The sequence below is a fragment of the Schistocerca cancellata genome, chromosome 1 (genome assembly GCF_023864275.1).
Source record: "Schistocerca cancellata isolate TAMUIC-IGC-003103 chromosome 1, iqSchCanc2.1, whole genome shotgun sequence".
NCBI lineage: Eukaryota > Metazoa > Arthropoda > Insecta > Orthoptera > Acrididae > Schistocerca > Schistocerca cancellata.
The window spans coordinates 802,181,028-802,469,385 of record NC_064626.1 but is presented as its reverse complement, the minus strand read 5'-3'; the positions used below and the strand labels follow the sequence as shown (position 1 = coordinate 802,469,385).

The 288,358-nt window shown below is 41.2% G+C and overlaps 1 protein-coding gene across 1 annotated transcript; it reads left to right on the top strand.

The window, feature by feature from the left end:
- Window positions 1–71,679: 71,679 nt before the first annotated feature.
- LOC126187932 (U-scoloptoxin(05)-Sm1a) lies at window positions 71,680–202,381 on the top strand. The gene is made up of 3 exons (XM_049929299.1): window positions 71,680–71,892; window positions 196,776–196,931; window positions 201,603–202,381. Exons 1-3 carry the CDS (start codon window positions 71,817–71,819, stop codon window positions 201,809–201,811), a joined length of 441 nt encoding a protein of 146 aa, XP_049785256.1. The 5' UTR covers window positions 71,680–71,816; the 3' UTR covers window positions 201,812–202,381.
- Window positions 202,382–288,358: the final 85,977 nt, after the last annotated feature.

Genomic DNA, 288,358 nt, shown 5'->3' with positions numbered 1-288,358 from the left:
TCGTTCTCTGGATTTCCACCTAATCTTTGATAATTTATCTCACATAAATACACTGCAGAATCTTGGAACATTGAATTTTTTTTCTAACAAACTTAAACAGAGCAGTATTTGTAAGCACTCTATTGGTTAGGATGGTTAAGGTTCTTTTTTTTTATTTACGAACAGACCTAGCCCTTTCTTGTGTGGTTTCAGATATAGTCCTTTTCTGATGGCTGCTGCTTCCATCAGGCGGTTATGTCTTCTTGCTTCGTCTAGTTGCTCCTGGGAATTCTGTGTATTCTTGACTGTCCTGGCAATAGCTGCTGCACCACCCACCAGTAAGCCCACCGCTGAGCGTCCTGCGAGGGTCGGAATAAGAAGAGAATAATTCCACCTGACATCTTGGGTATTAGCAGAACCCTGAATGCTTAACTGCTCCCTTATGCTTTAGAGCACATTTAGCTGCATACATCGTCATCAGGATAGCTTTTTAAACACCCCTGCTCTGTCTTCTTCTTCGTTGTCATCTTCTTCTTCTTCTTCTTCTTGTTCTTTAGTGTGGGGCATGCTGCATTAATAACTAGCTTGAAATTCATCCCCAAGCCCAAATTAATTTTACCATGCATGATTTTTCAACTGAAAATATCGCAATTGCCTTGGCTTTATCAGCTAAAATTTGTTGATTGGCGACTCCATGTTGTCTTGTGCACTACGACCAGGTAACAGGTATACTTGAAAAAAGAGACAGCATTGGTCGTATATTTTTCTATTGCAAAATCAATTTTCTGTCACTGAGTGACCATCTTCAGTGCTATATTGTATAACAAATTGGGATGCACTGTTGTTACTAGGCTTACGGCAATCACATAGTCTATGTGATTGCCGTAAGCCTAGTAACAACAGTGCATCCCAATTTGTTATACAATATAGCACTGAAGATGGTCACTCAGTGACAGAAAATCGATTTTGCAATAGAAAAATATACGACCAATGCTGTCTCTTTTTTCAAGTATAGCTAAAATTTGATCTGCGGCTAGACGCCCTGGGAGATCTTTATTTGCCACGTATGCAATGTCATGTTCCAAACACACCTTGTGAAGCAGATTAATCCCTTTATCACCGCACAACAACGGTTTTCGAAGCTTTGTTCCAGGTCCACAGTAGTAATATCCTGGAATGTGTAATTTGACTGGCACTTTGTTGAGAAATCCACCATCTCCTCTAACGTGTCTCCTATCACTCATGTTTCACTACTGTCGTGGTTGTGGTCTATGCACCCTATTATGTAGCAAATCGTCAGCGTCAATCCAACTATTTTATGTTGCAGGAGAACCAAGTCATTTAACTAGTGCTCTAGTCCCTCGACATCTTATGGCCTTCTCTACGAGAAACAAGTCTGGTTCTGCTGCTATCCTTTGAGATATAAGTTCTTGGATTCGATCTTTGCATCTTGGAAACTTTAAATATCTCGGTTGACCAGTCTGGTAGGTGTGACCTCTCAACTGCTGTCTTTTGTTTTGAAATACGTACAAAGTGACACACATTAAACTTTTGTTTGTGTCGATCCAGTATTTTAATGAGGTTGTATACTGTATCTAGGAGTCCATTATCGCAAACATCAAATCAAATGGCTCCAAGCACTATGGGACTTAACATCTGAGGCCATCAGTCCCCTAATATTAGAACTACTTGAACCTAACTAACCTAAGGACATCACACACATCCATGCCCGAGGCAGGATTCGAACCTGCGACTGTAGCAGCTTTGTATTGATCCCATCCTTATGCTTTTCCAGGACAATGTATAAGCTGTTATAGTGAAAACTGCCCGCATATCTTCTTCTACTTCTGTCACCTTCTGTTTTCTACTGTGACATATACAAATCGAAGTCCCGCATTGCGTTTTCGTCTTTATGTTCGGGCTAATCTCAGGAACTACTGCAGGAATTTTGATAGAGCTAGATAGATTGATTCCCAACGATGATTTGTATGCATAATTTATAAATAGTTCGAGCAAATTTGTTAAGTATGATGAATTAAAGTCTCCCACCACTGTGAAAATGATGCTGTTGCCATCTAGCGGTGAATGCCAGAACCCTTGGAATCGTGGAAGTCCACATGTGCTACGTACTGTTGTTAAGTCACAGATGGTGCTCTGTGCCAATGTTATGTGGCGAAGAATTCTTCATATCAACGTTGCATCGCAGAGGGTGCTCCATACCAGTGTTGTGTGGCAGAGAATGTCTCGTACCTATGATGTGTGGCAGAGGTCGCTTTGTACCAGTGTTGCCAGTAAAAGATGCTTCGTACCAATTTTACTTGGCAGAGGGTGTTTTGTGCCAAAGTGGGCAGACGACGCTTTGTACCAAAATTATACAGTGAACGATGTTTATTATCGAATTTACGTGACAGAGCCAATTTTGTGTAATGTCATGTAGCACAAGGTGTCCATACAAATGTTTTGTGGCTGAAAGTGCTTCATAACAATATTGTGTGGCAGAGTGTGTGTTGTGCCGATGATTGACAGAGGGTGCTTCATGCCAGTTTCGCACGGCAGATTATCCAACCTACTGAACTCACGTATCAGAGAGTGTTTCATAACAGTGTTGCATGGCAAAAAATGCTTCTAACCAATTTTGCGTGGCAGAGGGTGCACCACACCTATGTCGTGTGATGATGGCATTTTGTATAATGCTGCAAGGCAGAGGTCATACAATACAGATCGTGCATGGTAGAGGGCGCTTCTTACTAATGGTATGTGGCATATGGTGCATCCTACGAATAATGGATGACAGAGGGTTCTTCATAATGATGTTACATTGGGAAATGTAAGAAAACATCAGACAGAAAATGTAGCTTGTGCTGGACTGGCACTGGAGTCAGTTGGCCAGCAAGTGGCCCAGGCTGACACTGGATTCTACTACGGTCATGTGAGTTGCACTATATTGGCACTGCAGTTGCACCAAACTGCCTCAGCAGTTGGGCAGACAAAGCAGCATGGTAGTTCTCAGCTCGCATCATTGGCATGAGATAACACTCCAAACACCAATCAAATATGGGACATATAACACTTGTACCTCCAGTGAACTTTCCTGACATGCTCTACTTAAATCGTTTGAGTTATATGAAAGTGATTATATTTAGTTACCTAACACGAGCTGTGGGGCAAAGCCAATACAGGGGCAGTCTGCACTATTACTAAATTTATTCATGATGGCAGGCCCTCCCCCCACCCCTGCCCACTGGTGCAGATATCGCAATGTCACACTGATGACATCACTGGATGACTTCATGGGCTTTTTCCCTTTTCCCCTCCCACTTAGGGAGAATCAGTACTAGGGCACAAAGGGTGAAGCATGTTCACCACTGGGACTTCGTTGTAAGCAACTGGTCCTATGATGGTTCAGAAGAGGAGAAGAAGAAGAAAAATGGGATACACCTTCCCTGCCATATATGAGCATTAATTGTAGGTCCATTAAGATGTGGGAAACCAAATGTTCTCATGTTGCTGCTAATACACACAGATGGAGTCCTCTTTGAGCATTTATGAGAGCTCTCAAAAACACTATTTCAGTTCAAATACTATCTATTTTGGGGATATTGCAAGGTGTCGACATTGTGACGTACTGACATTCAGTGAAAGCAGTGATATCCCTCCACCAGAAAATGTAAAGCCAAACACTGTTTTCATATTCAATGATGTTGCTATGGAATCCAGGATCAGATTTGGAGATATTTCTGTTTTGGTCATATATGGGTGTTGCCATGTTTTATTTGAGTCACATATATTCCAGCATCCCAAACCTGTTGCTGAGAGATAATGCAAAGCTCATTATAACATCCAAACAAGACGGTTTGAATTTAAGGCCCATTTACCAATCCCACCTAGGGACTGATATGTCACTCAATGAATTTGTAAATATATGTGGAGACTGCTGGAATTGCACACAGTGTAGGGTTCTTGTTACTGATGAAACAAGAAAACTAAATGATGGTAGGTATAGACGAAATTTCCATGAGTCTCTGTTATATATGGGTATGAAAAGAGGTGATTGCATCAGCATACATCATATCATGGACACGTTTGCACCCTTGTTGACCACTCAACCTGACAGTATGGGTGTACATAGACATAACAGTCGCTTTTACATAGATGAAGAACTTCATGCACTCGACCTTAAAGTTAGGAGTGTACACAATGAACCACTGATGTATTCCCAGACCCTTGTGAGACCGATCAGTAGATTAAATAATAGGGTTAATGTAACTGGAGAGAAAGTAAATGACGTAACTGTAAATCTCAATGCCATAGAAAACTTAGTAGATAAGATGTACCCTGCATAGAACACTCCTTAGCATACAACAAGATATCGAGTAAGCATAAAAGCATTCAGGCACAAAAGCCTGTTCGAGAGGAACTATGGCTGCGAAGGCCAGGACTTTGGGAGTGGGAGCAGACACTAAGAGAAACAGTTAAGCCAGTTACTGAATCTCTCAGTAAAATTACATGATGATAACGATGATGCCATTGCAGACTTCACTAACTATCACAGGGATGCAAGGATAGACAGAATATCCAGCATCAGTAGGGTAAAACCGTACATGCTGGGCACATTGCCTATAAGTTTAACTAATAATACCATACAGATCGATGATAGGGAATTCCAAAAAACAACAGGCCTACTCAACCTTTTCCTCAGACCTCCGAAAACCCTAAATTCGCTGAAAGACCTGGGAATATATGGTGAAATCCTGCATTCCACTGATCTACATAAGAAAGCAAATTAAGTACCAAAAAGCCAAAGCAGTGTGAAATACAAAACCATTATAAAACCTCTATATTAGATAGTGAAAACAGCAGTGGTGATGACACATTCAGCATATAAGAGTGAACAATCGATTCCCGCAGTATATACACTCCTAGAAATGGAAAAAAGAACACATTGACACCGGTGTGTCAGACCCACCATACTTGCTCCGGACACTGCGAGAGGGCTGTACAAGCAATGATCACACGTACGGCACAGCGGACACACCAGGAACCGCGGTGTTGGCCGTCGAATGGCGCTAGCTGCGCAGCATTTGTGCACCGCCGCCGTCAGTGTCAGCCAGTTTGCCGTGGCATACGGAGCTCCATCGCAGTCTTTAACACTGGTAGCATGCCGCGACAGCGTGGACGTGAACCGTATGTGCAGTTGACGGACTTTGAGCGAGGGCGTATAGTGGGCATGCGGGAGGCCGGGTGGACGTACCGCCGAATTGCTCAACACGTGGGGCGTGAGGTCTCCACAGTACATCGATGTTGTCGCCAGTGGTCGGCGGAAGGTGCACGTGCCCGTCGACCTGGGACCGGACCGCAGCGACGCACGGATGCACGCCAAGACCGTAGGATCCTACGCAGTGCCGTAGGGGACCGCACCGCCACTTCCCAGCAAATTAGGGACACTGTTGCTCCTGGGGTATCGGCGAGGACCATTCGCAACCGTCTCCTTGAAGCTGGGCTACGGTCCCGCACACCGTTAGGCCGTCTTCCGCTCACGCCCCAACATCGTGCAGCCCGCCTCCAGTGGTGTCGCGACAGGCGTGAATGGAGGGACGAATGGAGACGTGTCGTCTTCAGCGATGAGAGTCGCTTCTGCCTTGGTGCCAATGATGGTCGTATGCGTGTTTGGCGCCGTGCAGGTGAGCGCCACAATCAGTTTGTTGCAGACAGGAATGGACCGATGTCTGGACAACCTTCATGGTGGAAAGTTTTAAAATAGGTATTTCAAGATCGTGATGGGGAAGTGTTTAATACACCACTACTCAACATTCACCCACCTGAAGACCAATATCGAGGAACATCTGAACAGAGCAGTAAAAGGTCAAATGTGGATGCATTTTAATCTTCATAGTCCATACAAATAGACAGATAGCATCCCAGAAATAATTGCACAGTATCATCGAACCAAACTATAAAAATATGACCAGTTGATGTTTGTGAGCCGGCCACTGTGGCCGAGCGGTTCTAGGAGCTTCAGTGATATTGCAGGAGCAGATAATATGCTGCTGACGAAAATACTAATGTAATGGTAAATGTTAGCGATCTGAAGATGAGCTTGATAGTCTAAAACCAATTATGGTATTGAACTAAGGCATTCTGAAGGTGTTTGTGGCCAGTTGCATTATTCATCAACAAAGTAATTTCTTATTTTGAGAAACACTGTATTGTGACGTCTGTATAAGAGATCATTTTATTTCACAAAGAATTACAAATAGCAGTTTTCGCAAGTTACTGTAGTAATCACAGTAATAAAAAGGCTTTTTACTAACTGTAAGGCATTATTTTACTAATAGACTAATAAGGGGTAGACCTCAGACACCACCAACCGATTCAGCTCATTTTGGTAGGTTTTTTGAGAAAACCACCCCTTATAAGTCGATGATGTGCCATGAACTAATAATTGACAGAATCGATAGATAATTGAAAATTGAACATTTTTCATCATGTATGGGATCCGCAAACTTATATTTTCTTAGAAATAGAGGTAAAAAATATCTTCGACTGCCACTTGTTTACCCATAAGGCAAACGCGGATCAACGTTGGTGTAGCGACCAATGCATATGGCTGTGAAGTAGAGAACATGTGTTTGATTCCCAAATACGTTCTGCAATTTCGTTTTTCATTTGCATTTTTTCGGCATCGAAATTGTTAGGAATGGGAGGTTTAGCAAGGTAAATAAATCCATAAGGAATAGTAAGAAACTACACAAATTTGTCAAAAAACTTGGATTAGTAAAGGATTAAAATTTTAAGCCTCATTATATGAAAACAAGTCCGAGTAAGACTATTGAAAAGATGATCATTCGAAGCACATTATTGTATAAAGGAGAAAAACAAATCCTTGAGGCAGTTGTAAAATACATAAAATAGCGCTACGTATATTGTACAATATTCCATTGCAGTATCTGGAAAATTGTTGCCTAAAGCTTTCCTACACTTCTAAGAAACTAATGATTAATTTGGTCCTCATGGTATAGAAGAGGTCAATCATTTAAATGATTCCTTAAAAATGTTTATGTCTCTTGCTGCAGATCCAGTAAACTGGCAAATTCTGTTTACAAAACATATCTTGAGGACAATTTAAAATCATGTGTTCCTGATAACAAGTGGTCAAATTAATAGCATCGATATGATAACGTGTTTATAGACGATGAGGGTCAATAGACTTGTACGGTAAAATTCATATTACTAAACAGCACTTCTGTGTTCCAGCTATGTGATTTTTACTTTTATCGTAAAGTTAAATTAATTCAAAATGACAATCTTCTTCTGAAAACCCAGCAGTGTTGCACAACCCTGCAGATGCAGAATGATTCACAGCATAATTCATGATCAACTTCCAGCATCGATTTTTTAGGCAGTGTTATCGTAAGTATGGTATGCAACAAAATTAAATTCCGAAAAGAAATGTTTTGAAATGTGAACCAGATCAGCATTTCGCTGAATATTCGGTAGGAACGAAGTAGTTGCGCTAAGATTGCATTCATTAGCTCCAGAATGAGACTTTCACTCTGCAGCGGAGTGTGCACTGATATGAAATTTCCTGGCAGATTAAAACTGTGTGCTGGACCGAGACTCGAACTCGGGACCTTTGCCTTTCGCCGGCAAGTGCTCTACCAACTGAGCTACCCAAGCACAACTCACGACCCGTCCTCACAGCTTTAATTCCGCCAGTTCCCCGTTTCCTACCGTCCAAACGTCACAGATGCTCTCCTGTAAGGTATGCCATGTCACTGAACACGTTGGATTCGAACTGCAGTTCACTGGTGTAGGCTGGGGTGGTAATGGTAAGTGTACAGTCTGCTGAAACATGGGGTGATTGGTTGGATCTGTCCATTCGAAACGTCATACCAATCGTGGTTGTTCATGCTGGGTAGCATGCGTTATGCAATTGGAATGTGGTGTCTGTTTTGTTAAACAAACTGTGGAGATCGGCATCTGTCGCTTGTGCATCTGCGATTCTGTCAAAGTCCAACTGGGCAGAGGTAGCTGCAATATAGGAAAGAGAGTCCCCCACAATATTATCAACACCTTAAATGTACTGCAGGTCAGTAGTGAAGTGTGTTATGAAATCTAGGTGGCAGAATCTCCTGGATGCAGAAACCGCTGATGGGTTGCAGAAGGCGTCTGCCAGTGGGTGATGGTTTGTATATATGGCAAGGAGCCTCCCCTCAACATCGTCTTGAGAGCAACGAACTACTTCAGATATGGTTAGTAGTTCATGTGGTGTCCAATACAGGCGTCATTTACCAGATGTAGTCCTGTTACACAATGTTTGGGTAGTTGTTGGTAGGTGTTAGGAGGCGTATCTGGTCAGTTTTCTCAGGATTAAGACGTGGTGTCCGACAAAGGTCACATAGATCTGCCGAAGTTGGCACTATCCATCGTTTATCAGGACACAATGAGAGGACAGCTTATCAACGACGACATGCAGGTGGTCGTGGTGATCTTGTTCATTTTGCAAAAATATTATCTAGATAGGTGTAACAAATGGCGAATTGAACAGTGCACTATAAATAAATCTTCGCCATGTCCATGTTGCGGTGTTTAGTCCACGCGGCATGTAGAGGAATTCAAAGCGACCGAACAGCGTCATTATCAGTTTTTGGTACATCTTCATCTGCTATCAGAATTTGCAGGTATGCTGAAAATTTCACCCTGGCCAAGATGTGGGAAAAATCGTTCAAGTTCGAAACAGGGCAGCTGTCAATGATTCTACTCGCATTGAGGTAATGGTAGTAGCCATGTAGGTGCCAAGTACAATTTTTTTTAGGAACTAGTTTGATTGGGAAGGCTCAGGCACTGTCTGATGGCCAGACTATGTCAGCTCGCAGAAGTTCGTCCACCACAGCTTTAGCGACTTTAAGTCTGTGGGGTGCTAGACGATGGGGGCAGTGCCAGACAGGGGGACCCGGTGTGGTTTTAATGTGGTGGACTGCAGCGTCTCACATGGTACAGATTGTATGTTGTGTAATGGGGGATTGTGGAGAGAGTCCACGAGGCGAGGCATGACAAGATTTGGCATCGATGTTAACATCACACAGCATTGCCTCAGGAGTGCACTCGGGTGGGAATTGTGATGATTCACTACCGCGAGAAATGTCCGTAGTAGTGCCGCCATGGTAGTGCTCAGTGTTGAGACGACGAAGGTCATTGAGATACTGTTGGGTTGCATGTAGTGATACGATGGTGTCCTCGATTTGTCTCTGTAGTTGTTCATTGATAATGCACATAAGCATGTTGCCATGATGTAATGATGAGTTCTCAGCTGCCTCTTAGCGTAGCTCGTTGAAAAGTGCGTCACTTTATAGCTTGAGATCGAGTGGTGTGTAGAGTGGTGGCAGTGTGACCGAGGGTGTTACAATACCTGCAGATAGCGTATCATTGAACATGCCACAGATCAGCTGCTGGCCATCCGGTCATGATGTGAGGGCATGATTTAAATCCGGCAGTAGTTGGTAGTTCTGGAGGAAGTCAGCTCCCAGGGCTGGTTCAACTGTCTCTGCCACTGGGAATATCGAAGATATTTGTATATCTGTGCCAAGATCGAGCATGATGTGTGCAGTTCCAGCAACTGTGATTACCATGTCATTGTCCATGTGCAGTTACAGCAGCGATAGCGACAATGCAGCAGGTGCGAGAGAGCAGGCAATAGAGTGCCCACATCGGTCCCGGTGTCAATGAAGAAATACGTGTGCACTTACCTGTGATGGATGAATATTCAGGGATTGCCCATTGAAATGCTGCATCAGTGCTGTTTTATTATTGAGCACAGAGACATCTTGTTAATGAAGAGCAGTGTCGTGCGCCTGTGCCAGGTCGCCATCCTAGATTTGGGTAGGTATAGCGTTGTCTGCAGCACTGTGCATCCTGCCCAAATCTGGCGTGAAACTAGCAGTATCATTGTTGTGAGTTGGGCGTGGAAGCGGGCGATGCACTTAGTCAGTGCAGCTTTTGTTTATACACAGATCTGAGGCGGTGGCCAGCTGGGGGGGACACAATCTCAGCTGTCGCGGCACGCGACTGTTATCCGCTGGAGCTGTCAAAGGTGCTCAGGGTGGCAGAGGCGGCGGGCATGGCCTGGTTCTGGTCAGTCAGGCCATCATCGGGTGGTCTGTGGCTGTTCAGAATGTTGGGGCAGCTCTGCTGCGATCGTGCAAAACCAGTTCAGCGCAGACGTAACGGGCGTCGACTGCAGTGTAGCACTGTTGGTTGTCGATTAGAACGCAATGTTGTGATAGCGCCTCCATTCTGTCAGCGAGTCTAAGTTCAAAATCCAGAAGTGCACTCCTCAGGCACAAACATCGCTTTCTGGATGTTCTCTGGCAGTTTTAGGAGCCAAGGTGTCCATAGTACATGATCAGGCTGGAGTGTTGTATCAATTAGTACTCACAGGCGGCGCCAGAGCGAAGATGGCGTGCTGTTAACCAAAGGAGTCTCGTTGATGATGTGATGTAGCTGTCGCTCAGGCGTGCGTGTTAGTTATGGGTGTAGTAATGTGTCGGCAGTTTGTGATAAGCCGGAAATTCCAAAAGCAAGGCGCACTGTCTCCAAGGCCGTTAAAAAAGTGGCGAACTTCTTGACTTCTCCAATGATGCCACTGGCTGACATCAAACACTCGCTTAGGGCAAACCACATTGCAGGAGAATCCGGGCGAAACCATGGTAGTTTTGAATGGTGATGGATGGTGTGATGGCCTTCAGTGATATGATTGTAAGGCACCATCTGAGGTAGGCTTGACACGACGCAGGAGACACGGGAGGCTCGGGAGCGTCGGTGAGCGAAACAGGCAGAAAATGCCCCTCGACGTACGGGGGCGCGTGATGAGAGGGGACATATCGCGGCTGGGGAGGCGTCGGCGTCATTCGCCGATGTGCGTAGAACTCGGGTGGCTGTTCGAAAAACGGTCGCACGTATGAGTGAAGTTCCGGGGCAGAAGCGGTAGGGACAACTTTACCAATGTCAGATGTCTGAGCTGGCGGAAAACGTAAGTGAGAATGCGTAGTAGGTCCTGGCACTGTAAAGAAGGAAGTAATGGTCCATTTATTATCCAGCGGCACAGTGTTCGTCTCATGGAGTTCGTCTGAATGTGTAGTCGTTCTCGACGTGCCTGACGCGGATTTGACGTCCCCCAAACCGAGAGGTACCGTTATGTGACCATGCCGAGACAAGGTCGTGAAAAACGCGTTTTTGAAGTTCATAGTTGGTTTTGGTGCTGGGTGCGGGTGATGCAAATACGAAGCATGGTTCTGGACCAGAAGCAAGTCAGTTGTGATGCCCATTGTGGTTGGGATATGAGTGAAATCATATTCTGTTTCACGGAAATCACATTTTGTCGCAACAGTCCGAACTGGATTTGGAAAATCAGACTGCACAAGTTCTGAAATGTGTTGTAAATCTTGACCCCACCCCCACAATCTCTTGGCAGATGGATGACGAAACAGAACAACAGAGTGGTATGGCTTGGACCTTTGTTGTTCAACCGTAATGGCACTATGGGTGGCGTCTGTATGGTTCAGGTCGTTAATGCGAGTGTCTAATGCTCATAATCACTAGCACTGGAACATGCGATGTTTTGTCGTGTGCATATGTTGAAGCCACTCAGAATAACATTTGTTACGGAGTCAGGTGGCCATTGTTTATTGTGATTCTCTGCTGAACTTTTGTCTAAAGTACCAGGAATAGATTCCCTTGATGTCAACTCTGAAATGTTTGTCATGAAGGCACTCGGTAAATTCGACACTCATCATGGCACAGTTCGCTGCTTGCCATCGGCGGCAATAAGAGGTTGGTCTGAAGATATGCCAAACAATGAAGGCCTTGTCGCTATCTCCTTTTGCAGTTTAGTATCGTCCAAGCTTTGGGGGATATTTGGTGATTTTGCACGTCGAATGTCTGCAGAATTCATGAGCAGTTGTTGAGAAGTGTTGTCGACACTGTCAAAGAAACAGTGAGGTTGTACTGTCTGCAGCAGTGGCATTCTCGATGGTGTAACCTACGCAGCAGATTTTCGACAGCAAATTTTCGGGGTCCCCACAGTGGGAAACGCGTACCAGCAGTGTGCTAGCAGAATAGTGACGACAAAGTACACAGATTCGATTTCCACAATAAACATAACTCATGTAATCGTTAAGAGCGTACAGAGCATTCTGATTCCCACTGTCTCTGGAGGCAGGAGTCCTCCATTTACCGAGTCAGAGATGTTACTACACCACCACGGCAACATCGAAAAGTGGCTTTCTAGTATGTGAAAATTATCTCGGAAATAAACTTTATTTCAGAGATAAAACGTAGTAAGATGTACAGACTTCCACATACATCACATCTTTATATCATGTTGCCCATCAGCCGCCACACACTGGCAGTAGGCTTTTAAAAGACAGCTACCAGCAGATGTCTAAAACAGTAGTGTGACACATTTCTTCCTTCTACAGAGCTATTGGGTTCGAAAGACACTGATATTTTAGTTGGTTTTGATGTAGCCACTCTCTTCACTCGCATTCTTTTGCCTGGTTCGCAACAGTTAACTGAAGTTAGATTTGGTGTTGAAGTGATGGACCTATTTCGATATTTGTTGACTTCCACTTTTTATTCAATGACTGGTTCTACGAACAGACAGATAGAGTTGCGATGTTCCCTGGAGTCAGAGGCATTGAAATTTGTGCGCTTTTCCAGATATGTAGACGATACTCTTGTTGCTTGGTCTCACGGAAATTACAGTTTAAACTGTGTTTTACAACATTTGAATTCAGTCCACCGAATATTCACTTCATGATGGAAGTGGAAAAGGATGGCTGCTGTCCTTTTCTTGCTATGTTGGTCAGGAGGGAGGTTGATAGTACGTTAGGACATGCCATTAACAGGTACCGTAGCCTTGTTAAACTGATTCTGTCCAAATACCAGACATGTCCTGTTTGCATTCCCGTTAAGTGGTTTGAACATTCCTTATAATTACCATACCTTTTAATGTCGTGCCTTCTCACAGTTCTAGTACTGAAACGGAAGAAAAATGTTGTGCATGTAAGGAATGTTTGAGAAATGATGTATCTCCTTCGTTCTAGATAGTAGAAAATATTGTAAATTTCGTTTCCGTAGCCTTTTATTAATACTTTGTTTCTTTTATTTCTCGTTTTGGCCTCCTTATGACCTGTATAACAATTATATGGCGTATGTGACAAATAAAAGCAACAGCTGTGAGTGCTAAATTTACAAAAAGAAATGCACTGAAGTAACAAGAGTAAAAATGACATCTATTCATCTATCTTTCTACTGGTGGAATAGGAAGTTTTGTCATAATTTTAAATTATATTGAAACTAAACAACACAAGACTGATACAAAATAAGTTAATGCTTTATTTCAGTGGCTCATTATTTTGCAATAACAGTAGTCGATGTTTGTTATCATGAGAGCACATGCTTTAAGTTAAAAGGGAATATGGAAGCAGCAGAGGGTAAGAAAGTAGTACAAATGCCATGGATGCATTGTTCAGACGATTGAAAATCACAAGTTATATTCTGTATTTTCGCCTAAAAACCGCTGTTTAAAAACATGGTGCCATGTGTCAAGGTAGGAACAAATCAATTCGTAAAGTTAGGCTACTATACGTCGATAAAATGTCAGTTGAGTCGTGAAAATGTAGTAAAGGTGTAAGAACATGTGCTACATATCAGATATGGTATCATTCTGAGTGTTTCTCTCAATCTACTGTACCAAACAATCCCTGTGTTTGTGGCCTAAATTGTAACAGTCGAAAATCTGCAACTGAAATGTGCAAGAAAGTTGTGAGTAATTCAGTGTCGAACACATTGCGTTTGTATCTGAAAGAAGCAAAAAATACTTAAAATTTTTAAAAAGTGGTACAAAATCATCAGAAGAACAAGTGCAACAAGACCTGAAGACCTCTACAGGGTACACACCTGAATCCATCACTGGAACATAGTGAGAAATAGTTTAAAATTTTTTGCAGGCCTAGTACTGCCTATATTCAAGGAAAAATAAGCGAAATAAATCGATCCCAAAGTAGCTTTACAAAACAGTTGTTATAAACAAAACAGTACACATTGCAGCCCATTACGTTATACACAATCGATAATCCCTGTTGAAAAATCGCAGCATCTCAGTTTATCCTGATAGACATGGAAGCGGATTAGCACGAACGTTTAATGTCTGAGAAGGAAGCTAATGCAACGAGTTTTGTGAAATCTCCTGCAAGTTTGCGTGAAATCACGAAAAACGGTATAAATAACAATTTAGAACAAAATGATAAATATATTGTGCTAGTAGCAGGTGCAAATGACATTTGTAGAAATGAAGCAAAAGAGGCTACTCACAGATTAACAGAATATTTAAAAGGTTCAGGCAATTCTAAAACTGTTTGCATAGAATTTCCACATAGATATGACCTAGTTGATCTCTGATTTGTGAATAAAGAAACAGCTAACACAAATAGGCTGTTCAAAAACAGTTGATCTCTGATTTGTGAATAAAGAAACAGCGAATACAAACGGGCTGTTCAAAAACATTTGTGCTGCATTTCCCAATGTAAACTTTGTGTCCACTGGAAATATAAACAGAGCATTGTTCACCAATCATGGGAAACACCTCAATGGAAAGGGTAACACGTATATCAGTAAAAATAATTGCCAGGCAATTAATGCTGATTACACAGATCCAAATTTACCTCCCCTATCAGCACCTGATGACATGGTTACACTGGCCTTCAAATCACTGATTCAAGCAATAAAACTACATCAGCGACAACAGAAGATTTACCTTCAACTTCAATGTAACTTCATGACTCATTCACTGCTGAGACAACTCCTTGCACATCAGCTCCAATAGAAAAGCAAACAGCGTCATCAGAGCTCTCACTAACTTCAATTGAAGGAACAGAAAATGAAAAACCACCACTGAGGAAAACAGAAGAAACTCTAGGTGGGGTCTGGCTGCTATTGAAGAACCAAGAAATCAAATCAAGAACCCAACTGGCAAAACCTGTAAGTCCTCAGCAGATTCTAATGCCATCACACTCAGTGACAGAAATTCACCTTCCATCTGATATACAGTTCCAACCAGGAGCTGCAGCAACTCAAGAGTTCCAAGAAGATCAACAAGAACAAAAAAAGCACCACCCAAAAAAGAAAATTTTTATGGGCAAGCTACATGATCCACAAGAGGAAATAGCGAACATGGACATGGCCTCCCCTATTTCCACACATTGGACAGAAAATCATATTTGCGACAGCCTGAAAATATATTATCACAACGTCCAAGGACTACAAAATAAAGTAATTGAACCTGAAATCCTCACAGCTGATGCTACTACATTATCTGATATACATGTGTCGTGTATTAATGAACATTGATTAAAAGAGCTGGAGTTTTCTTATCAATATATTGAAAATTTTAGGTTAATTAGGAAAAACTATAAAAATGGTGAAACTTATATACACCTAAGAAGTGGTATCAAAGGTGAACCTTTCCATCCCTGCGAAATCTATTCTTTAGACAAAGACATTGAATTAGCAGGATTAGAAATTGCAGACCTAAATATGTATATACAGATCGCTTTATAATAATTTCGCTCTTGTTCCTAAAAACTTAACCTTATTACTAGAAAAAGCATCTCATAATAATTCTTAAAAAGCTGTTGTATATGGAGATCTTAATATCGATTTTCTTGAAGAATCTCCCAAAAGGTCACATTTTGTGAAGCTAATGTTTCCTTTCAAGTTGAATATAAAAGTTACGTCTACAACAAGGCTAACAAGCTGTGTTGACTGGATTGCAACTGGTATTGATTCCACTGTAAAAATCGGCGATGTTGGATTTTCAGATCATAGTGCACTTATTATTCAGTTGAAATCACCGAGAGTAGCTATGAAATGCAGAAGCTATAATGAAAGTAATTTAAATAATTTTACGTATAGTTCAAGAAAAGTGGACTGGAAAAGTGCATATCATTCACCAACAGTAGGAGAATAATTTGAAAACCTCATACAGATATTCCAGTACCACTTCAATTACCTTTTCAAAAAAAGCCATAGCCCAGAGAAATACAAATTCTTGTGTTACAAAATGCATTAAAACATCCTCAGAAAAAATGAGGCTACTGCAGAGACAGTGGCAAGTTGGAAGAATTAACTTTATACTTTAAAAGTTACAGAACTACTTATAGAACAGTGATTAAAGCAGCAAAAAAGGTTCATAATGATAACCTCATTAGGAACTCCTCTAACAAATGTAAGACAGTATGGAGTTTAATACACAACCAAACTCGAAGAAAGAGAACCACAGAGAATAAATTTAAAGTGAACATAGAACGACAAAAAACAGAAAATATACGTAAATTTTCCAATAGTTTTAACAAATATTTTTCATTAATTTCAAAAAATATGTTACCTGCATGTTCAAACAATGCACACTCTCATCCTAACAACAATATTCTCTTGAATGTCTTTATCCTATCTCCAACTACACCTTGTGAAACAGAGGGTATTATAAGGAAAAGAATCAAAAAATATATGATACCTTGCTTTCACTTGAATAGTATTCCTGTTTCATCTGTAGGCCTCTGTCTAATATCATTAATATTTCATTTGAAGAGGGAAATTTCCTGACCAGCCAAAAATCTCTAAAATTATACCACTGTACAAGAATTACATGCCTATTGCAATATTATCTGCATTTCCAAAAATTTTTGAATACAGTGTTTCCATAAGATTAGAATCCTTTTTATACTCCAACAACATTATAACATCTTCTCAATATGGGTTTCTCCATAAATGCACTCTATGAATTTTTCGACAAGTGCCCAAGTGTAATTGATCACAAACAGCCTGTTGTTCGTATATTCCTAGACCACTTGAAAACGTTTGATATGGTCAACCATAAGCTGCTCCTTGCATTGCAAAACTTGAGAAATTTGGAATCAGGGCTTCTGCTCACAGTCTGAGTGAAATGAGACAATATGTAGAAATCAGAAGCTCCAAGGATTCTACCTATTCCAGGTCAGATACCTTAAATATAACTTGTGGTGTCCCACGTGGGTCTGTTCTTGGCCCAGTCCTTTTCACATTGTTCATCAATGACCTCCCAGAAAACATCCCTAATGCTAATTCTTTTTTGTATGCTGATGATACAAATATTTTAATTTCCAACAACAAGGATGCGCTTCAATAAACAGTTAACAAAGCCGCCTGACATATAAAATCTTGGTTTGAGGTTAACAGACTGCTAATAAACACTCAGAAAATGTAAGTTTGAACTTTCACACAAGGCAGAATATTACCTGCTTCAGTGCAGACATACATATTGCGAAGATGAAATTGTCAGTGTGCAGGACACCAAATTCCTTGGAGTAACTCATAGGAGTACACTAAACTGGAAACTGCAAGTTGAGATAGTTGCAAAGCAGCGCAGCAAAATGTGCTACCTACACAGATAAATAAAACATTCAGCCAATACTGACACTTTGAAGTTCATATATCATGTTCTGTTTGAATCCATTATGAGCTATGGCCTAATTTTCTGGGGAAATAGTTCTGAATCCAATCCAGTTTTCAAATTACAAAATCAGGAGGTCAGAATTATTACACAATCGAACTAGTTTGCTTTTTAGCTCAGCATTTAGGTATCCTATACAGAAATGTAGACTGCCACACATGCTTGATGCTTGAAAAAATCTCAGTTAAAAATTATAGCACACAGCACCAAATTATATGCTGATGGTGTTAAATATATGGGCATAAAATTTATTACCATCTCACACCAGAGAACAAGATAATTGATAATCTGAAGGAAATGAGAATAAAACTAAAACAAATTTTGTTAAATTACTGGTTTTACCCTGTTACTACATTTCTTGACACAAAATTCTAATTTCTCCTTAAAGTTCACCTTCTATATGCAATTTAAGTCTGTTTAAATTTTACTTTTTCTGTCCCTGGTGTATGCATTTGTATGCAAACCTAAAATTTGTAATACAGAAGTGAGTTTTCCCTTTTGCAATGTATTTTTAATGTATACTTTTGAATTTCCATCTTATTTGTTCTGTCTATTTTCTGTATTTTTTATGTAGATCTGAACAGATTAGTACAGAAGTGTGTCACCTTTGCTGTCTTCCTTCAGTAATGATTTTTTAAAATGTATATTATACTTTTGTATTTCAATGGTATTTCCTTTTTTTAAATGTATACATTTGAATTTCCATGTTACTTGTTCTGTCCATGTTCCATACAATTTTACATGTAAACCTGAATACTTTAGAACAGAAGTGTGGCACCTTTACTGTTTTACTTTAGTAATGAATTTGTAAATATATTCCATGTAGTTTTTGCCTATATGTTTCTTTCCCTTAATAATGTGAACTTATTTAGAAATATTGTGCAGTCTGCTTCTTGGCATTACATATTTGTTACATGAACATTTGTATCATTATAATACCATTGTCATAATCATTTAACCATGTATCATCTCATCTCCATTTTTGACTTGTCCTATATCATCATGTACTTCTCTGCACGCATGATTTACAGGATAAATAAAATTACAGTTGCAATTACAGTTACAATTAGCATGTTGGGTTGCATATATTTTCCAAGAACATATTGTTTTCTTCCCTGAAGAGATATAACAAATCCTACTTTTATTGTCATATCCAATTCCATCATTTGTGGATTTTGTTCTTCATATGTTGGTGTGTCAAATATTTTAGTCTTTGATGAAGATCTGTATAAATAGCATGTAACTAAGCTTTCCTGAGACAAATATGGCAGAATTACTCCGTAAGATAGATGTATCATAATTTTTTCTTCTAACATTCCTTAATTTTCGTCCAAATAAATTACCTGTATATTGATTCCGCTAACATCAGTCATAACAGCCAGTAGTTCTCGTTACTTGCATGGGTGAATGAAGCCCACAGCTTCTTACCAGCGTCTATTCCACATTTAGTGCAATCAGAAAACGTGAGAACTGAGGACTACTCGTTTCACCTATTCCAGTGCCTATTGACTTATTTGCATGTATGCTTAAAGTGAGTATAACTTGCTTCCTTTTCGCAGAAATGCCAGATTCTGAATGAAAGCCAAATAAAAAGGGCATTTTCTACAAGGGAAAAAAATTGTACAGTAATTTGTACAAGGAGATTAAAAAAACTATTAAAACTTAAACATTTAAAAAGTTAGTTGAAGAATGCCTCTTACAGAATTCATCTCACAAACTCAACAATCGTTTAGATAATGCAGAGTTAGGAATGATAAAAAATTAACATTCTTTAATTATAAACAGCTCTCATTCTACAGTATAGATTCCTACTGTAAAATAATCCTATGCCCAGAGTCTGTAATAGACAATTCTTGCTTTTTCTATTTGATTGAGCTTGACATCACATTTATTGTGGTGAGGTGCAAACTTTTCAGATGGGCCAAGGGGACAACACAAAGAATTTCATAGAGTGGCGGAATTATCATCAAGCTCCTGATGATGATCCTTTTTTGTGAGTGTGTTTGTGTGTGTGGGGGGGTGTACATTACAGTGAAGTGTATGTGTATAGTATGGCCAGTGATCAGTGATGTAATAGCAATGAACTGTGTAAAAATATTTTTCTTAATAAGATAATAAGTCTATGTACCTAAATTAGTTATTTAAAAAAAAAGTTTCCTTTTTCAGTAATAAACATAATAATATTTTGGTGTCGCTATGTGGTCTAATGCAAGTGTTTCAAACTAGACACCACTTAGGCAACTTCTGTGTCCATAATCTACACCTGTAACCCTACCAGGAAAGTGAAATTAAACTTTAACATGGAATCCAAACCATACCTTTGTAATAAGGCACTTCTGTAACAAGAAAAGTTGCAGGGAGACGCCAAATTTTCCTGGAACAAACCACTAGAAGGCACTTTCCTTATCCTTAAGAATTCACTAACGTCTTTAACAGTTCCAGCATTGTGTGATGATAATGGCAAGACGGAAGATCACTCTTTTTTTTATGCTAGCGGTTCTGGAATAGGGGCTGTTCTATTGCAAATTCAAGAAGGTGTTGAAAAGGTAGTAACTTATGGTTCCGGAATACTCTCCAAGTCTGAGATAATTTACAGTACAACTGAAAAAGAGTGCCTTGCATTTGTTTGGGCCATCAACATGTTCTGACTCTATCTGACAAAACATTCACTGTTGTAACAAATTACGATTCTCCCTGCTGGGTGATGTGCATGAATGATCCATCAGATCGACTGGCAAGATGGACACTAAATCTTCAGCAATATGACATCACAGTGGTATACAAAAGCACATACAAACAAAAGGACATTGATTGCGTTTCAAGGAATCTTTTGGCAAAAGGCAACAACATGGATGAAATCTGAGTCATCGCTGTATTAAATGACACTGCTGCTGAACAGAGGGAAGATCTAGCATTGCTGAAGCCCATAGAAGCCTTGAAGGAGGAGCATAGGAGCAATCTACTTAACAAACAGGGCATTGTACAAGAGGGATTACAATTCAGTGGGATGGATACACTGCTCCCATTTCAACCACGCGATACTCAGGATGACTAAGTAAAATACCTCATAACCATGATCAAAGAAGCAAGACAGTTGGATCCCTGGCGCCAAGGAGAAGGACTGAGAGAGCTGCAATGCCAAGAACCAACCAATGAGACACAACCTGGGGGACTTGGTTTGGATTTTTACGCCTGTGTGGAAAGTAGGGTTGTTGGAAAAGTTACTAAAGCACTTACTTTGAGCCGTATCATATCCTTCGTCATATGTTCGATGGCACATATGGAGTCAAGGATTATGACGCTTCATTAAGAAGACAAGGGTGCAGAGACGTTGTCCATGTATTCAGTATCAATCCCTATTACATTTCAGAGTCGAATATCTACAGTGGTAGGTTCAAAGTTGCTGAAGATCCTTTCAGCGAACGCGAATCTTCGATGGGAGGGGATACCTTCGAGACTCGTCATAGTGAAGAATATGTAACGATTCAACCAGAACATGAGGTCCCGCACTGCCGCCGTACAGAGAACCATTGACAAGATCTAGATCTAGGGTAATGTAATCAGCTCCAATGAGAATTCCTGTAACAGCAAGTCGCTGTTTCGACAAGAGATGAAGTAATGCTACGAGCTATGGCCACATAGTGTGGCATAGTGATTAAGATCATTGGTATGTGTGCTGTGGGTTGCAACTTTAAACCTGACCATGAGTAGTTATTTAGTACGTATTTATCATTTCTAGTATTTTCTTAAAATATATTATGTTTGTAATGCTTGTATGTTCTGGAATATTCGATATATGTATAAATATCAGAATTATGGAATATTCATCACTTGTATAAATAGCTGCACTCTATGCCCAGGAGTTCAGTTCTGTTCTGGCTGTACGTTGGTGTCAGTAACAAATGTGCTTACAGTTCTAAAGGTTGCACTTGATTGACGACCCTGCCTTTGGGATATGGACATGACTATAGTTTCGACGACATATTATAAGACTGTTTAGAAATAGTAGTATTAGTCTATACATACTCAGAGATCCCTCACAGTTTTCTTGAAATCAATGTGTTTACAAAGATAAACAATCCTTTGCTAAAGGTATTTCAGTATGATGATATTAGACAGTAAAGAAGCGCAGCAGAGCACAAAATACACTGGACTACATTACCAAATGGCAGCATACAAAGAGATTAAGAGTTCCACTCTTGTTATTAACAAAAAGTAATTCTATCGCAGACCACAAATTCAGTCCTTTTAAGTGTGACAGTGTTAACAAAACACTGCAGATTCCATTCTATGGTTATGATATTACATCATAAATGAAGCAAAGAGATGGAAATTATTCTATCTCTAGTTTTTAACAAGTCTAATAATAACAAAATAGATTTGTGAGAAGCAAAAAATTATATTCACTACTCGTCTTTTATCCCAGGAGTTGAAGATTACTGTCTGACGGAAAATTTTTACGTAAGTTTCTCTGACTGAGTTTTCTATTTCAGCTGGAGGAATGGCTGGTCAGGAATAGCAGTGAAGAAGATGTTCAATAATAACTACACCGTTGCTATTTCTCCCAGAGATTTACATTGTTCGCAGGTAGGCTTCACAGGTCACTAAGAACGAATACTGAACGAGTAGGAGTAGAAATGATTGCACTAACTAACTACATATGGCTTTGACATGTTCACACATATCAGTGTGCGCCACTTCTAAACCACAGTGATAAACGCCTCAATCGGTGACGCACAATACAGTGATACACTTCATTTTCTTCTTACTGTGTTCAGGGACAGTTATGGAGGCTATGGGGAAAGTACGTGAAGTGGGGATCCCTTCCCTCTTGACGCCTACTCTCTCAAAAGTTCACAGTTCACCAAAACGACACCAACTATATTTCTCTGACAGTTGCCTTCCTCCCAACAATCGCCACACTCACTCGCATGCATGTGTACAGTTCACAAACTCTACACTAGCACTTCGACATCTCTCTCCCCACTTGCCCAAAATACTGTGAAAGAAGTAAGAAGAACTTTTTTCAAGAAACAGTCAATTACACTTTTGATACTTCAGTAAAACACAGCATAAACTCAATAATACTTGAAACAGCTGTTCGTCCCGGTAATTATTAATAAAATTTTCTCTGATTTCTAAGTACTTGAAACAGCCATTCATCCCAACATCATTACAAATAACAAATATGTTCACTACCCAAGGTAAAATTTAGCGAAATACAAAAAAGAAAATAACTATTTTACGAACATTTGATATCACTAGCAAGACAGTCTTCTTGAGTTCAGAACAAACATATTGAAAAATAATTAATTATAACACAGGACATGAAAATTTAACTTGAAAGAAGCGTGTAAGTATGAATATCAACATCAAAATATGCTCTGCTAATGACAAGTATACGCTGAATGATCTAAATTTTTTGAATCAGTCCACTTGTAAAAATACTTTTGTGCAACAATTTGTAGGGTTATGAAAGAGAACGGTTATATAGGTTCAGCTGCAGATAAACCAGGCAGCAGACTTCAGAATGTTGGTAAGATACTAGCAGCATGCCATCAGTCTACGAAGGAGATTATCAAACATGTGTGCTGCCCATTTTAGAATATTGCTCTAGTCTGAGAGAACCCATAGTATTAGCAGGGGATATTGGATGTATATGAAAAAGGACAGCACGAATGGTCACAGGTTTTTTTGATCCATAGGAAAGCATCACAGATAGGCTGAAAAGCATGACTTGGATGAGTCTTGAACAAAGATGAAAACGTTCCCATGGCAGCGAACATGTCACCTTTAAAGGACAATCCAGGAATATATTGCCATACCTACATGTTGCTACAGTTAAGATTGGGATGACAAGACTAGACCATTTATGGCACTTATACAGAGGTCATGCTTCCTGCATTCCATATACAAATGAAATAGAAACAAGCCTAAATAACTGGTATAACTGGAAGTACCCTCTGCCATACACTTTTAGTTATCTGTAGAGTAAATGTCCTTATATTTGCAAACTCTCCTTTCTTTAATCGGTATTTTGTGTCTTACATATTTTGTTGACAGTATTGGCAAACCAAATAACCATTTCTCTTCATTACAATTACGTAGTTTTTACAATTTTAGCTTATAAAAAGAGCGAATAGTCTTTGCAATAGTTACAGGTACTGCTAGAGTCACTCCAAGACAAAAAGGGGTCGGAAATCGTTAGACGAGATGTACACATACAGAGTAACAAATAATTTCGATTTCAGAAAAACTGGATGATTTGTTCAAGAGAAAGAGCTTCACAAACTGAGTAAGTCGATAAGACATTGGTCCAACTCTGACCCTTATGCAAGCAGTTATTCGGCTTGGCGTTGATTGATGGAGTTGATGGATGTCCTCCTGAGTGATATCGTGCCAAATTCTGTATAATTAGGGTCTTAGATCGACATAAATCCCAAGCTTGTTGGAGGGGTAGCCCACAACCCACTAAACGTTCTCAACTGGGGAGAGATCCAGCGACCTTGCTGGGCAAGGTAGGATTTGGCAAGCACAAAGACAATTCTCACCATGTGCAGGCATGCATTATCTTGCTTTTCATGTGGCTTGCCATAAAGGGCAACAAAACGAGCTCTAGAATATCGTTGACATACCACTGTGATGTAAAGATGCTATGGATGACAACCATAGGGGTAATGGAAATGAGCGTTTGGTGTCATTGGTCGGAGGCCCATTGCGAGGCAGGTCTGGCAGCCTTGGTGCAGGTCTTATTACATTCGACACCACATTGGGCGACCTGCGGGCCTGATGGGGATGATGAAGACAACACAGCACAGCCCCTAAGAGGAGAAAATGACTAACCCAGCTGGGAATCGAACCTGGGCCCATAGGATGGCAATCCATCATGCTGACCACTCAGCTGTCAGGGTGGACAACCATAGAGGTCCTGCTATGAAGAGAAATAGCACCCCAGACCACCACTCATGACTTCCAGGCTGTATGATGGAGGATAGTCAGGTTGGTATCCCACAACTGTCTGGCGCATCCCCAGACATATCTTCACTGGCCATCGAGGCTCAGTTCGAAGTGGTATTTATCACTGAAGACGTCGATGGTATTCTATGCCCACTTTAGTTGTCCTCTGTGGCAAACCATCCTGGGCTTACATTCCAGCAGGATAGTGACTACCTGCATGCAGCGAGCGTTTCTACTGCTTGTCTCTGTGCTTGCCAAGCCCTACCTTGGCCAGCAAGGTCGCTGCATCTCTCCCCAGGTGAGAAAGTTTGCAGCATTATGAGCAGGACTCTACCATCAGCTCTGGATCCCTGACAATCTAATGCACCAGTTGGACAGAATTTGGCATGATATCCCTCAGGACGACATCCAACAACTCCATCAATCAACATCAAGCCAAATAATTGCTTACATTTGGGCCAGAGGTGGAGCAATGCATTATTGACTCACTAAGTTTTTGAAACTCTTTCTCTTGAATAGATCATCATTTTTTTCTGAAATTGTAATTATTTGTTTGTTTGTAATGCACATCACATCTAACGTTTCCGACCCATACAGATGATTCCTTCGTTGTGCATCACCTCTTTTTTTTCTTTTAATTTTTGTTACAGTAGTAGGAGAAAAAGGCAGGTTCTGGCTCACTGCCCCAATTCCTGCCTCAGCCTCCTGGTTCGTCAGAAATTTAGCCACCAGAACCCACCTTTTTCTCCTACTATACTCCAACAATTCAGGTCTAACTCGCCCCATTTTCACTTAAAAGAATATATTTTTTTATGAATTTTCCTGCTTTTTATAGAAGGTGCACTAAGAAAATGGTTGGTGTAAGTAAGAAAATAAATAAAATGAATTGGTGAATGAAAGTAAATGAGTCATTTCCCTAAGGAGAACGCTCTTATTTGCTTTCTTCTTGAGCAACCATAAGATTTTTATGAAGAGCAGTTTGTAATGTCTTTTTAAATAAGGTCTGTGTACAGTTTTACCACATTCACATGTAAGTCTTATTGTCTGGTAATTATATACATATTCTCTACAAATATTTCGATATTCATCTTTTCGATGTATAGTTCTATGAAATTCTTCAATATCTTTTTTATCTATGCATTTACTACATTCTTTCTCGTTGTCCATTTAAGAATATAAAATTTAATATAAATTTCAGATCATATTTTGTGTGAAATTCATTTTCAAAAAGTGCAAAACATTCCCTATTGAACACCTTCCACTCAGTGATCACTGAGCTTCAGGTCTCTGCCTTCTGTACATCAACTCAGCACTGAGTCCCTTCTCTGAATTAACAGAGCCGCTCTATTATTCAAGCTGAAACATGCCATCCCACCTACACACAGGTCTCAAACACACCAAAATGTTCAGTTGAATGGCTAGCTCTCCTCAAACCACTGATGCTTGCTGACTCCATGAGATAATGGCCAAAATCCTTTGGTCTACGTACTCGTTTTATTTTTCTTTCATTTTGTTTGATACAGTTCATTGCATTTGGTCTGGGCGGACATCACAAGTCAGAGGTTCAAGTTGATTGTTGATTCCTTGACTCAAGTTTTTGTATTACAGAGAGCACATGGAGCTCTGACCGAACACGTTGAGCTCCCATGCCAGCATAAGAGGTTTGACAGAGTATAGAGGCTCGAAGATTGTATACATAGGTGGTATTTGAGTGACAAAGTCGGTACAAGAGCAAAAATTTCAAACTATATAATGATCACTAAAATCGATTTTAATCGCTTAGAAACTATAGGAAACTGTTTAATTAGCTTCATTTTAAAGTTTAAATCATGAAAATAGGTTAAGAAATAGCGAAATTACTGGAATATTTTTTTTTCAGTCAGAGGCATCTACTGACAGTTTCCTCAACTGCTGCAAGACAGTGTAGCTGGAAGCGACAGTGACAGAGATAAGGAGGAAGAGCAAACAGGAAGATGTCGCTAGGCTGCGCCATAGCGTGTTTTATCACACTTACATTTCCTCCAGCCGTCAGTCGAGTTAGAGCCGTACTTGGAGCAGGACCTTACATAACATTGAGCTTTGTACAGCAACAGTAATAGATCGATTCTTCGCTAATTTCTCAGCCAAATAGTAACCGATTTTAAAAATTCAAAGTGCTAACATGACAGAGTCAAAGACTGCTTAAGCTGTTCGCTTTTTACTTTCTCTACCATTTTTTAAATGTTTAAGATATATATATATATATATATATATATATATATATATATATATATATATATAACCTCCCCCCATGAACCATGGACCTTGCCGTTGGTGGGGAGGCTTGCGTGCCTCAGCGATACAGATAGCTGTACCGTAGGTGCCACCACAACAGAGGGGTATCTGTTGAGAGGCCAGACAAACGTGTGGTTCCTGAAGAGGGGCAGCAGCCTTTTCAGTAGTTGCAAGGGCAACAGTCTGGATGATTGACTGATCTGCTCTTGTAACAATAAGCAAAACGGCCTTGCTGTGCTGATACTGCGAACGGCTGAAAGCAAGAGGAAACTACGGCCGTAATATTTCCCGAGGGCATGCAGCTTTACTGTATGATTAAATGATGATGGCGTCCTCTTGGGTAAAATATTCCGGAGGTAAAATAGTCCCCCATTCGGATCTCCGGGTGGGGACTACTCAAGAGGATGTCGTTATCAGGAGAAAGAAAACTGGCGTTCTACGGATCGGAGCGTGGAATGTCAGATCACTTAATCGGGCAGGTAGGTTAGAAAATTTAAAAAGGGAAATGGACAAGTTAAAGTTAGATATAGTGGGAATTAGTGAAGTACGGTGGCAGGAGGAACTAGACTTCTGGTCAGGTGACTACAGGGTTATAAACACAAAATCAAATAGGGGTAATGCAGGAGTAGGTTTAATAATGAATAGGAAAATAGGAATGCGGATAAGCTACTACAACCAGCATAGTGAACGCATTATTGTGCCCAAGATAGATACGTAGCCCACGACTACTAAAGTAGTACAAGTTTATATGCCAACTAGCTCTGCAGATGATGAAGAAATTGAAGAAATGTAGGGAGAGCATAAGGGAACAATTGACAGGAATGGGGGAAAGAAATACAGTAGAAGAAGAATGGGTAGCTTTGAGGGATGAAGTAGTGAAGGCAGCAGAGGAACAAATAGGTAAAAAGACGAGGGCTAGTAGAAATCCTTGGGTAACAGAAGAAATATTGAATTTAATTAATGAAAGGAGAAAATATAAAAATGCAGTAAATGAAGCAGGCAAGAAGGAATACAAACGTCTCAAAAATGAGATCGATAGGAAGTGCAAAATGGCTAAGCAGGGATGGCTGGAGGACAAATGTAAGGATGTAGAGGCTCATCTCACTAGGGGTAAGATAGATACTGCGTATAGGAAAATTAAAGAGACCTTTGGAGAAAAGAGAACGACTTGTATGAATATCAAGAGCTCAGATGGAAACCCAGTTGTAAGCAAAGAAGGGAAAGCAGAAAGGTGGAAAGAGTATATAGAGGGTCTATACAAGGGCGATGTACTTGAGGACTATATTATGGAAATGGAAGAGGATGTAGATGAAGATGAAATGGGAGATACGATACTGTGTGAAGAGTTTGACAGAGCACTGAAAGACCTGAGTTGAAACAAGGCCCCCGGAGTAGACAACATTCCATTGGAACTACTGACGGCCTTGGGAGAGCCAGTCCTGACAAAACTCTACCATCTGGTGAGCAAGATGTATGAATCAGGCGAAATACCGTCAGACTTCAAGAAGAATATAATAATTCCAATCCCAAAGAAAGCAGGTGTTGACAGATGTGAAAATTACCGAACAATCAGTTTAATAAGCCACAGCTGCAAAATATTAACACGAATTCTTTACAGACGAATGGAAAAACTAGTAGAAGCCGACCTCGGGGAAGATCAGTTTGGATTCCGTAGAAATACTGGAACACGTGAGGCAATACTGACTTATGACTTATCTTAGAAGAAAGAATAAGGAAGCCGGCCGGAGTGGCCGAGCGGTTAAAGGCGTTACAGTCTGGAACCGCATGACTGCTACGGTCGCAGGTCCGAATCCTGCCTCGGGCATGGAAGTGTGTGATGTCCTTAGGTTAATTAGGTTTAAGTAGTTCTAAGTTCTAGGGGACTTATGACCACAGCAGTTGAGTCCCATAGTGCTCAGAGCCAAAGAATAAGGAAAGGCAAACCTACGTTTATAGCATTTGTAGACTTAGAGAAAGCTTTTGACAATGTTGACTGGAATACTCTCTTTCAAATTCTAAAGGTGGCAGGAGTAAAATACAGGGAGCGAAAGGCTATTTACAATTTGTACAGAAACCAGATGGCAGTTATAAGAGTCGAGGGACATGAAAGGGAAGCAGTGGTTGGGAAGGGAGTAAGACAGGGTTGTACCCTCTCCCCCATGTTATTCAATCTGTATATTGAGCAAGCAGTAAAGGAAACAAAAGAAAAATTCGGAGTAGGTATTAAAATCCATGGAGAAGAAATAAAAATTTTGAGGTTCGCCGATGACATTGTAATTCTGTCAGAGACAGCAAAGGACTTGGAAGAGCAGTTGAACGGAATGGACAGTGTCTTGAAAGGAGGATATAAGATGCACATTAACAAAAGCAAAATGAGGATAATGGAATGTAGTCGGATTAAGCCGGGTGATGCTGAGGGAATTAGATTAGGAAATGAGACACTTAAAGTAGTAAAGGAGTTTTGCTATTTGGGGAGCAAAATAACTGATGATGGTCGAAGTAGAGAGGATATAAAATGTAGACTGGCAATGGCAAGGAAAGCGTTTCTGAAGAAGAGAAATTTGTTAACATCGAGTATAGATGTACGTGTCAGGAAGTCATTTCTGAAAGTATTTGTATGGAGTGTAGCCATGTATGGAAGTGAAACATGGACGATAAATAGTTTGGACATGAAGAGAATAGAAATTTTCGAAATGTGGTGCTACAGAAGAATGCTGAAGATTAGATGGGTAGATCACATAACTAATGAGGAAGTATTGAATAGGATTGGGGAGAAGAGAAGTTTGTATCACAACTTGACCAGAAGAAGGGATCGGTTTGTAGGACATGTTCTGAGGCATCAAGGGATCACCAATTTAGTACTGGAGGGCAGTGTGGAGGGTAAAAATCGTAGAGGGAGACCAAGAGATGAATACACTAAGCAGATTCAGAAGGATGTAGGTTGCAATAGGTACTGGGAGATGAAGAAGCTTGCACAGGATAGAGTAGCATGGAGAGCTGCATCAAACCAGTCTCAGGACTGAAGACCATAACAACAACATATATATAAAAGAACGAAGTTAACACTTCCATAAATTTTATGAATTTATCGTTCATTTATGTACAAGTAAAAAATAAGAATTAAAAATTTTCAGTAAGTATTCTGTGTTGCCGGACGTGGTGGCCGAACGGTTCTAGGCGCTTCAGTCCAGTACCGCGCGACTGCTACAGTCACAGGTTGAATCCTGCCTTGGGCATGGATGTGTATGATGTCCTTAGGTTAGTTAGGTTTAAGTAGTTCTAAGTTCTAGGGGACTGATGACCTCAGATGTTAAGTCCCATAGTGCTCAGAGCCATGTGAACCATTGTTATTCTGTGTTGAGCATCGCATGTAAGATTCTTCTTTCGATACATAACTACATATGCTAATGTGTCTGCAGGAATTTTATCATTAAAAGTTGCTCGCAGCTTCATAGTCGTTTTCTGTGATGTCACTGAATACGTTCTTCAAGTCACATTAATGACATAAATCGGATAATCCGATATAAAATTATATGGGTTAATATCAAGATCTGCTTTCAGTTATGTAACTCGTTTAAAATCGAAAAATGCATCGTATGCTTTGAGAAAATTGTTTGGAGGATTAATATTCAACATCTCCTGTAGGAAAATTTCTTTTCTTCCATTTTTCAGGTATATATTCTGTAGGTTAACGTGGTCGAATAATGAAGAGTCGACTAACTGATTATTTTTACAATTTATCTGCAATGTAACAAATACGAAATATGGCATATCAAATTCTACTGATTTATAGTAATTCGTGATATCTTGTTCAAAATTATTCTCACCACTCAGTCCTGCAACTTCTACAGATTGTATTTCATAAAAAGATATCGACAGTTTCGGATTTTCAGTATATTTTCCCTTCGTTCTAACTCACAATCTGGCTCATATTTAACAATTGGTACACGAATTTCCATGTATTCTGCAGCAATTTTACCTTCTTTTGAAAGAGTGTCTTTTATTTCAATTCCAGCATCATTCAATCAGACCATCGAAGAACAGAATCTCACTTGATGACCATGTAAAACTTATTGTTAAATCTCCATCCCACATAATTTCCTTAAAAAAATGTTTAAAATATCCTTAAAATAATCTTTAAAAAATCCAACAAGCATTCCTATCTGATAAAGCACTTCATTTTTCTTGCTCTTTATTTTTCCATTATTAAGAATATGCCCTTCCACACCTACTTTATCATCAAAAGATGAAGTCAAATGCAGTAAAACTGATGAAATAAAAGTATGCTCTATTCTAGAAGTAACATTATTCCTTTTCTTTATGGTTATAAAATCAAAAAGTTTTGCCACAAAATTATCTACTAATTTTTTATTGGATCTCCATCATAAGTTGGACAATGTGTGCCATCACTTCCAATAATACTTAAATTGATGTATAATTGGGCATGATTAGGATGAAGCTGTCCATAACCAATATTTATATTGGTTTCAGTATCGTTGTTGGGTACAATTAAATTACTTTTAGTCTTCTCATTCACAGGGAATAAGAAAATTGATAACTCTAAATTTTGTTCATCATGCGATTATTAAGCTTTTTTGAATGAATTAATTTTTCTAGGTTTTTCAAACTATACTGACCAGTTGGAATTTCTATTGTTTCTCTATCACAATATAATTTATTATTTTTCGATGTAATATTTGGAGTTAAAAAAGTTGAATAAAACCCAACCAGTACAACATTACTAAAGCTGTCTCATATAGGTACAGTCAATCTCTTTTTGAGAAAAGATGACTTGTTACTCACTTGAAATAATCTGCTCATTTACTATTAAAAAGTTTTATTTAATTAAATCAATACTGATTGGGAACCAAAACATTAATTCCCAAACAGAAATCAAAAAATAAATGTGGTACACTTTTACCAAATTCTATTCAATGTGCAATTAGAGAACCAAGTGTTTGTGGAAAAACTACATTAATGATCGATAATTATATTCATGCACATGGATGGTTGAATTGGAATAAAATTAATCATTTGTATGTCTATTCTAAAAGTTTTGATCAACCACAATATCAAAAATTTATAAAGAAATGTGAAAAAATTCAAAATAAGCATAAGGAGAAAATTGCTACTTCTATTGAAGATAATGATGAAATTATTCCATTAGATGAACGCCAGAAAATTCTGTAGTGGTATTTGATGATTTCATTCTAGAAAGTCAAGATATAGTTAGAGGATATATTACTAGAGGAAGACTTTAAGGAATAGACTGTTCTTATTTAGCTCAGACATATTCAAAAATACCAAACAATTAGTCAGAGGTAATCTCAATTTTTTAAATACTTCTCGACAGAATGATACAAATTTAAATCGTATTTATCATGAATTTATTGGAGGCGATTTAAAGTTCGATGATCTTAAAGAAATGTGTAGTTTAATGTAGGATTGATGAGTTTGGCTTTTTTAGTATAGACATAACTAGAAAAACAAATGAAGGTAACTTCAGAAATAAAATGCTACATTTCATAACAACATAAACGATAAACATAAATGTAAATGTTACACATAAACGTAAATTTTAAACATAAGTGTAAATTTAAAACATAAATGTTCATCATAAATATAAAATGTTAAACACAAACATTAGAAACGTTTAATTAATGTTTTTTCTTCTATAATAAATGCTTCCAAAATACGATCTGGAGGTTGTTAAAAAAGCTAAGTGAAATAGAAAGAAAGCTGAAGAATTGAAAGCACAATTCAAGCTTTGGAGAAAACAACCAAGAACAGAGCATTAAAAATATGAAAAAGAAGATCAGCCAGTTACTGATGCTATCGAATAAGTAAAACAAGGAATTGAAGGTTTAGGTAATAATTGAAAAAATAGAGACTTTGAAAGACAGATGATTCCATACCTTCATCACATATGAGACTTTGGAGATATATCATAAATTAAAGCATTAACAGATTGGTTTGATGATATTCCTCATAAATATGACTATACATTAAGTGAACCAGAAAAAATCCAAAACGTTTTGAAAGATTATGATGAGGTGAGATGATCTCAAGCAGACACAGTTCAGCAATCATCAGCATGAAGCTAAAAAGATAAATGTTAGTGAATGAATGTTAAAGTATATTAATCATAATGAAGATAAAGTTTTTGGTCTGAATCCTGTTGGCATGATTAAATATGTTGATAAGTTACCAGTTGAATTTAGTGGAGATAAATTAAAAATTGTTGAAAAGACATATGAAGGAACAGATGGATTAAGGAGTCTTTTAACTGAAAAACGGATTACCATGGATAATATGGATGAAAAGTTTGATGGTATAGTTCTATCTAATTATGTAGATACTTTATTTAATTCAGGAGCACTGTATTCTGAAAACAATCCAAATAAAATAAAATCAGTAAAGGTAATAAATATAAATATCTGATAAAACAAATTTGTTGATAACTACACTCCTGGAAATAGAAAAAAAACACATTGACACCGGTGTGTCAGACCCTCCATACTTGCTCCGGACACTGCGAGAGGGCTGTACAAGCAATGATCACACTCACGGCACAGGGGACACACCAGGAACCGCGGTGTTGGCCGTCGAATGGCGCTAGCTGCGCAGCATTTGTGCACCGCCGCCGTCAGTGTCAGCCAGTTTGCCGTGGCATACGGAGCTCCATCGCAGTCTTTAACACTGGTAGCATGCCGCGACAGTGTGGACGTGAACCGTATGTGCAGTTGACGGACTTTGAGCGAGGGCGTATAGTGGGCATGCGGGAGGCCGGGTGGACGTACCGCCGAATTGCTCAACACGTGGGGCGTGAGGTCTCCACAGTACATCGATGTTGTCGCCAGTGGTCGGCGGAAGGTGCACGTGCCCGTCGACCTGGGACCAGACCGCAGCGACGCACGGATGCACGCCAAGACCGTAGGATCCTACGCAGTGCCGTAGGGGACGGCACCGCCACTTCCCAGCAAATTAGGGACACTGTTGCTCCTGGGGTATCGGCGAGGACCATTCGCAACCATCTCCATGAAGCTGGGCTACGGTCCCGCACACCGTTAGGCCGTCTTCCACTCACGCCCCAACATCGTGCAGCCCGCCTCCAGTGGTGTCGCGACAGGCGTGAATGGAGGGACGAATGGAGACGTGTCGTCTTCAGCGATGAGAGTCGCTTCTGCCTTGGTGCCAATGATGGTCGTATGCGTGTTTGGCGCCGTGCAGGTGAGCGCCACAATCAGGACTGCATACGACCGAGGCACACAGGGCCAACACCCGGCATCATGGTGTGGGGAGCGATCTCCTACACTGGCCGTACACCACTGGTGATCGTCGAGGGGACACTGAATAGTGCACGGTACATCCAAACCGTCATCGAACCCATCGTTCTACCATTCCTAGACCGGCAAGGGAACGTGCTGTTCCAACAGGACAATGCACGTCCGCATGTATCCCGTGCCACCCAACGTGCTCTAGAAGGTGTAAGTCAACTACCCTGGCCAGCAAGATCTCCGGATCTGTCCCCCATTGAGCATGTTTGGGACTGGATGAAGCGTCGTCTCACGCGGTCTGCACGTCCAGCACGAACGCTGGTCCAACTGAGGCGCCAGGTGGAAATGGCATGGCAAGCCGTTCCACAGGACTACATCCAGCATCTCTACGATCGTCTCCATGGGAGAATAGCAGCCTGCATTGCTGCGAAAGGTGGATATACACTGTACTAGTGCCGACATTGTGCATGCTCTGTTGCCTGTCTCTATGTGCCTGTGGTTCTGTCAGTGTGATCATGTGATTATCTGACCCCAGGAATGTGTCAATAAAGTTTCCCCTTCCTGGGACAATGAATTCATGGTGTTCTTATTTCAATTTCCAGGAGTGTATTTCCCAAACTTAAGAAGCAGATAAAGGTTTAATAAAGGAATATACAGAAAAACAGTTGAATATGTTTGGATGAATGATGTTAGAGATTTAATCGATAGATTAAATGAAACTCATGGTGAAGAATTAGCTGGAAATAAAAATTATCATAATGAAAAAGTTGGTATAGCTCAGAAGTTAAATAAATTCAATAATTTCGTAATTGATGTTCTGAAAGGAATTCCATATTTAATTAGATTTTTGAATAATCTTCCTCACACATTTTGGAAAAGTGAAAAACATGGAAAAGGATTAGTCAATTGGTCTTTAAATAATTTGCCAATGCAAGAGATGCATTTACCAGGCTACTTGTACTGCGGACCTTTCACTAAACTTTTAGAAAAACTAGCATGTGGTGATCCAGGAATAAATCTATTAGGTAGAGCTTGTAAACAACATGATATCGCATACAGAGGTCATAAAGATTTACAATCTAGACATGAAGCTGATAAATAACTTCAATTATCAGTGAAAGAATGCATGCAAGTGATGCTTCAACTGGCGAAAAAATAGCTGCAGCTGCAGTTAGAGGAATTATGTATGGAAAGAGATGGAAGGCGCTGGATTAACAAACCATGAAGGGGGATATCTTCCATTATTATTAGATGCATTACTGTATACAGCAACTATTGGTTCACTTGCTGGTGAATCTGCGGCAATTTCAAATGCCGTAATAAAGAAGAAAGAAGCTGAAACAGGATTGGAAGAACAGGAAAGACTTAATGAACCAGTGGAAAAGATGGAAAATAAGAAAAAACTTCAAAGAAATAATTAATAAATATAATAACCCATTATCAAATGCCGATATGAAAGAATCAGTTAAGCAAATAAAAATCATACACACTTGTGGAACTTTTATGATTGATAAATTAGCAAGTCATCCCAGAGAATATGAATCTGGTATAGTAAATTTAGATAGTCTGATCATGTTGGTTCTCATTGGATTTATTAATATAAGAATAAAGATATAAAATTTGTTTTTGATTCATTTTTTGGCATTATACCAAAACAATTACTCAAATATTTGGGAAAAAATTGTCTATACTACAATCCTGAGAGAACACAAAATTTTGATGAAGTAATATATGGTCACTTATGTTTGTTTGTTTTAAAATTATTCTGTGATAATTTTTAATTTAATGATATTTTGAGTTTAATAAATAGACATTTTTGGAAATAAGATTAATAAGGAGAGCAATGGAAAAACAAAAAACTGGAGTATTAGAAAAATCAAAAATGAAATTGATCCTAGAATAGAAAGTTTAACAAAACAAATTTATAGAGAATTATGAACCATTTTTAAAGTAGCTAAAGGATACATTGATTTTAAAGGTAGAAGAATTGTAGATATGAAAGATCTGGCAAAGATACTAAAAAATATATAGAAAAAGAAAATGTTACAAAGCCTGAATACACATGTATTTTAACACATTTCAATAATTATGTCACTGCTGTACAGCTTAACGAAAAAATTAATCAGATTCATCAAGATAACTATAACATTATAAAAACTTCTTTACAAAAAAGGAAGTAGAAAAAACTTTCCCAGGTTATTTTTCAAAGGCATATTTAACTTCATACTTATATGAGTTAAGTAACCTTAAAGGTAAATTATATGATAATCAAATAATTGAACTTACATTTATGATGTGAGGGGAACAAAAAACACACAATTTCAAGTACAGGTTTATTTTTTAAAAAAATTGTTGTTATTGGTCGAAATATAAATAAAGAACTATCTTTTAATGATTCTGATATTACATTAAGTGTTTAAGATAGTCTTTATGAAATAAATCCTACTAATCTGTCAATAATTGTAAACAAATCATGTTTTCTGATTCTAAGATTGAAAGATTCTGTTAAAACTGTTCCAGTAAATGCAAAGTTAATTGTATTTGGTAAAGTAACTTAAATCTTATTAAATTTATATTATATTTAAATTAAAGATCACACTTCGCATTCAGCTCTTCAGAGCGATCACATTTATTATTTGAAGTTTAAAAAAATTACTGAGACTCATAATCCTCACAGACACCCCACTAAAAAAGGACAACAGATGATTGAAGGTCTTTGCATAGTACCGATATATAAAACTAAAAAGAGTAAGATTGTTAAAAAAGTTTGTTGCAAACATAGTTTTAAGAGTGCTTCAGCAGTAGGTGAAGGGCATCCACTAGACCCTTTTGATATTTGTGAAGAAATCATTAATGAATTACATAAACAAATGAGAAAATATTTTAAATGATGAAATGTAATTACTCTCGGTATTTATGGTCTCTGGCAAGCCGATCTAGTCGAAATGGATTCTGGCAAATTGAAATGAAATTCGAAAATAAATCGAGGTTATAAATTGACTGATGTCAATATTCTTTCTAAATTTCCTTGTGCCATCCCAGTTAAAGATGAAACAGGTAAGATTGTTGTTGATGCTTTTGAAAAAATATTTAAGTTGAGACAACTAAAAACTTTATGGACAGATCCTGGTAAAGAATTCTATAATAAAGATTTTCAAGAATTGATGAAGAAATACAACATTAATAATTACTCAGTTTTTACAGAATTAAAAGCATCTGTTGGTGAGCGATTCAACGGACGCTTAAAGAAAAGATGTGGAAGAAATTTAGTCTTGAAAGAAATTATAAATGACTCGATCTAGTCTCTAAATTAGTTGATGAATACAATAACTCAAAACATTCAACTATAAAAATGAAACCAATGAAGTTAACTGTAATGTAGGCATCATTTTGCCTAATGATACGGCTAAATTTAAAAAAGGAGATAAAGTGAGAATCAGTCAACTTAAAGGACTTCTTGAAAAGGGATACACTGCTAATTAGTCAACAGGAATTTTTGAAATTGAATATGTTATTCATACTAATCCAATCATGTATAGGCTGAAAGATATCGAAGGACTTGATAATTCGCACAATAATTGGGTAAATAAAGACAAAGTCTTACATTAATTATGTCTTAGACTGGCAACTGCCAAAGCAGTCTTCAAACTGTGTCTGTGCCTGTGCAATATACTGAAATAGTTGAGATGACAGACAATTATTTTCTTTCATTCGTTGATACAAATTTATCGAGTTAGGATTGTACTCAAGCCTTAACAGTTCTTCACAGTTTGGATGCCTGTCTATCATTACATATAACTGTCTTTGTAAATTTCTTCTTTATATTCTAATAACATAGTATTCGTATTCACATTCATCATTAAATAATTTTAAAAGGACAAACATATGTCTCAAATTAATATCTTTGGTTGTTGGAACTGCTTGTAGCTGTATTTCTCTAATTTGTTGTCTTAAGTTTTGATTTTCTTCTCTTCTTTTCCTCAGAACACACACAACCATTTCTTTATCAGTTTATAGATCTTCAATTTGCTCTTGTAAATTTTCAATTGTTGATTGTATTTGTATACACTATATTTTCTGATTGATGGAAAACTTCATCACAAACCCTATCTTGAAAGTTTTCTTCTTCTTTCAGTTTTGACTTCATAAGTAGAGAATAGAGACCAGGTTCATTGATAAAAACAGAATTTGGCTACATGTTGGAAAGGGTGAGTGCTTTGCTCACCCCTAGTTTTCCATAAATATTAAGATGTTTTTCTCTTGTATGTTCACAAATTGCTCCTTGAGCATTCTTATATACTAAAATTTCAGCAGTATCCTTACCTTTAAACCATGGATTATTCTCTTTATCGATTATCATGCAAAGATCTTTATCCTTGTAAACAATCTTGTTGTTATTCTGAATAAATTCAAACAAGTTCGTTGTAGATCTTTCAACATTAGATATGCTTGTGATAGCTGCCATTTATTACAATTAATTTTTATTAGATTTGCAAAAAATAAGAGACAGCTGAAGGTAAAGTAAAGTGATTTCACAATCAGAGAATAGAGACCTGACACAGTCAAAGACTGCTTTAGCTATCGCTGGTTCATTGATAAAAACAGTATTTGGCTGCATGTTTGAAGGGGTGAGTGAATTGCTCCCGCCCCCCCCCCCCCCCCTACTTTTCCATAAATATTACAATGTTTTTTTTCTTGTATGTTTGTGAAGTTCTAGTCATTGTTCATCATGTTGTATTTCTGTGGAAAAACTTAAGTTGAATTTCAGGTTCTCACTCGGCAACCCTGAATTCCCATAATGAATAAAGCATAAAAATATCTTTCAGAGATTGATCTTAATCTCTTTTGTCTAAAATATTCAGGTGCTAAACGTTTAGCACCTGGAAATCCATATAGAAAAGTTAAAATATCATCAGTAATCAACAACAGTGCCACGTTTATTATGATTTCTTTTTTTGGACGCGGCAAATTACTGACACCTTATTTTCGTTGATAAATATAGTTCTTTTTTCATTATAAGTTAGACCCCCTAAGAGGTGGGTCTAGATATATTCGATTTTTTACAGATCTATTAAAAATTATTTCTAATGAGTGTTGAGCCTAATTCGTCTGAACGTCAATGAGTTAAAAGCTAGAGCAAAGAATCAGTACTGGAAAATAGAGAACATATTAATCTTATCAGAATTAATAATATCAGCAATGAGTAGGTTGACATAGTTGCGGATTATATGAAAAAGTAAAATACATTTAGTGAAATTGAATGGACACAATTTGTTTCTCGATCTTTTTATTTACCTGAAAAGCTTATGAGAGAATTTCAAGACAAATTAGATCGGAAATGTATTTCTGAATATCAAACTCATAAATTATCTGAAAGTTTAGTGAAAGAAATTTCAAGACAAATTAAATTTGGGAATTTTATCATGTACTCAAAAAATTCCAAGACAAATTAAACTGGGATGCTATATCAGGTGAACAAAGATAGTCCGAAGATTTTATAACAAAATTTAAAGATAAAGTTAATTGGGATATAATTTTGTGATGAAAATCTACATTTTATAAAGATGCAGATCTATTAAATTAAAATGCATACTTCTACTATTCTTGTTTGTGGAAATAGTAGTTCCTAATGAAAAGAACAATGCAGTAAATCTTAAATTGATTTTGATTTCTTGGATATTCCATCAGCAACTGAAATAAATCAAGTTAATGATCATGCATTCAGATATTCAATAATGTTATTTCAGCTAACACACAAACTTGAAATATCTGGTGAGTTAAGTAAAGGTACCTTAAATTTTATGAATCACCCTAGATGCGGTGTAGAAGATTCTTTTGGTAGCTATAGAACTAGTATGTATAAACAGAATAAAAAGATTTTAAATTGTTCTATAAAGGGGCAACTAAGAAAGTATTAGAAATAACACAAAAAGCATTTAATTTATGACAAAAATACACTGATATTAAATTTCACCTCAATAAAAATAACCCCAATATTTTAATTTCAAATAAAAGACGATTACATAAAAATGAAATATATGGTCATCATTGCCCAAAGGTTATAGGTGGAAAAGGAAATGTGATATGTCATGCAATTTTCCAAATAAGCATAATAATCCATATGGATGATTATAAGTTATAATACTTAGAAACTGACAAAAATATACCAAAACATCTGACGAATTTATTTGAAGTGTTAGTTCATGAAATTGGTCACTCATTAGGTTTATATCATTCAGATGTTTAGGAAATCAATAATGTATCCATACTATAATGTTTCACATTTAGAATTTTTTCAAGATGATATTGATGTTATTCAAAGTTTGTATGGCAAGAAAAATAGCACAATGAAGAACCAATTGATTCATCAACAAAAAAATGTAAAGGAAGTCAAGAAATTAAAGATTTTAGTTGTTTTTACATAAATCCTTCACATAATGATAAACATAATAATAAATATAAGAAGTGTACTTCAGAATACATGAAGAATAAGAAATCAGAAGCATCTCATATTTCTAATTAAATATCTGTTAAATAAGGATTCTCTCATTGATCAATTTAGAAAAGTTAATTTTTACAGATCTCATGAATTTTATTTCCTTTAAATAGAAAGGCCAAATGGAGTGAATCACAGTTGCTCAACGTCACGATTATTGGAGAGGTCAAATGGAGAACTTCACAGTTGTTCAACTTTGTGATTATTGGGAGAGAGAGAATTTAAGAAAACTAAGGAAAGCTGACCTAATAGCATGTATTGTTAGATGTCACACCGTGAAAGTGGGTTCCTCCTTAAAACCAATCTTTGGAAAAAATTACTTTATCATAACACTGATAATGATCATGACATTCCCAAACTAAACCAGATGAACTATTGAAAAGAATATTTCCATTTTCTACTGATGTTGTTGCAAAACATAAAACTAGAACGTATGAAGAAAAACTGTTTCCCTTTTACGCTAACTTATTTGAGAAACCAAGAGCCAGGAAAACGGTTAGTGATTATGTAGTTGACACAGCATTTAAAAACAGATTACATACAATTAATTTGGAAAATAAAATTTCTTAACTACAGTAAAATCGAAAATCATGAAAATTGTAAAAGGCAACCTAAGAATACAGCACAGACTGAAGATACGTTTAAGACATTTTGTGAGAATCAAATGTAAATGAACGGAAATATTATGGTATATGGTTTTCAAACATAGCTATATGATCACAAATGAAAGAGCATTAATTAAAAAATTTAAGATTGGTAAACAATATATTTTATCACAAATGTGTGATTTTCAAGCACATGGATCTGGATGGTCATTAAAAATAATTATTGGTTTACAATTAGGAATTAACAGATATGTTCCACTGAGAGGATCATCTTACATTGAATTACCAGATGAAATAAAGAATGAAAAAGCATCCATTAATGCAAAAAATAATGATCAAAAATGTTTTCTGTAGTCCATAAAATCTGCATTATATCCAGTAGATAAGAATTCAGAAAGAGTAACAAAATATAAAAATGTAGGTGTTGATCTTGATGATGAAATATCAAAAACATGAACTAAGTGGGTTCTGTTATTATATCAAGTACTTTAATGGGTATTATAAAGATCCTGTTGTTTGGAGACGATCAAATTGTCATAAGAAATTTATTGAATGCACAAAAAAAAGGGGCTGAAGGAATTGGAAGAATTTATTCTTAAACTGAAGAAATGAGTCCATTAACTACTGAAGAACAATCAAGACATACTAAATCTAAAGGTTGTACACTGTGTGGACGTCCTTATACAAGAAATAATAAGAAGGTTCTACATCATGATCATTTGACTGGGAAATATAGAAATCGATTATGTAATAAATGTAATTTACAGTTAACACATCTGAGCTTGGAACCAATTTATTTATTTAATTTATCTGGATATGATGCTCATTTGTTCGTGAAAGAACTTGGGTATAATAAGACAGAGATAGATTTAATACCCAACACCGAAAAAAAATATATTAGTTTTGGTAAAAGGACAGAAAGTTTGAAAATGATAATTATTCATACATTTATATTTATGGCTTCTTTGCTTGACAAATATTCATAAAATTTGAAGAGAGATCAAATGAAAAATATTAAGTAGTTGTTCAATGCAGAATCATTTGATTCAGGGATCAGAAATGGTGTCTATCCATGTAATTACATGGATTCTTGGAAGAAATTTGAAGAGTCACAATTACCAGCAAAACGAGAATTTTACAACAAATTGAACGACTGTGAATTAAGTGATGAAGATAACAAACATGCAAAACTGGTTTGGAAAATATCCAGTATGGAAAATCTTTGTGAATATCATGATATGTGTCTGAAAACTGATGTTTTCTTATTGGCTGATGGGTTGGAAAATTTTAGAAAAACTTATATACAAGCTTATGATTTATATCCTTCTTGGCATTGTACAGCTCCTGGTTTGTCTTGGAATGCAATGTTGAAAATGACTCAACAACCACTTGATTTGTTACATGATTATGACATGATTCTGATGATTGAAAAGGGAATAAGAGGAGGAATATCACGATGTTGCAAGAAATATGTAAAGGGAAACAACAAATATCCGAATGACTATGATGTGCTAAGATATCAAATTATTTAGCTTATTTAGTTGAAAACAATGTATGTGGTTATGCCATGAGTCAATATTTACTATATGGAGGATTTGAATGGCGTGAACCAGATTTTTTTGATTGCACAAAAATAAGTGAGATGTCAGACACTGCTAAAAATATATATATATTTGAAGTAAATTTAGAATATCCAAAAGAGTTACATGATTTACATAAAGAATTACCACTTGCACCTGAAAAGAAAATTGTGCCTAACACTAAAGAAAGCAAGTTGATGACTACTCTATTTGACAAGCATAATTATGTAGTTCATTATAGAAACCTCAAACGGCATCTGTCTCTTGGAATGAAACTCACAAAAATACACAGAGTCTTAAAATTTAAGCAATCTGATTGGTTGAAGAAATATATAGACTTGAATACACAAATGAGAACTAATGCCAAAAATGATTTTAAAAAAGATTTCTACAAAGCGATGAACAATTCTGTGTTTGGTAATACATTGGAAAATATAAGAAACAGAGTAGATATAAAATTAGTATCAGATGAAGAAAATGTGATAAATTAACAGCAAGGCCAAACTTTAAAGGAAGAACTACTTTTAATGAAAATCTTGTGGCCATTCGTATAAACAACACAAAAATCACACTTAATAAACCCATTATGTCAGAATGAGGATTTATGTAAAGATTTGATATACACTCCTGGAAATGGAAAAAAGAACACATTGACACCGGTGTGTCAGACCCACCATACTTGCTCCGGACACTGCGAGAGGGCTGTACAAGCAATGATCACACGCACGGCACAGCGGTCACACCAGGAACCGCGGTGTTGGCCGTCGAATGGCGCTAGCTGCGCAGCATTTGTGCACCGCCACCGTCAGTGTCAGCCAGTTTGCCGTGGCATACGGAGCTCCATTGCAGTCTTTAAGACTGGTAGCATGCCGCAACAGCGTGGACGTGAACCGTATGTGCAGTTGACGGACTTTGAGCGAGGGCGTATAGTGGGCATGCGGGAGGCCGGGTGGACGTACCGCCGAATTGCTCAACACGTGGGGCATGAGGTCTCCACAGTACATCAATGTTGTCGCCAGTGGTCGGCGGAAGGTGCACGTGCCCGTCGACCTGGGACCAGACCGCAGCGACGCATGGATGCATGCCAAGACCGTAGGATCCTACGCAGTGCCGTAGGGGACCGCATCGCCACTTCCCAGCAAATTAGGGACACTGTTGCTCCTGGGGTATCGGCGAGGACGATTCGCAACCGTCTCCATGAAGCTGGGCTACGGTCCCGCACACCGTTAGGCCGTCTTCCGCTCACGCCCCAACATCGTGCAGCCCGCCTCCAGTGGTGTCGCGACAGGCATGAATGGAGGGACGAATGGAGACGTGTCGTCTTCAGCGATGAGAGTCGCTTCTGCCTTGGTGCCAATGATGGTCGTATGCGTGTTTGGCGCCGTGCAGGTGAGCGCCACAATCAGGACTGCATACGACCAAGGCACACAGGGCCAACACCCGGCATCATGGTGTGGGGAGCGATCTCCTACACTGGCCGTACACCACTGGTGATCGTCGAGGGGACACTGAATAGTGCACGGTACATCCAAACCGTCATAGAACCCATCGTTCTACCATTCCTAGACCGGCAAGGGAACTTGCTGTTCCAACAGGACAATGCACATCCGCATGTATCCCGTGCCACCCAACGTGCTCTAGAAGGTGTAAGTCAACTACCCTGGCCAGCAAGATCTCCTGATCTGTCCCCCATTGAGCATGTTTGGGACTGGATGAAGCGTCGTCTCACGTGGTCTGTACGTCCAGCACGAACGCTGGTCCAACTGAGGCGCCAGGTGGAAATGTCATGGCAAGCCGTTCCACAGGACTACATCCAGCATCTCTACGATCGTCTCCATGGGAGAATAGCAGCCTGCATTGGTGCGAAAGGTGGATATACACTGTACTAGTGCCGACATTGTGCATGCTCTGTTGCCTGTGTCTATGTGCCTGTGGTTCTGTCAGTGTGATCATGTGATGTATCTGACCCCAGGAATGTGTCAATAAAGTTTCCCCTTCCTGGGACAATGAATTCACGGTGTTCTTATTTCAATTTCCAGGAGTGTATGATTTTCACTGTAAAATAATGAAACCAATATATGGAGAAAAATTGAGCTGTGTTATCAAGATATGGACAGTTATATCTAAAATACACAAACTGAAGATTTTTATGAAGATATGAAATCAATGATTGATTACTTTGATACAAGTGATTGTCCAGCAGATAATATTTATGGAATTCCACAAGTAAACAAGAAAGTTTTAAGAAAAATGAGAGATGAAAGTAATGGAAAAATAATGGAAGAATTTTGTGGTTTGAGAACAAAACTGTACACTTATAAAGTTGCTGATAAAATAGAGAAAAAATTTAAAGGAGTTAAGAAATATGTTGTTAAAAACAGAATAAGCTTAGAACAAAGATTGTTTGTTTAACAAAAGAGGACTATGTTACAGGGGCTTGCTGACTGGTTACACTGCAAACATTGCCCATGTGATCCTCATGGTCAGCAGCATGGCTAGCAGGTTATCAGGTCATTCTCCTTAACATCATAGATGTTGCACCTGAAAGGCAATCAACGGCTCCCTGAGGTGGCTTAGTTGTGAAGAGCTATGTCATGGCCTCTCAGTCATGAAGTCATGTGCTTTAATGTATTCTTTTTAAAAATAAATCCCATGTGGTGATTCAATCAATAAAAGATAATCTCTAGATTCTATGAGTTATCTTGACAGCCACTATCTCAGACCAGCACTTTAATTAGGGCTTCTTACACAAAGAATTTCAGGTTTCTTGTTTGTCACTGTGTTTGCTGTCCCAAATATTTCATGAGAAGATAGCTGGCCAAACAAATGTGTAAAGAAATTGCTAGATCTTTCCCTTTTGAAATGCTTGCATTTATGGTTGATGACTGCTAAACTGACAGCTTATACCATAGGTATTACATGTGTTATAGATCCATTTAAATGAAAAGAGGATTCAAATAATTTATTTTGGATTATCTATCATATATTTACATAAAATTTCATATGATGTTCACTGCAATGAAAAGTAATTATATGTTACTTCTGTGAGAAGTTAATTAAACTGTAAAAAGAAATACTTTATCACTAATGTTAGTAATAATAAACTAATGTTGTATTAAACAACATATGCAAAGGAGATGGGGCATTCTGATTTATTCTTTAAGTTAAACAGTACCAAATAAGTTTAGAGGTTTCTGTCAGGGGGGGTGGGGGGATGAGAGGGGGGAGCTGTTTAGATACACAAGTATATTTGCATTCCTTTGCAGGAGCAAGAAATTATTACAATACACTTTTCTTTTTCAGGTGAGGCACTTGTCATGGGTGGCTGATATTCTAGAAAAGTGTGAAACACTAAGGTATTGAAAGGATCTGTAGCATTCTGATGATGAATCTGATGCTTTGTTACCAACAATTATCATGTAACTTGAGTCACAGAAGAGGCTTTCACTGCTCATCACAGATGTGATTCTGAGTGGTTATGTATTCAGTGAAAATGGCTTCAGACAATGACATATGTGATAAACCAATGCTTCTACTATGGGAATATGCTAAGGCATAGAATGCCTCTTTACAATATCTGTTTCTGTAATTTGAAGTGCATGTTTTCTTCATTGACTCTAGTGTAATAATATGATACATAAAGGAAACTGTGAAATTGATTCATTTTATTTATGGAAGGTAGGTAGACAACAACAGAAAATGAGAATTAGCAATGGGAAAGCATATAATTCAAGATCAAAGTACATGGAGAAGTTTGGAGGCCTATATCTGGTAGTGAGTTTCGAATGACTGTTGTTGATTTCTGGGGGATACTTCTGAAGAAGAAAATTGCTTAAGTTATTTTTAAAGTGATTCTACAGTTCCATTTGCAACATGCATAAATTACCAATGTTTATAAATCAAACATACCTTGAAACTAGCAATAACACCTTTTTACAGAATTACAAATATATGATTCCCTCTTTTCTATTTTATGCCCTTTCTTTTAAGGAACATCATGCGCAAATTAAAAATTTATTGTTACAGTAAATAATATACAGCTTAATTTGGAAGTAATATATTTGCAAAAAGTATGTAGAGGACATTTCAGCTAAGCTGTTTCACTCAGATAATTCCGGAATCATTTAAGATACTGTAATTCTGTTTTCACTCAAAAGAATTGTGAGGAAGTTCTCATTAAATGGCATATAGTCTTTTTCCATAGCTACATTAATTACAGAGATATTGACAGCAACTTCTCTTTTTGTAGTGCAGGTCTGCCAGAGTGACAAACTCTCCTCCATCTATCAGTAGAATGACATTATAGAGAGGGAAGCTGTCATCAGCCTGACGTCCAGGCAGTGTTACACAAGGAGGTATGTTCAGAGTGCAAGAGCACTAATTAAGGCGCTGGCAAAGCAAAACACAATGGCCAGTGCTTCTGAAAGGAAAAGTGGAGTCATCTCACAGTTCCAGTAGGGCTCTGGAGGCGCTGATTAAACAAGAAAACCAGAGCAAATAAACTCACTGCCATCCAGTAGCTATGCACTGTCACTACAGTCTGCTATGAGTTCTTGGAGGGATTGCTGTCACAGAAGAAATGCTAATTAACTGTATCACATAAATATCCCTCAAAATCAGAGCCTCACTCAAATGTTTGTTATATCCAGCAGTATCCAAGTGTGTACGGCCATCCATGCGATGCAGTCTACACCAGCTGATGACTATGAGATGGAGACCACTCGCAGCACAAGATGATGAAGCCATCTGCCATCCGCCGACTCTGATGCCAGTAACCATATGCTCCCACTTGAGCTGAGGTCTGCGTGCAGTCAGCATGTTGCATCTGTTCTGCTGCACCCTCTGCTGGTTGAACAGCTTCTGCTGCTGGCCTTCTGCAGTGCTGTGAGTTCGTGCCTCGGTGGGCTTGCTGTCCAATTGCACTGTCCCTGTCATCTAGCCTTTACGGGCCCACATTGTTGATGACTATCACCCAGGATGGGAGCACACCATCATTTTTCATCGTGCAGGGCACCGTGGTGTAACTACCATCTATCCCAGTTTAGCCACAGCCACCTAATAGTGACACTGCAGTACTTGTGTAATGCTTCCGTGAATATGTGGACATCAGCAGCTGTGGCTCCTCACACACATTACCTGGCAGGTAGGTAAAATGCTGACACTGACACACCATGCACTTGTGGCCACCCATGTCACTGAGACCAATAACTTTCTCTCTGACAATAGCTCCATCCCTGTAATTGATATGAATAAAGAACTATTACAACCAAGCAATGGAAAATCCAGGATGAATGTAACAATATAATGAAAAGGACAGTTGCTACTCGCCATATAGCATAGTTGCTGAGTCACAGAAAGGCACAACAAAAAGACAGTCACACAATTAGCTTTCACCAACAAGGCCTTTGTCAAAATTAGACTACATACGCACATGCACGAAAACGCAATTCACACACACACATGACCACAGTCTCTGGAAGCTGGAGCAAGACTGTAAGCAGCAGGACACTATGGGAGAGGCAACTGGGTGGGCATGAGGAGGAGGCTGAGGTGTGGAGGGGGAGGAATAGCAGGGTAGGGGCAGGGCAATGGTAAAGTGCTGCTGGGAGCATGCAGGGATGAGGTGGAGAGATGGGCAGCTAGGTGCAGTTGGGAGGTTGACGGAGGGTGGGGGAAAGAATGGGGGTTAGCAGAAAAGTAGAGAAATAAAAAGACTGGGTGCATTGGTAGAATGAGGGCCATATAGGAAGGGGCTAGATCAGCAAGTACAATGACTAATGAAGGTTGAGGCCAGGAGGGTTACGGGAACATAGGATATATTGCAGGGAAAGTTCCATCCTGCACAATTCAGAAAATCTGGTGTTGGTGGGAAGGATCCAGATGGCACAGGCTGTGAAGCAGTCATTGAAATGGAGGACGTTGTGTTGAGTGGCATGCTCAGCAGCTGGATGGTCCAGTTGTTTCTTGGCCACAGGCTGTGAGTGGCCATTCATGTGGACAGACAGCTTATTGGCTGCCATGCCCACATAGAATGCAGCACAGTGGTTGCACCTTAGCTTGTAGATCACATGACTGGTTTCACGGATAGTTCTGCCTTTGATGGGATAGGTGATATTTGTGGCTGGACTGGAGTAGGTGGAGGTGGGAAGATGTATGGGATGGGTCTTGCATCTAGGTCTGTTGCAGGGATGCAAGTCATGAGGCAAGGGGTTAGGAGCAGGGGTTGTGTAGCGATGGACAACAATATTGTGTAGGTTCAGTGGGCAGCGTCACATCACTGTGGGAGGGGTGGGAAGGATAGTGGAGAGGACATTTATCATTTCAGAGCATGACAAGAGGTAATTGAAACACTGGTGGAGAATATAATTCAGTTGCTCCAGTACTGGGTGGAATTGAGTCAAGAGGGGAATACTCCTCTGTGGCCAGATGGTGGCACTTCGGAGGCTGTTGTGTGACTGGAAAGATAAGGCAAGGGAGATCTGTTTTGTGCAAGGTTGGGAGGGTAATTACGATTTGTAAAGGACTTAGTGAGACGCTCAGTATATTTTGAGAGGGACAACAGCTCATCACTACAGATGTGATGCTCACATTTAGGCATTTCAGGAGTTCAGCTTTGAACAGTTATATAAGAAACATGTAACAAATGGCATGAACAACATGATGACTATAACATGTCAGTGGTTTTCTTTTTTTTTTTTAATGGGCTACGCTACAGGTCAGTCTGCCACCACAACAAGGTTTCCTTTCTTTCACAATCGTCAGCCTTGCCAGCTAACAACAAAACTGTGAATCCGTGTACAAAAATGTGACTCAAAGCAGCCATTAACATTATGTCACTGGTCAAAGCTGGTGACTGATACGGAATATTCCTCTTGACCCAGGACTTCCAGCGTATCCTTCTCAGGACTGACTTTTCATAAAGATGCAAGAATGTAACAATGCCAACAGCCTTTCCCATCTTCATGTTTTCATATTTTTTAATATGCTAGGTAGAAATTTTGTGCAGATTCTGAGCTGCATGTAGTGAATTTCTTCAAAATTTAATGCTCCGTATTGACTGGAAACCATCCACTAAAAATGTTGGCAAAAATTTCACTCACAGCTCTTTTTAATGCTATATTTTATTTATTATTTATTGCAATGTTTGAATATGCAAAGAAAATGCACATATCATTATATAATGTTCCAGAAAACTTCTGGTAGAATGTAATACTTTTGGCATAAGAGATACAACTCACTGAAAAGCAGAAGTGTTGAGTCATCGATGGACGTGCACACAAAAAGAAAGAAAAACTAGCTAGCTTTTGGAGTAATCCTCTCTCGAGCTAGACTAAGATACACACTGGAAACACTCACTCACATGCACATGCTTATGCCCCTACATGATGTCAGCTGAACGAACAGTACCCTGTGCTGCATTTCAGCAAATGGACTAGGTTGTGGTGGTGGTTATGTCAGGTGGGGCGGGTAGAGGGAGAGACATTTGAGAGGCAGGGAGAAGGATTTGGGGGGCAGTGGCTTATGGCAAAGAGGGAGGAAGCCAATTCGCTGGCTATAAATGCAGGAGGGAAGGATGGCACAAACAGGGGCAGGCATGTGATGCAAGGTTGTCAGAGCTGGAGGGGAGTGGCACATGCTGAAGGTGATGTGAATTGGAGGGACCCTCTCCCAGCTCTCATCCCCAAGTCACCTTCAGGATGCACAGCTCCCCCTGGCTCTGACAACTGTGCATCACATGCCTAGCCTGTGTGTTTGCCACTCCTCTCTCCCATGTTCCTAGCCAGCAAACTGACTGTGTTCTTCAGAGCCACTAGCTGCCCACCCCCAATCCCTCTCCGTGCCTCCTGCCTCTCTCCCTCTACCTACCCCACCTGACACAGTCCCACCACAATGTAGGCCACCTGCCGAAATGAAGCATTGCTCTGAAAGCTAACAAGATAGCTTATGCTGGTAGAAGAAGTAGATAGGGTGACGTGAGTGCAGGACAAATGAATTGTTTTATCCTTGGGGTAAAATGTTATAGATGTGAGCCACATTCAGAAGCAGTGCTGCTAGCTTTAATGCCATAAATGCAGCATTGTATGATGTCAAGTGTGGGATTGTAGGAACATAAAACACAATGGATAATTACATGGTAGAGTATTGTTATAAACCAGCAGGGACTCTGAAACTGCCAAATGGCATTCCCTTTGAAATTCAGTGCTACAAAAATGTGTGCATAGGCAGAGTGTTACTTAGTAGGCATAATAAGTGTATATAACATAAGTTTTTATTGGAAATGGAGCCTCTTGTGTTGGTGGCAAGTCTGGATCTTGCATAGGAAGAGTGTTGCTTAGTTGACATAGTAAATGGAACGGAACATAAGTTTCAGTGAAAATGGGGGCTCATGTGTTGGTGGTGAGTCTGGACCTCTTACGTAGAAAGAGACTGAATTCTCCATGTTATAGGCTACATGGAGTAAGGGACAATGATTTAGAATCACTAGGTTCAACATTACTCGGTTTTTACACTGGAGTGAGCATTTTCAAGAAAATATAGAAGTGTTGCCCCATGTAGGTGAGGGTTACTGCACAGTCTTGAGACTGGATTTCTTAAATAAACATCATGTAAAAACTGATCTTTCACAACACACTATCGAACTCAGTGGCACCTTGTTCCAGCTGTGAGAGCCCACTGCAAATGATACATTGTCACAAGTCTCCCTTTTCATAAGTGTAGAACTAAATAGACTGGGTACACTATCATTAATGCTCAGTCCTAATGACAGTGTGCCAAAGGCACAGTTAACTTCTCTGTGTGAATGTAGGTACTGACCTACCATGTAATATTTTGTGGATAATGATGAATTTGATACTTTGCATTGTTTTATATGTTGGAGTGTGGCACATGTGCAAGAAGTGAATGGAGAATTTAAACTGATGAATCATGACTAGTTTCATGACCTTATAGCCAACTCTTCAGGTGGCAAACAGTTGACATACAGAAGACACAAAAAAACATAATTAGAACTATCTTAAACTGGGGTGTACTGAATTGATATGTTTATTTGCAAGTGAGGAATAGGGACATTTCAAAACATAACATCCCAAAATCTCCATAACAGCAAATAGTAGAAGTCCCCTATCTTCTGTGCAAAACTGGTGTCAGTGAGTACTCAACCACCATCAGTAAAGTAACCAGAGGAACTAGACAAGGACATAGCACTAGAACCAAAATATGACTAAGAACCAGCATCATAAATTAGAAAATGAACCTCCCAACTTAAATGAGCTTACTAGACATGTGCAGTACATCTTCTCAGGTATAGTGGCCAGCCCATTAGTGCAATATATACTGAACAAGTGGATCCCATCCATAGGAAGAAAGCTCATAGCATATGTGCAGAACTAGAGAAACTGGCATAGCCAACCAAAGGCAACAATCATGCAAAAAGCAATGTAAAAGTGCCGGTAGCCAAGCAGAACAAATATAATACATATATCAAAAAAAGTTTTTCATACAACAAACCATTCCAGTGTCAATGACTTCAAATATAATTATACTTAGATAATCATATTTTGAAATAATTTCAATATATGAAAAATAATTAAGTTTTCTGAAAAATAATAAAATTAATATTATTTATGTTAGATTCATTTTTGAACACATATTTGTGTATAAGTGTGCAACACTATTTTTTATGTCATTAAAATTATATCAAATGGGAGATTACAATTTTGAACTTATCTGTATGATATAGTAAATTTATAGAGTATATCAAGTTGTCCAGTCCATAATAAACGTAGCCCACTGACCATTTCCATTACAATAGCCCTCCAAGAACTTTGCAGGCATGAAATTTTAGCAAAATTCTGATATTACTATGACAGAACAACCCAACGTTTAATTCTGATATACAAACAAACAAAATTATCTTCTGAAAGGGTCTTAATGTGTTTCAATAAAAAAAATTACACGCAAATAGGCTGTAATATATTTACTCTCCTTGCTATTAGCTAATTTTGACAGTCAGTCATTTACAAGCACTCTGCAAGAAGAGCAGTTACATACTTTACACAATACATAATAGCAAGTTGAACTTATCCTACTTCTTCTTATTCCACTCACGATCTCACAACTATTATTATTTCTTTCCATTGGTAATGAATATATGATAGTTACATAACATAACTGATTTCTTATTCAAGTAGTATTTCACTAAATTCCATTATTCGTGTATACTTTGCCAGTTGCTAATGATAACAGTATATTTAGTTCATATGATAACATTTTATCAAAATAAATATTTGTAATTTACAATATCTATGAACCATGTGTACATCAAAATTAAATGATGCTAAAAATTGTTTGTTTCAAGATTGAACTAGCTTATTTAAATTTCTGCACTTTTTAATAAAACTTTTACTTTTTCCAAAAAATTATATTTCAATAGTTATTTGAATTCAGAATTTTCATGTTCCAGAACAATCCAATCTTAAGATGTAATTCTCAGAATTCAGTGCCATAGTTTTACAGATCTAAATTTCCAGTTTCTGAAAATGAATACTTTCATTGAAATAACCTATTAGGTTGTTAACCATTCAAATTAGCAGAATTCGCTTTCTCAAAAATTCTTAGTGAACTTTAAGAATCCCTGTGCATATTATCATTTTGTAAATTTCTAACTATACTGATCTCTGCCGAAACTCTTTGTCTTTAAATATGTCTGCTTGTGTCTGTATATGTGTGGATGGATATGTGTGTGTGTGCGAGTGTATACCCGTCCTTTTTTCCCCCTAAGGTAAGTCTTTCCGCTCCCGGGACTGGAATGACTCCTTACCCTCTCCCTTAAAACCCACATCCTTTCGTCTTTCCCTCTCCTTCCCTCTTTCCTGATGAGGCAACAGTTTGTTGCGAAAGCTTGAATTTTGTGTGTATGTTTGTGTTCGTTTGTGTGCCTGTCGACCTGCCAGCACTTTCATTTGGTAAGTCACATCATCTTTGTTTTTGGATATATTTTTCCTTCGTGGAATGTTTCCTTCTATTATAACCATAACTATACAGTTAGCTACTCATGCATGTGAAAGTGACATGTTCCTTTACATACATACCGTCTATTTAGCCAAATGCAATGTGAAGCTTTAGGTTTGTGATAAGTGCTTGAAAATGACTAATAGTCAGAACTAGCTAATAGCATGAACAGTAGATTATGTTTTCTTTCTTAAAACATATTGAGGCTGTAGACCTCCCACAAGAACAATATTCTTTATATGTGTATGCACTGTCACTATGATAACATTTAGTTGACAAAGAGAAATGTACATAAATACTGAACTGGCTAATTGTGAGGGATATCAGTTCTTTTAAAGAAAAGTGATTTATATACTTGTTTAGCGTTGTTCTAACCTTAAAGTCAAACACTTTCAAAATTCTTCACTGTAAAATTATCAAATTTGCATTTGTGAGCTTCACAGTTATTGCACTAAGACATGTAAATTTACTTTACAAATACTGAAAAATTGAAAATAATTAAGAATAAATTTTTATCTCTCCTCATAATAAAAATAATCATTACATACATATTTTAACATGTCTGTAAGAAGATAGTATCAAAAAATGAAAGAAAAATAAAAATGATTTCATGTTCAGAGATACATTGAACAACCTAACAACTACATTCATCAATAAAGAATTTGTAAGGCAATAACTATAAAAGATGTCTGTATGAAAATTATTTTACCATAATTACACAGCATTTTGCAAAGACATAACACACGACTAGCCAAAATTGTTATTTTAGTGTTCACCAGCTTGGCAGCATTCTAATATGTGGCCAAGAGCTTTGTGCGAAAAATACATATATAGTACTTTTGCCTTTGATCACCATAGTAGGCAGCTTTCTCCTGATCCAGAGTTTGATGTGCCACAAGTAGTGAATTACTTTCAGCTCTTCATTTCGCATGAAGACATGTCTCCAGATTTCTCAGGTAAGCCTTCAGGTGGACGTTCAGATTACGACCAAACCTGAGCAGCGGCATATACACCAACGTGCCAAAGAAACTGATTCAAATACAGAGATATGTAAACAGGCAGAATACGGCACTGCAGTCTGCAACGCCTATGTAAGACAAGTGTCTGGTTCAGTTGTTAGACCAGTTACTGCTGCTACAATGGCAGGTGATCAAGATTTAAGTGAGTCTGAATGTGGTGTTATAGTCGGCGCATGAGCAATGGGACACAGAATCTCCAAGGTAGCGATGAAGTGGGGATTTTCCCGTATAACATTTCACAAGTGTATCATGAATATCAGGAATCTGGTAAAACACTGAATCTCTGACATCACTAAGGGCAGAAAAAGATCCTACAAGAACAGGACCAATGACTACTGAAGAGAATTGTTCAACATGACAGAAGTGTGACCATTCTGCAAATTGTTGCAGATTTCAATGCTAGGCCATCAGCAAGTGTCAAAGTGCAGACCATTCAATGAAACAAGTAGGATATGAGCTACCAGAGCCAAAGGCTCGCTTGTGTACACTTGAGAATCGCAAAACACAGAGCTTTACGCCTTGCCCGGCCCTGTCAACATCGACATTGGACTGCTGTTGACTGGAAACAAATTGCCTGGTCAGATGACTCTCATTTCAAATTGCATTGAGTGGATGGACACGGACAGGTATGGAGACAACCATATGAATCCATGGAACCTGCATGTCGGTAGGGGACTGTTCAAGCTGGTTGAGGCTCTGTAATGACATCAGGCGTATGCAGTTGGAGTGATGTGGGACCCCTGATACATCTAGATATGACTCTGACAGGTGACACATACGTAAGCAACCTGTCTGATCACCTGCATCCATTCGAGTCCATTGTGCATTCCGACGGACTTGGGCAATTTCAGCAGGACAATGCGACATCCCACACATACAGAATTGCTACAGATTACCTCCAGGAACACTCTTCAGAGTTTAAACACTTCTGCTGACCACAAAAACCCCAGACATGAACATTATTGAGGGTATCTGCGATGCTTTGCAACGTGCTGTTCATAAGAGGTCTCCACCCCCTCATAATTTCACGGATTTATGGACAGCCCTGTGAGATTCAGGGTGTCAGTTCCCTCCAGCACTACTTCAGACATTAGTCGAGTCCATGCCATGTCATGTTGTAGCCCTTCTGTGTCCTCATGGGGGATCTGCACAATATTAGGCAGGTGTACCAGATTCTTTGGCTTTTTAGTGTAGTTCCACAGCACCAGGAATTTGCCAGTGAACTCACTGATGAGGCCTGTGTCCTATGACTATTTCCAAGATGAATTGCTGACAATTAATTTTCAAGTGTTGATATCCTTATTTGCATTTTGTCCTGTTGCTGCTTTTGTCCCCTATGTGCCTGAGTGGATGACTCTCTCAGTGTTAATGTGTGTAATCATCTCTGTCATTTTTTAATTGAAATAAGTCTCCAAACCAGCGGCATTGTCAAAGCATGCATGTTGCACATCACTCAGTCCGTCATCTATTTTTGCCTGGATTTCATTGGCTTTTATCCATAAATCATGCCTGACTTCTGTGATCTGCTTGTCAGTCTTGTGGTCACACTGTCTTAACGCAGATTACATTCTTGTAAACTGAGCCTGATTTCCTCATCTCATTTCTGCTAGTTGTTTTGTGATCCTATCACAGTTCTGTTCCACCTCTGCTAAATGCTATTGTTATGCTGTGGTTCTATTGTTGCTCTGTTTTAATTCTGCTAATTGCTAAGTAATGATTGTCAACAAAACATATATCCTATACAGCAAATTTTGACCAGACGCTTCTCCCACCAGAATGCTCTGTAGAGCTTCACCAACACCGTCATTGGTTTCAGGCTGTCTGTACAACTCCATGTGGGCTACTCTTCCTGGACTAGGTCTCATCACAATTACAGGAGATACTCCACAAGATTAGCAATGATTCAGCACCAATCACAACACTGATTTAAACTCAACAAACTTGTGACTTGACAACACAGTATTGCAAATGCACAAGGAAAATCTAGACAACAACTAACAACACACGCTAATTAGTGCCCAGCACTATACTGGAAGGACAAAATGCGTACTGTAGTTACCACTACAAATTAATTGATCAAATATGCATGTACTACATCTACTGCAAGAAGCTCATTTAATTTACATGAATCAAATGCACAAACCATCCATGAGCTTAGGATTGTGCACAGTATGATTATCATGTTCTATGACACTGAAATAGGTTGGTTGGTTAGTGAAGTGCCATGTCTGATGAAGTCAACCTCTTCTTACTCTGTCCTACAAATTCAGAGAGTATAAAACATTGGTTACAATGAAAATTAATTTATGAAAACAATTAATGCTGCCATGTCTTATAAAATCATGCCCCATGCTGGGTGCCAATATGTTGTAATTTGGGTGATTTTGTGCCCCATGTTGGATGACAGAATGTGCTGACTTGAGTGATTTCTTGCCTCACACTGGGCAACTCAGGTGATTTCCACCTCCATGTTGGCTTTAAAAATTTTTCAGCATGAAATTATGCCCTACCCTGGCATTAAAAATGTTGCTGAAATAAAAAGCAGTATTCAGATTGGCAGGATTTAATAAAGTTCATGTTAGCTGGGCTCCAGGTCTGATCATTTTAACTGAAACCAAAAGTTACCTTTAAAGGGGACATGCACTGGGTGTCAAATTGACTGAGAGGTGAATACATTGGTGACAATGAAAATTAATTTATGAAAACAATTAAGGAAAACAAGAAAAAAATTTAATAAATAATTTCAGGTACATGCTGACTGGACAGACATGGCACAGACAGGTTAGCTAAGAATCAGAGACTTTACCAACGTCATGAATTGGCTTTCAGCTGCAAAGGGATATAATGGTGGCTTTTGACAGCAGGATGGAAGCAGCTGATGGCCATTGATCTTTATAGGAGATGGCTGCAGCAGTGGTCATCTCCATCTCTGTAGACAGGCTGTACAGAGCAAAGGTCTGGCAGTGAGTGGCATTCTCTCTTTTGTATCAGATAGAAGGAATACAGCAACCAACTTCAGGTGGATGATATCATCTGTGTATTCTTCACAGGTTACTTGTTACAAATTATACATCCACTGGTCAAGGTAGATACAGCTGTATTACACAGGCAACACATGAGGAATTGTAGTCAAAGCTTCCATTGGCTTTAGGAATTAAACTGCAAAAGTAGCATCAGAATAAGGCACAGAATAACAAAGTTTAATGTTCACGACATGATCATTGGACGGTAAGTGGAATCCAGCAATCGCTGGAAAGGAAGTTATAACTACATAAAGCAAACAGAATGTAATGAAACTGAAATGGGGAAAAACCAAAGTGTAGGCATTGAGTAATAGAGACAAGCAGGAAGTGACATCAAGCCATTAGCGAGGTCAGACAATCAATTTGAAGCTTCAGAAACTAAGAGCTATTTTCCTTCCAGAAGTTAAGAGACCAAGCTCAGAAGTTAAAAGCACACAAGACAGGCAGTTAATCATCCAAGACCTTAGGAGGATGAGCCTTTAGGAGTACTACAAAGAGAAGAATCCACTCCAAATTCCTGGCTTTTGTTCCTTGTGTCCTCTCTCCTGTGCTGCTCAGAGCACAGAAATTATTTTTCCTCATACACTCCTGGAAATTGAAATAAGAACACCGTGAATTCATTGTCCCAGGAAAGGGAAACTTTATTGACACATTCCTGGGGTCAGATACATCACATGATCACACTGACAGAACCACAGGCACATAGACACAGGCAACAGAGCATGCACAATGTCGGCACTAGTACAGTGTATATCCACCTTTCGCACCAATGCAGGCTGCTACTCTCCCATGGAGACGATCGTAGAGATGCTGGATGTAGTCCTGTGGAACGGCTTGCCATGCCATTTCCACCTGGCGCCTCAGTTGGACCAGCGTTCGTGCTGGACGTGCAGACCGCGTGAGACGACGCTTCATCCAGTCCCAAACATGCTCAATGGGGGACAGATCCGGAGATCTTGCTGGCCAGGGTAGTTGACTTACACCTTCTAGAGCACGTTGGGTGGCACGGGATACATGCGGACGTGCATTGTCCTGTTGGAACAGCAAGTTCCCTTGCCGGTCTAGGAATGGTAGAACGATGGGTTCGATGACGGTTTGGATATACCGTGCACTATTCAGTGTCCCCTCGACGATCACCAGTGGTGTATGGCCAGTGTAGGAGATCGCTCCCCACAACATGATGCTGGGTGTTAGCCCTGTGTGCCTCGGTCGTATGCAGTCCTGATTGTGGCGCTCACCTGCACGGCGCCAAACACGCATACAACCATCATTGGCACCAAGGCAGAAGCGACTCTCACCGCTGAAGACGACACGTCTCCATTCGTCCCTCCATTCACGCCTGTCGTGACACCATTGGAGGCGGGCTGCACGATGTTGGGGCGTGAGCGGAAGACGGCCTAACGGTGTGCGGGACCGTAGCCCAGCTTCATGGAGACGGTTGCGAATGGTCCTCGCCGATACCCCAGGAACAACAGTGTCCCTAATTTGCTGGGAAGTGGCAGTGCGGTCCCCTATGGCACTGCGTAGGATCCTACGGTCTTGGCGTGCATCCGTGCGTCGCTGCGGTCCGGTCCCAGGTCGACGGGCACGTGCACCTTCCGCCGACCACTGGCGACAACATCGATGTACTGTGGAGACCTCACGCCCCACGTGTTGAGCAATTCGGCGGTACGTCCACCCGGCATCCCCCATGCCCACTATACGCCCTCGCTCAAAGTCCGTCAACTGCACATACGGTTCACGTCCACGCTGTCGCGGCATGCTACCAGTGTTAAAGACTGCGATGGAGCTCCGTATGCCACGGCAAACTGGCTGACACTGACGGCGGCGGTGCACAAATGCTGCACAGCTAGCGCCATTCGACGGCCAACACCACGGTTCCTGGTGTGTCCGCTGTGCCGTGCGTGTGATCATTGCTTGTACAGCCCTCTCACAGTGTCCGGAGCAAGTATGGTGGGTCTGACACACCGGTGTCAATGTGTTCTTTTTTCCATTTCCAGGAGTGTATTATTGGCTGGTGAAGTATCAGTGCCCACCAATAGAAGATTCCTCCTTGTTCACCTCTTTCTCTCAGTTCCACTTTACAGGAAGCTGAATTTCCATTACTGTCCATGCTCATTGGGTCACTGTCCTGACCCTGTAAGATGACAGCTCGCAATGTGTTTCTAAACAAATGCAATCTTTGGTGAAAACTGGTCCCATCTTCTGTTACGTTTGTTTGCTGTGTTCAGCAAAGCTATTTGTTTTTCTTAGGCCAAGAGGATAACAGTCAATAAATTCCTTTTGCTGATTGTGATCCATTCATAACAAGGCCTACTGGCATATTCTGTTTCCCAGTCTATCTGCATTGTCCTCATCCCAGCTGGACTGTGCCAGAAAAACACTTCACTACAGATTACCGCATCACATGAAAAAGTTTGAGGTTACTATTAATATTGTCTGCAAGATCATCAATGCTCAACATGAACAGCAAAAATCACAGAGTTACTTCTAAATTTGTCAATGGGTCTACATCCAAGATAACATGTATTCTTCGCAGTTTACTTGTTAAAAATTATACATCCACTGGTTGAGGTAGATATCATACCAAGAAATCCTCATTCCAGCCACAAACTTTACTCAAGACCCCATATGACTGTACTAGTCAATGGAAGTGACAGTTAGGTAAAGACTAGAAGGCTTGTAGGATATTGCAAGATTCGTCATTTAAAGCTGATTCTTGAAACTTTGTAAGCATGCTTTCTCTGAATAATTTGCATGATCTTCAAGTATCTACAGTGTAGATTCTTCAGCATCTCCATACCACTCTCCCATGGGATAAACAAACCTGGTACCATTTGTGCTTCCCTTTTCTATTACTGTTCAGCATCCCCTGTTTGGTATGGGTCCCATACAGTGGAGCAGTATTTTGGGTCACACGATTGATGTGTATGCAGTTTCCCAGTCTTAGCACTCTACCAATAAACCAAAGCCTGCCATCTGTTTTACCCAGAACTGAGTCAATACAATTGTTCCATTTCACATCCCTACAAAGTGTTAGACCCAGGTATTTTTATAAGTTAACCATTTCCAATTGTGACTCATTGATACTGTAGTAATAGGATACCATGTTTTTTGAGCCATAGTCCTTCTACATGCTGCTGTGCAGAGCTAAATGTCTGAAGTTCCTTACCGAGTTGTGAGACTGCTGCCACCTAATACACTTTCCAGAACATATAAATGCTTCTACTTGAGTTTTTTTCCTTTGTACCTTGGTAATCATTGTTGCTACAATTGGTATCAGTTTCTACGCAAAATCCTTAAGGGATTTAGATTAGTTTATTACCATTAAACCCTATATAATTCCATCACATGTCAGGTTCCAAACTATCTGCTCAAGGTAGATTTCAGAGAAGCCTTTGCTAATGTTTCATAGTATGTCTTGTCACACCCACGACTAACAAAACTGTAATTATCCCAAATTGTTGTTGGATGACTGAAGTCTCATCTGATGGTTGTAATATTATCAGGGAACTTACATACTAGCAAACTTAGGTTTTCTCCAAAGTTTTCAGGTAGATCTGGAGGTTTGTCTGGAGGTCAGTATAAGGATGAAATTGTAAATTTATGCCCATCCTCATTACTGAGTCTGGCCCAATCAATCTCACATGCATCTCAAATTCCTATCTCAGTGGATTTGAGATTCTTGAGTACTGTGACAAATACAGCACCTCCATTTCCCATTAGACTATCCTTTCGACATAAGCCTAAATTCCTCCAAAAATTCTCACTCCTATGAATTTCAGGCTTTAACCAGCTTTATGTACCTAATGTTACAAAACACAATAGTGTGTAATTTTGATAGGATTAATTTATTAACCAATTTTTGGCTTACAAGGCCATCATCAGATTTTAACTGTCATTATAAAAAAAGTAGTTATACTGTTTGTACACATTGTTGTTACTCACCCAGACTGAAGCACAAACACACAGTAAACAGCATATTTGGCAGTGCAGCAGCAACGTAATTAAAAAGACAAGGAGTTGAATAGTAAATAAATATAAAGGAAGCAAGACAGGAAAAAACATTAATACTAAACTTGAAAAAAATCCCTATATAACAATTTAAATTAATAGTACCAACAAAATAAAGTTAGTACTTGACAATAATACTAAAGAATGACATGAAGAACTATTATGTATGGAAAGTGGTACATCAAGAGAGTAAAAGATAGAATTGACAGTTATAACAACAGATTATGTTAAGCACATAGGCATTACATTAAAATAAATATGTACAGGAAAATGGAGGAATTGAAATGAACAGAAAGTGTGAGAAGAATTTGGAAAACTGTGAGGATTAAGTGAAGTTTAGAACAGGGTAAGTATTTAGCTGTGTTTGGTGATTTAATATAAAATCAGGACTGTGGGCCAGATGGCTGTTGATTTCCTGGGCTTCCAACAGGTCAAGTTTTTGGTCTTAGTTTGCTATGTGGAGGACGTGGGACGCAGCTGGAAGCTGTGACCCTCACTCAGTGAATCATAATTCTGCAATTCCAGCAGTGATCATGTTCAACCAGTCTAGTTGCTATTACTCTGACTGACCAATTTAAAACTTATCACAATAAGGACAAGTAATTTCATGTATACTTTACTTTTGGCTAGCAATTGGGTCTTGTTTTCACTGTTGAAAATACACAGTGCTGAGGTGTTCCTCAAATAGTAGGAAATCCTATAGTTGCAGGATTTCAGTGTTTCTGTTACACTTTGTGGTACCTGTCCTAGGTATGGGATTGTACACCACTTCCTACAGACAGTTAAAGGAGCAGCAGGGGAGCATAGAGGTGGTGCATAATTTTGAATTTTTGTTTCCTACGCAAGATGTGGCCAGTCAGGACAGGACTGTAGCCACTGGTTGAAGCAATAAATTTTATTATATCTAAATCTGCTCTGAAATCTTTTTGCAACATGAGAACAGATGTGAACTAGTGCTCCACTGAGTGGAAAGTTGCACATTTGTGTGTTACTGGATGTCATGAGCGAGAAGCTACTACTGCATCTGTAGCTGCATTTTTTCTAAATTTTGGGACATGTTTGCGTACTAATGTCAGTGGTTGGATCTAGGAAGTTTATGGGTTTGTTGCCAATCTCCACTGTACACAGAATATTTTTATGTTGACTGTTTAAGCTATGAAAAAATGTGTTGAGCTTTCTTGTAGTGCCTGTTCACATCATCTACATATTTTATCCAGTTTTAATATTTGCACTCAAAGGTTCTTTATTCAAAAAATGTTGTAGAAAATTGCCCATGAATATTTCAACTGAAAGTGGACTAAGAGGGGATGGCATAGCTAATGTCTAAATCTTTACACAGTGTCCCTTGGAACTGGAAACAGTTTTGTGCTCAGCATGTGTGAGGGGTCAGTCCAGAGTCATTCAATTCAACAGGGTGACATTAGACCTATACAACAACTCTGTCAGAATAACAAATATTCCAATATTGGAATTTGGAAAACAAACTGGAAGCAGCTTATTTAGAAGGACCACTGAGTTTGAAATACCATGATTTGAGTTGAAGTTTGCTTTACTTTTAATTAAAGTATTCAATTTAGTAACTAGCCAGTTTGTAAGGCAGAGCTGTTAATGATGATACAACTGGATGAATAGTTACATCTCATTTGTGCAGTTTCAGAAGTCAGTACAGTCCAGTAGGCACGGGGTTCATATTAGTTAGTGGCTTAGCTTCGGAATCAGAAAATACGTCTTTGCAAGAATTAGTGACACATTTAATTTCATCTTTGAATAATTTAGTAAAATCTTTAGGAAAGACTTGAAAGCACACGGGACTGAGGAAGTCATTGACATTTTTCAAGTAATCATGCTTCTTCAAAAGTACTATACATTGTTCAATAAGAATCTCTGGAAGAATCAGTTAACACAAGGAGTTTAATACTCTTACCCATGGGTAACATTTCTTTGGGTCTTATATTGATACTTCCAGATCCCCTGCAGCTATCATTATCTGGACTGGATGCCCTTGTGTGCCCCCCCCCCCCCCCCCCCCCCGCCCCCCCAGACAGTCAGTTACCTGGGTAGCTGTCTCTCATATGTGATGTACACTTGATCCTTTGAAAGGGACCCCAAAGTTCTCGAGCCCCATAGCACATTTGTTGGAAGTTGCAGCCTAGGTTTTCTCAGAACCTTTGAAGTTTCTAGTTCAAGCCTTCCACTTGACTATGGAAAAGGGGGCCACACTGAGTTCTGAGGACAAAACTGCAGATTGTAAGCCTCACTGAAACTCTTTGAACAAAGCTAACCTTCTTAATCCTCTCTGTCACTGGAAAGGGCCAGGTATGACCTTCAAACCCATATGGGCACATTTGCCTCTTGCCCATCACAATCCTTCAATGTTCCACTGCTTCTTTGTAGTGAGATTGACTGGTGAGGTAAAGTCTGCTCAGGAGCTATGATTTCCTATTACCCAGCGTTGCCCACCTATTTGACTTTGTTTCTTGAAATACTACAGTTGTCACATGAACAACATGTAGTATATTATATTCTCATTTATAATGACCATGAATAATGAAGTTGGCTCATTATTCACAGCATCACACATACATTAGTACAGACTGTGTCCAAATTGGTCTGTTTTAATTTACAGATACCAGTTGAATATATGGATAACAGTCTTCCTCTATTCAGCATCAGGATTGTCACAGCCATTCTTTTTCCATAGCACATACCATATCTCCAAGGCAGGACCTGCCCAGTCTGCAGGTACCATGAATGTAGTAAGATCTCTGTTCTCATCCCGGCTTGTCGATACACTGCGTGCACCCATTCCATACTACATGCACATAAGTAAAGCACATATCTGAACAGCAGACTACACTAATTCATTAACCATTTTTATGGTGGTGATCATTGTTCATCAGTTTGGTAAATGCTTGTGCAATACACCACCTCAACACATCGCTTCAACAAAGTGATATATTACACTATAATCTACAGCTGATTGCACCCTTTTTCCTGAATGGCTGCCAGGATAGACTCTTCAGAATGTTGGATGAAACCCCAGGAATACTCATTGAGTGTGTGAGGTGTTCCTTCCCATCCCTTACTGTCATTTCCCTAAGGAGCAGCATTACTTGCCACAAATTTGAACTGCCAATTACGTATACCCCTACCATTTTTCATTTGCCTCCAACTGACATGGGACACAGCATGTTTCCTAGTTACACTAAGCAGCTGATATTTATCTTCCATTGGTAGCTTAATAATTACTTGATTACATTTGTCTTATTCAAAGAAAATAGTTACCCATATCTCTAAATACATTATTCCTTATATGCAGCTTTACAATGAACAATGTTACTTGCCACGTACCTAACAGAACTTTTCAAACAGAGGATAGATTGCTACTCACTGTAAAGATGACACATTGAGTTGCAGACAAAAAACAGACTGTTCCACATTTTACTTTTGGCCAAAGACTTCTTTAGGAAAGGAAACGCACACACATTCATACAAGCAAATATACCTTTCCGATACACGACTGCCATCTCATGCAGCTCAGACCGGAATGTAACTGTCACACTGAGCAGCTATCTGAACTGGGGCTGGGAAGGGGAAGGGATGGCAACATACGAGTGGGAGGAGAGAGATGCACTGTCTAGCAGAGCATCCAAGTACTAGGTGGAAGCATGACAAGACTGCCAAGCACAGCATGGAAGGCTGTCGAGCAGGAAGGTGGAGGGCAATGGGGAGCAGAAAAGGAGAGAAGCAGCGAAGGAGAAAGGCAGGTGAATGCACTAGCACAGGGGAGCACACAATGAGGGTGTGGGTAGTGAAGAGAAAGGAGGTTTCGTGAGAGGATGTAAATAACGAGGAGGTGCTAGGGCAGAAGGGGTAAAACCTGTTAGGTGGAGGGTGTGGGGACAGTAGATTACCATAGGTTGTGGTCAAAATAATTTCAGGGCCAGAGAATGTGTTGCAAGGATAACTCCCATCTGCACAGTTTAGAAAAGCTGTTGGTGGAGAGGAAAATCGAGATGGTCCAGGTTGTGAAGCAGCCGTTGGAATCAAAAACGTTACTTTCAGTTGCATGTTGTGGTCTGCTATGCTCTTGACCACAGTCTGGTGGTGGTCATTCATCCTGTACATCACGTCGGTAATCACACCAGCAAAAAAAGCTGTGCAATCATTGCAACAGAGCTAGAATATGATATGGCTACTTTCACGCGCGGCCCAGCCTCTGATGATGTAGGATAGGCATACGACAGGACTGGAATATGAAGTGCTGGCTAGGTGGATTGGGCAGGTCTTGAATCAGGATATTTCACAGGGATATGATCCCGATGGCAAGGAGTTTGTATTGGGAGTGGCATGGGTTGGACTAGGATGTTGTGGATGTTGGATAGGTGAGTGAACACCACTTTAGGAGGAGTGGGAAGCATCTTGGGTAGGAAGCACTTCATTTCAGGACATGATGATAGATAATCAAAGTCCTGACTAAGGACATGAGCTAGTCGTTCCAGTCTGTGATGGTGTTTGGTGACTAAGGGATCACTTTTTAGTAGCTGGTTCTTAAGGAGGTGGCGGGGTGTTATGGAAGGATTGGGATGTGTGGGAAAATGGCACAGGAAATTTAACATGGCTGATTTCAATGGCTGCTTCACAACCTGAACCATCTGGATCCTCCCCTCCACCAACAGCTATTCTGAACTAGACAGATGGGAGCTATCCTTAGAATACATTTTCTGCTCTCTGGCCTCAACTTACAGTAACCTACTGCCCCCACACCCTCCACCAAACAGTTTCCACCCCTCTGTCCTATCACCTTCTCCCTAGTCATGTCTCAGTCCACCACTTCCTCCTCTTTCCTGTTCACTTCCCTTCACCCTTACTGTGGGCCACCATCTGCCAACCCACCGCTCTGTCTTTCCCATGCTCCTCCCCCCTCCCCTACCTTTTTGCCCCATAGTCTCCTGATACAGCACCTGGCAGTCTTGTCCCACTTCCACCTAGTCCCTGCACACTCCACCGTCCAGCACTCCTCTCCGCCCCTAACACCCCCCCCCCCCCCCCATGCCAATACACTGCTATCCCTCCCTGCCCCACTCCAGACTGCCAATCAGCATGGGAGTTGCATTCCAATCGGAGTTGTTAGAGATTTGGTCATGTGTGCACAAGATGTGGTTTTTTCAGAAGAAGGCTTTGGTCAAAAACTAAAGTCTTTTTGTTGTGCCTGACTGCAACTTAATGTGTCATCATTATGGTGGGTAGCAATTTATCCTTTTCCTAATATTGTTCACAGAATTTTTCAGTCTTTGAATCTAGGTACTCAAGTTATTTGTACAGAATGAGACTAATGAGGAATGTATTTTTTTTTTAACTGGTTGTAATTCACAGTTTCTCACTTCAAGTTACATGGCAGCTCGTTGAATTCTTTTGCACCAGCGTATGTAACTCCGCTTGGGACAAGAGCATTCATACATGGGTGCAATGGGGTCCTCCACCCCCTCCCCCCTTAGCTTTCAGGGAAAGGAAAAAATATAGTGTAGTCAGGCATTTTTCTTTGAGGAAAATGATTAAAAATTCAGTATTAAGTAGGTGTTTACAGACTCGAACTTGGAACTTTTTGTGGCTACTTTGAAGTTGCCAGTTGTCATTTAGAATATTAAAAATACCCCATTCACCCAGGACATTCTACAAATTACTGAATGGGTGCGTGTCACTTGGAATCCTAGAGAAGGAGAAGTCTACGTTAAAATTATTTTTGTGTCATGTTGTGATGACTGTGTGGATCACAGTTCACTTGAAACTGATTTTTGTTGCCAGTAACAATAATGGAATAAATGCATTATGAAGTAAGTGTAAGAATTCCATGATTCTTAAAAAGGTCTCTGTAAGATGCATTGTTATCTACTTCAGACAACATTCATAATACTTGCTTCTGCTGAATAAAACATTTTATTTATTTTAAGTACTGAGTCTTAGAATACAATGCCATAAGACAACAAAAAGTGAAAATATAAAAAACCTGCCAATGTTCCTGTCTTTAGATCAACATTATGAGAACCACTTCTACAGTTCAGCTGAACTGAGCTTCTTGATTCATTTATCTATGTGTTAACACCATTTTAAGTTGCTTTCCAACTGGATCCCAACAAACTTTACTCAGGAGTTTCATTTACTATATGACCATCTGTGCTTACTTCTGGTGATAATTGGTCATTATTTTGTTGTGTGAAATCATATCATATGAGTGTTTGTGCGATTAATACTTAATCTGTCAGTTGTGAACCAATTTTAGACCTGTTCAGCTATCATTTGAACTGTTTCTTGTGAGGCTGTACTTTAAACCTAGATTATTATGCCTGTGTCACCAGTAACTTTATAGTAATTTACAGCCCTTTAAAAAAATTGGAAGATCACATGTGTGGGTTACGAACAAGTGCTGGCTCAATACCAATTCTTGTGGAACTCCACACATTAGGTTCCCCCATTCTTGGGTGAGATAAGATTCCATCCATGCTAGAGAGATGCCATGACACTTTAGTTTTGATCAAGCAGAATTTTGTGATCCACGCAAAGGCTTCACCAAGCTAGGAAAATAGATCAAAAGGATAATTTGTCTTATTTGGTTCTGTGAGGATTTTAATTGTGAGGTCTGGTATTGCTCCAGCTATTGAGAATCCTTTATGAAAACCAAACTGAGTGGCAGTTTATAAGTTCTGCTCAGTTAAAATAGTCAGTGTCCTATCATGGACCACCTTCTCACTTTTGAAAAGAGTGGATGACATGAAGGGGGTTGTAGTTAGAGATAGTTTCCTGAGCTCCAGTTTTACAGATGGATGTAACTACAGAATATTTAAGTCTGCAAAGAAAAGTGGTGTGAATCATTGACCAATTACAAAGATGGATTAAGATTAAACCACTAAGTCACCACAAGATTTTAATATTCTACTACAGACACCAGCATAATAATCATAATTACTGTTTTAGTGATCTGGTTAATATTATAATTTCCTTGGCAACTGTATTTCTGGCACTAATGTCTGTTCGTGATGTGCACAACTAAATCTAATGCATCTGTATTTAATTCTTGATTCTGGGTGCAATATCTGCTGCCTCTGTTACAAAGTAATTATTGAATTTGGTGGTCAGTGATTTGAAAGGGTTATAAATTCTGTCAGAGCTACATTATGAGGGCTGAATCATCTGGGTTGCTATTTTTGTTTGTTTCTTGATCAATAACATTGAAATTGGTTTTGTCTTATTCTTGGAGCGTGGGTGTGTCACATGGATACTCATCTCTTGACTACATTTGGTTTTGAAATTTGGTAGGGTTCTCTCTTCCTCTCACTAAACACTTTAATTCTAAAAGTTATGAGTTCCCTACCCTCGTTATGGTTCAGTTGTATTGTTGTTTGATTTAGAGGAACTGTTGTAGACATATGCTTAGCAATGAATTATATGTTCCTCCTGTACTTTCTCTCTAAACACCATGATGGAGTTATTGTTAATGATTTTGCAATACGAAACATTTCTAACATGATCTGTATCTAACTGCTCTGTATATTTTATTGTTAATATTTCGCCATTATGGACAGATAAACCAGCATCTATTGGTTCTGTAGTTGAATCACAGCAAGTTGTTAGGTCTAAAAGTAAAATATCAATGTCTGTTGTGCTATGTCCTTTAATCCTTAGAGGGATTTTTTCTGTATCAAGTAATCCATCAACAACTCTAGCTGCCCGTGATCAGTACTGTCTGACGGGAAGTCATCATTAAAGTCTCCAAGAACATTCTTTTCTCCAGTTAAAATCCCATTCTTTACCTACAGAAAATGCTACCTTCATACCTGTAAGATGAGCGTAATTTGAGAAGGTGCAAATGCATGACTGTTGCTCATCTCTGGTGAAACTGATACATCCAAGTTTCAAGGTGAATTAAAATGCCAGACATTGTGTTTGAACTTTGAGTATTCACCTATGTAGCGGCTGTTGACTCAATTACCTATGTGCAGTCTTTTGTATCCAAGTTAGATGTTGTCGTGTCCATATAGTCCAAATATTTCTCAAATGAAGACATGTGTAACATCAGATACCTATTCAGTTCCAAGGGTACACTAAATGAGGTAGTAGCTGTCAGCCAATTTTGAAATTGTAAGCGGTCATAGAATGGAAACATTACTGTCCAAATTCTGTGACCATCACACATTAGCTATTGTGAGAAGTTGTTTCAGCTCTGTGGCTGTCATTAACTTAATATCTTACAGAGCCTATTACTGGCTGCCCTACCATCCAATAGTAACATATTGCTGAAATATCTGGAGGAGACAGAGGAAAAAAATAGTTGTCACAGATTACAATGAAACATCTTTTTCTAATTCTGCTGACAGGCCAGTAGAGTTTATTCTCAGACTTTCAGTTTGGCCCTTTTGTTGTGACTGATTCTTTACTGAATGATTCCATGACAGGAAATGTTTCCTTCACTGTATACACATTTTTCATCAGGTTATTTTGCTATTATTTGATTTTCACACCTTGCACCACATTTAGAATGGTAAATGATTCCAGACTGCTCGCTTGTCAAAGACACAAACAAAATTTCCTCTCTATTAATTTTATATGGTTGTGTACTTTCTTTTGTCTTGCTTTGTTGTTAGTTTTTAATTTACATGAGCACTATAATCTGATATCAACAACTCTCTTTTCCTCTCATTCTTTGAGACTCGTGTTTCATGTGCTAGGTGAATACATATGCTATTTTTAGTTTTGAATCATAATTCGTGCTTTGCAACTTTTTGTTTTTGAGACTATATGTAACACATCATAGAGTATTCTCATTCAACACCAGTTCAACATTTTATGATGCCTAAGCGAGAGTATCGAACTCCATATCTGAATGGGCAGAAAGAGACTGTGATTACTGCAAAAACAACAAATATGAATGGATATTTTATAATAATTATTAGAATTCAGTTTTGTGTTAAAAGTTTGGATGATTAGTCTATGCTAATTTTCGGCCTCATAAATTCGGATTATTTTCATTTTTCTTAACGTTGTCGGCTAAAAAGATTTGTAATAGGCACAGCAGAATGTGGCACTCCTAGAAGTCGCAATACTGAAACCCTAAGTTATTAGATGTAGTTAATCAAGCAATCAATTATCTATGGATCCACATATGTCTGTACTGGTGATCAACATAACGTAATCGAATTATTGTTACGTTACATGATTCTATCAAGTCAAGCATTTTGCAACCGTATTTTACCATACCCTATTTTGCTAGACTCTCGTTTCTCATCCCCTGGAAAATGAAGTATTTAAGTCAAACCACTGATTCCGAAAAAGAATTGAAAATGCCCTGTGGTTAAAAGTTTCACACTAGTATAGTTCAGCTAATATTTTCCTAGGCACTTCCTCACACATTCAACCAAGTTTCTGTAAAATGTTGCACTGTATATTCCAAACAGATCTATATTCGATTGTGTGAAATGGCTATTCGGGTGAGAAACCTTGCACCGTTATCAGTTTTGTATCGTCAGTCATCAGAACTCGCATTTTCATCCTCCTGATTTTCTGTCTTGGGTCAAAGACGCGTCTTCTCCAGAATTTGCGTCACTATCCTTCTTTTACAGCCATTTCAATTATAAAGATGAAATTATTTTGTTAGGATACTGTTGTGCCACACTAACAATGAAGCCAATTTAAAAATTAAGTGAGATAATAATACACTGACGACAAACTCTTCGCATGCCCGCAAACTATTTCCGCATATAAGTGCCTCACAGCTTTCACCACTGTTTTATTTCATGTCAGGTAGGCGCGGTCTCAGTACTTCCGCCGCCGGCACCAGGTGTCTCGCTTCGCATACCTCGGGAGCGCGCTGCGAGCTGATTGGTGTTTCTCGTAGCAACCGATCACAACACAGCGCGCTGCCATTGGGTGCGTGGGTAACAGTACGCTGCAGGTAGTGGCAAGGCGTGGATGAGTGCATGTGGAATGTTGTGATAGCAGTGCATAGCAATTGTTAACATTTGGGTGTAGCTGCCAGAAGAATGAAAATGAAGACAGCTTTGTCTCGTCAAGGATTCTTTGCTACCTGCATTATTGCGGCAGTTATTTTTAAAACAGGTGAGCTTTGACAACACAACTAAGTGTACTCACAAATTTCGACGCTATTCAAATTATGTAAACTGAGTTAGGTATAAATACTGAAACTAGTAAATAAGATCGAAATATACCAGGCGTGCTTTGTGCTTAAAACTTGATTATCATTTAATGGCTTGGACTTCTAAAAGAGGGCGAAAAACTAGTACAGTTTTACTGTGCACAGCTAGTTTCCAAATCGAAATCGGAGGTTTTATGACATATCATTAATCATGAACAATGATGTTCTCCCAAGTGCATATAGCACTGAGACGCGGCGTCATTGACTTTTCAACTTGGCACTTAAGAGGCCGTTATTGAATGCGGTATTCTTTATTAACGAGGCTGCTGTTAGAGCACTGTGGGACATAAGGAAAGATGTCTAAAAATTTCAATTTCGACTTGATGTTCGTCTGCCACGACAGTTGCAAGTGAAATAGTAATTCTGTTTATGTAATAGTTCCGCCTTGGCAAATTCTCCCATATGGAGATCACTGTAAAGTACTTTATTTCTGCCATGTACATTTAGCAAAGGACAACCAGTGTTTCCTTGCACCAGCAATGATGGGATTAATTTCGTCGTTACAGTGTTAAACGCTTTTAGGCTCTTCTAGAGACATGCGGTTCGTAACGTAGAATAATTTTGTGTACTTAAGCCATCAAATAAGCCTTCCGGCAACATCATTAAATCTTGGAGAGTGTAATAACGTTAATTGAGTCCTCAACACGACTTAACACTCAAAGCACCGCGACGAAGCATTGCAGAATCCGTAAACGTGATGGCATAAGATCTCAAATGTAGCAAACTTTCGCGACTCGTCCCAAAGATTGAGTTTTGTCTTATTGTCAGTAAAACTTACCGGTAGCTCGTGGAGCAATACATGTCAACAATTTGTGGTCGGTACTTGCGTAGTAGGGGGAATCTTGCAGTTTCTTTTGTCCATTATTGGCTGTTTTCCAAATCGTAAATTGATGACGGTTTTATGAATGTCAATGTTGGTCCGAATAGTCGTAATAACACATTACTTTCCAGTCCCATTATCGGACTTATGTTTGAGATCACACACACTCTTTTAAACACGCCAAACCACACCACTCAGGTCCAGCTCTTTCGTGGCGAACAGATATGTTGCCATAGAATTGTTAATTAGTTTCTGTTGTTGCCCTTGTGCTCCTGCTTATGGCATTAACTCTCTTGGGGGTCGTCAGTCATTCACATCTGTACGTCAGTTACTATTTATTTATTGTATTATTTTTAAGCACAGTGTTATATAAAATATATACAGTAGCACATGTAATTTACAAACAGACATTTAAAGCTGTAATATAATCAGTTGCTTTGTCATCAGGAAATAGTTGAAAATCCTACGATATATCCTGCTGGGACATTTCTGTGACAATGTGCTGCCCCCCAACCGCATTGTAGCGATGGAGCCTTAACCCCATAAATAAAAAGGCCGCGCTTCTGTCATGATCGGCGCTAATTTTGTTATTAGATGGAATTTATTTTATTATTCTGCGCAGTTTATGAGTACAAAGAATTCCTACTCTGTTTCCGTATTTTGTAATGAATGAGATCGTAGCGAAGTTATTTTCATCCCATAATATTTGCATGGTTTCAATTTTCATATGCGTTATATCATGGTCTCATTTTAGCATCCGTCTCAGCATTAAATAATATTGCTACAGCAATTATTGTTGTACTTATATATTATTGTGACCACTTCACCACCAAAACTGTACAGACTACCTCAACTTTGACTTAATTACATATCATGTACAGCGATTAGTTCAGAAACTGCCACCAGCTGATGTACCTCCATTTTGGTGTTCGTGTTCTTGGTCGTTGACGAGCCTGTAAATGCGACGCGGCGATACAGCTCAAGTTTGGTTATTTATTACTTTATTTTAAATATAAATTCTTCTTCAAACATAAGGAGGTGCTGACAGTATTTAAAGATCTGTACAGATAGGATCGCGTCAAAAAGTCCATTTCTACCTAGTGCAGGTACCCTCCATAGTATAGAGCCTCTGTGGAAAGAAAATGCTAAATGAATGGCGACTATTCCACAACGGATATAAGACGAAGCGTAGAAGTCTGATAAAGGATACACTGAATGGAATGAGTGTAGCTGAAAAAAAAAAAGAATTTAAAAACCATGAGCTAAAAGAAACCCTCACTGTCTAGGCACTTGCCATAATATAATTTTACCGAATGCACAGAACCCAAAGAAATTCTAGTCATTTGTAAAGACTATCAGGGGCATCAAAGTTAGTGGCGAGATACTCATGGATGGCCAAGGAACAGAATCTGAACATAGCAAAACAAAAGCAGCAGAAATTCTGAACTCCATTTCCAACTGTTCCTTCAAAAAGAAAGATACAGATCTACTGGTCTAGTTTACTACTTGCACTATTTCTGAATTCGCCAAAACTAAACAAAGCTCCAGTGTGTGATGGAATATCACATATTCCATACAGAGTTTGCGGCTCAGTTAGATCCTCGTTTAACCATAATGTACCATAGATCGCTCTAAAACAGAACTGTATACAGTAGTTACAAGAAATCACGTGTCGCACCTGAGTACAAGAATATAAGCAGAAGTTATCCACAGAATTACGTCCGATATCCTGTAAGATCCATATGATTTAGAATCTCAGAACGTCTCATTCAAACCAAATGAGGCATCCTGAACAGAATGACCTCCGCGGACTCCATGCATCCAGCCCCTGCGTTACCCTTCCAGTGTACTTTTACCCACATTCTACATTATTTTGTTATTTGCCATGTGAACTCCCTTTGCAGTTAGCAGATGTGGACTCTGTAAGCAATATTGCCCGTACCGCTTTGGAAGTGACCTTGCCGTCATTGCAAAAGAGCTCCTATAGCTGCTGATAAAGAAAACGAAATCTGAATAATGTGAAATAATCGTGCGTAAAAGACTTTTTTGCGGTATTACAAAAGCACAGAATCCAATTCGTTTAATTGTTGACTCATTATATTCCATTCTCCCCACGCAATTGTATTGGATGTGTTGAGCGGAAAGGAATGCGTACCTACAGTTTGCATGCACGTAAAACACACAAAAGGTGTACTTTTATCGAAAAATTTAGAAGGTATAGTTTATAAAATAAGTTTTACGGTTGTTGAGCCTGATTTTGCAGTCCGTTTTGTTGTTGCCCCACAGAATTGTAACAGAATTATAAGAGGATGGGGATTTCAGATCCGTGAAATACTGATACGACAGTCAGTGACATCAAATCAAATAACGTATATCCTTATCTGTACTTCCTCCTTCCTTTTCTTTTTTTTAGTCTCATTTTTATCGTTACATTTACGTTTACTAGTTCACAGATGTTTGTATCTCAGACAGAAGAATACTGTCGTGATTCGTTTATTTTCATTTATTTATTTATTTATTTATGCAGACTTAAGAACGGATAAGGATTGCCGACAGCGTGTTCTAAGTGCTTAGAGACAGAAGAGGCTTAGAGATGAACTCTATGCCGAATGACGTCTGCAACAATGAAAATATTGACATTCAGATGAAGATAACCCGGAATAAAATTTTATCGTAGAACCTTGACATCTTCCCAGTTGATTCGACCTTATGTTGTACACAGCACAACGAAGAGAAGTACCCTGAACTGCCATAGTAAAAATGTAGAACATAAGTAGTTTATCAGATGTTGTACTGACAGTCTTACATGTTATTGAGAAATCACGCCCATAATAGGCAAGACTCTGTAACTCAAAACATGTGACCTAGTGATGTCTTCGAGCCGAGACAAACTGAGCACATTGTCACATATAGGTGCCAGGCTTTCCGCGAGCTGCCTTTTCAAGCATCTAGCTTGACTACATCAGTTTCGATAAAACCGAGTAAACTGCACTGCATGGCCAACAATTGTGGATTGACTAGCCCAGGACGTAACGTCGGAAGAAAAAGGGGTGACTGCAGCAGTCCAGCCATCCTCCAGACCCATCTCCTCGCCTGGGTACAGAAGTCAGCATTCAACACGAGCATCTTTACTAATAGTTACACGTTGGTGAATACAAAGACTGACTTCGCCTCAGGGACACGCAGTGGTTCGTTCTGCAGGAGCAATGCAGTGACCAGAAGACGATAATTAGTATAAAGAAGTACCAGTTACATTTCGAGTCAGGAAGGGACATTTTCCATAGCGCTATACCACATTATAAGATTATTTTTCAGCCCGCTGTGATAGTTTGTTAGGTAAAATACGTTATTTGGTGCCATTCTAAAAGATAGGTTAAAACTGCACGTGCGTGTCATGTATAATATTTTGGCAGAGGCTGTGGGAAATACTTGACCGTCACATGCGCGAGTTCCAAAAACAGGCAGCAACCTGTTGATACTCGTGGTCCACACAGTCTGTGCTTCTGTAGCACGAGGGTTGCACATATTTCCTACTTCCTGTTTTAAAGTCGCTCACATGAATGAATGTTATTCTATTGCTAATACATTGTCTGAAAGCAAGGGCTCTTACAGATTCACGAAAAAAATTACTTAATTATACAATTATTATTATTATGAATAATAATTATTATGAACGCCCTATGTATTATCATTAAAGTTCCAGTTTCAAAACGGTGCAGAAAGAGAACCATTGCACAGAATGATGTTAAATGTGAACAGCATATTATTAACGCAGAGGGTAACTTCGTGCAACAAAACAAATTTAACCAAAATTTTACCAATAGAATCTTAAGGTAAATTGAGGTCGACTACAAATGATATATGAATCGCATGCGACGGTGCATGACTGCACAAGTTTGACAGTCAGCAGTTTGTCGCACTATTAGACAGGTAAGCCCATCCGCCACGGCGAGGTCGTACCACGTCGGATGGGAAAAATCGGTTTTTAATTGTCCTGAGGCTGAAAACCGCGTATAAAAGGAAGTTAGATCGGTTTCTAATTGCCTGGGGCCAAAAATCGAATAAAAAGCAAAATAATATCGGTTTCTAATTGTCGTGAGATTGGTGCAAGATATATTCAATACGCTGTCCACAAGGTGAAATCGAGAAACAGCATGTTCCACAAATGATCAGAATGTCTCGGGGGTCATATTCAGAACGCGTTGTGCAATGCTTGCCTTCGATTTAGTTACGTTCGTAATTGGAGCACTGAACACAACCTCTTTCAGATAACCCCACAGCCAGAAGTCACACGGGTCAAGAACAGATCGACTACACGGGCAGGCTGCAGGGAAATGACAACTGATAATTCTACCGTTTCCGAAATGCCTATGCAGAGTCGCTTCACTGGTCGTGCAGTGTGCAGAAGGGCGCCATCTTACATAAAAACGACCCTACACATACATCCACGTCGTTGAAGGGTTGTGAGTCTCCGGTGCGCAAAATACTCTCATAGCAGTTACCAGTGCGGTACAGGTAACGGGACACGCCGGACTCATCTCCGCGAGAAACTGCGGCCCTACGATAAACGATGCCATCAACTCGTTCCACCGCCACGTGTGCAGAATGAACTGTTACCGGTTGATGCGTGCGTATTTTCCCTTGCCCATATTATTCATATTGACATGTCCTTGGAGATGGAAATGGGCCTCCTCTGTACACAGAATGCTCTACCGCCGTTCACTGCCCACTTCCATGCGGACAAGAAATTCCAGAGCGAACGTTTGTCTTGCTGGGACGTCTGCAGGAAGCAACTCCTGAACATGGGTAATTCTGTATGGATGACAACGAAGGATGTTTCGTAGGATTTTGTGCACAGTGCTCGCAGGTATGTCCAACGTTCGGACAATTCCCCTTGCGCTGCATACTTGCACACCAACGTTCGACCGCTCCTGCACTTCTATGGCCACGTCTTCAACAGAGGTCTGATCAACTGTTTTCCTCCTCCTGCCACATTGTACTTCAAAAGAACCTGTCTTTAGAATTCTGTAATCGTTTTCTCCAGATCCTTAGCAGACATCGGACCAAAGCCTTTTTTCATGTCCTTCAGTGTTCGGAATTTCTGCAGGGCTACTGGCTCGCACTCAGCGTTGTCGTAAAAGAGCTTTGCTAGGGGCGTCTCGGACGCAAACTGAGCAACAGCCGTGTGCCGCGCTTATGTTGATATGCCTATTCTGCTTGTCACAGCGCAATCTGTTGGTCATTTATTTATTTATTTATTTATTCTTTGTGTGACGCTTCCCTCTGCGCCAATAATATGCTGTTCAAATTTGACGTCCTTCTGAGCAATGGTTCTCTTTCTACAGCGTTTTGAAGCTGAAACTTTAATTATGGATACCTTGTATAATAAAATATGATTTTAATACGAACCTTGAGGTGAAGTTGACAAGCGACTCATCCGTAGGAATCTCCGTCCTTCATACCAGAATTTACAGATGAGATAAGGTTATGTCCTGATAAGAACAAAATATATGTTCTAGAAACATTAATTAAATAAAAAGCCGGCCGGTTTGGCCGTGCGGTTCTAGGCACTTCAGTCTGGAACCGCGTGACCGCTTCGGTCGCAGGTTCGAATCCTGCCTCGGGCATGGTTGTGAGTGATGTCCTTAGGTTAGTAGGTTTAAGTAGCTCTTAAGTTCTAGGGGACTGATGACCACAGATGTTAAGTCCCATAGTGCTCAGAACCATTTGAACCAATTAAATAAAATGGCTGGAATCAATGGGGATGAAATCAATGAAAATGCCAGTGAAATCCGTTCAGAAATTGTTAACTTCCAGTGTAAGAAGAATGCCGCGATAAATGTTTTTTCCCCCAAATCGGGATTCGAAGTCGGATCTTCTGCTTAATTTGGGCAGTTATCTTACCGAATGTTAGAAGAATATTACTCCACAGATTATTGTGGCGGAGGACGGAAGGTATGCAGATAGTGTACGAAGTTAAATGAAGCAGCTTCATGGTTTTAATATATTTGCATATGGAGCAACTTTTTATAACTTTGTGTTTGTTCAGACTTTCTTCTATTTCTTCCGTAATCGACTTGATTTCAGAAGTGCCAGTGCTACATAAAGCCTGTAGGCAGTATCCCTGTTAATGAAGTCTCCAGAGACGCATGTTTCGATGTCGTCCGTGGAACGCTGTCTCAGGACGAAGAGGCGGAGAAAAGGATTAAGTCTCTTGTTCTGTACTGACATTCTCTGACAGTGCTCATTTATTTCTCTTCGTTTGTATGTATGTGACATGATGAAGAGTTGCCTGGTTAAAATTTCGCGATCGCGTCCTCCTTCAGTGTCTTCAGCGAACTTTGTCGACTGTTCACTGTCTATTTGTTGACGGAAGTTTTAATATTATAATGATATGCGAAATCAGTATCCAACATGATTCTGTAGACGTAACATATTACTTTGGGTCCAATCCAAGACATTTTTGAAATTGCTTAAGTATTAACGATTTACTGAGACATTAAGATTTATTTATTTAGTTGCATTTTTCATTAGACGTGACTTTTTTCAGACACTGTTTTTCTATGACGTGGGCTGAACAACCAGTTTCAACAATATGTCTGTCTAATTCGCTTTGAACTTTTCTGGACACATTTTCATTCCCCTTTCTCTTTACACCACTAGAATTTTTGTTAATGTAATGAGCAGTATAACAAACCAACTTATCCTAGAGTTTGTATTTTTTCCCACAATGGAAAGGATCCTGAGTCATAATTTGAACAAGTTCACCCGACACTTAATTGAAATTTGAAAGTTTAATTTGAGTTCCCTTCTGCAGGCTGAAATATCGGAACAAATTTCACTGAACTTCTGTTTGAGCCATCTATCGTTACTGCTACATAATTAATGTTTCCCCGAACAACGCCACACATAAAATATAAAAGGCAAAATAATGTTAACAATAACTGTCTCGGTTTTTGTTCTAGCAGCTGGAAATTTTGGATCATATAACTTTTTAACCAGTTTGAATGTGCAGTCTGATGCTTTGAAATTGAGCGTGATATGAAATTGTAGCCTCTTTGTCAGCACGATCCAGATCACAATTCCCATCTCTGCCTTTTCAAAAACCTCTTATGTTTGGTGAAACGGTACCATTGGTAGCACTGCTATGTTTAGCTGTTTTCACTTGGTCTTTAACGTTACCCCTTCCTTTATGTGCAACGGAATATTCTCCAGTACCTAGTGTGGAATAAAATTGCTACTGTCGTTACACAATTTTAAATTTGAATTCCTTTTGCAGGTTTACATTAAACACATCCTTTCTTTTGACCGTCGTTACACGATGAGACTGAAAATGAGTAGAGATAAAATAATCAAAAACGTACAGACGAGTTACTTAACACGCAAAAACAACACAGGCACATTGCCGCTGATGTGCTGCCAAATGACTAACAAGAAACTCCTTGAGTGCGAGGTCCCAAAAAGGCCAAAGATGTTTACGGCATTTGACGCCCCACACATTGCCTACCGTGCAACCACAATATTGGCAATAGGTGGCGGGACTGAGATATTCAGTGAGACTACGGAGCGTAGTTGATCTGCTTAGGCGACGAGTAACTCACAACAGTGCCACAGCGTTAGTGGTGTTGATACAAAGCAGAGCAATGGCAACGATAAACAAAGAAAACATTGCATTATATCTACCACAACAGTTGCCGAAGCTGACATTTCGTCAGAAAGGAGACCAAGGAATTTCGCAGAGTGAAAAAGAAGTGCGAGATGAAATATTAGCGTTTCTGCAATATTAGTCAGCGGACTGTCTGGTGTCGTGCATGCTCGACTGTGCACGGACAGTGAAAATGTGGTGCAACTGTACACGGGCTCGTTCACTACCTATTTTTCATGTGGCTCATCTGTAAAAGGGGTTTGGTAGTGAACGGTTGCATTTGCGCCTCTAATACTGAGTCATATATAGGCTAGCCTTTGAACAGCAGTGAATTGAATACACAATTGTCTATGCCACAACCTTGCGTAAAATGAGGTACACTATACAAGTTCAGATTGAAACTTATTTATTTAAAAAACACTTCTAACTTTGTGGACATGCATTTTTAAGTCCACAAAAAAAAAAAAAAAACGATCTGGATAATTAATATTCGGTGCAATTCGTACACATGGTTTATTGTCTCGCACCCACGCACTTTCACGTTGTTCCTTCGCTGTTTATTCACATACACTGGCGTCCATACACTCGCGGCACTTTGCCGCTCCGAACTTACCTCCACAATGGACAAAAGACCCCTTTTCCCGCTCATATCCCCAGTCCTAAGTCGGGTCACGTGACACTACATGAATCAAAATAATTCCTAAACATGGCCACAATTCGTTTACAATTTTTGTAAGATTTAAATACTTAAACTTAAATACATTACATAATTTTAGACACATTTATCACCGGATCATTTTATAATTCGTTGTAATTAAAAAAATACTATGCAACGGAACTACGATGCTCATCAAAACACAAAACAAGTATTTTCATGACCATTTTGCATTACACTATTTTCACTCTGCATTTAATACATAATTATATTCTGAAGCACAGAAAATTAAAATCAGAACTAATTTATGACATGCTATTAGATTTACATAATTAGAAATAACTCCATGTTTTGGCACAGTTTCACCCTCTCCCTTCATTTAATGACGTCTTTGCACGAAATATGAGACATACAGATACTTGTCCGGCACTACAAAGATCGAAACTGAACGGTGTCTTCATAATAAAATAACTACTAACTTTGCAGTTGTTCTAAACATCTTTTGAACTTAATTCTACTATGAAACATTTTGATTGAAGTACATCAGCCCAACATATTATTTCTTCTGCTGTGCTTTAAATTTAAATTACGAACCACTTGTAAGAGCTCCGTTACCTTACAATGGGACCTGGATAGACTGAAAGAACCAGAGGTTGAAGAGAATTTCAGAGGGAGCATTAGGAAACGATTGATAAAAACAGGGGAAAGGAATACAGTAGAAGAAGAATGGGTAGCTTTGAGACATGAAGTAGTGAACGCAGCAGAGGACGACGTTGGTAAAAATACGAGGGCTAGTAGAAATTCTTGGGTAACCCGAGAGATGTTGAATTTAATTGATGAAAGGAGAAAATATAAAATGCAGTAAATGAAGCAGACGAAAGGGAATACAAACGTCCCAAAAGTGAGATCGACAGGGAGTGCAAAATGGCTAGAGAACAAATGTAAGGATGTAGAAGCATATATCATTAGAGGTAAGATAATGACGCCTACAGGAAAGAGAACCACCTGTATGAACATTAAGAGCTCAGCTGGAAAACCGATCCTAAGCAAAGAAGGGAAAGCAGTAAGGTGGAAGGAGTATATGGAGGGTCTATACAAGGGAGATGTACTTGAGGGCAATATTATGGAAATAGGAGAGGACATAGATGAAGATGAAATGAGGGAGATGATACCGCGTGGAGAATTTGACAGATCACTGAAAGACCTAAGTCGAAATAAGTCCCCAAGAGTAGACATTCTATTAGAACTACTGATAGCCTTGTGGAAGACAGCCATGACCAAACTCTTGTATCTGGTGAGGAAGATGTATGAGACTGGCGAAATACCTTCAGACTTCAAGAAGAATATAATAATTACAATCCCAACGCAAGCAAGGTGTTGACAAGAGTGAAAATTACCGAACTATCAGTTTAATGAGTCACGGATGCAAAATACTAACACGAATTCTTTACAGACGAATGGAAAAACTGTTAGAAGTCGACCTCAGGCAAGATCAGTTTAAATGTGGCAGGGGTAAAATGCAGGGAGCGAAAGGCTGTTTACAATTTGTACGGAAACCAGATGGCAGTTCTAAGAGTTGAGGGGCACAAAAGCTAAGCAGTGGTTGAGAAGGGAGTGAGATAGAGTTGTAGCCCATCCCCGATGTTGTTCAATCTGTATATTGAGGCAGCAGTAAAGGAAACAAAAGGAAAAAAAACTGGAGTAGGAATTAAAGTCCTGGGAGAAGAAATAAAACTTTGAGGTTTACCGATAACATTGTAATTGTGTCAGAGACAGCAAATGACTTGAAAGAACAGCTGAACGGACTGGACAGTGTCTTGAAATGAGGATATAAGATGATCCTCAACAAAAGCAAAACGATGATAATGGAATGTTGCCGAAAAAAAATCTGGTGCTGCTGAGAGAATTAGATCAGGAAATGAAACACTTAAAGCAGTATATGAGTTTTGCTATTTGGGCAGCAAAGTAACTGATAATGGTCGAAGTAGATAGGATATAAAATGTAGACTGGCGATGCCAAGAAAAGCGTTTCTGAAGAGAAATTTGTTAACATCGAGTATAGATTTAAGTACCAGAAAGTCTTTTCTGAAAGTATTTGCATGAAATGTAGCCATGTTTGGAAGTGAAACATGGACCATAAACAGTTTAGACACGAAGAGAATAGAAGCTTTTGAAATGTGATATAAGAGAATGGTGAAGATTAGATGGATAGGTCATGTAACTAATAAGGAGGTATTGAACAGAAGCCGGCCGCGGTGGTCTAGCGGTTCTGGCGCTGTAGTCCGGAACCGCGGGACTGCTACGGTCGCAGGTTCGAATCCTGCCTCGGGCATGGGTGTGTGTGATGTCCTTAGGTTAGTTAGGTTTAAGTAGTTCTAAGTTCTAGGGGACTTATGACCTAAGATGTTGAGTCCCATAGTGCTCTGAGCCATTTGAACATATTGAACAGAATTAAGGAGAAGAGTAATTTGTGGCACAACTGGACTGGAAGAAGGAATCCCTTGGTAGGACACATTCTGAGGCATCAAGGGATTACCAGCTTAGTACTGGAGAGAGCGCGGAGAGTATAAATCGTAGAGGGAAACCAGGAGATGGATACAGTAGGTAGATTCAAAAAGATGTAGGTGCCAGCAGGTACTCGGAGATGAAGAGGCTTGCACAGGATAGAGTAGCGTGGACCGAAGACCACAACAACAATAATGGCTGTGTAATCACCTGTTCTTTGCATCAGTGCGTCACCTTTCGCTACCTCAGTCTACATCTAGATCACGTGCAAGCCACTATACAGTGCATTCCGACCGGTACGTCGTACACGTATTAGCGATTTTATGTCTTCTTCTGTTTTCGTATGGAGCGAGGGAAAAGTAATGTCTGCATGTCTCTGTACGCAAGCTGAATTATCATATCTTATTCTCACGAACATTACGCGGCCATTAACATTGCCACGCAGTCTTCAGACACCAGAAGTTATCCAACAAGGTTTGGTGAAAACAACGTCACATTTTCTTCCAATATCTCATTTATGTTTCCTGAATATACACATTTGTGTGATATATCCCAAATTCTTACAGTACCAGTAGCTTGCTTCAGAATTCCTTCTGTGTGTATTGTCAGGCCAAACACTGGAACAGTTCACCAGAATTTGTCACACTGTTAAGGTTTTCCTTTAAATATGTTCTGCACTTTCCCGGAACCATACTGACAAAACCAAGTCTTCCCTTCATCTTCCGTGCTATTGATTCGCCTCTTAGTATTGGCCCTAAGTGTTTAAGTAGCCTACTAGTTAACCACTAACGTTGTCCTCGAATACTTTTGGGCCCTATCTCTTTGTTATGGACATAATCACGAATTTGAACACATTTAAAGAGAGCAAGTCACTGACGGCGTTCGTCAACTTCATTCTTCAACATTCTTAAATCTTGGAATGAAAGTTTCTTCTGATTTACGAATCAACTCACTAGTTGCATCGTTACCGGTGTAACCCCATTTGTAACACTTAAACTAATCCTAATATTTTATTAATTTTTGGTAAGGACTATGGGACCAAATTGCTAAGGTCATCGGTCCCTAGGCTTAAGCATTACTTAATCTAACTTAAAGTGATTTACCTAACTAACCTAAGGACATCACACACACCCATGCCCGAGGGAGGAGTCGAACCTCCGACGGGGGCAGCCCCGTGAACCGTGACAAGACGCCTTAGACCGCAAGGCTAGCCCGCGCGGCAATATTTTATTAGTGCTTCAGTTATGACACTGTTGTCTAATCTAAGTGTGCAACAGATTTTTATGCACACGTTTATAAAGAATATTACTAATAATTTTTGACAGTTTGTGTAAAGTGAAGAATAAAATATAGATTTATTCGGTGGAATTTGGCTGGAATGAGCCGGCTGCTGTGGCCGAGCGGTTCTAGGCGCTTCAGTCTGGAACCGTGCGACCGCTACGGTCGCAGGTTCGAATCCTGCCTCGGGCATGGATGTGTGTGATGTCCTTAGGTTACTTAGGTTTAAGTAGTTCTAAGTTCTAGGGGACAGATGACCTCAGATGTTAAGTCCCATAGTGCTCAGAGCCATTTGAACCGTTTTGCTGGAATGGTAGTTGCAAGGGAGGCGGCAGGGAGGGGTGCGCAGTGAAAAGATAAACACGAGGGATAGAAGGAAGGGAAAAAAATGCAGAAAAGAACGGTAGTGGATAAAACAATGGGGATTTGCTTCAGGCGAAAGGACCTAACTACTGTTTCCCTTTTTGAAACAGAAATTACAACAATTACAGAAGAAATGACTTTTGTTTTCTTAAATTCGACATAGCGCTGGATTTTGCGTAGAGTGCAGCGTAACTTTGTTACAGTAAAGGTTTGAAGCAGTTGAGCTGGATTTAGAGGGTACGTTTATTTATTGGATGGGTACGTCCATGACATCTTGTATTAAGATTGTCACTTGATGAGAAGTATTTTATATGTGAAGAGAGGTGTGCAAACATATTTCATATGTAATGCGCAAAGCATCCATAGTTTCCTTTACACGTCTAGAGCTTTCACTAACTGTTACAGGTATAGTATTAAATCTAAATTGTGAAGGTTCGACTGAACCAGTGGGTACAAAGGTTTCTTTTTCACGTTGGACGGAAAAATGTTTCCAGACTTTTGAGTGCGTGGACATACGACAGCGTATTCTGTCCAATGAGATACTCGACCAGTATTCATAAAGATTCTTTGCCACTTTTTCGTACAGTGTTTGGATACCGTAATGAAGATTAATAGGAAAGCGATCGCGAAATTCGAGTTTGATTAGATTCGGATGAGAATTTAAAGTTCGCTACGATGGCCCAGATTCCATTGTCTGCGCAGTACCGGTATCCTCAGATTTGGCAAATTAAGCAAAGCTGAAGGTTTTCAACACAGAAATCGATCTGCAGGAGAACAATGCGTACGAGATGTCATTGAAATACAAGGGAAACAGTAGCTGATTTAATAGTGAGTCTCGTGGTACTGCCTGAGAGAGTTCACTGTTCAAGACGACTTTTATTTCAACAGACGATACGCTACCCCTGTTTTCCGAGTATTTTGAAAATCAGTTCAACACAGTATCTGAAAAATTTTGGCCTTTTTGTGACTAGGATATCAGAGGTACAGATATAAAATACTTTTCTGGAATTTAAAGTGTCAATACCGTGGTCTCCCCATTGTCTGTCACTTTTCTTACAAATTAGTGCAGAGTTCGTGTTACGTGAGTATTTACGCGTATAGGAAATGAATTCTACCAGAACCTCATGTCCTATCGGCTATTACATTATGCCCATCTGTGTAAAAATGTCACCACTCCTTCACTCTTTACGATTCCATTCTAGTAACGTATATTTCTTAGTAGCTCGTATGCCTGAGAAACCAGTGTGCTTTATTGTGGCACTCAGAGGAACCAATTTGGTTGCCGGTACCACGAAGGATTTTTCGTCGATGGAACGACTGAAACAAGGTTCTTTCAACGTCCTGGGAATTACTGAGAACAAATCTGAAGGACAAGTTACTCCGGTTCCGAAGACTCCTTAAGCGACGGTGAGAGCTGTTCACAGACAACATGTGGCCCCAATACCGCCCCTCAGTGAAGTATCAGGTACACGATAAAGTTGCAGTCGATCGATAGGCCAATATTCTATACGGGAATAAAATCATAGGCCAGAGAGACGGAATTGCAGTGGGCTTTCCGGTAGCATATGGTCTACTCTGACGAAAAAATTCGCATTACCAAGAAGGAGCTGTGCGTCATATACGAAAGATGGTAGGCGTGTTTCTACATCTGAAAGATGATGTCTATTCAGATTTCGCGTCAGACGTATAAGAGTGGCGCTGGTAGAATTACTACGAGGCTGCAAATCAGGTTTGCTTTAAATACGCGCTGTAACTGACGTGAACGTTAGTTGTCTTTGAGGTTGGAAGTGGTGGGTCGATGTCAGTCAAGAATGTCTTTAAGGCGACAAAGACGCCATTATAAACACCTCGGTGAGTTTGAACGAGGTCGTGTTATAGGGCTACGAGAAGCTGGATGCTCCTTGTGCGGTATTGCGGAAACACCTGGCAGGAATGTAGCCACTGTACGTGGTTGCTAGCAGCAGTGATCACGAGAAGGTACGGTCGCAAGAAGGCCGGGCTTCGGACGGCCATATGGCACTACCGAGAGGGAAGACCATTCTGTTCGGCATGTGGCTCTGGCGCATCGTGCTGCATGTGCAGCAGCAGTCTGAGCAGCAGTTGACTTTAGCCCATATAAACAGGTACTCATCGGCATTCAACTTCTTCTTTCTTCTGGTTGACAAAACAAATGGTATGCTTGGTACAAGAATACCATAAGGCTGTTTAGGCAACAGTCCTGTAGTCTCAGCTATACTCCACGTCTTCCAAGTAATAATATTTGCATCTGGAAATGCTTCAAGGCCATCATAGTCTGCGTGATTGCCCCAAACAACAGCCAAGGTAAGCCATGTACTGCCTCCAAACACTGCTTGCACATCACATGTGAAGTTCAGACGCAGTCCACGAAACACATTGGGACCTCCAATTAATTGCTGTTTATTAAACTGTCCAGCCAAGACAATATCAATTGCTTTTAAGCTCCGATACACAGGTACACTGCGCCGCCAGCGACGACGGTAACCTAGACGTTGCAGAGGCATTGCTGAATCGCGTTAACACAAAACGAACTGCTACAAATCGGTTACTTCAAGGACAGCTCCCAGGCAGACGCCCTGTAGCGTGCATTCCGCTGACCCCAAACCGCGGCCATTTGCGACTTGAGAGATGTCAATAGACAGCTCATTGGAGGGCAGCGTAGAGGTCTGTTGTTGCGTTTTCTGATGACAGCTGGTTCTGCCCCGCTGCCAGTAATGGGGGATGTGTTGGTTAGGAGAAGGCCAGTTGAGGGCCTACTACCAACTTGTCGGTGTGCTAGGCACATTGGACCTACGCCTGGAGCTGTGGTCCGGGGTGCGATTTCGTATGACAGCAGGAGCACTTTCGTGGTTATCTCACGCACCCTGACTGCAAATGTGTACGTCAATCTGGTTATTCCATCTATTGTGCTGCCATCCATGAACAGCATTCCATGGGTTGTTTTCCAACAGGACAGTGCTCGCCCACATAACCGCTGTTGTAACCCAATATGCTCTAAAGAATGTCAACTTGTTTCCTTGGCCTGCTCGATCACCAGATGTGTCTCCAATCGACCTCGTATGGGACATCATCGGACGGAAACGCCAGCGCCATCCACAAACAGCATTGCCGTCCCTGTATTAACCGACCACGTGAACAGGCATGGACATTCGGCACCTGTACAACACAACGCATTCACGTCTGCTTGCGTGCATTCAACATGCTGGCGGTTACATTGTTTATTAATGTACCAGCATTTTACATTTGTGATGACTTATTTACACTTACTTTAACCTGTGATCTTGCAATGATAATCGCCTAAATACGTTACGTAGACAAATGTTTTCCCGAAATTTCCTAATTTACATTAATTATTTAGCTTTAAATTCCGTGCCATAGCCTGTAAACAAGTGTCGTCCCTTGTCATTTTCAGGGAAATTGTGCAAATGATCGATGTTACTCAAACCATCTAACAAGCTACACACACTCCGTTAGGTGATCTGTAGTGGATGAGTGGGTAGGGAAGCAAAATTACCAAGATTTTATTAGTGTCTCCGTTGCCCACATAAAAACATAGAGATGGAAGATCATAAGATGTGTATTCTGGATACAGAAGTGTGCAGAATCTCCAGAAAAAATGGGACATACACTCTACAGAAAACCATTGCGCACCATCAGATACCTACATGGTGTGGTGATAATCTGGAGTTAAGTGAGCTCTGTATAGAAAAAATGGCTCTGAGCACTATGGGACTTAACTGCTGAGGTCATCAGTCCCCTACAACTTAGAACTAATTAAACCTAACTAACCTAAGGACATCACACACATCCATGCCCGAGGCAGGATTCGAACCTGCGACCGTAGCGGTCGCGCGGTTCCAGACTGTAGCGCCTAGAACCGCTCGGCCACTCTGGCCGGCCGAGCTCTGTATAGGATGCCGTCCTATCAGATATTGTAATAAACGTATACATCGAGATAAACTCAAAGAGCTTCTATTAGTCGTCACTTAAAAACGCACACTGGTTGCTTCGGACGCGCTTTAGGTGGTGTAGAACTGGTAACGCGTGTCTTGTGATACTCCACCGCTGACGTTGAGTCACGGCAGTGACTGGGTGTGCATATGGCAGTCGGCTGCCTAGAATCAGCGGAGATGGAGCGACGTGGATATGAAAAATAGAAAAGAGCTAACGTATTTGGACGTCCCCATAACCACACCGTGATTAAAATTGTCCAATTTGTTTGTGTATTGACGAGGACTGTCCAATGTGGCTACAAGGAATGGTGTGTCACTTGCGGGCATGTAACACGGCGTAAGAACTGTGGTCATAGAAAGATCCTGACGGACAGGACCAGAGATGTCAATGGCTATCGGTTACACACCCGACAGCAGTTGCGGGTAAGACTCATTTCACATTTCCTGAAAACGTGACGTCATTTTGACGTCGCGCACAATATAAACGACAGCATGATCTGTTATCGACTTTGTCACAGGTTTGAATATGCTCCTGCTCCTCGACTCACTCGCTTCAATGTAAGGTGCCCTCTTAGGTTTGTGCCTAACCATATACTCGAAAATCGCTAAATATTTATTTCATCCTTTTCTTAATCAGACAGAAAAGTATATGATATCGAATTGTGCAGAACATATTTGTATTACATTCGTAAGAAAGTCCCAGAACGTGTTTACTGCACTAACATAAAAAAAAATATTTGCCTGTGGAGATATGCAAACCGCCATCTTTCGACTGTAGAATATACGACATTATCCATTGCGTTAGCGCTTAGTGCTGTCTTAGTTATCTTAGTATCTCTTAAAGGCTTATATTGTTGATAATGACAACATTAACGTGTTAGTGCTCCGTCTGCTTACTGCAAATTATAATACAAGCATGGTTCATACTTGATTTGTAAATTATTAACGATAACAACTCACTCCTGAAAGAGCACTATTGTATGAAGGCATTAATCTTCGATAAATAAGTATGTGACGTTTAATTGTAGCAATAATTATAACACATTGTTCCAAAAATGAGGTATTTTTACAAATCTCCAATACGCATGCGTGAAGTCTTGTGAGAGGTCCTATCGAACGCTAACGAAGTCGATAGCGGTTACTACGGACGTCGATATTGCGCGTGACGTCATAGGAAGTGTTGTGAGCAATTGCTGCAGTCAGTGAATGCACTCCCCCTCTTCCAGTTTCCGAATGGGCATTGGAGGGAAACTGCGTGCAGTGAACATTTGGATTCGCGTATCCCGGAAAAGTCGATTGCTCTCAGCAGCACATACAGCTGCATGACTTTAATGGGCAAAACATCACAGAAATTGGGTGGTCAATGACGGGAGACGTGTAGCATTGCCCAACGAGCCATAGTTTTACCTCTTTTCAAGTGATGGCAACACGTCGAATGTACAGAGTACCCAATGAGGAGTTTAAGCCGCAATATGTGAAGAGTGAACCTGTAGATCTAGTCGGAGGTGGTCTTCGATGTTTTCCAAGATTTTTTTCTTACCATGGTCACTCATTAATTCATTGTACATGAATCAGTATCTTTTCTTTAAACTTTCTCGGTATCGAGGTGTTGCCAATTTTAGATATATGTATATCTTCGTGATAAGTGTGCTGTGGACACCCACGTCCTCCCAGCCTTATTCACAGAGTTGCATGCATACGTTCCTGATTTGAACAACTCTCAGACAATCGCTCCGCACCTCAACTGTGCCGCTAAATGACTCGGTCTTAGTCCGATACGAAAGATCAGGGACTGTTTGCAACAGCGAGGCCATTGTAACAGTCCAGTCAACATCCCCAGAATTTGGTAGCGACCACGACGAGATCTTACCACAGCGAGTGGCGAAAGCTGGACCCGGTGTACCTGAATAAACTTGTGGACTCTCTTCCTCGCAGAATTGAGACCGTTATAATGGTTCTATACGCTATTAGCACGATGTCTCTGTTCCCGGGTTGGATTCCCGGCGGGGTCAGGGATTTTCTCTGCCTCGTGATGACTGGGTGTTGTGTGATGTCCTTAGGTTAGTTAGGTTTAAGTAGTTCTAAGTTATAGGGGACTGATGACCATAGATGTTAAGTCCCATAGTGCTCAGAGCCATTTGAACCATTTGAACCACGATGTCTCTGGGGACACATCATTTTTTTTTTTTGTCCTGTGCGCATATGAGATAAGCGAAAGTAAAACATATACAACAAACAGGACAAAAATTCCCTGTAGCTTGCTTACCATGAGTGAAGGCCATAAGAGACCCATGGGGGCACGGTGATTTGCCGTGAGAAGCAAATATTTCGAAGTAGTTGCAATAGCTGAGATTTTGCAATGCCCACGAAGGATCCCTTAAGGAGACATTGCATGTCCTACGCCGCCAATGTTAAATTATCGAATTTTATGACCTATTGTCTTGGAAACTTTTAAAAGACACCAACTTACAATTTTCCATGATTATTGAATGCGCCTTTCTAGATAGATACGCTGAACTACAATTATTACTAAAATTGTATTGTGGAGCATGTTATCTTTTTTTCTCAAACACTAAATTTTTTGGAAATTTCTTTATTTTCACACGACTCTGTTCTTCACTCATAGGCCAAACTGCTCCTGGTACGCGGCGCTCGGGGACCACAGCACAGTTACGGTACCTGAAGATGGGCTTAATAACAGTCCGAAACCAGTCGTGTGAAAATAAAGAAATTTATAACTGAAGCGGTCTTTTCAACCTTTCCTATTATGCTCAGTTGCGGATGTTCTCCCAACAGGATTGTTTGTACTCAATTTTTGACACAATTTTGTGAATAAATGAACATAAAACAAAAGAACTCAGGATATTTTAATTATTGTAGTTTCATATGTGTTGAATCTCACACACGGCATGCTGTGAAAATTTCATGTCTCTACCATCAGTACTTTTTTAGAAAACGGGTCATTTATAGCAAAAAATGTAGTACAGAGATATTGAGGACCAAAACTTTTTTTATTACAAATTCGTATACATACTTACATTTCTGCGTCTTTTATGCACTAGAATTGCCCTGGCCCATAGTCTGTCTTCTTCAGTGTCACATCAGCCCAGTGCTTGCCTCCTCCTTCTCTACTTTCTTTCTTCTTTTGTCATTTGCTGAGCAGCTAACTCTGCTTCACGTACACGAAGCTCATCCAGTTCCCGCAGTCCTTTAGCTGTGTTCTGTCCAAATCTTACCCCTAACTTCGTCAGAACATTAAGTCTTTCATGGTTCCCACCATTAAAAGTTATTACACCATCGGACACTGCTAACTTTAGAGTCATACGGCCAACAAATACATTTTTAGGCACACGGCACCACACAACATTATTGAAGGACTCATTGACATTCTTGGTCTTCACATGTAAACACTTCTTTAGTAGCTCAGGATTTGCCAAAAATCTGTAGCTAGCTTTGATTGCCTCCATTACTGCCAAAGGAAGAGAATGTTAATGTGTAAACTCATGCTGGGTGCCAGAAAATTCAGCTTGCCTATATTTCCACCAAGTGTTTGGTGGAGGTGGACACAAAGCATGACACGGCTTTTCATCGGTTGATATTCGATGAAAGAAAGTGCTCCACACAGCTCTTTTCATCTTCTCTAAACTGACACAGTTATGTCTAATGGCCTTCCCATAATATTCCTTTCATTCACCAACTATTTTGTCTGTTAGTCTTCCAGCACATTTTATTTTCTTACCATCAGACAGTTTTGTGTTACCTAGCTTGGTTTTTAGGTTACGCAGACGTGTTCCCATCCTTTCCTTGACATGTCCTTCACACTCAAGTTTTTGTATAGGAACATCATATGGCTTACTGTTTTGTACTGCAATGAAAGCCTTGCTGTCTCCATCACCTAAGTAATTCACATACTACACGCGCAAACAAAGTTGACACTCGGCGCGATGGCTGATGGGAGCGACCGTAAAGGCATTTCCCATTTACAGTCGCTCCCATCAGCCACCGCGCCGAGTGTCAACTTTATTTGCGTGGACAATATCTGACACCTCTCTCCTTCTGCGAACGCTGGAAAATGTTAACTGCTCCTTTTATCTCTATTCCTCCACTTGTGCTATAGTAATTTTTTATACACTGCTGCTTATGAAATAATCTGTTCTTCTGGTTCACTGTACAACCTTGGCAGTGGTTACTGAGAACTTCAAAATCCAAAACTTTTCCAGTGTCAATACTTATTGCAGATGTAAAACCATTTTTAGAACTAAACCCACGATTTTGCCAGGATCCATCCATAGCAATGCTGATGTCTGTGTCACTCTCATTTTGTTCAACAGCTTCTGATGTAGCAGCAACCATTGAATCTTCAGCCACAGCATTTACAGAGTCCCCAATTGCTGTTACATATTTCGTATACCGGTACCTAGAAGGTGGTTTTGGCAAATTCAACACAGTGCAGAGAACATTACCAGCCCTTGCACCTTTACCAATGCATCTAAGGCCATAGGACAGTCTCACATTAGTTACACTTTGTGAGGTATGAAATGCTTTTTCATTTTTACACTTCTGACATTAATAATTAATTTAGACACAACACCTATTCTAGCTCCAATATCCATAAAGCTTAACTTCACCGCCACAAAGACAGCAAGAGACAGTTTCAGAAAGAACTTGTGCAAGGATTTGCAGATCAATAATGACGTTGCCCATAATATCATTACTTTTACCACTGTCACCCGTTTCTAAAGTTACTTTCCTGTTCGATGCACTAGGGGGCGTGGTCACTTCAGAAAAATTATCGTGGTTTCCTTCACGGCTAGCACACGTGTTTTCACGTACTTCAGAAGAAAATGCAGGTCACATATGTTATCCGCAAATTTGCGTTTCTTGAAGTTACTTTTACTCTTAGTCATTTTATTTACGTATAAAAAGCAATAGAAGTTAGCTTAGTACAAATATAGCTGTACCAGGATAATGAAAAGCGGACGTGATCGGAATGCGAAAGCTATATGCGGCAGGGTGAGCGTAATAAAGCAACAATAGCCCAACATCAGGATGGCTGCGATCGACTCACGTAGTTTCAAAAGGTCTTTGCTTGCCAGGCGGCAGGTACGTAACGGCGTAAATATTAGATGTCGGAATAAAAAAAAACAGTATAACAACATGAAGAACTAGGATGGTCACACGATGCCGACATGCTGGATGTAGAAAGTACCTCTCTTTAAAGACCCGCTTGTGTTCTCTAGACTGTAGCTCCTCAAGACCCACATATAACGAAAGAAAGAAACTATGTCAAGATACCTGCTGTTCTGCAGTCGACTGCCCCTGGTCACAAGGTTCGATTTACTGTTGCCTGTCTATCACCTGCATTAGTAAACGCTATTCTCTCCTCTGTACCCAATCCTTTCAAGGCCTCTTGACTTTTGACATTCCAGGGAAAACTCCCGATCTGTTGTCGGTTGTCACAAACGACGGAAAAAATCGCAGCACCAAAAAATAAGTAATGTAGAGTAATGAAATTTCGGGAATACATTTGTAACATTGCAATATCACTGTTTCATGTAAGCGCACGATTGAAAAAGTGAAATGCTAGTACATTGCTAAACGGTGTAACCGCCAGTATATTGAATGCAAGCAGTCAAACGTGCATGCATTATATTGTACAGGTGCTGGATGTCAGTTTGTGGGAAGGAGTTGCATGCCTGTTGCACTTGGTCAGGCGGTACAGAGACGGTTAATGCTGTTTGTGGATGACGCTGGAATTGTCGTCCAATTATGTCCCATATGAGCTCGACAGGAGACAGATCTCCCCCCCCCCCCCCTGAACCACGGACCTTGGCATTGGTGGGGAGGCTTGCGTGCCTCATCGATACAGATATCCGTACCGTAGGTGCAACCACAACGGAGGGGTATCTGTTGAGAGGCCAGACAAACGCGTGAGTCCTGAAGAGGGGCAGCAGCCTTTTCAGCAGTTGCAGGGGCAACAGTCTGGATGATTGACTGATCTGGCCTTGTAACACTAACCAAAATAGCCTTGCTGTTCTGGTACTGCGAACGGCTGAAAGCAAGGGGAAACTACAGCCGTAATTTTTCCCGAGGTCATGCAGCTTTACTGTATGGTTAAATGATGATGGCGTCCTCTTGGGTAAAATATTCCGGAGGTAAAATAGTCCCCAATTCGGATCTCCGGGCGGGGACTACTCAAGAGGACGTCGTTATCAGGAGAAAGAAAACTGGCGTTCTACGGATCGGAGCGTGGAATGTCAGATCCCTTAATCGGGCAGGTAGGTTAGAAAATTTAAAAAGGGAAATGGATAGGTTAAAGTTAGATATAGTGGGAATTAGTGAAGTTCGGTGGCAGGAGGAACAAGACTTTTGGTCAGGTGAATATAGGGCTATAAATACAAATTCAAATAGGGGTAATGCAGGAGTAGGTTTAATAATGAAAAAAAATATGAGTACGGGTAAGCTACTACAAACAGCATAGTGAACGCATTATTGTGGCCAAGATAGACACGAAGCCCACGCCTACTACAGTAGTACAAGTTTATATGCCAACTAGCTCTGCAGATGACGAAGAAATTGATGAAATGTATGAGGAGATAGAAGAAATTATTCAAATAGTGAAGGGAGACGAAAATTTAATAGTCATGGGTGACTGGAATTCAAGCGTAGGAAAAGGGAGAGAAGGCAACATAGTAGGTGAATATGGATTGGGGCTAAGAAATGAAAGAGGAAGCCGTCTGGTAGAATTTTGCGCAGAGCATAACTTAATCATAGCTAACACTTGGTTTAAGAATCATGAAAGAAGGTTGTATACATGGAAGAACTTTGGAGATACTAAAAGGTATCAGATAGATTATATAATGGTAAGACAGAGATTTAGGAACCAGGTTTTAAATTGTAAGACATTTCCAGGGGCAGATGTGGACTCTGACCACAATCTATTGGTTATGAACTGTAGATTAAAACTGAAGAAACTGCGAAAAGGTGGGAATTTAAGGAGATGGGACCTGGATAAACTGAAAGAACCAGAGGTTGTACAGAGTTTCAGAGAGAGCATAAGGGAACAACTGACAGGAACGGGGGAAAGAAATACAGTAGAAGAAGAATGGGTAACTTTGAGGGATAAAATAGTGAAGGCAGCAGAGGATCAAATAGGTAAAAAAACGAGGGCTAGTAGAAACCCTATTGATTTTAATTGATGAAAGGAGAAAATATAAAAATGCAGTAAATGAAGCAGGCAAAAAGGAATACAAACGTCTCAAAAATGAGATCGACAGGAAGTGCAAAATGGCTAAGCAGGGATGGCTAGAGGACAAATGTAAGGATGTAGAGGCTTATCTCACTAGGGGTAAGATGGATACTGCGTATAGGAAAATTAAATAGACCTTTGGAGAAAAGAGAACGACTTGTATGAATATCAAGAGCTCAGGTGGAAACCCAGTTCTAAGCAAAGAAGGGAAAGCAGAAAGGTGGAAGGAGTATGTAGAGGATCTATACAAGGGCGATGTACTTGAGGACAATATTATGGAAATGGAAGAGGATGTAGATGAAGATGAAATGGGAGATACGATACTGCGTGAAGAGTTTGACAGAGCACTGAAAGACCTGAGTCGAAACAAGGCCCCCGGAGTAGACAACATTCCATTGGAACTACTGACAGTCTTGGGAGAGCCAGTCCTGACAAAACTGTACCATCTCGTGAGCAAGATGTATGAGACAGGCGAAATACCCTCAGACTTCAAGAAGAATATAATAATCCAAATCCCAAAAAAAGCAGGTGTTGACAGATGTGAAAATTACCGAACTATCAGTTTAATAAGTCACAGCTGCAAACTACTAACGCCAATTCTTTACAGACGAATGGAAAAACTGATAGAAGCCGACCTCGGGGAAGATCAGTTTGGATTCCGTAGAAATGTTGGAACACGTGAGGCAATACTGACCCTACGATTTATCTTAGAAGAAAGATTAAGGAAAGGCAAACCTACGTTTCTAGCATTTGTACACTTAGAGAAAGCTTTTAACAATGTTGATTGGAATACTGTCTTTCAAATTCTGAAGGTGGTAGGGGTAAAATACAGGGAGCGAAAGGCTATTTACAATTCGTGCAAAAAGCAGATGGCAGTTATAAGAGTCGAGGGGTATGAAAGGGAAGCAGTGGTTGGGGAGGGAGTGAGACAGGGTTGTAGCCTATCCCCGATGTTATTCAATCTGTATATTGAGCAGGCAATAAAGGAAACAAAAGAAAAGTTCGGAGTAGGAATTAAAATCCATGGAGAAGAAACAAAAACTTTGAGGTTCGCCGATGAAATGGTAATTCTATCAGAGACAGCAAAGGACTTGGAAGAGCAGTTGAACGGAATGGGCAGTGTCTTGAAAGGAGGGTATAAGGTGAACATCAACAAAACCAAAACGAGGATAATGGAATGTAGTCTAATTAAGTCGGGTGATGCTGAGGGAATTACATTAGGAAATGAGACACTTGAAGTAGTAAAGGAGTTTTGCTATTTGGGGAGCAAAATAACTGATGATGGTCGAAGTAGAGAGGATATAAAATGTAGACTGGCAATGGCAAGGAAAGCGTTTCTGAAGAAGAGAAATTTGTTAATATCGAATATAGATTTAAGTGTAAGGAAGTCGTTTCTGAAAGTATTTGTATGGAGCGTAGCCATGTATGGAAGTGAAACGTGGACGATAAATAGTTTAGACAAGAAGAGAATAGAAGCTTTCGAAATGTGGTGCTACAGAAGAATGCTGAAGATTAGATGGGTAGATCACATATTTAATGAGGAGGTATTGAATAGAATTGGGGAGACGAGGAACTTGTGGCACAACTTGACTAGAAGAAGGAAGGGATCGATTGGTAGGACATGTTCTGAGACATCGAGGGATCACCAATTTAGTATTGGAGGGCAGCGTGGAGGGTAAAAATCGTTGAGGGAGACCAAGAGATGAATGCACTCAACAGATTGAGAAGGATGTAGGCTGCAGTAGGTACTGGGAGATGAAGAAGCTTGCATAGGATAGAGTAGCATGGAGAGCTGCATCAAACCAGTCTCAGGACTGAAGACCACAACAACAACAACAGGAGACAGATCTGGTGATCGATCAGTCCAAGACGGCACGTGACACTCTGTAGAGCATCTTGGGTTACAACTGCGGTATGTGGGCGAGTCATCCGACCTGTTGAAAAACACCCCCTGGAATAGTGTTCATGAATGACAGCTCAACAGTGAGAGTGATCCTCCTACCATATGAAATCACACCCGAGACCATAACGCCAGGTATCTACCACACAGACAAGTTGGTTGCAGGTCCACGACTGGCCTCCTCCTGACCAACATATGGTCATCACTGGTACCGAGGCAGAACCAGGTTTCATCAGAAAACACAAGAGACCTCCAACCTGCCGTCCATTGAACTCTCGCTTGACACCACTGAAGTCGCAAATGGCGGTGGTTTGGGGTCAGTGGCATGCACGCTACATGGTGTCTGGCTCGGAGATGTCCTTGAAATAACCGTTTGTAACAGTTCGTTGTCACTGTGGTGTCAACTGCTGCTCAAATTACTGTTGCAGATACTGTACTATGCGTCTGAGCCATACGTCAGACAAGATGGTCTTCCCTCTTGGTAGCGCCACGTGGACGTCCGGAGCCCGGTCGTCTTGTGTCCATATATTTTTGGGACCATCGCAACAGCAACCATGTTCAGTGGCTACATACCTGCCACGTCTTCCAGGAAAATTGCAGAAGGAACATCCAACTTCTCGTAGCCCTATTACAGCACCTCGTCCAAAATCATTGGTGTTTATAACGGCGCCTTTGTTCCCTTAAAGACATTTCTGACTGACATCAACTCAGCACGTCCAGTCTCAAAGGTAACTAACGCTCATGACCGTTACAGCGAGTATTTAAAGCAAACCTGATCTGCATCCTCATAGTGGCGTTATTAGCGCCACTCTTCTGCGGCTGGTGCGAAATTTGAATAGATGTCGCCTTTCAGATGTAGAAACGCGCCTACTAACTTTCGTTTGTGTCGTACGACTCCTTGGTGTTTTTTTTGTGTTTTGTGTGTGTGTGTGTGTGTGTGTGTGTGTGTGTGTGTGTGTGTGTGTAATCATGACGCAATATCTGTATTAAAAAACCGTTATCTCGGAACCGGGTACATCAAATTAAGGGTTGCCTATGTAGCGAAAAAAAAAGGTTGAAATGGCTCTGAGCACTATGGGACTTAACTTCTGAGGTCATCAGTCCCCTAGAACTTAGAACTACTTAAACCTAACTAACCTAAGGACATCACACACATCCATGCCCGAGGCAGGATTCGAACCTGCGACTGTAGCGATCGCGCGGTTCCAGACTGTAGCGCCTAGAACCGCTCGGCCACTCCGGCCGGCGCCTATGTAGCGGCTTCCAGGGAACAAACATTTAATTTTCAGTATTCTGCCCAATTATTGGCCGAATTTAAAAATTTGAAATGTCATAATCTGCTCATTAAGAGATTCACTCTTATGTTAAAAATTTAATAAAGCTATTAGTCTTAAAAACTATGTGGTTGCCTTGAGGTAGTGTAACTGACGGCGCGCAAATACACGGCTTATATTCATCCGGTATTTGAGAATGAGAGCACTTAATGAGTCCTAACAAACTTAACACATAATTTCAGATCTTTACGAAGTTTTTTTTCTTGCAGACACCCACCAAGAACTTTTCTTCTCTGAGACACCCCCCACAAAATGATGAAAGAAAATAACTTTATAGCTTACTATAGTTTCGCTGTTAGTGCAGTCAAACTTTGTCAAGCATGCCTATCCTGAATGTACCTGCGAAATTTTATCATTGTACGACAAATAATTCAGGAGATATGACGTCATAAACATATAAATGGGAGAAAAACTAGTTTTGGCTTAAAATGTAGCGCAAATTACCCAGTCTGCCTTGAGCATGTCATTTTAAATTGCGGGCGACCGCAGCCAAATTTACACATTTTGAATAAATTGATCCGCACTGGCTGTAGGATATTATAGCCAGTGCGATTCTTTAAACGAGTCAGGGGTTTACTGGTGCTGGAAGAAACCACTTTCAGAATCCAACAATTTCGGCGACCCAAAGCGTGATCGCAGAAAGTCGATCGACTTTTTTTGAATAGTTTTACGAAATTATTGTATCAAATGCTCTAAAGATTTTCATTCCAGACACCTTCTGTTGTACTTCTGAACGAGGAGACGCTCTGGTAAGACATTGGACTCCCTGTATGGCCATGTTTTCTTTGATTTCCCTACATCGCTCGAGGTGAGTGTGCTTGTAGGCGATGTGGTATCTTTGAGAAGAAACGGTCGATCTCGTTCTGCGTCCTTTCCCAGTCAGATCTTGTACTCCGTCTCCAATGACCTTCCTTCCCTTCTGTCGCACTGTGGTCTCTTAAAATGGCACTCGAACTGTCGTGTAGATGGGAATCATCGATTGAACTTACAGCGCATTCGAGGTCATTAACGCCAATACATTCTTTTCACTGCAACTTCCATGAGCTAAATTGAACTAAGGAGCATGCATCATAATTGCTTCAAAGTTGGAACCTGGTTCTTGATTCTGTTTCTAAAACTTAAAAAAGGAAGTGGCTTCTAGGGCACTGTGTACACGCCGGAGATAAGTTTGCTTGAACGCAGGATAGCGTTGCCAGTTTTACAGCTCATTCTCAAGAACGACTATCTTGTTTCAACAGGAAGATGAGTCAAGAGAAAGTAGCACTGTGGTGAGTTGTGTTATTACTTTGTAATAACAACTGAATTAATTATTAATAACCATCAGACACAGAACTTCATTGCAAAATTTGTGTGTATTGATATTGTGGTAGAACCGTTGCGACCAATCAGAAACGTCTTTATTAACCAGCAGTTCCTTCCTATTATCATAGGATACAAATCCCTCCATTATCTATTTTCTAATTGATAACATGGTCCATATGACAGGCCTACTGGATCAAGAACGCCGTTACCATTGAAAATGTAACATCAGACGAAGTATTTTATAAAATAGTGCATATGCTCAGGAAACGATGTTGAACCTTACACGAATGGCAGAAGCTAAGAGATACAGGATGTCCCAAAAACACCCTCGAGCTTTAGCTTTAGGGTTCATTACACCAAAACAAGGAAAAAAGTCAAGTAAACACGGGCTCTTAAAGTTCACACCTTAAGAACTGGAGCACTTGCTCATCTTCCATACTATGAAACAAATCTCTTCTATTGCAAGGACTTTGCTTTCCGTATTTTGGAAGGAGGTAGCGTGGACCAGGTCAAGGAAAAATGTCCAGTAAACATACGGTTTAAAATGTATACCTTAGATAAGTTCGTACCGACTAAGGTCCAAAGCGAGGGGAAAGATCCACCGTGGTATAACAATCATGTACGAAAGGTACTACGGAAACAAAGAAAGCTTCATCATAGGTTTAAGAGTAGTCGAATCATAGCTGATAAGGAAAAGCTGAACGAAGCGAAAAAGAGCGTAAAGAGAGCAATGAGAGAAGCATTCAACGAATTCGAACATAAAACATTGGCAAACAATCTAAACAAGAACCCTAAAAAGTTTTGGTCATATGTAAAATCGGTAAGCGGATCTAAATCCCCTATTCAGTCACTCGTTGACCACGATGGCACCGAAACAGAAGACGACCGAAGAAAGGCAGAAATACTGAATTCAGTGTTCCGAAACTGTTTCACTGCGGAAAATCGTAACACGGTCCCTGACTTCAGCCGTCGCACGGACGCCAAAATGGAAAATATTGAAATAAACGATATCGGAATTGAAAAACAACTGCTATCACTTAGTAGCGGAAAAGCATCCGGACCAGACGAGATACCCTTAAGATTCTACAGTGATTATGCTAAAGAACTTGCCCCCTTTCTATCAGCAATTTATCGTAGATCGCTGGAAGAACGTAAAGTACCTAGCGACTGGAAGAAAGCGCAGGTCGTTCCCATTTTCAAGAAGGGTCATAAATCAGATGCGAATAATTATAGGCCTATTTCGCTTACGTCAATCTGTTGTAGAATAATGGAACATGTTTTGTGTTCTCGTATTATGACGTTCTTAGATAATACAAATCTCCTTCATCATAACCAACATGGATTCCGCAAACAGAGATCATGTGAAACTCAGCTCGCCCTATTTGCCCAAGAAATTCACAGTGCCGTAGACACTGGCGAGCAGATTGATGCCGTATTCCTGGACTTCAGGAAGGCATTTGATACGGTTCCGCACTTACGTTTAGTGAAAAAAAATACGAGCTTACGGAATATCGGACCAGGTTTGTGATTGGATTCAGGATTTCCTAGAAGAAAGAACACAACATGTCATTCTTAACGGTTCAAAATCTGCAGATGTAGAGGTAATTTCGGGAGTACCGCAAGGAAGCGTGATAGGACCTTTATTGTTTACAATATACATAAATGACATAGTTGACAACATCGGTAGCTCCGTGAGGCTATTTGCAGATGACACGGTTGTCTACAAGAAAGTAGCAACATCAGAAGACTCGTACGTACTCCAGGAAGACCTGCAGAGGATTAATGCATGGTGCGACAGCTGGCAGCTTTCCCTAAACGTAGATAAATGTAATATAATGCGCATACATAGGGGCAGAAATCCATTCCAGTACGATTATGCCATAGGTGGTAAATCATTGGAAGCGGTAACGACCGTAAAATACTTAGGAGTTACTATCCGGAGCGATCTGAAGTGGAATGATCACATAAAACAAATAGTGGGAAAAGCAGGCGCCAGGTTGAGATTCATAGGAAGAATTCTAAGAAAATGTGACTCATCGACGAAAGAAGTAGCTTACAAAACGCTTGTTCGTCCGATTCTTGAGTATTGCTCATCAGTATGGGACCCTTACCAGGTTGGATTAATAGAAGAGATAGACATGATCCAGCGAAAAGCAGCGCGATTCGTCATGGGGACATTTAGTCAGCGCGAGAGCGTTACGGAGATGCTGAACAAGCTCCAGTGGCGGACACTTCAAGAAAGGCGTTACGCAATACGGAGAGGTTTATTATCGAAATTACGAGAGAGCACATTCCGGGAAGAGATGGGCAACATATTACTACCGGCCACATATATCTCGCGTAATGATCACAACGAAAAGATCCGAGAAATTAGAGCAAATACGGAGACTTACAAGCAGTCGTTCTTCCCACGCACAATTCGTGAATGGAACAGGGAAGGGGGGATCAGATAGTGGTACAATAAGTACCCTCCGCCACACACCGTAAGGTGGCTCGCGGAGTATAGATGTAGATGTAGATGTAAGAGCCATGAGCACTTGTTCATCTTCGCTAGAGTGAAATACATCTCTTCCGCTGAGCAAGTGATCCTAGCTCTTTAAGTATGCGTTTTAGAAACCCTTGTTTACAAGACTTTTTTTCTTGTTTTGACGTAAGGAACCTGTCCCTAAAGCTTATCGGAGGTTTTTGGGACACCCTGTGTATATTGCTCAATTTTATTTAATGATTTTCGATTACTGGTCTTTGATGCATTGAAAAACTTCTCACATACGATGTGAAATATATCATTACCCATGTTTTACACAGTCTATATTCATCACTATAAAATGCCTTATTTCTCTAACCCTAATTTAAAATATGGATACAGTACTAGCAATGCCAGCTGTCATGGCAGTCACAGAAGTTAAAAGCGATTCAACGTGCTAGCGTTGCTCAGTTCTAGCAGCGCCGAAAGCCTACAGCTGCTAACAGTAGGTGAGACAATGCCGAGCTGCGTCCATTCTGGTTTAACTAGTGTTTGAAAGCTTTTCCATTTGTTCACATAAGTAGTGCCCTGGCAAGGAAATGGACTCTGCAAGTCTTCACTACGTAAATAGCACGAGAATAGTCCGCGCCTTTGGAATCGGAGTAGCGATTATACGTCTACAGGCGTGGTTAGTGAAATTCGAGTGTTTCATACGTCTTACGTACATAAAATATAAACAAATACTTTGCGTCGTGCCCAGGTGCGTTGAAACTTTAGCAGTGATGAATGTTTCGCTTCTAGTTTCCCGAAAGAAATCATTTTTCTGTAGGTGTAGGGTTGTCATATCTAGCTGGGACCTCGTCGAGACACTCTGAGAAGAGGGTATAGAAATGAAGTAAAAAAAATGTATTTTATGTAATTGCTTTTTATTCAGAACACAATTACACAGAACTTGTTGCGGCAGAAATAGTTGGTACACCATATTTTTCGGAAGATTTCATCTTTTTCAGCAAGTCTTTTACGTATTTGTAAAACTCCATGCAAGTCAGCTTGTGGTTAAACTGGCACTCTAAGGTTGGTCCCACAGTCCCTCGCAGCAGGCGATTTCTTTCATCAGTCCACTGAGCCGACATCAGCGAAAATACTCTTCCCACAGTGACGTTGTGTGCGGGAATAGAAAACAAATACTCGCATAATTTTAGCAGTTAGCACTTGTGTTCAGGATTTTCGGTTTCCTTAAGAAAGTAAATCCACCTTCCTTCCACGGAGTATTTAGGCTTCCATTCTTCCGAGTCACGCTGTTTCTAAAGAGCTCTCCAGAGACATAAATTACTGGAAACAACTGTAGCCTGAAATCTTCACACCATTTTTAGTCGGATATGTAACAGTGTTTTCAATCATCATCCAATCTGGGTTTTCAGATAGTGTCAGCTAGTCAAATACTTGATATTTATTAAAAGAAAAGCCCATTTCTGTAAGTAATCAAATGTTATGGTATAGAAAGCCACTGTCTCTTCCTCAAATTTCGATATCAAGTTAATTATTTCTTGGTTTGTAGCCCTATGAAATTGGCAGTGTGTTTGTGTGTGTGTGTGTGTGTGTGTGTGTGTGTGTGTGTGTGTGTGTTGCTCTGAGCACTACGGGACTCAACATCTGTGGTCATCAGTCCCCTAGAACTTAGAACTACTTAAACCTAACTAACCTAAGGACATCACACACATCCATGCCTGAGGCAGGATTCGAACCTGCGACCGTAGCGGTCACGCGGTTCCAGACTGACGCGCCTAGAACCGCACGTGTGTGTGTGTGTGTGTGTGTGTGTGTGTGTGTGTGTGTGTGTGTGTGTGTCTGTGTTTGTTTTCGTCGTGTCTGCCTGCTGCTCGGCACGAAAGTAGCCATCTACCCGCCAGCAGAAACAATGATATACATAATTACAATACCAGAAGAAAAAATGACCTTTATTACGTCACTTTAACGTTTCCTGTAGACAAACAGGGGTTCACAATGCTGCAACCCGAAGTTTTGATCACTTACCAAATGATATAGACAGCAAAGTAAAATTTGGAACAAAACTCCTTGTATTTTGCAGGAGAGAGTGTCTATTGTAATGTGTATATTGTGACAGGTAGCAATTACTAGCATCTGTGTCTTGAATTAAAAACTTAAAAACTAATAAATTGTCATCAAGGAGGCATATTTATAACAAAAATTGATGTTAGTATAAAATGACACATTCCAATCAACACGATTTATCTTGCTAATAATACATGGAACATGTAACTAACTAACAAACTATTGGTACACGAAAAAGCACGGCATGGACTTATATAGTTTGACAAGTTCAAAATTTAATTCAATAGTAAAATGAAGTAGATGATCAAAATAGATGTACGTTCCAATTGCGATATGTTTGGTTACTCCTAAAAAAGATCAACAGAGTTACTGGCGAGAAACGCTCTGAGAAAAGAAGTAAGGAATGCTATATGTTCCATAGATTAGGCCAACATCACTAAAAAAAGGCTTACATACATATTAAAGTAAAATATGTTTTGCGGGGTCTAAGCGTTCAAAACATTCCCTTTATCACATTTTCAGTATTGCACAATACTGGACATGTTTAAAAAAGCATTTCGTTTTTTACACTGTACATTGCTACTGGTCACACACGGAATGACACATCGTAGGTAACATTTCAAAGTGAGAAGTTATGTAAAGTACAGCGAAACTAATGCACTGTCACTCTAATGAAACAAGAACTCTATTCTGCGTGGAAGTATACCTTTATGCAGTTCTGTCTTTGTTATTTCAGTAATCGTTCATTTTGTTGACATGCACGTTGCACGTTTATAGGCGAGCAAAGAGCACGCAGATAAGTTTTTTTTTTTTTTTTTTTTTTTTTTTTTTTTTTTTTTTTTGCAAATGTGAACATTAAAATATTATGCATACGAATTGAAAGCTGAAAATGTAACGAACAAGAAGCGATACCGGTACCAATAAGCAAACAAGCATTGGTTTCGGAGTTCCAGTTTCATGTGCTATCGATGCAAGTACAATAAGTGTGGGAGTAAATGTGTTACAAAAGCATACTTTTTCACACCATTTCCTTCTCCTTTTGGTTATTTGAAGTATATCAGCAACAAACAAGTTACATTATCGAGGCCAAATGTGTCGTATTACTAGAGCAAATACGCATTCAAGAACAGAAAAACGTTTGAAACTTCCTTCCTGACGCTATGTTATTCATTTAAGCACTGTAAATTTTAGTATTTAACACAGTTGTTGTGTGCACTCAACAGAAATAACGAGCAAGAAGCAATCGTAAACAGTACTGTGCTGATGTTTTGGGCTATTTAAGATAACGGCAGGCCCCGCCCACTATCGCTTCAAAACAACGTACAGCGATAAGTCTGTAGCGCCATCACCCTTCTTTTTTTACCCCCATCCGCAGGATCAGAGAACTCGCAGTGCTTACGAAGCGTGTTGTTGATAATTATGGTTGGCATGAAGACTTAAAATATTTCCTGTGAGAGCGCAGAGGTGAAACGAGAACTTTCCTTGATTTGTCGATCTGGAAACCCTCGTCTCTGTTGAGCAAGTTGTCTGCTGATTATATTTCCACAGCGGAATTTAACAATGAATCCTAGGAGGATGAGGCTGTGACCGCTGTCTTAACTTTCCTTTAATTATGGAATGGCCAGTGGAAATTTAATGTTCGGCCACTTCTGATTTAATAGGCTATAGAAAATGGGTTTATCGCTGGTGTTCAATGCAACGTTGCTACACTCACATGGAATTTCATACCAGCCTTTCTAAAAGCAGATCATTCAGATCCCAGAAAAACTACCGTCTTGGCTGGCGGAAGGAAGATCACAGCCATTTTATTCTTCATTATTTTATTTCCACCGGCCATTCCATGGATTAAGGGAAAGTTAAGATACTGGCGACAGCCTCATCCTGCTGGAATACAGTGTCAAGGAAGCCGTGGGAACGCAGTTAGCAAACAGCCTGTTCGACGAAGATCAGGGTTTCCAGTTCGACAAATCATGGAAACTCCACGTTTCACGTCTGCGCGCTTAAAGTGAATATTCGAAGTCTTAAAGCCATCCATAAATATCAACATCACACTTCGTAAACACTGTGAATTCTGTCATTCTGCGCTTGCTTTGTTTTACTCATGTTTAATTTATGACTGATGGTCTTGTTACCAACGGTGTTATCTCAGATGCGTGCGCTTTTACTCCACAGTGTGTAAAGTGATTTAAAAGCTCGCAGGAGACTCACCTAGAGAATGGCTGGGAGGTTGTCAGCCGAAATATCGGAACATGAATTAAAACTATCCCTGATACACGGCCGAAAAATGATGGAAAATTCGATCTGCCTGGAAAACGTCAAAGAAACACATCTAAATAAAATGTTTCGGTATATACAATACATTATGAATCGCAGTTAATATAATTTTCGTCATTTGAAAATAATTTGCAAGGGCACTTCGTCATCGGTATGTAATTCTTGTATTACGGTATTTGATTCGTACAAATGATTTCTATTCGAAAACCAGTTTAATAGCCAACAATTGCGTCTTTGTTGGCGCTTTGTCGCCGCTTATCAAAGATCTGCCATAAATTTTAGTGCTCTTCAGCCTTTATATGAATATTTATATATTATATTCTCCTCCGTCCACATTCAGCTTGCGAATTACTTCATTTGGCGCCATTTGGGAATTCATGCCAGTAGAATTGCGACTGGAGCTCGTATAAGTAGTAGATGGAGGCTAAACATTTTGTGAAAGTATGCAATTGCAGATTTGTGGAAATTCGAGTTTGCATGTCAGTCTGAAGTGAAGAGTCGGAACTGAGCTGTTTCTAAGGAGTTCTGCGATTTTATCCAGCGTCCGTACGTACGACTATGAGCTGTTGCTGTCCTCGACGGGAAGGTTGGTTTGAACACTGTAGTACTTTGCTAAGTATAACAGTCCTATTGGAGGTGGTACGGCGTTTCCTTCCTCCGACGTATTCATCTGCTGGTTGGTGCAGGAGGGACATACAAATCATTGTCAGAGGTGAAAGAAGCGACAGGTGAGAAGAAAAGAGTCAAGAAGAGACTGAGGATTGCATCCTGACCTTTGCATTTATAGTGAGTCACCAGCCCACAAGTTCATGTTCTAGGTGGCACAAATTCTCAGCCTGCGCGCCGTCTATTGATTGCAGTTAAGAACAACCATCGGTTATGAAAAAATTGAGCGGCAGTCCAACTACTCGGATTAAAGGGACGCCGCCGTTGTCCGCGACAAGAATAATGGCCATGTGCCATCTGAAAGATTTGACGTGTTTGTATATGAGCATTATTTCATAAGAGTTTATACTATAGTCATCACGCCAAGACTATCGGTCCGATTGCCGGATGCAATTCCGGATTCTCAGGAGGGTGAACTGTTGTCATTACTGATACTACCGTCGTCTTCGCCCGCGACGCATTCAAAATAACGAACATAAAACACCCATCGAAATCCAGTATGCGTAAAATACTCACCGTAAGAAGAATAATGTTATATAAACCTTGACATGGAAAAGTTTCTGGAATACGCAGTCTTAACTTTTATATGCAAAGTTGTCTTGATCGTACATTTATAAAATGGTGGCCGTTTTCGATTGCCCAAGCAATCATCTTCAGATCATTAAAATTTTGTTGTAGTGAGTTCCGGTTCCTCAAGCAGTTGTCTTCAGAGCTTTAAAATTTCTAAAGATAATTTCTGGAGGAGTCAAAGGCGATCGTCATTTTATAAATGTGGCATAGCCAATAAATTTTACAAAAATTATAGTTATTCTCGTGACATCACATTCGCTGGAGTCAGTAACGCAGTAACGAACTGTCATCATGCAACATAACGTGGCCCCAGGCTACGTTACAGATAACAAGTTTCATAATGTTAATAGTAGTAATAATAATAATTACACTGAGGTTGCAAAAGTCATGGTATTGGAATATGCACAGATGGCGGTAGCATGACGTACACAAGGTATAAAGGGGCAGTACATTGGCGGAGCACTCAGGTGATTCACGTGCAAGGCTTTCCAACGTGATTAAGACCACACGGCGGGAATTAACGGACTTCGCACGCGGAATGGTTGTTGGAGCTCAAATATTCAAATGTGCGCGAATTTCTTTGGGATCAAACTGCTGAGGTCATCGGTCCCTAGACTTACACACTACTTAAACTAACTTATGCTAAGAACAAGACACACACATATACACACTTGCCCGAGGGAAGACTCGGACCTCCGACGGGAGGGGTCGCGGAATCCGTGACATGGCGCCTCTAGCCGCGCGGCCACTCCGCACGGCAGTTGGAGCTAGGCACATGGAACATTCCATTTAGGAAATCGGTAGGAAATTCAATATTCCAAGATCCACAGTGTCAAGAGTGTGCTGATAATACCAAATCTCAGGCATTACCTCTACCATGGACAAAGCAGTGGCCGACGGCCTTCACTGAACGACCGCGAGCGGCGGCGTTCGCATAGGATTGTCAGTGCTGTTAGACAATCAACATTGCGTGAAATAAAAGCAGAAAGCAATGTGTGTTATATCCACCCCATTTCAGCCACCGTCAATTACTTAATTTCGTTTTATAATTAGCAACGTATCCGTTAGGAAAATGCGACCAAATTTGACGTTATGGGCTATGATAGCAGACTACCGGCGTTTGTGCTTTTGCTAACAGCACGACATCTCCTGCAGCGCCTCTCCTGGGCTCGTGTCCATATCGGTTGGATCTTAGACGACTGGAAAACCCCGGCCTTGTCTGATGAGTCGCAATTTCAGCTGGTAAGAGCTGATGGTAGGGTGTTAGTGTGTGGCACAGACTCCGCGAAGCTATGGACCCAAGTTGTCAACTAGGCACTGTGGTGGATCCATAATGGTATGGGCTAATTTACATAGAATGGACAATGTTCTTTGGTCCAAATAAACCGATCATTGGCTGGAACTTTGTCCGCCGCTCGTGGTCTCGCGGTAGCGTTCTCGCTTCCCGAGCGCGGGGTCCCGGGTTCGATTCCCGGCGGGGTCAGGGATTTTCACCTGCCTCGAGATGACTGGGTGTTTGTGTTGTCCTCATCATTACATCATCATCCAGGAAAGTGGCGCAATTGGACTGAGCAAAGATTGGGTAATTGTACGGGCGCTGATAACCACGCTGTTGAGCGCCCCACAAACCAAACATCATCATCATCATCATCATTGGCTGGAAATGTTTATATTCGGCTACTTGGAGACCATTTGTAGCCATTCATGGATTTAATGTTCCCAAACAACAATGGAATTTTTATGGATGGTAAATAATGCTCCACGTCACAGGGCCACAGTTGTTCGCGATTGTTTGAAGAAGATTCTGGACAATTCGAGGGAATGATTTGGCCACCCAGTTTGCCTGACATGAGTCCCATCGAACCTTTATAATCATACATAATCGAGAGGTTAATTCGTGCACAAAATCCTGCCCCGGCAATACTTTAGCAATTTTGAACGGCTGCAGAGGCAGCGTGGCCGCGTGGCTCAGTATTTCAGCAGCGGACTTCCAACGACTTGTTCAGTCCATGCCACGTCGAGTTGCTGCACTACACCGGGCAACAAAAGGTTCGATATGATATTAATAGGTACTCGATGACTTTTGTTTCCTCAGTATAAAAGCAGAATAAATATTGTCTGTGTTGTGTTCTATATTTGTTTGCACACATACAACACTCGCTACATTATTGCACGATGCGTCGAAGTAAACGTCCCGTATTATTAGCTTCAACCCTCCGAGAGAGAAGATGTCTTTCAAACATGTTTCAACCTGTGCAAAATGCAATGGCCACGAGTTGCTAAGCTCTTCGCCTAACGCCGCCTTTCAGGAACGCAAGTGATGAGGAAAATCGGCCGCCGGCCTCGGTGGCCGAGCGGTTCTAGGCGCTTCAGTCCGGAACCGCGCGACTGCTACGGTCGCATGTTCGAATCCTGCCTCGGGCATGTGTGTGTGTGATGTCTTTAGCTTAGTTAGGTTTAAGTAGTTCTAAGTTCTAGCGGACTGATGACCTTAGAAGTTAAGTCCCATAGTACTCAGAGCGCTTTTTTTTTCTTTTTTCTTTTCTTTTTTTTTCTTTTTTTTTTTTTCTTTTTTGTTAAAATCGGCCGAAGCCCAGAAGCTGGATGGAGTGCTATTGGATATTAAATATGGAACAGAACAGCTACAAACTTATTAAAGGCGTCAAGTCAGAAATGTGAAAAACTGCGATAGAACGACGACGAGCACTTTGTTTTCAAACTATTAAAAGAAAAATTTGAGAACCTGCTTCCAACGTGTTTTTGTTGCTGCTTTTAGTCCGAAGACTGGACTGATGCAGCTGTTCACACTAGTCTGTCCTGAGGAAGCGTCTTCTTTCATTTCTGGGTAACTACTGCAACCAACTTCTTTTTCTTCTTCGCCTTTGTGCCGCATCTGCGTGGAGTCGACGTGGTTAATTTCGGATTTGGTTTAGTTTATGTTAAGAGGTGGCCGAACGCCTTTCCTGTTGCCACTCCGTTATCCCATGGGAGGGCATATGTGTACCCAAACTGTTAGCGTGTCGTGAGTGTTATCCATGCGAAAGTGTGCCAGCGTTTTCTAAATATTTGCGAATCATGTAACTAAGGCGGGACTTGGCAACCAGCTCGGTTTTCACCTAGCCGGATGTGGGAAACCGCATAAAAACCACATCCAGGCTGTCGGGCACATTCGATCCGGGGCCGGCGCATCTGCCCGAATCGCAGAAGCAGCGAGGTAACACATGCGGCTACCCGGGCGAGTAAATACTACAACCTACTTAAGATCACGGTCCACCAGAAATTCGAGTCCTGCAACGAACCTGTTTACGTCACCCTAGTCGGCTTGTCCGCCACACTTCACGAACGCTGGGCTCCGTGCAGGATCCACAGGAAATCAATATGTAATTGAGAAGGTACCCACTAAAGTTCTTAACTTTATCGTGTTCTATCAAGGGCTTGCATGCATTTAAACGCGCAGTCAAGAATTACTAAACACGTCTGAATCAATTCTCTCCCAGCTGGACACGGCTGCTGGCAATTGTGAGACCTGCAGTGTCACGCGTTGTTACGTACGTGCCACGGCCTGTCTTTCGCGTGGGCCTCGCACAGGACTGAATATGCTTACTGCAGTCAACTCTTAGGCTCCCTATACAGTTTTTACTCCCTTCTCCCTCTCAAATACACACACACACACACACACACACACACACACACACACATTTCTATTACCAAATTATTACCAAGCCCTTGACGGCTGACTTTGTGTCCTATGAGCCGACCCCGTCTTTTTGTGTCATAAGTTTTTCTCCCCAAATCCATTCAGTATCACCTCATGTAATTCCATGTATCCAAAAATCTTCAGCATTCTTCTGTAGCACCACATTTAAGAACTTCCTGTTACATTCGTGGCTGAACTGTTTATCGTCCATGTTTCTCTTCCAAGGCTGCACTCCAGACACCTAAATTTATATTCGATGTTAACAGATTGCTCTTTGTTTTGTAAGGCGGGCAACCACGGCCAAACTTCGACATTTTTCCAAAGAAAATTCCGCACTGGCTGTATCAATGATTTTTATTAAATCTGCGACCGGTTTCGCACCACTTATCGGTGCATTCTCAGGCAATATACGCTATTTATAACATGATAACGTTGAACATTGCCCTGTAGCCACTCCCCACCATTCACGTCCAATATACCGTCATCTGGTGAAAGCAGTAGTTAAAATTTAAAAATCTATTAAAATTTTTTTTTTTTAATGATGGGAGCGGCAATGACCGCGCAAGCTGAGAGGGGCTGCGCGGCAGCGGACACGGCTCGACTGATCAGCCGAAACCCGGAAAGCGCTCACGCAGTGGCGCTGAGAATTGTCAGAGGCCGGAGGACGTGTGAGATTTCTCTTTTTCAGAAATGATTGTCTTGCTAATCCCAGTCTGTGTGCTATATCCACCCCATTTCAGCCACCGGTCAATTACTTAATTTCGTTTTATAATTAGCAAAACCCCTATACTACTTTAAGTTCCTCATCTCCTGTTCTAATTTCCTGAACATTGCACGATTTTATTTCGACTGCAAACTGTTGCAAGTGTTTTACTCTTGTTAACGTAAAGATACTAAGACGCGGAAGTATTTTCCCTCCGGGCTGACACACAGGTCTACCCCTACCCCTACCCCCTACAGTCTCCTAAGACAGAGCCACCAGTTTGTGTACCGGCCGGCCAGTGAGAATGGGAATTCTTGCCGCTGACAGAGGTCTGCAGGTCGCAGGGCAGCCGGTGGCCGTATCGGGTTGCCGCGGCTCATAACCTGATAGCGGCCCTAATTGGGGCCGCGAGCTGCGGTCAAAGGCCCGGGGCCAGCGCAGGCCGGCCCACGCCCCCGCCTCGTTAGCAGGGAGCGCCGCCGGAGCACAACAGCCTCACCCACACTCCCCTCCCCCCCCCCCCCAAACCCAACCCAGTTCTTGCGCTCGTATGCTCATTTGCAGAACAAAAGTGCTAGGGGTGTAACAGAGCTGCGTCTCGGACTCCGAAACGTCGGGATTTGTGATTCACGTTGCACGTCCAACTCTGGCATCGGCTCCGATAGTTGAGAGGCGGCGATTTTACACAATGTCAGTCTTCAAATTTTAATTTCACCAAGACGGACGATCGATGGACGTCGACGTCTCCTGAACTGCCTCGAACCACACAAAAAGGAATTACGATGCCTACAGATCGCTCATACGTCGACTATGAGGAGACTTAGTGGAATTTCACGTTCTTGCGGTGTAAAACGAAGTTTTTTTTAGTAGTGCCGTTAATGAGAAATTTTTAGCACTAACTGAGGCGTCTGTAAGATGTGTTCTATCAGTTTGTTAGTGAAACAGACTCCTACCCGAAAACGAGTTAGGGTAGAATCGTTGACATTTAACACGGCAGAGGCCTCTGAACCTAGCACTAGCGCCGAAACTTGGACAAATACAGCTAAAAGCAATGTCTAACCTTGCAAAGGTAACTATAGTTATCATAACTCTACAAGGAATGTGTTGTCGATATACAGTGTGTCTCAAACTCGTTGAGTCGAGTTCAAGCAGGTGATAGTGGGTGCGTCGACAATCGATTATAATGAGATGAGGAAACAGTGGCCAGAAATACATACTTATTTTGGTATAGACATACACAGTTCAAATGGCTCTGAGCACTATGGGACTCAACTACTGTGGTCATAAGTCCCCTAGAACTTAGAACTACTTAAACCTAACTAACCTAAGGACACCACACACATCAATGCCCGAGGCAGGATTCAAACCTGCGACCGTAGCGGTCGTGCGGTTCCAGACTGTAGCGCCTTTAACCGCTCGGCCACTCCGGCCGGCGACATACACAGTATACATCGCATAACAACAATGTAGCTCATGAAAATATAAAAATTGTTCAGAGTGACGAGCGCCAGTCTCAGTGCATGAATGGCAACGGCACTTGAAGTTCTTCCACACTCTCTCAAAGATCCTTGGTGACTGTTGAATCAGGAGATGAGCAGCTTGGACCGTAGCAAGCAGGTCCTCATCTGTTGCTTCGAGGTTTCATACACCAATTTCTTTACGTAATCCCAGAGGGAAAAGTCCAGAGGTGTGAGATGCGGCGGTTGTGCCGGCTCTGGGACAGGGCCTTCCCTTCCAGTCCAACGATAAGGATACGTTGATGTTCAGGTGCTCTCGGGCATTAATACCGACGTGGGCTCGTGCACCGTCTTATTGAAACCGCATCCTTTCGCGAACAACAAGGGATGTAGTATGGACAAAGTGTGGCAGCGCGTCTCGCAGGGACACCAGGTAACGGGGACCAATCAAACGGCGTGGTAGCAAATAAGGTCCTATTATGTAATCTTCGGCAATGCCCGCCCATACGTTTGGCGGTCAGGGGTGTACGCTGTTTATCACCCGATGCCTTTTGCAGTGTACAACAGGCAACGGGCATCGTTGCGAGAATGCGGCAGATGTGCATGGGCCGTTGCAATACGTGCATTGAGACTGTCTGTCGTCGCTTTGAACGGTTATGAGTTACACTTTCGTTATGCACTGTGCGCTGTGCACTCCATAGCACAATAAATATGCATTTCCGACCATTGATTTCTTATCTCAATATAATCGATTGTGGAACCACTATCAACCGTTTCATTTTGCCTCAAAAGGTTTGAGACACCCTGTATCGATCTTAAGGAAAGAATTACTCACTGAGTGCTTCAGACTAAAAGTTATTTCCATGTCTCAGGATCGTTTGTCATTGTGGAAAGTAAAGGCAAAACTTAAAATATTACATCGCGGAGTAAGACAGTATTTGTCAAAGAAAAATGTAAAATATTTTGGCGAAGCAGGTTCAAATGACGGTTTGTTATAGATAGCCTGTATAGTTTTAGAATGTCTCGCAATAATTTGATGGTTGGTTGGTTGGTTGGTTTGGGGAAGGAGACCAGACAGCGTGGTCATCGGTCTCATCGGATTAGGGAAGGAAGTCGGCCGTGCCCTTTCAGAGGAACCATCCCGGCATTTGCCTGGAGTGACGCAATAATTTGACTTATTTACATTATATCTCTAATCGTTAATTCTTCTTCCATAATATTTTACAATAAAACGTATTTTGTTATATAAATAAATAATCAAATAATCTTACACGGTGCTGTGTTTATTCAAAGATAATCATTGCGCAAGTACTCTGACGCCTCCATCTTTGACAGAAGAGCTGCACAGATTTTGATTTCAGTTCCGATGAAACTACCTCCATGACATCCGTAATACAGTGAAGCGCCAAAGAAACTGGTATAGGCACGCGTATTCAAATACAGAGATATGTAAACAGGCAGAATGCGGCGCTGCGGTCGGCAACGTCTATATAAGACAAGTGTCTGGCGCAGTTGATAGGTCGGGTATTGCTGCTACAATGGCAAGTTATCAAGATTTAAGTGAGTTTGAACGTGGTGTTACAGTCGGCGCAAGAGCGATGGAACATAGCATCTCTGAGGCAGCGATGAAATGGGGATTTTTCCGTACGGCCATTTCACAAGTGTATCGTGCATATTAGGAATCCGGTAAAACACCAGATCTCCGACATTGCTGAGGCCGGAAAAAAGTCCTGCAAGAACAGGACCAACGACGACTGAAGACAATCGTTCAACGTGACAGAAGCGCAACCGTTCCGCAAATTGTTGCAGGTTTCCGTGTTAGGCCATCAACAAATGTCAGCGTGCGAATCATTCAACGAAACATGATCGATATGGGCTTTGGGAGACGAAGGCCCACTCGTGTACTCTTGATGACTCCACGACACAAAGCTTTACGCCTCGCGTGTGCCCGTCAACACCGACATTGGACTATTGATGGCTGGAAACATGTTGCCTGGTCGGACGAGTCTCTTTTCAGATTGTGTCGAGCGGATGGACGTTTACGGGTATGGAGATAACCTCATGAATCCATAGATCCAGCATGTCAGCAGGAGACTTTTCAAGCTGGTAGAGGCTCTGTAATGGTGTGGGGCGTAGATACGACTCTTGACAGGTGACACGTGCGTAAGCATCCTGTCTTGATTACCTGCATTCATTCATGTCCATTGCGCATTCTGACGAACTTTGGCAATTCCAGCAGGACAATGCGACACCCCAAAAGTCCAGAATTGCTACAGAGTGGCTCCAGTATCACTCTTCTTAGTTTAAACACTTCCACTGGCCACCAAACTCCCCACACGTGAACGTTATTCAGCATATCGGGGACGCCTCGCAACGTGCTGTTTAGAAGAGATCTCCGCCCACTCGTACTCGTACGGATTAATGGACAGCCCTACAGGATTCATTGTGTCAATTCCCTCCAGCAAAACTTCAGACAATAGTCGAGTCCATACCACGCCGTGCTGTGGCACTTCTGCGTGTTCGCGGGGGCCCTACACGATATTAGGCAGGTGTACCAGTTTCTTTGGCTCTTCAGTGTGTGTACTAATCTTTGTGAAAATTGTAACACGAAGAAAGCTATTGTGATTGAAATGACTAATGCTACAGGTAAGATACAGGACAATAAACACTTGCTTAGAATACAAGAAATGTATGTTATCTGACACCGAGGATTATTCCGTGTTTTGTGATGCATTCATGTGCTGCAACCGAGCTCCTAACGAACGGCCTGTTGCCTGTGAACTCTGCGATCGCGTCAGCGCTTTGGTATTTGAAGCAGAAGGTGTTAAGAGGTTTTTGTACAACTATTGCACTAATGAAATTCAATCACGATCTTTTTAAAAGAACACTATGAGGGGCTGGTCGACAACCCTCTTTCCACTTGTGGAAAGAGGAAGACATGGACCATGTTAATTAGGATACCCTTAAAAAAACACATGCGGCTCTAAATCAACGGAGTGCTATGAGCTACAAAGGTTCCCAGTGCGTTACCAGTCTTTTGACAACAACAGACGTTAGGGTGTATAAACATATATACACAGGTCTCAAGGAATTAGGAGTGTCCATATAGTCAGTCACGTCAGCATCTGAATCCTGCGAGTGCAGCGGGAAGGAGGACGAGGAGACCGGCAACACACTACCATTTGCGAGGGCGGTCGCTCAGTGGGGCGGAGCAGAAGCGAAGAATTAGATTGCCTGAAGAACGAACTCCACTTACTCTGTATGTCAGAGGACAAATCGTACACAGAAAACGTCGTGTACTGAAATAATGCAATCGAAGGCGGCGTGGATGTATACTGAGGAATCTCTATTGACGTGGTTTGTTGTCCAAGAGGCATCGACTGTGGTTCCTGAAAGACTATAATGAACAAGTTGCATGTCAAACTTAACGGATGGATTATTTGTCAGTTGAGTATGATGGAAAGGGAAATAGTAGCAGGCTGCCGTTCGTTCTCCGAAGACGGATGCTGAACCCTCTCCTTATTTGTGACCGACCGTTGCTTTACTGAAATTGTATCACGTTTAAGAAAGGGTGGCCGGTATTTCGAATTAAATCATCCTTAATTCACTGGCCAGACTGCCGTCTATATCTGGGAATCGATGCCGCAAGTTCCGTACAGTGGCTCCTTCGCCACCTGCGGCTTTTGTCTGATATCTACTCAACAGAGTAGCTACAGCCAGGTTGCAATTTCTCTGGGATTGTCTTCACACACACACACACACACACACACACACACGAGAGAGAGAGAGAGAGGGGGGGGGGCGCACAATATGGGAGGGGGAGATGTGTTGTGCGATTCGTCAGATTTATTTAATCGACCCAAGAATGTCAAAGAGATTCTCAACAGTTACCTCTGGCAGTTGCTACTGGACAAATTTAGTATTTCAAGTAAGGGATTACGGTTAAAATTACAAGCCCGTACTTTTCAAGACTGCTGTTAAGAAAACTTATTACGTACTTCCATGTATCACTACCCACTATGACCGTAACGATGATATCAAAGTCGGAGTTACAGAGCCGGACACGCATCCATTGTTTGACCGCCGAACAAACGGACTCTCAGTACTACAAAAACAATTAAGGCATTAGGTCGTGACGGAATTACTACGTTGCAGAATTTGTCACTTTCCTAGCTCACTATCGTGAATCTCGCACAGCTATTGCTCTCGGATACTGTATAAGACCGCATGTCGTTTCCGTTGATAATAATAAGAAAGAATACACAAAAATATCTGTCTCTAGCACCCGTTTGTTACAGAATCCTTGAGCATTTTCGAAGCTCAAACAGTACTACGTTCCGGAAGAAAACGTTTGTCAAAGAATCAGCACAGTTTCAGGAAAATCCAGTCGCATGAAACATAACTCGTAGCTTCACAAATATTTGTCTTGCAAATGGTTCAAAGATAACATTATACGGAGGATCTTCACAGATATTTTACTGGCTCGAATACCTGAGTGATACAACGTAACTTACACCGGATTGCGAGTGTTCAACAATAGTAAAATTGACGTCGAGTGTTGTCGTCGTCGTCCCTCCCCCCTCCCCGAGGGAAGGTTAACAGGTACGCCCATGTTTTTGTTTTCTTTGCACATAAACCACTGATCAGATAGTGTCAGCAGCACCACCGAGTTTTCGCTAACGATTTTATAGTCTATAGGGAAGTACCGTCGCTGAATAATAATAAAGATATTGCTGAGCTACGTGGCCATATTGTTTCCATGGTGGAGCACTGAAAGGAAGCTCTCTTGAAATGTGAGCAAATACTGCATAATGCCCACAACAAAGATGGAAAGACCCGTTTGTACGCATTACAAGACGTCTGGTCGCCACATCGAATATCTATGAGTAAACGTAGAAAGCTATTTGAAATGGGACAAATATATGAAATCAGTAATAGGGAAGAGTTAGATGGATTTGAAGAGTGCTGGGGATTTGATGCCTATCCTTCAAGAAAACTGCATGCAAGACACTAGCGCGACCGGTTCTAGAGTAGTTTGCATATCTCGTGCATCATAATTACCGTCATTCACCATGAAGTGGAGCGAGTCAGTTAACAATTATAACACACTTTGTCAGTCACACTTATGACCAGATGCTGATCATTTTATATCTAGTCGCATACTTGCTAGGAAGGGATATATAATCAACAAAAGGTAGTCATTAAAGTCTATTCCGTTTCGTCTGTACATTTTTAATCCATATTGAGATTTTTGTTCCCAGACATCCATTCTCGACGTTGTAAATTTGTTTTATAATATTCTACGCCCCAAACCCGAGAAAGAACGGCTATATGACCATAAAAATTGGTGTTAAGAGGCAAAAGTAAAAGAACCATATAATAAGAATACGAAAAGAATGAGGGAATGTTTTAAGGGCCAAGAAGCCAGCTTGTTGATTTGTTTTTAGTGGGAGTATAAGAGTGTGTGATCAAAATATTAATTAATTAATCTTATAAGGAAAGAATAGCCCAGAAAGTACCTTATAAAAATAAGCTATCTTAGTTACCTAAAATGTATGCGATGCCAAGCGATTTAAGTTCCAGAACTTCTTTTATGATAGCCTAGTAGTTTACTAAAATAAAAGTGGTCGTAGTAATACGCTATTATGTACTTGTCTGTGGGTAAGTTCCTACCAACCGACGCGCGAAAAATTGAGTGTCTATCATAAGATACGTTGCTTCATAAGGTGTAGCAAGCTTCCGCTAGTAGCACCAGGTTAAAAGAAAGAACTTCTAACTGGCACTAAACACAACACATCATAAACTGTGAAAATTTTTGAAGCATCAAATTCCAGAATCCGCCGTTATTCATAAAAAACGTTTATGCTATGTGCTAAAATACGGTTATTGACTAAGGATGTAGAGGACGAACCATTCACATATAAGAGAATAAGATATGCTAGTCGTATTCATTAGTCGTTGGAAACACAGAACAAGTACGTCAAATCTAGCAGATGTATACCGTCATTTCTTTATTATGTGTCTCTACTATCGGATAAACGTGAGTGAAGATGTCACTAAAATCTTTCATGACTACGTTATTTCGGACGATAGGGGGCGATGTAGAACGAAATGCGTTAAGTCAGAGATGAAATTCAGGTATTTCAAGTTATCGTAAGGACGAGAATTTTCGTACCTCGCGTCTGAGGTTTCGTCATCTGATTTGATTCACTGCAGCCATCAGTGTGTGTGTGACAGAAACGGGAATGGCCAAAAGTCAGGTTGGGTTTGTTGAAAGCGCGCCACAGCATCCGGAAGTAGAGAACAGTCACCCTCGGTGGTGAGGGGTCAGTCGCTTCCGGACTCCTGGTGCAGATGAAGGCTGCTTGTATAGTAAACAGGTCACGCAAGCGCAGTCGCGATACTGCATCCCAAACGATGTTTACATTTTTTCAAACCCTGCACATACTGTGAACAAAGAAGCATATTGCGTTCTGTTAGACTGAAAAATTGTCATAAACGGCCAGTTTCATTGGAAAGGAAAATGAAAGGTAGTGTCGTAACGATACCCAATGATTGGTTAACATTAATCACAAACTTTATTCAAACACTAGGTAATCCAAACGAAACGCTACAAAAGGTTTCACAAGTTACTGCAGCCAGTCACCTTTTGTTTTATTCTTCAGTTTTTATTTTCCATTGCCGGTTTCGAATCGCCTAGCGATTCATCAACAGATGGTACATACTAATTGCATGTTCGCAGCATTGTGGGGCTCGTGTAGCTGTTACAGTAACTCCGTAACGAGCTGCTGGAGACCGGGGATCCTTTACACCAAAAACCTCACACATTATTCCTGAACAAAGTCTGAAAGTTTGTCTGTGGAGTTCTGGTTCTCCCCGCATACATTCAGTGAGTATTTAGCATGACATTTCCTTTTATCTATCTCGTGTTTACTGTGGCTAATGTAACATTCGCGTGTAGTGCCGATGCGCTTGATTTTATTTATTGAAATTTTAATACGAAATTATAGCTCTGTAGTACAGCTAGTCGTAACGACAAAGACATTCTGTTGCTGGCGCCAATCCCAATACCAGCGCCTGTTTTTAAATTCGTTATATGGCCACAAGTCGTCTGGATGATGTAAAGAAAGCAATATGAATTCGATCAACCACACCTGAAATTGCGATTTTGTTACGCACTTCTATGAATATCAGATACTGGGCCGTCGAGTCGCTACTTGAGCTTTCAAACATATTGAAAATGCAAGTTATGATACTAAAACAAAAGTAAAGTATTAATCCTGTTCTCATATCATAGTTCTATCGAGACCCACACTTCAGTTAACGCAATTGCGTGTTCAAAGTTTGTGCTGTCTACATAGTAAGCGACCATTGCTACTGCGGGAGAAGTATAGTGTATTTTATAAAGTTATTTATATGTTCATTCTCGCATCCAAGCAGACATTGATTACGGACGTGTGTGTAATAAAGGAAATTAAGTCGTAAGAGAAATTCGAACCTAAAGCTTGTGAATCAAATAATTATTTGTTTTCTATTTATCATCCATTTCCATTCAAATTATTAGCACTTTTTAAATTAAAGCTGTCACACGCGGTGCTGTTGTAGATCGGTTTTAACATTCCCTATACCACTTCCGTGGAATTGTTATTTAACTTGTCGGTTCATTTTACATGATTTATCGTCGATAAACGAATAATGTTGTAAGTTGCATCCGCGGCGATAACTGTCACATCAATTTTTGTACACTAAATTTTGAGTGATGGGGAATTACTGAATATGGCTTACATAATTATTAAGGACAATTAAAATCAAAGACAGGTTGTTCTCACCATCTGTTGGAAAAATTGTGGCGAATGGCTTCACGACACTTGTATTTCCAAGAAATTAATAAAGACGCCAACAGTGCATAGTGAAAGATAATCGAGAGGACGAGAACCGTGAAAACGACTTTTGGAAACCGACAAATGTTGCATTCTTTCTGAATGGAAATCCACAGATCATTCTTTTCTGTGTGAAGCATGGATTTTGTGGTATTATGTTCCATTATAATGTCTACGAGATTTATCAGCATTTCAGTGTATAAATTGTGAATAAAAACAAATACCGCGTTTTCACTGCCAAATAGTTGTCATACTATGATTATAGTAATAGCCCTGTGCATATGATTAGAAGTATTTAGTACGTAACATAATATATGTGATGAATAAACTGATGATTCATTGTAGCATGTGGGTTAGAGAGTAGCTGCCATACTATTAATCCAAAGATCTCAGGTTCAATTTTCGGTCAGCAACACGTTTATTTAATCAGTCATCGTTTCTTCATCTCTGTAATATATAGTAGTGACTTGTAAATGTGAAAATTTAGTTTTGCGACGTGTGAGATACGTCTGTTGTAATACATCCAATTTACAGACTGCAAATCTTTTTATTTTGCAGACTGATTTTTTATTGCTGTTTTTGAACGTTCACGAGGCAAATTACTGGCTATGGAAAATGAAGCACAAGGCATATAAATCAGAGAATGGGTACGAGGCAACTTATTGGCTGTGGAAAATGAAGCGCAAGGAATATAACTCAGAGAGTGGGTATTTTGCTTGTGTGATTAACGAGCGTTTATCTGTTACGGTACGCATTATAACCTACTGTGTCAGTGTTGAAAGCATCGGTGTTTCGTTTGTGAAAATCTGTCCACAACTTCGAAACTCTCTTTTCGATTTTAAATGATATAGTTTGTAAACGGCAATACGGGGAATAAGCTTTCTGGATTTCGCCAGTTGGATCCACAATGAGTTATAGAAAATGTATTGTGCAGGGACGAAAGAAAAATATTCAAAGCTTAAAAACTACCTACTACAACCGTGAACATCCTTTCAGGAAGAATCCAAGTCATTTCAGTTTCACTGAAACAAAACTGACACTTTTCCCATTCGATTCCCATTATTTCCAAAACGCCAAGAAAACGGCAATAAATGGCTAATATTTCACTATTCTCAATGTTCGTCAGACGTATACACTGCTCCACAGTATACTGTTCAATTTACTCGACATCAAACGTGTACTTCCAATAGGAATGCCATTTGCTTTAGCCACATGCCGTACCTAAAAGTGCTGTTTTAATATCACTCGCCAATTACATGACTTGTTACACAAGTATTCTATAGGTGACTGCATTTCACCTTGCGACGCCACGTAATTCTACATCCCGCGCGCAGTCGGGAAGAAACATGGCGGTTACCTGATGACTGGCCAGTCATTTTTACAGACGGGCTGATCAGCTGGACCCATGCAATTGTATGGCGACCTACGTTGAGGTAGGAGCTTGGCGAGTGTGGGGTGGCCTTCAGCGTGAGCCGCCGCTATCCGCTTACGCAGCGCTCCTGCTTGCGGAACGTGCTAAGCTACCGTCCCGCGTCGTAACCGTAAAACCGCGTCTCTCGTACCTCCCAAGTGAGTCACCTCTCCGCCTTCCCCATTGTGTGCCCCGTAATCCCTGAGCGGTGTTGTACCCTATCAGCTCTGGCTTGCCTCAAGTCAATTGCGTAAGTTCGCGGTTTCTTTAAGTGTCGGCACTGAATGAGCACCAGCCCTTCCTGGTTGTAAAAATTATCATTTTCAGTGGTCTGATTCGATTGTATTCGCTACATCATCATTTGCTCTAATAAGGCAGAGTGAGTCCTGTTTCCAAACCATTTGTTAAACTTGATGTTATATGTATTACAAAGGAACCTGTTGAAGCAAACAAAGCACAATCTAGATCACATGCTTTTATTGCAGTCACAGCCACAATTTTTGCAACCGATGAGGGAACAACCTGACTTTGCCCTTAATTGTCCTTAATCCTGAATTTCTTCGGAACTTATAGCACTTCATATGTTTTTTTCTGAATTATATATATATATATATATATATATATATATATATATATATATATATATATATATATATATATATATATATATAATTATTATTATTAGCGAATGTCCCCATGGGAGAACGATAAGCAGGTGATTAACATTTCTTAATGTTCTTCTTATTTTCCCAGTATTTCTTCATTGCCTCCCCAAAGGCCTTCTTCCTTTCTTCGGTCCACTTTGGTCGGAAAGGTTTAGATTCCGTCTCTGGAGTAAACTTCCACTTGTCGATTTTTCTTCTGAATGTATCCCGGTCTGATGTGTTTGTTATGTCAATTTTTGCCTTTTTCAAATCCTTCTTAACTTCAGTTACCCAGGGTATTGTTGCCTTAAGTGATGTCATATAGTCCAATAGACGTTTAGTTAACCTGTTTCCAGGTAATCTGTCTATATGTCCATAAAACTTCATCCGTCTCTTCCTGATATCTGCCTCGATGTTTGATATTTTTTCGGTTGTCTCGGTAGTCTGCAGCCTGTATCCATCTTGTGTGTATCGTGGTCCTAGGATTTTTCTAATAATTTTTCTCTCTACTTTCTTAATTTCGTGTAAATCTAATTTTCTATTCAGGGAGAGTGTTTCACTTGCATATGTGACTGTTGGTTTGATGACTGTGTTGTAGTGTCTGATTTTAGTGCCTTTTGATAGACATTTCTTGTTATATATATTTTGAATAAGTCCGAATGCTTTCTTGATTTTCTGTAATCGGTTTTTTTGTGCTATTTTCTCAAGTCCTGTTGGTTCAATAACTTCACCGAGATACTTAAAGTGCTTGACTCTAGTTATTTCACCATACTTTGTTTTTAGTTTCGAAATATCTAATTTTGAGCAGATGAATTCTGTCTTCTCAAAGGAGATTTGCAGGCCAACCTTCTCAGCACATTCTTTAAGTGTCTCAATTTGTTTTACTGCTGTTTCTTCACTGTCAGTTATAATTGCCAAGTCATCTGCAAACGCTAAATAAGGGATGTTCAATTTTCCTTTACCTCTTCCTAGTTCAATTGGCTTCCACAAGCTTTGTTTCCTTAGTGTTACTTCCCACTCTTTCATAACTTTGTCCAAAACTATATTGAATAATAGTGGTGAGATCCCATCTCCTTGTCTTACTCCTGTTTTAATTGAGAATGGTTCCGAAATTTCCCCTCTGAATTTAATTTTTGATTTGGTTTCTGTTAGTGTTTGTTCAATTAGTTTTCGGGTTTTAGTGTCTAGGCCTCGTTCTTCGAGAATGTGACATAGAGACTGTCTGTCTATGGAATCGTATGCCTTTTTGAAATCAACGAATGTGCAGATTATTGGTTTTGACCTGATTGCTTTAATCTTTAAAATAGTTTTAAGGTTGAATATCTGTTCCGGGCATGATCTATTAGGACGAAAGCCTGCTTGGTAGTCTGAAATTGTATGTTCTAGTTGTTCTTGTGCCCTCTTTAGGAGACATGCAGATAGAATTTTGTAGGTAACTGGTAAAAGTGAAATGCCTCTGTAGTTGTTTACGTCTGATCTCTCTCCCTTTTTGTGCAATGGGTGAATTAGTGCACACTTCCACTCCTCTGGGATATTTTCTGTCTGCCAAATTTCTTGGATGATGCTAGTGATCTCTTTTAACGAATTTGGACCAAGGTTTTTCAGTAGTTCAGCTACAATTCCATCTTCTCCCGACGATTTATTGTTTTTGAGTTTTCTAATGTGACTATAAATTTCTTCTTGAGATGGTGGTAGTGAAGTCTCATTCGTGTGTTCTGGTTGTAATCTGGGGAATCTTGTACTTGGTTGTGGGCAATTTAGGAGTTGTGAGAAATATTTAGCTAGTTCTTGGCAATTTTCTTTGTTAGTTAGTGCCAATTTTCCATTCTGTTTCCGGAAGCAGAGATTTTGTGGAGTGTATCCTTTGATTTGATTTGCGAATATTTTATAAAAATCTTGAGTGTTGTGGTTCTTAAAGTTTTCTTCAATTGTGTTTAGTTGTTCATTAAGGTATTTTCTTTTAGTTTGTCTAAGTATTTTAGCTGTTTGTTTTCTCACTTTGAATATATATATATATACATTTATTTTATTTATTTATTTACTTTTTTTTTTTTTTTTTTTTTTTTTTTTTTTTTTTTTTTTTTTTTTTTTTGCCGAAACAGTCTCGCGGGTCTTGTTTAGACAGCATTCTGCTGTCTTCGGGTACCTGTCTAGCAGCAATGCGTTGTGCTGTTTTGTACGACTTATATGAAACTCTTTAGGTTTTAGCTCTTTGTATAAGTTGAACTAATTAGCAAAATTTGTTAGCTACGTGATAAGACAATAGAATTCATGCAGGGTTAACTGTGCTCTTTACTTTCATCACACAGCCGACAACGTCCCGCAACAAGGTGTAACTCTAACACCGTGTAAAACCTTACCGTTCGAAATAGATGTGTTCCAGCAATAGTAATAAAGTTTTAAGTATCACCCCAAAAATAAAATTACGTAATTAATTTTTTGTTTGTTTGCAAGTAAATGTCTGCAGTTCTGGTACGCTCCGAAATCCACGCTTTACAGTACGGTATATCATGCCGCTAAAGGAGCCAAAACAAAATGACAGCTAAAGATTTTTCTGAAAAAGCTGCCATATTTCCGTTAATGCCGAATACGATACTAACTTTATCAATGGGCGCACCATTTTGTTTTGGCTTCCCTAGCGGCTTGCTACGCCACTGTAACGCGTGGATTTCAGTGTGTTCTAAATCTACAATCGTGTGCATGTAAACAAACAAACAAAAATAATTACGTCACTTTAGTTTTTCGAGGTATAATTAAAACTTTGACAGCCCCTCGTGCCACACAGCTTAACATATTAGCAACACATGGACGCTTGAAAAGTCAGCTTGCTGCCGAAGGCCTTGTGCTAAACTGTATTTGGTAATAAAATTCGACGAAAGCAGAAAATTCGTCAAGCCTTGTAGCTACATGCACACAGACTACTCATCGATATCAACAAAAGCATCAAGGAAAAATTTTGGCGTGATGTACCGTCGACGACGAGGTCGCTGGAAACGGATTACAAATTTGGTCCTTGAGCTCACTTCCACCCCATTTGCTTCCTAAATCTTACTTTTACATTTTCGTGTTTTGACTGTTTACGTGTTGTCATTGTGACGCGAACTAACGTATCCTTTAACTACACGGAGACCCGCTTTGGCACAGCAGTGGCTGTTCCTACAGAGACAGATTCCATATGGGTTCCGTTCAACTGTCTATCTTGTAGACTCAATTTTAAGCTACTCATATACGCGCAGATCAGTTACGTGCGTCATAGTATGTCCACAGTTGTCATGGTCTCCTCATTTGCCACAATATGGTTCACAAACTTTGAAAAGCACGCTACACAGTGATTCAACAGCGGTCTTATATATTTATGTGCCACAGCGTCACGCATACTCATCGTGTGGATAACACAAAACCTGTACACCCACACTCAGCAAAACTTTGTTGAGTACATTGCAGACGGTACTTCGCGGCGTACCATATTAGGGTTCACTCCCGTAACTTTCACGCAAGGAGCGCGGGAGGAAAGTCAGCTTAAATGCCTCTGTGGGCGCAGTAATTGATCTAATGTTGTCTTCGCAGTCCCTACGGGAGCGATACTGCTTCACATCAGGTTGGCAGTAAGTAGGGCGAATGGTCAACTTCGTTTTGTTGCGATCTTGACCGAGTGTACAGCTAGGGCGAAAAGGTAGGGGTACTGTGAAATGTACGTCTAAAGCATTTTGGGAATGTGGAGCTCACCCATAAAGCAGACGGCGTACAGAACATTACTGCTAGAGTATTTGGAATATCCACAAGGTAGGATTAAAGGAAGACATCGAAGTTCGCAGGTGTGTTGCTGGATTTGTTACTAGTAGGTTCGACCAGTACGCAAGTATTACAGAGGTCCCTGGACGGAAGTAGGCGTTCTTCCTTATTAAGGAAGTCCGCCTACGTGGGCGAGTGGTCAACGCGACAGATCCTCACGTGGGCAACACGGATTCGAATCCCGATACTGCGAGGGACCTTCCCTTGACGGTGGGACTGGAACGGCGTGCAGTCAGCCCCGTGATGCCAACTGAGGAGCTACCTAATTGAGAGACAGCGGCTCCTAGGTCTGCACGCCGGCAACAGCCGTCGGTGGTAGTTGTGCTGACCCCGTGCTTCTCCATAACGCATCCGATGATGAATGACTGAAAATGACACGCAGTCGGTCTACTATCGCGTCGTCTGCGGGGCCTGATCGCGGCATTTCCTTTGTTACTATTAAGGAAATTTAGAGAACCGGCATTGGAGACCGACTGCAGGACGATTATACTGCTTTAGGACCACGAAGATACGAGGCATGTTTTTAAAGTAACTACCGTTTTGAAATTAAAAAAAAGGCGTGCTTAGATAGCTCAATTGTATTTTTACACGAAAGCCTGTACCTTAATCTACGCATGGACGCCATTACAGTCTGATTCTTCCTTGTTTACTTTGTGTACTGAGTGTTTAAGATGCCTCCGATAATCTTGAGTCCCGCCGACTGTGAAGTACGGGCTGTTATAAGATTTATTAGTGCTGAAGGCCTAAAAGGGATCGATTTTCATCGTGAGATCTGCGCAGTTTTCGGAGAAAACATTATGAGTGATGGAATGGTAAGAAAGTGGGTGAGAGCATTTAAAGATGGCCGCACAAATGTGCATGATGAACAACGGAGTGGGCGTCCTTCGGTCGTTAATGAAAGTTTGGTGTAGGAAGTGGACAATAAGGTGAGAGAAAACAGACGCTTTACGATTTCCTCCTTGCGGGATGACTTTCCTAATGTTTCTCGTAGTGTTTTGTATGAAATTGTGACCGAGCACTTGAATTACCGAAAATTGTGCGCACATTGGGTATCGAAAATGTTGACGAATGAGCAAAAAACTAAACGTTTAGACAGTGCACTGACTTTCCTTGAGCGGTACCACAACGACGGTGATGATTTCTTAAGCCAAACTGTTATGGACGATGAAACATGGGTGGCCGACGTCACACCAGAATCAAAGCAACAGTCCATGGAAGTTGAGCAAGGGCATCGTTTTGCTGTAAGACAATGCCCGTCCGCATGTGGCGAATCAGACCAAAGATCTCATCACATCTTTTCGATGGGACACGCTAGATCATCCTCCGTACAGCCCCGATCTTGCGCCCTGTGACTACTATCTGTTCCTGCAGTTGAAGAAACACCTGGGCTGTCAGCGTCTTCAAGACGACGACGAAGTCAAAACAGTGGTGATGCAGTGGTTAACAAGTCAGACGGCAGACTTCTATGAGGAGGGTATTCAAAAACTGGTACAACGTTGTGACATGTGCCTCAATATTAACGGGAATTATGTAGAAAAGTAGATTAAGGTGCAGGCTTTCATGTAAAAATAAAATTATTGAGATATCATAGCACGTCTTTTTTTTTTAAATTTCAAAACGGTATTTACTTAAAAAAATGCGCCTCGTAAGACGAGAGAAATCAGGGCTCATATAGACAATCGCTTTTCCCTTGCTCTGTCTGCGAGTCGAAAAGGAAATGAAATGACTAGTAGTGTGGTACATGGTACCCTCCGCTATGCACCGTACGGCGGATGCGGAGTATGTATGTATATGTAGAAAGCTTCTGTTGTAGTATTCGCTTTTGTCTACATTTAGAGCTAATGATATTCATCACACCAACTAGAAGTTCTGTCTGAGTCATCCAGTATTCTCCTACAGTCATTCAACGAGGAGTCTCCCTGTACACAACGGCATCGCCAGCAAATAGCCGTAAATTACTTCTCACCCTGTCCATCACACCATTTCTGTTTGTAGCGAATAAGAGCGGTCCTACCACACTTCCATGGGACGCTCCTGACGGCTTCCTTGTTTTTAATGATCACACGCTGTCGAGGACAACGTATTGGGTTCTACTATTTAAGAAATCTTGGAGTCACTCACTTATCTGGCACCCTACTACGTTTGCTGGGACCTTCAACAGTGTGCAGTGGGGCATAAATCTAGGAATAAGGAACCTGCCTGTTGCCCTTCGTCCATGGTTCGAAGGATATCATGTAAGAAAAGGAAAAGCTGACTTCGGACGTACAGTGCTTTCTAAAACAGTACTCTTCTCCACTCTGTGAATCTTCTCCTCGAACTCTTATTTTCCTGGTAATGTTACCTACCTGGTCATTAATACACATGAACAGCAAGTCAAGTGTCCAACACACTACCCTGGCCCACACTTGAAGTTACATCATCTGTCGATGACTTTCCGTCCAAGATAACACGCGGTTCACCCTTCCTGCCAAGAAATCCTCCGTCTAGTCTCAGATTTCGTTTATTTTGTGGATTTCGGGATGTCATGTGAGAAAAGCGCAATTTGTGTTTCGTGTGACCGAATCCCGTGCTGGTTGGTATTGTGGAGATCGTTGCGTACGGGATACCTTTGGGCTCCAAATAAATTCTCAATTTCTACAGCAGATAGATTTCAATTATAGTATACAGCGGTTTCGTGGATCACTTGCCATTCTTCTTGCAGACGTATTTAACGTGCGCTTTCTGCAAAACAGACAGAAAGCGGATTAAAACCAGAGGACAAGATTCGAAATTGCGATTGTTCAGATAGCAGTTTCTCAGGCGAGGGAAAAATAAAGACAGAAAAAAGACTTTCCTGACGATCGCAAACTTTTATTGAGAGAGGCACCAGCATAAAACTGTGTAAAACGCGTATCGTCCGAAAATCTGACGGCGTCAGACAACGATATGTAACAACAATACATCGAAGCACCCTAAGTTGGGCTCCCTCTTCGAGAATTTGCGACTTTCAGTTCTCTGACTTTTGGGTATGGAGGAATGGGACTTCCCATCTCCAAGGTTGAGCTTCACAGTTCGCTCTCTGCTTCAGTGCCGTGGCTCTTCTGTGTCATTCCCGACAGTGTCTGAAACTTTACAATAAAGGAAAATATCACATTATGTAAATTCTGTCTGGTGTAGTATAGGTCAAAAATGGTACACAACATATCCACACAAAGTATCATTTACAATAATACCACAATTCCTTCCGCTTGTATTTCTTGCTTCAAACGATACCTCTTTTCACAAGATGGCTTTCTTTTTTGAAACAATTCAACAATCTTGTAAAACGCTGCTCTTCTAGTCGAAAGGCTGTTTTCTCTTCCTATCGGTGGTCTCTAGGTTTTCTTTTCTCTATGATGCTTCTCAAGAATTTCGCGAATAATAGATGGGAACTCGGCCATTCTCAGCTTTTTGTACGCATGGATGTAGCAGATACCAGGAGAAATTATAACAGCTAAATATAATGAATGTAAAGCAAAGTAGAGCAGAAATGTAAAAATGGTATCCTTTGTCTACGTTGTTAACGGATGACTACAGGTAGTCATGCCACATGTATATCTATAACAGTGGCAGGCTACGATTCATTGGAAAACGTGCCTACAGAAGAAAATGCATACAAAACCAATAGAGAACATATAATTATGAGGTGCGAATGGCCGCAGTCTTATTTAACTGGCAGGAGACTGAACCAAAAATGTTGAAAAAACTTAACTGGTTGGCCCTACAAGAAAGGCTTAATGCGTCTCGCAGGACCTTGCTTAAAAATCTACAAGAATCGTCCTTCACGGCAGAAATTACGAATTTCCTCAGCGCCCTGCGAATTTATCCCGTAAAAATTAAACAAATACCAATAGCCCTCACAGAGGCACATAAAAAGTCGTTCTTCCCATGCTCCTTCCGTGGTTAGATTAGAGACAATGGTACGGTAGAAAGATATCTTCTGCTGTACATTTCATAAGGATTCGAAGAATATAAATGTAGGTGTAGACTATCTGAAGATATTTTTATTGCATTGTCATTGGAGGCATTTCGCGTTTTTTGGGCCGTAAACTTTAAATTACAATTAATTTATTAACCGGCTATAACCTAAGCTCGGAGCAATGTGTTATCAGTGCTTATTCGCTCGACTCAATTTGTCAGTGAGTCGCGCATAAACACTGGGATGGACAAGTGTGTGTTTGCCCACAAACTGTTTCTAATCTGCAAGCAAATAACAGTCGACACCTACGTCTAAGTATAACGTACTGGTTCCTCGTAGAAATATTGCCAAATCTCAGCGACATCGTTTGAGAGCCTCAGCAGAGACAATTACGAAATTAATATTAATGTAAACTTTACTACGAAGAAGTGAAAATTTTTGGCGACAGTAAAAGAAATAAATAAGCATTTACCAGTTAACAGTTTTATCTGTTATATCGTAGTAACTACAACAGAACAGTGCACAAACGAAAAGAGGTTGAATGTTTTAAGACTAATATTTTTTCTGTGAAATTACGCGCAGAGTAAATATATTGTCAAGCCTTGCCGAGTAAATATATTGTCAAGCCTTGCCTTTTCCACGTCGTGCTGCCGCTCTGCAGTGTACCTGACAAGTTCTGGACAAAACAAAGCTAGGCGTTAACATTTCATGTCGTTCGTTTCGACAAAAAACGCGCTGCGAAACACAGGCGAGCAGCGTTACAAAGGTCAAGCGAACGTAGTCGCCCCTACAAAGTGCCTGCCTACAGCCCCGAGCAGCGCGCTGCACTGTTTGGTTTCAACTTTACAAAGCTCATTTCAGGCCTCACTTGATATACTCTGCGATTGTACTCGAACTTTCCGTCTTTTTCTTCTGTTTCCTGGCGGTGAACGTGATAGCTGCAGCCGCGGAGTCGCCAGTATGTTTATACGCAGGATATAGTTTAGTTTTTGTTCTCACGTTCTTTTGCGTAAAAGTGAAGTACCGGGTGATCAAAAAGTCAGTATAAATTTGAAAACGGGATAAATCACGGAATAAGGTAGATAGAGAGGTACAAATTGACACACATGCTTGGAATGACATGGGGCTTTATTAGAACCAAAAAAATACAAAAGTTCAAAAAATGTCCGACAGATGGCGCTTCATCTCATCAGAATAGCAATAATTAGCATAACAAAGTAAGACAAAGCAAAGATGATGTTCTTTACAGGAAATGTTCAATATGTCCACCATCATTCCTCAACGATAGCTGTAGTCGAGGAATAATGTGAACAACACTGTAAAGCATGTCCGGAGCTATGGTGAGGCATTGGCGTCGGATGTTGTCTTTCAGCATCCCTAGAGATGTCGGTCGATCACGATACACTTGCGTCTTCAGGTAACCCCAAAGCCAATAATCGCACGGACGGAGGTCTGGGGACCTGGGAGGCCTAGCATGACGAAAGTGGCGGCTGAGCACACGATCATCGCCAAACGACGCGCGCAAGAGATCTTCTATGAACTTTTTTTTTTCCTAATAAAACCCCATGTCATTCCAAGCATGTGTGTCACTCTATCTACATTATTCCGTGGTTTATTAAGTTTTCAAATTTATACTGACTTTTTGATCACCCGGTATATCCGTATATTTAGATGCGTTGACTAGTGTATTCTAACTTATTCCAAGTTCTTGCGTAAATTTCAGTGCATTTGCATTCTGTGAGCTGACTTCGGAGTGTAGTAAAAACCAGTAGTAGCGTAGCAGCAGAACTTTGATTGGACCCAGTGGCTGCTTGAGTTAGCGTTATATTTCTTGTGGTATAGACGAAAACTGATTAAAGATGGATAGGGATTGTGTCTGTTATGTACGGGTGCTGGGGGAATTGGCCACTGTCCGTGGGATCTGTGTACGCCACGGTCTAAAGGCTTCAGGCTGCGGTCCTGAGCTGCTGGTGCCGCTGGGACACCTGATGAGAGCAAAGCTTTGGTCTGTGGAGCCTACAGTGTCGCCCGAGATCCCCCATATCGTAGCGCCTCCAATAGTCTCGTCCAAGCCGATTGTCACCTGTGAATGGCGAACAATGCCGGGATCGCTAGTGTTTCGGCGGAAGGAGAAAGTGGGTACTGGCCACACGGCTGTCCATTTACGGCTCAAAAACAGGTCTGAGGTACTGTCCACTGCCGAAAGTACATGTGAGCTATGAATGGACGACTCGTCTGTTTGGATCGAGGTCCATCTTCGTGAAAGGTCTGAACAAGCGCAGAGGGTGGTACTGCGTGTCATTGGTAGCTCCAACGTTAGGCGGGTGATTGCGCCGCTTAGAGAAATGGAGAGCAGGTCGGAAAAGAACGCCAGTGTCCATTCTGCTTCCTTGCCGTGAGGATCACGTCCGAGACGTGGAGGAGACTGCCAGGAGCGATTAGTGCACTGGGTGCAACCGTGTGAAAATCGTCTGGCTGCTTTGATGAAGACAGCTAATCTCGCTTGCGGGTTGAGAGCAGATTATTAATCATCAGTCTTCCTACTGGTTTGATGCGGCCGACTGTGAACTCTTATCTTGGGCCAACTTCTTCATCTTAGCGTAGCACTTGCATCGTATGTCCTCAGTTATTTTTGGATATACTCCGACCTCTGTCTTCGCCTACAGTTCTTACCCTCTAAAGCCTCCCTTTCTGCCGTGAAAATTTTTTCCTGGTGTCAAACGCTATACCTATGGTTCTGCCCCTTCTTCTTGTCAGTATTTTCCTTTCTTCGCCGATTCTGCAGAGAAACTTCATTTTTATTCCATCTAATTTTAAATATCCTTCTACAACACTACATCTCAAACACTTCGATCTCTTCTGTTCTGGTTCACAGTCCATGATTCACTGCCAAACAGTGCTTTGCTCTAAACGTACATTCTCAGAAATTTCTTCTTCAAATTCAGACCTATATTTGATACTCGTTCCTTCTTCCGTCTTGTGATATTTTGCCTCCAAGGTAGCAGAATTCATTAACTTAGTCTGCTTCGTGATCCCCAATATTGATGTTAAGGTTAATCGCTAATCGGATTTCTGCTACACCTTATTACTTTCACCTTTCTTCCGTGTACTCTCAGTCCATATTCTGTACTCATTAGACTGTTCATTCCATTTAACAAGTCCTAAATTTCTTTCACACTTTCCTTGAGGACAGCAGTGTCGTCAGCAAATCTTATCGTTGACATCCTTTCACCCTGAATTTTAATCCCACTCAGAACCTTTCTGTTATTTCGGTCATTGCTTCTTCGATATAGAGATTGAACAGTAGGGGCTAAAGACTGAATCTCTGTCTCGCTACAGCCGGCCTCTGTGGCCGAGCGGTTCTAGGCGCTTCAGTCCGGAACCGCGCGACTGCTACGGTCGCAGGCTCGAATGCTGCCTCGGGCGTGGATGTGTATGATGTCCTTAGGTTAGTTAGGTTTAAGTAGTTCTAAGTTCTATGGGACTGCTGACCTCAGATGTTAAGTCCCATAGTGCTCCCTCGTGGTCGTGCGGTAGCGTTCTCGCTTCCCACGCCCGGGTTCCCGGGTTCGATTCCCGGCGGGGTCAGGGATTTTCTCTGCCTCGTGATGGCTGGGTGTTGTGTGATGTTCTTAGGTTGGTTAGGTTTAAGTAGTTCTAAGTTCTAGGGGACTGATGACCATAGATGTTAAGTCCCATAGTGCTCAGAGCCATTTTTGAACCATAGTGCTCAGAGCCATCTGTCTCACTACACTCTTTTTAATCCGAGTACTTCGTTTTTTGTCTTGTATTGTTATTGTTCCGTCTTGGTTCTTGTACAAGTTGCACATCACCTGTCTTTCCTATAGCTTACTCCTATTTTTTCAAAATTTCGGTCATCGTCTTCTAACCAAACTGCGTGCCTATGGAATATCGCCTCAGTTGTGCGACTGGACTCGTGATTTCCTGTCAGAATGGTCACAGTTCGCAGTAATAGACGGAAAGTCGTCGAGTAAAACAGAAGTAATATCCGACGTTCCCCAAGGAAGTGTTATAGGCCCTCTATTGTTCCTGATCTATATTAACGATATAGGACACAATCTTGGTAGACATCTTAGATTGTTTTCAGTACCAAATATAGGTCTGAATTTGAAGAAGAAATTTCTGAGAATGTACGTTTGGAGCAAAGTACTGTTTGATAGTGAATCATGGACTGTGGACCAGAACAGAAGAGAATCGAAGCGTTTGAGTCTTTACAGACATGTAAAGTCAGCAGTTGACCAAAACGAATTGCAAAATGATTTAGATAAGATATATGTGTGGTGCGAAAAGTAGCAGTTGACACCGAATAAAGAAAAGTGTAAAGTTATTTACATGGGCACTAAAAGAAAGCCACTAAATTTCGGTTACGCGATAAGTCACACAAATCTGAAGGCTGTAAATTCAACTAAATACTTAGGGATTACAATTGGAACGATCACCTAGATAACGTTGTGGGTAGAGAAAACCAAAGATTGCGATACACTGGCAGAACACTGAGAAGACGCAACAGGTCTACTAAAGAGACTTCTTACACCACGCTTGTCCGCCCTAGTCTGGAGTATTGCTCTGCTGTGTGGGATCCGCATCAGGTGGGACTGACGGATGGCATCGAAAAGAATGGCGGCTCGTTTTGTATTATCGCGCAATAGGGGAGATAGTGCCACAGAGATGATACGTGAATTGGAGTGGCAATCATTAAAACAAAGGCGTTTTTCGTTGCGAAGGGATCTTCTCATGAAATTTCAATCACCAGTTTTCTCCTCCGATTGCGAAAACATTCTGTTGGCACCCACGTACGTAGGGAGAAATGATCATCACGATAAAATAAATCAGGGCCCGCACAGAAAAATTTAAGTGCTCGTTTTTCTCGCGCGTTCTTCGAGAGTGGAACGGTAGAGAGACAGCTTGAAGGCGGTTTATTGAAACCTCTGCCAGGCACTTTATTGTGAACAGCAGAGTAATCACGTAGGTGTAGATCATCTTGGGCCATTTTTCGTTGTCGAACGCTTTTTCTAATGCTACAGATCCTACGAACGCGTCCTTTCTTTCTTTTCTTTTTTTCCATAGTTAACAACAACGTCAGGACTTCCTCCCTGGTGGCAGTACCTTTCCTAAAGCCAAACTCATCTAACACGTCCTCAGTTTTCGTTTCCATTCTTCGGTATATTATTCTTGTCAGCAACGTGAATTCAAGTGCCGCTAAGCTGATTGCACCATAGTTCTCACACTCATCTGCCATTGCTGTCTTCGGGATTGTGTGAATGATATTTTTCCGAAAGTCTTATGGCATGTCTGCAGCGTCATACTTTGTGAACACCATTTTGAATAGTGATTTGATTTCCACATCCACCAGTGATTTTAGAAATTCCGAAGGAGTATATAGCCCGTTAGCCTTATTTAGCCGCAAGGCTTCCAGAGTTCCGTTACACTCTAATACTGGAGCCCCTATATCTACCATATCAACTCCCATTTCTTCATCTATCACATCATTAAAGAAAAATTCTCCCCCTCTCAGAGGCCTTCAATGTACTCTTTCCACCTATCCACATTCTCCTCTACGTTTAACCGTGGAATTCCCAGTTTGCACACTTAATGTTGACGCCATTTTTTTTAATTTCACCACAGATTGTTTTTTCTTGTATGCTGAATCACACCTTCCACTGATCATTTCTTTTTCGATTTCTTTACATTTTTCTTGCAGGCATTTTTGCCTTGCCTGTCCAGCACGTCCCATTTTTTTTCATTTCTAAGTGACTCAAATTGTTTTTTTCCTGTCTTTCCCTGTACATTTTTGTATTTCCTTCTTACAGCGATCAGTAGTTGTCATATTTCTTCTGTTACCCAAAGTCTCTTTATCGTTTCTTTCTTTGTACCTGTGTTTGACCTTCTGCTGTGATTACCCTTTCTGGAGGTTTTCATTTCTCTTCAACTGAACTATCTACTGTGGTATTCATTATTGCAGAAGGTACAGCCGTGGATAATCTCAAATGTGTGTCGTCATTTATTTCTCAGTACTTCAGTATCCCAATCTTTTCCTCATTGATTATTTCCAACCATTCTCTTAACCTTCAGGCTACTCTGTATTATTACTGGTTTGTGACCTGAGTCAGTCTGCTCCTGGCTGCCCCTTACAATACAGTATTGTACCTGATTTCGACATCTCTGACGATGATGTAATCCGCCTGGTTTACCCCCGTGTCTCCAGGCATTTTCGAAGTATACCACGTCTTCTTGTGATTTTTGGAGAGTGTATAATTTGTTACCTGCTGTAATTTATTGCAGCAAGCAATCTTTCTTCTCTCTCGTTCCTACTACCAAGCCGATATTCTCTCGTAACTCTCCTCTTCCATTCATCTTCCATTCCTTTTCCTACTATCGCATTTCAGTCTCCCTTGATTACTAGAGTATCATCTCCTTTTGCACACTGGATTACGTCCTCTCCCAGAAATCCGAATGGGGGTCTAATCCGAAATCATACTCCAATGGAGAGATTACCATGACACTTCTTGTATAAGTGGCGTTAAAAAAGAAACGAGCCGGAGGCATAATTACAGAAACCAGTACCTATATGTTAGAAGTATTGACCCTGGCTGTTGAGACACCTGTCCCACCATGACACAAAGCGGTGAATGGCTGTCTCAAAAATTCCTGGGTGTTAACCAGATCTGCACGTACAGCTGGACGTCTTCGCCCGAGGTGAATCGTTTTCCCCTCAGAGCCTTTTTAAGGGGATTAAGGAAACCCTAAATATGAGTGGTCGGACGTTTGTAGCACCTGTCTTGTAACGAAACAAAATGGGCAATTTATTTTGGTACAATATGCAACCACTTGATTTTTTAAAAAATTTTTATGTTTTTTTTATGTACTGACTAGTTTCCAAGCCATTGCAGGCTCATCATCAGATGGAAGAGTTACAGGAGCATTATCTCTACCATGTGCAACTAGACGGCGTGGTCCTTATGCTGGCAGAAACAACGGAATTATTTTAGTTACCAGTAACGGAAAGCTACGGGGATAACGTTATGTTTTAGGATGAGAAGGAAGATTTTCGCGACGACACTCTTGCATAAAATATTCTCCGATTTCTCCCTGCGTCAGTTCTGTGTAAAACCGCAAGCTTTCGACGATTATCGCCGTCGTCTTCGTCTCTAACAACTGGCTGTCTCGGTTGCTGTTTTGATGACGTTATATACCTCATAGACAATTCGTGATTGGTCGTCAACTACGTCATACTGCCACAGATGGTCTCAACGTCTACGCTGGTGGTAAAACGAAAATCGGATGTGTGTCTCGGCCACTCTGTTGCCGTTAAGCCGATCAAAGCTCTAAGCGCGCAATCCAGTCCAGAAGAGAGCCGTTTTAAATATATTGATATACAGGGCTAAAATTAAACTGCGTAATTCCAGGTGTCCTGCTGAGTTGTTTCCATTTTATGCACAATATGTCGACGACTGACGCAGTCGTCTTCTTCAGGTGCAGGGACTTTTGTTGTTACGCGTACTTTCTGCCTATACTCCAACCAGACTGTAAACTTCTGTTGGTGTCATGCCGTTATTCATAGCCGTGTTCTGTTCCGAACGCCCGCTACGTCCTGAAATGCACTTTTGTCTTTATCTCACAATGATATTGCGTGAAACGCTACTTCTCTCAGCGAATTTCAACTCTGATGGGTGTGATGGCCGGCGAGATTTTAATAAACTAATTGCCGGTTTCCAAGCCTTATTCAAATTGAAACCGTCGTCCCTGTGTAGTAAGTTTTCTGGCATGTTGATTCGATAGACACCTTAACTATGCTGTCCCAGAAACTTATCCTCTGCACGACTATACTCGTCTCATCGTATTTCACTTCATGACTATATCCGAGGCAGTGCTCGGCGAAGCTGATTTGCTTGGCTGTTTGTCAGGTATGTCGCTGATGTTCCTTGCATCTCTCTTCGACTGTTCTGATGCTTGGCTCCACGTGGCACAGTCCACTTGCGCATGGAATGCGTTCCGCACCCTGCTTTTGGAATCCTAGATAGACTTTAACATTACAAAGAATATTTTTCATCTTAGTTGGAGGGAGCGAAATGCCTTGGATGCCATATTTCCGTAGGAGTCTATTGATCTTTCCGGATGCTGGGTGTGGCGAAATAAATAAAAAACATTTTATTTTATTGTGTTTTGTAACTTTAGAATTTTTGAAAGGCTTTTTTACGGACTGTATTGACCGGCTTGAATGCGGACAAATTCAGTGCTGCGTGAAATATGCCTGTAATATAATTTACCATTCCGATTAATTACATTTTTGAATTCTACGTCATTGTTGATTTATTCAGAGTTCTCACCTTAGACGTAGAATTAGTCCTTCTGCCACAATATTAATTTATTAGTCGCCATCGATGTTCTTCTCTTTGTTGACCGTGTGTATCTTCCTTAGTCGGCATCGGTTCACTTCACGAAGACGGTGGAACACGAGGAAATACAATGCTACGTCACTTCAAATAATTTTCGTAACACTTCGATACGTGTCACTATTTTTTATTCACAACACAATAAGACTTGCTGTGCTCGTCGCACAAACCATAATTACTAACTATATGGCTGCCTTTCCGCAGACACCAAAAATTACGTCCATCCTCCACAAGGCAACAATCGAAAGTGTCCCTTAGCTCCTTCTTGGAGTATGAAACAAAAGAGAATCCAATGTGAACATTACAAAGATTATAATATACATGCCTCTCAATTTAATCTTTGGCGCAGCTTTTAAGATATTGTATGTCTCTGCATAGGAATGTGTCATTACAACTGCCCCCCTACTGTATACTGTCACTAGAAAATTTTATTTGGTTGACAGGATACAGTAGTCGACCTTGCAATTGATAGATTTGGGGGTCTTTTATTTACAAACTTCATTTTTATCGTCTCATTTTCATGGCACTGTGAATTCCTTGGTATTACTGAGTGTGTGTCAGTTTTTTGTTATACTTATGCTAATATTTACAAACCTTAATCCTAATATACAAAGTTTTGGTTAATACTGAGAAAACGACATCATGTGGTAAAGTTTGTACAATAAAAATACAATGAATACAGCGTTATTTACAAATGTTTCCTTCCTCATCAGAGGTGAAAATTAAGTCCTTGTATTGCTTTCTGTATTTATTCTGGGGCGACGAGCTTTGTTCGCTAGATCCAGTGTTGAATATGGGCGGGTGATACGCGCGCCTGATTGTTTGGTCGTCCGTTAGCGGGCGACGTTGGTTGAATGCGCGCGCCAGTGCACTGAATATACACCGACGTGCGGGTACCGTCAAGACTTCCGAACCTCAGTATGCGTGTGCTTTTTGTAGTTCCTTCCAGTACTTACACTGGATACGACGAGGTACATTGGAATATGTGCCCCGAAGAACACACCACACTATGTGCGAGGTGGAGGACGATCCCGTCGATGCAGCAACAGGTAAGAAGCGTACCATGTCAAACTTGTTTGGCATTGACCTTTCCTATTATGACGCCATGGGTCGTTTGACGATAAAAGCTTCAATTTTCGATGTCACTTGTTTAGGCTCGCTGACACTTGCAACGTAGCACTACTTTGCACAATTTTAATTTCTACACACACCATTTTAACCGGGAGTATTGCGATCGAAACTTTCTTTTCACTACACTTTTTTCTTCGCATTAACCCCTTTTACCTATTGTACCGAGATTCATTCCCCTCAATACTTCTGGTCAATGTACATTAAGTATTCACAAATTTGAAAGTCGCGGGACTTGGTATGAAATACAAAATACATCACATACAATGGAATAACATATAATACATACAATACATTGTTTACATTAACTACAGGAAAAAACTATCGACTAAAATTGAAAAAATTTTTGACCACTCATAGTGGCTTCTTCGTCTTGGATTTTACTGACACACACACCGTTTTCCATTAATCTGTTAGAAGGAACAAGTCCTTTGTTTTTCTTCTTGAACTCGAGTGTAAGTTAAGGTTTACCTTCGTTACGTATTCTTCATACGCAACGACATGCCTCAGCATGCAGAGAACACACCTGTAGCCGCTCCACTGCCACTTGGGAAGGGAATTTTCTACCTTCTACTTAGGGTAACGGCAACGACTACGTGTATGCTACGGTTTTTACCTATAAAATCTGAAAATGCACGAAATAATCATTTATATGTAGCGTAACCCTAATCTGTACAGTGTTTTGTGCTTAAGCACGTTCTGGTGTGCTTGTAAATCATTACCTCTAATAAAATTTCCTACATTAACATAGACATATAAACATACAATCTTGAAGTTCAGGGTGTAGCTACTATTAATATGTACAGTGTTTCATAATAGCGGCACGCCCTTGTGTGCGTATATCATCTTCAATTAAAGTGCGCTTATAGGCGTCTTGTGTTATCATGGGAGAAAAAATACAGACATTTTAAAGCATCGGTTGTCATGAAAATCTATGTACACGAATAATCCGACTTTCATAGCTTCAGTGCAGCATGAAATTCTGTATGACGTTTTTTTTTTTATAGTTTATTTTATAGACGATTCCTTCGCTTACAGGTCGTCGATCACACTACTTACCTGTTTCTCGTATAGCGGCGATATCATTTTCATTCTTTGTGACTGTAAATCGTGATATGTATGAAAGATATAATTTTAACATGATTTATCCTTTCATGTTTCAAGTGGGTAAAGTAATACATACCTTCCTTCTGCAGACATGAGTGAAGCATCGCTAATGTTGCACTGTGTATCAGGTTTTTCGTATTTTCTCGTAAACTCGTAGAGTCTTACGGTTTTAATTAAGTTGTTTCTTGACGTTAGGTATACCTGTTTATACGAGGTTGTCTTAGAGTTTAATTTTCCTTATACACTTCTACGTTGTTTAAGTTCCGTACATGTACAGAGCTTCTTTCGCCTTTCACACATTCATACATACGTTTATACACACAAAAAATATCTACCACTATAATATACACATTGCTGGTGAGGCCCTTTTTCGGTACCCTGCACCATTCCTTCAATATTCCAAAATAATTCAGGGTGTGCTGAGCATCGTCCCTTATACTAATAATACTTACAACTAAATATTTCTTGTTACATACATAACTGCCTTACGGTCCATTAATGCGCAATCATTCCATATTTTCCTCCTTTACACTTTAGCTTTCGTACATGTAACCTCGTGTATAGCTTATATATTCTACAAAGTTGTTTGCTGAGTGCTTTAGGTGTTTCCTAATAAATGTAGATGTAGATGTAATGTGTTTCTCTCTCTATAAATCCTAGGTATTTGTTTTGAGAGCGATTCAGTTCATTACCCACGCTGCATAGATCTGTTTATTATTTTCCTATTTTAAAACTTGTGTCATTCTTTTCCTTAGTCACAGAAATTCACACGTTTACCTTGTTGTTCATTCTGAAAATCGCTAGCTACTGTGTAATGTAAATGTATGCGTTATCTCTTTGCTTTCCTCTTTGCTGCTTTTTTCCTATATGTAATGGTGTGTTGTTCTCGTGTACATAGCCTTTCTTCCGGTTATATATCTGCATTATTTATTTATTTTTTTCTTTATTTTCTTTCTCCTTCCGTACAAGCTAAGATTTTTTACTCAGTATAATATAATATTACAATACCGTCCATGACCAGTATGTACTTGTATGTTCACTTTTATTACGTATTACCAGCTTATAATTAAATTTTCTAAACTACTATTTACAAGACTTGTGTACCATTTTCTTTCTTGTTTTTGAATGGCTTTGCTCACTGTGTCTCATAGTAAGAGTGGTCTCAAAACTTCTAAACGTTCCGCGCAAGCGCGCTTATGTACCACGACTGGACTGTAGGCGCGGGGAAAACTCTGCATTGTTGGTGAACATTATTCGTGATAGCCACCATCGTGTAATAGAGTCACGTGACGCCTGGACTCGACCGCGCATGCGCCTTCGCGCTTTGTATACACTCAGCTGATCGGACAGGGAAGGGGGAAGATTTCTCGTCTTGACATGCAGCTATCGCGTGCCCATGAGCTGAGCGTTGGATTGCAACTTCGACGCGTGGTTTGTTGCTCGTCTCAAGCGAACAAACTCTGACCTTCGCGCTAATTTGTCTTCGTTCCTCTCTCTTAAATAACTGAGTTAGACTACAAAAGTACCGTATGGTTTATTTTATAGTGTTAATACTCACAGTAACACATGTTTCATTAGGTGTGGTTAACTATGCGTTTCTTTTAGCTGGCATATGCCCCCGGTTGGTTACTAGTTTCGATGTTTACTTTATACTGCCGGAAAACTTCCATACCTAAAATACAATTGACGATTAACTTGTCAACGATTAAGAATGTACAGTTTATCGTGACATCGCTAATGGTAACAGGTATTTGCGTCTGCCACTTAATACTTTTTGGCTTGTTACCTACAGCTGTCAAGATTTTACAATTTTCCGTTGGCAACACTGGTACTTTTAATGCTTTCGAAACTTCTTTAAATAAACTGTTAGAAATAATATTCGTAGATGCGCCTGTATCTAAAATTACGTTGATAATTATAGTTCCTATCTTTGCTGTTATTACAGCCTGCACGAGGTCACTTACCTTGTCCGGTGCTTTCATCTCTTCTTCACATAGATCATCTTCTACGGTCGCATCCTGATCATATCTTAAAAATAATTGTCTAAGATGTAATGTGTGCTTGTTTGTGCCCCCTGTTGTAAAATCGGTCGGCCGGTGGGGGCTCATTGCGACCGATTGTTGTTTACCGGGGGAGACAACGGCGTTGCTTCAGTACTGTCCGTTACCTCTACAAAGTGTACTGAGTGGTTATTCTGTTGCCAATTAGTTTCCGGACCGCTGCGTGCAACATTTTCTTGCGACCGGCCGTCGCTATTCCTCCTTGGTCTGTCATTCCTATTACTGTAACTACTGTAATTTTCATTTGTGTGCCGCCTTTCATCGCGCGGGCCTGACCAATCATTCACGTGATTTCTATCATTTCCAAACCGGCGTGGACCGTAATCTGTACTATACCTTCGGTCTTCACGTCTCTGTGGCGCCGAATTCCTCCGATTTCCGTAATTCCAGGTTCCATTCTTTGGCCTTGTCGCATACGGATGCTAACTGTGTGGGTTTTGTCCACTGCCATTAAAATGATATCCGTTACCGTTGTTTTGATTGGTTCCGGAATATTCATTCCGATTACTTGTGTTCGGCTCTTCTTCGTATATTAGATCAATTGAGTCAAGCACGGAAAGAAAGTATTCAAGGTCGTTCTCCGGTATGGTTACCAATTTTTCGCGTAAGTTCGCGGGTAGTCTGTTTTTCAGAATTTTGAGAACATCTACGTGCGGTATTGGATTGTTCCAATGGCGCGTCTTATTCAAGTACTTTTCGAAATACTTTCTCAACCCGCCGTTTTTGAGGTTGAACGGTTGTGGGTTGAATACCTCACGTCGCAGTCTTTCTTGGACCCCAGCAGACCAATATTTCTCCAAGAAAGCCCGTTCAGATTGTTCGTAGGTGACGCACTGTTCAGCCATGTCTGTGGCCCACAAAAGTGCGTCCCCTTGTGTGAAGCCTACTACATATCTAATCTTCTGTGCCTCAGTCCAGTTTCTTGGTAAGACATTTTTAAATGCTCTTACGAATACGACTGGATGAGTTTTTCTGGATTCTGTGGAGAAAACTTGAAACTGTCTATGTTTCAACAGGCTCTCATCGACTAGAATCGTCGAGATGCAAGGCGACACGCCTACTGCCTGTTGTAGCACCGCGTTTGGCGAATAACCATTGTTTGCCTGTGCCGGAGCGTGCACATACGCCGGACTGGGCGCGTGATGTTCTGCGTTATTGACATCATAATCTGGCACGGGTGAATAAGTGTCAGGCTGCCTGTTGCCGACGTAAGCAAATCATTTGAAACATTTAGTCTACCCGCAATTTCCTTACGTATTCTGTCCTCGGCTACTTTGATTTCATTACCTAATTTTTCAGAAAGTTTTGTTTCCCGGTCAGTTATTGATTCATTTACATTAACGGTTTCTAAAGTTTCATTTATTTTGATAATGTCCGCGTTGATACGTCGAGTCTCCTGTTTCAGAAAACCGACTTCTTCGTTAACTTTATTAACTTGGTCAGGTATTTCTTCACATGCGGACTGTACTCTTGTTAAATTTAATTGAATAGCCTGTACGTTTTCGTGTATTTCTTTTTGTACGGTTTGTGTTTGATTGTGTGTTTCTACTATTTCTGACAGTTCCTGTTCCTGTTTGTTTGTAAGATCTGACAATTTCTTTTCTAAGTCATTTGCCAATACATTGTATACACTATTGACGGTTTTGATGACTTTGTCTTCGATCTTTTGATCGATTTCATTGGTGAGTTTATTTAAGCGTTGATCGAAATGTCTGTGCATGTTTTCAAATTGCGTGTTTACACTTGAAAACTGCTGTTGGAACCCAATTTCCATGTTTGACAATTTTGTGTTTGTCATGTTGTGGCTGATTTCTAGATTCGACAGTTTTGTGTTGGTTGTGTTGTGGCTGACTTCTAGATTCGCCAGTTTTGTGTTCGTTGTGTTGTGGCTGATTTCTAGATTCGCCAGTTTTGTGTTCGTTGTGTTGTGGCTGATTTCTAGATTCGCCAATTTTGTGTTCGTTGTGTTGTGACTGATCTTTAAATCAGATAATTGCTCGCTCACGGTGGACATCAGACTATATAATGCCTCAAGCGTAACGGACGAAGCTTGTGTGTTTGTATTTATGCCATTATTTGTTGCCATTGTTTCTCTGCCACGGTCTGATTGAATCGAAACCGGGCTAGGTTCACTGATTTCACGCGAAATATTTTCATCTGATCTGGTAATCGATGCTTCATCGACTGTGCACAAGGTTTCATTTGCAAGTGGTTCGTTATTGTTAATCCCTGTGGAGTACAATTGAATTGTATTTACTTCTACATTATGTTGTACTGAAAAACTAATTGCGTCATCATTTACGTCACTATTGTCAGAATCGGTGACGTGTCCATGAACATTTGTCAAATTAAAGTTCTCCGATTCCATTGTGGAGATATTATTTTTATCTGTACTTTACTGTTAATCTAAATCTTTAAATTCTCTCGCAGTTGAATTAATAAAAATATCTCGCGATTGTTATTTGTTGCGCGTCGGAAATTTACAAGATAGCGCACTACGTCTTCTAATTCTACGATTGTTGAACATAAAAAAGTAATTATCAAAGTGTAATTGTGTGTTGCCACAAACACTACCACGATTTTAATATGGAAAGGAAAAGGTTCTGCTTTAAGTGGAGCTAAGCCAAGGTGCAGCCACTGGATGCGTTTGCGCTTTCCTACCTTAATTCCGGCTGAGCTGCGTCACTCACGATTACGTTAGTTTTGTAAATCCTTGTCCTTGTTTCTTCTGGTTATTGTGCCATCCATTTATATAGTTAATATTGTTTCACCTTATTCGTCATTTTCCATGTGCGTCATGTAACAGAGAAACAGTAATTGGTACAAGTACATTTGTAGCACAACAATGAAGTACTTACTCTTTGTTCCACCAGCACTGTCCCTGTCAGCGGTCGCAAGTGTGGCGAAATAAATAAAAAACATTTGATTTTATTGTGTTTTTTAACTTTAGGCTTTTTTACGGACTGTATTGACCGGCTTGAATGCGGACAAATTCAGTGCTGCGTGAAATATGCCTGTAATATAATTTACCATTCCGATTAATTACATTTTTGAATTCTACGTCATTGTTGATTTATTCAGAGTTCTCACCTTAGACGTAGAATTAGTCCTTCTGCCACAATATTAATTTATTAGTCGTCATCGATGTTCTTCTCTTTGTTGACCGTGTGTATCTTCCTGAGTCAGCATCGATTCACTTCACGAAGACGGTGGAACACGGGGAAATACAATGCTACGTCACTTTAAATAATTTTCGTAACACTTCGATACTTGTCACTATTTTTTATTCACAACACAATAAGACTTGCTGTGCTCGTCGCACAAACCATAATTACTAACTATATGGCTGCCTTTCCGCAGACACCAAAAATTACGCCATCCTCCACAAGGCAACAATCGAAAGTGTCCCTTAGCTCCTTCTTGGAGTATGAAACAAAAGAGAATCCAATGTGAACATTACAAAGATTATAATATACATGCCTCTCAATTTAATCTTTGGCGCAGCTTTTAAGATATTGTATGTCTCTGCATATTTACATGGGTCAACATCTGGTAGTTAAGCGATTTTTTGCTTCTCAGTCTCAGCCTCTTTTTCAGGCGTTCTTGACTTTGACGGCATCGCCCGTTCAATTTGATGATCTGAGTGCCCATTCCTTCGGCGCAGTATTCGTAGACGTTGTAATTCTTGGCGACGCTCTACTTATCTGAAAGTGTTAGGAGTTCTTTATGACGGATAGTGACGGTTCGAAGCGTGAAGATAAGAGGTCAGTGTGCGTAGGTTTTCTGTATGCGCTGTCACCCAGGAGTCTGTCCGTTCTTCTCTTAGCTAACACGACGGGGAACGGTAGTTGTCTGCCCTCTTTTTCGAGTTCCATCGTGAATTTTATATTATGGTGTGTGGAGTTTAAATTTTCGTGGAACTCTTGAAGTACACTATAAATCAGTCGCGTCGAGAAAACTTTAGAGATCACACGGCTAAAAATGTTTCAGACGAGAACAACTTGAATAACAACATTAATCATCTAAAATACGTGTCCGAAAGAAAGGCTACAGTTCACATGATACAAAGTAGATCCACTCCAAGAAGCGGACACAGGGAAATATGGAACAATGACGTGATGCAGTACCACATGTAGCGAAATGGGCAGAGTCCTGGGAAGACGAGGGGTTGAGACCTATTTTCCGACCACCTACGAAGATAAAGAAGACGCTGTGCCTAGTTGAGGACAGTCTCAGGCTCAGCGTCCCTGGGATTTACAATGTCTATTGTCGGTGCGGGAGCAACTACGTCGGTCACTCCGTACCATTTCCGACAGAAATTAGAATGTACGAGAGCAAATTCACACGGTACAGGGGATACATCTTGTCAGTGGTGCGTTGAAGCGAGCTCTCTACGCGGAGAAGAAACAGAAATTCGTCGCATTGTTTACGCCCCTACGGGAGCGATGTGGCGCCACCAGCGCAGACGTTGACACCTTGTATGGCAACGTGACGTAATTGCCGGCCAATCAGAAGCCGTCCATAGGCTATATAGGGTGTATCATAATCAGTGGCGTAAATGCATACAGTTGAATGTTTACGACACTAGAAGCAAAAAAGTCTGGTAAACATGGGTTCAAAAATGCGTACCTTAAGGGCTGTGAGCCTTGTTCAGTAGAAGAGATGTGTTTTGCAGTAGCGAAAATAAACAAGTGGTCATAGCTCTCAAGATATGCATGTTAGAGCCCATGTTTACAAGACTTTTTTCCTTGTTTTGGTCCATACTATAACCTCTGAAAGTTGCATACCTTGCAGTGTTAGCAACAACAGTATTCCACTGTCAGGAGTTCTATTGCAAGACGTTTTGGAAATTTCGGAAGAAAAAGTTCTGTACTAATAAATTTTGTTCTTTAAGAATTTTTTGAGGTGATTTTAGTTTAAAAATGTAAATCTCAACTGTTCGAGGAGATCCATCTGTAATCCTTTGTCAGTAATGCGTAAAACAGAAAAGTTGCCATTGATATCACCAGCAGAGTGCTCATTATGGACAATGTGTGACGCAAAGTTGAACTTGATCAAATTTTTTGAAGTCTGTCACATATGGTAGTAACGCATTCGCTCTTTAATTATGTAGTAAATATTTCACTATATTTCTTTATCCTTTGTGTAAGTTTTTGATCCATATTACATGTATATTATCAACATATGAACACATCTCCAGCTTGCAACGTTCACTTGCATCCATTACCTATGCTTGTAAATATTTATAGCCAATTTAAATGAGATTCAGTTGGTCACCCACGATGAATATAGCGAATTAAATTGAATTCCTTCCTCGAAGGCTTGATGTAAGCCCAGTCAGCCATGTGTAGTACTTGAGCTGAGCGCTGAGTTGCAGCAGCACCATGTCACTCCAAATCTGCTTGCATCTGTTCTCCATTTTACAGGAGAAAATGAAATAAATTTATAGTGACATTACCGTACCTTGGCGGAAATCTTGCTTGTTCTACGATAAGAGCCAGTGACCCAGATTGTAACAGCTTGAGATAAGCTATTCCTATTGGTGGGTGCATTCATTAATGGCGATATAATTTAATGTGGAACGATGTTAAAGAAGAATGGGCCCTTCCTTGCCACCTGACCTAGATGCTCCTTGTGCTCCAAGTAGAGGACGGCTTGGCGCACGCAGCGTGAAGTCCTCCGTTGTTTCCCAGAGGCGGCAGCAGCTTGGCCTCTGCTGGAAACGGTGTGGAGGGGATAGGAAGGGGAAGGCACTCCCCCGCTGGGACAGGCCTTTGTCACACAGCTTACCCATCACTGTCCCACTGTAAGCCACTTTCAAAGACGTCGAACACATCCTCCTGGGAACCGCTACTAGTGAGAGTAGAGTGCCGCCGAAGCAAGGAAAGTACTGAGGCATGTAGAAATATCTGTCGGCGTGGTTTAAGCGAAGCAGCGAGCTAGACGTTAAAAGACTTCATAGTGGTATACTCTTAAGGAATCAGGTTCAGATGCTGTTTCTGACTGTGGTTGCCTGTGAGCCATTGTGATACGCCTGTCGGAAGGACCATAAATCCTTGCACGAGATCAGATCACATTTCTTTTAGAAACCTACTCACAAAATTCTTAGAATTACTTTTCACAACGGAATACATGACTATTTTTCCCTGTTTACAAGTGCCCGGAAAATAAAGATAGACAATTATAACATTGGCCAGTACCTCCTCTCTGCTACCTTCCGAACTTCACGCAAGTTCTCCTCCATACCTTGGGGGACTAACACTCCTGGAGGAAAGGATATTACGAAGAAATAGCCTAACTACGGCCTTGTGGACCTTTCCCAGAATGAATCTTTCACTCCGCTACAGTGCGAAGGATTCATTCGGAAAAAAATTGCACAACCGCAGTGCGACTTTTCTTTCTCACTGCGAGGAAGCCCTAAGGGGAGGTAACATTGGAGAAGACATGCGGCATTTCACTGCACAGTTAGCAAAACAATCAATAGACCCATAACGACAAGGTGAAGACGGGCAACGGCAAACCAAATTCAGCAATAGCGTCGCCCAGGACAGGAGCTTAGAAATCCCTTGTTATTGTCAATGCTGTCCGTATGAAACTGTCTTCGTTTAGAAACTAGTTCTCGTAGTTGATACGTCTTTCCAGGTGTATAGGGTAAGGAGCCATAACTTGCCGATACATTTGACACCATCTGGTACGTTTGTCAATACTGTTTGTATGTCGTCTAAACCCCAGACAATATTTTCGTGCGGCACATGTTTTTCCGTGGCAGTGGCCTTTGTCAATGTTGGTTTTTGCTACTTGGCGGATGCTAACCGTTGACGAAGCGTTTAAATTTGGCCTAATTGCTCTTCGTCGCCGATTTGTTCTTTAATACGCTACTGCTGCCTCAATTAAGCTAATTCAAGAGACAAGTAGCCAGATTAAGTGTTTCGAAGCATGGAACACGTAATGCCTCGAATGTCACATCTTCAGTGGTTTTGGCCTAGCTAAGGTCATTGCAACTATGTCAGGTGTTATTCGACTGGTAAGTGTTGGGCATTAATTCGCCGTTGGTAATAGGTTTTTCTGTGTATGTGACTTTCGTCTCTGCCTATATTTTTTGTAGTTGAAAAATCCAAGCCGTTTTGTGGTTCACATTCCATATGAAACTGTAGGTACCCCTATACCTGCTGGATGAACCGATACTCGTGTCTAATTTAGGTAAGAATGTTCAACTCTCAGTGGAATACTGCTTAAGGAAGCTCTGTAGCGTTTTCCAACTTATGCTTCTTGTTCAGTGGTTCCCAACCTTGGGGTAACTGCCCCCTGAGGGATAAAATGAAATATTCTGAGAGGTAAAAACTAAACGATTCTATTCTTTTGCAGTTAAGAAAGTAAATTCTTTTCAAAAGATCATTATTTTTATCATAATTTTGTAAGACTGTAATACTGATTATATAAGTTATCGATAATAACTTTTCTTAATTAGTAGTATTAATGCGGTGGAGGTTAAGAGTCCAACCACTACATACAAATGTTGTACTTTGTCCCGTACATTGCTGATGATAAAAGCGAGGCATATACTTAACAAATGTTAAATACCGCAAGAAAATATCTTCTCCAAGTTGTAGATAGTATCTGCAATAGTCCAGAAATTGCTTCATTACTCGCTTCGAAACAGATAAATGAATTAATCACGACACAGCATTAACTACGTAAGCGCTACTATAGTTCTGTACACAGTGTTATCATCAGTATTACTATTAACGGCTGTGGTCAGACACAATGAATTAACAGCCTGAAGTGTACCAATTTCTGCCGGTTCAGAAGCACACACACACACACACACACACACACACACACACACGTGCGCAAACTAAAATAATTCATCTTTCATCATTTTAAAAATAAAAGTTTAAAAAAAGTCTTTTATTGTACAGTTTAGTTAGGTGTTAAAGTTGCCGATAATGTGGGGGACAATGGAGGCAACAGACGTTGGGGGGAGGCGGGGGGGGGGGGGTACTAGCTAATATCTGATATTACACTCAGGGGTAACGGTCTAAGAAAGGTTTGGGGACCATTGTTCTTGATTTTACTTAGTTGTGCGACTGGATTCGTGATTTCCTGTCGCAAAGGTCACAGTTAACAGAATGTCATCGAGTGAAACAGAAGAAATGTCTCGCGTTCCCCAAGGATGTGTTGTAGGCCTTCTGCTGTTTCTGATCTATCTACGTAAACCATTTAGGGACAATCTGAGTAGTCCTCTTAGATTGCTTGCAGACGATACTGTCGTTTGCCGTCTTGTATAATCAGAAGACAATCAAAACGTATTGCCAAATGGTTTAGTGGAGATATATGTACCGTGTGAAAAATGGCAACTGACTCTAAATCAGTGGTCGTCAAACTATGGCCCTAATCAAGCATTCGTGCGGCTCGCGGTTCTCAGCCGGTATTTTTGAACAGTATGCATCTAGCATCTAAGAGCCGAATCCAAAAACGTCGACTAACATTAAGAGCTCCTCAAAAGTGTAGTTTTTGTGCTCAGTAACAAGCAAAATACTTACAGACTCGGTTGTATTTTAAGATGTACCTAATTTTAACAGACGTTCGTGAATTCGGCCGTGAGCTAAGTAAAGTTGGTCCCGCACCTCAGGAGAAGAGGTTGGAGATTGTGAGAGTGGGAACAGTTTGTGGTTTGTCTTTCAGTACCGACAACTCAGCGAGCGGGTTGCTTATGGTATAAATTTCAAACGGAAGTAACATGCATTAGTGAATGTACATTAGTGAGCGGTCTTCAGATTTTCAAATGCGATACACTTTGTAGCAAGAAATGTAAAATTAAATTAAGGCTGTTGAAATAAAACACCATGAGTAGAACAAAAATGAGATTAAGACCATTTAATAAACGTCTATGGTCGAGTCTCATATTGCACAATTTATTTAAATATAAGTCTAATTGCTGTTATTAATCAACGAATCATCCGCTCACACACAGTGCAACAATACTTTGTCAGTCAAATACAGTCAACTTTGGGATCGATGAGGTGGTCTAAAATGGAGAGAGAGAGAGAGAGATAGAGAGAGAGAGAGTGCAATCAATGCAAAGTGTTATGAATTGTGCGGACTTTAAACGATGGGTACTTGGTGACCCATGGGCAACTAACCTCGCCCTTACTATGGCTCGGCCAATGGGACCTCATAACATGCTAATTTCTGTAGATTGCCAATTAATAATAAGATCGGTACATCGTTGGTTCGATTCCATGAAGTTAGTTGATTATTGATTACATTTTCATCTAACTGACGGGCACCTCCTCATTAATTTAGCTAAGTAGAAATAAAATATCGGAGGCACGTATAGACGACAACTTTGGCATCGTCTGTATTGCTGTTATATTGAATTGTAAAGATGGCAAAATTTTTTGTCGACCTTTTGATTTACTGTGGTATTTAGTTTGGATCAGTGCCGACGTTTCTGCATCTGGTCAATTTCACAGACACTTTACTAGAGTTTATTTCCGTCATAAACTTAGCAGTAGCTCATGCGGATGATTAAATATGTTAACGTGATATAAATTTCCCCTAAACTCTCACCATTAAATAATTTATTTACGATAGAACAACTCTCAAGAGCCCAGCACCCTTTTTCAAATGACACAATAAATGCAATTGCTTTACAGCAATAGTTTATGTGATGTTTCATATCTTATTGGAAATTGAACGGCAGTGTCAGACCTCGAGCGATGAATCTTTCTTTTTGACAATCAGGAATCTGCTCCATAAAAGAAATCGTGGTACTGACACGGTAATCGCCGTAATGGCGTGATCTTAAAAATATTTGTACTACATTTTGTTCTCGGCTCTCTTTGCTGCTCTATGATCTAGAAAAAAACTCAAGCTTTCTACGATTGCATCCATCCCCTTCCTCTGAAAGGAACTAGCTGACAACATTGTTTCAGATGTCATCTTTGGTACCCTACACTCTACTTGATTGTGCCTTCACGTAGCCACGTGACATGGAAGACAGACGTTTGTCGCGCCCTCACTGACGTTATGAAGTATCCCCCCACCCGCCACCTTTCATGTACAATTATCAGCTCTGTGTGCGTCCAGTATCTCTACTATGAGGGACGATCAAAAAGTTTCCGTTTGAGGGGGTTGATGCAGCGTATATGCAACGTAGAGCGACTTCTTTGCGGGAATATAAGCAACGACATGGAGGCAAGGGATTAGTGTGACATTCGTCTCTCTCTGACGTTCGTGCGGTAAATACGGAAACGTGAACTGTGCCGGCGTTATTATTAAATGCGTCCAAACAGGGCAAACGTGCCGTTATTATTTTTCTCGGCTGCCGAATGACGAACACCGGCAGACATCCGTGGAAGAATGAAAAATGTGTATGGGGCAGCATGTCTGATGAAAACCACCGTTGTGGAATGGTCCGCCAAATTCCGTGCTGGTCGTGACAACGCACTTTTCCATGTCGTAAATGTAACGCGGAAGTTGTGCCAACCCAAGTGAGAGAGACTGCAGGAAACGCCCCATAGTCCTGATCTCTCCGCCGGCTGGAGTAGCCAAGCGGTTCTAGGCGCTACAGTCTGGAGCTGCGCTTCTGCTACGGTCGCAGGTTCGAATCCTGCCTCGGGCATGGATGTGTGTGATGTCCTTAGGTTAGTTAGGTTTAAGTAGTTCTAAGTTCTAGGGGACTGATGACCTCAGAAGTTAAGTCCCATAGTGCTCAGAGCCATTTTTGAACTTGATCTCTCCCATACGATTATCGCGTCATAGGTCTCTAAAAGAAGGCCTTGAAGGTCGATGATTCCTGTCGGACGAGGATATGCAGCAGGCAGATATGGAATTCTTCACGCAGCAGGTCGCGGTGTTTTGCCAAACGTGTATCTTTGACCTGGTGTGTCAGTGCAATGATTGCCTGAATGCTCACGGCGATTTTGCCTGTTAGACATACCGGTTCTAGACTTTACGGTTTTCGAACGGAAACTTTTTGATCGGCCCGTTACACAAGTGGACGTTTGCGGCCCAGAATATTCGCATGAACAAATAAACAAATTTAATTTTTTACTGTCCCGTTAGGCCGTGTTCGGTGGGTGTCGATATTACCAGGTCATTACTTTTATTTTTTATGTGGCCGTAGTGGTGGTCTGTCACATTTAATGGCAATCCTGGAATACAATTTCAGAATCCCGGTGCACGTTTCTGCGGGATGAGAGAAGACAGCAGCACAGGAGTGACCGGTGCAGCTCCTCGGCGCGCCCAGCTCGCTGGTTAGCATGCTATTAGCATTTGACACATCGCCACTCAAACTCCACTCCAGCGTCCCAGCGAAGGGCGCTTGACGTTTAATTGCAGCCGTGTTTTGGCCTCGCGTTTCATGAAAGAGATTGGCACCTAAAGGAGACCGTTATTCTCCCCGGATATTGAATACTTGAGCGGTTACGTTGGTTATCTGTAGCTTAACTGGGTTCACGCAACGAAATGGACGGCAGCAAAGTAATGCGTGCTGTTTTTTATTCCGTGGAATATTAGGATAAGAGAGCAACGGAGTCAACAGATATAGAACAGACACCGACAATATTTATTCTGCTTGTATATTGTTATTGTTAATATTATTAAACTTGTGATCCGCAAAGAAGCTTGAGGCCACGTTAGGTTGCATGACGACAGTTTGGTACTGCGTTACCGACTCCTCCGAATGTGATCTTTATGTAACTACATAAAGGTGACAAAAGTCATGGCATAGCGATACGCACACATACAAACGGCAGTAGTATCGCGTACACGTGGTATAAAAGGGCAGCGCATTGGCAGAACTGCCATATGTACTCAGCTGACACATGTGAAAAGGTTTTTGACGTGATTATGGCCACACGACGGGACTTAACAGACGTTCAAAGCGGAATGATAGTTGGAGCATGGAACATTCCGTTTCGGAAATCATTAGTAAATTCAATGTTCCGAGATCCACAGTATCAAGAGTGTGCCGAGAATACAAAATTTCAGGCATTACCTCTCGCCACGGACGACGCAGTGGCCGACCTAGAGCAGCGACATTCGCGTAGAGTTGTCAATGCTAATAGACAAGCAGCGCATAAATCAACGTAGGACGAACGACGGGGACGTATCAATTAGTACAGTGCGGCGAAATTTGGCGTTAACAGGCTGTGGCAGACCAGTAGCTGCAGGGCACCGAAAATTTCAGCCATTTTTCTCTTCTGCAGGACAGTGCTTCGAATTCTGTTTGCGTAATTGTTCAGATTTTCCCATCTGTGCTTAGACAGTGCTCTTTTTCCAAACAACAAGAATGCTTTTATGATTATCGGTGTTTTAGCGAGCGTGCACAGACATGATGAGGGCTTTTGCCGGTGGGAACCTTTACCGTTTCTGAGACTTATGTCGAAAGCAGGACGTCACGATTTCCAGGAAGGGAACACGTGGTGTCTCGTTAGGACCATCAGGAAGAATGCATTCGGTGCTATTCTGGGCTATTTTCGTAAACAGGTCTTGTTAGAGCAAGAATTTCCATGCAGGCAAGCTGAGATTCCGCGAAAGCTCATACAGTAGCGACGGTTAACTATTTCTGAAACACTTTACGAATTCGGGGAAGGGACTGATAAGTAATGGACGGGCTGTCCCGTTACATCTCTCTCAGCACTCCACCCGCAGCTCTGCGTAATCGCGTCAGCAATAGTGCCTAGGTGAACACGTATTTCGACAGGTATTTCTCAGGTGTAGTATATCAAAGGGATGCCGCCACCTCATCCTTGCGGGACCCGAACTGACACCTGCATGTGGTTCGGCAGCTGACGGCCGCGTCGTCACTTCGTGGGGGCCGTCGCTGCATCCCGACTCCTGGGAGCGACTGCGTTAGCGTCCTGTGCGGTCCGGTGGACAGGGGACGGCGGCCGGTGCGTGCTTCGCGAACGAAAGACTTTTAACTCTGTGTAATTGCGAGTTTGATGACGGTATTCCTTGCGCAATCGGAATAAAAAAAGAAATTAGATCGATGTAATTACTTCTCAGAAGACTTGCATCGTTCCAAACAGCAGAGAACGATGAGCAAGTGAAATCCAAGCCCGGCAAAATGATTTTTTTTATGTAAGTGAACAATATACCCTTGAATTTCCCTTCATGAGATCCTTCCTCTTCACCACGGAGCTACCAATTTCCAGGTGTGGCATGGGATGGGATGGTGGTGTGGTCATTGATTTCCTGAAAAATTCTTTAAATAAATAAATAAACTATATTCCACACATTGTCTAAATTGTTTAAACAATATTCCATACACTGCAATTGAATTTCCTCCAAATGACCGACCAACTGAGTCTTTTTCTCGTCAATTTCCGAGGGGAGGGTGGGAGGAAGAAGTGGGGTTACCAGAAGGGAGGTTAATTAATTGATCAATTTAATTAAGTAGTCAATCAATTTGATAAGAGTGAGAGGGGCTATTACAGTAACTCAGGCCTGAAAGTGTACCTGTAGCAGCAAGGGGAGTTTTCCTGAGGGGGGAGGGGAGTGGGAGGGGGTGGGGGAACAAAATGTTAAAGTGCCTGTCAATCAGAAGGAAGGATCCTTTTAGCAGAAGAATAGGTTAAGGTCCTGTCAAAAAAATGTTCAAATGTGTGTGAAATCTTATAGAACTTAACTGCTAAGGTCATCAGTCCCTAAGCTTACACACTACTTAACCTAAATTATCCTAAGGACAAACACACACACCCATGCCCGAGGGAGGACTCGAACCTCTGCCGGGACCAGCCCCACAGTAAGGACCTGACAGTCAAAGGAGAACAATAAGTTGGCCTCTGAGTGCATACCTGCCCCTGTGGTAGGCAACCCGCACTAACAAAAGCACCAGAATATAGCTTGTTCCACTGCTATCGATATTGGCCAAGGCATAGACTCAGAGATGTGAGAAACTGTATTGAAACTCAATTACGACTGCTTCAAGGGGACAAGGCATTAGGCCCTGACGGAATACGTTCGATTTTACATTGAATATGCCTTGGAATTAGCTCCTTTTCTACCTGATATGTAATGAGAACTGGCTGACAAACCCAGCATAGCCCAAGTATTCATGTTGCTAATTTGCTGTTAGAAACGAAAACAAAAAATGAACTGTGTTTTATAGTATAATATCGAAAAAATTTCATTTCCATGTATTCATTAAAACACCTTCGAAATTATGAAACACTCGTACAGAGAAGTATGCACAACCTATAAATTTATAAGTACAATATCCAAATTAAGAACCTGTAATTTTGCACCCGGGGCGCAGCTGTTCACGTGTCTGCAACGCAATTTTGTCAGTGTTTCTACAGGGTGAAAAGTATTTAAACCGACAAACTCTGGGAGGTTGTAGGGGACATCAAAACAAATATTTTTCCCTATGTCATTTTTTCCTATGATGACTATTTAAACAGGTAGAGGAAGATTTCTCTGGCGGCACATTAATTAAACCAACAAACACTTTTCCATTTTTTTATGACCAAGAGACAACACATTAACACAACCGAATTTCAATTACAGTAGATTTTCAAAAATGCCTCCATTGACACGTAAACAAAGGTCGGATCATGTTCTGTCTGACAGGGGCAAAAATCCCAGGAGTATCCTGAATTGTTCCTGTTGCTGCTACTATCCGGGCAACCAGATCCTCTTCTGATGCAACAGGAGTTGCGTAAACAAGGTTGCGCATCTCTCCCCACACAAAAAAAGTCCAGAGGGGACATATCTGGGAATCGAGCAGGCCATGGTACAGGACCACCTCTGCCAATCCACGTTTCTGGGAAACGTCGGTCAAGGAATCGACGCACACGACGACTGAAATGTGCCTTCGCCCCGTCATGTTGGAACCACATGCGTTGTCTTGTAGGGGGCGGTACGTCTTCCAGCAATTCTGGCAATGCTCTGGCGAGAAAATTGTAATAGTGCTTGCCATTTAATGGCCTAGGTAGCAGATACGGCCCAGTTAAACAGTCCCCAACAACACCGACGCACACATTAACGAATAACCACACGTGATGAGCGCTAGTAACTATGGCATGTGGGTTATCCTCACGCCAGACATGCGAATTGTGCATGTTGAAGACTCCATCGCGCCCGAACGTTGCTTCATCGGTAAACAATACAGAGGATAGAAATGTAGGATGCATTTCACATTATTCCAGGTACCACTGCGAAAACTGTGCTCTGGGTGGATAATCAACTGGTTCCAGGTTGTGGACACGCTGTAAGTGAAATTGACGTAACAATTGCTCTCGAAGGACTGTTCTTACATTCGTCTAGTTCGTCCCCATGTTACGTGCAATTGCACGAGTGCTGATTGAAGGATCCCGCTCCACATAGTGCAAGACAGCTTCATCAAATTGCAGCGTTCCGTGCGACAGCGTCCATGTCCAGGTAATCTGCTAAATGACCCGGTCTCACGCAGACATTGGTACACTGCAGCAAAGGTCGTATGTTGCGGGATACGGCGATTAGGATATTGTTGATGAACCCGCTGTGCAGCTCGCCCGTTGTAGTGCGCTACGTAGTACGCACCAACCATATCAGTGTACTCACTCCAGGTGTATCGCTCGATTAGTAAACAGAGACAATGCACTACTACACTGGTGGACAGCAGTTGCCTTCAACTGAAGAGCGTAATACGCCCTCTAACAACTGAAGATCGTAATACGCCCTTTAACAACTGAAGAGCGTAATAGGGCCTCCACCGGTTTAAATAATCCTCATAGGAAAAAATGAAATTAGGGAAAAATATTTGTTTTGAAGTCACTTTCAACCTCCCAGAGTTTGTCGGTTTAAATACTTTTCACCCTGTATAGACTGCTATTGTTTTCGCCTAAAGCGTTTCCGCTTCGCTGTTGAAGCGTTGCCAGGTGTCTGGGATTTTCTTAAATTGACTTGTCTGTAGTAGTGCCTAAGTAGTAAAGAATAAATGTATAAAAACTTAATGCGGCATTTTTTCACTCATCTCTGTGTTCATAATGCCATATCTCATGAACTGTTTGTCGTACAATGATATATTTGTATAGGTACATTCAGTGGCATATGTGAACACTGTCTGCCAAACATGTTACGAATTGAGTTAGTAGCAAAGAATGATGCGCCAGTTTTTCACGGATCTCAGTGTTTATGATATATCGCCTGAGCTACGTGTGGCCCCAAGATATAAGTTTGTACGTGCATTTAGCGTCATATGTAGATAGTGTGTGAGAAATTTGTTGCGAACTGGCATAGTAGCGCAGAAGATACCACATCATAAACAACGACGTACATGAATAACTGTCACATCTTGCATGACTTTTAAATTTCTAAGTCATGCAAGACATGACAGCTGTTCACGTACGTCATTGTTTATGATGTGGTATCCCTTGAAATATGATAGGTAGGCTGTTTTTTACCCCGAAACCGATTGCTGCCTGACAGTAAGGAATTGTGTACCAAGTTTGGTTAATATCGGTCCAGTAGTTTAGGAGGGTATATGGAAACACGCACACAATTTGTCTAATATTTATGGATTCTTATGCAGCGAATAAATCCCATGTGCTATAAAAAAGCGCAAGTCGCTACTGTATGCAAAAATGGTAAAAAATCAGATGCGCAGAATTACAAAATGGCTCTGGGCACCATGGGACTTAACTTCTGAGGTCATCAGTCCCCTAGAACTTAGAACTACTTAAACCTAACTAACCTAAGGACGTCACACACATCCATGCCCGAGGCAGGATTCGAACCTGCGACCGCAGCGATCGCGCGGTTCCAGACTATAGCGCCTAGAACCGCTCGGCCACTCCGGCCGGCACACACAGAATTACAGGACAGTTTCGATTACCTCTGTCTCCTGCTGGATCCTAGAGCATATTCTAAGCTCAAAAATAATGACGTCCCTGGAGGAAAACAAGCGTCTTCCTAAGAATAAGCACGGATTCAGGAAAACCAACCGAGTGAATCATAGCTTTGCTTTCTTCATACCTAACGCCTTGCAAACCGTAAATGCAGGTGAGAATAGACTCAGTAGATTATCTTCCTAGGTTTCCGAAAAAAAGACACCATACCACCTCGTCGGCTACTAATCAAGATACGATCATAGGATTATCTTTGCAAATATGTGACTGGCTCGAGGGATGTTTGATTAATAAATACCAATACTGGACGGTGAATGTTCTACAGAATTGAAAGTAACATCGGATGTGTCCCAGGGAAGCGTAATACCCTCGCTAATGTTTCCTATATGTATGAAAGATTTGTGATATAGGATCAGCAGCAATTAAGTTTGTTCGCTAGCGATACTGTTATGTACAGGGAAGTATGATAATTAGAAATTGCAGACAGACTTGAACAAAATTTACATGTGCTGTAATAAATGACACCTCCCTTTAAATGTTGACAAATCTAGGATAAGGCCTATTACAAAGAGAAACTACCCGGTAGTACCTGATTATGATGTCAGTGGTGAATACCTCGGACACGTCACATAGTTCTAATACACTGTTCTGCAAAACTTAAGGACGGGATAGTAACACAACATATGAACTAACTGATGCAAATAAATGAAAGTGTGGGACCGTGTTACCAGAGGCCTTTCGCTGCTACCAAATCGCTCATTTTTTTATAAAGTTTGGTGAAGTTGACTCACATAGTAAGATGCATTCTGGTTCCCTACTAGTTAAAACCACTCTGGCAGTCAGTCGGCTTCCCTTTGTGCTTGTGAACGCTTAGGAGACATCTTGGTGAAAAGTATTTCTCACCAGTCCTTAAATATGACCCTCGGCACTATCTAGTATAGAAACCTCCTTCTTCAATCTGACGGACTGTTCTAGCATGGCTCAGCATTAAATTCATCCCTCGGGTCCAGAGAGCTCCTAAGGACAATTGTGTTGATACTGGCGCTTTCATCCTGGCTTTTGAGGGGATATCCTTCTGGGAAAAGTCAGTTATGGTATAGTGGTGCGATGTGAAATCCTGTACCCCAACTCCCATGTGCTGTTTCCTGTGTCTCCATGTCTTTGCTTTACGACCACTGTTCTTATGCCGTGTTTTGTGACTGCGTGTGGTACGCCATTTCTTGTAAACGGATTGATACATCAACAAATCAGGCAGCTTCATTCATGGTGTGATCACGGATATACGGAAAAAAAGATAGCTCCGTTCTGCACGTCCCCACTTCGACGTACTCCTATTCCATGTAACCCTCTGGCACATACACACCACTTAACTGTCATGACTCAAGTCAGCGGTGGAAAGTCACATGACCGCCTAAGATCAGTTCTACACCATCTACACTCTAAAGCGATGCAAAGCGGGTAGTGTGCTGTTTTAATGTGGTAACTAATATTTTGTCAATTGAGCTTACGGACCACGACTCGACAAGAAACTGATGTTTAGCGAGATAGTACATCGGTCTTCTGACCCTTGTTATAGATTGCAGCCCAATGTCCCCTTTGCCAGGCACGTGAAACGTTTGGTTGTTCCAGTTACCCATAGTAAACGGTTGCTAGAAGAAGGGGCAGTTCCTCAGTATGTTCAATACAGAATAAGTGCTGTCAACAGGAGATCTCAAATTGGTTTTATATTTACAGATTTCCAGAAGGCTTTTTTGACAAGCATGCTCACAAGCGGCTTCTAATCAAAATGCATGCCTGTGGCGTGTCGTCTGTTATGCGGCTGAATTCATGATTTTTTGTCAGAGAGCTCAAAGTTCGTAGTAGTTAAGGGGAAGTCATTTCATGAAAGAGAAGTCATAACTGGGATGCTGTATGAAAACATTATAGGCCTCCCTGTTCTTCTTCGTCTATATAAACGATTTAGGAAGCAATCTGAGGAGCCCTTTTGCAGATGAGCTGTTGTTTAATGTAAAGTCATCAAAAGGTCAAAACTAATTACGAAAAGATGTAGGTAATATATCTGTATAGTGCGAAAAGTGGCAAATGACCCTAAACAATAACAACTTTGTGTTCCTCTGCCTGAGTACCAAAATATTCCATTAAATTTAAAGATTGTCGATTTAACTTGATACCTAGGATTTAACAATTACGAACGACTTAAATTGGAACCATCACGTAGAAAATGTGAGGGAAAGCGAATCAAAGAGTGCATTTTATTGGCAGAACGCTTAAAAGGTTCAACAGATCTATTAAAGAGACAGCCTACATTGCATTTATCCATTCTCTTTTGGAATGCTGCGGGGTGCGAGAATCATACTGGATGGAGTTAACGGAGGACATCGAAAAAGTTCATAGAAGGGCAGACCCTTTTGTCACGCTGTTACAATTCTTCGTGGGTCTTAGCTTCTTCAACGAGTCTCCTTCATTGTGCCCTCTCCAGCGCAATTCTTCGCCACCTCTGAGAGATCTGATATTTTCTTCCATATCATGTATCCATCGCTTTCACGGCCTTCCACTGTCTCCTACCAGCTGGCCTTCATTCAATAACCTTTCTAGTTGTTGTTCTACTACCCATCCTAATGACGTGTCCACGCCAGGCTATTCTATTAATCTTAAAATTTCAGCTCCTCGTCCAAGGATCCAGCTCAGCGTTCGCGTTTTATTTCCAGAAACCGTTGTTATCTTGAACTGCCCCACACATCTTGCGCAGAACTCTGCGTTCAAATCTCCTCAGCCGCCACTCATCAGTAGTCATTATGTCCATGTTCCACACCCGCGGTTTACAGCTGGCCTGATCGTTTCGTGTTACCACGGAATAGGGGAGAGATTGTCATGGATATGATAAGTGAGTTGGCTTGCCAGTCGTTAAAACGAAGGCATTGCAGGAAGATTTTTTATACCAGTTACTTTGGAGTAAGGCTGGGCATCTCGGACATATTCTGAGTCGTGGTCACCTTTGTGCTCATACGGCAAAGACTACCAAATCCACCGATTAGTCCCTCAGCCGTTAGGGGTAAAACCCAATGGGACTCGGAGCAAGTAAGGCTAGCAACCTGCTTTCCTGGTACTTTAAATTTGATTCTGGCAACAATCAGAGCAAAATGCCTCGGACCTTTGGAGGTGACGGAGTCCCACCTCTAACTGACAAACCAGGGACTCCTAAGATACGACTTGGCAAACAAATGGTAATGAGATGGGGAGCTATTAATATCAATAGGGGCTACTCTGGGAAGAAGGTAGAGCTGGCAGAGGCTGCAAGTAAGATGGGGCTGGACGTTTTAGCTGTTAGTGACATTCGGGTAAGGGGTGAGAAAGAAGAAGAAGTGGGAGATCATAACAGTGATCTCAGAAAGGTAGCAGTTAGTTGAATGTAGTCAATTGCAGTCACTGGAAAAGGAATGGACAAGGTACAGGGACACAGTACTAGAAGTGGCCAAAGAATGTCTTGGAACAGTAGTGTGTAAAGGTAGGATGAAGCAAACAGCTTGGTGGAATGACACAGTCAAGGTAGCCTGTAAAAGGAAAAAGAAGGCATATCAAAAATGGCTACATACTAGAACTCAGGTAGACAGAGAAAGTTATGTTGAAGAAAGAAACAAAGCCAAACAGATAATTACAGCATCCAAGAAGAAATCTTGGGAAGACTTTGGAAACAGGTTGGAGACCTTGGGTCAAGCTGCTGGAAAACCATTCTGGAGTGTAATTAGCAGTCTTCGAAAGGGACGTAAGAAGGAAATGACAAGTATTTTGGACAGGTCAGGAAAACTGCTGGTGAATCCTGTTGATGCCTTGAGCAGATGGAGGGAATATTTTGAAGAGTTGCCCAATGTAGGTGAAAATACGATCAGTAATGTTTCAGATTTCGATGTACAGTGGGACAGTAATGATGATGGAAATAGGATCACATTTGAGGAAGTGGAGAAAATGGTCAGTAGATTGCAGTGCAATAAAGCGGCTGGGGTGGATGAAATTAAGTCGGAACTCATCAGATACAGTGGAATGTCAGGTCTTAAATGGCTACACAGGATAATTGAAATGGCGTGGGAGTCGGGACAGGTTCCATAAGACTGGACGAAAGCAGTAATCACACCAATCTTTAAACATGGAAACAGAAAAGATTGTAACAACTACAGAGGTATATCTTTGATCAGCGTTGTGAATATAATCTTCTCAGGCATTGTTGAAAGGAAAGTGCGAGTATTAGTTGACGACAAACTGGATGAAAATCAGTGGGGGTTTAGGCCTCTTAGAGGGTGTCAGGACCAGATCTTTAGATTACGGCAAATTATGGAGTGTTACAAGTGGAACAGGGAATTGTATCTATGTTTTATAGGCCTAGAAAAGGCGTATGACCGGGTTCCTAGGAGGAAGTTATTGTCTGTTCTACGTGATTATGGAATAGGAGGCAAACTTTTGCAAGAAATTAAAGGTCTTTACATGGATAGTCAGGCAGCAGAGTTAACGGTAAATTGAGTTCATGGTTCAGAGTAGTTTCAGGGGTAAGACAAGGCTGCAACCTGTCGCCACTGTTGTTCATTTTATTTATGGATCATATGTTGAAAACAATAGACTGGCTGGGTGAGATTAAGATACGTGAACACAAAATAAGCAGTCTTGCATATGCGGATGACTTAGTTGTGATGGCAGATTCGATTGAAAGTTTGCAGAGTAATATTTCAGAGCTAGATCAGAAATATAAGGACTATGGTATGAAGATTAGCATCTCTAAAACGAAAGTAATGTCAGTGGGAAAGAAATATAAACGGATTGAGTGCCAAATAGGAGGAACAAAGTTAGAACAGGTGGACGGTTTCAAGTACTTAGGATGCATATTCTCACAGGATGGCAACAGAGTGAAAGAACTGGAAGCGAGGTGTAGCAAAGCTAATGCAGTGAGCGCTCAGCTACGATCTACTCTCTTCTGCAAGAAGGAAGCCAGTACCAAGACTACGTTATCTGTGCACCGTTAAATCTTTCGACCAACTTTATTGTATGGGAGCGAAAGCTGGATGGATTCAGGTTACCTTATCAACAAGGTTGAGGTTACGGATATGAAAGAAGCTAGGATGATTGCAGGTACTAGTAGATGGGAAAAATGGCAGGAGGGTGTCCACACAAAAAAAAAAGGTCAAAGAAAAACTGGGAATTAAGTCTATAGATGTAGCAGTCAGGGCGAACAGGCTTAGATGGTGGGGTCATGTTACACGCGTGGGAGAAGCAAGGTACCCAAGAGACTCATGGGTTCAACAGTAGAGGGTAGGAGGAGTCGGGGCAGACCAAGGAGAAGGTACCTGGATTCGGTTAAGAATGATTTTGAAGTAATAGGTTTAACATCAGAAGAGGCACCAATGTTAGCACTGAATAGGGGATCATGGAGGAATTTTATAAGGGGGGATATGCTCCAGACTGAACGCTGAAAGGCATAATCAGTCTTAAATGATGATGATGATGATTATTAAAATATCCAACTTTGTTCTCCGAACGCCAAAATATTTCGTATACTCCCTCCTACATAGGGAGAAATAATCATCGTGATAAAATGAGGGAATTCAGAGCTCATACGGGAGTGTACATTTTTCCCACATGCTGTTCGAGGGTAGAACGGTCGTGAAATACACTGAAGCGCCAAAGAAACTGGTATAGGCATGCGTATTCAAAAACTGAGATATGTAAAGGCAGAATATGAGATATGTAACCTCTGGCGTGCCACAGTGGAGTGTTATGGGACCATTGCTGTTCACAATATATATGAATGACCTAGTAGACAGTGTCGGAAGTTCCATGCGGCTTTTCGCGGATGATGCTGTAGTGTACAGAGAAGCTGCAGCATTAGAAAATTGCAGCATTAGAAAATTTCAGCGAAGTGCAGGAAGATCTTCAGGGGATAGGCACTTGGTGCAGGGAGTGGCAGCTGACCCTTAACATAGACAAATGTAATGTATTGCGAATACATGGAAAGAAGGATCCTTTATTGTATGATTGTATAACTGGGAGTATGCTTACGGAACGAGTTGATGTGGAATGATCATATAAAATTAGTTGTTGGTAAGACGGGTACCAGGTTGGATTCATTGGGAGAATGCTTAGAAAATGTAATCCATCAACAACGGAGGTGGCTTACAAAACACTCGTTCGACCTGTACTTGAGTATTGCTCATCAGTGTGGGATCCGTAGCAGGTCGGGTTGACGGAGGCGATAGAGAAGATCCAAAGAAGAGCGGCGCGTTTCGTCACAGGGTTATTTGGTAAGCGTGATAGAGTTACGACGATTTTTAGTAAACTCAAGTGGCAGACTCTGCAAGAGAGGCGCTCTGCATCGCGATGTAGCTTGCTGTCCAGGTTTCTAGAAGGTGCGTTTCTGGATGAGGTATCGAATATATTGCTTCCCCCTACTTATACCTCCCGAGGAGAACACGAATGTAAAATTAGAGAGATTCGAGCGCGCACGGAGGCTTTCCGTCAGTCGTTCTTCCCGCGAACCATACGCGAGTGGAACAGGAAAGGGAGGTAATGACAGTGGCACGTAAAGTGCCCTCCACCACACACCGTTGGGTGGCTTGCGGAGTATAGATGTAGATGTAGATGTAGAATGCCTATGCAAGTCAATAAGTGTCTGACGCAGTTTTTAGATCGGTTACTGCTGCTACAACGGCAGGTTATCAAGATGTAAGTGAGTTTGAACATGGTGTTATAGTCGACGCACGAGCGATGGGACACAGCATCTCAGAGGTAGCGATGAAGTGGTGACTTTCCCGTACTACCATTTCACGAGTGTACCGTGAATATCAGGAATACGGTAAAACATCAAATCTCCGACATCGCTGCGGCCGGAAAAAGGTCCTTCAAGAACGGGGTCTACGACGACAAGAGAATCGTGCTGGGATATCAGCAAGTCTCAGCGTGCGAATCATTCAACGAAACATAATCGATATGGGCTTTCGGTGCCGAAGGCCCACTCGTCTACTCTTGATGACTGCATGGCACAAAGCTTTACACCTCGACTGGGCCGGCCAACACCTACATTGGACTCTTGGTGACTGGAAAGTTGTTGCATGGTCGGACGAGTTTCGTTTCAAATGGTATCGAGCGGATGGACGTGTACGGGTACCGAGACAACCTCATGAATCCATGGACCCTGCATGCCAGCAGGGGATTGGTGAAGGCTCTGAAATGGAGTGGGGCCTGTGCAGGGGAGTGATATGGGACCCATGATACATCTAGATACGACTCTGACGGGTGACAACGTACGTAAACATCCTGTCTGATCACCTGCATCCTTTCGTGTCCATTGTGCACTCCGACGGACTTGGCCAATTTACCAGCAGGACGATGCGACACGTCACACGTCCAGAATTGCTCCAGGAACACTCTTCTGAGTTTAAACACTTCCACTGGACACCAAAATTCCCGGACATGAACATTATTGAGCGTATATGGATGCCTTGCAACATGCTGTTTAGAAGATATCTCCACTCCCTCGTACTCTAACGGATTTATGGACAGCCCTGCGGGATTCATGGTGTCAGTTCCCTCCAGCAATACTTCAGATATTAGTCGAGTCCATGCCATGTCGTGTTGCGGCACTTCTGCGCACTCACGGGGGCCCTACACGATGTTAGGGAGGTGTACCAGTTTCTTTGGCTCTTCGGTGTGATTTCAAAGTTATTGTATGAACCTTCTGCCAGATGCGTAAGTGTGAATTGCAGAATAATCACGTAAATGTAGAGTGGCTCGTTCGGTCCATACGAGTGTTGCAGACCGTTCGGTAGAAGGCTGCTCGTAAGCCGCAGTGGCGACGTTTTAAGGCAGCGCAGGATCCACGTCAGCGTGGAGAGGCGCTGGGGCATCGATCAGGCCCTCGTGCTCCCGCGTGGGCAAACATGACGCCTACGGCGGCGCTCCTCAGGAGGTGCTGCTCATCAGCTCACCACCCGTGTCCTGCGTCTGCTGCGTTTCGTGAAATGCTGCAGTGGCTGTGACGGCGTGACACGCAGCGCTTGCTACCGGTCCCATTGTTGTTAGCCAGCAAGACTACGGCAAACGATGAGACACAGTCTGTAAACTGGAAAAGAAGTTAGTATCCAGTGCCTGACAGGAACACTGCCGATCCGTTAACGCTTGTGTCGTCGGAAGCACACGGCCCAGACACTTTTAATGTGATCACCACCTATGTTCGACGCCGACGTGCCATAGCCCCACACAGACGGCAGATGGCAGCACTAGTAATAACCTGAGCCGTTGGGGGGGGGGGGGGGGACGCGGCAAAACAGTGCAGTCGTTTTCGTAATGCTGAAATAGGGCGATCTATCTGACGTCCAAAACGGCATGATCATTGGCTTTCGGGCCAAGGGTGAAAGCATTTCCCAAATGGCTAAGTTTGTAAACGTTCACGTGCCGCCGTAGTTAAAGTATACTGTGCAGGCCAAAATGGCGCTAAACAGGCGCCGAGGCAACTGTGGTCCACAGATGACAAGGGTGCACGATGGCTGCGGAGATGTGTACGGGAGAATAGACGTGCAGCTGTTAAGCAAGTGACCGCCCAAATGAACCAAGGTGTCTCCTGAACGACCGTTGAGCGAACGTTGCTGCGTATGGGCCTCTGCAAAAGACGTGTGGCTCATACACCCATGCTGACTACTGGTCATCGGCGACGAAGGCTGGGATTTGCACGCTAATACCGCAACTGGACGTCCACTGTGTAGCGACAAGTGCCCTTTTCAGACGAATCACTTTCTATGCTGCATCGGACAAATGGTCGTTGCTGTGAACGGCGTGAAACGTCTTGAAGCAAACACTCCGCAACAATCGTTGGAAGGGTCCAAGTCGGAGGAGGGATCGTTATGGTCTGGGGAATGCTTTCGTAGCATTTCGTGGGTGATTTCGTTATTCTGGAAGGCGTAATGGACAAATACAAGTATGCAGCTTCGGGACTATGTCCACCCTTATATGCAGTTTTTTTTTTCCTCGACAAAATGGCGTCTACCAGGACAGTGTAACGTTCACACAGCTCGCAGTGGATGTGCGTGGTTCAAAGAGCGCCAGGATGTTTTTCCGTACCTTTCTGGCCACCAGACACCCAGAATTTAAAGCCAATCGAGATCTGTGGGAGTATTTCGCGCCGTGGATCCTCAACCGAAAAGGTAGCGCAACTGCCCAATGCACTGGAGTCGCCATGGCTCCACGTCTTCATCTACATCTACGTGATTACTCTGCTATTCACAATAAAGTGCCTGGCAGAGGGTTCAATGAACCACCTTCATGCTGTCTCTCTACCGTTCCACTATCGCTCGGTACGCGGGAAAAACGAGCACTTAAATTTTTCTGTGCGAGTCCTGATTTCTGTTATTTTATCGTGATGATCATTTCTCCCTAGGTAGGTGGGTGCCAACAGAATGTTTTCGCAATCGGAGGAGAAAACTACTGATTGAAATTTCATGAGACGATCCCGTCGCAACGAAAAACGCCTTTGTTTTAATGATTGCCACTCCAATTCACGTATCATGTCTGAAACATTGTCCTGAACTACTTGGCGTCGTCGTATTACTCGAATGATAAGTAGTCGAGAGTGTAAAATCTGCATTAGGCCTAGTATCTTCCCATCCTACTTGCACTCGGGCCACCCTGCGAACTCCTACACATCCGTACTTCAACTCTCTTCCCCGCGTGTCAAATATCGCTTGCGCTGTTCACGCACCGCTCTTCGACGGTGACTAGGAGTACGTGGTACCGTTGCGTCGAGAATTTGTGCCTTTACTCATCTGAAGACGTTTTGGTTATTCTGGTTATACTTTTGACTTCATAACTTGGACTTCTTCCGAAATGCCTTTAGCATTGCTGCCGTAACTCAAGAACTACCTAAAGTTGGTGAATTAAAGGAGAATATGCTACACGCTTTTAAATAAAACCACACTCATGAATATCGGTCAGTTAATTCTTAGTTCACACACCACAACGAGTTTCTGAAACGTCGATATATGCTTAATGACTTCCATGTTGTTTAATTACTTATAAACACCTACAAGTTTATTTGCGCCTGTTAATAACGACGCAGAAAATAAGCAATGAAAGAAGTGAAGTCAAAATGTTTAACGCTTTCTTCAAATACTGTTAGTGTGTGGGTGCAAGAACTGGCGCGGCGCTGAGGGACCAAGTTCCGGAAGCCTCTCTTAGTGCAGACACTTTAACTGCGCTTTTAAACTTTTAAATGTTAAGAGTAGTCGAAATTTAAGTTGATCTATTAACGTGTTCAACTATCGTGCCTATTGCTACAAATTCGTGTCGGCGTCTTCAGTCCAAATAATGGCTTAGTGCAGCTTTCAACGTTGTTCTGTCCTGTGCATGCCTCTTCATCCATATATAACTACTGCAACCTACTAGTCATCTCTACATAACTACCGCGACCTACATCCACTTTGGCTTTCTTCCTATAGAAATGAAAATGCAGCTATATCGAAGTGCAGGGCCCTCTGGAGATGAGAGATTAGATTGCATGAAAGAAACCACAGAAGTCGAATTTGTGTACTCCTATAGAAGAAAGAAGTGAAAATGCTGGTCTTCTGACTCCATTATCAACACTGCGAATTAGTGGGTTTTTTTATTTTATTTTTTATTTATTTACATACACATTGCGAAAATAATTTTTGGCTGGCTTGGCTCCATCACAGTCCTATTGTTGGAGTCCATTTTTAAAAACTGAGATCAGATGAAATTAATCATTTATTGCGACATAAGTGGCATCATATGCGTTTTATTATGTTAAATTATAGTCTCTGTTCTTGTCTTGTTGTCAGATAGTATAACAATCTCGAATCTTTTGGTTAGCCCGTAAGTTGTACATTTCTACTAAGCTGTGTTTATTATTTTCCCACGCCCTTGTTGGCACGCTGTTTTATGGCGCCTCTTAAAACAAGTAAATAAATTCCCCAACAGAAACTAAAGAAAATGGAAAAATGAAAGTGATGCTGTGTATAGCTTCTGTGAAATGGGTGCTTGTAGAATAAGTATTGCCTTCCTCTTCCATCTTGCATGGATTATTCAGCAACACAACTGTGGACAGTGACGACTGTCAATAACGAGCCTTAGTTTTACGTCCCAAACGTGAACGCAAGACATAAACAAGTAGAACCTGAAAGCACGCGTAAATTTACCTGCGCGATACGCTTCGAACAGCACTACATAACTTCAGACTCGCATGTCGGAAAATATGAGTTTCTTGTCAGAAAAAGATCTTTCCTGCGAAATGTGTTGTTCCCCTTGTATGTGCTATTTCGCGGACCCAGAAACTGCATTCAGCTCCTTTCGTAATGCAAGACCCTTCTGCTTTGCGGAAGGCCAGCCTCCGGTGAAAGAGATGCTTTTGGCCAGGTTTGCCCAGGGCACAGCTGCACAAGCCAGCCAGGCCTTTGCGCTTCAAACCGAAGCACGGAGTGAATGAATGACTGTTGGGGCCGAGCTGGCGCATATTAATGTTTGCCTTCCTGCCCCGTCTAGTACGAATGGCACAGCCTCCGGCAGCCGCAAAATCTCCACTTCGGCATGCGCGTTCCAAATAGCAAACATATAAGCGTGCAAGATATTATTGCCTGCAGATTTTAGTTTCTTCGATCGACACTGTGACCCTTAGTTTCAGGAGCTCGGATTCTGCACTGAAGATATTATTGTCACGTCTCATCCAAAGAATGTATACGATATGCAATTAGTTTTCCTCAGGAAAATCACCTTGCTTAGCCCCATCTATTTCTGGCAAAGTATAATTAACACGTTTAGTATTCTTATACCGTTTTGTAGTTTCTTACAGTTAACTATATGCCCATCCTACATGTTTTCCTAAATGTTGCAAAAATGGTTCAAATGGCTCTGAGCACTATGGGACTTACATCTGAGGTCATCAGTCCCCTAGACTTAGAACTACTTAAACCTAACTAACCTAAGGACATCGCACCCATCCATGTCCGAGGCAGGATTCGAACGTGCGACCGTAGCAGCAGCGCGGTTCTGGACTGAAGGGCCTAGAACCGCTCGGTCACAACGGCCGGCTGTTTTTCAGTAAATTTTAATCTAGTCTGTCTGTGTTTGGGTGTTCGAGCGCGTTTCCGCAATCGTAAATGAATGCAAGAAGTTTGTCATGTGACAAAATTTGTCGTACACCGCTAGCAGTTACTGCCAACTGTAAATCAGCAACAAGACGAGAAAAATAATGATTTGTGACCCTTGCTTTGCGCAAAAGTAACCCTTTCTATGCCGCAGACAATTTACTACTTTGCTCATATTTTCCGTTCTGTCCATATCATGCTCCCAATCTAAGGAAATCGTCAAATACTGTACTCCAACAGTTCAACTTCTTGGCAATTCGACGATTAGAGTGTCGCATTTTCTTTTCCGTACCGATTTTTGCTTTTTCACACGTGATTGTTTTCCGCGTAGCATTGTCACAGTCGTGGTTTACGTACAAAAAACGCAATGTCACAGATGGTGTCTTGTTTCCTATCTGCAGTAAAGGCATGCGCATACACTAAGCTGGCCGAGGTGGCCGGGCGGTTCTAGGCACTACAGTCTGGAACCGCGCGACCGCTGTGGTCGCAAGTTCGAATCCTTCCTCGGGCATGGATGCGTGTGCTGTCCTTAGGTTGGTTAGGTTTAAGTAGTTCTAAGTTCTAGGGGACTGATGACCTCAGAAGTTAAGTTGCACTGTGCTCAGAGCCATTTTTGAGCATACACTAACACCGCACAGAGCAGAGCGCCTTTATACCGAGTTCCACACTCTACCATCTGAATCGTTTATGTTTTATTATATACTGTAGTAGGCAATACCATTTGACTGCATTTGCCGGTATACCGCATTTCATACTTTTGCACATACATAGTGCACAATTATTCCTACAGTCTTCATTTTCCTGGATATACACCTGCCTTTATGCTGATTTCCACTACTGTATTAGAGAGCGTAAGGCAGCTTCGATGCAATTTTCCATTCCTGTCGCCTAGAAGCTTACCAGCTATCGTCTTTGTTTCAGTATAACTGCTGCATTCTACAAGATCAAACCGTTGCTTTATAGACTCATATCTATAGTTGATCTGCCTATGCGATTCTTTCCTTCCGCTACAGTTTTCAGCAATGTCGTAGTTGCTCGTACATACCTAGCCATTCTCGCTCTTTGATTCATTATATTCTTCATGAGTTTTTCTCGGGGCCTCGTTGCAGAACTTCATCTTTGCACAATCAGTCCCTTGATTTTCAAAATTCTCCTGTAACATCAAAGACTTTTCTGTTCGTTTCATTTCTGTCCTTCCCATTGATCAGGTTTCGCGTGTATACAGAGATATACTCCAAACATAACTTTTCGTGAATCTTTTTCTGAACTCAAACACTATTCTCGATAGAAAACCCTTTCACCTTGAGAAATTACCGGTGCTATGTCTTCCTGTTTTATCTGTTCTACTTCCGAGGTGGTAAAATTCATTTGCGATCTGGTGTTTCCGTGGTGTATTTCTAACTTGTAGAATTCTCGGGTGACCACCGGGGTCACGACGTAAGTTCTCCACGATAATTCGGCAAACATGTCAAGATAGCTTCAGCGCTTTGTAGGGACCGGTTGAAACAGATACTGGTATTTTAGTTCTGAATAACCGGTATTTTTCGTTATTTGTTTGGCCTCTGTTACAACAGGTATTTTTTTGAAACTTCCTGGCAGATTAAAACTGTGTGCCGGACCGAGACTCTAACTCGGGACGTTTGCCTTTCGCGGGCAAGTGCTCTACCAACTGAGCTACCCAAGCACGACTCACGCCCCGCCCTCACAGCTTTACTTCTGCCAGTACCTCGTCTCCTACCTTCCAAACTTTACAGGAGCTCTCCTGCGAACCTTGCAGAGCACTTGCCCGCGAAAGGCAAAGGTCCCGAGTTAGAGTCTCGGTCCGACACACAGTTTTAATCTGCCAGGAAGTTTCATATCAGCGCACACTCCGCTGCAGAGTGAAAATCTCATTCCAGGTATTTTTTTATTGTTAACTAATAACTGAGTAAAAAACCGAAATATCAATTAGCCAAAGCAGCAGTGTCAAAATTTTTCGTTTTTAAATAAACCTTTTTTTTTTAAAAAAAAAAGGAGTAAGTTTTATTCGTAAAATTTCCATTGGTTTGAACTATAGCCTATTATTATAGAAAATGGGAAAAGCTATCAGTGATATTTTAATAACAACGCAATTAGCAACAAACACATAGCATAATAATTGGTGCAGCGTTCCTGAGACGATGATGTCCCTGTTGCTGTGTGTCGTGGCTTAAGGTATGCGTGTACGTGGCATGCAGTGTGCACCCACTGGTGCCGTTGCCGCACACGTGCTGTGTGACACCAACCCTAGTCTGGAACTTTTTTTAGGAAGTGACATAACAAGGAAGTACAACGCTTCATTTGCTTTAAAAGATTAAATTTTTTTGTCTGCCATTTCTATGAAATAATAAAAGGGGAAGGAAATTATGGTAACAATAACATGCTAAAAACTTATTAACAATTCCTTCATAGTATACTATAATAATTAGAAGTAGCTGAACTGTTGCCTGTGTCTAGATATCTGCTTGTAGCCATTGAAAACGGACAAATTAAGACGAAAAATAAGAGTTCTTCAACCTCACTTTTCGCCCTGTAGGCCGAGTATTCGTAATGCCCTAGTGGTTTGACACCCGATGACAAAATGATTTTTGAGCAGACTTTAAACAAATTTCAATCAATAGGTGAATACTGGTGATTTTATGTAGTATTCCCCATTTATCACTTTCCCAGAAAAGCAGCTATGGTGGACGGACCAGTTTTGATTTTACGTTTTTTGTAGGAAATAACAGAAATAAAAAACTGAAAATCGGTTATTTCAGAAACTGGTTGTTTTGAGTGATTTTAATCAACAGGTTAAAATGGCGTGAAAAAAGAAAAATATAAAACCGAAAACCGGTTGTTTCAGCGATAACCGTCATCCCAAGTGCTTTCTCCCACTTCATTATTGGGTTGACGTCGTATGGGCACAGGCGGACAGCGCACGAAGAAAATCTACAACTAAGCCGACGTCGAAATATGAATGGCTCGCAGCACGACATAAAACTACGTAAGAACTACCTAAGCGTGTGTCATCAGTCTTACAGGGAGAAAGGTCAACGATGCGTTAATGTTGGTACTCGGCAAACGACTAAACTTCTTTCCAACTCCAACATCACTATCACTATCGACTGTCTACACGATAAGCAGTCTTGAACAGACACCTACGTTCGTCAGTCAACGGAGCGGAAGAAACTGGCCGTGAAATGCTCCGCGCTCACCGGGGCCGCACCACCGGAGAGCAACGTTTCAAAGGCGGGAAAAGCCGGCGTGTGCGAGTTACGTGACGCTCGAGATTTATTCGTCCTTGCGCTGACAAAAGCAACGCTACTGTGTTGCTCCTGTGCTCGGAATATAAACAGAGAATTTGGGGACTTCTCGGTAACGCAGCATACTGGAAAATAAGAGATCCAACCAGTCGCCTTCAGAGGAAAAGCATTGAACACATTGTTGTACCTTCGATACGAAAACGCTCTAGAAACTTCGAGCACGTGCTGCTGCGCCGCCACGTCTATAGAGGTTGCCAAAGGTCCACAAGTAGGACATCCCACTGTAGCCCAGCAGTATGGGAGCAGCAACTTACGGAATGGCCGAACACTTGACTACTCTCCCGACTCCTCCTGTGAGGAAATATCAACATCACATCCGTAACTGCATTCATCTTGTACAAAATCTACAAGTACGTCATCTCAGTGATTGGTGAGTTTCGACGTAGTCCCTGTTCATCAGGGTACCAGTAAAGGACTCCATGGAACTGATAAACAAGAAATTCGATACCGACTTTACGAGACTCTTAGGGTATACGCTCACCTCAGCCAATTTCCCATTCGATGGAAATCAGTAAGAACAGACGGCCGTGGCGTCTCCTCTGTCGCCGGTTGTGACGAGTTTGTTCGTGGAAAATTTCGAGGAGATAGTCGTAGAGCAAGCCCAACTAAAACCAAGCTCTTTCTACCGTTACGTGGATCACACGATGGTCGGTTGTCCACATAGACAGGAGAGCCTACGTGAATTTCTCATCACGTCAAGTCGATTACCATGCTGCGGAACACGATGGCGTCCTCACGTTTGTTGACGCACTGGTGATACGGAAACCCGATGTCAAACTTGTACATAGTGTGTACAGAACGCCTACACACACTGATTTTTGTCTACAACTCCCACCATGAAGGCGTTTGACGCGCACTTCCTCACAGCGCGCGATTCAGCTGCTACCAAGACAGCCTCCCAACTGATGAAGCATCTGGAGACAACATTCAAAAGTAACGGATACGGCAGCAAACTGATTGAGACGTACGCTTAGGTATGTTTTACCTAGACAACAACAGAAAGAAAGAGCGGAACACGAATAACCAGCGTGCATTCCGTTTGCCGTCAATACCCCTAGAAACGGTAGCAAACTCTTGGCGGGACACAATGTTACATGTGTATTTCGCCCACACCCCTCCCTTCTTAAGACCTTGACACTACTACGTTCAGTACAGAATGATCTGGACCGGTGGCAGCCAGCCTGGTCCCTACCGCCAAGCAGTGGGCGTTACAGCTTTCACTGTCGGCGGTAGGCGATTATGGGATAAAATATTTTTATTAAAAAGCACTCCGTCTGCAGGCCACGAGTGGCCTACCGGGACCATCCGACCGCCGTGTCATCCTCCGTGGAGGATGCGGATACGAGGGGCGTGGGGTCAGCACACCGCTCTCCCAGTCGTTATGATGGTATTCTTGACCAAAGCCGCTACTATTCAGTCGAGTAGCTCCTCAGTTGGCTTCACGAGGCTGAGTGCACCCCGAAAAATGGCAACAGCGCATGGCGGCCTGGATGGTCACCCATCCAAGTGCCGACCACGCCCGACAGCGCATAACTTCGGTGATATCGCGGGAACCGGTGTAGCCACTGCGGCAAGGCCGTTGCCCAAAATATTTTTATTAGGTATTCATAAAAATTTGAAGTAATTATTTGCTAAGTAATTATTATTATATGCTTTAATTTGCTGGAACTCTTCTTTATAAATTTTATAACGTCTTGCTACTTCCCACTTTATAAAACACCATTACTGTGGAACTGGCGGGCGGTTAGGAAATTTTACTGCTAACAGAGATACAAAAGTAGCGGTAGGTAAAGGAGATTGACCACCCATGATGTGGAGCAGCGGTCGGCAACTGGCGGACAGCGGTCCTGGTCCGGACCGCGGAAGGCCGAAAACTGGCCCGCCAAAAATATTTTGAAAGTATAAATTACATACTCGGATTATTAAAAAAAAATATTTTTCTGTTGATGACAGTTCGTTAGAGCAGCACCCTTATAATTTTTTCTGGTGGGGTACAATTAACTGCCGAGTAATTATAATTCTTAAAGGATAGTTATAGGTAGATTAAATACACAATTGCAATGCTGTGCAGCATGGAGAGTGCGCTGAAGAGTGGGGGCGGAAGAGAGCAAACTGGCCGGCTGATCCACATAAAAGCTCTGTACACACGAATGCAACACAAGAATTTTGTTTAATGAACAAGGAAATTTTATAAATCGATTTCGGCTTTGTCAACCTCTGAAACCGCTATTAAATCGGAGAAGGCGTATTCATTTAAACTCCATATTTTTGTGCTCGTAACTCGAACAATAGCTTTACAGCTGCTTTATGAAACTTCGGGCGAGTTCAGTCGGAGGTGGCGATCTTTGACGACGAATCGCCACATTTGCAGTGCGGCTGCTTTGGTGTGCGGCAGAATACTCTTTGACACGGAAGTAGTCCCTTTGCGGTACGTCTGCAGGTGTTGTGTTTTATAAAAGCCTAATCTAAATAAAGTACACAAATTTAATAGCCACTTCGTCAGTAGTTGTGGCTGTCTTGTACGAAGCGTTTCGTTAAGTGAAGGTCAAGTGATTGAACTTTTTGGCAAATAAAAGAAAACTAACATCCTTCCTATAAAACTTGGTTTCAGAATAAGCAAAGAAACCATTAACGAACGAGTACGCTATCTGTGGCTTCCTTAAAAGACGTTCTGAAATTCAGGGTGCATCAAAAAGGATCATCCGATTTTAAAAAATCATACTATTATGTTATTTGAGATATGTATTTGATGGTTCAAATGGCTCTGAGCGCTATGGGACTTATCATCTGTGGTCATCAGTCCCCTAGAACTTAGAACTACTTAAACCTAACTAACCTAAGGACATCACACACATCCATGCCCCAGGCAGGATTCGAACCTGCGACCGTAGCAGTCGCGCGGTTCCGGACTGAGCGCCTAGAACCGCTAGACCACCGCGGCCGGCTATGTATTTGAACAACGTACTGTTTGGGAAGAGTAAACTCTCGAGTTTTACATGGCAACCGGAAGTACCGGAATTTTTAAATTAAAGGATTAGTGAACGATGGATCGGTCGCACTGAATCTAATGGATCAATCTTACATTACTGGCCTCCAAGTTCACCGGGCCTGACTGTATGTGATTATTTTTTGTGGAGATTTATGTGCCTCCTTTACCAACAACAGTGAATAAACTGAGACATCGCATAACAGCAGCTGTAGCTCAAGACGTGCTCGCTGCGGTGTGGGAACAATTTGAATACAGCATTGACATACGCCGTGCATATCAAGGGCGGCATATTGGAAGACCTGCGAAAAGGTATGGAGAAAAAAAAAAAAAGTTTTGAGTTTCGCGTTGAGCAAAAAACAAAATTCATTGCATATGTTTATTAGTTTCAGAAATACACATGTGCATTTAATTAAATGCGTTCAGCACCGTGCTCCAAGGAAATAGGAAATCAATATGTGATCTGACATAAAGTGTTTTTTCTTTCCGTCGCAAGCTGGATATCCTTGATAAAGACAGTGCAAGTCAAGAATTTTTTCACTATCCAACAATTTTTAAATATAAAAATAATTCTGAAAGCGATATTTCAGTATTCTCAAATTTTATGTTATATCTTAAGAAGGAATTTGCAGTAAGATTCCAAGACTTTTCAGAGATAGAGCTGTCGTGATTCTTAAAATTGCCTTTTGAAGTTTCTCCAGAGGCAGAATTGACGATGTGGCTGCGAAGTTGTTCTCCCTTTCAAAGCCTTTACTCCAGATGGAATTGGTAGGCTTGAGGAAGACATTTCCTTGCAAACAAATAAAACTGCATCCGCTAAAGAATTTTGGAGTAAACATGTCCCAGAAAAATATGAAAATTGCAAAAAATTAGCCATATACTTGGCCACTATGTTTGACTACACATATATTTGTGAAATTTTCAAAAACGAATTTTTTGAAGATCAGGTACCGCTCAAGATTAACGGCCACTCGTCTTCAAGACACTATTCGCATAAACTGCTCCACGTGGATCTAACTTTAGGAAAAAGGCTCAAGACCAGCAGATGTAATTTCTCGAATTGATTTTTTAATACAAATATGCCTATCTATTGTATTTCATCTTTCGCGACTGAAAGTCAAAATAAATATTGGAGAATAGAATTTGTTCTAGATTTTTAATACAAATATGTCCTTCTCTTGTATTTCATAGTAGTTTGAGAGTGAAAATCCAAATAAAAAATTAGGACGGAATATGAAGTTTTTTTCTGGATTTTTTAATACAGATATGCCTGTCTGTTGTATTTTATACTATTTTGTGAGTGAAAATTAAAATAAAATATTAATAAAGAATATGAAATTTTTCCTGTGGACATCGATATTTTCAAAAATAGATGAATTCCATCTAAAATTACGAACCGTAATCAAGTATGGATGCCTAAACCTGATGAATACAACAGAGGAACTAGAGTATTTTTCTCCTAACTCTAAGTGTGGTCGTACACCCATCGAAGATGATTATGAGCACTGAAAACTTTTACGAGCAACAAGTTTGCAACACAAATTCACTATGCCATTTTACTCGGTGGCGGTCAATGGAAGCCGCTCTTGAAGCCGCGAGAGCTCACTGACTTTACAAGAGATCTCGACACGCCAGTAAGTTCCGGACACGTCAAAGCCTCCCGCGTGATGTTACCATGTCTATTAACCATCGACGCATTAGAATCTATGTTTAGACTTGTATAAACTCAAGTCCAATGAGGCTTATATAAACGCAAGTCCAGTGAAGCTTTTTTGGTGTCTCACAACTTTAGACGAAATATGAATTATGTATTAGACATTTAAAACGAAAGAAAAGTGTATTCCATCATCAAAAAGGCGTGCATCCGGGATAGTACTATTTCTTCTTCCGATTTTTCGGGAGAAAACCTTACAGCCATCTTCAAGGCGAGGCATTGGCAGCCGTCAGAAAACTACTTGCTGACGCTGCTAAAAAAATGAGACGTAACGCATGTGGAGCACCAGCAAGATCCCGTCCACAAGAGAGAAACATATGATTGCAAAGTGCAGCTCTCTCAGACAATCTCCGCAACGATTCCCAGAACAGTGGTTCTTCGTGCAAACAAAGGTCATGCCACTGTTTTGCTGCCGAGAGAAGTCAACATTAAAGAAGATGTACGGTTTACATGAGGACACAGCGTATCGTAAGATTGGCAAGTATCCCACTGCATGTATTCAAATAAAAATTGCTTTCACCTCTGAACTCCAGCTCTCTACCCAAGGGGGTTATCAACTGACTGACTCTGGGCCTCCCAGATTAAGCAACATCCTGAGGCCTACGAAGTTATACAGAAACAAAAGTGATTCAGAAGAAATGGAAGTCATAATCCATGCTTGGAGCAGATACTAGAAGTGGTAACTTTTAGACCAACATTGATGCACCTACTTATTGGTCGCCAGGTATATTAGTCTTGTTGTTGAGGCCTTTTGTAGGTAATTGTGAACACCTTGTCCGTAATTCAGAACATTTTATCAATAGAAAAAACTCTGAAATTTAACGGCTCTGTTCTATTGGTTAGTTTTGAATTTCTCTCCTTGTTTACTGAAGTACCTACGGTTGACTCTCTCTCCCATTGATTAGCAACAAGTTTGAGGAAGACATAATAGCATTATTTAAGCATGGGCTAGTCTCCTCGCTAACCAATATTTTGAGCATATTGATGGTGTCGCCATGGGTAGGCATTTGCCGCCCATGGTAGCTAATTTACTTGAAGAAAAAGCGTTCAAGTCTGCAGTCACAAAACCGGCAGAATTCTGGAGATACGTCGACGACACATTCATGTTTTGATCCAATGGCGAGGAAAAACAGAAGTTTCCTGATCCTCTGAACTCCATTCATGAAAATGGTAGGTCTCCCATGGAAGGGGAAATGAGTGGCTGTCTACCGTTTTTTGGTTGTATTAGTTGAACGCAAGGAGGATGGAAAATAGACATTGCATACACCGTGAGCCCAGTCAGACCGTCTAGCTGCCACTATCCTTCGCAAACTGAGTGTACTTAAAACTTTAGTACCTAGGGGCGAAACAGCCTACAGGGTGAAATGATACGCTTTGAATAGGTATTCAGTAAAAATAGATACGCAAGACATCAAATTAGTCGATCTCTGCTAGCGAAATCGCCAGACCAACCGAAGGAAGAGAAGAAGAAAGAGAGGTAAGCTACGGTCTCTCTACCGCACCACCAATAAACCCCTGATTCTTTAAATACTCTTAACTCCTTTTTATTATCCTAGAACTAAGTTAATGTGATAAATATTTAACGTTAAGCATTTATACGAGAAAATGTTTAGAAAAGGCTTGAAATTATGTTTGAAGTTTATTGCAAGTCAATAAGTGCTTCCGTTCTCAAATATTGAATGAATAAGTCAGGGTTTTGGCGCGCCGTGATTTGCATTGCCTCAAGAAGCATACACAGTTTATAACTATATACTTATCTTACTGTGTTGACCCTTTCATGTAAGGTTATACCTCTTAATGGCTAGATTATGTCACCATTATAGTTATTTAAATTTGGTCGCTATTTATATGGAATACTGAAAACGAAACTTATGATTTTGGTGAATAACTTAACTGTGCATCGAACACGAACGACATACCCGCCTTTTACAGCCCACCAAATCTGCGGTGGCCGAACATTCCATGGATTGCGAGAAAATCAAGATACTGGCTGCAGCCTCATGCTTCAGTGGTGAAGGAAGTATGGAAATACAATTAGCAAACAACCTAGCCAACGGACAAATCTTGGAAGCCACTCAGTTCACGTCTACGCTCTCCGAGGAATTATTGTTCTTCGTCTTCATTGCCTGGCATCCCAACAAATGCCAGCCATTTTAAATCGTCCAGGTAGTGCTATTGCGTCAAGTAGTTTAAATACCGCCAGCAACTCATTTTCAGGATGGCTGTAAGATTTTCAGCCGAAATATCGGAAGAAGTGATGATATTATTCCGGATGCACGCCAGAAAGATGATGGAATATTGTATCGGTCGAGAAAAATTTAAGAAACACTGTAAGAAAAATCGTTGACAAAAACGTGAGAGTGAACTAGAGATAGCAACAACGTTTCCATGTAGAGGGAAAGTCATGGACAGTGTTCCTTGGGATTCTTGTGCTATGGTATTAGGATAACAGCGCCCTAGGGCAGAAAAATCACCGACAGGTATTTGACTATGTGAACGATGCTGTAGTGGCTAGACATCCATGTCTTGCTGAGATGGAAGTTCTCTTTCAATACCACAGCACGCCTTCACATATCCATCAGATATGGTTCTCAGCGATTCCTTTCTGTTTCCAAACGTGAAGAAATGGCTGCGTGGATGGTGGTTCACATCCAGCAATGAAGCTGAAATTGAAGACGTAAGCTCCTCTTTGCCGTAGAGGAGAAATCCCATTTTCGAGAGGGCAAGAAAAATTTGGAGATGCATGATACTAAAAATATTAATTTACAGGACAGTCATGTTGCGAAAATATCATTTTTTAGCCGAGGAACTTTCTATACGTCTTACACATATGGAGAGCCAGCTGGATTTAACTTGTTACTTAATATGGAAGGTGGTTGGAAACAGTGTGAAAATTCTGAAAGGGTGTTGTGTTGAGAAATAGCTGTTAAGAAAAAAATTCGATACGTCGTCCTGTTAGCAGTTTTATTATCATTGGCGTTAGCCAATCGGGTCATTGTCCGTGCAGATTCAATCCCTTACATGCACTACATCTGCAGGTCCGTTATTTACCACTTGTTGAAATGCTCATTACCAGCTAAAATGTGCCATTTTCGAAAGTGATCAGTTTAAGATAGTTACGCAAAAGCTATGTTTGTTCAATTTGAGGTAACAAACGTAGAACGCAGCACCATTTGTGACAAGCTGCTTGAATTTTTGCACTACCACCTGATTGGCAAACTTCAGTACTAATTAAGTGGAAAATGGTGCAACGTATCGAATTCTTTGCTTTACAATTATTTCTCAGCACAAATTACCGTGCAACACCCATAAAAGCTTTGCAGACTGTTTCAGAGTCCGCTGTATAATTGTATAAAAGTAATAGTGCATCCTTCAGTTATCTTGTGCCTCTACACCCCCACCCCCCACCCTCCGCGCCATGTTGTACATCAATCAAAATTGTATGCAGTGTCTAGTGAGTGACTGATTGCTCTCTCTCTCTCTCTCTCTCTCTCTCTCTCTCTCTCTTTCTCTTTCTCTTTCTCTCGTGTCCTTGCTATCAATATCAAGTGAGGTGGTGCAGTGTTTAACACACTAAATTTGTAATTTGGAAGCAGGGGTTCAACTTCCCCACCTACAGTCCATATATAGATTTTTTGTGAGTACTCTAATCTACTTACCGTGGTGACCAAGGCAACTCGTAACAACAAATTTTCTTCCTCATATACATTGCTTCCTAGCTTGTGCTTCACCTCCAATTACAAGGGAATTTCAAGGAATAAGTTACACATTATGATGACAGGCCAAGTAACTTTTATTGAATGCTGCATTACACTTCGTAGTAACAGACACATGACACTGTTTTTCAACATGGTCACAAAGTCTCTGTAAACAGCAATTGGAATGGTCTATCAGTCGTGCAGTTCCTTGACCATAGAAATCTGCTTGTCGGTCACACGGCCACTGGAGAACCTCTGTGAACATCCTCATGGTTCAAAAATCTCCACCGAGCGAGGTGGCGCAGTGGTTAGCACACTGGACTCACATTTGGGAGGACGACGGTTCAGTCCCATCTCCAACCATCCTGATTTAGGTTTTCCGTGATTTCCCTAAATCATTTCAGGCAAATGCCGGGATGGTTCCTTTGAAAGGGCATGGCCAATTTCCTTCCCAATCCTTCCCTAACCCGAGCTTGCGCTCTGTCTCTAATGACCTCGTTGTCGACGGGACGTTAAACACTAACCACCACCACCACCAAAAATCTCTTTCCCCACAGATGTTCTTTCAGCTTGCCAAGAGACGGAAATTGCTTGGTGCCAATCAGCATCACTCACATCTGTTCAACCTTGGTCAGATTGTTGCCATCGTTTCAGTACTGCTGGACACGACATTGCCAAAATTCATGGTGAATGTATGTGCAGTTTAGACATTTTGCAAACAGGGATTGTAATGTCCCACTTAGTTCAACTTGGAGCAGATTTCCAGCTGCTATGCCATTTCAGTCATCCATTGGGATGCACCTGTTATCTGTACAGCAGCAGAACTGTACCTGCAGGAAACCCAGAACATGTACTGTTTTCTGACAATGTGCCACTCTTGTTGCACAATGATCTCAGTGTGGGATGAGACGTGTAACTTGCTTTCTGAAGTACCTCAACGTGTTGTTGATGACGGAGCATTAAATCCTAAGTTTCGTTCATTTCAGACTGATGGGCAGTTACAATCACAGTATTCTAACTGAAAGTTTTTAAATAGTCTTATTATTATATACTACTGATAATATACACACTGCAGCAAAAATAATTTCCATGTTGGGGAGGGAATCTCCCACATTCAGAAAGACAATAAAAACCTAAGGAGGCAAGTAAGAATCAAAGTCCTCTGCTACTTAGAAGTACTTGTGGTATAGTTTTAAAAACCAGAGTGGTCAAGTAGCATCTTTTACTGAACACACATCTTTGAAGCAGTTAACAAAAAATTGTCATTGCAGGTGGAATCAGATTAAATTCTTGCAAAGTTTCTTTCATCGGTTGTTCAGAAGTTCCAAATCAGCATGTGTAGACCCTAGGGAAAAATCAACAGAGTAAAACCCTGTGAAAAAGGCACCCATAGGTGTATTTCATAAATCCATTTTCAAAAAAATATAGAAGTTATTTCTTCTCAGAGGTGTTTGTTATGTCACAACATTTATTTTGGTACAAGAGACAAATATGTTCTGTAGTTATCCGTATGAAGATTTAAGGTCAGTCCAATGTCAGTATCAGATGCCTGGTAAAACTACCAGAAGGGGACTCTCATAATATTTATGAAGTGTATCCACAGCATCCCAATAAATAAATAAACTAAGTTTCTCGTCAATACAACAGTGTTCATAAAAAGGGTAGGCATAAAGCTAACAATCATCACCTCGAAACTCAAGCTGCTATGATGAAACCTGGTGATGATCTCAGTCCTTCTTTACATATTCACCCTACAATGCATTTTTCCAGATGATTGATGACTAGGCGAAGACCCTTGCTTGCACAGGATATGCTCCACCTTGAAAAGCACATCATTGTTCTGTAAGTGGCAGCCACACAATGATTCCTTCATCTGAGGAAAGAAGTCATACAGTGCCATGCCAGGAGAATGAAGGGGTTGAGCCAAGTATGACATCCCAAAGAATCATCATGAGTAACTGTGTTTTACACATTTAGCTGGTTATGGTTGTCAAGCAAAACCACCACCTTCCCACAACACTTCATCTTGACAGCCTCCCATAACACTGTCTGGAGATTTTGATAGTGTGCTTCTGTGTGATACAAACCTTATGAGTGTAATCTGTTGGGACCATGTCACAGCAGTCCCAAAAAACACTGCATCACCTTGCCTGATGATTATTGGATCTTCACGTGTTTCTACTTCTTGCTTTGCTTCTTTTCTCAGGGTCATATGATGTGTTGGTGGTGATTGGAGGGCTAGATATATCCTCTAGATTGGTCCAACACTGCTGCAACATTTCTGCTGCTGCCTTGGCTCAGCAGGCATTTTAATGTGTATGATCAGTCATAGTATCCAGTGGACAGTGATCTTTGTCATGCTCAAAATCCCATGAAATATTATAAAAAGTGATCCGTGGCTGATTTTCCGATTTCCTTTATCACCGCAGTTGTGATACACCAGTCTTTGAGCAACAGCACCTCCACTTCTCTTGCAGTTCCAAGTTCTTCACAGTGTGATGGTCTACCACTTCACTGTTTGTTCATCTTTCGGACTTCGTGGAGAACCATGGATTCAACTCCACCAAATAACCACTGTGTCATATGATGAGGAATTGTTACCATATACTTCCACCAACTCAGCAGGGATTGTTACAGCATTGTTTCCTATCAAATGCAGAAAACTAAACTCTCTTCGATATGATAATTGAATTTTGACTATCTGTCATATGAAGTGTTTCTAAATTCTCATTACATATTTGGAGGGCTTCTACACTCGCTTTTAGTACTTAAGCATAAATCAGAAACAGTGGCTTATTTTTTGAATAGTACAGCAGAAGGTATAGAATAAGGCGAAACTTAAAACAAATCTTGTTGGTTTCCAAACGCGTGATTAGAAATGTTTTTAAAATGAAGATGCATATTTTGTAGTAGAATTACAAAATCACTTTCATGCATATGAAGCCATTCATAGGAGATATTATTACCTGTAGCTCTCACATTTGCTTACCAACAGCATGCAAAACTACACTATGCTATGATGTGGCTCTATTGGCAGACAGTACCGTTCTTGAGAAGGGAGTTACTGGTGACAGCTGACACACTGCAATCAAACTCTTCTTTAACGTGTACCTGACAAGCTCCATAGAATTTAGATCTGCAGGCCTTGGTGCCTATTCTGTTCCGTGATTATCTTCACTTGTGAAACATTCATTCGTTTGAGTAGGTGTATATGAATGTGAGTTATCACTACCAGAAGAAGTCTGGACTAAATACATTCTGAAAACATTCCCATTTGGTTGCAATACTTCATCTCTGTACTACTGGGCATTAGCTGTGCTCCTCAGGCCACCAATGAAGCTAAAAAGCTTTTTATGCTGATGCAGCTTGATGCCTCCCCAGACTAGCACCACACAAACATCACCAAACCACAGTGTTCCTAGGATTTCTACTGTCATGCAGATATTCCTGCATTTCTTAGAATGTTTGACATGCCTAAGGGTGCTTGAGGATTCAGTTTTGCAAAGGAGGATGGATGGGAAATTTGTTGCATATCTCATCAGAAGACAAATCTGTGCACACAATGAAAGATAAAAAAGAATGACTGAGGTATTATGAATCTAATATATTGGTTCTCATTACCTTATGTGTTTATTCAAAGGATAGCATACACCCTACTTTTCTATTCACTGTACTGATATAATTTCACTTTGTAGGAAATTTTGATAATCATTTACATTCACCTTTCCTACTTCCATTTTCCTAATTTTCTGGTTCTGCTTAAGTTTTTGAAACTAACATAATAGGGACTTTGTAAGTAAGTCAAATTTTGAAGAGCAATAGGGCACGTGTAGAAACACAGTGATTTACATCAACAGGAAAGTATTATAAAACAATATATTTCATCATCTTGTAGGTGCCAGATGGTGGAGGATAGTAACTTACTGTCACTCTAGTGATTGTTTAGTTTGTAACCAACTAAATAATCTGGTAATAATACTCAATGCTAACCAATTTTTAATAGGAACAGGATGCTGCGCATAAGTATCCTTTGTCTGTTTGGAAGAGAGCACAGCTAACAGGTGTCTGCAAGAAGGATGGCAAGTTATACACAAATACCATTAACATCCATATGTTGTAGAATCTTAGAGCATAGTCTGAACTCAAAAAACATTGCTTATATGAAACCCAAACTGCAATTTTCTCATCTGACAGCCTGAAAAGTTAGGGAACAAAGTAGTTTCAGCAAAACACTTACGCAGCATATCCCAGAAAGTTGCTCATGTGAATGGAACGAAATAAATCTAACTGAGTATATTGAACGTATACAAAGAAAGGCAACAAGACTGGTGATACAGTACTTTGGCACATGAGACAGTATCACAGAATTGTTGAAAAACCTGATTTGACACTTTCTTGAAAATAGATACCAACTATCCCACAAAATCCCGCTTACAAAATTCCAGTAATTTGTATTGAATGAGGAATCTGGGAATATACTACTGCCTCCTATGTATTGCTCTTGTGGGGAGTGCAAAGACAAGATTAGAGTAATTACGTGTGCACAGAGGCATTTAAACAGTCATTTTTCACAGCTTCAGATGCACATGCAACAGGAAGAAACCCTAGTACATGGTGGAGTGGGAAGTACCTCAGTCATTCACTTCTGGTGTTTGCAGAGTTATGGGTGTAAATGTAGATATATTGCCTGCAATAAACTTCAATCCCAACCTAGGAAGCACACAAGATCATTGAATTTAAAGTGAATGTAAAGGTTGTGATGATCATTGTTCTGTATAATTGTTAAAGCAATAATTTTAGCTTTGAAAAACACTTTATTACTGGAAATTTTACATTATAAAAACATGAAAGGTAAAGGTAAATTTCTCTGAGTTGAGTAACATGAGAGTAATTTACACCCTGCTCTCCTTACCTACATCCTACTGACATACTGTACTATTGCCTTTGACATTAAGAAGTAACCCTATCGGATAACCACAGGTCTCACAAAAGCACAGGTGAATGCCCCCACTGTCCTGTATCTGTGGCATGCTGCTTGTTTCCAGCAGCTGTATGCCTGTGTAACAGTGTATCATGACACAAACAACCTGGTGTAAAACGAAATGTGATTCATCTGTCCAGGTGACATGGGCTAATCTCAATGACCCTGGGAACATTTAGGAATCATTTGCTACTTAGCCCAGGCTCAGCAGTGTGCACTGAACAGTGTGCTACAAAACACTTGTACATGCACAATTCACTGCCTATGTGATTTACATAACATTTTGCTTTGGGGCATGGATGTCCAACAGCTTGTCACCTGTTCATGGTTTCTCCGTCTTTCATCAACTGACCAGCTTTGTAATTTCCAAGAAATTCGTTACCAGGTGCTGGGCCATAACACTCTACCCTTTATCAAAGTAACTTATAACAGTGTAGTCGGCCATTTTCAACCCATGTTGTTGCCGGAATGATTACCTATTGGTTCCTGCTCCACTTAAATACTTTCCTTGCTGTGTCACATGTCTGCAATGCCACCAGCTGGCATTCGGTCTTGTGATGGGCAGTGGTAACAGTTTGGCTTATCAGCGTATGCAGAGACAACTCAGATTAGTCAATGACGTATACCAACTGGGAATAGATTGAAAATTAATGTGTGTAACAATATTTACATAAAATTACAGTAGACGGTCGATTATCCGAACGACCGCTTAACCGAACGACCGCTTAATTGAACTGTGTACTCGCTCGCACCTGTTACTCTCCCGCCCTACCGTCCATCATCCCCCTCACTCCCAAACCAAGTTTCTCACAGTACAGGGTTATTACAAATTATTGAAGCGATTTCACAGCTCTACAATAACTTTATTATTTGAGATATTTTCAAAATGCTTTGCACACACATACAAAAACTCAAAAAGTTTTTTTAGGCATTCACAAATGTACGATATGTGCCCTTTAGTGATTCGGCAGACATCAAGCCGATAATCAAGTTCCTCCCACACTCGGCGCAGCATGTCCCCATCAATGAGGTCGAAAGCATCGTTGATGCGAGCTCGCAGTTCTGGCACGTTTCTTGGTAGAGGAGGTTTAAACACTGAATCTTTCAGATAACCCCACAAAAAGAAATCACATGGGGTTAAGTCGGGGGAGCGTGGAGGCCATGACATGAATTGCTGATCATGATCACCACAACCGATCCATCGGTTTTCCAATCTCCTGTTTAAGAAATGCCGAACATCATGATGGAAGTGCGGTGGAGCACCATCCTGTTGAAAGATGAAGTCGGCGCTGTCGGTCTCCAGTTGTGGCATGAGCCAATTTTCCGCGGGCTACGTGTGAAACTTGCCCGCACGCGTTCAACCGTTTCTTCGCTCACTGCAGGCTGACCCGTTGATTTCCCCTTACAGAGGCATCCAGAAGCTTTAAACTGCGCATACCATTGCCGAATGGAGTTAGCAGTTGGTGGATCTTTGTTGAACTTCGTCCTGAAGTGTCATTGCACTGTTATGACTGACTGATGTGAATGCATTTCAAGCACGGCATACGCTTTCTCGGCTCCTGTCACCATTTTGTCTCACTGCGCTCTCGAGCGCTCTGAGGGCAGAAATCTGAAGTGCGGCTTCAGCCGAACAAAACTTTAAGTTTTTCTACGTATCTGTAGTGTGTCGTGACCATATGTCAATGAATGGAGCTACAGTGAATTTATGAAATCGCTTCAATCATTTGTAATAGCCCTGTAGTCGCCGCACTGGGCCACCGCTGACAGAACATTGCTTCTAATGGGGCCTTCACAAGGCGCTGCTGACCGGCCAAGCTGCCAGTCGCTGTGTTTCAACAATCAGCACACTTCTGTCGGCTTGGCACTGGCAGTAGAAGTAGTGGCAGTATCAAAGCTGTTCACAGCAACAGCTGCACCAGTTTTAGGGTTGAGGCGTGCCGCTCCACGCACTTTGATGGATTGCACGCTCCCAAGAAGAGCTTCTCACAGTGCAAACAGCCACCTTCTGTTCTCTGTTACGACCACTTGTGTGCTGCTGCGTGAAGAAGTGAACTTGACGATACAAAATGCTTAAACGTAAACGTGTTGTCCTTTCTACGAGGGACAAGTACGAGATTATTACTATCTATTCCTACTGAAGTTGCCTTTGTATGTTACTTTGTAATGCTAAAAGAGATGCCTGTTTATGAATAAATTTACTGTACAGTACTTCTTTTTGGCAAATAAACATGTACAGTTCGATTATCCAAACAAACCAGTTTTCCGAACACCCATGTCCCCCAATTACTTCGGATAATCGACGCTCTACTGTACAAAGTAACTACAGTAAAATACGTTTATCATAAAACAGACTTATCATATAACATACTGTATAATATAAAACAGGTATATCACATGATATACTTGTAGGTCCCACACTCCCCTGTGCCTGACAGTGGAGCCCCATGGCTTTGAAATTGATTGCAATTAAAGTGTAAAACAATAAATAAAGCTCTAAGAGTATAGAAATATGGGGAATCAACAATGTTTATTGCTGCTGTAAAAAGATTAGTAACTGATGTCCCCCACTACTCAAGTCACTAGGGAAGCAACAAGATTATGGGCTAACACCCTGGAACAAAAGCATATTGCCCAGAGATTGCTTGCCACAGCCAAGAGATTTGTTACTGAAAAGAAACGAATTTTGAAAGCCGGACAGAGATACTGGAAGAACTGAAGATGTGAGGATGTGTTGTCAGTTGTATCCGGGTAGGTTAGTTGGTTGCCTATGATAAACAAGGACCCAAGCTAGAGCACCATTTCAGCACATACTTTGCCTGAATTTTGTTTTGTTCTTAAAACACATATGTTGTGCCTAAAGCAGTGATGGTAGATATAGTTGATTAATGGAATAATATTCAGTTGGAAAATATGAGAATAATCATTTTTATGGGGAACATGAAAAAAAAATCCTAGTGACATAGACACACACTGTTCATGTAGTAATAAGATCTATCAGCCAGACTCTTCAGTGATAAATACCCGGTAAAGGCTTTAGAGAAACAATGGGCTCCTTTCAAGGTTGTTTATCAAAGCCACCTGCACAGGCTCTATTACTGGTGCTGCCATTAATATATTAAAGTTGTTTAATGCCCCACAGACTGTTATGAAAGATGTATTGCTCTGGCATTTGGTTACAAATAAAATAAAATATGAACGAGGTGATGGGAGGATGACACTTTGCTATTTGTCCCAGAAAGATGATATGTGGATGAAGTACATTTAAATCTTTGATAGTTTTAAGATGTATCCCTTAAATAGGATGGTTGGATCAAAAGTATAATAGTTTTTTTTAACACCAGTTGCATTAAAAAAGTAATCATGTGCTTCTCTACACATGAGCCCAGTGAAATTGAAATAAAAAATATCTAAGAGAGCCAGAAAACATATTGATAGCACCCATGGCACTGATGTTTCTTGGCAAATTCTTTCTTTCTAGAGATTGTAGATGTAAAAAGTGTATGAGCAGATGTGTGAGGCGGATCTAGAAAGAGATCAAAATCACATATACAAAATATTTGCAGGAATGGGCGTGTATTTCAGAACTAACAGTAATCCCAACAAAATTAATACCATTCAAGTTTTTTTAGCTTTTTAAATAAATTATATTGGTTGCTTTTTGTAGAAATACAACAGCTTGCAACCAGTCCCGATATTATCTAGCATGCTTTCAACTTTCTTCCTTCCACACAAAAATTTATGGAAACTTAGGGATTAAATTAATGCCGCACAGACATGACTTGATGTTTCTGTGTAGTGTTACAATGCTTTCTTTCAAATTTTCTTAAATGTTATCCTTTGCCAGAGGAGAATCGTTATCATCATGCAGTGAATTGCCCTCATTAGTTTGCACTACATAATTTCCTGTAACTTACGCATCTCCCTTGATAAAGTGAGTTTTTTACTGAATGTTAACTCATTTTTTTTACACATTTTATTTTTCCTCTTGTGCCAAAGAATTAATATTGTTAGCTTAGGATAAAGCATTAATTGTTTGTTAATAATTGTTTGTTTGTTTACAGTAACAAACTATTCTGTATGTATATCCTGTTTTTTGGTTTTCATTGATGCGTTTCATTTATATAAAGATTGCACCAATGCTGCAATCATCCTTTTTGTAAGACAGGAATCAACAGGAAATATAGATACCACTACATCACTGAACATGTATTTATACTGATGAGCCAAAATGTTATGACCACCTGCTTAATAGCTTGTTTGTATGTCTTTGGAACAAAATACATCATTGTAAGTTTTTAGAGGCATGTGCCATTAGATGTTTATGCACAGGTCCTGTAATTCATGCAAATAATGGGCCGCTGCTTTGGGTACACGGTGTTAGCGCCCAATAGCGACCCCGATGGGTTCCATAGGACTTACATCAGGCGAATTTGGTTGTCAAGACATCAACATGAGTTCACTATAATTCTCCTCAAACCACTGTTACATAGTTCTGGCTCTGAGACATGGACAGTTACACTGCTGAAAGATGACATCACCATCAGAGAAGACATCAAGCATGAAGGGGCGCAGATGGTTCACAGCTATCAGCAAGTCTTTGATTGCTACCACAGATCTCATGCAAGCACATGAGAATGTCTCTCGTAGCATAATACTGCTTCCATCAGTCTGCGTCCCTGGCACGATGCGCGTTTCAAGCCGCTGTTCACCTTGATGAGGGCATTTCTAGAGACAACCAGCGACCTAGTTTAGCAAAAGTGTGATTCACCCAAGGGGCATACACGTTTCCATTGATTGACAGTCCTGATGGTCCCGTGCCCACTGCAATCATCATTAGTAATGTTGTTGGGTCAACATGTGAACATGTAGGTGTCATCTGCTGCGGAGCTCTATGTTCAAAATGTACGATGAACGTGTGCTTCAAAACACTTGTGAGTACACCAGCATTGCGTTCTTTCAGCAGATGTGCCACAGATCACCATCTATCCTACTCTGTAGATTGGACAAGTCTCCAAATTCCATGTTCCATGAAGAGTTATGGACATCAAACCATTAGTGCCTGGTGGTAGTTTCACTGTCCTTCTACCTCTTTCCATAGATGCTTATGATAATAGCATGTGAACATTCGACCAGCTTCACCATTTTTGAGGTACTTATTCACAGGCTCTGCGTATGAATAAACTGCCCTTTGTCAAAGTCACTTACCTCAATGGATTTCCCCATTTGCAGCACATACCCTCACTACGGTGATCCCTCCCCATTGGCGTCTGTTTCGTTTACATACTTTTGTTACCATTTCACCTGTTTCAGTGCCACCAGGTGGCATCCAGCATCGTGGTGGGCAATGGTCGTAATGTTTTAGCATATCATTGTATATTTGTTAGCCTTGTATGAACTGTCTGTTCACTGTGGTACATTCAGCAATTTCTGATGAATATATCTTATGAAACTTCTCATTTTACAAGAAATTCACGAATGTGCATCTGTTTCTGGATCATGTCAGTATGTAATCTACAACTCGGACACACTGCCACATCGAGCATATTCAGTTACATTTTATGTTTGGTGGTTTATATTATTTGTAGTGCACTAATGGTACTTGCTGTTCGTAGATTCTTAGTAATATATTGCTTCAGTTTGTAACAGCTGTTCAGAGTTCAATCTGAAGTATATTTTTTCTGATTTAGAATAGAAAGTATTGATAAATGTGATATAATCCATAACATAAAATAAACCAGAAGAAATGATATGAAATAAGTTTCACTTCAAATTGTTTAAGAGTGGGTAACTGACTTTGAAGTGTTTTGTTACAGCATCTGCAATCTGGTGCTACCAGTGCCGTAGCACTGACCATAAAGACCCTTTTCAATGTGGAGAGTACATGACGTCAGACATCAGCATTGAGCCCCTGGATTGTAAAGCTGTGTACAATGCTCAGTACTGTGTCAAACAAACTGGTCGCTTTGAAGGTGCTAAGAAAATTTTTAGTTACATACTAACAATCAACTAACACCAAAAATGGGATGGGTTACTAACTGCTTAATGTAACAGTTTTGCTGTAGACTATCAATTTTAAATAATCAACCACAAATGTTAATTAGGTCTAATTTTGCATTTATAGTGCTGGCATTACTGTTTGAATGAGGTGTAAAAGTTGAGTCAATAAAAACATATTACATGTAAGGGAAGTGGAGGTATTTCAGAAAGAAACGCAGTACTGGTATTCAATAGTGCATACAGTGAAAGGCATGAATGATCACACAAGGTCACCCACAAAAATCAGGTCTGAAAGTGACATCCAGAGTGAGTGATTAAACAGAGCTAAGCAAAAGAAGGAAATGCTGAAAAGAGAGAGAGAGAGATCCAAGATATTTTATTTAATACTGTATTAAAACAATGTTAGTAATCATTAGTGATGAGTAAAGGTGCACCATGCATTTCAGCCGAGATGTATGTGAAGAATAAATGTATCACATGTGAAAGGGGTCACAAACCAAAATTACTGACGGATACACGGCATTTTGAGTGGACCAAATAAACAGATTTAGTTTTTGCAGAAAATGCTCTAGCAGCAGAAAATGCTCTAGCAGCTAAGCTATTAAAGTACATCTCACTGCCTGACACAAGATTTCAATTTGCCAGTCTCTGTTCCCACTTTTAAACATTTCTGAGAAGTTCTTCTGCATTATTTATTGTGGAAGCAGTGCAAAAATGTCAGTCTGGAAACAAAATTTTAGCTGTGACTACATTGTTGTATATTGTAAGCTTCCTCAGAGATTGCAGTCCACAAACGTTTGTGGTAGAATATCTTCTGAATTGTAGGAGACAGATACTGGCACATTGGAACTTCAGGTGAGGCTATGAGGCACTGTTAGGGTGATAACTGCTAAACCCACTCCGGCACACAGTATGTTTGTAAGTGAATTTTATTACAGGATACAGCCTGCTACACTCTCTGATGTTTATTCTGGTCCCAAATCCTTTTCAGCAGGATGTTTTATTTCTCTCAGTATACGCAAAATAGTCATGTCAATTCTGAAGAAGTTTGTTGGTATTGTCTGATAACACACTTTATTGTTGTTAAGTTGACATGAATACACAAATATGATTGTATTGTTCACATGCTGCCATGGACACAGTACAGGCAATAAGTTGTTATCAGTGTTCATCAACTGAAAACATAGAATGTGCAGATAATGTAATTCATGAAAGTTCCCTTAGCCCTCACAGTTGTGATGGGATATTTGAAGCCATGTGCTGCATTAAAACAACTGGTTTCTTTGAAGGTAAGTTACATGAGCAGAGTAATGAGTGATTATGTTGATTTATATTCAGAATATCTTTTGAATACTCATTGTTACAGTTATTTTAGACTATTACTAATTATTATTATTGTTGTTGTTGTTGTTGTTGTTGTTGTTGTGGAATATGACTTTGCTTTATTATGAAGTGTGAGTACTGATTTTTCTTCACTGGCTGTACTTTTTTGACATCCCTTGTAGTTCAGTTATTTTGCTCTTCTAGATTTTAAAACAGTTTTATAATACCTCTCCAGAAGGTGCATGATCTTATAATATTGTGTAGCTCCTTCCCACTTTTATAGACATCAAGCTAGTAGTTGCATGTGCATTATTCTTTAAGCACATTGTCTACTGTAATCCATATTAAATATAGTTTCCATCTGTGAACAACTGCTGTTTGTAGTTGTCTGTTTTTTTGTGATGGAATTAAAAAAAATATATTCTGAAAATACTGAGAAAAGAATGGATTACTCTCCACATGACAGACATGCCCTACTAAGGTCCATCTGCATCTACACTTGTGCTCCCTTGGAGTAATGCTGGCTTCTTAGTTCTTATCAGGACAGCCTGCTAAGTTCATATTAATTTTACGTACTTAAAGGTTTTCATAAAGCTTTTTGGTAACTTACTGTTCTGATTTTATATGTTAGAGGTGTTTTCCTTCAGTTCCCATATTCACAAATGATAAACAAACTGCCTCCTAATGTCAACTTTTTACTACTCATTTCTTTGGCCATGTCAGCCATAGTCAGAATGTACTTGATTAAATGGTTCGTTAGGATTGCTGTCTGTGATTCAGCTAATGTTCCATATTTCATATTATTGTGACTGTCAGAATTGCAGCTAGTGGTCAAAGATAACATCTACAAAATGTTGCCATTGGGTAAGCTATAAAGTCACAGGTGTGATATAATATACATAATTATCAGTTTTAGTGTAGTCAGTTGTGGCTTTTACACTAAGGTGAGGAAAAGCAAATTAATGTTGAAAAATTTTATGCTGTGCTATTGTGCACTTTTAATTTTTGTGTATTACACCATATGATAATGGCTTAAAGTAATGTTGTATTTCAAAACTGAACTTCAACATAGTGCAAGCCACCAAATGTGGTACTATTTCATATGTTGTTAATATACCATATTCTGGTTGTTAGTGAATACTTCAGCTTATGAGCATGTACAACTATAGTAAAAGTTATATGTTGGTGCATCCAGATTTATCATCTGCTGGTTTAATTCACATGCAACAAGTGTGCTGTTTAAAATGCATGCTTCTGTCAGCTCTTGTCAGCAGTTATAATGCTGTATGGTGTTTGTGATTTACAAATTAGGCATAAGTGTTATAAGTCTTAAGTCTCAAAATAACGGTAAAAATAAAGAGAGTTGCAGTGAAGGTTGATTGTGCAACTACATAAATTATGAGAAAGAAAATACTAGGTTTGCATCAATAAATATATATTACGGTTGAACACCTATCTCATTTTATAGAAAATGTTCTCTTAATACTCTCATAAGCTTAAGGAAGTAAAGTACTTGGAACCAACAGAAATGTAATATAATTAAGAACTGCGGTGAAGTTAACTGAGGCTTGTGTGTCTCCATTCTTAAATTACAAAATGTGATGTCACCTGAAATGGGTCGTAGACTGAAACATCCACTGCTATTTTTTCTTTGTTGTGGAGAGACTACACTTCACTGATGTTGAGTCTCATATTTGCAAGTTATGAGGCAGTGAAGTTAATATACTGCTACAAATAATGATCAATATTATCTATAGCTCATGAGTGACATATTTGACATATACTACTGGCAGCTTCACTAAGCCAGCAAGTTATTCTTAATACTCCCTTTGCAGAAAAGTTACAGGTCTGGTTTTTTCTTATTTCTGAGTTTGTAATACTAAAACGGAACAAATGTTGTTTTTATGTTACCTGGTGTGTGTGTGTGTGTGTGTGTGTGTGTGTGTGTGTGTGTGTGTGTGTGTGCGCGCGCCCTTGAAGTGACCTTGCCATGTTTCCACATAAACTCACTAGGTGGTATGACTGTGCATAATAATGCACTGTAGTGTCACAATGGATGTTGACAGTGAGCAAAGAGCGAACATTAAGTTCTGCATTAAGCTCTGGGAAACCCCTAGTGAAACGTGGACAGTGATTAAGCAAACATAAGCAAGGGAGGCACTTTCAAGAAGTCATGTTTTCAAGTGGCACTACAGATTTCATGAAGGCAGAGATTCAGTGCAAGATGATCCCAGAGCTGATTATCCATCTACAGCACATACTGATGCATATGTGGAGCATCTAAGGCAGTTATTGCAAGAAGACTGTCATGTAACTGTGCGTGCAGTATTAGAACACCTTAATTTGAATTGTGACGTGTGTCATAAGATTTTACATGAAGATTTAAGGAAATGGAAACTTAATGCAAAAGTCATCCGTCACAAAGTAACAGATGAACAGAAAGAAGGAAGACAAAAAATTTTTGCTGAACTACTAGATAGAGCTAGATGTGATCCCACATTTCTGTCAGAGATTATTTCTGGGGATGAAAGTTGGTGCTACCAGTATGACCCTCACATGAAGTGTCAAAGTGCTTAATGGTGGAGTCCTGGATCACCAGCCTCGAAAAAAAAGTAAAAAAGTAAAACGACAACTTAGAGGACAATGTTGATCACATTCTTTGATAGTAAAGGATGAGTTCACCATGAGTGTGTTCCTTCAGGTCAAACATTGAACCAAACTCTTTACATTGAAGTCTTAAAATGTTTGTGACAAAATTTGCCGTTTCTGCCCTGATTTGTAGCATTCTTAAGACTGGTTGTTACTGCATGACACTGCAAGACCGCTACTGCTTCATCTGTTACCAAGTATCTGGCCAGACCTTCTGTTATTGCCGTCCCACATCCACCATATTTTCACAACCTCTCAACTTCCGATTTTTGTTTGTTTCCGCGAGTGAAAAGGCAACTAAAAGGAAAGCGTCTTCAAGATATTGGAGAGATCCAATGGGCTGTGACAAATGAGCTCGCAAGAATCACATTGAAAACTTCCTTGCTTGCTTCCGAGACTTCCAGAAAGGTGGCCAACTGTATATAGATAGCCAGGGGGATAATTTGATAGTAGCTAAGATCATTAATTGGTAAGTGCAATACTCTACCAAAAAAAAAACTGTCCTGGAACTTTCCTGACCAAGGGAATATGTTGTTACTTATTTCTCAACCTCTCTTATATCAGACAGAATCTAATCTAATCTCATCTATGGAAAATTTATAATGATAATGGGTGAGTGTGTGTGTAAAACCACATTTTAAATACTAAAGTGGTATATCCTTTGTTTTCAGGTGGCCTAGGCACAAAGAGATTCTGTTCATCTCATGATTTGGGTAATTACTGCAATTATATCCAGCAGCCAGGTGATGAACTGGAATACCGCTCATGTGTTTACACGTGCTCAACAGATGGTTGCAATGTTGCCAATGTCCAGCAACCCACAGTTCACATGTTTCTCTGCAGCCTTTTGTTTGCAGGATTTTATTTCAGCTTCTACTGAAATTTTGTTGTAGAATAATATGTGGTTAATGTTGCAGTGACTTGGCACAAAAGTGCTCAAACTTGAGTGCAATACACCACATTCATCAATATTTCACAAATATAAACTTCTCAGGGTATTATGCTTCTGCAACTTGTGGACTGGCGATGTGAAGTTCATTCCACCATGAATGAAATGGTTGACTTCATGTTTAACTTCCTGATTTGTGACCCGTATGAAGATGCAGTTCTGAAACTGTGGCCACTGTAATAAATTTTAAGTACACCGATAAGAATTTTGTACTTAATGACATATTTACTTATTTTGTTAGATTGTTGTTTCCTTTTGTTACTAATTTCCAGATAATATTATTAAAATAGCTTTTACAGAAAAAATGGAATGATATTTCTCCTTTGGATGAGTTTTTTTGAAAAGTCATTGTACCTATTGTAAACACACTAAAATTATGTTGATAATTTTTCTTGGTGTAACAGTTATTGTAGTCTGTGATACAATGTGGATACTCTGTAATTCTGTAACCAAAATCTTCAAAAAACATTCAGCAATAAAATACATCCTATAAAATTTGTACACCATGTTTTTTTGAATAACACACACTTATGTTAATTTTTGTCTTTTTTCCAGTTTTCTGCTACGTTATGAATACTTTTAAATGACTTAAAAGATCTGCTAAATTACAGGACTGTATATGTTATTTCACACCGTACTTAAAATTATCTTAAGCTTCACTGAAATCATTGCATTTTCCTTCCCCTTTTCAGATTGAGACGGCACATTATTGATGTTATCTCACAGCTTTTCATGTTAATACAATTACTGTATTTTTTTTTTTTTTTTTATGAAAGCAAGTCAAGATAGTTGATGTTTGTATACAATTATGGTCATTGTATACCAAAGAACCAAATTAAATCACAGTATGTAATATCCAACAGTGTGTTTTAAAGTGCACAATAAGTATTATTGGTAATGAGTTGTTTTAAAAATGCAATCAAATTACAGTTTCTCAAAGAAAACACTGATTTGTCAACATCTAAGATAAGGTATCAGTCAAATTAAGATAACGGATGTGATGCTCCCAAAAGGAAGTATAGGTCTGAGGATATTGGGTGCTATTGATAAAGGAAGCAAATCAGTTTTGTTGGAATCTGTATTAACTGTAGTTGGAGAGTGCTCTGAAATTCTTGTAGAACTGAGGAGGATGTTGTTAGAAGATCATAAAGAGATGATTTTGTGGTAGAGAGGATTGTCAACAAGCTTAAACATACTGATATATTTATATTACCAAGAAAAGATTAGGTGTGGAGGAACCAACAACTTACAAAGAGTAAAATAATATAAAGTAAGTAGGAATGTGGAAGAAAGAAACAATGTGAAAGCCACTCAAAATGAAAAAGGAATTAGGGGAAAAGAAATCAAGAGATGAGTGTTGGAATGCCATGCTAATATAGTAGACAGTGTAAATAGGAAGTAGCTGGCAGATAAACTGACAGTAAGTAATATAGTACTTATACAAGAGTTTATTTTTATCAGAAGCATTTCTGAAATGGAATAACATAGCATTTAAACCATCAGTTGGAAAAAATAATGTTAAGTGAATATTTTTTATTTTTATTTTCTGCAGCTACATATCTGTAACCCTGATACATGTTACTATATATCACCACAGTATCATAGCATGCTGCTAGAGGAGTCAAAACAAAATGGAGCAATCCATTGATAAAGTGGCATATCATGCAGTCGTTCTTTTTGGCAGCAGTAGAAAAAGTTGCAGCTGTTGGATCTAAATTTAAATTTGCATCTATAATCCGAAAACACTGTGAAGCGCATGGCAGGACTTACACCCCATTGTGCCCGTTATTAGGGTTTCTTTCCATTCCATTCATATGTGGAGTGTTGGAAGAATGATTGTTTGAATGTCTCTGTGCATGATGTAATTATTCTAATCTTATCCCCATGATCCTTATGAGAGCGATACATTCCTAGAGTCACTATTTAAAGCTGGCTCTTGAAACTTTGTCAGTAGGCTTTCTTGGATAGTTTATGAATGTCTTCAAGAATCTGTAAGTTCAGTTTCTTCAGTGACCTGACACAGCTTCAACATACCTGCTGCTGTGGGAAATGTATTAATCCGGCACCATTTTGTTTCATTTCCTCTATTGGTGTGCTACAGTACGGTGACAAGGGAGATTTCAATGTGCATCCAGTCTGCAGACATGTATCTGCAAACAAACAAGCTAACTTGAACTAAGTAATGTTTTTTGAGGTGACAGTTGCAACTTTGAAAATCCCAAATAGTCATTTATGAAGTGGCTGTCGTAGCAACACGGCGCGCATGGAGGCTTTCCAGCAGTCGTTCTTCCCATGAACCATATGCGACTGGAACAGGAAAGGGAGATAATGACCGTGGCACATAAAGTGCCCTCCACCACACACCGTTGGATGGCTTGCGGAGTATAAATGTAGATGTAGATGTAGAATCACAGAAAGAGTTCAGTCATGACTTCTATTCTTTTCACTGTTTTATCTTATTGTCTTTTTGCCCCAGATGCCTATTACCACACTTTAATTCTGAATAATAAATGAGGCCACTAATGTAGTCTCTAAAATTTGTTTTATATGCTATGCATCTGTTTTATGCAATAGGAAGTCTGAAGCTAAAATTCAAAGCAGCTAGACAAGTGATACGTCATAGTTAGTGTTGTTGTTGTCGTTGTGGTCTTCAGTCCTGGGACTGGTTTGATGCAGCTCTCCATGCTACTCTATGCTGTGCAAGCTTCTTCATCTCCCGGTAACTACTGCAACCTACATCCTTCTGAATCTGCTTAGTGTATTCATCTCTTGGTCTCCCACTACAATTTTTACCCTCCACGCTACCCTCCAATACTAAATTAGTGATCCCTTGATGCCTCAGAACATGTCCTACCAACCGATCCATTCTTCTGGTCACGTTGTGCCACAAACTTCTCTTCTCCCCAATCCTATTCAATACTTCCTCATTAGTTATGTGATCTACCCATCTAATCTTCAGCATTCTTCTGTAGCACCACATTTCGAAAGCTTCTATTCTCTTCTTGTCCGAACTATTTACCGTCCATGTTTCACTTCCATACATGGCTACACTCCATACAAATACTTTACTTAAATCTATAATCGATGTTAACAAATTTCTCTTCTTCAGAAACGCTTTCCTAGCCATTGCCAGTCTACATTTTATATCCTTCCTACTTCGACCATCATCAGTTATTTTGCTCCCCAAATAGCAAAACTCCTTTACTACTTTAAGTGTTTCATTTCCTAATCTAATACCCTCAACATCACCCGACTTAATTCGACTACATTCCATTATCCTTGTTTTGCTTTTGTTGATGTTCATCTTATATCCTCCCTTCAAGACACCATCCATTCTGTTCGACTGCTCTTCCAATTCCTTTCCTGTCTCTGACAGAATTACAATGTCATCGGCGAACCTCAAAGTTTTTATTTCTTCTCCATGGATTTTAATACCTACTCCGAATTTTTCTTTTGTTTCCTTCACTGCTTGCTCAATATACAGATTGAATAACACCGGGGAGAGACTACAACCCTGTCTCACTCCCTTCCCAACCACTGTTTCCCTTTCATGTCCCTCGACTCTTATAACTGCCATCTGGTTTCTGTACAAATTGTAAATAGCCTTTCGCTCCCTGTATTTTACCCCTGCCACCTTTAGAATTTGAAAGAAAGTATTCCAGTCAACATTGCCAAAAGCTTTCTCTAAGTCTACAAATGCTAGAAACGTAGGTTTGCCTTTCCTTAATCTTTCTTCTAAGATAAGTTGTAAGGTCAGTATTGCCTCACGTGTTCCAGTATTTCTACGGAAGCCAAACTGATCTTCCCCGAGGTCGGCTTCTACCAGTTTTTCCATTCGTCTGTGAAGAATTCGTGTTAGTATTTTGCAGCTGTGGCTTATTAAACTGATTCTTCGGTAATTTTCACATCTGTCAACACCTGCTTTCTTTGGGATTGGAATTATTATCTTCTTCTTGAAGTCTGAGGGTATTTAGCCTATTTCATACATCTTGCTCACCAGATGGTAGAGTTTTGTCAGGACTGGCTCTCCCAAGGCCGTCAGTAGTTCCAATGGAATGTTGTCTACTCCGGGGGCCTTGTTTCGACTCAGGTCTTTCAGTGCTCTGTCAAACTCTTCATGCAGTATCGTATCTCCCATTTCATCTTCATCTACATCCTCTTCCATTTCCATAATATTGTCCTCAAGTACATCGCCCTTGTATAGACCCTCTATATACTCCTTCCACCTTTCTGCTTTCCCTTCTTTGCTTAGAACTGGGTTTCCATCTGAGCTCTTGATGTTCATACAAGTGGTTCTCTTATCTCCAAAGGTCTCTTTAATTTTCCTGTAGGCAGTATCTATCTTACCCCTAGTGAGATAGGCCTCTACATCCTTACATTTGTCCTCTAGCCATCCCTGCTTAGCCATTTTGCACTTCCTGTCGATCTCATTTTTGAGACGTTTGTATTCCTTTTTGCCTGCTTCATTTATTGCATTTTTATATTTTCTCCTTTCATCAATTAAATTCAATATTTCTTCTGTTACCCAAGGATTTCTACTAGCCCTCGTTTTTTTACGTACTTGATCCTCTGCTGCCTTCACTACTTCATCCCTCAAAGCTACCCATTCTTCTTCTACTGTATTTCTTTCCCCCATTCCTGTCAATTGTTCCCTTATGCTCTCCCTGAAACTCTGTACAACCTCTGGTTCTTTCAGTTTATCCAGGTCCCATCTCCTTAAATTCCCACCTTTTTGCAGTTTCTTCAGTTTTAATCTACAGGTCATAACCAATAGATTGTGGTCAGAGTCCACATCTGCCCCTGGAAATGTCTTACAATTTAAAACCTGGTTCCTAAATCTCTGTCTTACCATTATATAATCTATCTGATACCTTTTAGTATCTCCAGGGTTCTTCCATGTATACAACCTTCTATCATGATTCTTAAACCAAGTGTTAGCTATGATTAAGTTGTGCTCTGTGCAAAATTCTACCAGGCGGCTTCCTCTTTCATTTCTTAGCCCCAATCCATATTCACCTACTACGTTTCCTTCTCTCCCTTTTCCTACTGCTGAATTCCAGTCACCCATGACTATTAAATTTTTGTCTCCCTTCACTATCTGAATAATTTCTTTTATATCATCATACATTTCTTCAATTTCTTCGTCATCTGCAGAGCTAGTCGGCATATAAACTTGTACTACTGTCGTAGGCGTGGGCTTCGTATCTATCTTGGCCACAATAATGCGTTCACTATGCTGTTTATAGTAGCTTACCCGCATTCCTATTTTCCTATTCATTATTAAACCTGCTCCTGCATTATCCCTATTTGACTTTGTGTTTATAACCCTGTAGTCACCTGACCAGATGTCTTGTTCCTCCTGCCACTGACCTTCACTAATTCCCACTATATCTAACTTTAACCTATCCATTTCCCTTTTTAAATTTTCTAACCTACCTGCCCGATTAAGGGATCTGACATTCCACGCTCCGATCCATAAAACGCCAGTTTTCTTTCTCCTGATAACGACATCCTCTTGAGTAGTCCCTGCCCAGAGATTCGAATGGGGGACTATTTTACCCAAGAGGACGCCATCATCATTTAATCATACAGTAAAGCTGCATGCCCTCGGGAAAAATTACGGCCGTAGTTTCCCCTTGCTTTCAGTCGTTCGCAGTACCAGCACAGCAAGGCTGTTTTGGTTATTGTTACAAGGCCAGATCAATCATCCAGACTGTTGCCCTTGCAACTACTGAAAAGGCTGCTGCCCCTCTTCAGGAACCACACGTTTGTCTGGCCTCTCAACAGATACCCCTCCGTTGTGGTTGTACCTACAGTACGGCTATCTGTATCGCTGAGGCACGCAAACTTCCCCACCAACAGCAAGGTCCATGGTTCATGGGGGGGATAGTTAGTGTATTGCATCAAATTAATTAAAACAGTGCACGAGATTATAAAGAGTTACCTAAGGTAAAAATGCATTGCCTAACTTTGTGTATAGTTGATTTTAGCTCTTACATTGCTGAGTGTGAAATGTAGGTAAGATATTGAAATTTTACTGAATGATGAACAGATTGAAGAAATGTATGATGCGATAAAAGAAATTATTCAGGTAGTTAATAGTCATGGTGGACTGGAATTTGTTAGTAGGGAAGGGAAGGGAAGGAAAAGTGGTAGGTGATTATGGACTGGGGGTAAGGAATGGAAGAGGAAGCCACCTGGTAGAATTCTGCACAGAGCACAAGTTAATCGTAGTTAATAGTTGGTTCAGATTCACTGATAACATCTTTGTGATGTGGATCAAATATGGCTATATCAGTACCTTCATCCATATCAAATCTACGAACCACCAGCAATACCTCCACTTTGACAGCTGCCACCCATTCCATACCAAGAAGTCCCTTCCATACACCCTGGCTACCCATGGTTGTCACATCTGCAGTTATGAGCAGTCCCCCTCGAAAAATACCGAGGGTCTCACTGAATCCTTCACAGACTGTAATTATCCTTCCAACCATTCAAAAACAAATCTCCGGTGCCTTATCTTACCAGTCTCCCACCACCTCCCAAAGTCCCACCGTCTGGCCACAGAGGAGCATTCCCCTCATAACCCAGTACCACCCAGGACTGGAGCAACTGAATTACATTCTCCACCAGGGTTTCGACTACCGCTCGTCTTGCCCTGAAATGAGAAATATCCTGCCCACTATCCTTCTTGCCCCCTCCCACAGTGGTATCCCACCGTCCACCAAACCAACACAATATACTCATCCATCCCTACACAAGCCCTGCTCCGAAACCCTTCTCATGGCTCATAACCCTGTAATAGACCTAGATGCAAGACCTGTCCCACACATCCTACCACCACCACCTACTCCTTTCTGGTCACAAACATCACCTGTCCCATCAAAGGCACGGGTACATGTGAAACCAGTCATGTGACCTACAAGCTAAGCTGCAATCATTGTGCTGCATTCTATGTAGGTATGACAGCCAACAAGCTGTCTGTCTGCATGAAGGGCCACTGACAAACTGTGGCCAAGAAACAAGTGGACCATCCTGTTGCCGGGCACACTGCCAAAAATTACATCCTTCATTTCAGTGACTGCTTCTCGGCCTGTGCCATATGGATCCTTCCCATCAACACCAGCTTTTCTGAATTGCTGAGGTGGGAACTTTCCATGCAGTATATCCTATGTGCCTGTAGCCCTCCTGGCCTCACCTTTCTTAGACTGGTAATACTACTGGATACGCATGTCCTCTTGATACAATTGTGCAACTCGTTTATGCTTGTAGTGCTACAAAATGAGCTAACCAAGCAGGAACTCGGTGCTTCCTAACAGTTAACACCATGAGACTTTTGATCTAAATTGTAAAACGTGTGCAGAGTGCTGCTGGACGTCCAAAGTCATCCAAAAAGCGTTTTAAGATTAACTCAAAGTAAGCTTGCCAATAGAATATGGACTAGTTTTTCAATTCAAGACTTGTCTATGCAATTACATAGAACTTTGAGATTTAAAGATTTTGGAAGAGACACTGGGTTCACATATATAAAAGGAGTTTATAATGTTGCAGCACACTTGCAACTTCCATGAAAGCAACAGACCATTGGAAGATGTATATCGCCTTTGTACACTAACTCCAACTATTACAGCAAAGTTTAACCATGATTTAAAAAATAGTAGTTCACCCATATTGGTGTCCATGATCCAGCGATAAAACAAAGTTCACACATATAATAGCCACATAAATGTCAAAGAAATTGTGTCACAAGTTTCAAATGACAGTATGATGTAGAAAAATATTTTATTTGGAATGTGCTTTGAGAGGTGAAGTTAAAGTGAAATTACAGTGAATTATTTGCCAAAAACTACAGTGGAACTGATTATGACTCAGTTCTTGCTGAAGAAGATTGTGAGCTGAAAAAGTCAAATATAGCAATCATGATTAAAGATGAATTCAGAAGTCCCATGCATGCGTAGAATGCATTTCCTTTAGTGTCACAATGATATATCTTTGCAAAGAATAAAGTTTCTGATGAGACATATCAAAAAGGTTGTTCCGAAAACTAATGTAAAACAAACAAAATGTGCACTCATTTAATAAGTTACAACGAAGTGGAGCAATAAAAGGCAATGGATTTCAAATTTATCTACCGTGCTTAATAATTTTTATCCACAGATGATGAATAAGGATATTTGTTCGTGTAAGTGAATAATGTTTCGAATAATATTTGTTATTCAAGAATGTCGAATGATAATTATATCTGTGTTTGTTATTTATCATTCACATAAATTTCGCCTATTTGGTGGTAAATGAAGCACATCGCACATGTGCACAATGCAGATTCGCAGCCTATGTGCAAATGAGTGCAGGCACATGAAATCCACATGACTGTAGAGTGTGCCAGCCACGTGGCTGGATGTACATGCACTCACGTGGCTGAAATTGGCATCGGTACTCTTCAGCAACTTCTGCCCATGTTTGTGAAGCATATACGGGCTCTTTCACACTGCAGGCGCGTGCAGGCAATGTAGATAGGTCATATGCTTGCATGGCTCTAGTGAAGACATCATCCAGCCGCCATTCCATCTTAACTATGGCGTCTCAGCTTGTAGTGAAAAAAGGCAAGGCAGAAAATTTTCAGATGCTTTCAGAAAACCACCAGTCAGTAATTTCAATCTGTGATCAATTCGATAGTAATATAGAACAAGTTACTGGAATTCTTGTAAAGTTATTTTACCTTAAAGTTTATTTGTGCCACAGTGTAAAGACGAAAACTTGTCTTATACATCATTATATTATGATGTTATATGCCCCTTCAGAGCAGCACTATTAGTGTAAAGACAATATGGTCGCTTTTAATAGGTCATTTGTTTACAATTATCTTTCATTTAATAACAATGTTATTGCAAAGAATTATTTCAGTCCATTTTGGTCAACAACAGTATTGCATAAGTAACAAGTGTGCTAAGAATATTCAAATTTCAGTTCACTTTTCAATCCCGCATCTGAGTTTACAGAGATATAAAATTTCATTCATGCAGGTAACTTTTCAGTCAAACAACAAATTATTAAAGTCATCTAAAGTTTGCAAAAAATCATTTAAGTTTGAAATATCAATACGTTCACGTTTCTTTCAGAAATGTGGAGTAAAATTTGCTCCTTCAGAGCAGGTGACTGATCTTCATAGACTGATCTTCAATTCTTTACAGGGTATAACTCATGGTAATTGATCAAAGCTCTCACTGGTCATGCTGAGGTTATATGCTGTTGAGGCTGCTGACTGGCATCCAAAATGCAGGAGAGTGTGTGAGGTAGGAAGTGTGACTGTGTTCAAAAAGTAGGATAGTGTTTTACCTAGGACTTATTCTCTAATCAATGCTGTACTTCGATGACAAAATTCGATTTGCATTTTATTTTGTGCCATATCCAAATGAAATATTTTCTGTAGGAATACATGTCAAAAAGTTTGTCATTTAATATTTAGTAACTGTGTTAGATCAAGTGTGAATATTGTGCATAGTATTTTGCTAATGCTCAGATGAGCTAAGCTAAGTGACAGTGAAATATTTTGTGTAACCTCCCCACTATAATTGTTTCTGTATGAAATTTAGCCCAACTTTACCTCCCATTCCATAAATATCTGCATATTGCCAAAACTATGTATCTACAAACATCCAAGTTATACTCGTATGCTAACCTAATTTGAATCAAACTGTAGATGGTTTGAACACAACTTGTCTATATATTAAATGTGCAACTGAAGTAAAACAGTTATCTAGCTCAAATCAAAATTTCCACTTACCTCGCATCTTGACAACATTGCTACAGATTTCTCGAAAGTGCGACAGCAAACAGCGTGCAGGCAGCGCCTAACCTATTTTTCTATTTCAAAATAAATATTCACACTATTTCAAACTACATTGTGCAATGTGGTAATGCGTAATAATCAACATTGGGATGGGAAGAGTAACTATTCCTATGAAATTATATTCCAAGACAACGATTTTAGAATGAAGTATGGATTCAATAAGATACAGTAAAACTTTACATGATCTTCACACATAACATGGTCTGAGCAATACTATGTTTAACAAAGTGAACAATGATTTAAAGAGGGTATAATGTTAACAGAGAATTTCTATAAAAATCAAACAGCTTAATAAGTTAATATGTTAATGCAAGACTCAGGGAAATGGGGAGGCCTTTCTCTTAGCTCTGAGAAAGTGAACAAAGTTAACTAGCTCCCAATAACCGTTTCTACAGATTAGGTATACAGGTTTTACCTCAAACTTATCTTCAACAAATAATAACATTTTGTAGTGCTTCAAGAATTTTTCGGTAAACTCTAGAAACACTTGGCTCTGAACAGTCTCGAACACCCGATATTTTAATGACAAGAGTGAGAGAGCCTTTTTACTGTGCCACACATGTCTGTGTGTGCAGGAAGGACAGCTGTCACGAGGAGCCAGGAGCTGTGTCAGATGAGCGGCCCTGACAAGTGGTTACAATCAGCGCCCTACCAGTTATATCAACACGTCAAACAGTATTTGTAGGTATAATGTTCAATGGTGTGTGGTGTTATGAGGATTGTTACAGAGAAAGATGAAGATTGTGTCATATAGAGACTTTTACTTTATGTCTTGGCTCTGCGTGAGGCAGAACGTATGTAACTGAGTGAGTGTTTAATCGATTCTAACATTTATCTCGGAACCAGTTGGTTTGCTGGAGTTGGTACAAAATAATTGTTACTTTGGGCCGAGAGTCGAAATACACTCCTGGAAATGGAAAGAAGAACACATTGACACCGGTGTGTCAGACCCACCATACTTGCTCCGGACACTGCGAGAGGGCTGTACAAGCAATGATCACACGCACGGCACAGCGGACACCAGGAACCGCGGTGTTGGCCATCGAATGGCGCTAGCTGCGCAGCATTTGTGCACCGCCGCCGTCAGTGTCAGCCAGTTTGCCGTGGCATACGGAGCTCCATCGCAGTCTCTAACACTGGTAGCATCCCGCGACAGCGTGGACGTGAACCGTATGTGCAGTTGATGGACTTTGAGCGAGGGCGTATAGTGGGCATGCGGGAGGCCGGGTGGACGTACCGCCGAATTGCTCAACACGTGGGGCGTGAGGTCTCCACAGTACATCGATGTTGTCACCAGTGGTCGGCGGAAGGTGCACGTGCCCGTCGACCTGGGACCGGACCGCAGCGACGCACGGATGCACGCCAAGACCGTAGGATCCTACGCAGTGCCGTAGGGGACCGCATCGCCACTTCCCAGCAAATTAGGGACACTGTTGCTCCTGGGGTATCGGCGAGGACCATTTGCAACCGTCTCCATGAAGCTGGGCTACAGTCCCGCACACCGTTAGGCCGTCTTCCGCTCACGCCCCAACATCGTGCAGCCCGCCTCCAGTGGTGTCGCGACAGGCGTGAATGGAGGGACGAATGGAGACGTGTCGTCTTCAGCGATGAGAGTCGCTTCTGCCTTGGTGCCAATGATGGTCGTATGCGTGTTTGGCGCCATGCAGGTGAGCGCCACAATCAGGACTGCATACGACCGAGGCACACAGGGCCAACACCCAGCATCATGGTGTGGGGAGCGATCTCCTACACTAGCCGGACACCACTGGTGATCGTCGAGGGGACACTGAATAGTGCACGGTACATCCAAACCGTCATCGAACCCATCGTTCTACCATTCCTAGACCGGCAAGGGAACTTGCTGTTCCAACAGGACAATGCACATCCGCATGTATCCCGTGCCACCCAACGTGCTCTAGAAGGTGTAAGTCAACTACCCTGGCCAGCAAGATCTCCGGATCTGTCCCCCATTGAGCATGTTTGGGACTGGATGAAGCGTCGTCTCATGCGGTCTGCACGTGCAGCACGAACGCTGGTCCAACTGAGGCGCCAGGTGGAAATGTCATGGCAAGCCGTTCCACAGGACTACATCCAGCATGTCTACGATCGTCTCCATGGGAGAATAGCAGCCTGCATTGCTGCGAAAGGTGGATATACACTGTACTAGTGCCGACATTGTGCATGCTCTGTTGCCTGTGTCTATGTGCCTGTGGTTCTGTCAGTGTGATCATGTGATGTATCTGACCCCAGGAATGTGTCAATAAAGTTTCCCCTTCCTGGGACAATGAATTCACGGTGTTCTTATTTCAATTTCCAGGAGTGTATATTGTTGTTGAATTTAGACAAGCCTACGAGTACATAATTTATTCAAGAATGTAGAGCTGGTTAATAATATTCCCCTTAACCTGATACAGTCTTGAATGGAATGGTGAAAGCAGCGTAGCTGATAACCCAAAGAAGAGGATCGGCTGCACGTACAATGTGTAAGTCAACTGGAAGAGACGTGTGAGTCGTTCAACCCAACAATGCACTGTCTCTTGTCATCTGAGAAAGCGTTAGAACGTGGCGATCCAAGTGACATGAGTCGGAGAAAGCGGGAATTTTACGTCATAAATCGAGATAAGAAGATATTGAGTTGCCACAGCAACTGAGAATAACAAGACAAGGAAACTGTTACTCAGAATTGGATTCTGCCTAAAAGAAAAAAAGGGTAAAAATTTTAACAAGCACCAAACAAAGGAAGATGCAGAGAATTGTTGGACTAAGCAGTCCTCACACACACGTCGACCCAGCCGACGTATACACAGTAATCAGCCGACGCTGGCGCAGTAACCTGCCAACGCCGACGCAGTAACCAGGCCCTGACGTCGAAGCAGTATCTTGCCAACTACGCCGACACGGTAACCAGCCGTCGTCACCGTCTGCAACTGCCATTCGGCATTGCTGACTTCGCGTCCGCTCGCCGACGCCGATGCCGCAACCACCGTTCGACGCAGCCAGCGCCCGTGCGGTTCGCCAGTGTCGATTCTACATCTGCTCAGTGACACAGCCTAGCCCTATACGACAGGTGAGCGAAAACCAATCACTCTTTGGTAAAGTTGAAAGAACTGCAGGACAATAAACTGTGGGTGTAGTTGTTGTACACAATATTGTATTTTAGGTTAGATGATTACTAGGGCGAAGAAAAATAGAGAGATGGATAATATTCAGAAAGTTGGGGAAACTTCTGAGCCAGCCATGGCAATGACTGTAACAAAGGAAATGCCAGACTGGGCTGAGGTAGCAAATTTAATTAAAGCACTAAGCCTTAAAACAGATAACCAGATACAAGAACAGAGTGAAGCTCTAACTAGGTTAGATGCTAAGTTATAAGCACAGAGTGTAACTTCAACTGCTCAAATTGCCTCTTTGAGAAATGTGATAAGTGGTACTTTAAGTGAAAAGTTAAAAGTACAGGGTGAAGCTCTAGATTGTAAGTTAACTGATAAAGTGGAAAATTTACAGTTAGATTTAAAGAATAAATTAAGTAATTCTTTAACTGTCCAAATGAATCAAATGTTTACGGATTTTAGCCAAAAGCAGGATGATCAATTTCAGAAATTGTCCCAAAGATTAGAATTTGATATTGAAGATAAGTGTAACAATATAGAGTCTGAATTTAACGAAAAATTAGAATCTTGTGAAAATGTATGTAATATTAAATTTAATTCTGTAAGACATGAACTGAATATCTTGAAAGACAGCACAGATTGTCCTAAAGAGTGAATATCGATTATTCAATCGAAAATTCCAAGTGTTAGTATACGAGCTGCTACTACACGAGCTGTCAGCTCGTGAATGAATAATGTAGAACAAAATTTCAAAGAAAAAATAGTCAACTTCGACATTATAAATGTAAGTAGTCTGGCAGAACCTTTCGAACTAATTACAGATCGAGAAGGCCGGCCGGTGTGGCCGAGCGGTTCTAGGTGCTTCAGTCGGGAACCGCGCGACAGCTCCGGTCGCAGGTTCGAATCCTGCCTCGGGCATGGATGTGTGTGCTGTCCTTAGGTTAGTTAGGTTTAAGTAGTTCGAAGTTCTAGGGGACTGATGACCTCAGATGTTAAGTCCCATAGTGCTCAGAGCTATTTGAACCATTTGCACCATAGATCGAGAAGTTACCGAGAGTATAATATCCGGAAACGTTGCGACTGTTGCTTTTTCCTAACGTAATGATACTGACAAGGTTATGGACAAAGAATTCAAACTTGTCCATGACAAAGTAGAAAATAGAATAACTTTACATAACATTGTGTTACGTAGTAAAGTGATAATTGTTTTCTTGTGGGGAGACTTTCACACAAAATTTAACGATAAGAGCCAGTTTGCATTAGCTCAAGTGAGGTTAATGGCAGATCCATGGAATGTGGGCGGAGTCACAACTGTTCCCCAGGGATGTTAACATTCTGTGTTCATGGCGGAGTGACGATCGTCAGTGCCTGAGTTGTTTGTGGTGTTACACTCCACATCAGCTTTCCTACACCAAATTCCCTTTAAATTTTCAACTCTTCTGTAATCTGTTCATAACCTCTTAAACTATCCTAAAATGTTAGTATTTAAGTGACCGAATATGACTATAAGATAGTGACTAATTTAAGAGAATCACGAATGAACAGTGATCTCTAAACATGGAATGAAATGAATAGAAAATAGTACTAGTATAAAGGTAATATCATGGTACTATTCAAGCAAAGTAATATCTAGACGTCAAAAACTGAATGAAATACTTTACGTGTTTATGAAAAATACACTCCTGGAAATTGAAATAAGAACACCGTGAATTCATTGTCCCAGGAAGGGGAAACTTTATTGACACATTCCTGGGGTCAGATAAATCATATGATCACACTGACAGAACCACAGGCACATAGACACAGGCAACAGAGCATGCACAATGTTGGCACTAGTACAGTGTATATCCACCTTTCGCAGCAATGCAGGCTGCTATTCTCCCATGGAGATGATCGTAGACATGCTGGATGTAGTCCTGTGGAACGGCTTGCCATGCCATTTCCACCTGGCGCCTCAGTTGGAGCAGCGTTCGTGCTGGACGTGCAGACCGCGTGAGACGACGCTTCATCCAGTCCCAAACATGCTCAATGGGGGACAGATCCGGAGATCTTGCTGGCCAGGGTAGTTGACTTACACCTTCTAGAGCACGTTGGGTGGCACGGGATACATGCGGACGTGCATTGTCCTGTTGAAACAGCAAGTTCCCTTGCCGGTCTAGGAATGGTAGAACGATGGGTTCGAAGACGGTTTGGATGTACCGTGCACTATTCAGTGTCCCCTCGACGATCACCAGTGGTGTACGACCAGTGTAGGAGATCGCTCCCCACACCATGATGCCGGGTGTTGGCCCTGTGTGCCTCCGTCGTATGCAGTCCTGATTGTGGCGCTCACCTGCACGGCGCCAAACACGCATACGACCATCATTGGCACCAAGGCAGAAGCGACTCTCATCGCTGAAGACGACACGTCTCCATTCGTCCCTCCATTCACGCCTGTCGCGACACCACTGGAGGCGGGCTGCACGATGTTGGGGTGTGAGCGGAAGACGGCCTAACGGTGTGCGGGTCCGTAGCCCAGCTTCATGGAGACGGTTGCGAATTGTCCTCGCCGATACCCCAGGAGCAACAGTGTCCCTAATTTGCTTGGAAGTGGCGGTGCGGTCCCCTACGGCACTGCGTAGGATCCTACGGTCTTGGCGTGCATCCGTGCGTCGCTGCGGTCCGGTCCCAGGTCGACGGGCACGTGCACCTTCCGCCGACCACTGGCGACAACATCGATATACTGTGGAGACCTCACGCCCCACGTGTTGAGCAATTCGGCGGTACGTCCACCCGGCCTCCCGCATGCCCACTATACGCCCTCGCTCAAAGTCCGTCAACTGCACATACGGTTCACGTCCACGCTGTCGCGGCATGCTACCAGTGTTAAAGACTGCGATGGAGCTCCGTATGCCACGGCAAACTGGCTGACACTGACGGCGGCGGTGCACAAATGCTGCGCAGCTAGCGCCATTCGACGGCCAACACCGCGGTTCCTGGTGTGTCCGCTGTGCCGTGCGTGTGATCATTGCTTGTACAGCCCTCTCGCAGAGTCCGGAGCAAGTATGGTGGGTCTGACACACCGGTGTCAATGTGTTCTTTTTCCCATTTCCAGGAGTGTAGTATAAACTAAGTGACTAAACAATTATGTTATCGTAGTGTATAATTTTCTAATTTTATAGAATAATTTTATACATTTTGTGAGATGTAAGATAAATGGGAGGGTTTGTATCACTTTTGGAAAGGGTGGATAGTATAGGTACAAACATGACTAACACTACAAACACACCACACCTTTCAGACAACCCTCGCAGACAAGTGTAACTGATTCTTCACCATTTGTCATTCAATAGGAGTTGCTAAGATCTTTCTTCAGGGACTACAAAGGTGAAAGTCAGAATGTCTGTTCTGTAGGAGACGTTAAACATCATACCTTCTCTGGCTTCTCACTCAAGTACCGGCGAAGTAGGAATCCTGGGGAAGGGGGGTGAGAAGTGTTTCCTGTCTTTGGGGCTATCTTCTTTCACTTCTTCGATCTTAACAACCATTTCTATTTCTTCCTTTCTTATTTCTCATCTGAGTACGAGTCTATATTTCTCTCTTTCCATATGCATACACTTCTGTCACTGAAGTCCTTCTCATTCTCTGTGGTTTCCTATAACCTTCAACTTATTCAAATAAGTAGGCTGAAGAATCGGGCTGCACAAACACACATCGACATACACGCAAAATTACACTTAGACAGAAACATGAAAATTATGGATTAGAAACCTAAAGCAATGTCAGAACCACCAAGAGATGTAAGGGAATAAAGACCTATGAACATACGGGTAGATGCGCATATTGTGTGGTTGATATATGATGGTTCTGTATCGCCCCTTTTTTTCCTTTTGTCACTTCTTATATATTTATTCAAAGGTATAAGAACAAAGACGTTTCTATATCGCACAAGGAGGTGTGAGAAATGGAGAACTAATGAGCGGAAAGGTATGATATAGTGAATTCTATATAAATATGAGGTCTACTGAAAGCGTAGAAGTTGAAAAGTAGCGGAGGACTCTAGGGGATCAAATAAGGTACCAAGAAGTAAGAGAGAAGTGTGAAGTGGAATTGGCTTTTGCCTGGTAATATTAGCGACAGTATACATAAAAATGTATGCTAGGGCAGTGAACTATGAAGCCTACTCAGGATAGTTACTATCTAAACGAACAAAAAAAAGAAAAGGAAAATCTAAGTATTAAGTACACAAGGACTAAAAGAGATATATTGTATGTTGATTGAAATATAAATTACTTTGCGATAGATGTTAAATACATGATGAATATGTGAGGGCAGGGGGACCAAGAAAGGGATTGACCTGTACCATAGTAGATTAGGAAGTTTAAAGGGGTTTACCTACCAAAACAGAAGGAGGAAGAGCATTCACAGTACCAACCCGTAGGTAAGGTATAGGTACTGTGCCTAAAAGGAAAAGGGCAGTATCATGAGAAAAGTCACACATTTTGTAGAGATTATTCCAGTAAGTTTAAATTCTCTATTCCTCTAGCATTGTCAAGTTTCATATTCGTAAGTGTCAGAAAGCACCTTTCCATTTGCCCAGAGTTTCTCCAGACTCCGAGAAATGTTAGTTAATGAAGTTAATATGTACTAAAGAAAAAAAAGTACAGAGAAGTAGAGTAAAGAACGACATAATTAAGGGTTTATGACACCTGGAGTTTGTGAGTGGAGGCTATGAATATTGGTCACACAATCCTTTTATTTAGATGTATGAAAGTCCTAACTTCAATATTGAGTGCAATGCTCAGATAGTTATCGAAACTAACAAAAAAAAAAAAAAAAAGAGGGGAAAAATTAGGTATGAAGTACGCAACGACTAAAAGAGATATATTGTATATTGATTGAAATATAAATTAGTGTTGTGATAGATATTAATGTACTTGATGAATATGTATCAAATATCGCATGTTCGAGCTAACGGGAGGGATATGCAGTGCTTCGAGAATTTCGGGGTAAATTTTAGAAACACTTGGCTCTCCACCGTCTTGAACACCCAATATTTTAATGACAAGGGTGAGAGAGTCTGCGCCACACATGTCTGTGCGTGCAGGAAGGACAGCTGTCACGAGGAGCCAGGAGCTGTGTCAAAAAGTCAAAGAGTATTTGTATAATGTTCCATGGTGTTATGATGGTTGTTACAGAGACAGATGAAGCTTGTGTTATATAGAGACTTTTACTTTATGCCTTGGCCCTACATGAGGCAGGACATATGTAACTGTATGAGTGTTTAGTCGATTTTAACATTTATCTTGGAACCAGTTGGCTTACTAGAGTTTGTACAAAATAGTTCTTACTTTGGGCCGAGAGTCGAAAATATATTGTTGTTGAATTGCCACAAGCCTACGAGTACACAATTTATTTCAAGAATATAGAGTTGGTTAATAATATTCCCCTTAACCTGATACAGTCTTCGGAGATGAATTGAATGGTGAGAGCAACGTAGCTGATAACCCAAAGAACGGGATCGGTTGCACGCACAATGTGTAAGTCATCTGGAAGAGACGTGTGAGTCGTGCAACCCAACAATGCACTGTCTCTTGTCACCTGAGAAAGCGTTAGAATTTCTCCAAACTCGTATTCTCTTTGTTTTCTAATATATACATCTTATTCGTCCTTACTGTCCTTTACAATCAATCTTTCTTCATCTAACAGATACAATCACAAGTCAACACTGCGCTACTAAATATGTCCTTCACGTACCACACTTGAACTAAGAATGCAACAGACTGCTCAGAGGCGAAGACTGTGCGACAGTGAGACCAAAGACTGTTCAACAGTAACGTAACTTGCTCTCTCTCTGACATTCGCATTGATAACATACAAAAATCAAAATGAGATGACCACCTTACAGAACAGGGGCAGCGACCTGCACTTTTGTGAATGAGTGCCACATGACCGACCAAGGCAGCGAAAGAGTCGCCAAATGCACAAGCGTAGAAGTAGTAAGTGGCTGCCGATTCTAGCAAGGCTAACACATTAAAATTACAATTATTTACTAAATTTCGCCGATGCTAACAATAAACAAAGTACATTGATGAGATCAGGGGTAAAGAGAGCCAGCTTGACATTACAGGAATTGAAATTAAATAAACGTCACTTACATTGTAAACAATAGTGATGTCAAAGTAACAACATGCAAGCAATGCAATTTGGGTTCATTGGTCAGGGTACAACTCTCCTACGCACCCCTCCCACTGCCGTATTTTGCTGCCTGCCAAACCTATGGAATATTCATATCCATACCTTCTGTATCGAACTTCCAGCCCCTTGCCTCATAACTCATATCCTTGCAATACATTACCCCCATACATTCTCGCATCACAACCTCCTATTCCAATCCAGCAACAGGCATCACCTGTCCCATCAAGAGCAAGGCTGCCTATGAATGCAGCCATATTGTCTAAAAACTAAACTGCAGTCATTGTGCTGCTTTCTAAGTGGGTATGACAACTGACAACAGTCTACATGAATGGCCACTGATAGACTGTGGCCAAAAGACAGCTGACCCACCCAGTTGCTGAACTTGCTGCTCTACACAAAGTGCTTCACTTCAGTGCATGCTTCACAGCTTGCAAGAGCTGGATCCCTTCTACCGACACCAGATTTTCTGAATTGTGCAGGTGGTAGCTTTCCTTGCAATATATCTAAGCCCCATGGCCTCAACCTTTGCTGATCCCCATCCTCCACCTACCTATCCCCTTCCTTGCTCCCACTACATAGCCTTCTGTCCTGCCAATGCAGTCACTAGTCTTATTCCTTTTCTATACTTTCCTACTTTTCCACTCCCCTTCTCCCCCCCTCCCAACACAAAACCTTCCAATTGCACCTAGCAACACTACCCTGATCGCACTACATCCCTGCATGCCCCTACAGGCAGCTCTGCGAAGCCCTATGCTGCTATCCCAGCCTCTCCCTATCCGTGCCTCTTTACCCTCACCACCTATGTCAGCATGCCAGACTGCTGCTACCATCACATGCAGTTAATCTCCACAGGCCAACCACTACAGCTGGAAACAGTTGTCATGTGTGGGTAAGTTGTGTGAATGTGTGTGTATTATTTTCAGAAGAAGGCGTTTTGGGCAAAAGTTTAAATGTATAGTGGTCTTTTCAGTATGCCTATCTGTGACTAAACGTCTCCTCTACATGATGAAATAATAAGATTAAAGCTGTATGGGACACTGTCAAATGGGGGACAGGACAGCCAGTCAGTGTAAAAGATACCATAACAATTAAACCAAATGATAATGTTCTGACAGGTAATTCCCAAGTAGTGAGTACTTTTAACAGTCGCCTTATAAATAAAGCAGGAAAAAGGATTAAATGGTTCAGCAGAAGCAGCAAGAGAATATATTAAAAATATCATTCTACAAAACCATAAGCAACAAGTAATTGCGCCAACATCATTCACTGGCATTAACAGAATTCTAAAAATTCTAAAAAACAAAAGCTTATATAGTGTTGATGGATTCTAAAGAAAAATTCTGAGAATTTGTTCTAACTTAACATGAAATGGACTGATGACCACAGATGTTAAGTCCCATAGTGCTCAGAGCCATTTAACATGAAATGGCCTTATGGACAATATTTAATGCATCACTGGCACAGATTAAAATATGCAGTTCTTAAACTTATTTATAAGAAAGATGTCAAGAAGGACTCAAATAATTATTGTCCAATCTCCTTAAGAACATCTTTTTGGAAAATATTTGAAAAAGTAATGTACTCACATTTAAGTAGAAGCAATTTACTCAGCTTATCACAGTTTGAATTGCAGAAGGGTTGCTAGACTGAGAATGCTATGTATGCATTCACCCACCAAATATCACAAGGCATAGATAATAAAAATATTGACAATTAACATTTCTAGTGATCTTTCCAAGGCATTTGAATGTGTACCTCATGTTACAAGCTTACAAAAACTTATGTTATAAGGCAGTGTTGGCTTCACATGCAACTGGTTTGGGTCATACTTAACAAAATGAATACAAAAAGTTGTGCATAATAATTAAAACAATGTTGGAAAGGTAGACAATTTTCATGATGGGGAGAAATCACAAATGTAGTCCCAAAGGATTAAATTTTGGAGCCACTCCTATTCCTTAAGTATGTGAATGACTTTCCCTTAACATTCAACAAACAGATTTGGTAATTTTTCCAGATGGTGTTAGTGTTGTAATAAACTGTATAAAAGAGAATATGACAGAACAGATTGTTAATTATGTTGTTCAAAGAATTATGAAGTGGTTCTCCGAAAATGAACTATTCCTTAATTTTGAGAACTCACACTATATTCAATTCTGTACAAAAAATAGTCATACCAACAACTAATGTATCATACAAAGAGGAGTCACTAAATAGGAAAGACTGCTCAAAATTGTTGGTGGTATGTAATGATGAAAACTTGAACTTTAAGAAGCACGTTACTGAGCTTCTCAAACAATACATCTGGCTACTTTTCCTCCTCATATAATTGCTAGTCTTGGAAACGAACTAATCAACCTTCTGACACAGATTACCTATTTCCACTCAATAATATCTTGTGGGATAGTTTTCTGGAGTACCTCATAATTTAGAAAGAAAGCACTGATTGTACAAAAGTTAAGAGTAAGAATAACACGTGTTCATCATGTAGGTACTTCTTTAAAGATTTAGGTATTTTAACTACACCATTGCAATATGTATATCACTAACGAGATCCGTCATAATTTGAGAAGAACAGTGATGTCCACACCTACAACACTAGAGGAGAAATGACCTTTATTACTCATTATTAAAGCTGTCAGTGGCTCATAAATGAGTTCAATATGCAGCAACAAAAATTTTTGATCATTTACCTTGTAAGATAATCTGTCTGACAGGTAGCAAAGCAAGTTACAAATCTAACCTAAAATCATTTCTGCTGGCTATTCTGTCTATTCTGTGGACGAATTATTATTTAAAAAACGGTAGCCTGCAAAAAATCCTAGTTTTCAAGCATAGTTGTCTGAGTATGACTAAAACAATAATGTTTTCATTAATGTTACACTAAACATCTGCACATACCATGAAAGCTCTTTCATTTCCCATCATTTCGGCAAAGGAATTATTCAAATCATCTAGAGACCATGTAACTAACTAACTATCCAGCCGGCCGGGGTGGCCAAGCAGTTCTAGGCGCTACAGTCTGGAACCGTGAGACTGCAGGTTCGAATCCTGCCTTGGGCATGGATGTGTGTGATGTCCTTAGGTTAGGTAGGTTTAAGTAGTTCTAAGTTCTAGGGGACTGATGACCTCAGATGTTAAGGCCCATAGTGCTCAGAGCCATTGAACTATCCTCTTCACTTCAACCCTCATTAGCTTGTTCCCCAAATAGCATAGCTCAGCTATTACTTTTAGTGTCTCATTTCCTAATCTAACTGCCTCCATATAATCTTATTTAATTAGACTACTACCCTTGAGTTACTTTTGTTGATACTCTTATTAGAACCTTTTTTCAAGACGCTATCCTTCCCATTAGAGTGCAACAAGTGTGATTCTGAGCCACTTTTAATTTATTCAAGAAGTTGGACTCTTCACCCATCCAAACTCCCTACCCCTTGGTGTAGATACAGCAATGTTGTGCTGATGATGACATGGGTTTTTCCCCTTCCCTGCCCCTACCATCCACACCCTCCTCTCCTCAGCCCTGTCCCGCCCAGAAAAAAAAATTGCAGGAAAAGAAGTTCAGTCTTTCTTGACCTGTTGGTGTGGAAGGACATAGGATGTTTTTTTTTGTTTTCTTTATTGTGGGTTATATCCTGTTGGAAAATTTTCTTTATTTCATCATTTTCTGGGTTAAAATTCGTGGTAAATTCGAAATTTTTGTGGGAAGCAGCTGGCTGCTGTGACCAAGCTGTTCTAGACGCTTCAGTCCAGAACCGCACGGCTGCTATGGTCGCAGGTTCGAATCCTGCCTCGGGCATGGATGTGTGTGATGTCCTTAGGTCAGTTAGGTTTAAGTAGTTCTAAGTCTAGGGTACTGGTGACCTCAGATGTTAAGTCCCATAGTGCTTAGAGCCATTTTGTGGGAAGCAGGACAGGCAATTACCCTACATCCTAGGTGTATGACCTACTTTGGAATGCTGCTCTAAATTCAAATTTTTGGCTGGAAACATTTGGTTGTATCCTAATTAAAAATCATGCAATCATCTCCCCTCCCACAACCTGGAAATTGGCGGTAAATACGCTCAGTCTCTGCTAGCCTGTTGGTGTGGCAGGACATATGGAAGTTTTTCTTTATTTTTTCTTGTGCAGGAGCTCACCCTGACGTGTGGAGATCAGATGGCCTTGCTCACATTACTGCCTCCAGAGGGCGTTAGGAAAAGCAACCTCCTCTGGCCCACCTAGAAACTGGTGGGAATGCACGGTTCTTTTGTCGGTGTTACAGATCGTCAGTGACATGTTCACCAGTCGTTCCTTGGCGGATGGAATGTCTTTGTTCCATCCACTAGAGGTTTCTACAAACCAGAGGATGCCACCCGTTTCGTTCTTGGAAATACACTTGGTAGCCTTTGTGAGAGAGACCAGAATGCTTCATTCTTTGTCAGTGTTTCAAGTGGTCAGTGGTATTTATGTGTGCAGCTGTCCGGCTGTTGCATGTAGAGAGAATATTTTCGCTACTAGTCCAGCACTAACAGTTGTTCCGTACAGTCTAGCCAATAGACATAGGTGGGAATGGTGATGATCTACATCTACATTTATACTCAGCAAGCTACGCAATGGTGTGTGGCGGAGGGCACTTTACATGTCACTGTCATTACTTCCCTTTCCTGTTCCAGTTGTGTATGGTTCGCGGGAAGAATGACTCCCGGAAAGCCTCCATGAGCGCTCGAATCTCTCTAATTTCACATTTGTGATCTCCTCGGGAGGTATAAGTACGGGGAAGCAATATATTTGATACCTCATCCAGAAACGCACCCTCTCGAAACCTGGACAACAAGCTACACCGCGATGCAGAGCGCCGCTCTTGCAGAGTCTGCCACTTGAGTTTGCTAAACATCTCTCCGTAACACTATAACGCTTACCAAATAACCCTGTGACGAAACGCGCCGCTCTTCTTTGGATCTTCTCTATCTCCTCCGTCAACCCGACCTGGTATGGATCCCACACTGATGAGCACTACTCAAGTATAGGTCAAACGAGTGTTTTGTAAGCCACATCCTTTGTTGATGGACTACATTTTCTAAGGACTCTCCCAATGAATCTCAACCTGGCACCCGCCTTACCAACAATTTAATTTTATATCATCATTCCACTTCAAATCGTTCCGTACGCATACTCCCAGATGTTTTACAGAAGTAACTGCTACCAGTGTTTGTTCCGCTGTCATATAATCATACAATAAAGGATCCTTCTTTCTATGTATTCGCAATACATTACATTTGTCTATGTTAAGGATCTGTTGCCACTCGCTGCACCAAGTGCCCATCTGCTGCAGATCTTCCTGCACCTCGCCGCAACCCTCCAATGCTGCAACCTCTCTGTACACCACAGTATCATCCGTGAAAAGCCGCATGGAACCCCCGACACTAGCCACCAGATCATTTATACATACTGTGAAAAGCAATGGTCCCATAACACTCCCCTGCAGCACACCAGAGGTTACTTTAACGTCTGTAGACGTCTCTCCATTGAGAACAACATGCTGATAACAATAATAACAGGACAGTAAAGTATTACTGAAGTGCAGGAGAGTGGCATCCTCTGATCTGCAAGTGAATAGCTGCTGGGTGGGATGTAAGGATGGATAATAATATTAGGACAGCGATCCACTGTCCCAGTGCTGCTGTAAATCCATACTCCCTGTATACAGGAGTCATGTAGCAACAGCATTGGGAATGAAACACACTTGTGCCTGTTCACGAATCACAAGTTACATCCTAGCCAACAGAAACGTGGGGAAATACATCATGCGATGGTTTTTTTTTAAAGTGTAATGCTGATTGTCTTACTTGAACACAGCATCTCAAGACGAAAAATTGGCCAGTCATCTGCACTCTGGTTCAGCGCCACATACCGAGTGTATTGTATACCTGAAGGGCTATCTGGTCGGAGCCTTTCTTTGTACCCACAGGATAAGCCACGGATTCCGGTCGGCCAAGCTCTCGTGACCACACCTGCTGCTGCCCATCGACCAGCGTCACTAAGTGCTAGGATGAAGAGCAACTATGAGGGCAGGTGCGTCGTGCGCTCTTGCAGGGAGAGAGAGGGAAGATATGTTGCGAGGCTGCCAATTTCAAATGGTTCAAATGGCTTTGAGCACTATGGGACTTAACTTCTGAGGTCATCAGTCCCCTAGAACTTAGAACTACTTAAACCTAACTAACCTAAGGACATCACACACATCCACGCCCGAGGAAGGATTCGAACCTGCGACCGTAGCGGTCTCGCGGTTCCAGACTGTAGCGCCTAGAACCGCTCGGCCACCCCGGCCGGCACTGCCAATTTCCTTCCGTCAGTTCACGCACTGAGACAGCTGACGGCGCCCTAGCATAAACATCATTCCACAGTGAACTTTAAGAAATGCGTTCTTGGTAACGAGAATCCTTATGCGCGTGCGCACACACCACACAACCTTCCACATAGAATTAATTAATGCTGAATTCAATCACAACATTCCCAATCGTATAAAATGCCGAGATAAATAATTTCTCCACATTAAGTTCTATATGGTTGAAGACGACAGACTCTGAAAGTAAGACAGCTGTAAAGAAAAACATAAAAAACAGGAAAACCACTGCATGTGGTAACAAGGTATACATGAAAAACTTTATGCTGTTTTGAGATTTGTAAAAACTTTCTTAAAACCTCTAATTTATATATTTATAAGTAGCAACGAATATTTTTCCTATTGTATAGCAGAAAGCAAATGAAAGCCCAGCGATGATGCCGAAACCTCAACGAAATGTCTCTGTGTTAGCACAAAAAGAAACAATTGTGTTTTGCTCAAGGCAGATCCCTTCCAAAAGTACAGTTTTATTTGTAAAGCAGACACAGACGGAAGAGCTTCAATTTCAAGATGATACACACTATTTTGTCAGTAATCATGATGTAGCTTCATTCTTTCTCTAAATACCGTAAATTTTTAATGTTTCGTCTTTTGACCGACGACAATTTGTTTCGTTAATCAAACGAATTTTGCATTGCTTACATTAGGCACCTGCAGTGATTGAATACATTTAAGACATTTTCAAGTTTTAATAATTTGTGAGCAGGATATCAGAAACAGATCATCTAATGTGTTACTAAAAGCTAATTTTCATTCATTGTGAAACCTGCTATGGCGTTATAGTATGTGTACTTAGTTGAACGAAATATGTTTTATAAAAAAATAAATAAAAAAATAAAAAATAAAAATAAGAAAATTGCGTTAGTAGGTCAAAGATGAAACTTGAGCTACTAATAATTTTTTATGCTGCTGCAGGCACAGTCACACAGTCATAAGTAGCAGTAATTGGTACTTACATACTTCACAGCAAGAAATCCACGCCATTGTCTTCTCTGTCCGACATACATGAATCAGACTCAGCAAAATTTATGACAAATGGTTCCATAACCGTGTCCCTACCAATTTCCCTGTTGTCATCTTCATCTTGCAGTTTTTCTGTGCGTCTTACGCAAGCTGCCCATGCAGATGTTGAGATGCTGTCTATTGCCTCATGTGTAAGTCTCTCAACATATGCGATTTTGAATGTATTGTTATTTTTTGCAATATATGCTTTCACCCGAGGCCATACCAGCTCTATTGGGTTGTAATGGCAATCCCTCTCATCTGTTCGACCGCTTTCTCTCTCCTGCTATTCTATTGGGACACGTCTGACATGCGTAGCCTGCATGTGCGCATAGTGACGTGACATCTCTATCTAAATAAGCGTCAAGTTTCCTCTGGGCCATGTGCCTGCGTGTTCACCGCTGCTGACGTCATTCCCATCTATACCTGCACTCCATCGAAGACTTATTTGCAGAGCGACTCACCCTTGCAGACGCTATAGAAAAACTGTTCCACCACACACGACATATGTGTGTGACGTGCATACTGATATTACAGATTATGCAATAGAAATGTGCTCACGATTCAAATGGAACACATGCAACGTGTAGCTGATGCATCATGCATCTAACAAAGTTCTCATGTCACATAGCTATGTAAAATAAGAACTACATCGAACTCTCCAAAATTATACACTGCATAAGAAATACTTAACGTCCACTTTCTTCATGTCTCAGCCTGTCTGCATAAAAATTTACACCCTAACATTAGCTGTTTACCAAAATAGCCCAGAATTTCATCTTTTCTGCTGTACACCATTCCTAATTCACCATTTTATCATCTCGAGACTTTCTAAATCCTTGATCAAGAATATATCTAATTGCATCCTCATCAGATGAGTTCGTAATATACACACAATGACTTCAGATTCAAAGGTTGAATTTAATATAATCCAGCGAGTATTCCAAATAGCATCTTCACTCATAGTATGGATTCTTTCGCTGTAAATCGATAAATTATCATAGATTGCGCCTCGAGGTACTGGAAGCATCTGGCTAGTTCAGCCTTCAGTCACTAGAAGTGTTAGTGAGCTCAGCCCCCACCCACAAAATGTTCAACCCTTATTGGTTCACACTGAAATCATGTGATACTGCGTTATCACATCTATATAAGGAACCACTTTCCATTAGTCTTTCTCACTCGTCCCTTGTTCATGGCATCGTTCGTTCGTTCATGTGTTTGCTATTTCTTTTATCCCTACAAAGATGAAGAAGAGTGCAAACAGTCTTGCTCACAGTTCCTCCGAGCTCAAATGCGTCCGCTCATCCGAGACCCAGCGTAAGTTATCATTATCTTTTTTTACGTGTGATCAATCTTCTGCACTTCACACTGAAAATTGTTTCAGTTCATGTGCATTTGTCTAGCTCAAATTTTATTTCTCTCTCTCTCTCTCTCTCTCTCTCTCTCTGTCCTACACCATATTCAGCCCTAGCGTTGCAGCATTCGGGCTAGACGTTTCAGGAGAAATAAATGAGAAGGTTGTGGGGGAGATGAAGGAACAACAACAGTCTTCATCATCATTCCAAAACCGTGAGTTGGAATTTATTTATCTTCTTATATTGTTATTCTGTTTGTGCATTCTACTTTAGATTAAATGTACAGGCAACTGATGTAGACGCATAACCTTGCTCAGTTATTGTTTTAGAGCATATCTGTTTAATGAACTTCCTTTGCTTAATTCATGCGCTTCATGTTACAGAGTCTGTAGATCCATGTCCATCCTCCTCATCAGTGCCCGAGTGGGTGCATGAAATGGCCGAGGAGCGGGGATATACAACACCCAACTTCGCGCAAGATGTACTATTCGATGCAAATATTTGGGAGGAAATGCTGTCCTGGCAGCAGGGTGAATTAGGTAATTACCATTATTATTATTATTATATTATATCAACATGTGTTCTATTTCTAATATAATATCGATCTTACTAATTATCGCCTCTATCCTATCTTTACAAAACCACCTTCTCAGCGCATGTTTTGCACTCCTGCACCCTCCGTAGATGCACACAGGTTGTGAAAGCGGCAGGTCCCCGCTGTCACACGTCGCTGGCTCGCACCCCTTTGTTGGCTGCTCGACAGAGGTTGCAGGAGGCTGCAGGCACCTCTGCAAGTGGCTGCGGGGTAAGTGACGGTAGGGCAAGACAACCGAAAAGACCCAGTGTCATCTGCTTCGCTCCACCTGCACCTGCTCCAAGCCCAGGCTGCTCTCACTGGGAAGCAGCTACCGTAGCCGCCCCCTCCGCTGCTCTGGGTCCCGCCCCAGCCGCCATGATTGGAGCAGCATCGCTCTGGCGTCCATGGACTGCTCTCCCTCAGGCTAGCGGTCTAGGGCTGCAGCAACCAGACTGCTCGCAGCAGTCTGATTCCACACCGCCTCCTCCTCAGCCATCATGTCATTGCCGTCAACGAAAGGTGTGTGTACCAAGGTGCATACACCTCCCTACAGCTGACGCACCCTCACCAGCCCCATCATCTATGGGATGGACTCCTAGTTGTAGTATTAGTAATAGTAGTATTGATTATCCTATTGCTAGCAGTACTGCTCTCCCCCATCCTATTGATAGTGAAGGACATCAGAATAGTGGTATAATGACCGTCTAGAATACTCAGCAGACACTAGGGATTTTTAGGGGCGCATTTCATTCACAATTCAGATTCTGGGAGGGAGGTATCGCGACCCTTTCAGGTTTTTGGAAGCATGCCTCTCTGTCTTGGAGACTGAGCTCCTCAAAGTCTTAGACAATCCGAGATTTAACGCCACTAAATGCAGTGTAGTACTATGCTGTGAGTTGAATCACCCACCTAAACATCCAGGTGATGCAGAGGCTACAACTCTGCTCTATATATGGGGTGATAATGGCGTTATTTCTCGAAGCACATCCATTGCTGTGTGGTATCATGAATCCACCTTGAGCACTGTTGCGGCCCGACTTTCTGAGATGGAAGTATGTGGATCCACTAAAGTGCTCAGCCATATACCACACCTTGAAATCCATATACATGTCTATGATCCGGTAAATGGAGGGTCCAGTTATATTAAACTCCCTAAAGGTATATCAAACAAGAAGGCATGCATTAATGTCGAAAATCGGTATGACAATGCTTGTTTTGCATGGTCAATCCTGGTTTGTGAGATAACATAGAAGAAACATGTGCAGTGTCCAAACAGTTACAAAGTCTGTGATATTAAGACATGCATGGTATAGAGTTCCCTATAAAGATCCAGGACATACCTAAATTTGAGGCGCAGAATACTGGAATATCGGTTCACATTTATGACCTGGAGAAAAAAACCAAGTCAGATGAGCAAGACAAGCACACCGTCATTGGCCCCCTCCATTTCTCGAAATTTGAAGTTGAGCGAGAGTTGCATGTAAACTTGATGCTCTTCTCTGAAGGTGATAATTGTCACTATGTTTGGATCAAAGACATGTCCCAACTCCTTTCCTCCCAACTGTCAGCTAGTCATCGTCCAAAACATATTTGTTTATGGTGTCTGAATTATTTTCATCAAAGGATTTATTAGCGATACATCTGTTAGATTGTGCTTCCAAGGACCCGATACATGTTATTATGCCCACAGAGGAAAACAACTTCATTAAATTTCAAAATGCTCACCACCAGCAGTGATGTCCTTTTGTAGTGTACGCCGAGTTTGAATGCCTGCTGGCTCCTATTACTCGTGAAAGGAGCCCCTTAGCCTCACATACAACCTTCATACAAAAACATGTACCTTATGCAGCAGCACTCCAAGTTGTATGTGGATATGATTCTAAACTTAACCGCTATGAGTCTTATGTCGCAGATGATCCTGTAGTTTGGCTCTTCACTGAACTCGAAAAACTTTCATGGGAAGTTGATAAGCTCTACAGCACCAACATTCCTATAACCAAATCAAAGGAAGATGATGAATTGTATGAAAAGGTGGTTAAATGTCATATTTGTGGGCTAATGTTACACAGAAAAGCGGAAACTCCCCGTAGAGATCATTGCCATCTTAAAAGAAAGTTCCACTGTGCAGCTCATAATGCATGCAATTTAAAGTATAAGCTACCACAGAACATATCTGTCTTTTTTCGTAATTTGAGTGGGTATGATGCTTATTTTATCGTTGAGCACTTGGCTATTTTCGGTATGAAGGATGATCAGGTCAGTGTCCTGCCTGAAAGTGCTGAGAAGTACATTTCTTTCCCAAAATGAATGACGCCAAAAATTACGCTCTGCTTCCCTGACTCTTTACACTTTATGCAGACTTCACTCCAGAAACTCGTTGAAACTTTGCCTTGGAATGATATGCATATCACTCGATCTGCATTTCCTGATGAGGAAAAGTTCCAACTTGCGACTAGGAAAGGAGTTTTCCCAGACGAGTATCTTGATTGTGTGGTAAAACTCAATGAAACCAGGCTTCCCGACATATCAGTATTTACCAGTACTCTCACAGGCGATGTCGTAACTACAGAAGATTATGAGCATGCCATGAATGTCTGGCGGGAATTCAACATCCCCAATTTGGGAGAATATGCAAGACTATACATGGACACACAGGTGCGTTTGCTTGCAGATGTTTTCGATAAGTTCCGGTGTGTATGTATGGCCATGTACTCTCTGGACCCTGCTTTTTATTACACGGCACCTGGGTTGTCCTGGGACGCTATGCTTAAAAAAACGGGGCGCAGCATTGAACTTTTGACTGATGCTGCAGTGCTTCTATTTTTTGAGCGCAGGATCCATGGGGGACTTCGTCAATGCATTCACAGGCATGCCAAGGCAAATGACCCATGGATGGGTGTCGGGTTTCATGCATCCCTTGATATGAGTTACATTATGTAGTTAGGTGTGAACAACTTATACGGGCATGCCATGATGCAGCCACTGCCGGTTGGTGGGTTTCGATGGGTGCCCGAAAATGAACTGAAGGGATTAGGTGGAAAAATAATGGGTCTTGTGGCCGATTCTGGTGTAGGGTATGTGCTTGAGGCAGACATCTCATATCCTAATAATTTGCATGAAGAGACAAGCGACTTGCAGTTCTGTCCAGAGCAACAAATTCCGCAAGGAAGCAGCATCCCTAAACTGTTGGCTACTGTTGGAGATAAGCAGAGGTATTTATTCATTATCATAATCTCCAGCAGTGCCTCACCTTAGGGATGAAGCTTGTTAGAATCACCCGGGCTATCTCCTTCAAGCAATCCCCCTGGTTGAAGGAGAATATTGAACTAAATACCGAAAAGAGGGCAGTCGCAAGTAATGATTTTGAAAAAGATTTTTATAAATTAATGAACAATTCCATTTTCAGGGAATCTATACATAATGTAGGAAATGAACGCGATATTTTGATTAGAACCCCATGGGAATGGTACTATGGCGTGAGAAAGTGTCTCGCGAGGCCAAATTATAAGTATGCCACCATCTTCAATGAAAATTTTGTTGCTGTGCAGATGTCGACGACTGCAGTAGAGTTTATGAAGCCTATTTATTTGGGGATGTGCATACTGGATATCTCCAAATTCTACATATACCGTTTCCACTACAAGTCTGCAAGACCTTTTCTCGTAGAACCAAAGTTGCTTTATATGGATACAGACAGTTTTATCTATTGGATCAAGAACTGCGATCCATATGAAGTAATTAGGTGCCATGGTAAAGAATTAGACCCGTCTTCTTATGAGGTCTATAATCCTTACAGTATTGTTCCTAAGAACAGGAAGGTTATCAGTCTCATGAAAGACGAGGCGAATGGTTTACCGATTGTAGAGTTTGTGGGTTTGAGGTCCGAAATGTATGCATATCGAACAATAGATGGGGGCACCCAGGGGCGGGCAAAGGGTGTTAGACGTGTGGCATCTCGTTCTCTCACAGTTGATTACTATTTTCAGTGCCTGTATGGTCACAGCGTTCAGGGCGCTCCTCCGCAAACTAGTATTCGATCGCGAGCTCACGAACTGTGCACTGTACTGCAATCTAATGTCGGATAGTCTCCTCATGACGATAAAAGAGTCATTGGTGAGGATGGGGTGGAAACCCTCCCATACTCACACTATTTACTTGAAGCGAAAGAAGGGTGGGGGACTCTGATTTAGCGATAGAGAGAGAATAAGTGTGTGAATGTGGTGGGATGGGTTTATGCATCATATAGTATGGCTCTTTTACCATAGTGTAAGTATTGGTTGTGTGTATGTGTTTTTATGTGAGAGTGTAAAAAAAAGGTTCAAATAGCTCTGAGCACTTAGAACTACTTAAACCTAACTAACCTAAGAACATAAGGACATCACACACATTCATACCCGAGGCAGGATTCGAACCTGCGACCGTATATATATATATATATATATATATATATACTCCTGGAAATTGAAATAAGAACACCGTGAATTCATTGTCCCAGGAAGGGGAAACTTTATTGACACATTCCTGGGGTCAGATACATCACATGATCACACTGACAGAACCACAGGCACATAGACACAGGCAACAGAGCTTGCACAATGTCGGCACTAGTACAGTGTATATCCACCTTTCGCAGCAATGCAGGCTGCTATTCTCCCATGGAGACGATCGTAGAGATGCTGGATGTAGTCCTGTGGAACGGCTTGCCATGCCATTTCCACCTGGCGCCTCAGTTGGACCAGCGTTCGTGCTGGACGTGCAGACCGCGTGAGACGACGCTTCATCCAGTCCCAAACATGCTCAATGGGGGACAGATCCGGAGATCTTGCTGGCCAGGGTAGTTGACTTACACCTTCTAGAGCACGTTGGGTGGCACGGGATACATGCGGACGTGCATTGTCCTGTTGGAATAGCACGTTCCCTTGCCGGTCTAGGAATGGTAGAACGATGGGTTCGATGACGGTTTGGATGTACCGTGCACTATTCAGTGTCCCCTCAACGATCACCAGTGGTGTACGGCCAGTGCAGGAGATCGCTCCCCACACCATGATGCCGGGTGTTAGCCCTGTGTGCCTCGGTCGTATGCAGTCCTGATTGTGGCGCTCACCTGCAGGGCGCCAAACACGCATACGACCATCATTGGCACCAAGGCAGAAGCGACTCTCATCGCTGAAGACGACACGTCTCCATTCATCCCTCCATTCACGCCTGTCACGACACCACTGGAAGCGGGCTGCACGATGTTGGAGCGTGAGCGGAAGACGGCCTAACGGTGTGCGGGACCGTAGCCCAGCTTCATGGAGACGGTTGCGAATGGTCCTCGCCGATACCCCAGGAGCAACAGTGTCCCTAATTTGCTGGGAAGTGGCGGTGCGGTCCCCTACGGCACTGCGTAGGATCCTACGGTCTTGGCGTGCATCCGTGCGTCGCTGCGGTCCGGTCCCAGGTCGACGGGCACGTGCACCTTCCGCCGACCACTGGCGACAACATCGATGTACTGTGGAGACCTCACGCCCCACGTGTTGAGCAATTCGGCGGTACGTCCACCCGGCCTCCCGCATGCCCACTATACGCCCTCGCTCAAAGTCCGTCAACTGCACATACGGTTCACGTCCACGCTGTCGCGGCATGCTACCAGTGTTAAAGACTGCGATGGAGCTCCGTATGCCACGGCAAACTGGCTGACACTGACGGCGGCGGTGCACAAATGCTGCGCAGCTAGCGCCATTCGACGGCCAACACCACGGTTCCTGGTGTGTCCGCTGTGCCGTGCATGTGATCATTGCTTGTACAGCCCTCTCGCAGTGTCCGGAGCAAGTATGGTGGGTCTGACAGACCGGTATCAATGTGTTCTTTTTTCCATTTCCAGGAGTGTATATATATATATATATATATATAGTCTGTTCTGGGAAAAGTTGTCGATTATTCAAATTCAATTCGCACTTCTATAGGTCCAGACTTAATTATCTCAATCTGTTTCGAGCAGTCTATTACGATGATCAGTGGAAGCTCTTTGAACATATGCGGATTGAGGAGACACCCTCCTCCCTCTTCTTCGGCAATTTCATAGAAAGAAAAAAAAAAGGTTCAAATGGCTCTGAGCACTATGGGACTTAACATCTGTGGTCATTAGTCCCCTAGAACTTAGAACTACTTAAACCTAACTAACCTAAGAACCTAAGGACATCACACACATCCATGCCCGAGGCAGCGAAACTTTGCATACATGTCATACGCTAGACTGCATACATCTTGATTCCACAGCAGATGTAGATTGTCACATGGGTAGAATTCTGAATTGAGGCAGACTTTGGCATTAGTTAACTTGCAGTTGTCGAACACGGTGGAAACATTTGCTATATCACCTCTTCTATCACTCTGAAACGCAAGTGTGATGAATCTAGGTGTCTCTAGATGGCTGTAGGTTTTAATAGCCCCTGTTTGTTTGCTCGCAGCTGGTAACACTGGATACTCGAAAATCTCCCATGAGCGAAATGTCAGTGACAGAAATGTACCTGAATTCAGGACTTTTAAAAGCTTCAAGTGCCCCTCATCTGGTACATTGATGTGAAGCATTTTCCATATTATCTTGCTGATTGTGATGACATTCTCCTCTTGAGCTCCTTGAACGTATTAGTTATTGTCCGTCGCACTCCATATCAGAATGAGTTCCTGTTTAGCGTTCATAATAATCTGTCTCATGTCCTCAAAGTACCCCATAAGCATTTTTAGAGGTATGCAGGCTGTAAATCGCTTGTATTCTGCAACTTCTCTATCCTCTGGATCGTCTATGAACCATCCTGCATTTTCTAAACTATGCAAATCTGCTGGTGATGCAGAGACATATGTTTTAAGGGTTGATGTTATGCTGACATTGCGTGTGCAGTCGATCTCAGACCCGTTGAGTTCATAGCATATCTCTTGGAACAGCAATGTTAAAGCGTTACGTGTCAGCTTGGATACCACTGTATTGCTGCTGTCAGTTTTCTTGAGTGACCCCTCTAGATATATGAAACTCTTGCATGGAAGCATGAGTGCGTCTTGGTGCTGGATGACAATCCTCATTTCATCGTTCTTGTTAAACGTGGTTGAAGTGTAAGGTTTATGAGAGAAGTATTCCTAATGTATAATTTTCTCATCATACTGTACTGGACTGGTAATATTGAGTGAGGACATCACTGTGCGGCTTCAGGCCAACTGATTTAAGAAACACGTAGTTCACACTTGTTATCACTTTGCTGTTCGCTAGCGAAGTGGCATGCTGTCGATTGCATGCACTTGTTTTATACCGTAAGCCTGTCCTTCCTTAGATGTAATTGTACAATGATATTCTCACCACAAAAGTCGACAAGTCGATTATTCTGGTCCACAATGCGCAGCTCAGAATAATCCAATGTCTGAGCTGTCACTGGAAGGTATAGTGCATTGGCAGGGGTCTCAACAATCTTATACCCCATTGCAACAAAGGGGAAGAATCCGTAAATAGTGTGAATCAGACTATCCTTGAGACAGGAGTTCGTTGCAATGTTACACTCAACAAAGATTGTGCTGACGGGGAGTATGTCCACAGTCTGATCTGACTTGTAAAATTTACTTACATCATCATCATCATCATTTAAGACTGATTATGCCTTTCAGCGTTCAGTCTGGAGCATAGTCCCCCTTATAAAATTCCTCCATGATCCCCTATTCAGTGCTAACATTGGTGCCTCTTCTGATGTTAAGCCTATTACTTCAAAATCGTTCTTAACCGAATCCAGGTACCTTCTCCTTGGTCTACCCCGACTCCTCCTACCCTCTACTGCTGAATCCATGAGTCTCTTGGGTAACCTTGCTTCTCTCATGCGTGTAACATGACCCCAACATCTAAGCCTGTTCGCCCTGACTGCTACATCTATAGAGTTCATTCCCAGTTTTTCTTTGATTTCCTCATTGTGGACACCCTCCTGCCATTGTTCCCATCTACTAGTACCTGCAATCATCCTAGCTACTTTCATATCCGTAACCTCAACCTTATTGATAAGGCAACCTGAATCCACCCAGCTTTCGCTCCCATACAACAAAGTTGGTCGAAAGATTTAACGGTGCACAGATAACTTAGTCTTGGTACTGACTTCCTTCTTGGAGAAGAGAGTAGATCATAGCTGAGCGCTCACTGCATTAGCTTTGCTACACCTCGCTTCGAGTTCTTTCACTATGTTGCCATCCTGTGAGAATATGCATCCTAAGTACTTGAAACCGTCCACCTGTTCTAACTTTGTTCCTCCTATTTGGCACTCAATCCGTTTATATCTCTTTCCCACTGACATTACTTTTGTTTTGGAGATGCTAATCTTCATACCATAGTTCTTACATTTCTGATCTTGCTCTGAAATATTACTTTGCAAACTTTCAATCGAATCTGCCATCACAACTAAGTCATCCGCATATGCGAGACTGCTTATTTTGTGTTCACGTATCTTAATCTCACCCAGCCAGTCTATTGTTTTCAACATATGATCCATAAATAATATGAACAACAGTGGAGACAGGTTGCAGCCTTGTCTTACCTCTGAAACTACTCTGAACCATGAACTCAATTTACCATCAACTCTAACTGCTGCCTGACTATCTATGTATAGATCTTTAATTGCTTGCAAAAGTTTGCCTCCTATTCCATAATCACGTAGAACAGACAATAACTTCCTCCTAGGAATCCGGTCATATGCCTTTTCTAGGTCTATAAAACATAGATACAATTCCCTGTTCCACTTGTAACACTTCTCCATTATTTGCCGTAAGCTAAAGATCTGGTCCTGACACCCTCTAAGAGGCCTAAACCCACACTGATCTTCATCCAATTTGTCCTCAACTAATACTCGCACTTTCCTTTCAACAATGCCTGAGAAGATTCTACCCGCAACGCTGATCAAAGATATACCTCTGTAGTTGTTAGAATCTTTTCTGTTTCCATGTTTAAAGATTGGTGTGATTACTGCATTCGTCCAGTCTGATGGAACCTGTCCCGACTCCCACGCCATTTCAATTATCCTGTGTAGCCATTTAAGACCTGGCATTCCACTGTATTTGATGAGTTCCGACTTAATTTCATCCACCCCAGCCGCTTTATTGCACTGCAATCTACTGACCAATTTCTCCACTTCCTCAAATGTGGTCCTCTTTCCATCATTCCTGTCCCATTGTACATCGAAATCTGAAACATTACTAATCGTATTTTCACCTACATTGAGCAACTCTTCAAAATATTCCCTCCATCTGCCCAGGGCATCAACAGGATTCACCAGCAGTTTTCCTGACCTGTCCAAAATACTTGTCATTTCCTTCTTACCTCCCTTTCGAAGACTGCTAATTACACTCCAGAATGGTTTTCCAGCAGCTTGACCCAAGGTCTCCAAACCTGCTTCCAAAGTCTTCCCAAGAATACTTCTTGGATGCTGTAATTATCTGTTTGGCTTTGTTTCTTTCTTCAACATAACTTTCTCTGTCTACCTGAGTTCTAGTATGTAGCCAATTTTGATATGCCTTCTTTTTCCTTTTACAGGCTGTCTTGACTGTGTCATTCCACCAAGCTGTTTGCTGCATCCTACCTTTACACACTACTGTTCCAAGACATTCTTTGGCCACTTCTGGTACTGTGTCCCTGTACCTTGTCCATTCCTTTTTCAGTGACTGCAATTGACTACATTCAACTAATTGGTACCTCTCTGAGATCACTGTTATGTACTTGTGTCTGGCTTCCTGAATCCCCTGAATACACGTGTGTCCCTCACAGCCTTCCTGAATTCCTGATCTGTTATTATATAGTCAATGACAGATCTGGTTCCCCTGCATTCCCAAGTATACCAGTGAATGTTCTTATGTTTAAAAAAGGAGTTTGTGATTACTAAGACCATACTGGCACAGAAATCCAAGAGCTGTTTCCCATTCCTGTTGGCCTCCACATCCTCTCCACATTTACCCATAACCTTTTCATACCCTTCTGTTCGATTTACAATCCTGTCATTAAAATCACCCATGAGCAGAACACTGTCCTTGTCCTTTACTCTAACAACTACATCACTGAGTGTGTCATAAAAACTATCCATCTTATCTTGATCTGTCCCTTCACAATGCGAATATACTGACACAATCCTAATTTTCTTGCTAGACACTGTCAAATCTATCCACATCAGTCGTTCGTTTACATACCTTATTGAAACTACACTGGGTTCCATTTCTTTCCTGATGAAAAGCCCTACACCCCATTGTGCTATTCCTGCTTTGACTCCTGACAGGTAGACCTTGTATTCTCCCACTTCCTCTTCTTTCTAACCCCTTACCCGAATGTCACTAACAGCTAAAACGCCCAATCCCATCTTACTTGCAGCCTCTGCCAGCTCTACCTTCTTCCCAGAGTAGCCCCCATTGATATTAATAGCTCCCCATAGTCGTATCTTAGGAGTCCCTGGTTTGTCAATTAGAGGTGGGACTCCGTCACCTCCAAAGGTCCGAGGCATTTTGCTCTGATTGTTGCCAGCATCATATTTATAGTATCAGGGAAGCAGGTTGCTAGCCTTACTTGCCCTGGGTCCCATTGAGTTTTACCCCTAACGGTTGATGGACTAACCGGTGGATTTGGTAGTCTTTGCCGTCTGAGCACAAAGGTGGCCAGGACTCGGAATATGTCCGATATGCCCAGCCTTATTCCAAAGTAACTGGTATCCCGACTGTCAGGACCACTTATACGTTGCCCGTGGTTCTTGAACTAGGACATGATACCAGGAACTCACACCATGAACCCCTAAATTTACTTACATCCTTCTTCAAAATCTGTACTTTTGTGAGGCCCAGCAGGCGCCCTATTGAACCATTCTGGTTAAAGTCAATCGTTGCATTTAAAGTCCTTCTTTCAGATTTAAGTGTATTGATGTTTGCACGTAGTTCAATACCTTTTCCAGACTGTTTTAAGACTTTGTTTCAATAATTGATATCGTATGCACCCGGTTCTATTTCCACAATACCTTTTTCACCATTAATATCCAGATGCAGTTTATTGTTAGTCTCAGTGATATTTGGGATGCTGTTGTACGTCTCCAGTCCAATCAATGCAATACTCCTTTCACCAACGCTCAAATCAATTGGAGGGAATGTCAAAGTGTACGACATTGCATCTGTACCTCAACTGATGAATGAATGTTTAAATCTCCTCCTTATATAGCATGCTTCTTCTTCTTTTTCTTTGTGAACGTCAAGAGAAACATGATGCATAGATGTCCACAGAGGTGTGTATTGAAGTCCTGATAGCGTCGATAATTGTAGAGCACACGTTTTCTGTGAGTGAAGTATCGTTGTAATTCTTCTGGTAGTTGCGGGTCACCAAATGAGTCGAAATAGTAAATGGTATCATCATTATTCAGAACATATGATACCCAGTGGGTACGGGTCTTCCAGCAACATCTAAATTCACAATATCGCATTCACCAGTTTTCCACATACTCTTCTGTAATGTATCCCGCATAAACACACCACAGAATCTTGGTATCTTGTATTTGGCTCTAAAAACTTACGAAGATCTGTATTTGTGAGTGGTCGATGTGGTAGGACCGCTAATGTGCTTTTTTTATTTATGAATAGACCAAGCCCTTTCCTGTATAGTCCTTTTCCGATGCCTGCGGCTTCCATCATGCGGTTATGCCTTCTTGCCTTTCTAACTGTGCTTGGGAGTTTTGCGCATTCTTGACCGTTCGTGCGGTAGCTGCAGCACCACCAGCTAGGGAACCTACCGCCAAGAGTGCGGAGAGGCCTGGGATGAGAAATGGAATAAAACCGCCAGATGTCTTGGGTATTGGTAGAACTCGAGGTGCTTTAACCAATCCTCCTCTTATTCTTCTCCCCACATCTTTTTGTTTCAGTGCGTTTTTAGCTGCATGCATCGCTGTCAGGATACAGTTCTTCAAACAGCCCTGCTTCCCGCCCTTCTTGTTCTTCTTCTTGTTTAGTGCACAACATTCATAACTCGCTTGAAATTCATCTCTCCTAAACCCAACTTAATTTTTCCATGGATGGTTTTATCAACTGCAAATGCTGCCATGCGTTGACCTATGCCAATATCCCATCTTCTCCATATCATCTTAACCTTATCAGCTAAAATCCTATCTGCAATGTGATGACTCAATAGATCTTTATTTGCAGCGTATGCAATGTCATGTTCCATACACACTTTGTCGAGAAGATTAACTCCCTTATCACCTTGTGCCAAGTGTTTCTGAAGCTTTGTCCCAGGTCCATAGTAGTTATACCCAGGGATGTGTAATTCCACTGGTATTTTTTCTAGAATACCACCACCTCCTCTAATGCATCTCCCACGCATGTTACGCTACTGTGGTGGTTGTGGACAATGCATGCCCAATTCATAGCAAATCGCCGGCATCAATCCAGCTGTTTTGTGTAACAGGAAAACCAAGCCAGTTGACTAGTGCTTTATTTCCCCGACGTCTTATGACTCTCTCCACGAGAAAAACATCCGGTTCTGAGCTTTTCTGCATCTCCTCAGTGTAGAAGCAGCCTGTAATTTCTTCACCTTTACTATCCTTCAATATATAAGTTCTAGGATTCGTTCGTTGCACCTTTGAAACTCTAAATACCTCAGTTGACCAGTTCGGTAGGTATGATTTCTCAAATGCCGTCTTGTGTTTTGAGATACACACCAAATCACCTACGTTAAATTTCTGTTTGCGTGGATCCAGCATCTGAATGCGATACTACACCATATCCATGAGTCCATTATCACAAACATCGATTGGTCACATTTTTATTATGCTATGTTTGGTTCGATTGTACTGAGAAATTATTTCTGGGAGGATATATATCCATTTGTATGAGCTGCGAAGGTTAAAACGCTTCCACAATTTCTGGGAGGATATCTGTCCATTTGTATGAGCTGTGAAGGTTGAAACGCATCCACATTCGACCTTTTATTGTTCTGTTCAGCCGCTCCACGATACTTGCCTTCAGGTGAGTGAATGTCAAGTAGTGATGTATTCCGTACCACTGCATCACAGTCTTGAAATACCTATTGTAGAACTCCCCACCATGATCAGTTTGGAGGTTGTCTGGGCATCGATTCGTCACTGTCTGTAGCAAACGCCCAAAAACATCTGTGACATTTCCACCCGTTTTTGTTTTGACAGGTAATGCCCAGGCAAATTTGGAGTATGTATCAATAACCATTAATATATATTTGAATCCATTATTCTCGCGTGAATATTCCCTCATATCTACAAGATCAGCTTGCCACAAGTCCTCCAATCCTTTAATCATAACATGCAAGGGTATGTTTTGCACGCTAGCTTATGCAGTTCTCGAACTACTGTCTCCATACTTATTTGATGATACCTCTCCCTCTACGCCCTGAGATTTTTGAAGCAACCACATTCGAATGACCTGTATTATGTGCAGCAGATGGTGCCATGACCAGTCATAGTCGATCTATTAGCTCGTTGGGGTCGTCATAGCATACATAATGAGGGACTCGATTGTTCACTGCTTTACGCTCAATATCAATACCATCACCGCTGCTGCTGCAGTTGTTTTTTTTACCGTCAAGTATTGGTTTTATAATGGTTTAATATTTATTGTTACTCAGGCTTTTCGTGATCTTGTGAACACCAGTCATGTGCAGTATTTCATGATACGTTTCTCTATCATTAACTGAATAATTTATAGGTCTTGTGGTAGGTCTTAGAAAAATAAGATTCATTAAGCCGAGCGTTCTCTCAAACTGTCTATCAACAATCTGTATTGCATCATCAGTTACAGTTATAGGATGCGTACCCAACATATATGGTCTTCTCCTGCTATCGCAGAATGTTGTATCTATCTGACTGGGGTGTGACGAATAATGAATTCATCAATGGCAACACCCTCGTTATCGTGTGTTTTTGTTTTTACTGAGAGCTGTCAGAGAGATTCAGTGACGGGCTTAAAGGTCTCTTTTAGTGTTTGCTGTCGATCCATATGCCCTAACCTCAGCAGCTGTAATTTCTCACGAACTGCTTTAAGTGCCTGAATCATGTTCTGCTTTGTCGACATCTCGGTGTATACTAATCAGACATCTCTGCAGCATGAGGCTCTATATATCCAGTCATTTTTCTTTCTCCTCTTACTATGATCCTGATCGCCCTTCTCAACAACAAGGAAGTCTACATCTATTTTCCCCTCAATAGCATCGACCTTTTCAGTTAAGTCGGTTACTTTCTTACTGACTTGATTAACTAGCCCATTTAACACATTCACCGTTCTCAGAAGAGTCTGGTAATACGTCTCTAGTTCCAGCACATACCTGTGACTTTATGCGCAATAGCCTGAATTGTCGCATCAATTTACAGGCCAATGTTCTGTCTGTGTACACCCATCCTCTAGGGTTGAGAGGTAGACATACGCGCGAATTTGTCCATGGAGTTGCGTAGACTGATGTACCAACATCTCTTACTGTGCTATATGTGCAAAAACTCTTGAAAGTTTCGCCTGTACCTACCATCACTGAGTTTTCTTGTTTTATCAATAACGAGAAACCCATACTGTGAATGATTCCAGCAATCTGCACATATCTTTACAAAATCATTGAACGACATGTCTGTTTCGACATGTGCCTGGTAAATGTGTTTTAAATTCAGGTTGTCTTGTTTGAAAGCTATAATGAGGGTTGCGTTATTCCTAACCAATTGTTTGGGGATTCTGGAATATGTTTAACTTAGATAAAATACATCAGCACCCATATGGCAGCTGAAACAGAAGTATTTTCGAATTTAGTCTTGGTTTTCCACAGCAACATCGTCAAGTATGAAGATGGTGTTTGGCTTTGCTCTTTCAGGTGGAGGGATATCACTGCTTTCACTGAATGTCGTGTATGTAACACCATCTACACCGTGCAATAGTTGATACTTGAGTTGAAACAGTGTTTTTGAGAATACATAAACATGTTAAAATCGAACCCCATCTACATGTGTTAGCAGAGTCATGAAGGCATTAGTTTTCCCACAATTGGATGGACCTACAATAATTGCTTGTATTTTATCAGGAAGGAGAATTATATTCTTCTTTAGGTCTTCAATTGCAGCTTCACAGTATATAGAAAAATACACTTGAAAGTATAATAATAGTATATGTAGCCAGTATAGTTCCATCTCTTAACTGACAGCTATATTGACTACACAGAGAAAACAGCTACATATTTTACCCATGAAGAGTAACTTGATCAATGATCATCTCAGTAACTCGTAAAGCATTGAAAAAATTAATAATTGTAATACTTTGATTATAACGAGAGAGGTATAAAATAAAACACAAACACGGTTTGAGATTATATATACATAAATTATTTATTTAAATATCATACATGGGGTGTAGTATTTCAGGAAATCATTACAATCTGTATGTATTGTCTTCTTCACACCTGCACAGTATTTACCAAATAAAGCTTTTTGACATGCAATAAATTCAGTGCATATCTCACTCAAGCCAATTGATGACTCACAGTACTCAGGTTTTTCACACACACATTTATTCTGTTTCTCTTTAGATTTAGCGTTCATGTGCAAACAAAGGTGCTGCTTAAGATCTTCTACATGTACACTGAGCACACATAGGGACTTTGAAACATCATTTTATGCAGAGTCTATGCTAGGCAACCAATGGTTCAGTCTGTCCAGTGCAAGGCGTATGGCAGTGTCCAGATCGTATAACTTCATAACTGAGTCATGTCTTATTATAAACACAGATGTCACCCGATTTCACACATAATGAACAGTCTTCATACACTGTTGTAATAGAAAGTGTCACACCAGTAAGGCGAATGGCTGAAGGAGAACGAATTGGATAATATTCTGTAGTCATCTGCTGACTGATGTAGTGCTCTGCACGACATATTTCATCCCAGTCGATCTCGGAAATTGGCATTTTAACACACTTGGATACATTTTCAATCTCCATTCTTGCAAGCAATCGCCAGACATGAAGCGCTTCTATAACAATGTTCACACATTTCGATCCACTGGGAGTTAAATTGTATGTGCACTCCACGCCCTCTTATCCACAGTATCTTCCCTCTGTGGTTGCACTGTCACAGGGGTGTTCTGCTGGGATGGGTCATATGTTGGCAACCAGTACTGACCTCCATCTTGTTGTTCAACACTGCCAGTGACAGCATTTGATATCCTGGAGGCAGCTCACGTGTCCTCATCTCACAAATCAATGAATGGAATGGCTAACAGCAACTCCTTGTCCTGCTCCATCAAGTGGGCTATGTGCACTACTGGATCCCACATGGCGACTACTGATTCAGACACGCTGGATGCTGTTGCTGCAGGTCTCGACAAGATGGCAGCCGAGGTTGCTACAGGCCCAGACGTGGCAGCAGAGCTTGGCATGTTGGCGCTCGCCCATGTTGAACAAAGACGAGGAAGCATTACACTTGGACCAAGATGTGAAAACATTGAATAATAATAATAATAATAACAATAATAAGGTTAACAAAAGAGAAAGATGTGATAAGGGAGACTTACTTTTCCATTTAATCCTGTTCTGCATGACTGTGCTGGAGTGCGACGTGTTGGTGCTTCATGGTGGTTCTTTTGCTGCTGCTGCAGCTACTGACTGACTTGACAAGACTGAGGTCCAAGAGGTGCTGAGCCTTCCTACAATGACATCACCAGATACTACCATCCTACTGGCTGAAGTCGAACACGTGAGTGGATTAAGGGTTCTTATTGGTTCCCTCCATTTACCTCACCCAATAACGTCATCTTGGATTATATCATGGAACAGATGATAGCGCTCTCTAGTGGTGGTATGTGTACTAGGGCCAGATCTCGTGGTGAACACACTGTTTGCCGCCATTTTGGATAATGGTACTGGCGTCATCAGATGATGTCATGCCTGCCATCTTGGACGACAGCAGCCTCTAGCGGTGGTACTGTGTACTAGGTCAGGTGGGCTCTGGACCTTGTGGCGAACACACCGGATGGCAGTAGTGGCTCAATTGGTTAAATAAAGACTGATGCATGATTTTGACAGTTGACGATTAGCAAGCATGTTTGCAGAATCTTTTAGTGGTTCGCATGTCTGTAGGCTGTGTGACATGACCCCAAGCATGTCAAAGCATGTGTTTTCTATCAATGTAATAAATATACTCCACCCCTAAATAAATTGTTCCAAAAATAAATAAAGTACACTCCTTCCTCTCTCCACCAGCCCAGTGCAGGCTGAGTCCTTTTCTCACCAATCCCTAGGAAGAGGTGGCAGTCGGATGACTTAGGTTAGTGTAGGTAGGCCAAGTGTCCTTTCTTTCATACCATTTTCTTAGCTTAATAGAGATACGTGAATTGACCTATCTTCCCGCCAAAATTCAAACTTTGCACCAGTTCCTGGAATGAGGTAGTGTTTGGCTGGCTTAGGTCAGTGGAGGTAACCCAACTGACCTTTCTATCCCGCCATTGCCGGCCGCGGTGGTCTAGCGGTTCTGGCGCTGCAGTCTGGAACCGCGGGACTGCTACGGTCGCAGGTTCGAATCCTGCCTCGGGCATGGATGTGTGTGATGTCCTTAGGTTAGTTAGGTTTAAGTAGTTCTAAGTTCTAGGGGACTTATGACCTAAGATGTTGAGTCCCATAGTGCTCAGAGCCATATCCCGCCATTTTCTTAGGGTAGTAGAGGTTGGATTGTCCTGATGGAATTTGAAATTCCCACCTGGTGAGGGGGGTGTGTGGCAGGGAGCATGGCAGGGGGGCATGGCACTTTCCCGCCATCTTGGATAACGGTATTTTGGGCCAGAAACCAACCGCCTTGGGGTGGGGTGACATCACGATCGCCATCTTAGATGACGTCATCAGATGATGTCATCGCCTCCATCTTGGATAACGATACTTTGGGCCAGAAACTGCTTTGTCCCAATACTCATACTTTGCAGTTTTGTCTATCTCATAAACTCTGTATACAGGCTTGTGTTGATTGACAAGAACCAGCAATTCTACTCTGGTATGCGACGAGTTACGACGTATTCCGTTAGATGACAGTCATGCAATAATGTCTGTCTTTTTGGAGTTCGTATTTGGAGCTTTGTTCCCTTGCACTGAGTGGATGCTCGCATTGTTCATGATTATAACTGAAGACGCAGGAATATGTGGCAATAATTGTTGTGTAAAACACCTTTTGAAGACGCTGTACATCATTTCAGAGAGGTAACCTTCAGAATTCTTAGCTTTAGATGCCTTAAAAATCAGCTAACCCTGGGTAATGAAGCCAGTATCTGCTGATCCGACATGAAGCACTATAATTCTGTTGCCCTTACCAACAGGAACTTTTAATCCGCCATACCCATCGCTCATTTTCCAGCACATAGCCCTTTTGTGGTTCTGATTAACGATAGTTTCATCTAAGTAATAAATTCGAGATGTGCCAGCTTCTCTGATCTCCTGCATTGTTCTCAAAAACACAATCCTTGGAGCTACCATATCGCTTTGTTCCATTAATAATTCCTACCATCGGTCATTTTCTGATACCTGAACCTCATATCTTTCAATATCCTTAAAATGGTCCATTTCCGTTAAAATTTTCAGCTTGTTTCATACGCGAAAATTATTTCTCTGCTGCTGGATACTCGCCTTCAGCATAGCTGCTGAACACTATGCGCCGCAAAACGTTTTTCGCGAAATCGTCTAGTTCACCCACTTCTCTTTTGCAGTTGTGTTGCTTCTCTGGTGATTTGAAAACAGATGAGCCGCAGGCTTGCATAGACGTCTTAGCTTCGCTGGATATTCTCTGAACGGTCCTCAAACAAACACCACAGGCTTCAGTTGTCTGCTCCTGGCATTTGCCAACGGCGCGACCCGCGCCTTGTGCCGGCGTGGATTCAGCAGGATTGTCTCTTAAAGTATTGGTACATATGGAACACTATTCCTCTTGCCTGTTGGTGTAGCAATTGGCGTGATTGCTTAAACAGTTGGAACTTCCGAACACAGCACGACCCGCACATAACAAAGACAAGAATGTCACTGGCGCGCGATTGGCTGTGAGTCACTTGCTACACTTTCGCATGCTTCTGCACATCCGACCTTCACCCACCTTCGTAGCTGCTCTCCACTTAGCATATTACGATACAAGATGGTGCAGCCTGGAGATAGAGTTCTAGCTGCAATTTCTATCCGACATAAATTCCCTAATTTAAAAATCCATTATCCAACCTGAGAACAGAATACTGTTGTTCACACACCTCGAATTTTTCATACGAAGTGTAGAGTCCTTCCTTTTATACGTGTTATTTCTAAAGACAGAAGAAATTGGAGCATACACGCTTTTTGACATTGCTAAATTATCGTCACTTGTTGATACCTAGTGTGAAACCCTGAACAACAGTATGGCATAGGTTATACTTCACCTATGTATTCTCTCAACTGGTAAAAAATATCTGTTCCTAAAAGTTTAACATCTGTTACATCCTGCATCACAGGACAAGGATATTAGACTTATCTTTGACTCATGAAGTAATGCTAAGAGCATGCTCTACCTCTGTCACAAGATGCCTCCTCACTTTCGAACTCTCTTAAGCTAGTCAAATGCCTCACCACCTCCATAGTCTCTTAAGGCAGCCAAACAGCAGCAAAGGGAGTTGTAAATATCTAGTTAATACCACGTATAACTTTATAAATTCGGTAACATACCGTACGTAATTTTATTTCGATGGCCATCCCTCTCTTTGTAGGTGGGAGATTGAAATCTCGTTAAAAGATCTCACCACAACGAAAATTGCTTGATTACCGCTCCAACTCGCGATTCATATCTGTGGTATTCTGACTTTCGCTTCCACACGGCTGGGCGGGCGTCACTGAAAACATGTTGGTCAACTAATTAATTAAATTGATCATGAGAGTTGTAAGGTGTCAGGCAAATCCAACACCTTCCATGAAAACCCTGACATGACAAGCAAATCCAGTAGTATGTCACATAGCTCCGAATAAATCGTGACATTAAATTAACCAAAGTAATACAAGTAACGAGTGAGCAAATGGAATACCACAGACTAACACAAGAATGCCTAAATGCATGTCATACCGTCCCACCGTGAGACAGACGCAGTTGCGAGGGGAGAAACGAGAACAGAAGCCGAGATCAGAACCGTGTTAAGCGAGAAGGCCCTACGATAAGGGACGGACACCCATGTCGCCAGCTAACCGCTACGACCACACCACCCGCAAGTGTTTAGCGTGAGACTTTTTTGCGTCTCTATTGCGTTAGGACCACCCCCCAGCCCATGTTAAAAGCTAGAGCCCTCCAGAAGAACAGTATAGATCTTACGATAACGCTAAAAGGACAACACCAGCTGCAAGTTTCAGTGTGAGACTTTTCCGCGTCTCTGTTACGTTGCAAACTTTAAAAACATTGCCCCACCACGAAAAGTATAACGTTTCTCATTGGACAGACAGAATTTTTGCAGGCGGAGCTTAAGGTTAACATTGAGACCCTGATTGGTCAGATGAAAACACAGCCAGATAGTTTTTTTTAAACCAACTTTGGTAAATTGTAGTAAGGGGAAGTTAAGAGGGAGTTGCTTCCGAGAGGGCGAGCTGCCGACAAGGTAATGAACGCACGCAATGCCGCATTTTTGAGCGCATAAGGCTTCACTCAGAACTGCAGAAGTCTCATCTGTTACATCCCCTTTTTGCGTAATACTAGTGTCGATCGTCCATTAAAGCTCATGGTGTTCACATTTGCCACTTGAAGTAAAAATTTGAAACGCGATGATTTTTCTGTTATATTGTTATTGAGAAGCCACATCAGCCACTGTAATTTACGACAAGTTAGATAAGTAATTAAAGATAATTGAGGGTCACTGTAGACCATTTTGATAGTTTTCTCTTTTGTGAAACTTAAATGAAACCTAGATTATAGATGTGATATGGCATAGGTCATCCTTCGATCCATTGTAGAACTTGGAAACCCTTTCAGGGAATATTCGTTCACATTTTTGTTGAACGCAGTCGGTTTTTACCATCCTGTATTAAAACATTTCCTTTTATCAAATGGTTCAAATGGCTCTGAGCACTATGTGACTTAACTGCTGAGGTCATCAGTCGCCTAGAACTTAGAACTAATTAAACCTAACTAACCTAAGGACATCACACACATCCATGCCCGAGGCAGGATTCGAACCTGCGACCGTAGCGGTTGCTCGGCTCCAGACTGTAGCGTCCAGAACCGCATGGCCACTCCGGCCGGCTCCTTATATCAATAGTGCAATTTATAAACAATGTTTTATGAGTAGAATAAAATTTCCAATGGTAAACTTAACTGCTTTTTCGACGTTATTTTACCAGCTAACCTAAAATAGGAAAGCCTTGAACCCCTTCCACTAAATTTAGTTAGTATTAAGATTCATTTACAGGGAGTGCAGTGGAGCTGACGCTGAAATCATTAAGTATTTGGTTATATCATCGCTAGTCTCACTGAACTCTTCTGAATTCTACATGTCATGTGTGGTCTGACTTCTCCTTACCAGCAACAGGTCCCAGGTTCAAACTAGTCAATTCCCTAAAAAACACGCTCAGAGTGTCGTTGCGCGAAAGTGGTAGGGAGACACGATATAGAACAAACAGACACCACGCAGAATGTTTAGAGAGTCCCTTTGCATTGTGAGTGATGTTTTTTGTGCTGTCGGACTACACTCGCCAGGTAACTCAAATGGGAATCTCAGGAGGAACGCTATTGAGAAAATTTAGAGAACCGACATTTGAAGCTGTCTGCAGATGGATTTTACTGCCACCAACGTACATTTCGCATAAGGACAACGAAGAAAAGACACGAGAAATTAGCGCTCATACGAAGACACATAGGCAGTCTTTTTTTTTCCCTCTGTTTGCCAGTGGAATAGGAAAGCAAATGACCAGTAATAATACAGGGTACCCTCCACCATGCTCCGTACGACGGCTTGCAATGTATGCATATAGATGTAGATGTAAATTTCGTCTACTTATTAAAATGTCAGTCCATCCATTTATAGGCACACTAAAGTCATGGAAAAATGTAGTCACTTACTTATTTAGAAAACAAAAGACGGAATGGGACTGACTTTCACTAAAAACCTTTGTATTAGTCTCTAATTTCCTCATGTTAGAAGCTGTAATGTATTTGCTTTCAACACTTAGAGGAAGCAATATAGAGCACTTCTTTCAATTCCCCTTTTGTCGGAGTATCACTTACCCGCCATATTCTCATGAATCTTCCTGTCTTTGATGCATAGGATTTGAATCCACCTGATTCTGACGAGTAAGAGCCAAATCACAGATCTCTGCTAATTCTCTTGATATCCAATCACTTTCCGACAGCACTGTTCCAGCAGTTAGAAGACTGTCTAGTCCTCCACCTTTCACCGACAAGGTAGAGAGCTATCACGACGAAAAAAATAGCACTTCACATTTTTTTCCTGCAGGTATATCGCCGTGGCTACTCTGCACTTCCTATTTATCTCGGTCCTAAGGCACTTATACAGGTCCAATACCAATTTCCATGAACATTTTCATACTTACTCGATCAGTTTGTCGATCTGTTGAGGTATAGCCGCTAATTTTCTCATTGCAGTCACCAGTCACTTCACGAGACGCATGTAGGAGAGAATAGTACGTTTTCTCACAACGATTAGAAGAAGCATTAGAGATCACCTCCTAGCCTCCCTCTTGTCAGAATATCGCTCACTCCTCAGATTCCCACGAATCTTCCAGTCTTCGACATATAGCGATATATACCACAGCCAAGTCACAGACCCCACGCTAAATCTCACGGAACCTCATCACGTTGCGACAACACTGTTCCCTTAGTTCGAAGGCTGTCTATCCTTCTATCCATCGCTGGCTATGTAGCGCGCTACCACAACAAGAAAAAATAGCACACTAACTTTCAGGGAGAAATTTACCACTATAGGGATGCTCACGATTGGTACTGCTTCTAGTGATTTGTAGTCAAAGACGCTATAGGACCGCAGCATATCTCGTCGGCTATTTTAGATTCAATAGTTACATTTATGTACATTCAGCGCAAACACTCACCAGTCCTCATCGTCTGCAAATCGCAATGACGTGCTGATGTCGCAGCACTGCTATAAATACGTATCCTCTAAATACGTATTCTGCAAACCACTGCACTGTGAGGACTATGCCTTAGCAGTATTACCGATTTCTTCGTCCTTTTTAAATCCAGAAGTAATGCTCGGCTAAAAATGAATGTCCCTAATCTTTTCTATAATCGCTACGTCAGATTTACGTTTTTCTAATGGCCAAGGAAGCCCTACTGCTGCACCTTTGCTATACGAGGACTGCACAAAGAAAATCTGATACATCTGCAATTCACTGATATTGAATGATTGTCTATAAATGTGTTCCCGTACATGTCTCAACCTCCTTTATCGTATTCCAATGATCACTACGCTAGATATGCGATGGTATAATCGCATCAGAGTCTTAGTTGACAGCATAATGTTTCATGAGAAATACATCACCAGTTTTTCAGTTGGGATATACCTCTGTAATACAATTTTGAGAGTAGCACAGAGCTTCCAACACGCGCATTATCCACTGAATCATTTACATTGGTGCAACAGTCTCGCACCTCCACTCACAATTCAGAGTTACTGCAAGAGCAGGGAAAGATTCAGGGTTTAATCATAGCGCTGTTCATTTTTCCCACACACGCTCCTAGGGTATGGACCGACCATGACAACACATTCCATCTAGAACAGAGTACACTCAGGTGACAAAAGTCGTGGGATAGCGACATGCACATTTACATATGACGTAGTATCGTGTACACAAGGTATAGAAGAGCAGTGTAGTGGCAGAGCTATCATTTGTGCTCGGGTGATTCATGTGAAAAGGTTTCTGACGTGATTATGACAGCATGACAGGAATTAACAGACTTTGAAGGCGGAAACGTAGCTGGAGCTAGACGCATGAGACATTCCATTTCGGAAATCGGTGGGGAATTCAGTATTCCGTGACACACAGTGTCAAGAGTGTGCTAAGAATATCAAATACCAGGCATTACCTATGACCAATGACAATGCAGTGGCCGACTGCCTTCACTTAACTACCGAGAGCAGCAGCGTTTACGTAGAGTTGTGAGTGCTAATAGACAAGCAACACTGTGTAAATACCTGCCGCTATCAATGTGGGATATATAAAGAACGTATCTGTTAGGACAGTATGGAGAAATATGACGTTAATGAGCTATGGTAGCAAACGATCAATGCGAGTGCGTTTGCTAACAGCGCGACATTGCCTGCAGTGTCTTTCCTGGGCTCGATGACCGTATGGGTAGACCATAAACGACTGCAGAATCGTGCCTTGTCGAATGAATCCCGATTTCAGTTGATAAGAGCTGATGGTACGAGACACGTGTGACGCCACGAAGCCATGGACCCAGGTCGTCAAAAGGCAATGTGCAAGCTGATGGAGAGTCCATAATGGTGTGGGCCGTGTTTTCATGGAATGGACTGGATCCTGGTTATGCTCGGCTATTTGGAGACCATTTACAGCTTTTTATGGACGTCAGGTCCCGAAACAATGATGGAATTTTTATGGATGGTAATGAGCCGTGTCACTGGACCACAATTGTTCGTGATTGGTTTGAAGAACTTTCTGGAGAGTTTGAGCGAATGGTTTGGCCATCCAGATCATCCAGCACGAATCCCATTGAATATTTATGGGACATAATCGAGAGATCAGGTCATGTACAAAATCCTACAGCGGCAATGCTTTCGCAATTATGGACAACAATAGATGCAGCATAGCTCAATATTTCTGAGGGGACTTCCAATGACTTGTTCAGTCCATGTCACACTGAGTTACTGCACAATATCAGGCAAAAGGAGGTCCGACTAGGTATTAGGAGGTATACCATGAATTTTTCATCTCAATGTATATCCACGTGGTAGTATATATATGCGTAATGCAGCTATTTTTTAGAAGCAGCCGGTCGCTGTGGACGAGCGGTTCCAGACACTTAAGTCCGGAACCACGCGGCTGCTACGGTCGCAGGTTCGAATCCTGCATTGGGCATGGATGTGTGTGATGTCCTTAGGTTAGTTAGGTTTAGGTAGTTCTAAGTCTAGGGGACTGATGACCTCAGATGTTATGTCCCATAGTGCTTAGAGCCATTTGAACCATTTTTTTTTAGAAGCAACCACAGTTCCTACACGCTTGCCCAACTATCGTACAATGAGAGCCAGCTAACCAACAAGTACAAGCCAGACAAAATCAATGTCCATGTTTTCTCCAGCAACAGCAATCTTAGAGCCTCTTACATCTCGATCTGAATCGTAGTGAGACAATCTCCAGGTGACATGCCAACGGAAACTGCAATCACTCGCCTCCCACACTATCACTGCTTAGCAGATGGATTACACCTGCTTAAAAATCCATCTTCTTCTGATTTAGCTCACTGACATGTCAGTCCTCAGTGTTTGGGTTGATTCCCTTAAGATTCCAGTAAATAAATCTGACCCTGACTAAAGCATTCTTCTTCAGCTCGCTCCCGACGCCTAGTGTTAAGCATTTTACTGCAGTTATCGCTTCCAATGACAGCATACGGGATATCTAGCTCTATTAATTTGCAATAGATCTCGTTACGTTCAGGTCAACTACAAGCCCAACCATAGGTCTTCCCACCTGCTTGCAGATAACTCTATCATCTCTGAACATCATGCGTATAAAAGAAATACACCACAAGCTGCTGTACAGTGCATGGTGGAGAATACATTGCACCAGTATTATGGATTATCCTTCCATCCCAATCTCAAGCACTGATCTAGTAAAAAAATGATTATCTATATACTTCTATACATACTCTATTCCACCCTTATGGTTCTGTGAGAAATAGGTCATCTTTCACAGAGTTTTTTTTCTGTTATGTATTCGAACAGAGTATGCCAATCCATGTGATCCTAGCAGCACCAACATGATGCTTTTGCTTCGTGGGTCACCCAAGTAACATGAACTGATATGGGCTCACATGATTGGTGGATGGGGACAATCCAGTGTTGATGTTACTGTTCGATGTTACTGTTCATCAGTACGTATCATTTAACCACAAACGAGTCTACACATGTTAATGTGGAGTTGATAGGTGACAATGACCTCAGTTATAGTGGAAGTTAAGAATGTATGTTGAGATACGAAGGTGGAGCTCGTTCACATAGATTAGAAGAAGCAGTGTGCCAAAGTGCCATATATATCGTAGGGCAGTTGACGGATAGGTATGACACACTGTCTTAGTATTCCTGTCTCTGACAGCAGCAGTGTAAATGTGTCATTACTCATTACGCTTGGTGTTGCTGTTTTAAAATCAACAGCTCAAGAGGCATCATAGAACGTACTCTTAAAGGATCAAAGTGTTGTACACGTACATGGACTGCAGAACGCGGTATGAGCCGCAGTGGAGCGAGAGTAAATACAGAGTACAGTCTTGCTTAAGATAGCGAGCGCATTGAGATGGAGATGCGCTTTTTGTGATTTTGGTCACTCAGTCATTCTAAGATTAACGATAGTTCAATGCATGGTGGCATACCTACTCTATCAGGTTTTGGATGTAATAATGTCAGAGTGTACAAAACGACTATCTGTTAAATACAGTCGCGTAGTCTTCAAACGTAAGTCACTATTATTTTAAGCACAGTGGTGTGTGTGGTACTTCCTCCGACCCTTAACACATGTTCCATTAAAACTACAGTCTTACATATTATATACATGCATATAGACTTCATTCCAATTTCAAAATGTAATTTGCTTACGAAGAAAAGAAAACCAGTAATACAGCGGTGCAATGGAATCAGTTGCACGTTAGATAGGTTCCAAATTTCTGTCAGGGCTATTTAAGTGCAGTGATGCTGTGTAGGTACTTCCATTCATCACTAACAAATGTTCCACGAAAACTACGGTCTTCCACATCATATACATCCCATACTGGTTTCTGAAATGTACTTCCATATCGCTAGCATTTAGACAAAATCAAACTCGAACAGTCCCTTCCCGTAGTTATAAATCAAAGCTTAAAAACCATGTTCTTTTAGAGGAGGAAGATGAATGGGGAATGGGCTACAGAAGCCCAACTCATGTAAGGTGGAAAGGATGCGGTGTAGCCAAGTGGTATCATAAGCTTTACGCATATCGAAGAGGCCTTCAACAAAGTGTTGACGCTGGGCAAAAGCCATTCGGATAGCAGACTCCAGGTGGATAAATTATCTGCAGTAGAGTGACCTCGGCAGAAGCCCCTCTGGGTTGAAGCCTAAAAGTCCTGGGATTCAAGGATCCAATACAGACTTCGACTCGCCGTATGTTCAAGTAACTTGCAGAGGATGTTGGTTAAACTGATCAGATGATAGACACTTTCTAGCCATTGTGAAAGGAATTGCCCCTCACTCTAGAGAAAGTTAAAAAGGGCAAGTATATAAGGGGTACTAGGAAAGTTTTGCTATACAACGTAACAATAAGTCGCAAGAGGCTGAGTGTTGAGAACACTTCATACTGAGAATACTTCATACTTGAACTGTAGCCTCTGGGCCAAGTCTGTGGGTGCATTCGTTCACTAGCAGGATGGCATAGTGGCCACGAAGTGAGATTTGGGCAGTTTTGCAGTACAACTTCGTGCATGGTTTAAACGTAGACAGCTGCTTTGAAGAAAAGACTCTTGCACTCTGTGATGTGTGTCCACATCGTACAACTATATTCAGATGGTATAGAAAATTCCAAAGAGGAAATTTCGTATGGAGGACGCTGTGATGACGGGAAGGCCACGATCATCAGTTGTGGAGTAAAACATTGATGCTGTCAGGAAAATGCTAGCCGAAGACAAACGAGTGACCTATAAGCAGACAGAGGATACCTTAGGGCTAAATGCACCAGCAATTTGTTCGATTCTGCATGATCATTTGCAAGTAAAGAAACTTAGTTGTCTCTGGGTGCAGCATAGACTCACAGAAAGCAGATGACATGACGTCTGACTTGGTGCCAAGAGATGTTAAAAAAGATTTCTAAACGACAATCTCAATAAGTGAATAACATCATGACAGGTGACGAGACTTGGGTGTACTATTATGACATGCCGACTAAGACAAAGAACAAAGTTTGGGTCTTGAAGATGACATCACACGCGTAGCAGTCAGGAAATCCCGATCAGTAAACAAGAAAATGATAGCTGTTTTTTTTTTTTTCAGATCGAGTTGTTTTGGACACTCATAAGACAGTCACAGCTAAGTGGTTCACTGAGCAGTGACTGCCAACTCATTCAATCCTTGAAGAATCTGCGACAGAAGTCGAGAATAGACACTTGGTTCCTCCATCATGACAACACTCCAGCATTCACCTAATATTTGCGGAATACAGGAATGAAACTTCTCGAGCATCCTCCTTCCAGTCCAGACCTTGCTCCTTGTGACCTTATATTGTTCCTGCATGTGAAAATGAAGCTGACAGCAGTTTTACTGAGGGTTTGGGACAACGAGTGCGCCTAGGGAGGTCTGGTTTAGGGATTGGTTTTGAAGGATGGAGAGGTGTATTTAACGTTGCGGAAATTACTTCGAAAAAATTAAATAAAAAACTTTCCTACCATCCTTTGTATGGCGCTGGCTAGCCACCGGTAAATGTTTAAGTATTGGTTGTGTACCCAGTCTGGTCCAGGAGCCATGTCAGGGCAGAGAGCTAGGGCGCTGGTAAATTCTCACTCGCTAAACAGAGGCAGGGGTAGATGTGGACTCTCACCACAATCTATTGGTTATGAACTGTAGATTAAAACTGAAGAAACTGCAAAAAGGAGCGAATTTAATGTGATGGTACTTGGATAAACTGAAAGAACCAGAGGTTGTAGGGATTTTCAGAGAGAGCATTAGGGAATGATTGACAAGAACAGGGGAAAGAAATACAGTAGAAGAAGAATGGGTAGCTTTGAGAAATGAAACAGTCAGGGCAGCAGAGGATCAAGTAGGTAAAAAGACGAGGGCTAGTAGAAATCCTTGAGTAACAGAAGAGATACTGAATTTAATTGATGAAAGGAGAAAATATAAAAGTGCAATAAATGAAGTAGGCGAAAAGGAATACAAATGTCTTAAAAACTAGATCGACAGGAAGTGCAAAATGTCTAAGCAGGGATAACTACAGGACCAATATATAGAATGTAGAGGCATACATCACTAGGGTAAGATAGATACCGCTTGCAGGAAAATTAAAGAGACATTTCGAGAGAAGAGAACCACTTGTATGAAGAACAAGAGCTCAGATGGAAAACCAGTTCTAAGCAAAGAAGGGAGACCAGGAAGGTGGAAGGAGTATGTAGAAGGTCTATTCAAGGGGGATGTAGTTTAGGATAATATTATGAAAACGGAAGAGGACATAGATGGGGATGAAATGGGAGATATGATACTGCGTGAAGAGTTTGACAGGGCAGTGAAAGACCTACGTCGAAACAAGGATCCGGGAGTAGACAACATTCCATTAGAACTACTGATAGCCTTGGGAGAGCCAGCCCTGGCAGAACTCTTCCATCTGGTGAACAAGATGTGAGAGACAGGCAAAATACCCTCAGACTTCAAGAAGAATATAGTAATGCCAATCCAAAAGAAAGCAAGTGTTGACAGGTGTGAAATTCACCGAACTATCAGTTTAATAAGTCAGAGATGCAAAATATTAACACGAATTCTTTACAGGCGAATGGAAAAACTGGTAGAAGCCACCTCAGGGAAGATCAGTTTGGATTCCGTAGAAATGTTGGAACATGTGAGGCAATACTGACCCTATGACTTAACTTGGAAGACAGATTAAGGAAAGACGAACCTACGTTTCTAGGATTTGTTGACTTAGCGAAAGCTTTTGGCAATGTCGACTGGAATATTCCCATTCAAATTATGAAGGTGGCAGGGGTGAAATACAGGGAGCAAAAGGCTATTTACAATTTGTACAAAAACCAGATGGCAGTTATAAGAGTCGAGGGCCACGAAAGGGAAGAAGTGGTTGAGAAGGGAGTGAGACAGAATTGTAGCCTATCGCCGGTGTTATTCAATCTGTATATTGAGCAAGCAGTAAAGGAAACAAAAGAAAAATTTGGAGTAGGAATTAAAATTCATGCAGAAGAAATAAAGACTTTGAGGTTTGCGACGACGTTTTAATTCTGCCAGAGACAGCAACGGACCTGGAAGACCAGTGAACACAATGGACAGTGTCATCGAAGGACGATATAAGATGAATATCAACAAAAGCAAAACGAGGATAATTGAATGTAGTCGAATTAAATCAGGCTGTGCTGAGGCAATTAGATTAGGAAATGAGACACTTAAAGCAGCAAATGCGTTTTGCTATTTGGGGAACAAAATAACTGATGATGGTCGAAGTTGGAAGGATATAAAATGTAGACTGGCAATGGCAAGGAAAGCGTTTCTAAAGAAGAGAAATTTGCTAACATTGGGTATAGATTCAAGTGTCAGGGAGACTTTCCTGGAAGTATTTAGTTGGAGTGTAGCCATGTATGGAAGTGAAACATGGACGATAAATAGTTTAGACAAGAAGAGAATAGAAGCTTTTGAAATGTGGTGCTACAGAAGAATGCTGAAGGTTAGATGGGTAGATCATGTAACTGCTGAGGAGGTACTGAATAGAATTGGGGAGAAGAGGAATTTGTAACATGACTTGGCTAGAAGAAGGGACCGGTTGCAGGACACGTATTGAGGCATCAAAGGATCATCAACTTAGTATTGGAGGGAAGTGCAGAGGGTAATAATCGTAAGGGGAGACCAAGGCTTGAATACACTAAACAGATCCAGAAGGATGTAGGTTTCAGTTGTTACTCGGAGATGAATAAGCTTGCACAAGATAGTGTACCATGGAGAGCTGCATCAAACCAGTATCTGTGCTGAAGACCACAACAACAACAAACAGGGTGTTATAAGACTCCAGACGGCAGGGAATGAAAGATGAAGGGACTCGTTCCAGACATCTTTTGAGAAGACTGAGCAGGGGCATATAGTGGAGGGAGGAATGCTGAGCAATATGCTCAGCGACAGAGTACGAGCTGGTGAGGGAAATTCCCAGGATACCTGTAGGATGGTGGCAACCAAAATTGCGCCTGATCTTTGTCTATAGCTGCAAAGAGGGAGTATGGAGTCCTTTGGCAGAGACATATCGTTCCCAAAAATTCTGTTCCTGGCGTTTAAGAAGCTAATCGGCCCAGGCCCAAAGCCATTTAAATGGTAGGAGATGGTCGAAAAATGGATGCTGTTTGTAGCATAGGAGAGCACGACAACAGTCTTTAACACCCACAGCAGTTATGGGGGTCCAACAAGGGACAGTCTTCCATCAGAGAAAATCCGAGGAAGAAGCAATTGCTGAAATAATTGCCAAAATGATGGTCTCAGTCAAACTCAATACACACTCATAAATACTGTCATGAGGTGGAGCAGTTGGGATAGCAGCTGTGGAAAAGGGATCCCAATCCATGTTAGCGAAGGCTCACCTGGGAGGGAATCCAGGTAAGTGATACTGAAGAAGAGATAAGACCGTCATAAAATGATCACAGTCACACAAATAGTCACCAATTTCAAGGATCGGAGAAATCCAGGGCAACAGATGGAAAGATCAATGGCCAAGAAATTACTACGTGGCACACTGAAGTGTGTGGGGGATCCAGTGTTGTGGAGGCAGACATCAAGCTCTGCCTGCAGATCTTCAACAACCCTGCCCCAGTCAATCATTGCAGTACCACCCCTCAGAGGGTTATGAGGGTTAAGATCCCCAAGGGGAAGGAAGGGGGGATGGAGCTGTCATAGAAGGGCAAGAAGAGTGGGGAGTGTAGGATGCCAGTCTGAGAGGAGCCAGAGATTGCATATAGTTATTGCTAAGTCTAAATGTATCACAATGGGGTCCACTCCCTGCAGTATGAAGAGGAACCCTGAAACCAACAATGTCTGTGTAAACCAATGTACAGACACCACTGGATGTTCACAAAGGACCAACCCGCTTCTGGCAGAAGGCTTGGAAACCATGAAGAATTGACGAATAAGTACCCACAAACGAGATCCTGCAATACAACATTGGCTTGAATGTAAGATCAGACCCTTATTGAGAGGAAGTGGGCGACACATGCTGGGATGTTGGAGGAACTTGTCCTAAGACTTGTGAATCTTCGTCTTCTTCTCCTCCAGAGGGTGAATCGAGGTGTGGTCAGGAAGAGAGCAAGTTGTGACACTATTGTGATCCGAAAGAAAAAAAAGTAGACTTAACGCCCACAGAGCCTGCATCCTACATCTGACTCAAAGTAAGAGGGTTTTCGTCCTGTAGATGCTGGGGAGGGGGATTTCTAGATGGAGCCACACCGCTGGCAGGTGCCAGGGAAGAGGGTTTCTCCTCTGGCTGAGAAGGAATGGTTCCATGAGAGGAATGAATGGGAACTACCAGGGAGGAGAAAAGGGAACGGGGCAGGATGTTGATAAGAACGGAAGAGGAGGAAAAGACGTAATGGAAACAAAGGTAGACATTAAAGATACCGAGAGGATACAGTCGAATTTCTGTTGTGCATCAGAGTAGGATAGATAGTTGGGAGTTTTGAATTCCTGAATCTTGCTTTACAGTTTATAGACTGAGCAAGTAGAATGTGCACCAGAACAAATAGCACACTTAGGTGGTGCGGTGTGAGGACTCCCCACATAGAGAGGGTGGCCACAGTTGCTGAAAATAGGATTTGCCTTAAATCATGAAGATGTTTGACCAAAATGGAGCCCCAGAAAGAGCACATGGGAGGTAGGATATAGAGCTTCATGTTGCAATGGTAAACTGTAACTTTCACTTTTTCTGGAAGGGTATGCAGCCTCAAAAGACAGAATGAAAGCGCTGGTATCGACTTGACTGTCCTTAGGACCTCTCTGTACTCGCCAGATGAAATGAAGGTCACGCCATTCCTGATTAGTCTTGCGAGCCTCGTCAGACTGAAGGAGTAGGTCCCTTTGCAAAGTAATGCCCTGGGTTATACACTGACAGAAAAAAATTGCAGCACCAAAAATAATACTGAGGAGCATGCTTGTTGCATTTGGTCGATCAGTACAGGGACGATTAATGCTATTTGTTGGTTATGCTGGAATTCACATCCACTGATGTCCCACGTGCTCAAATGGAGACAGGTCTGATGACTTAGCAGGCCAACAGACATGTCGACACTCTGTAGAGCATGTTGGATTACAACAGCTGTATGTAGACAACCGTTATTCTGTCGGAAAATACCAACTGAAATGCTATTCTTGAATGGCAGCACAAGAGGTCGAATCACGAGATTGACGCAAAAATTTTCAATCAGGGTGCATGGGATAATCATGAGAGTGCTCCTGCTGTCATACCTTTTTGCATCCCAGACCATTACTCCAGATGTAGATCCAGTGCGTCTAGCATGCAGACAGATTGGTTTGCAGGACCTCAAGTGGCCTCTTTCTAACCAACATGCAGCCATCACTGATACCAAGACAGAACCAGCTTTCATCAGAAAAGACAACAAACCTCCACCCTGTCATCAAATGAACTCTTGTTTGACGTCACTGAAGTCGCAAATGATGGTGGTTTGAAGTCAGTGGAATGCACACTACACGGCATCTATCTCAGAACAGTCCTTGAAGTAAATGTTTGTAACAGTTAGTTATGTCACTGTGGCGCTGACTGCTGTTCAAATTGCTGCTGCAGATGTAGATCCAGTGCGTCTAGCATGCAGACAGATTGGTTTGCAGGACCTCAAGTGGCCTCTTTCTAACCAACATGCAGCCATCACTGATACCAAGACAGAACCAGCTTTCATCAGAAAAGACAACAAACCTCCACCCTGTCATCAAATGAACTCTTGTTTGACGTCACTGAAGTCGCAAATGATGGTGATTTGAAGTCAGTGGAATGCACACTACACGGCATCTATCTCAGAACAGTCCTTGAAGTAAATGTTTGTAACAGTTAGTTATGTCACTGTGGCGCTGACTGCTGTTCAAATTGCTGCTGCAGATGTGGTCTGATGCACGAGAGCCACATGCGGTCTTCCATTTTGGTAGTGCCATCTGACTATCCAGAGCCAGGTCTACATGCAACCATACATTCTCATGAGCACCACTCCAGCAATCATGTACAGTGGCTACATTCCTGCCAAGTCTTTCTGCAGTATCACAGAGCCGTATTGCAAGATCTTGTTCAAACTTAGGGAGGTACTGATAATGGCGTCTTTGTCGTCTTAAAGGTATTCTCGATTAACATGAGCTCATCACATCTGATCTCAAAGGTAACTAACGCTCATCTGCATCTACATCATGCTCCGCAAACCACCTAATGGTGTGTGGCAGAGGGTACTTTCCGTACCACTATCTGATCTGTCCAACCCTATTCCACTCGCGAATAGTGCATCGGAAGAATGATCGTCGGTAATCCTCTGTATTGGCTCTAATTTCTCGAATTTTCTGCTCGTGGTCAATGTCAGCATGTATTTAATGCAAAGCTGATTCGTATCCTCACAGTGTCACTACTAACGCCACTTGTATGTGACTGGCGCGAATTTTGGATAGGCATCAGCTTTCAGATGTAGAAACATGCCTACCAACTTTCGTTTATGTTGGACAACTCCACATTAGCATTGTAATTTTTTCTGTCGTTTATTTAAGGACTGATGAGTAGTAATGCTCACTGGGATGTCTCCTAAATGCTCACAAGTACCAGGGGAAGCCAATTGACTGGCAGAAGAGGTTTTAATCAGTAGGGACCAGTTTGCATCTTACAAAGTGAGTCAACTTTACCAAACTTATCTTCAATATGTTCTATAAAAAAACGGTTTGGTAGGGGTGAAAGTCTCCCTGTCTATCATGGAACAAACCAAATAGGGGGAAAAGGGGCTCGCCACAAACTGGCAGGCCTGATCCTCCTCCCACAGGGTGGGCAGGTAAGGAAAATCTGAGGAAGCAAAAGTAGGAGCACAGAGAGAACCATTCCTGTTTGAAGAGAGGTCTACAGAAGCATGGCCAGAAGTATGGATCTTTGCACGCTTCTTGTGCAGAGTGCCTGCACTGGTACCAACCACTTGATCAGGAGCTCGCTCCTTGTGTGCGACCCACTCTGTGGAAAAGGCTGCCTGGCACAGTGGTCGTTGTTGGGAGTTTAGATGCCCCTTACCACTCCTAGGCACAATGTGGTGACAGCTCAGGTATCAGAAATATGATCCCTGCGTCGGCTCAGTCAGATGGGTACATAACAGCCCCACTACACAGACTGTCTACATGTGATAGTGAGCTGGGGAAGAAGGGGGACTATGGCAGGAAAGGAGGGGTCTGGGGACCGCATGCCAGAGAGGCTTGGGAGGGAATTCCTCCCCCAAATGACTCACAGTACCGGAACATAATGTACAAAGGGACGTCAAACTCCAAGGACGACCACAAAGGGCAGGAAAAAAAGGGAGAGTTGAGAAATGAGACCAAAAAGGTAGTGGAACCGAAGCAGTAGCCAAGTTGTCACAGAGAAAAACACTGAAAGAGAAAGGGGGGCAGGATGGGAAGGGGCTATGATGGGAAGGAATGGATATAGGGAGGTAAATCTTGAAAGTTTATGTTTGAGAGCTCGTCTCCAACGATGCTATAAGTTTACACTGGAATATCTACTTTCCAGAAAGTCAGTGATTACATTTAATTTTTTAGAGATAGTATTTTATGATTTTTGCATAAATGACAAGTGTTAAGGTGTTTTGTATTTATCATGATAATTTGCCTTTTTTCTTTTATAATGTCAATAAATTTTTCAGTGTACTTGTTTTGTTTATCATGTGGTTTGTTTGTTAAGGATGTCTTCTGGATAATTTTCTGTATGAGTGTGAACTTCCATTTCCTCCAAAATGTTCATGTATACTCTTTAGGTAACTGAGTGAACTTTTAGCACATTTCAACTATTTTCTGCTTTATGTTCTTAGTTCCTTAAATGCAAGTATAATGTGGACTGCTTGCTTTCACAGTTTCACGTTCATTCTTTAGATCAGATTGCGAAATATCTACCTGTTATTCTGATATAAAATTTATTGCATTTGTCACTGGAAAGTCTGTACACATCATAGTTGAAAAAGTGAAGATATTTTTTGTTGATCAAATTTTCTCCTTCAACTTGTTATTTGTACAAAATGCTGAAATAGATTTGTAAGGACATGCAAATAAAAAAACACATAAATAACATGATATCATAACAAAAGAAAAGGAGCGAAATTTGTGCTCCAAGTTGTCGTGTGGACCACGTCATAACAGCTACGATGTAAGCATAAGGCGCATATGCAGATATGGAGTAACATGAGGAATAATATACCTATTGCACCATCTTCACAAGTACACCTGATAATGACAAAACGCCGAAACGAGCTCCTTGTGTAAGTTGTATCACTATTAGTAAATAAATAATGCTGCAAAAACTGATATTTAAAATAAAATATGTCGTTCTTCGCTCTTATATATGAAAGATGTTTTTTATTCTTCAACTGTAGTACTATGTCATGTTTAGTATTCTTCTAAAAGTGATCCAGGTGAGTAAAACTATTACTACTTCTATTACTAAAAGATTCATTCTCAGTCAGTACTATATCTCTAAAGACATCCTTGTCAACAAGATGTTAAACTAAATACTAACCTTGCTACCTGCTATACAAAAACAACTTCCAGGTTCCAAGCAACATGGAATTCCCACAAGCTCCCCTAGCCGTAACTCGCTCATACCTACAGGTCCATTACCATAACACACTCATACTCGTCACTCTCACTTGCCTATTCTTACTCAGTCAGCCCAATTCATTGCCATTATATCTTTGTGTCTCTCTAAGTGTCAGTCTCCTGCCCCACAGCCACAGTATCCCTCGTTCTTTTGTACCACTGCTGTCACTGTCTCCCTCTTACCGCTACTATCTGCCACTAACTCTCTCTTCCTCGTTGTCCTTGTCATACACTCTGTATCTCAGTATCATTGTCTCTCACTCACTTCCACTTTCTCCTTCTTTCATTCCTGTCCCAATGGCACAGTCTTTTTCACTCTTTTCCTAGCATTATTCTTTCACTGTCAAATATGTTCCACTGACACTGTCTCCTCCTCCTTCTCTCTACTATCTCCCTGTATTTATTATTTTTCCCACTGCCATTGTCTTCTCACTTAGCATAAAAAAGCGTGAATATTTCCATGTCACAAAATTTTTGTAGGTGTCCATGAAGGTAGAATGAGTCAGCTCGTACCCCACTTATCAGGCAGAATCTTTAAACAGAGCATGTTCGCCTCTTTTGTGCTGTGACAGGAGCATTTTGACATTTTACTGATACGAAATTTAAATAACGTAAACAAATTTTATACCTTAGACTGGATTTTGCACGCAGAAAAATTTTACATGGCATTCAGTCCTACATTGTGGGGTTCCCAGAAACCTTCTGATGATAACAGACACACTTTACAGTGTATTTCTCCATGCTACGTCACTTTATAAACTATCGGATTTTATGTGGGCATATTACGCTTCAACAGATACCTACGTATCTCAGAACTGTTTTTGAGATCAACAAAATTTTCAAAGTTTTAGGCATTGGGAACTTACGAATGTGTAAAAATTACACCCATGTGCTGTCCATAGCCGTCATGTAATCTGTGGCTTGGTTTTGGTACCCATAAACAGTGTTTTTGGGGTTTTCTCGATAACGGATAAAAATTTCTGAAAATGAGAAGATAGCACTTCTAGATAAACACGGTCATTTATTATTTAGAGTTCGGTTCAAACCGTATTCTACGCGCGTATTTTACATGTAGAAGTAGGGTAACTTCGAACTTCAGTATCTCGGAAACGGATATAAATATCTATTAACTTTTCAAGGATGTTCGAGATCGGGATCTTACGAATATATCGTTAAAGTTTCAGCCATTTGCTGTCTATAGCCGTCTTAGAATCTGCAGCTAGAGTTTTGGTAAGAAAAAATGGTAAAAAACACCACCAATAAAATCCAAAGTATCATCACCAGAAGAATCCCATTTTTTTGCATGGCGTTTTGGGCCCTGCAAAGTCGGAGGGGGCAAGAGGGGGAAAAAAAGGATTGAGAGGGCGCTGTCATTCGTACACGTAGTACACAGTTCTTCCACTAGCTGGGATTGGTAGAGACCTTCACGAAACAACTCTGTTGACAGCGTCAGTGCGTAGGTGAACATAGTGTTGTTTTCCCCCGACTGTTGGTGTCCTCTGCTTGCAAAGTCGTTACAGCAACTTTAAAAGAACAAAGAGTATGTGTGAAATTTTGTTTTCTGTTCAAAAAATCGGCGACGGATACTCACCTAATGCTTCAAGAGGATTTCCAGGAGAATGCTATGAGCCTCGCACAAGTTTTCGACTGGTTTGGGTACTTAGAACGTGGTGAAATGAGAGTTGAAGACCAAAATCCTGTAACATCGCGAAGTGAGAAAACTTTGGAAAAAAGTCCACCAAAAAATCAACGGAGATAGACATTTCAGAATCGATCAAATTTCATCACAGACAGGCGTGAGTTGGCCGGCTGTTGTGACCGAGCGGTTCTAGGCGCTTCAGTCCGGAACCGCGCTGCTGCTACGGTCGCAGGTTCGAATCCTGCCTTGGGCATATGGATGTGTGTGATGTCCTTAGGTTAGTTAGGTTTAAGTAGTTCTAAGTCTAGGGGACTGATGACCTCAGATGTTAAGTCCCATAGTGCTTAGAGCCATTTGAACCATTTGAACAGGCGTGAGTTGGAGCTCGTGCCAGCAGATTTTGAATGAGGATTTGCACATGAGATGTGTTGTCATTAGATTTGTCTGTTTCCACCTTCTGGATTCGCCAGACCTAGATCTATGCTACTGTATCCTGTTCCTGTGAATGAAAAAAAAAGGTAAGGGTCATAGTGATGTGGAGGCAGTAAAAACAGCTTCACAAACGGCACTGGATGATATCAAAGTTGGAAGAGTTCCAGACATGCTACAGTGGGAAAAAAACTTGACAACTGCATCACATTTAACGGAGAGCCGTTTGAAGATGCCTGAAAGAATTTCGTAAAAAGGTTCATGAATAAATTTTTTATAATAAAAATCATTTTCTATGGGTTCTCCCTCGTGTTATATAGCACGTGCTGTTGCATGCATACTGATCCTCTTGGCGTGTTCAACAATTTATGATGACCCATCATGGACTGTAATTGTGAACTATGAAGTGACTACAGCGTGTACCTATTTTCTGTTAATAAACAGTTTGTTGTAGCACTGATATACTTCCAACGAGGGTTTAACTTAGCATGTGTGTTAGGGCAACATATGAGTGATTGTGGAGCAGCTGGGGTTTGCAGCAGCAACAGCTGCAACTTCAAATGCAACAGCAGGCATGAGAAGAAAAACTACAAATGCAAATCCTGGAACAACAACAAAGACAACAATTGCAAAGTATAGAAGAGGAGCAGCTTATGCTACAGCAGTTTGTCATGCCAGAACAGCATCTACCACCACCATTTGTGCCATTTCACCCAGAAGACAAAGACTGGGACTCTATGGAGGGCAAGAATGATCCAGCAGATACACTAATAAAACGCTTACATCACCCCAGATCAATTATTCACGAATCTAAACAGAGCACTGGAGACATATTTGCCACCCAAGAATTCCATACAGCACAAAATTTCACTTCATAATGGACAACAAACCGTTAATTTTCTTCTTCAGTCCTAAGAACAGTCTCCCCCCCCCCCCAAAAAAAAAACGACAATGCCTACAACACTGAGTCCTCTTCCTCATGCTAACGCTGATGCACTGTCCAGACTACCTATGGGTCCAGGTCCCACATTTGCCTCTTGGGAAATACTGTACTTCCAAACAGACGACACTTTACAAAACCACCTCCAAGAGTTTTCTGTCACTGCATCCATAATTGCGAAGGATACACCTGAAGACCTCACCCTCAAACAAGTTACGAAATGCGTTTTCCAAGGTTGGCTGGAAAAATCCCACCCCACTCCCATCCAGAACGCCGCAAATATTTTTCGCTAACAAACAGGATTCCGATAGTAGTGATAATATTGAGACTGATATTAGATGATGACGATTGCCACTGCATTATACACCTCTTGCACACTGCCCAATTGGGGGATGATACACATGAAGGCACTCACAAGGTGGCACACTTACAACTCTGACATCACACAAGACATCAAGGGAACAGCCCACTCCTGTGAGATGGGTACCACCCCTGTAAGTACTACTGCAACAGTTTCACATCTGGTCAACCACACCAATACCCATGGGAGTGCGTCCATATAGAGTTTGTTGACCCCTTTCTCAGAGAGATGTTGCCCATCGTCATATACTTCTTTTCAAGTTTCCTTTTATAGTTTGAATGTGAAATACCACAGCAAGGGAGACAATAATTTGCAGGAAATATTCACCATTGATGGGAGCCCAAATACAATCACTTCGGACAATAGCCTATAAGTTTCATCAAGTACATTTCAAGATTTCTGCTCTCAGAACTGCATAACGCCCCTGACAATGGTGTCGTACACCCAGCCTCCGATAGTGAACCTGTTCATTCACACCTTTGGGGTGCAAATGTGGATGATGTCAGCAGCATCCGAGGCTGAGGTCCTGCCCCAGTTCCTGACCTCCTGCAGGACCACAGTGGTACAGAGTACATTCTGGCAAAACTGCCACAGGACCACCAACACTGGACACTGTAGCACCTCCTGAGGCCTACAACATGCTCATATCACTCCAACCGTTTCCCATTACTTGCTGGATACAGGGATTTGGAATCAGATTACCAGAAGAGTCCCAGGGTGGATACCAGGCATTACCAGAGCTGCGCAGAGATGACTAATTTTCACAGTGGATGCAGTGTTCATAAGCCATGTTAACCCAATGTGTGCAGTCTTAGTGACTTTGACCTCAAGTCAATCACCATTGCCCCAGAAGCCAGGTCGATGCAACTTCAGATGCCTGGCAGATCCACACCAATGCCTGGCAGATCCACACCCCTAGGTTCAGCACCATTAGAAGTGACAGACAGACAGTGAAGTGCTGCAGGTTAGATGGAGGGCATGTGAGAGGTGGGGAGGCGGTAGTGGAAAAGAAGAGAAGTAAAAACACTGGGTGCACTGCAGGAATGAGGGCTGTGTAGTGCTGGAATGAGAACAGGGAAGGGGCCGGATGGGTGAGTACAATGATTAACGAAGGTTGAGGCCAGGAGGGTTACAGGAACATAGGATATACTGCATGGAAAGTTCCCACCTCAGCAATTCAGAAAAGCTGGTGTTGATGGGAAGGATCCATATGGCACAGGCCGAGAAGCAGTCACTGAAATGAAGGATGTAATTGTTGGCAGTGTGCCCGGCAACAGGATGGTCCACTTGTTTCTTGGCCACAGTTTGTCAGTGGTCCTTCATGCAGACAGACAGCTTGTTGGCTGTCATACCTACATAGAATGCAGCACAATGATTGCAGCTTAGCTTGTAGGTCACATGACTGGTTTCACATGTACCCGTGCCTTTGATGGGACAGGTGATGTTTGTGACCAGAAAGGAGTAGGTGGTGGTGGTAGGATGTGTGAGACAGGTCTTGCATCTAGGTCTATTACAGGGTTATGAGCCATGAGAAGGGTTTCGGAGCAGGGCTTGTGTAGGGATGGATGAGTATATTGTGTTGGTTTGGTGGACGGCGGAATACCACTGTGGGAGGGGGCAAGAAGGATAGTGGGCAGGATATTTCTCATTTCAGGGCAAGACGAGAGGTAGTCGAAACCCTGGTGGAGAATGTAATTCAGTTGCTCCAGTCCTGGGTGGTACTGGGTTATGAGGGGAATGCTCCTCTGTGGCCAGACGGTGGGACTTTGGGAGGTGGTGGGAGACTGGTAAGATAAGGCACCGGAGATTTGTTTTTGAATGGTTGGAAGGATAATTACAGTCTGTGAAGGATTCAGTGAGAGCCTCGGTATTTTTCGAGGGGGACTGCTCATAACTGCAGATGTGACAACCATGGGTAGCCAGGGTGTATGGAAGGGACTTCTTGGTATGGAACGGGTGGCAGCTGTCAAAGTGGAGGTATTGCTGGTGGTTCGTAGATATGATATGGATGGAGGTACTGATATAGCCATCTTTGATCCACATCACAAAGATATTATCAATGAATCTGAACCAACTATTAACTACGATTAACTTGTGCTCTGTGCAGAATTCTACCAGGTGGCTTCCTCTTCCATTCCTTACCCCCAGTCCATAATCACCTACCACTTTTCCTTCCCTTCCCTTCCCTACTATCAAATTCCAGTCCACCATGACTATTAACTACCTGAATAATTTCTTTTATCGCATCATACATTTCTTCAATCTGTTCATCATTCAGTAAAATTTCAATATCTTACCTACATTTCACACTCAGCAATGTAAGAGCTAAAATCAACTATACACAAAGTTAGGCAATGCATTTTTACCTTAGGTAACTCTTTATAATCTCGTGCACTGTTTTAATTAATTTGATGCAATACACTAACTATCCCCCCCATGAACCATGGACTTTGCCGTTGGTGGGGAGGCTTGCGTGCCTCAGCAATACAGATAGCCGTACTGTAGGTACAACCACAACGGAGGGGTATCTGTTGAGAGGCCAGACAAACGTGTGGTTCCTGAAGAGGGGCAGCAGCCTTTTCAGTAGTTGCAAGGACAACAGTCTGGATGATAGACTGATCTGGCCTCGTAACAATAACCAAAACGGCCTTGCTGTGCTGGTACTGCGAACGGCTGAAAGCAAGGGGAAACTACGGCCGTAATTTTTCCTGAGGGCATGCAGCTTTACTGTATGATTAAATGATGATGGCGTCCTCTTGGGTAAAATAGTCCCCCATTCGGATCTCCGGGCAGGGACTGCTCAAGAGGATGTCGTTATCAGGAGAAAGAAAACTGGCGTTTTATGGATCGGAGCGTGGAATGTCAGATCCCTTAATCTGGCAGGTAGGTTAGAAAATTTAAAAAGGGAAATGGATAGGTTAAAGTTAGATATAGTGGGAATTAGTGAAGGTCAGTGGCAGGAGGAACAAGACATCTGGTCAGGTGACTACAGGGTTATAAACACAAAGTCAAATAGGGATAATGCAGGAGCAGGTTTAATAATGAATAGGAAAATAAGAATGCGGGTAAGCTACTACAAACAGCATAGTGAACGCATTATTGTGGCCAAGATAGATACGAAGCCCACGCCTACTACAGTAGTACAAGTTTATATGCCAACTAGCTCTGCAGATGACGAAGAAATTGAAGAAATGTATGATGATATAACAGAAATTATTTAGATAGTGAAGGGAGACGAAAATTTAATAGTCATGGGTGACTGGAATTCGAGTGTAGGAAAAGGGAGAGAAGGAAACGTAGTAGGTGAATACGGATTGGGGCTAAGAAATGAAAGAGGAAGCCGCCTGGTAGAATTTTGCACAGAGCACAACTTAATCATAGCTAACACTTGGTTTAAGAATCATGATAGAAGGTTGTATACATGGAAGAACCCTGGGGATACTAAAAGGTATCAGATAGATTATATAATGGTAAGACAGAGATTTAGGAACCAGGTTTTAAATTGTAAGACATTTCCAGGGGCAGATGTGGACTCTGACCACAATCTATTGGTTATGACCTGTAGATTAAAACTGAAGAAACTGCAAAAAGGTGGGAATTTAAGGAGATGGGACCTGGATAAACTGAAAGAACCAGAGGTTGTACAGAGTTTCAGGGAGAGCATAAGGGAACAATTAACAGGAATGGGGGAAAGAAATACAGTAGAAGAAGAATGGGTAGCTTTGAGGGATGAAGTAGTGAAGGCAGCAGAGGATCAAGTAGGTAAAAAAACGAGGGCTAGTAGAAATCCTTGGGTAACAGAAGAAATATTGAATTTAATTGATGAAAGGAGAAAATATAAAAATGCAATAAATGAAGCAGGCAAAAAGGAATACAAACGTCTCAAAAATGAGATCGACAGGAAGTGCAAAATGGCTAAGCAGGAATGGCTAGAGGACAAATGTAAGGATGTAGAGGCCTATCTCACTAGGGGTAAGATAGATACTGCGTATAGGAAAATTAAAGAGACCTTTGGAGATAAGAGAACCACTTGTATGAACATCAAGAGCTCAGATGGAAACCCAGCTCTAAGCATAGAAGGGAAAGCAGAAAGGTGGAAGGAGTATATAGAGGGTCTATACAAGGGCGATGTACTTGAGGACAATATTATGGAAATGGAAGAGGATGTAGATGAAGATGAAATGGGAGATACGATACTGCATGAAGAGTTTGACAGAGCACTGAAAGACCTGAGTCGAAACAAGGCCCCCGGAGTAGACAACATTCCATTGGAACTACTGACGGCCTTGGGAGAGCCAGTCCTGACAAAACTCTACCATCTGGTGAGCAAGATGTATGAAATAGGCGAAATACCCTCAGACTTCAAGAAGAAGATAATAATTCGAATACCAAAGAAAGCAGAAGTTGACAGATGTGAAAATTACCGAAGAATCAGTTTAATAAGCCACAGCTGCAAAATACTAACACGAATTCTTCACAGACGAATGGAAAAACTAGTAGAAGCCGACCTCGGGGAAGATCAGTTTGGATTCCGTAGAAATACTGGAACACGTGAGGCAATACTGACCTTACGACTTACCTTAAAAGAAAGATTAAGGAAAGGCAAACCTACGTTTCTAGCATTTGTAGACTTAGAGAAAGCTTTTGGCAACGTTGACTGGAATACTCTCTTTCAAATTCTAAAGGTGGCAGGGGTAAAATACAGGTAGCGAAAGGCTATTTACAATTTGTACAGAAACCAGATGGCAGTTATAAGAGTCAAGGGATATGAAAGGGAAGCAGTGGTTGGGAAGGGAGTGAGACAGGGTTGTAATCTTCAAATGTTCCCTAATTTTGTTTTTGACATTTTCGTTTGAAGTAAGATGAATTTTTACTAAGAAATAGTGAATGCTTTTGAAACCCACATTTTGATTTAAATTTGGACAGATTTCTCAAACTCCAAGGCTTTTAATGAACAATTCGATATGGTCTTCCACATTACACAGATTTCTGTTTGGGCTGTGAAACAATGAATTTCAACTATTGATTTTTAACAAAATTTCTGTCAAACAGGCCACATTCTGAAGCCAGACTTTGCTTGGGGAAAGGTGTACCTGGTGAAACAGATTGATGTCATATGTTATGAGAACAGTTCTGCTGTGATATAACCATCTTACATCCATGTTCGTCAAAAAATACATAGGTTAGCATTACAGAAATTCGCTAACTAGTAGGATGATTGTTAATAGAATTAGCTATTTCCACTACATTGTAAGATATGGGGGTTTTTACATGTCCATAACAATAAGCTGATTTAAAAATGACAAGCAACAGTGGATATTTAAGTAATCACCTTGTTGCTGATGTTACAGTCATCACTTATTTTAATATAATATCAGAGGTGTTGTACTGTATTGGTAAGTACTGTGCAACATAACAAACTGCTTACAAATGGGCCACAGGGGTTTCATTTCACTCCTGCAACTGTGTGGCAGGCATGCGACTCGATGAGCAGCCAGGCCACGCAAGCTGCCAGGTGGGCTCAGGTTCTGGCGGGGTGCCATATGGCCTAGCAGGCCTCGGTGCAGCTCGACCAGCTGACTGGGCAGTGTGTATCAAAGCTTGCCATGCAGTCAAGGTTATGGTCCTGGGAGGGCCACACAGGCTCAGCACACTCCTCTGTTAGTAATGTATGTAGTAGTAATTCTTTCATGATTTATGATCAACAAAATTAGTTTTAAACTATATTTTGATCACAAAAACATATGATTTTTCAACGCCTGTTGCTTCTATCCCAACTTCAATGTTTGGTGTACTTGACATTACAAAATTTGGTGGTCAGTATTGCTTATTGCTGCCATCCAGAATTTTGTCACACAGATAGCCTCTTTATGTTGTTTATGTACTTATTTATTCTTGCTACTCGCTGTTCCAAACAACAAACACCACAGTCCAAGTACACAGAATCTATGTTTGTTCTGTTGACACAATCCACATTATAACATTTATCATGAATTTGGTCTATGTAACAAGTAAGTAACTAAGGCACCATTCAAACTTGACTTCAGCTGTACGCATATGCATGAGGCTGCTGCTCAAATGAACATATGTTGTTTTGTGCTATAACTTTTACAAATATGCAGTATTTGACCTCTAGCATTTATATACTGTTCTTATTGTGGATAGTGTTTGCGCAAACTCTTAACTGTTGAGCAATACACTTCACTTCCTGGGTGTGTCCATAACACTTTTCTCAAATTCTTGTTATAATCATACCTTTCTTCACACTCTCAACTTCTACTTGTGATGGCATGGCCTTAGTTCGGATTCAATAAAGAGATGGTTTTGCTCCACACCACAAAAAATTCACGGTATGACAAGGAAGAGTACTCATGTAGTAGATACAAAACAGACTACTTGCATTACAAGGTGTTAGCCATCAAGTTACTGAATAACAAGTAGAGTTTCAGCCATGGCTACCTGCATGATAGACACAAGTTGAAGTGGGCATAGGCCGGTGAGCTCAATACTAAGCTCGAGAGACTACTACACATAGTAAAGCCAAAGTCTAATACAACAGTCGTGACACTTAGTGCTGTAAAAGTTGTTACCATTTGACAGCTGGAGCGACACTAGTGCTCTAAGCAGCGAGAAAGGAGAACATTAGATGCATTGCAAGCATAATGTTTGTTTTGCATCATGTGATTTACAAAATATTTGAATTATTTTTTTGCCTCTAATAGTTTGGGTAATATCAGAAGACATGGATGTTTCTAAAATAAGTGAAATTAGGGATAAAAATCATGAATCCAGTGGCAAGTTACAACACATTCGTGAAAAAACAGATGTGATGTTGGATAGAACTGCAGCTTACCACATTGATATCAACGGATTATAAACACATAGAGTCATATATAAGAAGTACAGGCATGTACCTCTACATCCAAAAGGGATCGATGCCCCATTTGCCATTCCATAGACCTACTGTGTTTTAGTCATTGTCGCCTGTTGCCATAAGTACGACCTTCATCTTTATATTATTCTAAGGGAGACAAACAACTGCAAAATAGTGGGAGAAATATACTGTGAGTGTAAATCCTAAGCTCTCAAAGCCAATAACACTCACAGAAGCGCTGTCATATGTCAAATTTGCCGTTAGAGACCTTCACCCAATGAAATAGGCACTAGTTTTTATTTGTATGCCTTCCATATACCTCTGTAATGTACCCACTGAGGGAAACGTGAAACATTCTGAAAAACCTGTATGCCTGTGCGCTGTCATATAATAAATTTAGCGCAAACAGCCTATTTCTTTCTTTCCATCTTGCAGATGGCATGCTAACCTGGCTCAACAACAAGCCAAGTGCATCCTCTTTAAATGTCGGGATCCTATAGTCTTCAAAATTTGTGTGTCCTCCTTTACTTGATCCTTCTGAACCAGTTTCTGTTGCTGTCTGTACTTAAACTGATAGTCGCTTTCCTTGTCCTGTAATAGTTTTGCACAAAGTCTAGCAATCTGCACATTCTGATACCCCACACATTTTTTCTAGACACAAATAACTGCAATTAATTTTACCACTTCATCTTCAAAACAGGTCTGTGTTGACGACTCAGATGAATCTGACACTGATATATGCAGAGTTAAACTGGCTGCTTCTGTGCCATAGGAATGTTTTACAGCTTTAGACAGATTGTGGGACCTCTGTGGCAGTTTCCTCTTCATCATCAATTGAGATGGCTCATTTGGGATATCAAACAGTGTGGATATTGCTTTCCACACGAGTTTATGAACTGGTTCTGTTTGACATGTAGTGAACAAAACTTAACATTATTATAAAGGCAAGCAGGGTCTTTTTCATAATATCTTCTCGTCTGCTATTCTCTAGCCATTTTCTGCTTCTAAAACGAAACATTAATCATCAGTATACATGTAGTTTGCAAGTGAATCCTGATGGCACAGTTTAGTAACAAGACAGTATATACCTCTCAGGGTCCTTAGGAAGACAGATGTGGCGCCTCCTTCATGTTGTTATTACATTTTATTGCGCTACACTCCCATTTGTAAAAACCATTGTACAAACCAAAATAAACAGCTACCGGTACTATTCACTTTCACAATCGCGCCGAACTTGACAGTTTTACTTACTGGCCGCTTGGCGCGCTGCTGGCGCAGTAGGCAACAAAATCGGGGCCAGGTGCCGCGACTGTTATGCTAGTCTATGGTAAAGCCGTGATGCCTGACATCACAGTCGCCACATTAAACTGGGGCAAGGTATCAAACTGTTCTGCTACACAGAAAAATGCAATTACCATTTATATACACTATGTGATGCTGTGTGTGTGTAGATCATAGTTAACTGTTAGCTATTGCCTTGTACCTTTTACACATTCCGTGCAAGATTAATTTTGCAATTATTTTGCTGTGTTTACATATGTAGTTTCCATACTGCTGCTAAGGCTCCTGACAAAATTAGGCTTCTCCAAAATCTTAGCTCTATCCAAAAGACTTTATTCTTTCACTTTTCGCATTTTATTTCCTAAATGATGAAACTATATAGTGATACAAAATGCTGACATGACAAATTTCTTATTATAATTACCTCATCAGATATGTGGCGATCTTTCACAAACACATTTGATGTAAAGTGCATTTCTCTTTGCACCTAACAGGAAAAGTTCTGTACACATCATTAGGCAAGAACATTGCTAAACCATTGCTTTGTTGCTAATTTCAGCTGTTAATGGGGGGATAATGTTTTAATGTTAATACGAATCACTTTATAGGTTTTTACATTAACATTTTACAGACAAGAATTTTGGGGAAGGGAGGAGATGGTCATATTTGTAACATGCAAACATCAAATTTTTATTTTTATTTATTGTTGTGCTTCATTCAGTATATACTGAATATATGTCATACATAGGCAAATGTGATTAGCTTCCCCAACCACTGCTTCATGCCAGGAATGTTACCCTGTGCAACAGGCTTCAGTGGCCAGTTCTTCTGTACATATATTCACAATGTTGCTAAAATCAACATTGCAGGCAGACACATTTTTGCTGTTGTTTCACACAAGTTGCATCCTGATTGACATACTACCAAAAATAAGTGCACACTCTTTCAGATATTGTTTGTCACTCGTATTGTGTTTTAGACAGTTGAAAACCTATTGCGGATAGCCATATTCAAGACTTACTGATGACACCCAACCATGAATAACACTGCGGTGGAGCAAGGGAACTCAGAGCATACGAATCTATATGCCCTTGGAGAACAGAAATGCAGGGTGAGGGCAAATTGGTCGGTCAGTTCACTGTATCGCCTGGACTGCTTCTTTCCACCACTGTTTTTCAACTGGAGAACAATAAAGTCTAAAAGAAATCCACTAAAATGCTGGGTCTAGTGAAGCAGGGTATACAACCCGTCGGCTTTGACCAATGACATCATACATTACTCATAGATAATAATGTCTTCATTTTCAGCCATAGATAATAAAACAGTTCTGTGTTCCACATAAGCACTATCATTGTATATTAAAACAATTGAATATGAGTTTTAAAGAGATTGCTACATATTGCTCAAAATATTCTTCATGTTCATTTATTTAAATAATTGGTTGCCTGCAATTCATTCGGTAACTAATTTCATTCTTAGTGATATTGAGGTAATTTGGACTATTAGTTTCCTATTTTACGACTATGTTTAGTATCTCATTTTCGTTTGTAGTATTGGATTTATCTGTTCTGATGAACTTGGATGATTTGAGAGAGGCTATGGGCGTAGACAAGTTGGCCACGATTTGATATTAGAAATGTGTGGTTTCGTTGCTGAGTATGTTCGATGTCGTGATTGTGGCGAACATATGCGCCTCACAAGTGTATCTCATCACCGTACTCACGACTTATTTGCATGGCGCTGCAACAGAGATCAGTTGTGGCAGTTCATTAGACGAGGGACGTGGTTCGAAAAATCTAAGCTTGCCTTGAGAGACATCATGAAAATCACGTACTGTTGGTGTTTGAGATACCCTGTGTGGCTGTGTGTCCATGAATGTTGTGTGAGTAACCGTACAGTTGTGGATTGGTACTCTTTTTGTAGGGAAGTTTGTGGGGAATACATGAAATATAGGGGGCCGTTGGGGGGGGGGGGGGTTATGGTCGAAACTGACGAGTCGCATTTTGGCAAAAGGAAGTACAACAGGGGGGCAACCTCCGGTGGGATTATGGGTCTGGGGCTGGGGGGGGGCTGCAGTTTCAGGTCAAGAGTGTGAGGATGTCGTGTTTAAAGTAGCACCCAATCGTAGGAAGGAAGTTTCGTCAACTTAATTGAAGATCACGTTGCAGAGGGTTCCATTGTAATTTCAGATGGTTTTTCTTCATATAACGATTTAGGGGAAAGGGTGTTATCAACACCTCGTAGTTAATCACAATATTGAGTTCAGATCATTACCCACAGAGGCTTGCACAAATAACATAGAGGATTATTGGTCAGCCGTGAAATCTCTTGTAGGGAAGGGGAAACGCCAGATTTCCGCACTTCAAAGTCACTTGGACGAATATTCATGGAGGCGTAGTATTTCCCAAACACATTGCCCATTTAAATGTTTTGTTAAACGCATTGGGCAAATGTACCGTCCGAAGATGTTAGCTAATTTCACATTAGGATGGGAGGGGGGGGGGTGAATGTATGTATGTGTGTGTGTGTGTGTGTGTGTGTGTGTGTGTGTTTTCGTAATGTTTTGTTTGTTGTGTATGTGGGTATGTGATTTTGTTTGATGTCTTTCTATGCGAGCTTCGGTTCTTTTAAGAAGTTCCCGTGTGGTGAGTTCAGTTTTCAGTTTTTTTTTTCTTTTACTGTATTTGACTGTTTTGTCGTATTTCATTGTTGTATTACACCATTACACATGTTTTCGTGTACTCCAGTATGTAACAGAAATTTCGTAGCTGTCGATCTTCTTTCGTTTCCCAGCACTAGTATCAGTACGATTTTTTCGAATCTGTACTAGCAATATTAAAGGCGAAACTCCCTACACAACTAAAATTTGTATCCCGTCCTTCAGTTGACCTTTACACTGACACTACCTGTTCGAAAAGAACGACATATGTAACATTGATGAGATTTACCTATGTCAATTGGAGAGCAGGATATAAATATTGTGTATAGCTATATCAAACCTTTTAAGCAGAATAACAGTCCAGGTGAAGATGGAATTCAGGCTGAAATGATCCTGGCAGGAGGAGAGAAACTTGCAGAAAGAATACACCAACTGATACAGGCAATGTGGACCAAAGAAGAACTACCAGCAGAATGGAAAACAGCTCTGATTTGTCCAATACATAAGAAGGGCGACAAACTGAAATGTGACAACTATCGAGGAATCGCCCTGCTTAACGTATGCTATAAGATCTTGTCCAATTGTCTCATACATAAAATTCAACCAGTGGCAGGGTCGGTGATTGGGGAGTACCAGTGAGGTTTCCGGCCAGTACAGTCAGCAGTAGATCACGTCTTCAGTCTCCGGCAGCTCACTGAGAAACTGGGTGAATATGGTAAAGATTTGCATATTTTATTCGTTGATTTTAAGAAGGCCTATGATTGCATACATCGCAAGAGCCTGCTCAGCTGTTTAAGGGAATTCGGCATGGCAGAGAAACTCATCGATCTGATAAAGATCTGTCTGAGCGAAACACGTGCAAATGCAGAGATGGAAAATCGCATAACTGAGGAATTTGAAATTGTGACAGGGCTCAGGCAAGGAGATAGGTTGTCCCTATCCTGTACAACTTTGCCCTCGAGAAGTTCGCATGCGAGACCTTCCAAGAGAACGAAGGGATTGAAATCGAAGGAAAGAGACTGATATACTTAGCCTATGCAGACGACATCTTTTTACTCTCTAGGTCTGAAGAGGAGTTGGAGCAATTGACCAAAGCACTAAAGGAGGCTGCCAGCAAATTTGGGATAAACATAAACGAAACCAAGATGGAGTACCTCGTTATGATGCGTGGTCATTGTTAGACTGCTGGTCATCTACAATCACTGCTGGTTGGAGACCAGTCCTACAAGAGAGTGCATGAATTCAAATACTTAGGGGCACTTTTCACTGAGAACACATCATGTGAAGCAGAGATCAATACTAGAATACAGGCAATAAACCGATCTTACCACAGCCTAGCACAACTGCTTCAGTCCAGATATCTCTCCAAACAGTTCAAGATTCGACTGTAGAAAATCCTGATGCAGCCTGTTGTTCTATATGGCTGTGAGACATGCCGTATCCGGAAGCAGGACTCCCATAAGCTCCTCGTTTTTGAGAGAAAAGTGCTTCGGAAGATCTGCGGTCTGGTTCTGGATGCAAATACAGGGGAATGGAGGATCAGATACAACCAAGAGCTTGAGATATTATACCAGCAGCCCAACATAGCAGGAACTGTCATACCCAAACGAATGCAGTGGGCCGGCCATGTGGCCCAGATGGTGGCTCACAGATGGCCTCGGAAGCCCCTTGATTTCACATCTACAGGAAAGAGACCTCCAGGGAGACCCAAGAAGCGTTGGAGGGATAGCCTCCATGAAGATTTATACCAAGTGTCCATAAATATGGTGGATGGCGGATAGCAGCAATGGACAGAATACAATGGAGGAGGAAACTTGTAGAAGCATGCGGTCCACTAGGCATGATCACATAGTAGTAGTAGGTAGTAATAGCTATATAGATCAACTAAAGAATGGGATACTATTGTCACTGTGATCAAAACTACAACTTTCAGTCGATACTATTAGCATCGAAGACGAAAAAAAATTATGGCCCATAGTGAAATACGGGATACAAATTGTATATGTGTTGCCTTATTGCCCGTTCGCGTAGTTCAACTGAGGTACAGGTTGCAAATGTAATGTATGTCCATTTCTACGTTTTCGTTAGCAGTTTATATATATATGTACGTAGCTCCTTCTGCCATCGGTAATACTACTATATACGTAAGAATAGACTATTAGGGTAGTGGAGGCGAAAGAAACAACACATGTAAAATTTGTATCCCGTGCTTCAGTTGAACTATGTAGTTCAACTGAACAACAGGATATTAATGATAACGAAAACGAAGAAATCGACGTACGCTGAGGTTCGAGATACAACCCACATATATGTGACGTGAGGTATTCTATGCTACCAATATTTCCATCAATATTTTTCCCTTCATTTTCCACATATATAATACGATACAAACACGCGATATCCTTAACGTGAAAATACTACTTGCTTTGATATATGTCAACTATATTTTTCGTCTCTCATATTCCTTTGTTTGTGAACAGGCTTGTCAGCTCTTTCATCTGTGTAATAAATGCTCTCTGGCTAATTCTGAAATCATTGGTCAAAGCCGATGAGTGGTATCCCCTGCTTCACTAGACGCAAAATGTCCTGAAGAACACTTTCCAGGTTGTCATTTACATAGTTTTTTTCGGATCTTTAATCAATTCTGCCATTGTTTCCGCCAATTTTTCATGCCGCTTCAGTTTCATCTACAATCGTTGCACTTTTTCCAAAGAGTCACATTCTATGAGAGACATCAGTTTGAGCACTTGCATCACATTTCTCATGATTGCCATCGGATTAACACAACGTATTTGTCGTTTGGATCTCATTCATATCCTGAAACAAAATTAAAAGAATTTATCTGCAACAATTACGAGCTACTAGAAGTTCAGAATGACACATTAACAGGATATGTGTCCTTGTTGCTAATCAAATACATCGTTTTGGCTCAGAAACTGATGGTTTATTCCGAACAAATTGCCTTCTCCGATTGATTGTCACTTGCAAATGGCCTGGAAAACTGAATAAACTTGGTATAGCGTCATCCTTCAACACCTGTCTATCAGCTCCTTGCTGAAACAATTGGCTGCCTTTCGTAAAATGAGAATTACAAATGTCGCTATGTTTCGATGGAGTCCAGTATTCCTTTTGTACTGCATGCATCCTTTTCTTAAAAAATTCTGGATGTGAGCGAGGAAAACTGGAAAGATTTTAGATATCCTTTTACAGTATTTTGAGTTTACCGAACACTATTTCCTTTATCATATATTACGTCATATGTAACTTACAGGTGGAACTGGAAACCACTTCCTGTTGTCCATCGATTACTACATCAGTATGTGTTGCAAATTATTAAGTCTGAACAAAACAGTTTCATTTTAAACGGTATATTTCTATAGGATACAGATTTGGCACTTAATTGAAAAAACGAACTTTGATGAGATCCTATATACAAAAATCATACTTCATGAAAATACGAAGGAATACTACATTGAACGCAAAAAACATTTTTCCTTTTTTACAACACTTCGTCCAAAAGAATAAATAGAACAGTCGTATGAAAACAAAGAGTTACTCTTTGACTTCCTTCACACCAGTCTCTGCACGTAGCAAATTAAATCGAACTCACTCAAGTGGCTTTGTCAGCAGATCAGCTAACTGGTTTTTTTCCATCTATATGTTCTACCAAAAATTTCACCATTCAGAAATCTTTCACGAACATAGAAGTGTTGGACCTCCTTGTGTTTTGACAGACGACGACATTCAAGGTTTTTTTGCCAATTTTAATGCACTGGCATTGTTACTATAAAGTGTTGGAGGTTGTTCTGGTATTTCAACCAAGTCACTTAGTAAACAACGTAACCAAACTAATTCTTTGACTCCTTCACTTGCTGAAATGATTTCTGCTTCAGTTGTAGATGTAGCCACTACCTTCTGCAACTGACTTGTCCATCATATTGCCCCTATACAAGGATCTATACAAGGGTCTATACAAGGGCGATGTACTTGAGGACAATATTATGGAAATGGAAGAGGATGTAGATGAAGATGAAATGGGAGATATGATACTGTGTGAAGAGTTTGACAGAGCAATGAAAGACCTGAGTTGAAACAAGGCCCCCGGAGTAGACAACATTCCATTAGAACTACTGACAGCCTTGGGAGAGCCAGTCCTGACAAAACTCTACCATCTGGTGAGCAAGATATATAAGACAGGCAAAATACCCTCAGACTTCAAGAAGAATATAATAATTCCAGTCCCAAAGAAACCAGGTGTTGACAGATGTGAAAATTACCAAACTATCAGTTTAATAAGTCACAGCTGCAAAATACTAACACGAATTCTTTACAGACGAATGGAGAAACTGGTAGAAGCTGACTTCGGGGAAGATCAGTTTGGATTCTGTAGAAATACTGGAGTACGTGAGGCAATACTGACCCTATGACTTATCTTAGAAGCTAGATTAAGGAAAGGCAAACCTACGTTTCTAGCCTTTGTAGACTTAGAGAAAGCTTTTGGCAATGTTGACTGGAATACTCTCTTTCAAATTCTGAAGGTGGCAGGAGTAAAATACAGGGAGCGAAAGGATATTTACAATTTGTACAGAAAGCAGATGGCAGTTATAAGAGTCGAGGGACACGAAAGGGAAGCAGTGGTTGGGGAGAGAGTGAGACAGGGTTGTAGCCTCTTCCCGATGTTATTCAATCTGTATACTGAGCAAGCAGTGAAGGAAACAAAAGTAAAATTCGGAGTAGGTATTAAAATCCATGGAGAAGAAATAAAAACTTTGAAGTTTGCCAATGACATTGTGATTCTGTCAGAGACAGCAAAGGACTTGGAAGAGCAGTTGAACGGAATGGATAGTGTCTTGAAAGGAGGATATAAGATGAATATCAACAAAAGCAAAACGAGGATAATGGAATGTAGTCGAATTAAGTCGGGTGATGCTGAGTGAATTAGATTAGGAAATGAGACACTTAAAGTAGTAAAGGAGTTTTGCTATTTGGGGAGCAAAATAACTGATGATGGTCGAAGTAGAGAGGATACAAAATGTATACTGGCAATGGCAGGGAAAGCGTTTCTGAAGAAGAGAAATTTGTTAACATCGAGTATAGATTTAAGTGTCAGGAATTCGTTTCTGAAAGTATTTGTATGGAGTGTAGCCATGTATGGAAGTGAAACATGGACGATAAATAATGTGGTCAAGAAGAGAATAGAAGCTTTCGAAATGTGGTGCTACAGAAGAATGCTGAAGATTAGATGGGTAGATCACATAACTAATGAGGAGGTATTGAATAGGATTGGTAAGAAGAGAAATTTGTGGCACAACTTGACTAGAAGAAGGGATCGGTTGATAGGACATTTTCTGAGGCATTAAGGGATCGCCAATTTAGTATTGGAGGGCAGCGTGAAGGATAAAAATCGTAGAGGTAGACCAAGAGATGAATACACTAAGCAGATTCAGAAGGATATAGGTTGCAGTAGTTACCGGGAGATGAAGAAGCTTGCACAGGATAGAGTAGCATGGAGAACTGCATCAAACCAGTTTCAGGACTGAAGACCAAAACAACAACAACAACAACAACGTGGTACTTTGCCACATTACCAGTTGTTGAACGTCTTGTCTGTTTGTCAGCAGCAAAATCAGCATCACTGTAAATTCTCAGATTTTCTTCTCTATCATAGCTAATGCCATAATTTAATGTACCTTACAGGTACCGAAATATGCGTTTAACTCGGTTCCAGTCTGAAGCAGTTGGTTTTCTCATAGCTCGAGCAGCTTTACTGACTGCAAAACGTATGTCTGGATGAGTTGCTATTGAGAGATACATAAGATATCCAATTGCCTCACTCTAGGGAACGGAGGACGTAATTGCTTCTGTTTCATTCTGATCATTTTCTTCATATCCAATGGGAGTTGAATTCATGTTAGATTCTGCCATTCGAAATCTTTCCAGTATATCTTTCGTGTACTTTTCTTGACTTATCATAATTGCTCCATTTTCATTTTGTTTTATTTTTATATCAAGAAAACTGTCAAGAGTCCCGAATGTTATATCAAATTCACATTGTAAAGTGTTCAGAAATGCAGTTATTTCTTCTTCGTCACTGCCAACAATTAGGCCGTGATCAATGTAAATAGCTACATAAAGTCTTTTTTCATTGCATTTGCGATAAAACAAACAAGGATCTGCAGCACTTTTCTGGAAACCTGCTTTCTCCATAATTCCCATAAACCGTTTGTTCCAGCAGTGTGGTGCTAGTTTTAGTCCATAGAGACTCCGTTTCAGGGAACACACTCGATGCTCACTATCTTAAAAGCCTTCTGGTCGTTCCATGTACACTTCACCTTGAAGTATTCCATTTAAAAATGCTGTCTTCTCATAAAATTGTTTCAACACCAGTTTTTTTGAAGCAGCTACCGCTAGCAAAACTCTAATGGTGTCATAACGTGCAACAGGACTAAATGTATCTTCATAATCTATTCCTGCTTGCTGAACATATCCTTTAGCAACTAATCGGGCTTTGAAGCGAGTGTTTCCATCAGCTGAAACTTTTCGACGTAGAACCCAACGATTTTGTAATACTTTGGCATTCATAGGACGTTCAACTAACACCCAAGTATTGTTTCTCTTTAGTGATTCTAGTTCTTCATTGATAGCTTGCATCCAATTTTCTTTCTCATTCGACTGTCATACATCATAAAAACAGTTTGGATCTTTTTGTTCGCCAGCAGTAAGTTTTGAAAACATCAAGAACTCACCACTTTCTATCCAGGCTGGTTTTCTTCGTAGTCTTCTGTTCTCCAGTTCATCTACGTTAGAAGATTCTGATGCTTTGGCTTTCCAGAATTCTGCTGATTTTTTGTTATTGCCATCTGATTCCTGACTTCCTCCAGATTCAAGTCTGTTAAAGTTTTCTTCACTTTGACTGCCTCCAGAAGCAGACTGCCAAAGAATGTCTAAGGTAATGTGATCACTGCGGGAGCTACACACTATCTCTGGTTTAAATTTTATATCATGACTCAAGACAACTTTCCTTTTGGAAGGAACCCATACCCTAAATCCATCTTTGTCATTGACATACCCAACGAGTTGTCCAAAA

Bases quoted from the DNA above. Each gene is read 5' to 3' on its own strand.
- LOC126187932 (XM_049929299.1), top strand. From the start codon at position 71,817: ATGAAAATGAAGACAGCTTTGTCTCGTCAAGGATTCTTTGCTACCTGC. The intron at 71,893-196,775 runs GTGAGCTTTGAC...GTTTTGTTACAG, and splicing joins GGCAGTTATTTTTAAAACAG to CATCTGCAATCTGGTGCTAC. The intron at 196,932-201,602 runs GTGCTAAGAAAA...CTTTGTTTTCAG, and splicing joins ACAAACTGGTCGCTTTGAAG to GTGGCCTAGGCACAAAGAGA.